Here is a 288,358-nt window from a genome sequence, read left to right as displayed (position 1 = left end):
ATCAGTTATGAGTTTTCGCTTGCAGAGAAAGGTTCGTAGAGCGAGATGACAAAGAAATTGTCAGGAACGTGTTGGTGACGAGAGAACCGTTGAGACTTCGGATTAATTTTTTATGATCAGATAACAACCGTCGACATGCAGCGTAGGAACAAGAGGGAACATTGTTGCAAAAGAAGTGCGATATTCCGCTACTAACTAGCTCCGCTACTAACCGCTCAAAACTAGCGATGCAGTCAAGACGAGAAATCTAAATTTCTAAATTTCTCGTCTCGCCCCGAATCAATGTCGAGAGTTTCGAGAATTTCGCGAAATTTCGCGAGTCTTGAGAGTCAAAAAAGAAAAAAATTGGGAATCAGACTTGGAAACTTATTTGTTAGACACGCGCACGCATACACATATTTATATATTATCCTATACAAATACTCATACTCCACGTGGTTTCGTTCTATCAAGGACCTCGAGTTCCTGGAGAAAGAGGATTGGATATTCATCGATCAGTTTGCAATGAAAATCTGGACACATTATACCACCATAATAACGAGAACTTCTTACGCATACAACATTCTTGATTTTCTTGATTAATGTGTCAGTATCGTGAAGTATGGCAGGAAGATTTAATTCGTTAATTCGAGTAATCATCGAGGAATTGAGTACGAGAATAAATTGGGGGCGGTATGTAAATACGATCGACCATCTGCTTACTTTCTCCCAGCTGGTAACATGTTTGTTCTGATTCAGCCACGTGCTTGAAGTTGTCGAGAACGTAGAGCTTAAGTAATTGCTTAAATACTTGGAGCTACGTTTAATCGTAGTTCTTTCGCGTTATGAATGCAATTTGTGACACAGTGATGGCAGCCTACAGAGATTCCATGGAAATTTTTCATGATTACAAATGACTTCCTGTTTTTGATGTCAAAATTTGATTTTTCAATCATACGTAATCATCTGTAATCAGAACTGATTTTGTTTTTGCCGGCTGACGAACAATGAATAAGAATATCTTACTGGCAGGGTTTTCAAATTTCATGTAATTGAGTTCGAAGTTTCGAAGAATTCATTATTATTTAATAGCAATGGCTACGATGTGATTGCAACTGATTGCCTTCAATGGATGTTGAATACTGACGTTAAAACTTTGCTGGGTATAAAAAAAACGAGCACAATTACTCCTCCTTCATATTGCACTTTCTTGCATTAATTTCTGTTCTCTGTGAATATTATAGAAGCAAATTCTTGGTCCTCTTTCTTTTTCATTTTTAAAAAATTGCTGTATAACGAATATTGATGTCGATGAACAGGGAAGATATTATCTGCAAAAAGAATTAAACAATACCTACTTCAAAGTAAAGTGCGATATGAATCAAAACTAGAAATTATCGGCGGTGTTTTTCTTACGATTTTATTTTTGTGCAATACGCACAGCCACATCGGTATAGGCATAAAAAGAAACACCAAAAACTTCGTCCGTACATAGAGCTCGGGGACATTTCAGTCAATATAAATGCATGGATTTCTTACTACGTGGGTACTGTCTGGTATCAACGTCACGGTACGATTGCAGTAAAATTCAAGACATCAGGAAAAGAGGCGACGTGCAAATTTGAAAATATATCGTAAAATATTGTACGATGTATGAAAAACCAGTGTCATTTTGCTTCATATCCCTTGTGCGCCTAGCGAATGGTCTAGTAGAGAAAATATGTCGGAATTGTTCAAAAGCCTTTGGACCCGAAGTTGGAGCAAATTATTTGGTGCCAAAAGAAAAATGAACACTATTGACATGCTTAACTAGCTAGATCCTCTATAATCCGTGATCCAACGTTAAATATTTCGAGATTCTGTGTATATACTGAAAACAAAAATGTGAAATTTGTCGTTCAGGGCGTTCTATATATGTTTTTTGAGGTAAAGATAAAGAAATCGGAAATAAAAATTGTAAAGTTCAGGATTTGGATTTTATTACTGACTATACTTCTTTCCACACCAAGACTTGAGTTGATCCTGCACTTTAGGACGATTTTATGTTCGATATTAACTAACGATTGGACTTTTGTTTGAGTTAAAAAAAAATATTGCCATAATTTGAAACAGTTTAATGTACATACCTAGATATATAAAAACAAAATTTGTATGAATGTAAGTAGGAAAAGTAAAAGTATTCGATTGAGGCATATGTGCTATTTTATACATGGGTTAATACAATTTTTTTCCAACTCACAATTCGGTATTTCTATTTTCTCAAAAGGCAATTTAATATCTTTACGAAGATGCTGAAGCTTCCCCAGACGATGCATATTACACGAGTAATTCACGCTTTCGCGCAATATCGCACATATCTCCGTCACGTAGCGCAGAGCTTTTTACCGAAACCCGCTGAAGGTATGAAGCATTCCTCTCAAGCGTATATCACAAGAAATTAGATGACTTTTTGAGCAACGATGTATTCCCATACGCAAAGATAACAGCCTTAGTCGGAGCGAAGTTTCCCAGAGAAGATTCATCCTTAAAGCTTGAAACGAATGGCTCTGGTTAGGTGAAAAGCGAGTGTTAACACTTAGCTGTTATTCGCGAAAAGAAAATCACGAGGAGCTGAAGAGTCGATGACTGGAGTTGAAAATCGCCCGACTCGCTACAAAGCAGCCAGTTCATTCCACGAAGCTCACTAATAAGGATTGATATAAATTGGAATTAGAGTTAGTCGAAGCTTTGCCTCGGCTGCAGCGCTTTTGCTTGCAGAGTCTCGGAGAGCGAGGGAATCCTCGCACGTCATCCCCTGGAGCTTCTAATTCGATTACGAACCCGAGGCGGCGAAACGCTGCGCATTTGCTTTTCAATTTTGCAAACAAACATCCCTCCCCCTCTCCACAGTATCTGCAACAATCCTCAAGAATCAGTGTTCTCCGTTTTTCTCGTTCAATTCGACCAACCTAAAGAACTTCGTTGCGGATTTCGTCTCGTCACAGGTTATGAGTGACGGGCTCAGGCTGTAATGGAAAATACGACATTCCCGTGCGCCTCACGGATGGCGTCGAGCTTGCAGTGCGAAGCGTCTGATCTCGCACACGGTAATCTGGTAGACTTTGCCCGTCAAATTACACTATATACGTGGCTTGCGTGTAGTTGGGCACCGCGGTATTGGATAGAAAAGACTGGTATCTCAGGACATCATTTCGATGCTTGGTTTTGAAATGAAAAGATTTAAACATTTATACATGAAATTATTACCATTTCAGGAAGTAGTCTTTCTATGACGAAACACGAGGTGTAACATCCTCGGAATAGCACGACATGTCAAAGTAGAATTCACAGTAAAACATTATTTGCACCTGTATTCAGTGAACACTTTTAATCAGGATCTTGAGAACTGTCGCACGGCATCGGCCATTCGCTTTCTGGTATAATAAGTAAATATTAGGATAAAGGTATCGGTTTTTTCTTGCGCGAGAGTTTTGCTGCTTTCTTTGAAATCTTCGATAGTAGTTATGAAGAAAAAATCCTTCGCCATTGGAGTGGAGTTTTCGCTAACGATCGGTGTAAGTCATTCGTAACACAAAAGTATTTGTTACTATTTGACTGAAATTTATACACAGCATACCTTTCTTAAGCCGAAGTTATAAGCAATAATATACGCGTCACTGGGAAGTCTTCGAGAATTTTTAGCCTGACAAACTGTATTTTGGCGCTATAAGTACTGAAGCATTACGCTAAGTATCGTGATACGCAATACAATGTTGAATTCGAATCCAAGATTGAACAGTTTATCGACATCTAGAAAAAATGTTGTTGTGAAATTCAGAATTCAACAGACATGGCGCCAGAAATGGTAATGAATAATAAATCGAAAAAGGCATGCTGTGAATAAATTTCAACCAAATCGATGAGGGTACTTTAGTGTTACGTATGATTTACGCCGATTTTGGGTCAAAATTAGAAAATTACTACCGAGTCGACTACATTTCGAAATTAGAAGTTGGCAAAAAAACATTTCTAATACCATTTCAGTTCGGAAAAAGGAAGAAATTTGACCCGAATTACATGGTATTCTGTAATAAAAAAAGGGATACTCAAAACAATTGTAATTAGTGATGAGCAGAAAATTTATTCTTATTAAATTTTATTTTGTTATCAGAGAAAATTTCGTCATCAAGACCAACCGCACTTTGTTATTTGAAAAAATTTGATGAATGATTAATTTTTTTTTGCATTGCAATTAAAATTGTGATTTATCATTTCTAACTGGCTGATTACAAATTTACTCACCACTGATGAGAATCATACTATTCTGGCTAAGTATTTCAATATGGGATTTAACATGAGGTTGCATGGAAGTGTTTCGAATTTCAGAATTGCTCCGCGTAAGGCTGTGATTTCCAATTTGATGACAGTATTTAAATTACAGTTATTGAATTATGCATGACTCATAATTATCTTCATTTCAATTTAGTAATATTTATAGTAAAGTAAGAGCATTGTATCAATCGTGCCAATTTTGAAAATTTTAAATTCAGTGCATTATCTAGCTGAAATTTTAAAGGAGTATTTCTAAAAAATTTGAAAATCACAGATATTTCTTATCACCACATGGAAGTTCTCACTACTGGTTTTCCACATGTAAAAACTAAGAAGACTCCTAAAAAAAAGTTCCTTAACGAGTGAAAAAACTTCATTTCATTTTTTTTCTCTTCCAAAATGTCTGCATCACATTTAAAAGTACAAAACCTATAACAGCAAAAATTTTAGCTCAAAACAGTATTTGCAATAGAAATGCAAATATGAATTCAAACGCAGTAGTAAGTCTACTGAAAGGCAACCTTTTTTGTATTCTCAGCTATTTTGCTTGAATTGTCTACACAAATGAAAAAAAAAAAACGACTCAAGGTAAATCCAATAGGCCGTCGGCTTCGCGCTGGTACCCATAATAAGACCGATTATCATAATAATCATAAGGTGTAGCAAATTGACACATTCCTCATGTTCTTGGATATGATGACTGGTGGCTTTCCAGCAATCGTGACCATTTTCAATGGTCTCTCGGTCTAGTTTTCTGGTTTCACCAGGGTACAATTATTCAATCATATAAAATAAGTTCCGCTCGGTTCATGCAACCCCCTCCGTTTGCCGGGTGTAATTTGAGAACGCACGCACCGTCGCCGATTACAGAACCACGACTAGATGGTGGTTCCCACTTATACACCAATGTGTAGGTAGCTCTGTATATTCCGTATATAACATTTACACGATATCGCTGCGCCTGTCGCGAGATCGCGAGTGTTGCTAATAGCAAAGCACACGATGAGCTCTTCGCGCTCGAACTTAGGTACCTATAATTTATTCGATACGTGCTCGCGGGTAACTAGCTAGGGGATATCCGTCGTATATAACCTTGGGCTGATGGTGAGACCCACGAGTCCTGCCTGCTCTGCAAGAGTGATTCCGGATAAACCAGCCGCCATGTTACAATGCTGCTAATTCGAGTCCGTCTCCGCTGTATCAGAATCGCCACGTTGCAGATTTTTTTCCGGGTAGAATCCCTTGTAACCACCCTTCCACGTTTCTTCCTTCAATATCTTCTTATTCGATTTTTTGCTCGTTATTGGAAACGAACTCCTCCGCGTGGTACAGTCGTTGATAATCTGTGTCTACCGAACAGCGTGATCGAGGAGCGTCGTACCTCACATTTGTCGATAAGGATGGACGCGTCAAGTTAGGTAAGAAAAAGCTACGAACGAACCCATGTCAGACCCTGTGACAGTTCAATTGGCCGGGGCTAGCCACACGGAAATTTTAATATGCCGCTGGCACTGATTCTTATCCGGCCCGACCGTGTATTATACCGCCAAACCCGTTTAACCACACTCTGTTCAATTTTAGTCTGCGAGGTGAAAACCGCACGACGCACAAAACGCGGAACGATTTGCTTGTATTTTTATCAATGATCGTTCGACTGCAATAATTCGAGTGAAAGGATGTTAAACAGTTGGTTAGGGAGACGGAAATCTTACGGACTCTTGGCTTGATCGTAAACTCCGATTGAGAAAATTTTAATGCCCGGAAAATTGTGCTAATTGTCGTTAAAGGTCAGCTAACGATTTGCGAAATACTTGAAAGGTATCATTTCGTATTGCATAATGGATGTATTATTTGATTTTGGTTTGGTTTTTAGTTTGATTACGGTCTAGAGTATTTACTTACTACTTACTCACCGACTTACTAACGTGAATTCACCGATCCATTATCAGAACTTTCATCTTATTATCACATTCGATGCGATGAAAAGCAATTATTTGTTGATTGCCAATGCCGTAACTTATCTAGATGAGAGAGGATCTAATTTTAGGCTGTAAAATCTACCTACAATCACTGACTTTTCGAGACCGACTCTGATTCTGGATAAGGGTGACTGTCTTTACTGCTCGTTCGTCAATGCTTGTCTTTGAGAATATAAACTACTGATTTCTGGAAATGCAAGATAGTAGAATGTCAAAGCAATTTTAAGATGACATATTTTTGTTTCCCAACTTTTGAAATAGACTGGAGAAATAATCCAAAGATTATTCGGAAGTCAAGTGACATTCTCAAGTGAGCGCAAAATTTCTAAAAAGTGATCAAACTTTTTCCACGTTTTAAGGTGAGAGGCGATCGAAAATCCGAAGATACTGTATTATATTGAATCTGTTACCCAATTAGCCGAGGTTCGAGATTTACGATGAAAGTTCGTAGTAACTTCACATGACTTTTTTTCACCGACGCCCTGCAGGTCGTTCTTGGAAAAGCTCACAGCCCAGTTCACTTCCTCTTATTCTACTTCCGCCTACATCTAAAGGGTTGTAAATTACATCCTTGGCGAAGGCTGCTAATACTCGATTGTTCCGATATTTGAGCAGAGCCCGGATCCTCGTACGTATGCATGCAGGGTTCTCATAATACCGTTCGTCTGCATGGCAGACGGAAAATGGAGTCGCCGACAAGTAGCTACCAGAATCCTGTGCTTAATGCAAATGCAGTTCATTTTCTACGAAATGATACTTTGAAACATTTGTGGAAAATGCTATGATTTCAATACTCGAGTCTTTGGATGGATAGGCAAAATAAGTGTAAGGTAGTAAGAAGCGAGTATACTCGGAAGTGAATACTTGGAGCCCCTCTTCAAGATTCCATCAGACTTTACAAGAACTTCGTAAAACTTGATAAGCTTCACATAGCATCGATTTAATTTTTTATGATTTCGCCGGGTGTAATAAAATCCAGTGATCAGAGCTTCATGAAGTAGAGACCGGAAAAGCGGTTACCTGATTGGTTATTTCTTATTGCTAATACTTGAAATGAAAAGGAAACCCTTGCGATCTATAGATCTGAATTGCTTTTGATTACCAAATCCGAACCGTTGGTGAGTTAATTATAATCTATGCTCTGAAGTACAATGGTATACAAATATAGTGGTCCGTTTTGACATGTAATTAATCATGATTAATGAAATGAAGTACGTAGTTGATTATGCGAAAATGCCCCGTTGTTTTCGAGACAATTTTAAATGAACCTGAATAAAGTTTTCGGTCTTATCTATCGCGGGTCAACAGACTCGTGGTCTTGTCGAGTTCGTTTATAGCGCCGCACGTGATGAGCCTGATATAATCCAAATATTTAAGCTGCCCAATCACGTGCACTCTACTTGATGAAACCACAGACCCTCGAACACATGTTTAAGGATAAAAATGATAAATAAAACAGTCTTATATTGAATTTTTTACCGCGTGGATTTCCTTGGATGAAAGTAAAAATACAGTAACAATTAAGAGGAAATAAGAAACCCCTAGTACATAATCACGGAGTAATAATTTTATTTTGACGTCACGATCTGAATAGGGGATGAAAAAAATATTCAGGATAAAATTTTCTACTTCAGGATCTTTATCCGTACAAATTTTACTTTCGTTTACTATTAGACAGCAACGAATATTTTTCAGGCATGATAAAAAAAGGTCTCCATTGAAACGACAATACGCCTCGTCTTTTCGTCGAGGGGTGAGGGTACGTAGTATAGGTACGTGTCCCACCCGCAACACACAGGAGACTGCGATTGATCAAAACCCCGCGGTAGCGAGATTGAGGGGAAAATGTTTCCGGAGTGAAAACCCCCCATTAGTCGCATGCTCTCTTTGGGATTTTGTGGCGAAACTTGCGTGCAAACGTTGCCACTAGGTTTAGACTTGGAGGTCTGGAGGTGGCGTGGGTGACGGGCGATAGCAAGCCGAAGGCAACGACCCCGAAGTAAATAAAGCTGCGGTGCGTCGTTGACCCATCGGTCGGTCAAGTGCTAGATTTCTCTCCCCCTCATGGAGTTGTGAAATCCATCTCGTAGAGCATGGAGTCTAGAGTAAGGGTGTCCGGTTTCTATTAGTAGTTTTAGATTTCATCCGAAGCAGCGCTGTGATCGCAAAGTTCCGAGGTAAGGCTGGTAAGAATTGACTATACAAACATTTATCGTGACCGAAATGGAATTGCTTTTCATCTGAAAGGGAATATCGTTAAGCACGCGTATCCGTATTAATTACTGTGGAAAGAAGTGTAAATTATCGTCGTTATATTAAGGTAGCAAGTTAAATTGATTCCAAAACACTTAGAAAAGATAGGAAAATATGTATGCTCTTTAATAAATAAATAAATAAATGAAGATAAATTTTTGGTAAAAATATTATAATATTGCTAATATATATTATTATTATTATATATTGATATTATAATATAAAAATATCGCTGTAAGAATTTTCGAAGACGGATCAAAGGTATGTTGATTCAATTCCTTTATTCTAGTCTCCATGTCCTAGAACACGAGATCTCCCAACTCTCAAGTAACACGTAGTTAACTCGTATCACATATTTAATCGGCCCATTCATTCAAGCTTCGAGGTATTCAACAGAAAACTGTTTGTCATTCTGGATTGTTTCGATTCGAGTAAAATTTTTACGAATATCGTACGCAGTCCTTAAACCGAGCCTCAAAACCTTTTACCTTTATTTATAACGCTTTTTCTTTTCTTTCAAGAGTCTTGACTCAACAGTCTTTCTTCACCGAGGATATTGCATCCATATTTGGCGACTAAATGCGCAAACTAATGATCAGAAATTTCCATAAAAATTCATGGCCGTTCCTGATAATATTAAAAATATTTGGCTGTGGTTCCATTACGTTTCACTGGAACCCTAGAAACTTGTCTGTACGTACCTCTTCCGAGATATATAATGCTCAAACGATCCTCATTCCAACCCTTAAGAGTCCTTATACCTCAACTAGAACCACCCACCCTTGAAACTTGACAAATCCTGATATTTTAAAGAAGCGACCAGCCTACTAATGCAAACAATCATCATAGATTAACGATTCCCTACTTGTACTTAAATAGGCGCTACACTTCTGCGTAGCGAACAACCAAAGCTCTATTTGATTTTCGGGTCAGTCTCGTAATGACATCATAAATAGAAACACGAAAACCTAAACAAGCCTCATCTTAATCTGAATATTTCATTTTACAAAATTACTTGGTAATTTCTCGCATCTAATTCAACACATTCAATAGTTAGCAACACTGTCAAGAATCGGTAAAAACGTCATCCAATGCTTAATATTTTTTATATACATTTTCTCATCTCAGTAAATCTGCTGTCTTTAGTTCTAAGTGTTATAAAAAACTGCAGAAATCCTTGCTCAGTTGTAACCGGACTGATTACGAGTTCGAACCTCAACTCGCGGATTCAGCGCCTGAACAACGTGACCCGTCTTACGACTTTTGCGAATAGCCGATCAGGTCCTCATCGACACGTTGCGAATTAAACTCGAGTCCTCCCGTTGCGCAGTCGCGCACGCTACGCATTACGCTGTTACCTACGGTCGGTAAGTGGTACTCGACATCCGAACCAGTGTGCTTACTAATTGGGCTGCGGTGTTTCCGATCGATAGGTTACAACCTGATCGACAGATTATGCCGGTGCGTTGAGCAGCTGATCGAAGGTAAAAACTATGATATAGAAAAATCGGGTTGAGAATGGAAAAGGAATTGAGAGACGCGGCGGAGCGGCAGGCGCGAGGGCGAACAGAACATACGTTATCGAGCTGTTAATTAACCCGTTCGTCGCTCCCGCGAGATAATTGATAGCGTTTCCGTACCTCTGCGCGGACCTGCAGGACGAACGACCCGGAACGCGAATTGAACTATACGACGGTGGCTCGTCGGTGTAACAAGCTGCAGCTTTTCGCTGCGGGCGGTCTTTCCGCTCGCGGGTCACGTACGGATGTTTGTATACCGCGGTCGAGTTCAATTAGGGAGCTGAAGTCGGAGGTTTAATTGCTGCTTTGTTGAGAGGGCGTATCGTCAGGTAGGTATATAGGTTTTGGAAAATATTGTAATTTCAACGTCATTTCAGTCTACCAAAAGGTGATTATCACTCAAAAACTCATTTTCATACAACACGCGCGTGTTATGTACTACATTATGCGTTGCAGAGCTTCCATTTCTTTCGAATTTAAACTTTTTTTCTTTCTGTTTTCATTATTTCAATGATAACATGTTTTATCGATTATTTCTTCAAAAATTCAACAACTACCTGGAGAGAATTTTTGCTGTCTATGTTTGCTTCGTTGCACTTATTTAGAATTACAATAAAATGTACGAATTGAGGGATAATTGAGGTAGAGTTACAAGAAGTTGTAAAGAGACTTTGAAAATACAGATTTAGTATGTTTGCGTTGAAACAATAAAAAAAATTTTAAGTTGTTTCCTGAGTATTTTGATATCCATTTTATTATACAGGATAAATTTTGTGGTTCATATCAATCAATTTTAATCTTGACCATAATAATTTTTGATTTTCATCGGTATCTACCTGTCGGTTATCAGAGCACGAAAGTCGCTTCATATCTATGAAATTAAAAATTTCAAGTCAAATTTGGGACCGCGGTAAATTTTATTAATTTTTCCTAGAAAAAATTTCGGCGGAAAATTTCCAGAGCACCGCTGCCAAAAATCCCTTGCGCATACACTTTCACGGCAGAAGATTGAATTTTTTTCCAGAATATAAACTACCGTAATCTAAATCTTATTGGAATGAAGTTTTGATCATATTTTCTTTAGTCACTTCAATAACGAGAACTTGATATAATCCAAATTTCACCGGAGTCTCCCCTTAACAAATGTATTTGTATTAATTTCTGACCTCAACTTTTAGGCTAATGTGTATGTTGCTACTTTGCGAAAAAATCTGATTCCTGGGAAAATGGTAAAGATTTATGTAAAGGCAAATGGAATGTAAGTATGGAAATTTTTAAAAAGTAACATTAAACCGTCTAACCTTTTCTAAAGTACATTTTTAAAGTCAATAAGTTAATTTTACTTATTGGTTTCCCAAAGTGAAGGAAAGTTTCATCAAGAAATTTGAATCCTCTCATTCATTTCGTGCGAAGAAATAAAGTTAACGGTAAAGTGCGATGCTTTTTCTTTACAGTTCACTACAGACTCCTCTGAACACTCAGGTTTTTGTAAAATTCAATCAGGTCATTTCAACTTCTCACTCGCTCAACCAGCTTTCTGTTCATATTATAGTTTACGCTTGATCGAAGTTAAAAATGAAAACAGTCCGTCTACCATCCGAAAAAAACAACTGACCAACATTTTACGGATAGTCAAAGACTCGATTATCGAAGTCTTTTTTAATAAACGGCCTGCCATCCTAGGTAATATTATTTTATCGAATAAGTTATAAGCAATATACTGATGTAGTTAATGATAAAATACATTATTATTATCTAACTATTATACATATATCTCCGACGGTGTTAATAAAATTGATTAACAAGTGAGATAAGCAATAACTCGTCAAAATTGAATGAAATCTACAGTTTTGGCGTGGATGTGGAAAAATATGAGTGGATAATGCAATTTTTCTGAAGTTTGTAAAAATCAAGCTTACATTTTTTCTTCTGATTTTTTTTTTTCCATCTATACAGACAGAAACTCTGAACCATTTTAATCTACTCACAATCAGTCAATTACTAAATACCTTTAATTCAAAACGGAGCTTACATCTCAATTAAAAATTGTGCTTTTAAATTTGAGCTTATGATCCCTCTGTTAGTTTCCAGTAAGAATTTATAAGTCTTGACGACTTGTGATGTCATATCGCTGACACAATTGTCTATCGAAATGTGCCGGTTTGACGATTAGTTCCCACACCGAGTCCACTTGTTCACAAATTGCAATCATTCTCAATAAATATTTCAAACTTTATCACAAGAAAATACTGTACCAAAAGTGCTCACAAGTCACAAGAACGTTACTTCGTTATTCCTGCATCCAAACATAAAAGCCTCCTTCTGTTCTCGTCTCAAGTAAATTATAATGTATCTCGAAGAAAAACTCGAAGGATTTCAGTATATTTTCTCGTTCTTTTCTGTCCCCCTTCCTCTTCTTCTTCCGTTGCTTCTCTTCTTCTTTCTCACTTTTCTACGCTCACTCGTTGCTTTCATTAGTGGGCTAATTTGAAGTCACCGACTGCTGGAAGGCTAGTTTAATAGTTGTTGACTAACAATAAGGCCTGCATGAATATGAAGGATAGGTACTAATGAAAAACACCTATAGATATAGGTGAGAAATGTGAGTGAGTTGTGAGCATACAATATTTCTCTTTGAAACTCCCGGGGCTCATTTCTTCTGTTATAAAGTCACGGTCCATTGAAAGTCGATCTTTCGCACAGATGCAAGAATAAAATAAAACTAGAAATAACCGAAGTGTCACCAGAAAAGTTGGCAGGATGGCTGGCAACTTTTCATAAGTATATAAGAGACCAATCTTTTGTAGCCGTGATTTACAGCCCAAATCTGTAGGAAATATTTTAACGATTCCGAGGAGCTGAAACTGAGTAGGTATATAAATTACGAAGTATGATTAATATTACGTTGAAATAATATGATCCATTTCTTTTTCTCAATCTACGAACTGTTGAAAATCTTCTTTGATCTGATCTAGTGGTATAACGCATTTTATAAAAGACGTTGGGTGTAGCGTTCTAGAATATTGAAGATTTTTTTATACTGTAAAAATATTCGACTAGACTCTAGAATTTACATTATGAAATAGTAAAAAGCAAAGTTTTAGATATTTTCAAGATTGGTCAGATTTTATGTGCAAGAAACATATAGATCTTTTATTCAGATGACGCAAAACAATTGTTCATACCGATATACACTTCATGAATAATGATTATATGAATACACTTAAGCATCTTGAATATTTGATCAATCTATGATAATTTTGTGTGAAAATTTTCGTTCAACATTTGAAAATATATTTTCTCTTAATACCTGCATCATCATTAGTTGACTCTGAATTAATTATCTTTATTCACCGAAGGACGGTATAAAGTACGATTGGCAGTTACGCGAGAAAATTGTTTCATTTCAAATTATATGTTTCTGCATGATGCTTCGATTCTGATTCAACTTTTTTCTCTCTTTTTTCTTCTCTTTCTCTCTTCCGCTCCTGTGTCAATCGTAATTCATGAAGGGGAGGGCAGAGCATCGAGCACGGGTAATTTAATTCGAAGGAAAATAAAGATGGTCTTGATAAAGGAATCGCGGGGAACAAAACCCACAGAGGAGTTTTATTGAAAGAATCTGGTCTTTCGAGGCTGGCTCTGCTCGCCCCGAGTGTTAACCACCCCGAGGCAATGCCACCCTCGCCGAACACCTTCAGAATTCCACCGGTAATTTATCCGCAGTGCCATTTGTTCTTGAGTTCAACTTACTTCGAGCTATTCCCTAATAAGATCCGATCCCTTCGTCGCTCTCTTCGCGTTCTGAAAAATCTCCCCGCCGATGCACGCAGCTTCGAACAAACCCTGTCCAACCGATCTGACGTTCGCAACGAATAAATCGTTAAATATTCATGGTGAATCCGTTCGGCTGAATCAAGATGCGGCTTTTGATCTAAGAATCTTTTGATCTAGCAAAAAAGATTACACAAAGAGTCGTGTTTTTATTTGTTTGCAATACTCTGATCGACTCACACGGAAATGTTTGAACTAATTTTGTGCTTTCATTGTGAAGCGTTCCGTTAGATTTTCATCGTTAGTTCAAAATACGCGGAATGTGACATAAATTTAGAAATGTTCATGAGAGATGAGCGGAAATTTACTGTTTGGCACGCAGTAAAGCGGAGATTTTCATTGTTGCGGTCTCATTTCGACTACACGATTTTATTGGAGTAATTACGGTTACTTCATTGTCACCATTATATTCTGTCTGCTGAAAATGATTTTGACCAAAAAGTCAGAATATTAACTCAGCGATAGTTACGCCCAAAGTGTGCATTGTTCGCGAAATGAGTGAATATGGAATTTGGTATAAAGCTATAAATTATATCTAATTGGATATTAGAGGTTGAAATATTCATTATATATGCGTCATATGATTATAAATTTTATAAATTAGTGAGGCCACTGTTGGACGCGATGTACACGAACTTAAAGTAAATTCTCAAAGAAATTTGGAATCCGAGGCGAGTAAATATTGTAAAATTTTTATCAAAATAAACGTCCATCCATCGATTCAGGTTTGGTACTGGACCTGAATTTTCAAGTTTTGTAGTTGGCGTGTATAGAATATCGTTAAATCATTAGAATTTGAAATGAGCCTTTTGCATCTTCCAAAATTTCACGAGAACTCATAAGGTTTGAAAATGAATTTTTTCAACTGTTTGGAGAAAGTGGAGAAAATTTTAGAATTGATATCAGCATTTGCGTTTGCATTTACTAATGGTACATTCGAAAGTAATTGTGGCCGCCGTGATATCAGTAGGTACTGGCGATATTCATCAGCAGTGTAATTAAAAGTTACAACCACAAATAGAACAAGCTGTTTTAAATGACGTGAACAGCCATTTTTGAGCAATCACGTAACAAGTATTTCGGTCTAAGCCTTGTTCAAAGTCGTATTTTATTCATGAATCGAGTAGTTTAAGTAGATTGGAAACCACAATGATGAACATAGAATTTTATAAAAGTGGCCACACATGTAATCTGTCACTGTGAGGTAATAAAAGTGTGTAGCTGACTCTATGAAAACGTGGTATATACGGTGGCAAAGATTTAATTTGTAATTCTGCACAACGATGTGTAAAACAATACACATGATTTATCAAAATTTGAATATTGAGGATATATTGATTGCCCAGACAAAATGATAGACGTGATGGACGAACATAGTATACATTATCATATGCAAACCTGAGTCCATCAAGAAGTAAGTATATCACTTCGCGCACCCATAAGTAGGGTGATTATGGGGGTTACTCGAATAACCAGCCCATCGCAAAGGGTGTTGTGATCCTGCCGTCCTAGTAACGGACTCACGTGTCTGCGTGATGTCGAAAGGGTTTTAGGGATGACTGAGACTAACATTCGGAATGAAAAATTAGAAGGAGGGAGAAATTTAACGTTGACAAAATTTCCAATAATTTTATTTGTTTGAACGATGGGTAACTATAATAAAACCACATCCCTTGTTCGGTAATGTTCGTTAATGGGTTCCCATTATTTTGGAATAAAATCTGAGAGGAGTTTCTTTTCGAAGCAAATTTTATATGCCAATGACTAGCGATGCAAGTGACAGGATAAACAAACGATACGTTGATCACTGACATATAAAATTTCTATAGAGAGCCCCAGGTTGTTTTAGTCTTGGTTCTCAAAAACAGTAAGCCACTGGAAACCCACTAATCAACATTAACGTACACGTAATAAAAATGAATCTGAGAAAATCGATAAACACAAACTGAGATATAAACAATTGGAGAAAGGGATTTATGATTCGAACTTTAAGAACGATTGAGCTCTGGTGTTTTCAATAGAATTCGAATGTTTTTCGACTTATTCAATTCGCCAATTCACTATTATCTGGAACATATTTTGCAATCGTTTATTCAGAGAGTAGATAAAAATAGATATACGTATATACCATCATGTAAGACTTGCTGAATGTTTTCGATACAATCTGTAAATCTGGTCAGCAAGTAAAATAAGTCCAGTACATTAAAACGACATAAAAAACCCGAAAAACAACTTTTGATTCACCCTGTGAGAACCTATTCACCCCTGATAATCCCTGGTGCCAATACTGGTTCTATAACAAATGGATCGAAAGGTGGAGAACTTACCCCTAACGAAGCACGCAGGCATGCACGAAGCTCAGCGTGAGGGCGCGAAAGCTCTACGCGATCAATTACAGCGGTTGGGCCAAGTCACTGCAGTCCTCCCCATCCTTGGAATAGTCCAACGAATGGGAAAGGTAACCCCTATTGTCCTAATAAACGGATAACAGCCCAGGGGACACGCTTGACTCGGTGTATCCCCGGGCGTTGAGATCAGCGAGGTAGAGAGATGAGAGGAAGGGGAAGAAGGGAGGGAGATGATGAGGATGCTTGACTCTCACGTTATGTGTTCTGCGTCATCGCCCACCCGGCCATCGCTTCTTCCATCCTCAACCATCGTTAACTGGCCTTAACCACTCTCACGTACCCAAGCCTGGCTCCTTGACACTCATCGATGCTCTTAATAACAGCTGCGATGGGCTTGCTTACCTTCCCTTTGTAGCACGGGTGAATTTCTAATGCACATTCAAGCAACGATTCACCGTGGATAGAGGATAGGATCCGCGGTTGACCGTGACACGATCCTTATTATGTCGATTTCGGGGACAGGTAGAATGAATAGATTGATCAGAATATCCGAGGAGATAGTGAATACTACACAACTGTTCTCATGCAGTATTTTGACTTTTGCACAAGTGGATCAGGCAAATATCGTATTAAGCTAGTCGTCAAATTTTCGTAGCCCATCATTTACTTAGAAAGTTCGATTTCCCAAACCTGTAGAGCATGCGTAAAATTCACTATTTTAGAAAAATGCCGTAAAACGACGTTAGCGCCTGTGCACAACTTGAATACTTCATTTTACACACTTAAGCTCTATTTGGCACATCCGTACTTTGTATAACTCAATATTGCGCACTGTGTCATTGAGCGCGAATTGCCTAAACTTAATTCTAAGCGCTCTCAGGTAGCACCTATGCTTCGTTGCTTCTCAAATCATACTTTTGCTATAAGTGTTGGAAAAATAAGCAACGTACGGATGGGCGTGTGAATACACCTGTGTGAATACACCTTATGCTACGTTCACAGTAGTCCTCGTGTGATGGCGGCACTGATCGCCTTTGCGGCGATCTGTCAGTTTGTCTGTCTGTCTGTCTGTCTGTCCTTACAAACGCCTGTGATGTTCTTGTTATGGGAGAGATTGAGTTTGAATAAAAGTTGGGTACGAAAACGCCACGTCGCCACATAATTTAGTACCAAAGAAAATGGTATCTTGAAATTATTATACACGATTACCTGAAAGAACGCTGACTTTTCCTCTCTTGGTTAAGCTCGTATTGAGAGGAAATGAGCTTTTGTAACAAAAGGGTGGCACGTCCCTTTTGTCGATCTTGACTTCTCGGACTCTGGGCGGCTCTGCGTGCTCAGCGAGAATTGAAGAATCTCTTTTTATGAAGTTTATCAGATGATCGGCGATTAAATGGTTACGAATTATTTATTTGTAAAGTCAGAGCTCAAACATAATGACTAAATAATTATTAATTGAAGATGGTTAGATTTGGAATACGATAAATGAATGGTAACTTTAATATTTGGCGTAATATAAAAATTTACTTTCCGGTATTTTCGGGCATTTATTTAATCTTCAGTAAATATTTAAAACGCGCCTCTGATGCACGCATACAAAGCGGCGTACCTAGGATTATCATTAAGATCGCTTCGTTTTGCAATGAAGGAACAAAAAAGAACGAACCACGCAAGTGGTTTCGATTAGAATTAACTAGAAAAATTTCAGCAAGCAGTTGAACAAAATAAAACATTCCATGAGGTAAAGAATAAGTATGAAACAATGTGAAATAAACTGGAGAGTGTACTTAATATCTCCGAGCAGAGGGCATCGAGGATGTGACAATCTCAGAAACGGCTCGATGAAAAATTCTGAAATTTACATGATTTCAGATTCAAATGATGAGCATAAAAAATTGACATTCTCTAATCTTTTCTAACGCATGCTTCTATAGAATATCAACAGTCCGATCCATCGAAATCTTAGAATAGGAAACAATTTAATGACAAACGAAGGAATTGTTTTGTGAAAAAATAAAATAAAATATTGATGTATCAATCCTAAATATGCCTGACTATCCTAAGTTTTTTCTTCGTGTATTACTGGGGTCCGAATCACGGCTTGAATTACATTGAATTTTGACGCTGCATTGTACAAAAGAAAGTCGTAAAATATCTGCTTGCGTGCTAACTTCCAATCATACAGAACAGACTAACGGTAATGTATCAATAGAAAATAAATGATCCTAATGCCTTTAATGTCGAAAATCTATAGTCGAAGCACTCGGTGAATGAATTATCGCATTAAATTTTTCTCGGAATTACTGTGACTTTAATTAGACTCATATATTCTGATGGCCTCAGGAGATTAATACTCATAACTCTGGTACCTTTCATTTACGACATAAAATTCCTAATAGCCTAGAAATGTACGTAGGTACGTGAATTAGCTTACAGCATGTGTAACGCGGCAGTGAAATAAGTTGAGAGGAGGTAACTTAGGATAGAAGGTCTGCGGCAACTGGTTGCAGTCGACGACGACGTCTGCAGAGTAAAACGCGTCGAGCTTTTCTCTGCACATACATATGTAAAGACATATACATATGCCCAATTCCTGAGCTGCGCTTAAAAACTGGGACGCGCAGGCTGCCCACTGAAGTCACTGTAACGTTGTCCTCGGTGACCCAGTTGCGGAGGACTTGAAACTGATGACGACGATGCAGGGTTGAGCTTCTGGTCTCCCACTTCCCGTCACGCCCGTTTTCGTCTCGCGGTAACGCATCGACGATTCTCATTTTTCACCGCATCTCCAGCTTGTCCACTTCACTCAGGACTCTCTCCCGCCGATTTCCGTTCTCTATTTTCCCCACCTATAGCTTTCTCTCTCTTCACCACCTCGTCCTTCTACCCTGACACACATACAGTTCTATTCCAAACCCGCGTCAATGGCATCAGGCGGCATGAACCAGGCAATCCATCACAAGACGAATGCTAATCCTCCAGCCCAGTCGTACGTGGTCTTTGAACATAAGGAAGCGGGACGTACATCGTGCCTTGTTTATCAGCCAGTGTATAACATCTCGGCGATCGGGATTTCAGTTGGAAGTAAACCAAGACTTGAGAGAGTGCGCAATCACAATCGATTGTCTTCATGCTCTCCGAGCAGCAAGTGACTTGAAAAGCAAACGTGAATTCAAGCTCTAATGGCATCGCGGTTAGGTTCGTTGTATTATTTGTTCAATCAGTTGCTGACAGTGGGCCAATCAAGCTATTTTCTCCCTCTATTTATTATCCTTCGCTCATACAGCTTCGGTAAATTTTCCTTCAATCTAGGAGCTGCCCAAGATGGTTGGAGCTCAAGTTAACCGACGGTGAACGCTGGATATTTGGCCATCGATCAATCGCTTCGGAAGATATAAGCTTACGTCTGACACGTGTCTCAGATCTCATACTGCTTCCAAGAGAAGATTCAATGGTGTTCGTAAAATTTGTCAGTATTTTGGTACATAGTATGATGAATTTTAACAGGGGTTAAATGGGTGCTATATGAAAAAACTGTGGTTCAATAATACGAAAATAGCAAAAGAAAAATGGTTCTCGGTAACGGAAAAAACTACACGAATGCCAAAATGTTTACTATTTTCGGTTAAGCGACCGCTTTTGCTTTTGCTTTTGCTTATTGTTAGAAGCAAATTTATCAAGAAAAAAAATCTTGACAACTGAAGGAATAATTCATTTCCGAGAAAGTTACTCCTCAACACATAAACTTGTTTTACATAAATTAAATAATAAGTGTTTGGGGTTGCTGATTACGAATCTAGAGTGGGAGTCAAAATCTCGAAAGACCAGACAGTCGACTGGCCTAAGACCCGAAATTTTGGAGATACGTATTCTAGAACAACGAATAATCAGCGTACCAAAGTTGGGATATTTAATAAACCATCCAGTAGAATAACTATTTCCCTGAAAGTTTATTCAACCGAACGTATTTCTTTTTGATATTGGTATTGGTTTTTGGGATCGCTGATTACAAATCTAAAATCAGATTTGAATAATTTAATATGGTGAATCCAATCAGTGACCCCGAAAACCCCTGCATAGAGTTTTTTGACCGTATTCGATCAAATTCCGCCAATTGGATTCACTATCTTGAATTTTTTAAATCAAACTTCAAATTCGTAATCAGCAACCTCAAAAATCATAGAATATTATCTTTTAATAAAAGTTGACTCAGCACAATAATGTGTGACTCAAAGGCTTAATGATTTCAAAAAATAAAATCCCTTGCACTAACATAAGACTATAAGTTTCAACATCTGTCCAGTGTTCTCTCTTTCATTTTCAACCGGAATATGACGTCTACTGGTCCACAAGTTTCAATATCCCATTTTGGTGATACGGTGAACTCATGAGGAAGAAATTGTTAAAGGAACCTGTTCAATTCTACCGTGTAATTCCCTGTACACTGTAGAACTGGGACAGTGCCGATACGCTTATGATCCTCCGACCTTGTTTCATTTGCCTGCGTCGAAGTGGTCAGAAATTTACGAAATCTAGGGGCTAATGACGCCAGTGAAGATGGCAGAAAGTTAACTCATCACTGATCGAAACGTGATTTTCTCAAAATGTAAGTATTTCCGCAGAAAGGTTTGCATTTCATTTAAAGGATAAAAACCTATAAATATCACGAAGTCTCGTAAAGCCAGACTCAGAGCTACGTCCTCTACTTGAAGAAATACTCATTTAAATTGAATTCGATGTAACTAAAAATGCCGTTTCGTGAAAGTAGGTTTTCAGTTCAGAATTTCCCATGAAATTCGTAACACAACTTAATGAGCATTTCCAAAAAATATTCATTGGTTCTGCTTAAACTAGAAACGGAGACTGCAGGCTCGATAACCCTGATAGAAAAAAACCCTTAAGAAAATATTTTTGCTTCATGAAGATGGTGCTAATCCTCACAAAGTATATTTTCACCATCTTATAACCGTTTAAGTCGTAAAGTGAACTTCATTTATCTCTACGTCAGTTCTGCTCTCTTATTCATGGTTCAGCCTTTCAAAAGCAACGTAACTTTCAAAACATTGATGCTACTGATCACGACAGCTTGCAGGTGAAGCTTAGCTTACCAGCTTTCCAGATATTCAGTTACATAATCAAATTACTGAACGTGACTGTAGACTAATCTTGTAATGAATATTGAAACAAATTTTGTAGTTGCAATCCGTGTAGTGAGTTTCATTACAAAGAGGGGTTGAATCGACTAACATTACACATAATAAACGGATTGCCTGTATATTTTCAGTAAAAATTGTCGCATAGATTCAGTAAAATATCTAAACTACGCACGTAATGAAATAAATTGAAAACAGCTACAAAACCTGAAAATTAAAGCGTAGATAAAAATGCAGAAAGATTAGATAATAAAATAATCGCATTATTATTATCATCATAAAAGCAAAAACTTGTTTAATCGAATTTTAAAACGTACAGGTAAGGAAAATAAACAATGATAAATATTTCAACGATTCTGTACCCTGACTTTCTACACTTTGACCTTTCTCCGCGTTGATATATATTTACTAATTCTGCTGTTCTACATTTTCAAATTCAACAAGCTAGATGGCAGATTGTTCAAAAATTCGATATCACGACCGTTCCATCGTGCGGTAATTCTACTTTTTGACTTCGTATGCCTCTCATCATCTGACCCAATGTTGTGACCTACAGGCTTATTCAGGCCGACACGTCAATGCCGAGGGTATACCTACACCTATACAGTTCTACGTATAATCGGATCTCGTTCTCGCCCGAGCATGCACAGCATCCATGACGTCACTGCTCCCGGCCACCTCTCCCCAACCCCGATGCCGATACCATTGCGCGCCCGAAGGGTCGATAGCCCCCCCCCCCCCTTTCGTTCCTCTTCCCACCCTTGCAGCTCGCACACAGGACGAGATGCGCGCCCGCGCGCCAGGTTACGTTGTGGGGTGGGTTGCATCGGTGAGTGACGTCACTAGGGCGGGGCCCTCCTCGTCAACGGCTAAAGCATCTATATAATAAGAGACTCAGCAACACGTGGAAGGTGTCGCGGTGTACGACGACCCTACCGCGAACGACTCTAGGCTCTAGGCTCGAGGAAAATAAATGGAATAGACGTAGGTATGGCTGAGATAAAGAGAAGAGAAAAGGATGTGAATGTATGGTAGAACGGTAATGAGGATATATCACGGTCAAATCGTGTGTATAACACTTTTAGGGTTCCCTGCGGGAACTTTACACCTTGTGTCCTGCGTTACGTCATAATGCAGGGTTTTAAGTGCGGGGTGAATTTTACTCTTATTTGTGAATTCGCTCTTTTTTAGACACGTAATTTCGAAATGTTGGAAAAGGGGACGGTCGAGAAGACAGTTTTAGCTTGACTCAAACGGGCAGCTTGTCAGTCGCGTTAAGCTGGTCTAACGACAAAAAGAGGAATGCGAATATTGTTATATTTATAAGCCACGAAAATCTCTTCAAAGATCTGGGAATAGAAGATACTGGGAGTATACACGGAAACTTAAATAGCGATTCTTCATTTTGAATCGCTCCATGATTCTTCGAATCTCTTCATCTTTATACTATCGAATCCCAAATGATCGAGAATCTGGTAGATTCGTTCGATTTCACTCTACGATGGTTCGTTTTGTTTAGATTTTTTTTTCTCTAAAGACACTAAACTTATTTTTCAGTAGTCTTATAAAAAATAGTCAGAAGAGTAACAGTTTAGTGACTTTATAGAAGACAGTCTTCTGAATAAAATGAACCATCGTAGAATGAAATCTGATAATTCTACTAGTTTTTCAACCAGTCTGAAGCGATTCAAAATGAAGTAGCACTATTCAAGCGTAGAAGGGTAACGTTATTTTTTTTTTACCTATTCCGGTAACGGCGGGCAAAACCTCCCCAATCTTATAAATTTCACCTCACGGGTGCATAATATCGTTAAGAATCCTATAGGGTCTCATTTTCTTCATTTGTCACTAAAAAACCACGTGGGCCCATAAAACTTTTTGCCTAAATTTCAAAAAAGTGGTTAAAAATTAGTTTGGCTCGAGTCGAAAACAAGTCCAACTCTTACAAATGTAAGCTTAAAGTAATGAAACTGGAGATCGTAATTTTTCCAACAATTTGATTATATCAAATGAGCATAAAAGACAATCTTTAAGGTTTAACCCATGATACGATTGTTATTAAAATTCGAGAACGACTGTTAATCAAGACAAATAATAATACTGTTACAGAAGTATATCCATCGTAACATCATCATTCCCAACAAAAATTATCTACAGGTTAATCGCATAGATTTCTTGTTGACTTAAGAGTTGAGATCATGTAAGCGATATCAATAAAGGCTCAAAAGATTCTCCAGATCAGAAACCATTATCTGCTGCCTATCTACCCTGGTAGATCGGTAATAAAGGATCAAACCCTTATTCTTTCTTCAAGAAAAACTAGGAAAACGAGGAGTATTGATTCATGTGCCTGGTATACAAGCTTTGAGATCCATTCAATGATCTTCCGCATCATTCAATCAATTTATTTACGGGACAGAATATCCATCGCTCCGTCCCCCCACCTGATGGGAACTGGAATAACAATAGTACTCTTGCCATTTCATGCAGCAAATCAGAAAAAATAAACAGGAATGTTGATAAAAGGCTATTAGTTATTCCTTGTGAAACATGTGAATCATTGAACAATCGTAAACTAAACTTCTTTACTGCATAGAATTTAATAGCGAATGAAGTAGTTTCACTTATTATTATCCTTCACATCGTAAACTTTGTTTCAAAGTCAATGCAGTTTTTTTTACATCCCATAGCTAATGAAGTGGAGAATTATATATGAAATCCGTATTTTCGGTTAAGCCGTGGAAAATATCCACCGTAAAATATCCATTGAGCTCGGATATATGTGAAGTAATTTTTCGACCCAGAGCTAATGACTTATAGAGAGTTACGACGAGTCACGTCACGTCACGTCACCATGACTGGTATCTAAACTGCCGTAGCCAGTCCATTTTAGGATCTGAACGAGAGAACGAGAGAGGAGTGATTGGATATGCTGACTGACCCCCGTTACGTTTTGGAAAATCCTCGCGTTTTCGGTTGCCATGAATCCAATTCCGGTGTCGCGTAACAGTCTACCCTGAACGTCCTTTCTTATCGTTGAACCTTTACCATAAATGCGACTTTCCATACCATCAACCGTCGTTAATGGCGATGGCCGCCTCACACGCGTCATCAGCAGTAATGCCGGACGAGAATTGGACCCAAATGGGTCCTAAAATTACTATATTACCCGCCCAGAACTGTTTCGTCCTTTTTCCTTCTCGACTATTCGGAGCTCTGAATTAACCAGTTTCGCATCAGCATCCACTTATGAAATAATTGTCAGTCCATCAACACTGCATCGTTGAAAATGATAATCGTCGCCCTAAAATGTGCACCATCACGAACCGCTGAATTCTATGGGTGCCATAATAGGGCCCGAATATTACTTCGAATAATTAATGCTCGGTGATTCAATTCAGTATTCCTGGAAACGTACTCATTTGAATACTATTAAACTACCTTCAACTTTGCGATTTCTCCAATTTCATCACGCAGTATAACCTTATTTTATTGATAAAAATACATCATATATCTTCTAGAACGATTGTATGAAGTGTTAATTTGTTTTCTTAAAAATCTTGGGTCCAAATGTCAGACGGACAAGTTGCGTAGAAAGGACCAAAAGCTTACCGCAAATTCTACAGTTTACAACTCAAGTGAAACAAGAAATCCTTTTACCAAACTGTTTTGATTCCTGCAGTCTGAGGAATTAGTATCAATATCTTAAACACCATCTGAAACAGGTGTCACTCAACATTTGGAGCTTGCAGATATTGAAAATTTCGAAAGAATTGTTCTTGTTTTTCTCGAGTAAGGTCTCAACTCATGAAAAAATCATTTGTCAAATGTCGAAGCAGGTCGCTCCATTCCCTAGCGAATTTTACATGGGAATCTCTACGCTTATGTAGATGTGATGGCCCTAGCTGTGTTCCTAGGAAAATTCGGAGGAGTTTGGTGAGAATCTTCTCATTTCACGAACGTGTCTCGTATCGCGACGTAGCGATTTCTTGCCCACGTAAGGCGCGTCCGTTCATTATACGTATACAGTATCAAATTCGAAGTAGGATCGCTCACCCGTTGCGGAAGTAACTTAGTAAGATGAAAGCACTAGGTATATATTTTTTTTCAAAAGCACTGAACTTGTTAGAGCCCAGCAATTAGGCCCAACCCTTAGTCTCTCAGAGCTGAACCCTTGGCCTTCTGCCTTTAGTCCTTAGACCTTGTTTCAGGGTTCATTCACAGAGATTTGCTCACTTGCTGTCTACCTGACTCCGTGCAAAACCTTCAGCTGCGTCAGCAGCCCCCCTTTTCACTCACCGGTAAATTTAAACGTGTTATTGTGAGCCCATGCTTGCACGGACAGATGGACACGAGCATGATACGTAGGTGCGAGACCTTTCGCTAAACTAGAAATTGCCTCTGTACTGTTATTCGATTTCAGAAGAGTTTATTTTAACCTCAAGATGATCGCTATACCCTTGTGGAAAATTTTACATGCAAATGTCTATAAGTTTCAATCGTTAAACTTGACACTAAGTTAGGTTCCGAAGAATGTATGGAATTATTCACGTGATTTTCTTTCTTAATTTTTCTTGATAGATATTTTACTATAAAACTTTAACTATTTTCTGGGCATGTGTTGTACTTCAAATTTTCTGTAAACTTCAGTTTATAACTTTTAAGTATTGCTGTATGCTTCCCCGTGCAGATTTCACTATGTCCTACAATCCAATAAAAATTAAACTGAACTAAAGCTGCTTTTTCTTCACACGTATTCTCAGAACGTAGAGCGGAGACGAATGAAATGACCGGAAACAGGTGAACTCGTTTCTTTGATCCAACTATGTGTGCAAAAAGCCTTATGTTAAAATTACATCAGCACGATAGAGAAATGTTAATGCGTTTAGCACTTCGGTAAAAATGAAAACAACAAAAAACGATACGTCAGGGATAGTAAGAACAGATGATTTCCTAAAGTTCCTACGCACAGGCCGATATAAACTCTGTTTCGTCAAGGTTTCATTAAACTAGCTTCCACCAGTTTCTAAAGATTAGGAGAATTTGAGGCTTGTTCCTGGACCGCAAGTCTCCATTTCAAACAAGTCAGTAAAAGACACTGGCCACAGTTACTACGTCGGGAAAAGTTTTCACAGCAAAGTCAAACTGTGCTCGCCACATCATATTCCGGATGTACTCGAAGTGTTGGAATGTAGACCGACATATGCGCTCGCTGGGCTTGGCATTGGCGCTTGGGCTGAGAATCAGGTGAGTGATTCTCTGCGAAAAGCGAATTGAGATAGAAGAGAAGACTGTCTTTTTTTTTATTTTATTTTCTCATTTCCAGATGCCTACGCTTCTTCGCTTTCAATAAAAGCAACATCAAAGCGGCCAATTAAGATGATCCCTGGAGGAATGTTGGCCAATGTATCTATAATAGCGAGAAACGAGAGCTGCGTTGTATGGCCTTTGATGGATTTTTGTGTTTTCTTTTTTCTCCCCCATCGTCGGACCAGTTTTAAGAAAGCTTTTGACACCGTTTGCCCACCATTACACTGACGTTTGCGAATTTTTATATACGCCATAACTCGACTTGAGGCACACATTTTTTTAAACCATTTCCACAGTGACCGACCAGCGCAGAATAGTAGCCGAGAAAGTGGAAAAGAAAACACAAAAGAAAAAAAGAAGAAAAGTGGAACATTATACTGCACATTTTTTATTTATGAGATGAAATTTACCTTGGAACTCAACTCCCATACGGTCGTAATATCGAAACCGTTTTCCAATAGTATTGTACTCTGGCAACTGCACAAGGGCTGCGTACGAAAAATGTATTCTTTCTTTCGGCAGCTTCGCAGATTTCGGACTCTTTATTGCTACTACCAGCATATCGTTGTTATTATTTTACAGTTTTGACTGACAAATATCGAGCATTCTATACGAACTTGGCCAACATTTGGCTCTGAAAATTTGGATACCTGAGCCTGTATTTGAAGAAAAAATTTTTCTTTCATACACTAGAGGAAAAATGGGAAATTTCGCTCTTGTGTCCAGATAAATTTTATTCGTGAGGGCAACTTTAAGAGTCAATCAAATTTTTTGAATTCTTTTGTCCAAATCTAATTTTTTCATGGACTTTCAAAGTCCAAAATACGTTGGGAACTTTCGTGATTGAAATATAAACTCAGTCTCAAATTGTCATGAGGTAATATCATTTTCAACGAAATAAATGACGCAATTAAATTTCGTTTGTTTTGATTGAAAATTAAATTGTTGCGAATAAAAAATAAAAATGGTTTGACCGACCTCTTTAAAATTTTACCGAAAGTGATATTCACCGTAGTTGATATTTGAAAATTGACGAAATCAATTATTAATATAAGATTACCGTATAAAATTCTCAGAGATCATCAATTAAAAGTATAGAAGAAAATGAGTTTTATTTTCAAAAATCCAAAACTTGAAATTTTCGTCAATTAATGCCAAGTTTTTCAGAATTTTTTCTGTAACAAATCATAAATGAATAGCATTCTGAAAAAAGTCAGCAGAATTGTAAATCATATATCTTGAACTGGGAACAATGATAAACATAAAATCTCAACGTTAACTAAGTTGACATGGGATACCTCATACGTCAGGATATTGTTTACGTAAACCATTACTTCAGAGGTAGGCATTGAAAATATTGCTGCATAGTTGCAATATACATTAATAGATAAAATTATACAAAACGGATTATACATTCAAATTAACTGGAAATGCAAGTTGCATTTTTTGAGAGCAGGCACCTTTTTACAAGGTTATTTTAATGAATAGATCCATGTTGACGTGAGGTTTCACTATCATAAAATTCAGAATAGAATTGTCTCAACAAGATATTGAATCTCTAATCATTTTCCTGCGAGTACCACCTACGTACCATTTATATACGTCTAATAAAGTTGTTAATTGAAGCAATCAATATCTATGTCATCTTATTGTTAGTGTGAGAATGGAAAGAATGATTGTAAACGACGTCCCCGCCTGAACGAACAATCAGTATCGTAAGTATCCATCTCCATCTCTCTTAGTTTTCCTCCATTCGCAATTTACATTTTAACTTTTTTCCTTTAAAGCTCCAGACCTTCATACGGCTGGCCTTTTGTGAGATGTGATGAGAATCAATTTATTATTTCAGCCCGTGAGAACTATCGGAATGACGGATCGGTGACACGTCACGCTGGTCACGACGACATTACACGTCCAGACGTTGGCGAACGATCGAACCGAACGATGCGCGCGATAGACGATAGGTAACAAAAAAAAGGAACCGTTCTACACTAGGTATGTGACCGATAAATATTAGAGGAACGAATGACCTTGGAGGAGATGCCTGTCTGCCCACAAGCGTGGCTGGAGTGCAAGTTTTTTTCTTATCGAGTAACGCGATGGAACTTGGCGAAGCTCATTGCTCTGGACCGAATGCTATACAGAGTTCATGAATTCCAAACCGCAGATGTCCGTCGTCACCGTTACCTGGACTTAGGCACCCCAGTATGTATGCCAGATTTATTCGGATAATGGGATTATTTCTTTGCCAGAGAAAATTCTGAACCGCAGTTTTTGACACAAAAGTATAGTCATTGTAGTTTTTTCGAGAAATTTTCCCGATTATTATCGTACATAGTAAGATTCGATAGTTCGACTAACTTTATTGACATGTGAATTAAAACATGTCTGTTTTTTTAGGCGTTGAAAAGGTATAAGGATGAAGTTAGTAACGTTACTGGAGCGATGCATATTTAGGAAAAAACGTTATTTCGCACGTTTAAGATTGTATGAAATTTAGTGAGCCATGATAAACAAAACATTTTACGTATTAGAAATGTTTGAAACAGCCAAGTCGTTGAGAGTCATTCCTAAATTGCTCAGTAATGATTTTTATCTGATATTTCGTGACGTTATGTTACTAACTTCAGCCTTGTCTAGAGTTTCGGTTCAGCGCCAATTACAAGACTGCAAGAATCCGAATGAGCAAGGAACGTTTAAAATATTGCATCAAAAAGAAATAGAAAACTTACCGATCGCTTCGAAGGTGAAAATTCCCTGCTTTGAAATCGAGAAATCGCAGCGCTGCATCCGGATCCCTGATTTCATGACGTAAAAGAGCTCCGAATTTGAGGGTTCATGGATCCCTTTTTTGAAAAAATAGGCGACCCTTCGCTGCGGGAGTTGAGGCTGGATGTATCTCTGCTTTCCTGCAAAAATACGAAAAACGGTCACGCGTTGTGAATTAACTTACGTGGCAGCCTTTTGGATTTTTTGGTACGAGTAAAAGGCACATCAGCATTTCAATATCGCGAATTTTATTACACCAAACAAAATAGTAAGATTGACGAGGTTTGTTATCAGTGTTCTCCTGTAACGGCTGACTGCGAGAAACATCAGCGTGGAGTAGCCCGGATGTGCAGGATGAAAATTTGCAGGCTGGATAGCGTAGACCTCGGTGTAAACCTATTAAAGACCTCGTCGCAGAGATTCTCGTGTCGAAAATTGCAAGCATTGGCAAGCAGCGAGAGAAATGTCAACGCCTTAATGACCTTCTCAGGTCCGTTTTTCTTTCCAATGCGCGTTGAACGACGCACACGATCTGCCGCACAAAGATGCAGGGATTCCACGATCGAAAGTTCTCGACACTTCGCAGAGAGTAAGAGAACCGTAATTATAGCCGGACGTAACGCGATAATACACAGAAGGCACTGAAATCAAACAAAAGTTGACAGACTTACCCGTTTGCTTTGCAATCTCAGGCCCCTCGGTTCGGCGTCCAGTGACGAGTGAAGTACGCCGCAGCTGCATATCGACCACCTTCGCACTGTTGCACAAACTCACCCCCCGCGGTTCCAAACCTCAGAAGATACGCACAGTCGAGCGTTCTCGCACCTTCGAGAATCTTGTTGCCCGTGCAAAATGCGGCAGAGCAGTCTGAACTTGTGTGCCGCGAGCGACGCGACCCCCGGAAGTAAATAAACTTCCCGATTGTCAGCGAGCAGCGAGCCTTTCCGTTCGAAGCGATCGTCAGCCGCGTTGCTGCGCGTGGTAAACAAATTAGGAAATGAGTGACGCCGCCATTATCGAGAGATCGACCGCCGAGTGTCGTTAAGCTCAAAAATTTAGGCTGTACAATCGAGTAAAGTATAATACGCGCACGTACCTGCAACGCGTACGACATTCTTCCACTAAATTCAGGTCCGAACACGCATCGAAGCCTTGAAACACCTCCGTTTCTAGTCTGGCGTCCGACGATGAGTGAAGTTAGCCGTGGCTGGTCGGCCGATCGTCAGATTTTTGGTAAGCTGCGTTCAGTCGGTTCAGCGTCCGCGGGCACGAAGTCGTAACAGTTCGGTAGAGGGGAACCTTCCAACATCTTCAACAATCTTCTTCGACATGAGAAACGTGGTAGATCAGTCCGAACTTATCTACCGAACGACGCAGTTGCCGTAAACGAATAAACTTCCCGTTTGTCCGCATGACGCGATCGTTTGACTGGTGTCGAGTGGCAACAAGGAGTCTGTCACTTGTTTATTTCCGCTAGCTACGTCGTTCGAAAGATGAGTTCAGACCCATCTATCGCATTTCTGTTGTTATTTTGTAACCACGTGACCACGGAGGAGCTCAACAACAATCTGACGATCGGCCGACCAGCCACGGCTAACTTCACTCATCGCCGGACGCCAGACTAGAAACGGAGGTGTTTCAAGGCTTCGATGCGTGTTCGGACCTGACTTTAGTGGAAGAATGTCGTACGCGTTGCAGGTACGTGCACGTATTATACTTTACTCGATTGTACAGCCTAAATTTCAGAGTTTTAACGAGACTCGGCGGTCGATCTCTCGATAATGGCGGCGTCACTCATTTCCTAATTTGTTTACCACGCGCAGCAACGCGGCTGACGATCGCTTTGAACGGAAAGGCTCGCTTCTCGCTGACAATCGGGAAGTTTATTTACTTCCGGGGGTCGCGTCGCTCGCGGCAGACAAGTTCAGACTGCTCTACCGCATTTTGCACGGGCAACAAGATTCTAGAAGGTTCGAGAACGCTCGACTGTGCGTATCTTCTGAGATTTGGAACCGCGGGGGGTGAGTTTGTGCAACAGTGCGAAGGTGGTCGATATGCAGCTGCGGCGTACTTCACTCGTCACTGGACGCCGAACCGAGGGGCCTGAGATTGCAAAGCAAACGGGTAAGTCTGTCAACTTTTGTTTGATTTCAGTGCCTTCTGTGTATTATCGCGTTACGTCCGGCTGTAATTACGGTTCTCTCATTCTCTGCGAAGTGTCGAGAACTTTCGATCGTGGAATCCCTGCATCTTTGTGCGGCAGATCGTGTGCGTCGTTCAACGCGCATTGGAAAGAAAAACGGACCTGAGAAGGTCATTAAGGCGTTGACATTTCTCTCGCTGCTTGCCAATGCTTGCAATTTTCGACACGAGAATCTCTGCGACGAGGTCTTTAATAGGTTTACACCGAGGTCTACGCTATCAAGCCTGCAAATTTTCATCCTGCACATCCGGGCTACTCCAGGCTGATGTTTCTCGCTTGACACGTGATAAACACCGATTAAAATGTGCCAAAATACGAAAGCTGACTTCGCTGCAGTCAGCCGTTACAGGAGAACACTGATAACAAACCTCGTCAATTTTACTATATTGTTTGGTGTAATGAAATTCACGTTATTGAAATGCTGATGTGCCTTTTACTCTTGTACCAAAAAATCCGAAGGGCTGCCCCGTAAATTAATTCACAATGCGTGACCGTTTTTCGAATTTTTGCAGGATACATCCAGCCTCAACTCCCGCAGCGAAGAGTCGCCTATTTTTTCAAAAACAGGGATCTTCAAACCTTCAGATTCGGAGCTCTTTTACGTCATGAAACCAGGGATCCAGATACAACGCTGTGATTTCTCGATTTCAACGCAGGGGATTTTCACCGTCGCAGCGATCGGTAAGTTTTATATTTCTTTTTGATACGATATTTCGAACGTTCTTTGCTCGTTCGGATATCTGCAGCGTTTTAATCAGCTCTGAACTAAGACTCTAGTGAATATGATTTATAGTTTATAAATATCTCATTGATGGATTTAAAAAAATAATCACGACATCAAGAACCTCTTTTCACTAATATTTCGACCTGTTTTTTAACGTTGGTCCAAGCCACCTCAATCAAGTCATGCAGGCATGCTTGATTTCTCCTTCACAAGCTAGTCGAACGTTTATAATTATTTCCACTCTCGTTTCACGCTCCAGCTTCAACTTGTCTTGGCGTCGCGGGAATTTGAAGAAAAAATTCTTAAAACCACAACTCTGTTACTCGATTTCGTTTCTCTCTTTGTCTTCTCACGCGTTCCATCTCGCGCTACGTGATACTATTTTCCCCCAGTATTTTCCATCAAATTTCACTTTCTTGCTTGCAGTGAAAAGTCTGGCTCGTAAAAATAGTATATGAATTAAAAAAACAACCTCCTTCACAATTTAAATTTGGCTTCATCTAATCTTTCGTTTTGAACAAAAGGTGGGAAAATCTGGATTTCGCCAATATCTGGTTTTCAGTTGCAACAACAGAAGAAAGCTGGTATTTTACATAATTATGTCCATGCAGTACCACACTCGCAAGTATTTTTGAAAATTTCACCAGGTCACTGGAATAGTTACGTCTTATATTGCATTTCATTTAAACTAGAAAAAAGTCACATAATATCAGGCATCTCTTAGATTTGAATTAAAAATTCTATACTCCGAAAGGATATTTGCATGGCAATATCTGATGCTTTGATCTCGTCCCAGCAAGCAATAAAAAAAATATTTGCCACAGTTGTCTGTGTCCGGGAATTGATGAATTAGTCCGAATGTACTTCTAGAAGAAATATATCATTTTACCATTTCTTGAACATACCGGACAGAGTCAACTGAAAAAGTTGGATCGTGTTTTCTTTTCATTTTATTGTATTCTTTTTTTTACCAATACGTTTACTAATACGCAACCAAGACTTACTTCTCTCACAACTAGTTTTCTCCCAACTTTTTAAGCGTATGTTTTACTTGAGTGGGGTGAACATTAAAATTCAGATCCTTATGCATTGAAATTCAGGTTTCTACTTTTTGGTTGTCGTTCTGAAAGTTAGATGAAAAGTGTTGAGCAGACTGTGCGGGTTATTGTGGAATATGAATGTTCAGTGACTGGACTCTGCCCTTGTGATAAAGGCGTGAAAAGCTCAGGGTAATAAACTGCATTGAAAATTAAGGTTGGGTCAGGTGTAGGACGAACACTAAGCAAGTTTTTCTCTTCTCGACACAAGTGCAGCAAGCAGTATTTAATGTAGACGCATTTCTTATCTTTTTTCAACGTTTATACATATATTACACTCGTTCTTCAGTTGAATTCGGAGATCTACACAAAGAAATTCCGGTGAAATATCATGTGAACAAAATTTCATGAGCTCTCCGAAAATGCGTTCTTCAAGAGTTGAGCTCTTGTGTTTTATTCGTGTAAAATATTATTTCTGCCGTAAGATTTTAATAAATAGTTATAGTAAAGATAGATTATACGAATAAATTCATGTAAGCAGATGGATGGTTATTTTTAAACAACTGCTAATGTAGCCGAAAGATGAAAGAGAAAGCCTAAAATCGGTGATAATTTTTTCATGTGAACGCCACCGTTTTATAAATTTCATTATCACTTTTTTCATAAAAAAAGCATAGAGATTATCTATACAATATATACAATATCTACAAAAAACTGGAAAGCAGACAAATGTTGAAATACGTAACATATTCTGCGTAAAAGATTCCTAAAATAAGGCTCAGATATTCTCTCCTCGACGAGAACACGCCCTTAATCGAAAATTCTGTATGTGATCGATCGAAAAACTTCAGAAAACTTTTATCATTGTGTCTCATACAATAAATATGTAAAAACTTGGGTGCTGTCTGCGCATCGTACAAAATTCTGCACACGGATTAATCTTGCAATGCAGGGCCAGAAAAAAAGACATCATTATTTCACGTGCAATATATAAATATGCAAACGATAGGAACTGGGGAAATATGCCCTGAGATATCTTCTTTAAGTTTTTAAGGGCGTTACATTACAAAATGTATGTACTTGAGCAGTGAATTATGAATGGTCTAATCGTAAGATCTGCTTCTTTCCATCACCCCGTAAGGATTCATCGTATTTTTCGGATTCCCTCCCCCCGAAGCTTTTATGTAATTCGTGGGAGTATAATTTATAATCATTATTCGTTCTATTAGCAAAAACGAGTAAAGAATGTCTCATAGCAGCTGGATAGTAAGAAAATTTACCCAGCGAATAGTCGAAACGAGAATAAATATTTTTCAATATACCGTATACGAAAACTTGGAGTTATTGTGACAAGACAAGAAAGAAAAACATCACAGGGGTCTGATTTCGACTCGCTAAATAATTCCCTATTTTTCCGTAGAGCAGTAAAGACGCCCGAAAAAAGAACTCAGACACTCCTCCTTTCGACATAGCAGGTACACACGCATACACAAGTCTGTACTCGCAAAGCGGAAAACGTTTCTGCGCTACTCAACCATTCAAACATGTCTGCATCCCCGAGTATAGCGCGATATTCGCTCGCGATTTATTATTTACAGTCGTTCCTCCGTTCCTCCAAGCTCGGAAAGGACATCCGGAGGCGCGAGGACGAAGCCCTGGCGTTGGCTTCACGCGGGTCGTAGTCATCCAGCCGTGTCGTTGGGGTGATCCAAGCGTTACACCTTCGTTCCTCCTCGTCACGCCGACGTGGTTGCCTCTGGGGGGCTCCCCGGGAACCGGTAGCGGTAGCGGTGGTGACCCCTGGTGCGAAGGGGCGAGTCGCCGGTTTGGGCAAGAACTGGTCCCTGGTGACCCGATTGCGCTTTTGTTTGGGATCGGGGTCCCCAGGGGTCGCGGTGAACGCCTCGGGCCTAGGGATCCACGCAATGTTCGGCACGTCGCGCCCCACCCCACCACCTCGCCCGAGATCCCGCAGGACCGTATCCATTCCCCCTCTTCTCCTTCCCCAACAGAGAACTTGGCAACTAGTTCCGGAGCCGCTGCGGAGCCGCTGCGGAGCCGCCGCGGCGTAAACGCCGCGTTTGGGAAACACTGCACGCCGCAGCGCGCGACTCGGTGATGGCGTGGCCTGCAGCGAACAAGGCTGCCCCCTTCCAAAATATGCGGAGATATCCAGAACTCGAGGAAACTTCTCGGAGCCACGCCGGCTGGCAACCTTCGTTCAAAGGATCGCGGAATGCGGGCCCAGGGCGTTGACGAGGCCGCCAGGGTTATCTGCGTGAAACACGCCCGTGTTTCGACCTCGAAGAGGACCGTCGGCCTCCGCTTTCCGAACCAGCTGATCGATTCCTCGGATACTACCCTCCGGCTCTTTTGCTCTACGGAGACTCCTTGTACGCCGGGTCAGCAGCTCGGTTCTATCTCACGATTAGGGTACGGGTTATTCTACGAAATTAAACCTTGATCCTTAACCGCATCGCTGGGACACCCTTTGCCTATTTGTCGCTGATTTTTACCATTACTTTAGATTTCGTCATTTTTGCTTGATGAGGTTTGCTCATTATTCGATGAGTTTGTTTCATATACTCTGATTATCGGGGAATTTTAATTATCAATTGTCATGCAGTATCGTTTGCAGAAGAAATATCTCAACATCGAAAATAAAATGAAAGGATGATAAGACGTTGAAGGATATTGAGAAATTTAAAATTATACCAAAATTTCAGGTGATAGATCGATAACAGGTTAAACCCATATCAGTTTGAAATGTCAAAGAAATTTCGAATTTGTGTTCAAAATCATCATTCCGTAGACCCAAAATAGCAAGATCGAATTAAAAAATTATCTTGGATACCTAGAATTGTTTGCTGATTTTCCTTTGCACACGTGTGGTTGTCACCTCTATCATAATATTTTCTACATACGTATGAATTTTTCGTAATTCACAAATTGAAAAAACCAAAATAACATTCATACGAATAGGGCCTCCAGTGGCACCCTTAAGAGTGTAACCCGCGTAAAAGAACCAGCATCTTCAGAGGGATCTGTAATACGTGATACCTCAATTACTGAGCATCCTCCAATTATCGGCGAGGAGGCTGTATTTTCTGGCCTAATAGGGACTTCCGCCATACCATTTAGCGTTCCACGTCTCCATGTCGCACCGTGAAAGTCGAATAGCTTTTCCTGCCAACTCTGCAGAAGTAATGAAATTCCGGGGTATGAGCTACGTGACTGTCATTTTTTAGTTTGTACCCCTTGACCGATTGCAACGAACAAGTACAAACTGTGAATATCGGTTAGTGGTGTATCCGTAAGATTTTTACATATTTCCATAGCACTATTGCATCAAAATTAAAAGTTCAAAAACGTTTACTCCAGTCCTTTTAATATACGCATAAATTGCGTGAAACATCATCTCTTAAATATTGGAAATGAAAGGTGTTTAGGTAATTAAAGATCGAATAATTAAGGCAATAATATCTCGGGATCCCAAAAGACACAGACTTAATTGATTCGAGTAATGTTGTGGATGCACGCTGGATGGAACTATTGAATTCTCATTCACACTTGTGGCCTCCACACGTCATCCCTTCACACTCTGGTTACGTCCTTTTTATAAATCGACCGCGCCAGGTTCGTTCCTCTGAGGTTCTGATGCGATTACCTTGTAGTCGAATTCAGTGAAAACCACAGAAATGGAGCGAGTATAAGCTGCTGCTCGAACCGCATGAAAATTTATAATTCAATCATTGTGAAAGCGAGGTCTATATCGAAACGAATACGAAATTGGTCAAATTCATTGCTTGAATTTAAAACGAATTTGTTTTTAATTGTCTATTTCTGGTATACAATTAATTGGTCATCGAGTTTCGCTAATTTATTCGAATAGAAAAAAATGTAATCACTCAGGCACGGCTGAACGATTAAAAAATCATTTGTCCAAATCAGTTATATTGCAAGGGAAGTGAATTTTTCCAGAAGCCAACCAATTCGATAAAAGTTTGGTTGAGTCTTCAAGCAGCAACGACAAACTATCCTCACCACTATATTGCCTTTTTCTTTTTCCTCGATAAAAAGAATGTTTGGTAAAAAAAGACTCGACGTATTTATTTTGTCCCCAGGAATTAACAAAGTTCGATCGAATCCTACAAGATAGTTAGCTGACTTAGGTACTTTTAAAAAACCTAAAATGTAACTTGATGGATCGCAAGTAGAACAGTCCAAACGCTTTTCACAGCTCGTCGTGCACCAACTACGTAGTTGTCTTGGTTTTTTTACGTCATTTCAAAGTTACTCATTCTAAAGTAATATTTTCCTAAGTATGCTACTCTAGTGAGACAAAAGTAACCGTATCAACGGAAACGAGCGTTTGCAGTATTTTTCTTGGACTCTGAAACCATGTCTATGGATCCGAATAGTGGTTGTAATAACTATTCATATTTTCGGTTCTTCAATACTCAAAGCTGCTAAGAATATTGATCTAACTTTAACAGTTATCACGCAACAGCTAGCCCTACCAGTCACTTCGTTCCCAGGTTAACTGCGTAAATCCAAGTTTGTTGTTTAATTAAGAAGGGATGATATTACAATTGACTGGTACATTTGAAACTGAGGCAAGTGAGTCTGTATCATCTTTTGCAACCTTGGGTTGGATCCTTTTGACTGTACCTGCTCTCAATAGAAGTATCCCCAAAATAATGTCTTATACTTGGCAGACGTGAGATAACTCTCTTCTCCTGCAAGCCTTCTTCAGTTATAAATCGAATCGTGAAGGAAATCATGGACTGTCGTACATCGTGCACACGAGAAGATCCAATTTTACACTATTCAAACGAAGGTCGTGCTTCTTGATCGATAACATTTTCACACTCGTACCCACCATGATTCGAGAAATAAGTCTAAAGTTAACTTACAGATAAATTTTAACTGAAGTGCTCTTGAGCTTGGCCTTCTAACCTTTCAAAATTACATTTATGCTCGCAGCTATACCGCACCGAATGCTCATAGCGTATTGCTATTTAGACGACATCTACTTTAACATCGATTTACCTCACGACACATTTCATCTCGCACTTAACAGTCCTCTAGTTTTTCGGATGTCTTTCTCTCTCTCGCGGGAAGTATATCTGGGTTACCAGTTACGACAGTTACTCAACACCGGTAATAATTAAATAATTCAAACGGGAATTGTAGAAAATGATTGAATATCATTTGTACGAAGAACTTGTCAAATATAGTTCGAAAATAAGCCAGTCTTGAAATATCGATAAAATGTTTACAAAGTGGGCAACTATCCAATAATCTTCGTTTGCAGAATGGCAGCTGAAAAACAAGGCTTACAATCCAGCTTGTTATTTTCTTTACTTTTTCCGTTCGTCCTTTAATCTTCTCGTTTTTTCATTTATCCAGTAGCTATTAGGAGGCAATCGAGCGTCAGAATTACGAGAGGTTACGTTAAACTGAATTCATAATTATACACCCGCGTTGTCCGCTTTCTCCATGACAGGAACGATAATCTCCTATGCTTAGATTTCTCCGTCCCTCCCCGTTTTGTGGCCAGCAGGGTATTAAGCTTGAAAAAGGGATGAAGAAATTAGCATTTCTCTCTCCTTGGAAGTGGGAGATTTTTTTGACTTAATTAATATAAACAAAAGAGTATGACAGAAACATAGAGTCCGAAAGAAAATTCTCGGAAAATGGTGGAAAGATTTAAATAAAGAAGACTGGAAAGAGTTAGATGAGCCTGGATGTGTTTAAGGAATTTTTTTATATAAATTATTTTTTGTACTGTTGCGTATTCAAGTATTTGCGGGGAACTTGCATATGGATGGTAATTTTAATTTACGAGGTGACTTTGCACGCGTAACATTAATACACATCGGTTAGCGTCTTGCAATGTACGACTTACGAATAAAAATTCGAGTTATAATTGTGGAAACTTATTTTCCTTCGAGACAGGAGAGACCTTCGTTGAATATCTAATCGAATCTGTTACGGTGGTATCATAAAAACTCCAGTCACATATCCATTGTATTTTATCTTTCAAATAAATTTTTAAATCGACTCATGACTTCCTCAGAAAATGCACAGCCAGGTTTCAATTAAAATGAAATTTAGATTTTTTAACAAGTAACAATAGGCACCAAGGAGTTGGTTGAGTCAATGCCGAATCAAAAAAATCGTCGACTTAAGAGCGATTCTTGAAAAACGCCGCATATCTTCGTCGTCAATTTTACTTTTCGAGTAAAGTATGATTTTAGAATAAAATTTCAAAATGTGAAGTGCTTTCACGTTACTTGGTCACAGGGTTTTACTTTCTTTCATTTCCCCAACGTATCACAGATCTAAAGGTCACCAGAATAATGGTTTTACTTTAATACAGAGAAACATCTGGAGCAAGTTCATTTTAGTCACGTCCTAAACTGCTAAACCATTTATTTTAATCACCTGCCATTATAGCAGAGTTGTGAAAAAAATGGGAACGCACCGTTGACATCAACGACTATATTTCACTTGCAGCAGATATACTTAAGTTAAATTAGACAATGAACTGATTTGCTTCTGAACTACTATGACTCGAAAAGATTATAGTCAACTGTCATCAGTCGTGCAAACTAGGTAAAACTCGCTTTATAGGGAAGTCGTTCGTTGCTGTAATTTAAACGACTAAAATGGCGTTCGAATCAATTCAGTACATAGTACTGGCAAGTTCTTTGCACAGTAGGTTCTATATATTATCTAGTCAATTACATCACAACTTTAGTAATAGAGTGGCTTCGGGAGTTCGGACATTGGAGAAATGGATAGTGCTTAGAGCTTTATATACTAATATTTATGCGGTAATGCTTACGATGGCCAGTAAGTATGTATATACAAGCCTCTTGTGTGGTATAGTAGTTTATTTATTGCCCGTTCACCAAAATCAGTTATAGGTAAAAGTCTCGAATACAGATCTGCCGCAGATCATTTTAGACATCGAACGAAATTTTGGCGAAATGATTTCACTCGGCTATCAAATACATCCTACTGACTTTATAATAACGCGTCATAAATTCTTCACATTCTTATTTCAAATTACATGCAACTAAACTAATTTCTCATTCAGTAGAGTGTGTTAGAATTTAAAAGAGTTCGTTTTTCTTCTCGTGTTGTTAATAAAATTATTAAACTTCGTTTTGTATTTTTGTACGCTCACTTTTACTCGCAATACTTGCGTTAGAAAAATACAATGGAATAATTACTTGCAAGTAACAAGAAAAGGTCAAAAACAAGATAAACTGATGCAGTTGATGTGCGATCCACAAGAAAATTGATTGCCAATCATGTTTACCTAAAACTTTTCATCACTAATTGGTTGATATAAATTTATTATCGCGAAATAAAATTAAAAAATTTGGATACACGATATGACATTTGACATTGATCATTAACACAAAAAAAAAAATAATAATAATGAATATAGATAATATGACAAGAGTATGTTGTTATCTCTTTACTAACGATTCAACAAATAAGTGAACTGTAAAATAATTTGGACTACCGAGTGGAACAATATTTATTAGAATAATAAAAAAATTCTGTTGCCCATATTTTCTGACCATATTTGGTGAATTCAAAACATCCTATTTCGATTCGCATATCCCATTCGGTCAACTCGTAACAAAACATGACGAGAAATTCTGCGCTGTGCATATGGAACCTTTCCCACCATCATTCAAATCATAATATTATTATACCGATGAGAAATAGCAAAAATCGTAGTGACCGACTACGCATGCCTAAGACAATTGAATTCGATCGGTCGATGAAACGGTATCGCGATAACGTTTACGTTCACAAGTCAAGGGGGTAACTTACTCTAAACGGGACACGAGCTGTCAAACTTTCACGCGTCATGTACAAATTGAGGTTACGTTGTTGTGATGACTCGTGGCTGTCATCAATCATCTGGCAGCTAACAATAAAGGTTTTTTAAGCCTTCTTAAATCACTACATCCAATATTTGAGATCTGCTTGATCTAAAAATTCGCATCGCCAATACAACCTCCATTAGCAACATCTGACAGGTGAAGTATGGGGTGGCCACCCTGCTTGAGAAGAAGTTAAAGCTCATTTAACCTGATAACTTTCACCATTTCTAGGTGTAACAAAGTAATACTTGGACAATGAATTTCACAGCAAAGAACGATTTCAACGGTCATGCTCTTCTGACCCTAAGATGCTCCAATAATATGCTAAAGAGAAATTATCCCAATTCTTCACCTGGCTGGAAGTTGAAGTTAATCTAAGGGTATTTTCATTCCATGGAGACAATGTTATTCTGTCAGAAAAATACTGCCTGGCTGGCGAATTTCTGCCCTTAGTACCCTTAAATTGTGGCCCACCTCTAATTTCTACGGATCCGAGGTAAGGCTTCAGGAAGCTGAAGCTGGACGAGCGGATCAGGTGGACCCGGAGGCAGCCGAGTTCCTCCGACCTTTTCCCTTCAAAGGAGGCACATCGTGTCATTGTCGCTCAATGGTGATTTTATTCCCACAGGAGGGTGTGAGAGCATATTGTCGAAGAGAGCCGGCATGGAAGCCTCTGTTTCTCTCCCTTCCTCGCTTTCTCACCCTCCATTCGGACTAAAAAATCATGCTGTTCACCCTGCGAAAGTGACTCGAATACCCGCAGCAAGCGCGGCTGAGCCGCGTTGGGTGGGCGAAAAAATACGTGAACCTTTTTTTATTTTCTTTTTTCTTTTTTTTTTTCTTTTTTTATCACATCCCTCATCCCCTCAAATCTTTTCCTAATGCTATCCAAATACTCCCTGCTCGAAATGAAAGAGAGAGATGAAAAAAGACAAAGGGAGAGAGAGCGAAAGTGAGTGATAGTGGTGTAGGTATTCAGAGGTCGGTGAGTTGAATGTTTTCAAATCTGCTATTTTTAAATTAGCGCGAGAGATATGTTCAGCATTATTTGAACACTTCAGAACTCGTTCCAGCATCGTCTTTGCAAATTTATTCTCCGGAAATTTTTTGTGAATGACTTGAAATAATTACGAAATTCTTACCACGAATGTCCAAATTGGGTTCAACACTGGAGTTGCTATTTCTTATTTGGAATAAAGTCCCGTTTGAAAGTGGAAACGTCATGGTGACTGATAAAAACTTTCCCAGGAATAATCACTGTCCGACCGAATGTCAGTTTTTTGTGCTCTACTTTATTCTTCTTTGCGTTCCTATTTTGTCCTTCTCCTTCATTATAAAAAACGGATTTTAATAGGCACCTAAATTGAATAAAATTTGGCAGCTATTCACGTATACCTACGGTGAAACCGACTTTTTGTCACAGTCATAAAAAATTTCGTCCTGTTCCACCGGAAAGTCGATCTCCCACAAACTGGAGCCAGTGAAACTTACAATTAGCAAGATATTGGTGGTCTCTCGTGTACATGAATATTGAAATACTCGATTTTTGTCATACTATTTTTGCGGATTACACCTTTGGTTTGATATAGTATCCATTATATTACTTGTGGCAATATCTAACTTCTAAGAATAAAGAAACGAATTGAAAAACATTTTTGAAATTTGATAGGATTTGAACTTACAAAGCTTTAGAGCCGCTGGTAGAAAATTTAGCTAATGAACCAAATGAATTTGCTTTTTACGTATTCATGTCACATTCTAATGTTGACCTGCTGGCACTAGTCACATTTCTATCTTTTTTATCCGACCATAGCTGCGCTCTGACATTTGTTGCATGATGCTATATTGAATAAGATTCGACCGTAGAACGTATAACCTTAGTAATTTGTGATGGCGAAGGCTTACAAGATATTGAAAATTGAATAAACAACAAGTTACTAAGAATTTCAAGTGAATGTGGAAACTTTTGATAGTTGTAACAGAGAGAAAAAAAATTTTCAGGGTTTTTCAAACCCATCGCAATTCTATTGTGAACAGAATTTCAAATTTTCGAAACAAATAATTACAAACACATAAGTGGCCTTTCACATCGTGAGTTCAGCTGTGGTTTAATAAATTCTGAACGAATTATAATTATCATTTTACCAGGCAGTTAACTTCCATCACGCGGATTATTTCTGCGAATCGTCCACAACCGTCGAGCTCCGGTTGCATGTTTAACGATGTTTGGGACTCACAGCCAGCTCAGCAATGTGTCAGGACAGAAATATGACGAAAGGATGGTTCGAACATGTCTAGCTTAACCTCACTCCTGTGGGTATCACCTACTTTCCGCACTTGTCACGTAATGTACTAATACAAATATATCCGAAATCCAACTCAAACGTGACTATATCACTTCAATGTGACGTTGTGAATCTTTGTTTTATCGCATTTTTTTCAACCCTGTGTCACCTAATTTTACGCTTGAGGGATGCTTCATTCGATGTCGACGTAGACTGAGATATTTCCAAACGCTTAATTAAATAAAATATGATATAAAATTGTCAACAAAAAAGTGTTGAAATATTTCGATCTTAGGTACATGAAAATGAAAAAAAATGGCACGAACAGAAAAATTCTTAGCGTGTTTTTATTCATAATTGCATATCGAATCGATCTATTATAAACCTTTCTATACTTCAAATCGTCGAATACAGATATTTGGAAATACGTCAGTCTACATCTAAGTCGAGTTAAGCATCCTCTCGATAACGCGAGATTGGTAAGCTGACAATGACGGTGTTTCAAAACTAAGAATCTCGCACGAGCAACTCGCCGAAAAAAATGCAACACAGCAGATTTGTTGCGCACGTCCTTGTCTCGTCCTGCGCGTTTCCGCGAAACGGTTCAATTTCTTGCTGGGGTACTCACCCCCCCCCTCCCCCCCATCTCCCCCTCCTCACCGTTTCACCCTGCCTCTCCCCACCATCGCCTCTCTCGACCGTCGCCGGTCGACTGTCAGCTGTTACAACGGCGCCGCGACGCGTGCGCCTGTAGCGCCGACTCCGTCAGACGGCGCCCCGTCGCTGCTACCGTCAGACGATTCCGCCTGGCAGCCTCCAGTAGGCCAATTCTCACCTTGCGTGTTTGATCGACGCACGGCTGCCAAAGAGCGACGATTCCGCGGCCGAGGGACCGGAAACCGCCCCGTGTGTCGTCGTGTTGACGTTGATCATAAAACGGTTCTCGGAGTGCGCGGTGTGTGCTTCGCGGACGCAGAATGGTCGAGTCGCTCATACTTCATCCCCTACCCTGATCCGACACCCGAAGTTGGAAGTGATCTTCGCCTTAACGGGGACCAAGTTTCTTGTCCCATTACAATCGGACTCGGTTTAAATTACGCCGCGAATTTCGGTGACTCCTTCTCGCGAAGATCAGCGAACACGTGATGCAGTTATAAGGTCCTCGTGCAACGTCCAGTATCCATCGAATCTGATACCAAGAATGCTTCAGAGAGAAAGCTATTTCGGACAGCAGCGTGCACGCGTGTGAGTTTATCCACTTGTGGACAGATTTATCTCAAGGATTACCGGATCTTCGGATTCCCCGGGCGGATCAGCAGGTTAAATAACGGGTGAATCGGCAAATTAGACGTTTGTATGCACCGCGGTTGGTCTTAGATGAAATTCAAGTGTTGTAACGGGACGACTCAAGTGCTTCCTTCTCACGGGGTTCGAGGTAAAATTCATTTAATACGATCAATCAGCGCCAGTATCACGCCGGAAATCGACCCACGGTGATTCGGGTAAATTGAGACGATCTTCCGCGGTAATAGAATGATATTTCCAGCGAAGTATTACAGTGCTGTCGGATATAACATACCCTGAACAACGGTAGGTGTAAAAGGTGGTCTAAACGAAACGAAAATTAAAAGCTTGTGTTCCACGGGTAACTTGAGCTTCAGAAAAACAAGCGAAAGCACTTCGTATCAGAACAGGAAATAGAAGCAGGGTGAAGACATACCAAAGACGCGAGGAACCCACAGAGAACGACTGCTTGATGGTGGAATGACGAAGTGAAAAAGAAGGAGGGGAATTTTAATAACTGCAGGAGAACCGGAGGGTACTGACGAGTGAAGTAAGTGGGAAGTGCAGGGGTGAGCTGAATCAGTGGCAGATAGAAAAAAAACCTTTCCCCACTGGTGGAATCGAGAACAAGGCTGAGAGAAGTCGGAGTCAAGGGAACAAAAGATCCGGTGCCGTCAGTTCTATGGCAAAGGCGCCGGGTAAGCTCTTCCTCTCGGTGCCTCCGGCTCGGCGTTGAGGAGGACCAGGACCTTGAGCTTCCGGAGCGGTGCATGCCGGTGCCAGGCGACCTACCGTGCCTCAGAGCCTCGGTCAAGGTCCCGTTGGCTTCTAATTTTCGCGACTAGCGAGTCGATCGGAGAAGCCGGGGACCAGGGATCACCGTGCCATGTGCTTCTGGCCGGAAGAACCGCGCGAGCGAAGCGACGAGTGCGTCGTCGCCGGGACGAGGTAGCATGAAGCGGCTCTTCGACCACCCGGCTGAACCGGACGGCAGTCCGTAGGTGCCTCCGGCACTCGACTTGGCGCGAAAACACGAGGACTCGACCTGGAGTCGAGGGACCAACGAGGAGAGGAAGGCTGCGGAGGAGAAGCGGGTGGACCAAACCCCTGAAATTGATGAGATAGCTAAGGAGCCGAGGGACACGCTTAAGGTGAGAGGCTACACGAGCCGCGCCGTGGTCATTCCGAGATCATTTCTCACGCACGTTGAAATCGCTCTCCTACGTCACACCATCGCGCAGCTACAAGAAGCTACGGTCTAGTTTCTCCACTCCTTTGGGAAATTAAATTCTACGAAAGCGGTCCCATCGTAACGACCGCGGTTTCGCACATACACACTTTCACAGAGCTACAGAATCCGGATTGGCCGAGTCTTCTAGTCTCCCTTCCGGCGCCGATGGTAGCCGGAAGTTTCGGCGAGAACCAGGCAGTGTCCCTTTAAGGCAGGAAGAGGCGCAGCCGGGTACGAGGGTTGTTCGTTCAAAATAGTATTCACGGCATCCTAAAAGCGGAGGAGGCAGTAAGGAGAAACGTTAAAACGAGGAGGTGGAAGGAGGGCAAGAAAGCGCCAAGAGGACACGGGAACGCCAGATTTCGTCGTCACCTTCCTCGAACTTATCATTATACCCGATTAAAAGGTACATCGCTAAAGGGTTAGAGACTTTTCAGCGGTGTGAGAAGCTGCCGATGAACGAAATAAATAATAACAACAACAACGATAAGCTTCGCAACAGCGGTAAAGATACGAACGAACACAGACACGACAATCCCACGAGGCAGTTTTTCGAGTGAAGTGTGTTTCCTACGATTGTGCAAGTGTGATGAAGGAAACTGCAATTTTTGTTTATCCGAGTTGTTCAGGCGCTGCGAGAAAGGAAGAAATAATTTTGTGCAGAGTGTCTTACGATCATACTTCGGAGTGCGATAGGCAGGCGTCCCATTAACGCCAGTGTACCAATAAAACCTTTTTACCCGTTGCTTTCTCGGTGCGATTTATATTGAAATTCAAATTCGGTGTAGAATGACGTCGACTGCCACGGAAACGATCCACTCCCGTTGTCTGAGAGCAAGAAGATATCCGATACTTTAGTGCTACGGCAATCGGCAACGGCGTTCGCCCCTCTGGTTTAGACGTAATAACCACGCTATAGCGAAATCCGAGCAGCAAGAAACGGGGTTGCGTATAGGCGCCTGCGAATTACAGCAGTAGAGATTTGCTGTGAGGTTGTTTAGTCACCGGTGCGGAAAGAGGATTTTGTTAAGGATGTGAGGAACGATACGAGCAAGATTTGGAATAATTTGTGTAAATAGTTGTATATATCCATATATACCTATACTATATACGTGAGGATAGAGACTGGGGATATATATATAATACATCGTGATTCGGACGGGATTCGCAGCAGGATAAACTATTAAACTGAGCGAACACGTGTGTGTACATATATGTATATATGTAATTGATTCGATAATTGGCATCACTTAGCAAACAATTACCCTTACGGATTATTGATATTGTCGGCTTCAATTCGTTGTAATTGCAGGTTCGATGATACACATGTACACGATACGCTTGTATGTAAATACCCGCGTTACTCGTATGTTATACCCGGTACGTCGGTATTTCGGATCTCAAAATATCGTCACCAAATCGCATAACTCGTTCATACTATCGCACTTTTGTTGCGAATGAGCGAGGCGCCCGATCCACATGCTGCGGACAGTTGTTGTACCAATACCAATTATATTACCCCAGTGAAACTGTATGTAGATATATACGAACCTCGCAACCATATTATAATTATATGTAAATACATGTATAGGTAGCGTTCTGTGATTAAATTATTATTTATAAGTGTACGCGCCGAGCACCAAGTGCGGGAGCCGTAATAAACGTGTAACATTGTATAATTTTAGTTTTGATCGTCTACGTAATATCTTTCAATATTTCGAGGTTTTCGAAAGAAATAAGCAGGTCGGAGCAGTACGGGTATCCAAGGCTTAGACTTCCCTCCCCGCCTATTCTAGCCAGCTAATTTAGCAAAAGCTGCGTTACGGTAGCGCTAAACTTAATTCTCTAATGTAGAAGTTAAAACTTAGAAGTTTAGATACGAAGTGAAGGAAGATAGAAACGGTGACAGCTTCGCGTACATACCTACACACACGCACACACACACACATACACACAAACACATAGATATAGATATACATATACATAAATATAAATTGAATTAGATGGCGAAGAGAGAATTCCGGAGGAGAATTTAATTCGAGTCACTGTCGACGCGTAATCAACCCTATACCTACATAACGTTAACTGTGTGTCTTAAAGTACTTAATCTATATAAGCTAACGAAGCGGGACCAATTTTTTCACTTCCTTGTCCGTATAGCTACTCTTCGCGTATTAAGTAATCACGAGCTGGTTTCTCGATCGATAATACACGCTTGAAAATTGAAGAAGAAAAACGAAGTTGAACGATAGGTTCACTCAAGCTGACGCGGTACGCGAACAGGAAGCTATCTGCAAACACAAACGACAACCACATCATGAATTACCAAAACAGTATGTCAGAAGCAATAATCTCATCTCCTAGTAGTCCCAAGTAACGAGTATTAATAATAAAATAAACGAAACTGAGCAGGGCGTTGAAAACAAACATACAGATTTCTAAAATTTGGTCCAAATTATTAAACAATCCGATAAAACAGAAAAGAACAGTAATTCATTAACATCCTCACTCGAGAACTAATCTAACCAAAAATTGTGCGAGGTGATTAACCCAAAAATCAAGTGATCTCAAAGCGTAGTAAGAAAATCCGCTCCGTAATTAAAAATGAAAGCGATTAAAAAAATTTGGCAGACCATCGCGAAATAGATCGCCGAAAATCGCGTAGTAAAGGAAGGCGGAAAGTAATAGGAGTGTAAGAATTGACTTTCGGGATGCATTCGAATTGCACCCGATAGACGGCGCGAGATGCCGCTTCCCCGTAGAAGACGGGGTTCCCCGTTGTGAAGGAACATGGCGAGTCCGCAAAACGACATGGACTACGCTGGTGGCATAGGCGCCGACACCATATCCGAAGAAAACATGACTTGGGGTGGAGGCGGGAGTGGTGGGGCTGGGGGTGGGGGCATCGGTAGTGGAGGTGGCGGCGGAGATCTGCTCTTCAGGCTTCACGAGGCGTTGCAGGACGTCGGCTCCTTCAATATGTCCCTGAACGACAGCTACGCCTGGAACACCAGTCTAAACAACGACACCGTCTTCGTGATCGGCGGCATGTACCCTTCGGGCTATAGCCTGCCACACATAGTGCTCGCCTCGATAGTCGTTACGTTGCTCATGATAGTGATAGTGGTCGGTAACATGCTCGTGATAATCGCGATCGCGACGGAGAAGGCCTTGAAGAATATTCAGAACTGGTTCATCGCCAGTCTGGCCGTCGCCGATTTCTTCCTCGGCCTCATCATCATGCCGTTCTCTTTGGCTAACGAGATTATGGGATATTGGATATTTGGTTACTGGTGGTGCGACATTTACTCTGCTATGGACGTGCTATTGTGCACCGCTAGCATCATGAACTTGTGCCTCATCAGCCTCGATCGGTTTTGGAGTATCACGCAGGCCGTGGACTACCTCAAAAAACGAACCCCTGCCAGGGCGGCACTCATGATCGCTCTGGTCTGGCTCCTCTCCGCACTGGTCTGCATACCACCCCTGTTAGGCTGGAAGAGGCCAACTCCCGAGGAGGAGTTCCCAAAGTGTAGGGTAAGTAGCCATTTTCCCAATTTTCGTACACCTTCTCATCGTTTCAGCTAAGGGCCGGGAAATTTTCGCGCAGTAAATATTTTATACCCTTCTCATAGTTCAGATACGCCGGTGAGTCTACTCGCGTTCATTTCGCGATAACATCGTTATCCCCCTATAAAAGTAATCGCATTCGGAACCGCTTACTGCGGAATGATAAACGACAACGGCTCCGAGTAATCCGTGTTTGGTGTCACTCACCGGCTCACCGGCACTCCAGGGGATCCCGTGACACTTCGTATGCTCCATTACTGGCATTGAGAGAACGTTTGCACTTTCTTGACCTACGATCCATGATTCTCATCGATAAATTAACAGCTCTGATCTTCTCTGTCAAGTATCGTGCAAACGCACGTGAAAAAAACATTTACAGTCCGATTTGTCTCGATGATTTCAACGATCTGAATCAACCTGTCGAGACGTGCATTACGGATTCTGAATCACAACTCAGATACTTTACTTCATGGTCTGTGGACTGAGATTTCATTATATTGCATGATTATAAAGGTCCAGTTACCATTTATCGTCTCCTTTTACCGTCTCTTGAAATCTTTATCCGCTTCAAGCAATCATCGGACAAAAATTCAGTGCAAGTGAGGAATCACAGCTCAGCTTATTACCGTATCTCATAATCTCACTGACCGATTTTTCAGTGTACTTTACCACTGCATGTTCTTGATGAAAAAAGTGACGCCTTTTTAACGCCTTTCATTCTATTCTTACATGCTACTTCAATTTCTCCACTTGGGCCAACAATTTGATGACGATAGAAAAGTTCATCGCTATTTCCCAAGTTCTGAAATGGAGTTTTACTTTTCTCTCCGAAGAGTTTCGTAAAGTAGCTAAAGTTGAGTTAACGATATTAGTAGGTTATTTAATAAATTAGTCAGGTTGTATTGGCGCACTATTCCCTTGTTGATATTAATGCTATGAACTATTTGTGAATGTTAATCTCGTATTTTCTCTTTAATCATCTTCATGCAATATAAGCGGATTAATATGCTCTGATGGAGTGAACGACCGAGGCACTCAAATTATGGAGATGATTCTGGAGTATGTGTAACCGTAATATACCGGTGGTTCCGCTTGAATTTTTAATTACAAAGTTTATTTGAATAATGCATTGAAATTGTACCTTTCCGATGACAAATTTCAATTTCGTATTATTTTTCTATCTTTTGGTCTTCTCGTCTTCTTGTCTTCTTGTCCAAATGAGTTGCCAAAACCAGCGATTTGAGATGCAGCAGAGCAGATTTGATTACAATGTGAGTGGAATATAAGATGTTTAAATTGATTAAAAAATTGTATTCAAACTTCACTTAAAGTTCTATGAACTATCGAGTCAGTAAACACTAAATTCGTGGAGCTCGCGTGACGACTAAAAAATTATCTGGTAAAAACAACTCAAGAGTGAAAATTAATTCAGAGCAATCGATACACTAATTGAATTATTCCACAAACAATCTTGCAATTTACAAAATTTAGTAAACCCACAAATTCGACTCAGTGATACAAATTACTAATCGTTTTAAGATATATGTATGAAATGTACAAACCTTCTTTAATTTAGTTAAACTTGCGAAGTTGCCTTTTATACAATTTCCTTTTTAATCTACCAGAATTGTAGGAAACAAATTTCATCTGCACATTATCATTATCTGCATGCATTCTCCGTAACTTTTTATCAGCTTCGCTTGTCTCACCTTCGGAGCTCCTCGCCACCTCCGTCCCTATAAACGACTTTATACACTTCAATATATTTCAGAAACTCTTCAATAAGCGTGACCCGTTCTTCTATCGCTCCATTTTGCCACGGTAACTGAATAATTCGTCTGATACTCTATTGGTAAAACCCGATGGAAACTGAGTTGTGTGCATTGACCCCACCGTCGATGAATTCTTGCCGAGTACTCCGAGTCGGATCACGTCCCGATCGAAAGCTCGTCGTCAAACCTTTTCGTTTCGGCTTTCACAGCTTCACATTCGTCACGGAAACGACTATGCCGCCATTTTGATCGCTGAAGAATCAACCCGGGTATATCCACTTTTGAATCATGATCAACTTCCCACGCGTGACTGACCGGCTATCATATTAGCGATACTCTATAATCGGAATTTTGATCTCAAATCAGGCATGCATTAGTTCACGGATTCAAATTGTTAAAAGCTTGCCATAATTTTACAACCAAGGCTCTGCATAACGTAGCTCTAAAACGAACAGCAAAAACTCACAGCTCGTTAGTCAAATGACTTTACACGAACGGCACGACTCGAAGTTGTTACAGGTCGAACGCTACGTCATTTTCTCCTCAAAGCCATGGAATTGAGGGATTGTTACCACCCTTACGCAACGACAAGACCGCCTTCGTGACAAGGAGACTATGTATCTACCGAAGATTGATCTGAGAAACTATTCTCGGTTTAATGGTGACGAATAACTTGCCTGTCTGGTCGCGAGTTCTCGAATGATTAATTGTAGTACGGCTGTACCAACTGTTGTTGATGTGCTTTAATTTCTAGATATGAATTTCCTTGATTTTACAAGATCACTTAACGATTGTCGGAACGTCTTGACCGCGGCTTTGAGTAAACTTCGAGTGAGCTGCATTTCCTCCTATGAAGCATGGTTAACGTACTGTGCAGATATTGAATTTTAAAAGTTCGAACCTGAAAAGTACATTCATCTTTCGTCGACTCGCTAGTAGGTATAGATCTACCTGTGGAGTGAGAAAAAGTTCATTCGATTTGTGGCGATAAACCGCATTTCTCCGACCACGGGAATACGAGTGTAGCGTGGAGAAAATCCCTTGGACATTAATCCCTCAGATCTAATGACAGTCGCGGCTTCAATTTGTTTGAAAAATTTCTCTCGTCAGCGGTTGAACCCTAGCACGCCATAAATGGTTGGCATTCATCTTTGAAGGCTGTATGGTGGAATGACTGCAGATCAGTTCCCTACTCGGGAAAATTGAAATAGATGCTGAATCAGAAGGGTTTGATGTTCTCTCGCCGGAGGTTTCATACGTCGGTAATATCAATAGTGCACATTACACAGCATTTTTCAGAGTTCAAAGTAACCAGCTGAACGCAGCCTCGCGAGAACCGCTCGCAGCTGATAAATGAAAAAAGTCCATTGGTCAAAGTTTGAAATGTTTTCAACAATTCTTTTCAGGATTTCTTCAGCAATAAACTTCGTCAATTTCATGTTTTCAAGTTCTTCATTCGTTTCAAAGTTTCTCAGTCAAAGAAACGATTCAAGTCACGGTGGTGCTGGAGGGTAGTTTTAAAGATATTTGGAATCATAAAACACGTTCCCAAATTTTATACGACCGTTCGCGCTATACTATATTAAATCCAATTCGGCAACGGCTTTGTTCCAATTTCCTATCGGAAATGACGGTGATTTTATTCCCGCTTCGGGGGATCAGTATCACATATTCAAAGAGCTCAATTTCGCCCCTGAAAATTCTCAAATACACCAGTTTTGGGTAACGTATACCGTTATTACCTCGTTTGCGAGGATATCATCTGTCAATAGAACCCGGGATCTGGCAAGAAAAAACAGTAACTGCAAATACGTGAAACAATGCGGCCACTTTTATTCCTGCTGTGGTTTACTCGAGAAAGAAGTGTGAGAAACTTTACTGAAAATTCATACAATCTTATAGCGCTTCAAGCTACAAATGGCATGATCTCGCTCGCAGACTCGACGGTATAGAGAAAACCTCTGAGAATAGTATTCGCGTATGTAGAGAAGGAAAGAGATTGCTTACGCGAAAACTTTTCAAAAGACACCCTGACCCGGCTTTAGTGTGCAAGTTTCTAGGTTCTGTGCGGTGCGTCACTTAAGCCGGAAACATGTGACCCTACTTACTCAAGCTCCGTGTACACGCCTTTCATCTTTGAGACGCCTTCAGTCTTCTTTGGTCCAGCACTTTCTGCCCTTCTTTCAGCCTCGTGCGGTGATTAGCTTAGACCTAGCTAAAACGTACTAGGTCTCATGATAATATGAGGTGTACACTAGCTGCCCGAGGTAATAAACTTTCAAAACTTTTCAGTTCGTAATAAGTTTTTTATTGCTTAAAGAGGTTTTTTCCCCGTCTATAGAAGTGGAATTCGCTCATTATTATACGGTTAACAATAATGCGATGTTTGTTCAAGTTCAAGTTTGGATAGCAGAACAGTTTGTGTTAGTATTTCTGGTGTAGAAGAAATTGGAAAATTAGTTTCTTTTCATCCTCGTGTGTCGTGTCAGACCGTGAATGTATAATAAAAATTTTTTGATATTTTGACCGTTTGAAAGAGTTATAAATTTTGTAAAATAAATACGGTTGGAAAATACGAATTCGCTCGGCTTGAAAAAAAGTAAGGTCTTATTAATTTCAAAATTTAACAGTGCGAGGAAAAACAGTAAAACACAATTATCCTTAAACTTTCATTGGGAACCTTATCTGACCTTTCTTTGTGCATTCAACTCATAAAAAGTTGAGTCCCTGCAAAGTATTATTGAACTCTTGGTCAACTCGGCAGTGAATTGTGAATTTTTTTACATCAGATATATATCCGCGATACGAAGAAGCACGACAAATTCGGCTTCGAATATACACATATTTGCGTAAACCGATCTGCGGATATTGAGAGATGGGGTGTAAGGGCGGCACCTGACTATGACGAAAAGAGGGGTTGCCGCAATTCGAGGCTGCAGGGGTGAGCTTTTATTGATATCGAATAATCAGCTGTATTATATTTGGCCAATCTGTGAGTACCCAAATAAATTGACTGATATACGTGCGCCGGACTCGATACCTCGGGTTCAAATACGCACAACATATGGACAACATAACATGTAATATATAGCATCGAAGACCTTTCAAGTAGCATTGAGACTGAAGCGAATCCCGTTTATTTATATAGGTGTATACTAGAAGTACCATCAAGTATGATAGAAACCTTTTCGCACTGATACTTCATTTCATAAAATTGTTCCTTCATTTTTCACAAAATTATTTTCTCCTGCATTATTTTATTTGTTTCATAATAATTTGCGTAAACCTTTATCAGCTCTATTCATTAGCTATATAAATGCTGACAGAATGTAATCACTTAAAAGCTGTTATCAAAGCGAAGCTTTCCAAGTTTTCAATTATAGCGAGAGATTTTTGTTCTACGTTGAAAACGGGGCTGTAGTTTTTTCAAATTAAATTTCTACCACATTGCTGATATCAGTTGTATTTCAAGCTTGTAATGTAACACACATTTAACGATTTTTTATCCTGTTTTGCACCCCGTTCCACTACGTTTTTACCACCAGATTGTACATTTACACACTGACCGTAGCGGGGAATTGTATAAAAATAATGTAAATGAAAGTTGACTAGATTTGTTGACTGCCATATGACACGCGACTACTTTTCATTAACTCACAATAAAATATAGATGTATTAGTATTATATATATACATATACAATTATACATATAATAATGGAAATTGCATGTACCGCCAACCAAAGAGTAGGTCTTACAGGGTTGGGCATAGAAAAGTTTGACCGAAATTAATACCCCAAGATGAAAGTCTTGGCACATATAAGCGACTAGCTGTAAAGCAGGCAGGACGACAGAAGTTTCTTCCATATCTATACACACCAATCTTGAACAGCAAGTAAACGACAAACAAGCCCACTTTGCATTGCACCTGTTTTTCTCCTCATTTTTAACCGTGGCCACAGAGCCATTAGTCGCACAGCACCGCGTGTATACATGTGTATGTATGTGTGTGTGTGTGTCTTTTGCTCAACGTCGACCTGCTGACGATACCAGCCTTGGCACGTCGTAAAAAATTCCGGGGTTTTCAGGGAAATGCCTTCACTCTGTCAAAGCTATATGCCCAACATTCTAGCTAACATCGACCTGCCGCAAACGCAGGCTTACATCACGAATTTTTTCCCCTCCTTCATTTTTCGTCACTGAGGCAAAAAATGCACGCTGATTTCGTGCGGAAAAACACATTTCCGTGAATTTAAACCCCTCATCAGAAAGTTAGCAAGACTTTGGGTTTTCTTTCGTTCTTGTCTCGTAACGAATTTAGTCTTCATTATTCAACATTATTGCAGTACATATTGCAGGAAAATTCTAATTTCAGTAAAAGTAGAAAATTTTTCTTCTAAAACTTTACTGTACTAGATTGTCTTTTGTTTTTCAATAGTAAATGATAATGTTGTGAAATTAAACGTTCGAAGATTGTAACATGTATGAAAGCAGTATTTCATTGAAATTGTAGGAAATAATCTTCCGAAATAAATGAACTATCGTTACAAAGTGAAATCTAACGAATCTGTCAGATTTTTACTAGTTTTGGACGGATTTAAAATAAATTTTCTTTTTCCATGTCTTTCAAAAGCTCTCCGTAATTCACGCTCGTGTTATAAATTCAAGTACTTCGTACACGATTATCTCTTGATAAAATTGATAAGAAGTATAGCTCTTTGCCCAACCAAACTTCTCAGATCTTGCGTAGCAAGAACACTAAATAAATACGACCACTGGAAGTTTAACATTCGAAACAAGAACGAATCTTCAGAAACCATCACAAGGTTGATGTGGCGATCCTGGTTTGCTAATCGTTTGAAAATCAGCCAATAACAATCGAAGCGAGAAGAGATCGTTTGTGAACCTAAAGCATTTGTTATAGTTCGGCGATTCGGACAGTTTTCCCCGAGCGATACTTTACGGCATAGCATTTCTCTGATTTCTTTTTCTTTATCCACTTTCTCCCCTACATGGTGTTTTCACCCCGCAGAACTCGGAGATTTATACAGAGGAAGTGATCGTTTCAGCTTTTCAACCGTATCTACTCTTCTCTATATCATACATCGTACATATACGTAACAGAATAAAATTATATTGACATAACAAATTACACCGGCGTATATATATATGTATACTCCGACTACCACCATCATGCTCCAATTACTTCCCATGTGAAAGATGTGCCTGAATAATAGAAAGCGGAATACAATCTTTGTCGGGACAATTAGCAGTGGTGACTTCCGGGACTGACTGCATGTACAGCATGTATACATATATACATATAACACTTCGTATTTCTTATGCTGATCGTTTTCCTTCTCTGGATGTTTCTTTTCAGGCACATGTGTAGAATTGAAGCGAGCTCTCGAGTTTTCTAGCTTTTCAGCTACATACCGCGGACTCTGTTTTTAAGACCTGTACGCGACGTTACACTGGGAACCACTTTCGAAGTGAAACTAAACGTAAGAGAAAAATTCCAACTTACCAAGAAGTTACCAAGCTTGGAGCAGCGAGTGTGCTACACTCCTATACACACCCTCTCACCCCTGGTCTGAATTTCACCCTCCCCCCCCCCCAGCCTCCACATGCAGCTGGCTTGAATGTATCACCGCGCCTCCGGTATAACATCCAAATGTGTATCCATCTGTCGGGAACACTTTGATGCTAATTATAACTACCCTTAGTTGCTAACAAGTTACCATGGAGCTGGTGGGGCGTAATTAGTTTCAGTTTCGCTAAGGCGAACTTAAGAACTGCTCAGTTTCGTATTATTACCTACATCTACGCACTTCCATGCACTCGAAACCGCGGTGCTGATTTTATTCGCGAGCTAAGATTAATAATTCAAGCTTTATCCACGGCTTTGTATGTGTACCCACATTTACTGGCACTACGGTAGTCAGTTTACTCACTAAATAACCCCTCAGTCACCTGATCTATTCCTCTCGAATAACGCCTAGCTTAATTTACCCTCAACCCTACACTGTATGGCTACGTTAGGGTCGACTCAAACAACCTTCGAGCCTCAGGCTTACGATCGAGAAAGATTTGCAAACGGGTTAGATTTTTCTTTATGGGACCTAAAGTTTTTTTGTAGATATTCAGATATCGGATTTTTTCATTGATTCCACGTTTTGCAGTTTTATTGTCTCTCCTGAAACTCGTGTTAAACGGCACTTTCAAAATTGTTGACATTTCTTAAAATTCGATGGTTCAATCAATGATAAAATTTATATATGTTTTCCGCCCTCCAGCAGCCAACATGATTTCTACTGTTTTAAAACAGACACAGAGTAATCAAAAAACTTAAGAACAGCATGAGCGTATAGTTATTTGATCATTCAGATCAGGTCTTGGAATTTTCGAGATATCCCAGGCTCGTAAATTTATCACTCAACACGAAGTTGGATCCCTTAAATTTCAGAACATCCCTTGTAGATTATAAAGTTGGAAAACTCTATCCCCTACACACATCAGCAGCCGGGTTCTCTCTACAATTCGCAAAAGACTCACTCACTCTCGTTCGCAATAGGGATGTACGGATTTTTTCTCATTTTTATACTCATACGTCGCATAGATTACCGCACGTGGATCGTTGATTCCATTTCACGATCAATTAGTGCCGTATACAAAAAGTACACCACTCGACTTCAGGAACCCCAGTGCGTGAAATAATACGCCGGGATTATTATTGCAGGATAAAAGTGAGTTCTTGCATCGCCATATCATTCTGGAACCTTTTCTAATGGTAACCGCATTAAAACGTTGATTTCTTTAAGGTAGCGATATTATTTTCTGAACGTGTGCCAAAAAATTTTATCAATAATTTTCCGCAAGATAATGCTTTTTATTTTAAAGGTCTGACTAAAATTACGTTTCGATTTATTACATGTGAATATTCAACAGAATAGTAGAATCATGCTGAAAAAGAATAGCAATTTCAAACTCATATATTTGACGGTCAAATGTACAGTTCTGAAGAGTAGATAAATTTCTCCAAACGCTTAAATTGCTTTACTTCCTTTTTTCCGCAGGACTGACGATCTTTCTTTCGCTGTCCCTACTTTACTGCTATTTCACTCAGGTGTCATAGCCACGTGTTAAGTCATATAAAACACTAGATTTAGAGACGAAAATTTCATTAATTTGATTCATGGTACGCAGCAGGATGAAAATTTGAAAATTGAGAGAAACAGCGAGTATCACAGTCGGTTTTAAATTACCTGATGCTACGACAAGCAATGTCTTGCAAATACCATCGGCTTACGAGAGGAAATATTTGCGAATATAAATTAGCTCGGTAGCATCGATTTTCCACCACCCTACCGGCAACATCTCAAATTGTCGCAAACAGAAGTCATAAAGATGTGAAATCCACTTGAACTCGTCAAGAAGGAAACCACTCCAGTCTAATGAAATATCCTCGCAACAGACAGCATCCGTTATACCGATGAACACGGGCGAAGAGGCAAACACTGAACGGCGCAGTGCAAATAAATAGCGTGCAAACCAGTTGAGGGTCCTCGATATTACGAGTTACGATTTGACGTGTGAGGAAAAAGAATCAACCAGAAGGTTCCCTAACCGTGTACAACCCTTAGATAGGCGTGTTCCAGTTCATTTGTTGTTCACATACCGTTTCGTTCGAAGCAACCCTTCTGACATTCCTTCGACGTCTTGCTATCGTAAGTGTCGTTTGTGCTGGAAGAATTTTCTTTTTCAAAAGCTAGTGTACGTTTTGCTGAATCGAACGTATACTTGAAGTAACTTTAATGATGTTACTCTTATTATGAATGCGGCATTCCATACGAATTCGACCAGGGTTTGACATTCCTATTTAGTGATTTAGTGGAAACATTTTCAGGTGGTCATACAGTATTTCTAGCTTATGATTTTTTAAATCTCTGCAAAGTGTTGACTGTTCAGAATTATTGAAAAATCTTGAAAAACGTTTTTTCTTGTTTTGTTGATTTTAAGATCGGTTCCATGATGCAATGGAGGCGTATTTTTCCTTTTTCTTTCCCGAAATTTGGAGAATTTTGGATCCGTAATAATCAATGTTCAAACTTTCACACACGGAAATCACGGGTAATGTGTTGAAATGTATTTTCAAAATTATCCTAAATTCCCAAAATATTCAAGTCTGAATTACATAAAAATTGATGAGATGATTAGCCTTTTGTCGTTGATCGTTATTCTTCTTTGAGCATGATCTCATCTTCAGTATAATTCAAGTGAAAAAATTATTCATAATTTTGAAAATCTGTTGAGTAGGTATCATGGTAAAGTAATTAAAACCCTTGATAGGATTTCATTACTTTTCTGCAATGATTAGTTTTTCGCAGGAAATTGTAATAGTTTTTTAATATTTCCAATTACACACGACTGGCACAAGAATGAAAAAACAAAGTCAAAACAGTTCACAGTCACTCACTTTTTCTCCGCGGGTGCGAATTCGTGGAATGAAAACGAGAATTACACTATGCAAAAAGGCCTCGCAGAAATGCGAAACCTGCAGGGTGAAATACAGCTTCGTGTAACATGCGTATCAGCACCTGGGGAAAAAATAAGATATGCACGGCATGAATATTCACAGTCGGGTATAACATTGCCCGAGGTCGACCCTTCATGCAGTGTTTTGTTGGTGCAGAAATCGAGCCTAAATAATTGCTGCTGTTCCCTTCTACTTTGGTTACGATCAGCCGCCGATCGTTAATAACTAATTGCAAATTCATTAGTTTCATCCACGCAGATCGGAACGTTATTGGTAGAACATTGGCTAATTATTCCAGAAAATTTGTGTACTGTGCGAAAGTGCTGGCATGCGGGATTCTCACCGCGATCAATGCCAAACTCTGTATGCCAGGGGTATACGTGGAATATATGTACCCGCCTGTATAGGTATAGGTATGAGTACGCATAATACACATTACGTGCCACGCCTGCGGGCTGCGCTTAGGAGGAAACGAACTGAACCAGTAAGTCAGCCAAGTGATTTATGCTTACGTCCGATCTTGTGCTCTGATATGTGCTTTCTCGTACGTTCCCTGTGCGAGAATTTTATTTAGTCTCTTTTTAAAACTATTGTTAGAAATAAATATTCGGAATTTCCGAGAGCCTGTTCGTAAATTGGAATCGCAAAGGACTTTTGATTATAGCTACTTGGGTATTACTTGAGTCACTTACATTTGTTTCTCGTTACTGAAATCTTGTAAAATTGAGGAGAATCAATTTCAAACTGCTTGGAATCGCTTCGAATCACTTTTATTTTAAAAACACGTGAAATCGCTTCAAAATCTTTCGAGACTCTTCGAAATCAATTCTAAATCATTTATAACTATTCCAAAACTGTTTAAAATCGCTTAAAACTACTTGGATATTGCTTCAAACTCTTAAAATTAGTTTGTAACAGTTTGAACTCATTTTGAAACTTCTAGAAATCGTTTGAAAATCTTTGGAATCAGTTCAAAAGTGCCTGGGACCGTTTGAAATCTCTATGACTGCATCGAAAATCATTTCTCACTTAATTTGTGAGTGAATAGTCCCTCAGAAGCTTTACTAGATGTGCAGGTACAACTCAGTAATGAAGTATGATATAAAGGACAAATTTATAGGCAAAAATTGACGATGACGTATTCGTATCAGTTTCATTGGTTACACAGATCAGATTATTTTCTGTCAATGTGATAGAAAATCTACCGATTCACAAGTTATCATTTTTATAATTTTCACGAACTCGTTTACATCGGTGTACCTACCAACTAATTTTATTCGATGGAATCCAAAGTTGTTATATTATTTATCTGACAGTACAGAATTATATTTCTTTCTGCGTTTTTTCCAATTTTATTTACGGGACATTATTAGTTTTGAATAATAATCTTCCACAACAATATTCGTGAAGATATTACTGACTTTTGAGTTCGAGGTTCCAGCTGTTATTTATCTACCCAGCTAGGGCATATAATCAACTACGCTTCTCTGCAGAAAACGAAATAACAAAACAATTCAATCAGAAAGCAGTGGGGAAATGGCCTCTTAAAGATGGGATCCTCGTCCTTTTCGGGCGGAATTAATAACTATGGTTTCCATTTCCAATTGGATCAATGATCTGGAAATAAATTCTGTGGTAAGACATACTGTTTACTTCGAAAAAAATCATGAACTCCTCAATTAAGATGAGAAAAACGATAAAATTATCGTGTTCATAATTTTCTATATGCGATGAATAATAATTTATTCAAAGTATAATATCAAGATCCAGGTACTCTAAACATCGAGAAACAGAGACGCATAAAATATTATACTTTCCACGGAATTGCTTTTATACACTTAATACGAGAACTTGTTTTTTGAACGATTCTTCCAAGCAGAAGTTCATTCAGAAATTAAGTATATTAAAATACGATATTTGAACAGCATTTCATGAAATTTTCATCCAAAAATTTTGAAAATTCAGTGGTTGAGAACTGGTTTTCGGAAAAACAATTATTCTTGCAGTAGCCAGGATAACTAATGATAGGTTTATCTAAAATCAAAGGATTTTCTGTTAGTAGGCTATACATGGTCTAATTTTACCGAAAATCTTACTGTGTTGCATACAAATATACCCAAAATTCAAGCTTCAATTTTTTTAAAACTCCTTCGTTCAATCACGAGCTATGTTCACCTACTAACAGAAAATATTTGGGTTTTCTATTCAAAATAAAGCTATCATCAGTTAACCTGGATACCACGAGGATAATTGCTTCTCCAAAAACCATTTCTCAGGGGCTGGATTTTCAAAATTTTAGGATGAACATTTTATAAAACACTATTCAAATACTGTTCTTTTATATGGTCAAAATTTGAATAAAATAATTCATTCGTTACATTGAAAGAAAATTGAAGAAAATGTTCTTTTGTTGTCTTCAAACCCCATTTAACCCCTTAAAATATTGGCTTCCTTCTATCATTATGAACACAACATAAAAAAAGTTCAATTTTGTCAAGGGAGTTAAAAATTATATACGACCCAAAATTATGGGAGAGTGTTCACAACGTAGCTGTTGTAAAGAATAAGACTCTGGTCGCACGTAAAGTTCGCTGACCATAGGCCGAAGCACGTCCACGTTTCGCGTGGAATACACCATATGCATACCGTAATACGAGGTACTTTCCACGATTGATGTTGAAGCAAAACTGGCCTTTTTCATGCTGACCTCACGCCCGTAAATGATCAAGACAGCCGTGAAATCCGTAGCCGGCCGTATCCCTACTGCAGCGTATAAATTTGCGGGCCGGTTCACGAGATTACCAGGTTACGCTTCCCCAGGGTGCGTGCCGAGAAGAGGTTGCCCCGCAAAGGCTGCATCAGCTCGGTACCCAGGCGGGTCAATTTTTCCAGCACTCTACAGGGAGGCCAACTTCCGTCCGGGTCGAGTTCAGAGCTAATTTGTTAGGCGTTTGATGTCTCCTTTTCTTCACCATTTTCCCAGTAGTCGCAAAAAGTATTTTCAAAAGTCATACGTCAAATTGCTAAGTGAATCTCATTGCAATGTATCAACTCCATCGTTAAATATTTCGAATGAAATAAAATTGATGGAGATCAGATTTTTTAGTATTGCAGAGACATACAATCAGTATATTCTCAATCGATTAAGTACTTGCTCGTAGTCACAAGAGTTTGAAGAAAACCGTTTTTCGATCACGTTTTTTTGTATTTTCCTTGCACTTTTACCACTTCTTTCGGTTGTATATCCGAAGCCGTAAGAAGTTGACATGTAACCTTTCCCAAACTTTCACATTTGATAATGAGTAATAAATACGTACTTTTCAGCAAAGTATTCTTTATTTGTATTCGTGACCTCCGATAATCGGCATTGATCTCAGCGTTTAAGATTTGGTATTAATTATCAGCTGGAAAAGGCTTCATATCGACTAATAGAGTCCTAGATAGAAGAAACAAAAGTATCTAAGATGAGATACGGGTAGATTCGAGGATTTCGCGATCATTTCGACAGGGTGGGAAATATCCGTCATTTATTTTCGGGCGGCGTTGAGATTGAGAAATTTCCGGTGGACCGCCGCATCTCAGTCGTCATCGTCATTCGTATAATCCTCGAGGACAGCCATTTCAAGGAACCCAGAAAAGCAACCTGCCACTTCCCGATTTCCAGCTTTGCGTCGCTTTGAGATCCTTCAAGTTTTGTATCTACTTTTCATTCCTCTACACTAAAAACCAGCCATGGGGATGGAAGAAGGGAGGAGTCAATTTTTTTCGCTGGGAAGAGAGCAAAACGCCGTTCTTACATTGTCTGTGACGGGTATCTACGGCTCGGAAAACAAAATTTAAGAAACTACGTGACTTGATACTCAAGGGGCGATGGAAGAAGCCCTTCGCGAGCGTTCAACAATCCAAAGCAAAGTAAATAGGTACAGGATACATTCTGGCAGCAGGGGTGCAGGGGACTCAACTGTTGGGCAATAAGTTAATTTGCCGTGATGGAACGTGAGGATAACTGCTAGCAGTTGAATGTCTTCTCCACCTGCGACCAACCCCGGTATTATAATATAAGCAATGACAATAATAAGAGTAACAATTCATAAGCTCGAAGAATCTCTTACTCCACTGATTCAAACTTATCGTAAGCCTCCGTCAGTTCGAGCTTCCGATTTTTAGGCAAGATCATTCGTAAAATGGTTTATCCTTTAAAGTGAAACGTGAGGTCTTTCGAGCACACACGATTATTTGTTATGTCTATATTTTGAAAACAAGAGGGCACGTGGCTTTCTCCTTATCTACGAAAAAAACTTTGGGACTATTGGATCTTCAACTATAGAAGCCTCCAAAAGGACTTACCTGAATTTTTTCAGAATTTTTGGAGCGCTTTAAGTGACCAAAATAAAGGCAAGACGTGTAAGACACCATATTTCACTTACATATACTCAAAACCATGTTTCAGTTTAAAGGTTGAGTGTCTCATGTGTGTTTGCTTTTGCGAAAGACATCGGATTAGAAAAGAAAATCTGAAACCACGTTGGCGAGATGTTTTGCCTCTTGCGAGACCGTGTTTGAGAGTTTTTTCGAAAACGGATCTAGGTACAATACGTGTGTTCGTGCGTGTCGGATTTTTGTGAACACCACACCAAACAAACCACTTGACGAAGGAAATTCAGAAGAAAGATTCTATTTACCTAGACGATGTTGTCGTAACGTCATCAGATTTTTTTTACGTCTCGTTTCAAAATGGTGAATGCTCGAACTTTTAGAAAATTGATATTTACTATACTACGCGAGATAATTCATCAAACTTTATTGAAAGACAATTTTCTAACATTGAACTATGTTTTTCAAATTTTTCCATGGGCTTTTTCACCTCAGCCGGGGAACGAGTTTTTTGCACGCAGAATTTCAGACAAATTACTGAACCGATTTGGCTGTATTCGAAAGTAAATTAGAGTACGCATGCGAACGCAGATCCTATATATGGTTATGCCTGCCGCAAAAAGCAAATTTTTTTTTAGCTAAACTGATGTTTGTGAAACAGGAGGTTTCGCATTTCACTTCCAATACTGCCGCGTGGCTGCTAGTAAACGAAAAATGATTGAGATGAGCTGGAATTCGTTTTGATGTCTGCCAATCTCAATTTTGCAAGAAAACTGATTGCATGGTACGAAAATATATTTGAATAAATCATTCAATTGTTTTGTATAAGTTTATGTCTACAGATTTTGGGTATTCGAATTTTTTTACGATTGAATTGTAACGCAATTTCAAATCGATTCAATGGCTGATGTACAGTTTCGTCTCTATACATTTTATTCGATTATATTGTACAAATTTCGTTTAACGTTGAATTGAGGCTTATACGTTTTGAACAATTCAATTTCTATCCATCCATTTCGGCTTGAATACTGGAACCATTTGAATTCATGTGAATCTGTGAATGGCATCAGTGTTGATTTGTTTTTTCAATCTAGTTAAATCCCTGACGAAAGTTATACTTCTTTGAATATTTTGATATACGCGATTGTTATAATCACTCAATTTTACGACTGTAATTATAGTCGTTAATCCATTGTGATCGTTAGCCACTTATTCATATTCAGATAGTTATCCAAGCTAGTGTTTTGAACTGTAAGTTTGATACCCATAAAACCGATTCGGCTGGTTTTACAATTTTCTGTTGTTTCCAGTCTTCCCTTGTTTACTGCATGCTGCATGCTGCTAGTGCTTGTACTTCTGCTTCATTCCGCACTGAGCAACGAAGGCAAAAATCCCGGGGAAACTACAGTCTTCGAATGAATGGACTGAGGAAAGCAACGAATACAGCATAAAATATGGTTCAAAGTGTTTCTATTCTAATCTGGCACATGACACTCGTTCCGAGATATTTTTCTCCTTGTCTTTGATATTTTTATACGGTTTTTATTTTATTTTCTCAATCTTCTCCACCCGCTGCAGGTGGGGTTTCTGTACTGTTTGAACGAGAAGTAGATATTGATGAAGCAAACTGGCTGCGAGGAGAATTCTCATGCCAATTTGCTCTAGGTTCCAGTTTGATAAAATTGCCATTCTCATGTTGCAGTGCTGCTAATGTAAGATGAGGATTCTCCAATCAAAATTGCAATACGGTCTCTATTGGTACTACAACTTGCCAAATCGTTACCAGTTTTGTGTCATAACATCCACGATTTCGTTCAATGTCCTAAATTTCGTCTTGACTCTATAGATGACTTCATGAAAATCAGTGATGCTAAATGTTTCTAGGGGATAAAAGTGCAGAAACCTACTTTTGATACTTGGTTACTTATTAATTTCGCACCAAGATTGAGTTTCCCTAAAATATAGTCATTGGCTTTATATCTTCTTGAACAACAATACCTGGTGTATGGGGACAATGAAGTGTGAATCATGTATTGTATACAGATTTATGCACGCGATTTATATCACATTCTGATATGACACGGACAATCGTTTGTTGAGCAATCGAAAGCAAAATTTAGAATGTCAGCCCGTTGTCACCCTGCGGCAACCCAGGGTGCGTAGAAGGAATCAAGATTCTGCGACTAACTCGATTCTCGTGACACGAGTCAACACCATCGCAAGCGGTGTTGCGGTATTCTGGAAACGGAAATTTGCGGAAATGCATTTTACATCTAAGTGAATATAACTGATTGCAGGAAAAACCATTATACCTATAAACTTGGTCAACTATTCTATCCACTTTTGTCTTAACAAAAAGGTCATTTTTAACCGGACAAATATTTTCCAGATTTCTTTCTCGGCAAAAACTTGCCATCATCGGAACGAGATATGTTCAAACAGGAAGAAGCATGCTCAAGGAGAGTCTCAATCCTTTTTCGTTGTACGTCGTGCAACGTGGAACGGCAAGAGAAGAAGATTATAATCACAATCAGTAAACTACTAAGTCCATTACTGTAGAAATCCTTAGAGCAATTTAACCGGTTGGTTTGCTTTGTACAGAGTTTCACTTGTCAATTCATCATCTGATTGTTGGAGTAAAAATTACCATATCAGTCGTCAAACCTTTCCAGTATTTGTAATTGAACCACGAGGTTTCTAATACGGGAATTCAATAACAGAGTCTTAAGTTTGGATGAGACGACATAGACTCCACGTCATCCGAGGCAGCGTAATCCCTGGAGATTTTTGGTTTGCAAAGGTCTATTCGGCGGGCCTCGATCCACGTGGAATGGGAATCCGTAAATCCACCGATGCACGGAGTTGATTAGGATCTTATTTAAGTGAACCTTCTGTTGGGCAGGAGCTGCCTGGCGTATGATCAACGATTGTCTTTCGGAAAACTGGCACAGCTCCTGGTAGTTCTCATAGTCGTACTTCTGTCGTTATATCTCAGCTGTCCGCGATAATTGATTACACTTTGATCATGATAGATTGCTGGTACAACAAATGGCGTGTATTTGAGGGTGGATGAAAACGAACGAGCCGAACGAATGATCGAAATAACGAGGCTAAGCATTTCTTGTAAATCATGTTCCAGCTGATTACGCTTATCAAGCTTTCTCAATCTGCGATACCCCGGTCCCTCGGTTCTCACTCGACATCCAACGAGACCCACTCGTTACATTTGCCAGTGACTAATGGCGAGGTCAATTTTTTATACCTTTATTCGAGATCGCGTTCCGCTCAATTCATTTCGAAGAGAAAAACAATTTCGATGTGGTATTTGACTACATTGCTAATTTTGTTGTTCATTCTAATGTTACATTCAGCTTTCATTAGTGTCAACAACTTTTTGATTATCCTAAACGAGTGATTATGTATTTATTCGTAAGCACCTTCGAAGGCTGTCACTACAATTTGAAACGAAACATCATTGAAAATGTTTCACTAATTTACGATACATAAAACTTTTCACGATAGTTAGTGAAATGACATTTTTGCATGTAACGTGGCTTCACATTGTGTTATGACGGTAAATAAAAGCATATCTTACTGCCAGTTGTCAGATATTGTTTAATCGATTCGCAAAAGTTTACAATTCATGTTGCGGAGATATTTTCCTGTCACGTAAAAAGTAGATCTAGCCTCGGGATTAATAAAGATGAACTCAGGTGCACAGTGTGTGTCAGTAAATCATGCTCGTGTCGCTGTTCTATAAGTGGCCGTTACTGTAATAACTGTAAATCAATTACCCAACCCCTGTGTTAATCATGCTTGATAAACAGTCAAGATATTATGATTATGCAGGTTAATTCTAATTTACTAATTGAACGAGCCATTATTTGGCTGAAAAATCACGCCGAACGTTATCAGCGAATCCATTATTGCGCTGCGCATGTATATCGATCCTTTGCCAAATGACTTTCAGTTCGATATTGGTTTTATTTTTATTCTCACTCCTCTGCATTCAACTTCCATTTCAACCCTCAACTTTGTTTGTTTCAGTTTATATTACTGGCAATTAAACTACCCACATATATCTTATCGTTCAACCTGCTGACTTGATCGATAGAACGTAATTACACCCTAGGTATGCAGAAAGCTCTCCACATTCGAAGCATACAATGGTTATTTGACAGCATTTAGTCTCTCAGACGTGCCTTAGACCGATAATGTGAATTTTCTGCCATCGTGAAAGAAATGCATCTGATACAAGTGTAAGCCACACCAAGAATGAATCCTCTTAAATGTCTGCAAGCTTCCAAAGAGATGATTTTAGAAACAATTAAACGTTTTCTTCAAAGACGCGCATGAATAAACGTGAAACGACGCTTCTAACTTGACTTCTATAAAACACTGTATGGAATGTTGAACTTCTGCTTCTTGGTACTTGTGTGAGGTTAATACATGCCCATGAATCTTTCAAGACCATGGCGAAAAGTACGCACTATTCTTTGATCTCTCGACTTAGCTAATATTCACTCGTAATCAGCATCACTAGGTGTCAACTCGGATTCAGAGCAGTCGATACGTCATCATACGACATCAAGAACGTCCCACTCCTGTTCGGCACTCTGCCACGGCCACCATTGCAACCGGTGAACTTGACTCTGTTGCAGACACCTGCCACTACCATGATTGCGTTTCCCGTACATGCATGAACATATTCGAATTATTAATATTGCCTGGCGAGAAGTTCATCCGACATGTCAATACTGCGCTGCGGAATCGAGAGCGGGAGAGTAACGGTCTATTCAACGCATCATGTATAATACTAATTGTTTCCGCATACTCGAAACACACCTTGGAACAACATGCCAAGCGGCCTGTGTGCTGGAAAAAAAACCCTGGCTCGTAAAATAGATCGATTGATTTTTTAATGACAACTCTGACAAGCAAGTCAGTGGATTGAAGCAGCAGTTTTTGAAGTTATTCAGAACGACATCTTTAACGTTATGCAGATACCGAATATGCACTAAAACTGCATTACTAGATACTTTTCAAAGGTTGCGTTATTCTGATTTTGTAAAAGTTATGTGCTCAATTCATCGCGAAGTGGTGTTTTTAATGCAAAAATGGTAGCTCTTCATTCAGTGCTTAGCGTTTCATTATATCAATAGAGTAACGAAAGGTTGAGGGCTAGATCATTTGTTTGTAATTTGATAATGACTTGGAATAAGACAAGTCTCCAAAATAACAGAATGTCTTATTTTATTACGGTTCACCGCTTTTCAGACATACCTTGCATTGCGAAATAAAAATTTTTGTAAGACGTGACTTATAGAAATAACGGTACTAACGTCAGCCTCATCAGTCAGAGGTTGTGCATCAAGAAAAATGCATCACGAAAAAGTGAAAGTGAGGAAAACAGCAAACTTGCAGATATCGTGCACTTAACCTACGCTTGCGAAATTTTATGAAGCCCGTATAACAGACACTTACATGGTTTGATGTAGAAAAGTGTTCGACTTTTTTGTCACGTCATGATAGAGACAAAGTTTTTCTATTTAAAAGTTAGCTTTGATTTCATTATTCAATCATTAACCAGACCTTTTTACAACAATTCGACTCCTGATCTCAAAGCTATGAATCCATCATTTACACCGATCAACCGGACAAACCATATAGATCCAGCATTGATCAGATCGCAGGACTTACGATTAGAAGCGTGATAGATGGGTTTGAACTATCGGATTTAATCGATCTCGGTGCAAAGTTAAGATTCAATCTTATATGTGGTAAAATTGTTTTCAACCTTGTCATGCCATCGGCCTGCTCTACGTTTCGCAACAACACATGAACCTCGGTTTTAGGGAGCCATGGGCATAACAATGGAGCACTCTCGTCATCAGAAGTGTCGGAAGCGTTATGACACCCAAAACAGCGCACCGATACGCTGCCCGTAGCGAACGGCAGATTGATTCATTGCTTGCCCAAACGACGTCGTCAGTAATCCAAACGAACGAGTAGCGTCAACTGGGTCTCATTTTAAGCGCAAAAGCATCGCCCTAATTTATGTAAAGCTCCGTAGAGCCGCTCGCTCCACGCGAAGTGAGCGGAAAACGGTTAACCGAGAGTCGAGTGGCCCTCGTTTCCAAACTCACGCACTTTTACTCTCACCACGTATCTTCATAAATTTTGACCACTAAATACCTTGCGGAGGAAAAAGGGCAAATGATTTAACTGTCGTAGATGCATTTTGTACACAACTGTTATGAATTTTAAATCCACGGCTTATATTCTCATAAAAGTTATTTAAAGTTTTTAATGAAGACTCTTGAATGTTGTAAAATTCTATGAAAGACTTGAATTATGATAAACTCTTTCGAGGTAGTTGGTATATCGTTGCATTGTGTAAAATGATGAAGCTCTATGCCAACCTTCAAGAAAAGTGCTAGGCTTTCTCAAACTCAAATACTGTAAATATTTTTTCAACCTTATCAGAATGGCTGAATTTTCGGAATTTTTTTTCCACGTGTACGTGTAAGGGAAAGGCGTTACTACACCGAACGATCAATTACGTTCATTGAGGATTAGGATGTCATGTTCGTTTCTGCCATCCGTTCAGAATTTATATCCTGAAAGATTCGTTTCCGTTGCTATAACGATTCCCTTGTTATAACCGCACCATTACAAGCCAACTCGGCTAATCGCTATCAAGAACGCAAACTGACAAACAAGATTAATGAACGTTCTTAATACAGAACATATTTCGTTGTGCCCATCAGATGAAAATATAATAAATTACATCAGCCAATCAAATATGAAATACCTGAGCTAATGCTCAAACATTATAACAAATGACTAGTTTCGAACGGAGCAGGATAGACTCACGGTTAGCATATATCGCAGTAGCTTGCAAATTGAAATTTACTGACAACTTGCGAAGCCTCCAGCAAAAATTTTCAACTAATTTTCTTCAATTTTTTAAAGTTGGCAACTGCATTTGTTAGATGATGAGTAAAAAGTGTTAGATAACTAAGAAGCATAACTTGGCATCTTGGAAATTAGAGTTTACGAGTGGTGCTCGGTTTTTTCCATATCGTCTCAGTTATACTCACAATCAACTCCATTGTAGAAATAACTGAAATCTATTACTGTGAAGTTGGGAGCATTATGCCTTTTTGTTGGGACAAGCTGAGAATAGGTACACGTTGACGAGAGTCTCAGCAGTCGACCTCCGTGAATATCACCATCTTGAAAAGGTCGAAGTTCACGGCAAGCCTTATATAATTGGCTCGCTTGGAAAAAATTTCATTTCCCAGACCCCATTGTACTCGAACGACACCGCGCCTTGTCTCATTCGATTGAATTCGAGCGCTTGTACGCTCTTCGCTTTTCACCCCTCGACTTTCGCCGCCCTCTTGCTACTGACCGGGCTTGCTCCTCGGAACAAGATGAAAGAGAAAATTGTCAGAATGCTCATTACGAGTGTAATGACTCGATAAGTGACACGCGAGCAGTTACCCAGAAGACTACCCAAAAGATGAATCAAGATCGGCGGTCGCCGATCGCCTTTTTAAAGAAATGCGAGTGAGGAATAAATCAAATTCTGTCATTATCGTTTCATGTATTCATGTATCATGCCTTGATTTTTATCAGTGTATAAGTTATTTCGTTTCTTATTTATACTTAATTGTCATTTGTAGCTGAACAAGTTTATTAAGGTCAGTCTCTAGATGCCTTCATGCAGTGTGATTCCAGAGAAATGTGAAAGCTAGGGTTTTAGTTTAAATCATGTTTTTATTGCAAATTAACAGACATGTACTTGGTGGTAGTGTGTGATTTTAATCTTTTTTTTCATAAAGCATGAGAACGCATTTTCAATGTACTTGGCGGAAAGTTTTTGCACCAGAGGTGCTTTTTGGGGTCGCATTATTCTGTTATATCAAAAATCAGCCCTTCCAGGGCAGCTTCCCTCTCAGCCGGCAATCACTTTGACAAGGAATAAAGTATATCGCTGAGGGAAGACGAGAGGGCAAAAAGCAATATAAAAGCAAGAGCAACAGCTTAGCGCCCCTCTTTAAGCCCTCGTACCACTTCGGACATGGATCTATTCCTCGTGGCATCGCGTATTTAGGGCAGGTCTACGTCAATATGTTCCCCCTTCTCCCCCAGCATCCCACCGCTATATACTTGAACGGTGGAAAATTATTAAATCTCGCGACGGTGTAGCAATTGACCGTGAATCATAGCTGGGCTGGAAATCGAGGGGGTATCGGTGAAACTTTGCACTTCAAAAGATCATTGGCAAAATATGGCGCCCGCCGCTCGAAACGACGTCGTTTTCGTTGTCGCTGCCACCCCAATCCGTTCACGGCTGATTCCGAATCACAAGGAGAGGCTGTGCGATAGGACTCGCCGATTTTAACAAATGGTTTTTTACACGCTCTTGGACCAAAATAAAGAGACCCTTGTTCCAGTATTTCGCTGAATGGTTATTTGTTGCCGCGGAAAAAAATATTGCAAACTCGATTTCGATACCTGCCGAGTGCGGTTCTATTTTTACAGGAATTTTCTCCAAACCTGCTGGCTACTTTTTCGACTACCTTGTCATTTCCGAATATTTTATACCCAACGTATTTATAATTATATGCATATATAATAATTGAATGCAAAAAGAATGCTAATATGAGAATGCAAAATTACTTAATCCTTACGAATAAGCAGAAGAACACAAGATATTGAAACCAAGTATTCAATTTTTCTTCGCACAATAAATATCCATTCTGTGAAACGCCGAACCATGAATCTCTTCATTACAACCCAAAAGTGTGTCGAAGAACGTTTTGTTCAAACGGTCCCGCGTAACACAATCATAATACGCCACCTCTCTTTTTCACATGACGATTCTAACTGTCGCGCACTTACTTTGTCCATTTACCAAGCTGTTAGTCCACGACAAAAATCTGGGAATGATTTCATCTGTCGATGGCTACGGATGGTCGAAATACACCGGCTGGGCTGACCAATGACTGGCAATATAATGGCATCGGAATCCAAGCGACCCCCATATCTGATACTGACGGAGGACTAGGCAGTTTGATACTTGTTTATTTGCCTTGCCTGGTGGAGTGCCTACTTATTGCGAGCGGCAATGTCACGGCTCTATATCCACCGCATCTGGAGTGTGCCGGAACCCAATATCGTCATGTTCAACATCATCCTTCCTCCAGATCCCTTCCCCCCGTCCACCATGTACGATTTACCCGGGTCGTTAGCGATATCGGAAGCAAACTTCATCGCTCGGAATTATATTCACCTCCATCTGTATCGTTGTCAAATGGAGTAGACGAGCCGCGATAATCGGTGAATTTCGTTTCGCCTTCAAATTTCATTCTACGTAATGACAAGTCAACATATTATCTATATAAATCTAAACTATTTTGTGATATAACAGAATCATTGATGCATAAAAGTTTTCGTTTAAAGTTTTTTTTTGTCCTCAAATTAATCTTTTTCACGATACCGTAGACAATGAGAACCGTCGAAGTCCGCACACTTCAGATATCAACAACTAATCATGTGTAATAGCTTCTGGCACAAGCGAAGACGTACTTATTTATGACACTTATTACTGCTTTGACGGAAATACATGCTCGTCGGCAACGTAAATTACCGCTACAACGAAAATGCTATTTTATCGTTTGCTTAATGTTTGTAGTTTTGGCAGACTCACAAAAGCCACGTTCGATATATAAATATGTAATTTCATAGCCTCACGTTTATGTCAATGTGCACAGTTGAGGCAGTATAACGAGTGCCTGTTGCTTATGGCGTATGGTTCGCACGGTCCTGTAAGCCGTAATGTTTGCCGTCCAAGTAATCGCTACAAGTGTCTACTTCATAACGCGCTCAATAAAACCCACTCGAGAAACTTCGGCTTTTATACTTGTCAATTTTCTGGATAAATCCACGCAAAATCCATTTATCTAGATCTTTTCTTAGTTGTATGGGTGTTGAATTATGAATTCGATAGCGGGGACCAATCAACTTGGGTCTAATGCAAATAAATTATCCTTCTTCCCAAAAGGCACCGACTCTATGCTTGGATTCTCAAAAAGAAGAGAAGAAAAAGAAACTTTTTCAAAGACATTAAAAATAAAAATATTTCGAATGATTTTTTGTGCAATCGTTTCAAGACACTCGATTTCAAAGACAAGAATGTGAAACTCAAGAAGAAACATTAAGTATAGTGAAATTAGTTTTACTTGCCATAACGAGCTACGTTTGTACAGTTGAATTACTGAACAGCAACAAGTTTTTATAGGCTTAGTCTAAATTTCAAGTAGGGCCTTACAACGATCAGAGTTTCTGTCGAGAAGTGTCAAAATAAGTGGAATCGGGACAGAGCGTCGAATTAAAAGTTTAGGTAATTAATGTCCCCCGTTGTCTCGGCAGCCATTTGCCAATTACGACTCTGGAAACACCTCGCCTTTTTACTTCAGCTTTATATATATATATATATATATATATAAAGCACCTATATACATCTACGTAAAGCCCCATAGAAATTCCGCCGAGCTTGCAGCAATCTCTCAGAGATTCTTATTTTCGCAAAGTTTGCAGCTAAGAAATTGATTCCACTTTAACAAGGGAGCTTGCCGCTGGAAGCGTGATGCGCTTTCCGAAAAATGTAATATCTCTGAATTGCAGTTAGACGCGCACGTGAGATCTACACCTCACGTCCGAACTTTTGTACTCTTATTGCGCCTGCGGCACGTCTATTTAATGATGATAAGTCACTTTTATACGTGTCTGACAGGAGTGTTGAAGCGCTTTTAACCTCCGGCCGAATTGAGTTGGGTAAACACTTCCTGTGCCCACGTTATTTCGGAATTGTTATTCATTTCGTGGGAAGAACTGAGTAGTTAGAAACTTTTTGACGAGGGAAAGTCTCGATTGGAACCCGCGCTGACGCCTTTGGCGTTGTTCACCATTCCTGGTCAGCACAAACCGCGTATTCGATTTTTGCCTACCATCCCAGCCTCACCAAGAAGAACTGCAGACGCAGCTGAAATTGCTTCTCCATAATCTTGGCACCGCTGATCGTGATATATTCGAGGATAGGACTCACGACCTGGGGGATATTCTTTGCCGGATTACAAACCCTCGCAATTGAACGGAGTGGAAATTGCTTCGTTAATGATAGCCACGTGCAAATTAGACGGATACAAACTCCGATAATCAGTTGGCCAGGAGTTTTAACCTCGAAGTACGAGGACCTAGTTTGGTTTGCCACCGGGATAAGTTAATCGACTTTTGCTCGATCTCATTTCCTGGCGAGGAAAGACCGATAGCGAGAGAGAGAAATACAGAAATGCTAAGTTATGTTCTTGACAATTTTATCTGTGTGATATCTATGTCCGGAGGGCCTAATGCTATCGCTTAAAGTGTCGGATATTCGTGTCTTCTTACTTATATGCGTGTAGCGAGAGATAAATTCGTGTAATGAAATGTCATTTTTCCAGATTTTAATTTACTGCTCAATTCAAAAATCGGAAGGTAATATAAACTGAGAATCTTATTTACTTTTTCCCAAGTTTTAGTGGAGTCTTCACTTTCGACATCTCAAACCGTTGTAGTGTTTTGTAGCTCATATGGAGACAAAACGAAGTGCAACCACTTTCAGGATGATTAAGCTTTGTTGTACCTTAAGGCTACGGTCCACCCCAACTATTTTTGAGTGAAAATATCGGTAGGTAGCTGTCAAAAATGGACATTGTAGCGCTACCTATCAATAGTTCCTACCACCAATCACCAGTCTGTAGACACTTGAAAATAATTCAATACCATTGATGCCACCCCAGCGTTAAAACTGTTTCTACATGAATACCTTTTCATGTACTGCTCAATAAAAATTGACAATAGTTCCTATCAACCAAAGGTTAAAAAAACATTGTCAATTTCTATGTAGCAGTACGTGGAAAAGTATTGATGTAGAAACAGTTTTAATACTGGGGTGGCATCCACCCCGTGTGTATCGGATTAAATTATTTTGAGGCGTGTACAGCAAAGGTTAATTAAAAGCAATTTTCAGAAGCATCGTATGACGCTTTAATCGTGAGTTCGTCGAAAATAAATTTTTTTAACTTTCTGTAAAAAAGGCGTAGGGGAATTGACATCGATTTTTGAATGTCGCTTTTGTCGAACGCATTTATACTCTTCATAATGTGGCTGAACTAAGAGATTATTTATTTCATATGGAAATCGACGATCACCCAACGTAGTTACAATTTGAAATTTGGGGAATAATGTGTCCTAATTACGTCGAGTTCGCATCACAATGTTGTTCGCGTGTAAGACCACCGTGAACTGTCGGAATTCGTGGGTCACGACGCGGCTTTTCTTCAGGTAGGCATATCAGGGCACCAAATAACCTTTCACTTCTTGATTCAAAAGCCACCCTTCGATTTTCCGTATTCCATCGATCTTGGGCCGACAACAGCAAGGACCTTTGTCTGTCGTCAGTGATGTATTGAAGGCTTCGAGATCAATCACCGGGCTAAATAATTTGAGCGAGCTTTCACCGAGCTTTAAACACCCAAATAATTGGCAGGCAATAAAAATCAGATACCCGTGATACTCCAGGCGAGTCGCTCAATAAGCCTCGCTCTCAGCCTAGCGCCTATCTCTGCTAAATAACTCTAATTGCCTAAAAAAGAATAACACAAGAGGTGAAATCAAATGACAATAAACAAAAGGTGCTTCAGCTGATGAATTAATTGGGTACCTCACGCCTTCGCAATTCCAGCTTGTCTCCCTGGAGATCACGACTCTCATCGCCAGTCTCATGGCTGACCTTTACCTCTCGCTAAATTGCAATCAAGCACAAAACAACAGGCCGTCTATTTCATACTATTGTTTATACGGATGATTCAGTCGTTGTCAAAAATTACAATTCCCGGCATGTATTGTTCCATTGTATGAATAACGTGGACTTCAAGTATCCCGAGGCATCGTTGTGGCAAGAGTGACCAAATTTGAAGAGCTTCACACATACTTCTGGCCCTCAATCCCTGATAACATACAGCCCGTCACAAGAACAGTGATGGGTTAATGGGTTTGAGAATCAAATGATGATTGCATTTTTGTTAGAAGCCTGGATTCCAAATACATACAAAGAAACCCATGTTACTATGCAAGATTTTAAATATTTCAAAATTATTGCATGATTTTTTCAACCTTTCACTGTTTTACATGTACAGAGTGAATTGTTAAGGACTAATTAGTTTAATGCGCATGCGCTAGATTTGTGAGCAAGACCATATATAGGCGCTGCAATGTATGTAACATCAAAAATGTTAGTTACCTTGATAAAACAACTGATTTTGCTCTCGAATTTCAGTGCATGCGCATTAAACGATTCAGTCGTTAGAAATTTATTCTGTATATGTGTATATTTCACATACGTAGTAGTATTTGGTATGCAAAGATTTAGTAAAAGGTGTTTTGAACCTCAAGTTTAATATCAAGTATTCTAACATAACTTCATACTATTTTGCTACAATATGAATATAATAATATTTCAACCACAAGCATAAAGTAAAAATATTGTGATATTATTTTTGCATAGTGTTGTGTACAAGCACATTACAATATTCTCGCAATATCCCTGGAACTATGCGCTGCTGCAATTTCATTAAAGAAGAATTCTCGTAATGTTTCTGCAATATTGCGTGCTGTGTAAGAAGATGCAAAAATGTCAACGTAATTTGAATAAGCTAACCCTATAGCGTCAGGATAAAATTTAGTCTAGTCTTATATTGGTGATGAGGTATTCTGATATTTCAAGGAGTGGATAACGTGATTGGCCGATTTTTTAAATCTAGTTTCTTGAATCACATTTTCACCTCCATAAAATGAGTGTTACGCTCAGAACAAGTGATAAAAAATCGAAAAGTACCGTCTATCCACACGTGTCACCTACGATATTTTTTAAACAGCCGCTCAAAAATTTGATTTGAGAAACACTGAAAGTGCCACTGACAGTCCGTAAAATTAGAGTCAGGCTACTTACGCTTAATGGCACAGTACGTAAGATTGGCTTATTCGAAAGTGTGCATACCCTACTGTGTAAAATATAGCATTTCAACTGTGCGCAAGTGGCAACGTCATTTTACTGCATTTTTCGAAAACGGGCTACTTTACGCACGCTCCAAAGTCTTCGAAAATTCAACCTTCTAAGCAGGTGCTGAAAAAGGTAATTTAATTTCAAGTCGTTACACAGTAGAAAAAAAACTACACTACACTATAAACTACCCTTTTAAATGTCAATTAAAGACTGCTGATCTATTTTTTTTTTCTCACTTTTTCACTCGTATCACTTATGTACATGTATGGAACTCTAGATACAGAATTAATTTTTCCAAAGTATGATGAAAACACGATGCTTACGATACAGCCGGAAGTATCATGAACATTTAGGTCAGGGTTTATCTAGCAAGATTCGATGATTCTTCTTAAGTTACGCCTATTGGTGTGAAGAATACTGTTCTAAAGAAACTAATTTACATATTTTGTGATAAATTTTGTGTGCATACTGCTATTATTCCATTCTAGCACCGAAGAGTTCAACTTCCAGCTTTTCGATGGAATACACTTACAGATGTAGAGCAAAGACATTACAGAAGTACGGAATTTTTGAGTCTAGAATACAAGCAACTTAGAAAGCCATTCGCGAAAAGCAATGAAAATTTATATTATTTCGGCTGGCTTACATGACAATATTTATATTGTAATAAGGTCATCAATTTCAGGAATCTTTACTTGAAACCGTATTAATAATGTTTTCATGGCTAAGAACTATCAAATAATTCAACGAGTAGAAAAATCTAAAGCTTAATTTTTACCTGTGTATGAAGATATAGTAACCATTCTTAATTTTGGTAGTAACAGATAGTAACAATTTTTGCATGGTCCCATTTCATCTTGAATAGATGTACGATCATTAAATAAATATCGTTAAAGAGTAGGGCTGTTTCTCAAATTGAAACCGAACTGGAATTGTCAGACGTCACCAATTTGTGAATTCTCTCGAAGATAACTGCCGACTGCTCGTTGATCAATAGCAATTCGTGAATGCTGCATTCTCGCTTTATTCCGTACGCTGCCAATTGATAAAGATATAATAATCGAGATTCTTTTTCCATTTTAATTTCCTCTGAAACCCTTTGTATAAAGTACCGAAGGTTTCCTATATCGCATAAACATTTTTCAAACTGAGTCACGTTCATACAGCATCCTAAAGCAACATCTGCGAAGTTTTTATAGGGCAACGTTTTGTCGGCCATCTGCGATGAACTCGGTTTTTGAAAGGAATAATACACTGCTCGGTAAATTCTCATACGTACAGATGCGCTAAATTATGAAAAAGTTTGGAATGAGTGACGCAATCGGACGGCGGTTTTGAATCTTAACTGAGAAAGAACTGGGACGAATTATGTTTCAAGCGCGTAAATTCTAATTGTTCGAAAGTTTTTTGAAACTACCTACAATAACTGAAGCCTATTGTTCTATAAAAACTTCACACGGATTGAGTTGGTTGTATTGTAGATAGTTTTTAGAGAGTCTTGATGCCAGTTGACTACTGCAGGAGTCAGATGTAATTAAAAAACCTTGCTAATAATCAAGATGAGCTGTGACGTTTTGAAACTGTGACGTTGGCGGAACAATACCGCTTTTCCTTAAGTAATTAAACAAAGTTCTATTCTTAAACAGTATCCGCCCAGCATGGAAAAGAATTTTTGTTCATGACTTTCTCATTTCTTTTGGCTTCGTGTTCAAGTTCCCGGTTTCAGGTGTCCTTCTTCAATCCATAGCAACCCTGACAGTTCAAGGAATTGGAAAATGAGGGAATTTGAGCTATACGAGTGCACATTTGTTCAAAAATCGTACAATCATTGATTGAAATGTCATGTTGAGTTTGTGTGTATTGAAATTTAGTTGGTCAAATTCGGGTGTTGAATTTTGTACATGTCCGAGAAGCAAATACTTGAAAGGAGCGTTCTAAAGGCGTTCAATCTCTGCTAAATCCATGGAACTATGAATAGTAAATAGTGGAAATCTGGTACTCCAATCACTCTATCCGTGGATGTTTCATGTCGATTCTACTACAATGTGGGTAGCAGATAAACCCTACATGACGATGACCCACAGCTGACTATACCTCAAGTAAGGTCCAGCTATTAATAGTTACAGAATTGAACCTCAAGCTATAGGTATGTAGACGTTGTGAAACTCGAGGCTGATTATAACCGGGTGACATTGCAGGAGCCAGCTAACTCTCCAATGATTGATACAGGGTGTATTGTCGACTAGCCAATCATAAATACCCTCCACGATATCGCACATATCATTACTGAAGGCAGTTCTTGCGCAACGGTATCGAATTGTCTCCCTACTAGCACTTGTAGAACGTGAAAAAGAAAAATATACGAGTAAAGGATGGAAGAGGACGAGGAGGAGAGCGAAATGGAGAGAGAAACATTTGACCCCTCGAGAACTAATACTGTGAAAGAATTCCCACTTCAATCACAGGCGTATATATAGTTCAGGTTTGGGCTCGTCAGATCATGAATCATGGGAATGTGACGGTCGTCGTCTTATCGCTGCAGCAAAAGAAATGTATTTAATGGATGAAAGGACGAGGGGAGAACGATGAAATCGATTCCGGGAGCCCTTCAAACAATGGTGGAATAATTTTTTTTCCATCTTATCAAGGACGAGTGGTCTGCGGTGGAAGAATCGCGATTGACGTTGGTCTTCTATTGACTGCCTGAACTGTAAATCGCTCGGAATTGGATTAGTGAGAGAACTCGAAAGTACCGAGTCATCCAAAACAGGTCGAACCCTTTTTTGCTTGTCACACTTCAGACGCCTATTGACACCAATGAAATCTGGGTTTCTTGATGCCGAGAAATATATTTTCAATTGGCTTTTTACCTACACAACTCATGGACCGTCGAAAATCGAAGAGTGATTTCGTGATTTATCGTCAGTCTGAAATTTCTATGAATATTAAAAACGGTAAACGCTGGGCGTTGCTAATGCTGAACTGGACAGCGTTCGTTCTTAGGACCAAATAGTTCATTCAAAACGCTGATTTTCAGGAATGAGAACAGAAAAAAATAAAAATCATCAGATCATGAAAGTATGAATATAGTTCTTGGTGTACCCGTTACTTCATTTGTTATGATCGTTCGTGCAAAGCATGGATCGCTTCCGATAAATGGTTTTTAACAGTGTATAGTAGCGCGGAGGAGAGAGCGAGGAGATTCATCTTTTCCAAAACAAATGAACTGTTTATGGCCATTTGTTTTGTAATTCCTCCACACCGTAGTCACTTGAACGTTTTCACAAGTCTCATGACCCAACCAAGTTCAAGAGGAGTGAATACCGGGTATCCCGCCAATTCAAAATAGAGATTCCGTCATTGGTTTTCCGTCTTCTTAAATCTTTTTCTTCCTTGGTTTCTCCTTCCCTTGGGTTCGCGAGCTAACTTCTCCGAGTCTTCTTTCTTCTCACGACCTGACTTAAATTCACCAATTCTAGCTCGGGAGCTCCTCTCACATAGTTACCTCCCCCAAAATGTAATCCCAGTCTAAATCTTCTTGAGTTATGTTCACCGTGTCCGTGGATTCGTCCGTCGTTAGCTTGCGACGGTGAAAAGAAACTTCCGGGAAGAAGGCAGTTCCATGATTTAGGACATCCAGTTCTTATATTCTTCCATCCTTTACGTCTGCCTTGACCCTTAGGGTGGCAGCCCCCCCGGTAGCAAAACGCTTAGACGCCACACTCGACGCGGAAGTGAATGCGATCCGAACCTGGCTCGTCTGACTGAGTTAATTCCATCCCTCTTTCGAATGAGTCCTTAAAGCGCAAGGTTGGGTTACCTCGAACACGGCTTGACCACCAAATTACCGGTCACAGCCGGCCACCCTGCCGCGTGCCGTCCATATCCAGCCAGAGAGAGAGAGTAAGTAGCGTCGATGGTATGGACGCACGTTGCAAGCTCGGGTCACCCTGAACACAAAGGCTTCTCTATATTCTGGGTGCGTTATGTTCCTCTCGAGCCAGTGTTCACCTCCGTTGTGGACCGGAATCGTAGCTCAGCAGCTCCACCCTATAGAATTGGGAAAATGGCGATGGAAAGCTTGCCAAATTTGTCATCACGATATTCAATCATTCGTAGATTCATGACGGTGCCAATTTTGATCGATGTTTAGGCCTGTTGTTAGTCCTGTAACCGTATTGTGTGTGCTTTTCTTCGGAAATCGAATTCCTGAGAAACAAAGTGGCAGACGGAAGGTGAAAAATGTCAACTGTATACGGAATTTAAATTGGGTCTGGCGTGTTTGCGGATGTCAGCAGATTTTGTTTGCGTAATATGATCCTTGCTACCCCATGTCCACACGTATTTTTTCATCTAAATTTTTTCCTTTCTTTTCAAACGCGCTTTAAAACGTTTTTGCTACACAAAATTTACTTCGTTGGCTTTCGAACATTGAATACATTGTTAAACTTCTTTATTTTTCGATCTTCTACGATTTTTAGCACATGTTAATCGAGGTTCAACGATATTTAAATAGAAATTCGTACGCACGTTCCGCTTTTGTACAATACTCTCTAAATCGTTGATCTCTGGATTTCAAGTACATATTGAAAATCGCGGTATCTAGCCATTTGCACTCTTTGTTTAACACAAATCCGCCAAATTTGAGGGTATTCAGGGAACTTGGATTTTATTTTATGTATTTTGTGTGATACGTGAAGAAGCTATAACAGTTTTTTTTTCTCTCAGAAAAATTGTATAGGACCGTTTCTACAGAGTTGAATTCGACAGTAAACTATTCCCGCGTTGCCCGGTTCTACGGAGTTCGTAGTTACAGAGCAATAATTTGAATACTCTCAGAATTGTTTGATCTGAAAGTGCATTACACAATCCACTGATAAGAACGTGGAAGATGACGGTATCACCCTGAAAGCTGGAGTAAGTTAAGCTTCACTTAATGTCGTGGCGAGCTTTGTCGAGAAGACTTGAGAAACGCTGAGAAAATAAGATTGAAAAACACATTTGAATGCCTTTTTCGTGCCGTATTGCTTTATTATTTATTGTATCTAGTACTACTAAATTACTCACATCTAACGCATCATCAAGACCATTTAATGTATAGTCACGATTTCAAAAAAAAAAAAAAGTTGCAACTGTTTCACTTCTTCTTTACGTGAAAAAGATAAAATTCAAGAATTAGTACGAACACAAACTTTTGCCAATAACAAGTACGATGAAAAACCTGAAGCTTTGTTATTTTATTTGCTAAAAATAATGTTGTGGTAGACGTATTTGCATGAAACTTTCATCAAGATGAACGGAAATCGGTGAACCGTGTTTGATCGGCAATAACTGTCTGCGGATCATGGGGAATTTCCTATTTAATATCAACGAGCACGCGCAAATATGTTGTTTAAATGTGTTTCATACATGTCTATTGTACATATACGGAGCATTCTATGTACATTGTACATACATAATTTACGCAGAATGCAAAGTTCTCTTCTTCTACTTCTTGATTGAAATTCAAAAGACCTTAGCTGACAATTAGCAATGGAGGGAATATGGTAACTAATACTTTGCGAAAAGTGTAATAGTCATGGGGGACATGGTACCAAGTGCTGATAAACAGGCTGTACATGTTACGTATGATCCCCACTCGAATAAGAATATCTGACCTGCCCACGTTCAAATCGTAGGTGGTTCATATGAATATTATGCATGCGAACATAATACGCGTATATATAATCTACTATATGCGTACAGGTACTAACACGGTGAAACTATTAGGCCCGAATTAATGTAGGGAATTCCACGAGATAATTCCCCTGTAGCAGATCAGGGATTTCCACACGAGTGACGAAGTACTGTGTTAATCTAGAACTCCTTGCATGCAATCGGATCTCCGTGTATTTTGATCTGGGAATCTTCGTGGCCATCCGTAGTTAGTTCTCTAAACTTTCGACATTTTAGCAGCTGCAGCACCTTAACGACGATTATCATTTATCTCTACCTCACTATATGTTGGATTAACCACAGTATTATCGTCGATGGTACCACTGTTACCACTTTTGTGAAGTTTGTCGTGTACTATATTCGTAGTGCGATACAACTTGGAACAATTTTTTTTCGATACTTTATTCTTAATTGATAATAATCACGGAGGTTTAGTGAATATGTACTTCGAGAGTGCTGGAAAATAGCTCAACAGATAGACATCGCGAATCTTAGCTGCAAAACCCTGCTAGCTCGACTTGACAGCGTATAATATGGTGTTTGAAACTTGAGATACTCTCCATAAATTTGCATTTCTGGAACAACTGAAATTCCAGTATTATCAAATAACATTGTACATCTACATTCACCAAAGAAATTCACCATCATATTCTAATACAGCAAACCAAGTTATGCCACGTGTAGTTATGATTGGTGCAGCAAAATAATAGAGAAATTATACGTAACGTGTAAAAGGTCTGGGACTACCACTATTTACCAGTGTCAAGATTCCATTTGCCTAGTATCACCTCACGTTCCATATGGATTGTAGTCAAATATTCCACGCCGAGACCCGCTATCTCTTTTTCCTGAGTAAATAACTTGTTCGCTGTCTACCTCGTCCTGCGTAGTGTACAATTTCCATAGAACAGATTTTCGCACTGCAAATTTCGAACGTTGTCAGGAAGAAATATTTGCCAAAATCAATTGTAGTAAAAGAATCCGCCAATTCATGCACCGCGGTGAGTTCATGCATAATGCATCTATGTATAATGTATATCCGCATATACATGAGGTAACAGACTGTTACGACGGATATTGTGATTCTGCTGGTGGAAAAACAAGGTGGCCGCTTGACAGCCTCTAGTTGCAAGCGTGTGTGGAATTCAAGAATGTCTTTCCAATCCGTTTTTACTATCGGTCGAAAGTATGCGACTCGGGATTCCACCGGCTTAGTTGTCAGCTGCATTCGCAGCGTGCTCTTCCCTCGCCTCTCAGTTCTCTCTCTCTCTCTCTCTCTCTCTCTCGAAGCTCTGCGGGTACCGTAGTACTACGTCATTTCAAAAAGTCGCTCCACTTTTCCATATATCGCAAATACCACCATTCACAGTATCACTTTATTAAAAGTTCCAGACAAAAGGCAGCATTACTATTACGGCGCGGGTCATTGACCTCCGGTTCTACTCTGCCATCGTCAATATTCACGTCAATATTGTACCAAAAAACTAATTGCGAAACCCCTGAAGTCTTACACAGGAGTCACGCTGGTATATGAGTTCTTATAATAACAGATAAACTGGTATAGACAGAGCAACTCAGTTGTACATTGGTTTCGATATAAGCAACTCCATCTTTGGTCGAAATTGATTCATAAATTCTTTTTTTTCTGACAGATACTCCCATAGTGATAACTATTCATAGAAGAATGTAATCGAGGTACTCAATTTCTGTCAAGGAATGGAAAAAAATTGGTGTTTCTAAAGATTTGTTCTTATATTCTTTGAAGGTGTGGTGAATAGTGTTATTAAAACTTTTTGTCTGCACGGATCCTATTTCTGTGATTTTTACATCCGTATGACTGATTTCATCTCGATGAAAGATAAACGACGTAGGAAGTTCAAGTTGATGGTCTTCCTCCCTTCAGAGATATTCGAAGCCATTAACACTAATCCCTTAGCAAAATATGATCCCGAGCAGATGAAATTAGTGGAACTCATATGAAATGAAAGTTGTGCCCGTCAAAAAAACTCGGTTAGGTAGGTCCAGAAAGAATTGCTCTCTCGGACCGGTGTATACAGAATCGATTCTTTTTTCAATTAGGCAGGAGCCTTCCAGTGCGGGTACAAGAGAAAGGTGGATGCGAAAAGAACCCGTCAAAATGAAGGTAAAAAAGAAGAGAAAACCTGTAATGAAGGTAAAAGGAAATTAGCAGTACTTCAAACATGAGCTCCAAGTCTTGAGAAATCGCATGAAGTATCTATTTTTATGATAGTCGGCAGTAATGATTTTCATCTTGATTCAAGTAAAATGAAGATAATGAGTCAGACAATTTTTCACGGGCAGTAATCATCGTCATAAATTCAAAGCGCCAGAATGCGATGAAAAGAAAAGAAAATATCAGATGCAGGAAGGACTAGATGGATAGATACACACCGCGATGAAGAAACGACGACATTGCATCCGCACAGTCTCATCCCCACAGGAATTTCTACGGGGTGAGCATCACTCCTTACATATATAGGACGATAGCCATAATGGCGCAATGTCGGCTACGTATAGCTATGCCAAAAAGACTCCTGGTAGAATGTCTCGGTAAGAATATGGTCCACTGAGCTTTATACACGGCAGCACTGGTCGTCTGCAGCATAGCTATATCTAACTACACCCTCTATCCCCTCGCCAGCGACGCCACGTTGTTGGGTTAACGGGGGTTGAGAAGGCAGTCGTAGTGGCATCACCGCACGGCTGAAAGATTAGAGCACATACCAGGTCAGAGGTTTAGTATCCTAGGTCAAATTCCATTCCTCTTAAAATCACCCCTGGCCCCGTAAGAGTGGCGACCGACCCGGGTGCCGGATGATGTGATGGTGACCTCTTTTCCTTTTTTACAACACTTTACGCATATCTCCACTCGCCTGCTTCCTTTTCCTTTAAAGTTTTTTCATTGCGAAGAATACTAGGTTAACGAATTAGTCTCTTCAAGTTGACCAAGACTCACTAAAAATTGTTTCCAAAAGCCCAAGCGTTATTATTCTTGGTCAATTATCACCTATAGATGTTAATGTCAACTGTTATTGCCATTGAAACCCAATATCTAGTGTACCTATACGTAATCCTTCGCAGATTAGCGGTCAATGTTAATTAGTAACTCTTACCTACACCATGAGAAACTGTTGGTTAAGAAATGGCTATCATTGAACAATGGTACCGTTGCTTTCAGTCAGGAAACTATTGATCAACTGCACCAATGATATTGGCAGCTATTCGTGTACAGTTTGATCTGCTATAGGCACTACTGGATATTTTATGGTTACCATTTAGCGTTAATGTCGAGGCTAATGATGACCATTCAAGACTCAAGTGTATTTTTCCGTAGGGGTTCCGCGCTCTTCCGAATTCCGAGCAGCGTTTTCGTAACAGGAGTTTCTTTTTACACCATCAGAACTGTTCAATCAGTGTTCGCAAGCCGATTATTGGATTTCGCTTAGCCACTCTTTGGAACAAACGGTGGTCCATGCCGTCGCTGCCCATCCGCAATGTCCGACCAACGAACTCTACAGAAATTTTTTTGGCTCTCGATTCGCTCACATTTCAATTCTCGTGATATATAAATAATTTTGGGAAACCGTTTTTCTCTTGGTTTTATTTCGCGGATTTTTACTCGCATCCGTTTGGCGTCGCCCCAAGGTATCGTAGTGCAACATATTGCTACATCGAGAAAGAGGTAGAGTTCAATTATCTAGATTGTGCTTTGACCGTAGCAACGTTGAATATTCCGTAGCTAGGTAGAGCGGAATTTATCACAGTGTTGTCGAGAAAATATTGGTTCTTACTTCGACTACTCACCGGTGAACGAAACCTCCATCTACTCAGGCGGACTGCTGAAAAAAGCATTATTTTAAAAAGTACCGTGGAGATTACAAATTTTAGTCTTTCATGATATCCAACAATGGCAAATCATTTTTGAGGTATAAAAATCAAAGTTTGACGTTAGATTTAGAACGAGGTTCCATAGAAATATTTTTCTTTCAAGGAACGTAGATACGTAATGTTCGTGGTAACCGTGTAACGTACCTACACTTATCCAAGAAACTGAATTAACTGACCGTGTGATTTTGCAAGAAACAGTTGTTTACTGTTTGAAACGTTGTCCGAAACAACTTAAATTAATTACGAGCTCCATGTCCTCAGAACTACTGACTGGTCAGGGTAACCACGACGCATTATACACGGTGAATGTTGACAATGTTGAAAATTTCGGTGAGTTCTGACAAACAAAGGAGAGATGCTGACAAATAATTAACCGAAATAAAGGACGACCTGGATCAGGATCAGGGGCCCGCCCAAGCTCTTCTGACCTTCAAGCTTGTTTAGCTGACCGTACCTTTTTCTGCGAGAGGACTTCAATGGACTCAATCAAATCCCAAAACAATGCCGTCTGACTCTTTTTTGTTTCTTTGAAATGATCGTTCTATACTAGATCAAAGAAATGATCGAAAGAATGGTGCTTCTGTAACGGTGATTTCGTTTCATTGGACACATGGATACAGTATTCGAGCTTTAAATATGCAATACTTAGACTGCATGGCCAATTCGAAAAACTATCACGACCAAATAATCTAAAAAGTGTGATTAAAAAGAATCGATTTGATTTTCATTGAAATAAAATGTTTTTTAAATAAGGAAAGTGAGAGTAACGTGATTTGAAATTGTAAAAAATCGGTTTCTAATAGTGTTGAAAAGTTTAAAATATTGAGCCACTATTTGTGTGCTAGTAAATTTATCATTCTTAGGACTTATTCTTCAGGACTTCTTCTATCTTAAGCGTGATCCATTGTTCTTATGTCTAAATTCTTTTATCATCGCACAGATAACAATAGGAATACAAAAGCATCTTTCACTCGAATTATCGATTAATACGGCAAGTGTGAGGTGGCTCTCGACAATATCCATATCACAGAGTAACGGGAGGAATTCCTGCGTTATCAGTACGAAGTCAGGCACAGCGTCTCACCCCTTTCCGAAGGTATGATTGTGGGGTATTTCCAGGAGGGCAAGACAGCATTGGGTCGCTGTAATAAACCCCTTTACACGTAATACATCAAGCGCATGACATACAGCCCGATCGAGGGTGTGCGTTAGCACATATCTATGGACCCTGCGTAACCTGTTCGCTGGACGTTAGCCGGTGGACGTCGTAGGCAGCGTTGAACATCAATCTATGCCAGGGAAGGGCCGTAGCCCGGAGTTACCCAGGTGTCATCGGAGCTCCCTCCTGTAACGTATAGGCTTAACTACAGTAATTGGATCCAACTTATCGGCAGCAGCGATGTCAACATGACCCAAACCCGAGTTGAACGGTAGCCTCTAGTTGAAATCAAAACGCGAAACATCACCGGCTCGTTAATACCATTTCGTGTTCGAGATGATCACGTCATGTTTTCTTTATTACAATTATTTTTATCATCTTCGTTCCGCCGCCAAAATTCCATTTACTCTGCAAACGTTACTTCTCTATGATTAACAATCGTAAGAATCACGATATCGTGTTTTTATTCGTTCGCAAGGAAACTGGCTTAGTAAGACCTGGACTGAAAATAGCAAATTTTTCAATTGGTTTCTAATTACCGCTGGTAATTAACTATCGAAATTTCTCGTATCAATACCGTCAAATTTTTGTTATTCACTTCAAAATGGAATTAACCAGGTTTTGACAAATGAATAAAAAAATTGTGAGACTCAAATAAATTTACTTACTTGTTTCGAACGAACATAGTCATAAGAAGAGGATCGGAATTGTTATTTTTTGGCTTACCATATTCTATCTCAATTCAAGATCACCGTCTTACTACGCTGTGCTTCATATTCATTGATCAATTTAATCATATAACATATTTCGCATCAATCCGTGTATAGACGAGAATTGCATGTACGAAAGTTTTGAACGGACAATAGAATGCCGAGAACAGGGAAGTAATAATAGAGACAGGGGTTGTTTTTGGATGTTCGATCAGAGCTTGCATCATTATTATACCGCTAATACGGTGAGATCCTAGCATTGTTCTCGGATGAATAACGCGATTCAAGGAATCTCAAGTTTGGCCGTTCGCATTCGCGTCTCGAGGGAAAGCCGAAGTTACCTGAAGTTGTACCATTTGATTATACTTGAACATACCCAAAGGCCTTTGATAAAACAAAACGTCACTCGCTTCAAGTAGCTGCCCTTAATTAACGCACGGTTTGGCAACACTGCCGATGGTAACGCGAAGGTAGGACACCGCTTCAACCTACCCACCACATCCACCCAAATATCTCTCCCATTACCGGTAAGCGGTAATTGAGTCGAAATATTGTTATTGTTATAATCACATTAGATTTGGCTCCGGCTGTGGTATAGATTTCAAGCTTGGTTTTCCACAGAGACGCTTCTATAATCCTCCAGCGTCGAGTCAATTGCATACATGTCGAATAAAGTGGCGTACAACTTTACTGCAACTTCTCACGATATCCTATATTGAAAAATTCAAGTATCCTAAAGACCAACAACTGTTTGAATGAATGAACATCAATCAAAGTATTTTCGCTTTTTCTTATGTACTTACACGTTGAACATCCAACGAATCCGAAATTCTAGTTTCAATGGTTATCGATAAATGTAACCCTGGTGGCAGCGGTTGGATAGAAATCAGTACGTTTCGATTTATCATTGGAAAAGAAACTTCGTTCAAATCGAAGGACAGTTGTATATCGGACGGATAGTGAATATTGTCGTTATGCCGGTTCCAAATTGACTTTGACTCAAGGGACAACTGGTATACAGAAACAACTACTGTATCGTACGGAATAATATTGTTCAGATGTTGGATATTATAAGGCAAATTTATGTCTGCGGGGGAGCTGGTGGCAGCCGCGATTCGAGGGCCGAAGATACAACCGCGATGCATTATGCATGGAGCCAAGTCAACCAGGATGACACAGGGGTAACCAGGTTGATCCGGAATCCCAAATGATGCTTCGGCAAAATTGGCTAGCCACAGTTTCTCCTCATCCTTTCGATACCATCGTTGAAAATATCGGAAGTTGACACCCCACGGATGGATGATTCGATGTACCTACCAACTTTGGGTTCCGATGGCAGGCAATCACCTCGACGAATGATTGGAGTAGCAGAAAAAGGATAATAACGGAGACTCGGTCCTGTTTGAAAGTGTACGGAGCCACGGGATTGTACAGGGGATAGGGAGGGGGGATAAGGTCGTTGAAAGAGTCTGTGGACCACAAAGTTTTTTGTTCGACGGAAAATATCCGTGACATATATCATAAGGACGAAACACATCGTGGAGTGGTGTTTGAGTATGAGTTAGCCTGCGGGGGGTGAGTCGCTTTTTTCTCGTTGAAGTAGCACAGCGGCAGAGGGTAGGCGGGAGGGGGATTCCGACGTGGTCGATGCGGCGCGTTTTCGAAATAGAGACGAAGATAAATAGGGCGAAATTTGGAAGAGAGGGCAGAAGTGAGGCGGAAAATGGAGAACCCCGAAACTCTTGGTGGTCGTACGGCCGTGCGAGCCTTTCTCTCTCCTCTCTTCTTTCTTCTCTCTTTTCTGCTCTTTCCGAGTTTGCGGTATTGCTTTCAGCTCCGGGTCGATCCGCGGCAGCTGTCCTATATCCTTCCTCTCGGCGCCCCTTCACTCTCCCAGAGCTCTGCGTCGGAACCGGCTACACACTGGGGTGAGTAAATCGGGTGATAAGGGCAAGCCGAGGGACTGGGTACAGCGGACGCCGGGCCATGATGGAGGGGGTTGTGAAAGTGGCGTAGACACTAGAGAGGAATATATTACACCTGCAGCGAAGTGAAAACGGCCTGGAGGCTTCGGGGTGGTGAGAAAGGGGGCAGTGACGAGGCTCGAGGACGAAGGCCTCGCGTGGATTCCAAAGTGGTGCGAAATTGGTAAATGGACGAAAAAGCCAAAGGGGAGGAAGAGATGAGAGAAAAGATGCTCCTGCGTCTCTCCACGTGCGGGGATACAGTAATTGCGAGACCTGCAAAGCTCAGCTTATACCTTGGTTGAAGTGAACGTGCGTCAGAACGGGTCATCTCGACCCTCAAATCGATCGGCTAATCTCGACAAATGTGATGGCGCCACCTTATTGTCGACCCTCATATACGTCGGTTTACGGTCTTTTTATATTCTTGCGGTCGTCCGACAGTTTATGTGCCCTCTTATGTCTTAACGTATGGGATTAATAACGACCTTTGATTGTCACCTGCTGAGGGGCTGCCCAAGAGAATGTCGAGGCTGGTACGCTAGCGAAAAACGCAGCTAGGCAGTAGTCGGTAATCGGTGATCAGCGTCGGTTGTTTGACAAGCTTTAAACTGATCGAAAGAACGTTGAATCTTGATCAAAGTATATTAATTAATATAAAGTATATTGAAAGATAAAGTATATTGCACAGCATCTGGATGATTCGCTGACCTAGCCAGAGTTAGGTTCTTGTCCCTTCGATGAATCGTTACTTTCTACTTAAATATTTCGGGCTGACCAGCTTTTGTTATATTTCAAAAAACGCAGCTTGGCTGTCTACCAATTGGTGTAAGGACCTTTGTCTAAATATCCCTGAAAAGTTTCGGAGCTACTGTAACTCTTTTGTGCTGTCCGTCTATTTGTTGTATAACTTTGTAGAGAGCTAGCCAGTGCCAAAGAAATTTACTACTGCAATACTGTATCGGTAATTCCTCAACCTGGTACCGCGTTGTAGTAAGATTGGATCAAGGCAGAAAAGAGGAAACACGGTCCTATAAAACTCGCACAAATGAACTCATTTTTTTATCAAGACTGTTTTCAGTTGATACTCGAAGGCTCAGCACAACTAGAAACAATGACCATATAAATAATTTATGAAAGCTCCATCGTCTATAAAAATATCTTCAAAGTAGATCATTCAAGAGAATCTTGTAGTCTCAAAAATAGATTATTCATCCATTTATGTGAAAATATATACATCTGAGAGATTCGAGTGTATCGACGATATTATCCGCTGAAGGTAGAGTGATGATCGATAGTTTAGGTGTCTGTGTGATTTATTAAAGAAGCCTTCAATTTATTCGCGATATCTGTCGTCGAGATTTTATTAGTGGATTATTATCCGATCAGGCTTTAGTCCGTGACATACACTCAACACCATTTAATTTTATAGTTTGAAGACGACTTCTCTCCTTCGAGTGCCGTAGGCCTACTGCTTCACTGATCCGCTGAGACTTTATATTCACACTATTTATTTTCAATAAGATACATTGTCACAGTACCTTTCTAAATACGTCAGGAAATTCTGCATTACAGATAAACATTGAGTTAAATGTGTAAAACTGAAGTTTAACATTCAATCATACAGACATATTGAAAAGTGTTTTTGTCAAATGTACTTTAAACATTTCTGGTACACTGTTTATAAGCGATGGTGCAGAGATGGATGGGCAACAGGACTGGAGCGGAAAACTCAGTAACGAATAAATTTATCTGAACTCGGTTAGACAAATATTTAAAACTTTTCGAGAGTCTGTGATAAATCGAACAACTTCCTCAACTATTTTGCATAGCAATACAACTGAGAAAAAACTTTGACATTTCTTTCGTATGTTTGAAAACTTAGTAATCACCCTCGGAAAGTGATGTTCAAAGTATATGCCATATATATTCCACCCTTAATGTCCAGAGCTAAGAAGCGAGCCTTGTGATTGGTCACCAGCTTTCTGTTAACAGTTTGAGAAGGAGGAATTTCGTCATTCACATTTCTTGTGCAACTGTGTAGGAATTTCAGATCGTTCATTGCTTAATTCAGGCTCACACTAAATATATTGGGTAATTCTAGAAAATACTGTGAGAATTGTTTTCGAGAATATTGTTTTGCCGTCAACTTTTCAGTGATGAAACGTATTATCAACGCGATTTCAAATTGCTTTCCTTGGCACAAAATATATTTCATTGCGTATGTCTTGCGTATTGGTTCAAGTTCATCCCCCGACGGTATGCTTTCCACGCATAGAGAGCATTTGATATTCATCTGAAACTTCCTGGCACCTTTTAGAATACAGGAATACACGTACCAACATTCAACCCATTGATCGATGTTTATCTACCGACCGAGGAAAATTTATTTTTCACGCTGAACAGAATTCATCTGACCTCATAGCTCCCTGAATGTACCGGAAACATGTCTGCAGGGACCAATAGATCGTGACCTTAGTAAATCCGCGAAATACACGGCTGAAATAGTTGACCCGCAATCAATACTGGCCAGCACACGTAGACGCTCGAAATAAAAATTGAAAGTTCATGTGGCTAATAGTGGCCAACTAGCTCCGGTCCAGTCGACATTGCTAAATCATTCAATTATAACTCTATTGTCTTTGCACTCTCTTTGTTTAACGAGCATAGCACGCATGACAGGCAGTTGAAGTTTTTTGCGCGCAGGATAATTTTAGTAATGGTGTATAATTTAATTCATAGGAATCGAAGGTCGTCGTGACAAGTACCTGAAATATAACCACGCATTATCACGTCATTTAACTACGCATACGACGACGGTTTTAATTCTCCTCGGAACTCTGAGTAACCGTAAGGAATGTGCGCCTGGGTTGACAGATATCTGGAGTGAAGCTCTTTCCGTCAATACTCACGGACTCTCCGCTTTTTTTTGTCCTGAAGGAGTGATTTGGGTTCAAAGGTTACCACTCTGACCCCATACCTTTGACTTCGAAGACAGCAGATGCGTTGGTGCGTACCTACACGCGGGGAGACGGATGAAGTTATGTTTTGGCTGCTGTGATCCATTTGGCTCTATCTTGATTTCATATTTCATCCTCGGAACAATTGGGTTTTCATACTATTTTTAAAAAATAATCAAGGATTAGATGTAATCCAAGCTCGACAAATCGTCGCGATTATGCTTCGTCTAACTTTCTTGATAAAGTACCTTTGGCTCGGTGTATTCCTCAGTGACGAGTTGAGATGGGTTTCGTCCTGAGAGTCCCGATATATTACTTTCCTCGCCAAGTGCCACAGGTGTAGTCTCCATAAGCTCTCTACAAGTACTCACGTACCTAGACTTGTGGTATGTGGACGTACTATTTTTGCTGCCACAAGTGTCAGGAGACGGAAGGGTTGATAAAACTTGAGAGAATTGAGCGAATAGGCTGACATTTTTCTCTTTCTGTTACACGTGTCTTTTGTATTTATACGGTAAAATATTTTACGGGGTTATATGCAGTTGGCATAAGAGAAATTCAAGAACGTTTCGTTAAAACTAAATGGATTTTTTAATCGAAATCAAAGCGTAATTTTATAGTTATATAATTAATGAAGTTAACATGTAACTTTTTGTTGAGATTTATTTAAAAATTGCTGACGTATAGCAATTACACAAAAAAAGGTTTTTTGCGGTGACGACAATAGCTTGAGAACGCTTTATCTGAAACTTGTGGAAAAAATAGTTTTGTTAAAAGACATCAACATCTGCTGATTGAAGGAAGGTTTTCTTTTTTTTCTTATGAAAAATTGCTGTTTTGTTAGAAGGAAAAGTGATGTAAGACGAAAAAAGTGATTATTCAGTAACACCACTGCCATTTTGGTAAAAATCGAAACTTCGAAAAATCTTTCAGTCTACCAGCAGACGTTGATGTCTTCTAATAAAATTATTTTTTGCATATATGTTTCTGATTATACGTTCTTAAGTTACCATGGTCACAGCAAAAAATAAAAATAAGACCAATAATTGTACTATAAAATCATCTTTTCCTTTGAATTCAAAAACACATTTTAATTACGAAAAAAATTCTTGAATTTCACCTGTGAGATCTACATACAGTCCATTGAGGATGGGTGAACCATGGGGAATACCATCTTCACGTCAGCTACAAGAGCATAATATCGAAAATGGGGTTTTCGTTTATCGATATTGATTTCTACGTTTCGTACATGCTGACCCAAGTTGCCAGCTACTCTCAAAGGAAAATGATTTCAGTATGTTGGAGAGATTGTAGATGAAGATTAAGTCCAAGGAGTTTGAAGTATGAATTTAAGCAGAGACAAATTTTATTTCTGAAATTTATGTGTCACAAATCACAAGCTACAAAAAAGCAAAGTAAATTTGGTAGGCGAATACATAAATAAAGATGTTTCCTCGATATAGGTATCACGCATACGAAACACGTGTCCCAAAGACAGGCAAAGGGTCGCTTACACCAAATTGCGATTCATCTTTCTCTGACCATCAGTATTTCAGACCAGAAGGTATAACTAGTGACCCCATCGTATGCTGCAATTGCAACGGCATTCAAGTCAATACCATTCAAAAATTTGTCATGTTAATAAATCCATACAAGGTATTGCTGTAATAAATCTCAATAATCAGACATAAAAAATAATGGATCAGGAATCGACAGTGAAAAAAGTATAATTTCTTAAAATTTTCAATTTTGACATCATTCATTCGATACCATTTGATATCACTGCCAGCTATGTATGTATTAGCAAAGTCACCGCTGCACGTGAAGTTAATTCGATATCACGAACTCTTTACCCATTTTACGGAATTCTATCTACTGCGATCTAGTTTTCACAAATTACAGCTATAAGAGAACAATAAATATTCTCTAGAAGCCATATCAATATCTATACCAATTTTATGTTTAACGTTCAAGACTTAACCCGAAGCGAAACGCAACTTGTAAAATACAATAAAACGAACTCCTATAGGTAATCTAATATGTGTTATTCGAACAGTAATTCAGGGGCATTATTATTCTCCTTCTGAAACCATGTTCGAATCTAGTACACTGATATTGAGGGTTTAACTTTTAATATCACCAAACTTACCGATGCGATAGCTGTATTGGAAGATGGTAAATTTATGTAAATACTTGCAGAGTAGCATCGTCTGATATCACTACAATATTACGGATGATATCGGAACCTGGGGGAAGGAAAAAATTCGGTATTTTCGTAGATTGACAATGATTTCTCAAGTGGGAAACAATTACCATGGCATCTTGGCATTGCTTGGTACTCGTTCGAAGTAGCTGGTATACATGGCTAATTCATAAACCTGTAACAGAAACAATTTACATTTCATTGCCAGCATTCTACATTGAAAACATTCTTTTGGTAATGTGACCAGATTTTTTTATTATTTGGCAGATGAATATTGTTTTACAAATAGTTCACAAAAACTTGCCGAGTGACATAAAAAACAAAATTAAGTTTGCCTTCTTAAAGCTATATCTGTTGAAAAAAACAAAATTAAGTTTACCTTCTTAAAGCTATATCTGTTGAAAACTATAATGTTAGATGAAATCGGTCAGCTAATAAGAATATCCCTTCAACTGACTCATTATAAAAATCACGCGTCGAGTGTGAAATTTATGTATTCCTAGATTATGTGATTTTCCAAGATTATTCTCGCGTTACAAATGACCTCGGATATTCCAACTGGTATAAAAAAAAACCAGCAGCATTGTATCATTTTTCACAGTTGTCACCGTCAGAAAGGTGGGTGTATTACATTATATACGTGAAAATACTGGGAAAATTTGCACAGAATACAAGCAAAGCTCAGTCCCAGGCACAGGCCTCTGTTTATTTTCAAAACGGAAATGGTAAGCTGTTGAGGATTTGAATAGCAGGAAAGTGTAGGTATAAAAAGAATTTGCCGTCGAGCCGCAAGGATTCGGTGGATGTAAAAAACGGAGGCTGTCTGCCTCCGCGAGAATACGTCAAATTCTCTAGAAATCCTTTGAGATTTAGGTGGAAGAGACGGGGGAAGTGTGAGACCATGGCAAAAGCCAAAGCTCGAAGCCCCAAGGACCGAAGTCTGGAAGATGAAGTCAGTGCGGGCAAACCAGGGACCACCAGGCGTCTCAAGACCCCGCAGTATTAAAGATCGAATTAGGATAGCGAATGTGCGATGGGATGATGCTCGCCAGTTGATCCCGCGCAATTTACCGTCCTTGGGTTGTCCGCTTTGAAGGATTTTTCCCCAGTTTTTCGTGGGCGAAAAAAAAGTGGCGAGAAAATCGTCGTCCGCTGAACGCGATATCAATGTCTTTTGGTAAAACCACCGCAATTTTTCGCATACGGAAAAGCCAACAGCGCGTTCGTAAATTCTTGTCAGCAATATGGGTTCGAGACCATGTATTTCTTTTTAGCCTCCTGGTCTGCCAGACTGATTGGCAACTTGAAGGTCACTCGGCCCTGAGGTCCTTGAATTCCAACCACCGAGCAGCACTTCGTCGCCCCTCCCCTTGCCTCACCGACTTACCGGCATCCTGCAGGATAGTGACAGCAGCCTCCGACACGATATCGATACATAACTTACCCAGCACCCTCAACCCCACATGGTCTCTCGAACCATCCAATCCCAGCATTCCTCGAGCGCCTTATTGGCTCCACCAACATCCTTTCGTCACCTCAGAATTGCGATGTTCCATTTGCTTGAGAAATCCTATGCCGATAGCATCTTGCCGTTCCAAAGACTGGCTCTTCTCTCGACAACGATGCATTCGTTTTCACGAAGCACTTCGCGCGTGTAAATATTGCACACGAACCGTTGATTCGCTTCTGATAATCCTGCTGGAGAGGAGGAGATAGCAGCCACACTGTCAATCGGGAACTAGGACCTGTGAAATGCATAATTCGATGCCCCATACCAGCCGTCGCCATCGTTACTGTCTCAATAAAAGTGATGTGTATAAATCCGCGCCATACATGAACGGTGTTGAGTCTGAGTTCTCAATCGACATCATTCACCAACTCCGCGTAGTGAAGCGCACTAACGTTATACAATGGAATGCCCTAGATCCAACCGTCTCCCTCGCCTCTCAAACCTCCTGACCGCAGTGAAACGGGAGAACCCCAGCGAACGATCTATGTCTTCTTTTATGCCGGCCTACGACCTTTCATCAATCGTCCTTTCCAGTCTATATACGCGTGTAGGTATCTTATGCAATTCTCTATGTCACCATTCGTCATAGATACGTGCTCGATGTTCATATTAAAACTGAAACTGACTCGATCTTTCCATGGAATCGTCCATTATCGATTGCCGACGACGAAATGTTATAAATAACTCAAATAACTGTCGAACTCTTGGACCACATATTCAGCTTCCTACAGATCAACCTTGGCTTCTACGTTCACCAAGATATGTTGAAGGGTCGTACGTCAACTCAACGTTTTTCCTCTGATAGTTCAAGTATAGCTCAACTAGAGGTCATCTAATTTTGAGTTTCAATACGAGTGGCGTTATCGACAAGTCGCAGAATTCATTACAACAAACCAAGGTACCCTCAATATTAATTCACACTGACAGTCATCTGTTCATGCCCATGATCTTCAAATATCGAAAATGATAACTAACTTCTACCACTGATACAAGCATGCTGTAAACTTCTAATCAGTTTACGGAAACTCACGTAGGTCGTGATGAGACATGTAACTGCCCCGTGTCATCAAAATGCCGTGTCATCCTGACTCTAATTTGTATTGTTATTGTTATTATTATGGTTGCACATATCTGTGAAAGTTAGAAATACGTGTCAGCACAAGAACGAGATCCAGGTGATCGAAAAACTTGTTTTACAATTAGTAGCTTCAAGAAGTTTGGCAATTTGTAACGTATTTATATATATGCAACAGAGCTGCATACGCGTGCAAAATCTCTCTTGGATTTGAATGTGCGCCAGGATTTGCAAGCCGAGTACCTGCGCTGAGGGAGATTGAGCAGCACAAGTTCCGCCTGCCTGCACTTATTGGTAAATCTTCCGATATGGTCTCGTTGCTCTACTCCATGTTCGGGCAAACTATCAGAAATCTCCAGAAGAAATCCCAGGTACTTTGTACTACACCGCGCGATGCACGTTACAAACACAGGTATAAAACACGATCTCTCTGTTCGACGCAAATTGAATGAGTTGAAAAAAATGAACCCGCAACACGTTGAACACCGGTTATAAAATCCGAGCTGAAATCGGCGTATCGCATGTGCTTGTCCACATTCACCACCATGATACACGTAAAAACAAAAGCGCAGAAGAACGCAAGGCAGAACGCGCAGGGGATGCTGAAGAGAGAGAGAGAGAGAGAGAGAATGAGGATGCAGACGCTGGTGTAGGGTGCATTCAGGTGGGGAGGGATCTCCGGTATTTTAATATCAGACATTCCTCAGCGTCTACCGCCAGTTCGTCGGTCCAACAGGAGTCTACTCTACTTGGCTCCACCACTTCGGCGCCATTGCTGCTTCGCCGTGCCCATCAATTGCTCCATTTTTTAATCTGTTTCCGACGACGAATATAGAACATAACATCAGAGGCACGAACGCGTCCTTGCGGCCGGGGTCCCGTTCCACCTCTGCTCATCCTCGACTTATCATCACGGCGTGGCGGGAGAAGGGTGTTTTAACCCCCGGCTTATGACGTAACCTGCTCACGGAGTCTGCGAAAACTTCGAGCACCGTTGGATTAATATTTAATGATCGCGGTTACTGTACTTGGCTTCTCTCCGCACGCTCTGCGGTTCCCACGGGTCAAACTCCGCTCGGGAACGCCGGCTGACAAAGACTACGCAATGAATGAGGGAATCGAGCCTCTTTGACAAAACCGCGACTCAGCGACGGCATCTTTCCACAATTTTGTTGAACCGTTAGCCTTCTATCTCTGCATTCTTTGCGTCTCCCTCGAGTACTGCTTACCGACTGAAAGTTAGACGTAAGAGTTAAAATGGAGAACCAAGAAAACAACGTGCTATCGATCAAAGCGCAATCCTTGAAGGTTCGCGTGCAGAACTTTCTCCAGATGTACATGGGAATCCGGAATGGCGTTGTTAGGAGAAATTAAAAGGCTTCAGGGTGGCGTGGTAAAGTCTTTAGACTGTAATCTGTGAGACGTTGCTCAATGACATTAAACCACGGTGTCGTAGACACGCATATTAAGCCACTAATTGCTAGCCACCAGCCGCCCGGCGCAAGCATGCAAAGTAGCAGAGCTTAATTAATGGGATTAGCTGAAAAGATGATGCGTGGCCTTGAGATTAATGAAGGGAAAACTTATAGCCGTTAAGGATAGTCGTGCGTTACGCTTATCCAACGGAAACTTTCTCTCGGAAGCCAGGAAATTTCTACTCGCAAAAATGAATTGCGGTCCGGAGTCTAATCTTGATTAGCTAGTTTTTGAGGATATCTTTTTTGATCAGATGTTTTTACAGCTTTGTGTTGCCGAGGAAATTATGCTCAGCGATGAAAGAAGTCTTGCTTCTTTTCCTGTGCGATGACGTGAACGTGCAGACTCCTTCGCCGACTAATCGGTTCAATTTATCTTGCTACCCTCCGGACGTTGACGTGTCCGGACGGTCTTCTACCTCGTGTCATTCCCAACTCTAAACGCCACTTGACATCATCCCCGTTCAACTAGATTTACGCTAATTTATTGAACATCACTCTGTTCTAACCAGTCAGCTTCGCGTTCCTTGGTATTGAGTAGTTTACGAGTACCTATTAGCACTACTTCGATGCTTCTGTTCTACACACGTAGCCTCAAGTTAGACAAATTATTAGACAACTATTTTCACAAAACTTCAGAACGAATTTTTCGAGCTCACGAATGCAGTCAGGATTTATTTTCTCGAAAAACACTCGATTAGAAAACTATAAGAAAGATTATTTCTTTTTATCTTCGGAGCACTTTCACGTTCAAAATTTTTCACCGAATTGGATAAATTTCGAGGGGGTAACACATGTAACGTACAAAAACTCGCGAGCCAACTTCTCAATTGAAATGCATTTGTATGTATAAATTAAAACGTCTTCAGACATTTTTCAAAAATATTGTAAGGATCGTATTTCTAAATTCGGAGTGCCACTCTCAAAGTTCCTGGATATGAGACGTGAGTTGGGTTTCAGTAATTTCACGTGTTATCTAAAAGTGCGTGATATCAAAAGACGTCATCAAGTACTCGAAAATGCAACACCTCTAATGTGGTTCCATATCATGACAGCTTGCAGTTTACATTTGGAAAAATTCAACAATAATCATAAAACAGAATTCGCTTGCATGTTTAAAATCATTCACTCCTTGTTCAGACAGTAAACATGGCACATTCAATTTTGGTGCTCCTGTACAGCCTCGCTTTTCTCTGTACAGACGCACTCACACTGCCACAAAGGTAAACTGGGCGAGACGTCCTCAGCCCCTTCAACGCCCCCGACGCCCTTTTCGCCCCACGTCGTTTTAACGGTCGACCATTTAGGCTCCACCAGCACTTTCGCCGGCCGTGACCGTTGCCGCGATTTACAACTCTAAAGATTTGCCAGCCTCGACCAACGCTTTGGTGAGAGCTTCTTCGAGTCGAGGTACTCCCACCTCTGTTCCGCAGGTCCTTACCTTCGAGCTTATTCCTTGACTGCTTCCATCCAACAACCTCCGAGGAAAGATTTGACTGAATTCATAATAGTTCTCAAGACACAAAGGAATTTTCCATTTCTGACGTACCGTTTTTTCGACAATTTGGTATCCAAGTTGTCATTCAAGAATTAATACCTAGTTATAGCTTATACGAAATCCATATTTCCATATTTTCGGAGAACATCTTTTCAATATTTTGCTAGTAAATACGAATAGTTCCATTTAATCGCGAGAGTGTCACCTCTGTATTTGTTTGAGTACAGTATCTTTTTTTTTTGTTTGTTTGTTGCAAATATGATTTATTCGTCGATGTATAGGTGTCCCATTTTAAGCGGAATGCTTGAATATCGCGGTAAAAACGTACTCGACAGAAAAGTGATTTAGATAGAAGTTTCAAGGTCCTAAGAGGGACGTGAAATGGTCCTGACAGCGATTTAATTTCTCGAAAAAGACTCAAGCTGTAAACTATAAATTACTTTTCCTTTAAAGTGACTAGAGGTCTCATTTTTTAAGCTAGAATATTAAATTAACCTCCACCTCACCGTCTTTTTCTGTCCGAGAGTATTTAGTACTTCACATACGATCTGTGAACTGAAGAGGGCGATAAGGGAGATGGGGATTAGATAAAGAGAAAATTCGAGTGCGGGGCGTCTCGCAGCGCACCTGTTTTCGTATGCGACACTGTGCGTCGAGGACTTATCATTTGAAACGAATCCGTTCTTGGTTCGTTTGTTTCCTAGTGGATATGCAGAGAGGGAGCGGAATTACGCGTTCGTGTGAATAAACAAAAGCGGGGAAATGTAATTTCCTTGACATTTCTACCCCATTTTTCCTTGTTTGCGGAAAAGGTTTTCCCTGCATCGAGTTGCGTTGGGGGACCGAACAGCGTGCTTCCTGGGCAACGGTGATGATGTCCTTTTCTCTTTGTTCACTTACAAGTTGGCAAATAGACGATAAGGAAAGCAGAGAGAGAGAGAGAAACAGAGAGAGTTAAAGTACAATTGTGAGATTCTAGACGATGGTTTTTGTCGTACGGCACAGAGGTTCGAAAAACGCGATGAAATTGCATATCGACAGAAGTCATCGCGCGGAGGATGAGGCACAGGCTTCCCAATTAAAATCGCACGTTTCTCACAGGCAAGTATCAATTAGGCGCCGCTGCTCACTCGGAGGAAAAGTTATGGATCCATTCCTGTAAAGAGCCAATGGAAAACGAGCGACGCCGCGACGAGGCGATCGCGTCGAAGCTGAGAAACTACACTACGGTTTGCAAATCGTTAGAAATAATTGGGGTCGTTGTGAACGTAAATCTGAAAGTACATCATCGAGCGATAAAACTCCTGAAGCCTAATTAATTACCTACCTGTTAATCCGTTTGCCTATTTGCAAAAGTTTTCTAGACGTGGACTCGAGTCGTAATCAGCCTGAGAAAAATCCTGATCTTCTCTAAACCGGGTCAACCTTTGTAAAATGTTTTGACTTAATGATAGAAGTAGGTACCTACTTGTGATTTTTTTTTTTTTTTATATCGATTCGCATTTTAAAACGTCTAGACGTTATCAGCCGCTGAAATACATGCGAAAACCGACAATGTTCGTGTTTCAATTAGACACAACTCAGAAGCTATAGACGGTAAAAAACTAAAGCTTAGTACATAAAACTTTCGGTTTTAGGTAAGTCAATTTCTTATTTTATCTTGTGTTAATAAGAACATAAAAGCTCTCAAAAGTTGATAATAAAGAACAAAGTAAAAACCCGTAGTTTCGATAATTTATTCATGAGATCCGTGTTACGTGTATGCATGTTTATGCACACAAGTAACGCTAGTCTACAAGGATTTTATGTCTGGGCTTTGTGTGCATGATTATTATAAGTTTAGTGATACTAAAAAGAGAAAAATTGATGTTTGTGGAAAAAGTCTGGTTTTGAAGTTACGAGAATGCTGTTTAAAAATTGAGAAAATCTATGATTTTTATCAGCCGAATAATTGAAATCACAGATTCTCTAAAATTTTGCAATAGTATTACCCTGGCTACAAAGTCAAACTTTTTCAAAAAATATTAATTTGGTCTCTATTTAGTATCGCTTGAACTATGATAATCACGTACACAAATTTCAGGCACAAAATCCGTGTAGACTTGTGCCGTAAAAACTATAAAATAGTTATTATTTCTCTCTTTTATTTTTAAGGATATCAGGTTTCAACTATAAAGAAAACTATTGAAACACGTTTATAGATGTACAATTGGTCAATTTTCAATTCTTTTTTTCTGTTTATTCCTAACTCTGAATGGATGTTTCCTTTTTGCGGTAAATAGTATATATATTTTTTTTCTCCTGTTTAAGAATCTACTGCGTCCGTTGTGCATAAGTTTTTGAACAAATAAAACTGTAAATATAAATTATTGATTAATCATTCATTCACAAAGGTAAAATATGCCGTTCTTTTATTAATACAAATGTTCACTTTGAAAATCTTTGTTGACCGGTGTAATTCGTAAATGTCGCGCGAAACGTGTATCCGTGACAATTCTAATTTGGCATATTAGGGTTTGCCTGCGGAATGAGGAGGAGCTCAGGGGAGTGACGTGAACACGTGAAGTGATCTCGTCACAGCGGATCAGAGAGGGTCGTGCATACGAGCAGCTATGCATATCTGCAGACGTGATAGTCACACCGCCGGCGGCGGGGGCAGTCAGGAAATGCGGAGTGTGCCTGCAACTGTGTATCACGTATGTACGTATAGGTATAAACGGGCAACACCCTTGCACGGAGCAGACATTATTATCGGGAATTGTTCTGGCAGGTGCATGGACCGAATTGAACATCGACTAATCGAAATTTGAGCTAGCGTTAAATTCGCGCTACATTCCATCAGCGTCGATACCTATTCTGCATGTCGATTATACACGTTGCAGGCTTCGGTGATTGACACAAGTAGGCATATTGATGAGATGAAAAGAGAAGGATAGTAATAAGTTTGAAGCGTGGGTAGGAGGCGTCACCTACCGTCGATATACCTCGTTTCGATTTATAACTTTCGTTGAAAAATGAACTTTCTAACGTTTCATTTTTCATACAGAAGAAATTGGTTTTATCGAAAGACCAATTTATTTTCTTTTTATAATCTACCACGTATAATGGTGAGAATTTTGGTAATATTCTATGACGTCACTTCACAGCACGTACCATATTCATCGTTCGGCTCGAGCCTTGTTGTCTCACAATCAACACAGCTCTGGGTGATGATATGTGATAATTCTCAATCTGTGAAAATGAGTCGAAACTTCGGTTGTGTAATATCTGAGAGTTTTTTTCTAATCGTGCACGGTTAGTAAAATTCTGCAGAGACGACAGTGTGAATGCAAAATGTAATGACAACTTTTGATACTCGTTTATTTGAACAGACTAAGATTCAACGTGATTGCGTAAGATTTAACCGCTTATATAAAACGTGCTGAACCATGTTTAGCGTTACTTATTAAAATTCATTTATCGTTAATGATTTAGGAACATACCTCGACGTACCGCGTGTGAATCACTAAAATAAATATGTTCATCGTACTTATATGTTGGTACCTGAACAAGCAGTAGTGGAAAAAATTTGCAATGTTCTTGACTGTGAAATCGTGAATGGTAATCGTCAATAATACAATTCATACGCGAGGAAAGAGATAAATACAAACCAGCAAACACGTATCACGTTGAAAGTTGGAATAAACGTCTAATTAAAATACTCAACAATTCAGTACACAAGTGTTTGAAGTAACTGCGGTTTATCTGCCGATGTTGACCACATATTTCCGTAATGAACATGCGCGTAGGCGCTTACAGGTGTGTATGCTTACACATATATCAGTTTATTTACGTTTATACGTATGCCGTTCATGTACAGGGACGTTTTAGGGTCGCAAACCGCCCAACGAGTCACGCGTGTGTATTTCGTTTTGCCCGAAATTGGCGGTTACACGTGGGGTTGGAGTCGCACTCAATCACACACGAGTATACGCAGAGAAAATTAACGAAAGGCTTCAATTTTCTCAAGTGTTTTTGCAATTTGAAGGGGGTGCCATTTTGTGAAAAAATATTCCAAGCTAATCGTCCAATATTTACCGTCAGTTGACTTCGTTCACATTCGATGTATAATTTCTCCAGGATTTTTCCGACAACGAATGCGTAGGAGCATAGGAATTCGGATCACGAAAATATGGTGATATGTAAAAATGAGGTTTACCATACGTGCTGTGCGAGAAAACAAAATACTCACCCTTGCTATTATCATTGCAGTATTTTTGAAGCTTATCGTTAAATTCAGAAAGTTATGTATATATAGTGTCTAAACATGTGATTGTATACTTTGCATTTTCGTTCGGATAAATGGATTTCTGATTTTCTATAAACCGTGTGAATGCAATTTAATTATACCTATGTTGTCGTGCAATGACACGTTACTTGTCATTACACGAACCGTAAAAGCTCTGGAACAATTGAAATCTGTCAAGAACTCCTCGATAATCTAAAACTTTGTAATAAATCTCAAAACTTTCATATCTTTGAGTATTGTAACAATGATTTAAAATTCTAACGTAGGTATATAGTCACGTAGTTGTGCGTATTCTAATTTTAAATAAAGCATAGTCTATAGTTACCACTGTTCGAGTCTAATATGTACAGTATTCTCAGAGAATTTATGGTTGTCAGTGTTTTGGTGAGCTTGGTTGTTTCCCGCACCCAAAGTGACATGTATATGGCTGTACGCAGTTGGGCACACTGCCATGCGTAAGTTAAGTGGCTAGCCAGATGACTTTAGCAACCTAAACCTAACAACCCAACCTCACAAAAATACTGCGACACTAAAGGGTCGTCGTGTCCAAGCCGTCCGAGAACGAAAGGGAAATTAACAGTACAGGAACACTGTTGAACGTTAGTTTTAACAAATTTTGAAGTTTTTTAGAATAATTATTTACCAAGTAGATTGGATTTAGGAACGGCAGCGTAATTACGAGCATCGCTTCTGACTAACTTCCATTTCTCACGGGAGAAACTTATATAAGTTTATATAAAAGTCTTTAGTCCTCAACAAACCCCAACCTCCACCAGTATGACAATCCCAATTTTGATTTATTCCGTGACATTGCACAGGAGTTGATCATTATTAATTACAAGAATCGCAATTATGAAGACTCTTGTTCTTAGTGCCGTACCGAGTACTATACGTATAACAACGAGAACGTCGATAAATTTTGCACCGGAAAAAGTCACGGTCCTTGTTTCTGCGTCCGCTGAGTCTAAGGACCAAAGTTTAGTTCTTCGAGTTTCTGTATCACTGTATGAAAAACTTTATTGTTGATTTCAGACCCGATTTTACAAGGGTATTTTCTATGGAGTAGTTTCAATGTGATCATTAGCATTTAACTTGGGAGAAAGTTGTAGCGTCTAAGTCTTATTATAACATGCAACAGCTTATGTGACGTATAACTGCTGGAAGGCTTTTAAATAAAAACGCTCTTTTAGACTGCTGGGCGAAAAACCATAGCTGATGATAGTCATGGTCGAGGTTTGAACAAGGGATGGCCATATTCGCACCCATTAATGGCCTTCGTGCCGCATAACAGGGTCGTAAAATTACCGCTCGGTGAATTTATTCAAGTTTTTCTTTCACTTGTTGGGAACTTTTTGCCTACTTCAATGATATCGTTACCCAGAGACTGATATCTTGTCGAATACTGCAACTTTCAGGTATTTCATTAATTTTTTGCTCGTCTCACGAACAACGTCGACGATCGGTGGTGATGGCGGTGTGCGGAATCTACGCAACGACGTATTCAAGGTCAAATCGTTTATACAAGAGATGGGAAAAGTGTAATAAAATTTTATATTTAGTCGAATTTGAACTTGAAAATTAAATATTGTTACATCCCCGATTCCTATCGCCCCCAAATTTAAGACTAATCATCTCCATTGGTTGGTAGAAAAGTTACAGCCGTGTTCACTGTAAATGGTGCAGAAAATGTTGCTGGATATTTTTAAATAGTTACTTTTCTAGATCTAATTTTATATTCAGACTCTGCGGACGATTCATTTTCAATTGGCTGCATGGTGCAATTTTGTGAATATAATTATATACGATATCCTGAATATAAATAATTTTGCTAATAATGAACCAAATTTATATATTTATATTCCTTACGAAACTGATTTTGATGCCATCTGCTTTGTGACTAATTACGTTTCCTCTTTTTGTAATACAATGTTTGATTTTATACAATTTATCAAATTTCAGTTTTGTTCCTATCTACAAAATCTGATAAAAATCTGAGCTGACGTTGATACGAGTTTTAAAAAAATGGATAAGAATCAAATTCGCGTGTGACTGAAGTAATCTGCAGTTACTAGTTATAACTATGTTTTTTATGACGGCTTAGATTAAACTGAAGAACGTCTCGCACAGCATATTCAGATTCTGTACAAATTCGTACACTTTCGGATAAATAGAAAAATACATGATACAGAAAAATAGTAGATAACCTGTAAATCTTTGAGGAAATTTCATCTCGCGAACGATGATTGTACCTATCTACGGACGAAACGGCCTGGAAGCTCGGTGCCCTCAGGATCTACGGATGAAAATAACCTCATAAATTGTATAAACGTAGAAATAACATTTCGGCCAATGGCATGCCCGCCGTAATGATACCGACGTAATTATTGCCCTGGCATTCTAGTAATTCTTGGAGGGCAGTGATAAGATTTACCATTTACTGCTCGGTAACTCAGGCCTGGCTCTATTCGTCGCCTTGTCTTCCGGCTCCTGTTACTCTTGCCTTCTTGTCAACCCTCTTTTTCAACCTCAACCCAGCCCTCCCAGCTATCGCGAGGATACAGCTGTATACCTACACCAGGAATAGGTAGAGGGACGTTCATTTTTATTCCTTCCGCATCTTGCCTTTCTGCTTATCCGAAACACAATACGTATCCTACACTTCATTCACCCGTAAATGGTTCGATCTATCGATGATTTCAAGATTCATTTTCTTGACGAAATGACGTTGTACCTACAGCCAAAAATCAAAAGTTTTTTTGGGAATCCCTTACGAAATTATCGTGCGTTGAATTTTTTAAATTATTACATATATTCGCAAGCCGACGGTTCGATGGTGATTTTTCTTCACAATGGTTAATTCTGACTGAGGAATTTTTTCTTATAAATCCGCTAACTCAGTTTTTTTTTCTTCTAATAATCAATTCCATATTGCTATTTGTTTATTGAAACTCAAATCGGCGCAATCTTGAGAAGTTAATTGTGCACTGATACCAACTCGTTGAAAAAATTTTAACGGTGGGATTCTAAAGAATTGTCTTCTGAATGAAACGATTGATCACAAAGTAAAAATGCATGAATAAAACAAATTTTTCATCGTTTGAAAGCGATTAAAAATTATTAATCACTATACAAGTTCTGGTATGTAATTGTTCTTTCCGATTTGTTCTTCAATATCTTTAAGATACTCACCGTAGTTTACAAATAAATGAATTTGATAAGCACTCAACCAGCGACTCAAAAATAATTGATTTTGACTCACGAATATCTTTGAAAAGGGTGTCGGATTTGGATACCCATAGGCATAGTTTATTTCTTTCCCTTCCACCTTTAAGCGGCATCGTTTGCGGGGTAATTTGCCCATCCGGAAAATAACCGCAATACCGCTGACCACGTGAGATGTTCCTTACTCTAGAATCCGAGCGTAGACCGCCACCAAGATTGCTACAACTGTTCTTCGAGATTGGGATGAAAGTTTTTATTAAAAAGCCCGGAGCACCATGTGAGCTGTTTCTGGCTACATACGACTGTTTCGATGAACGTGTTGCAAACGGAGAGGAGGAAGCAAGGAAGTTGGCGATAAAGGAAAGAAGGAAGAAAGGGTGAAGGGAAGAAAGGGCGCGAAGGAACAAGGATGGCGGAGGAAAGGCGGCGGGGCCCGAAGCGGGAAGGAAGGGTCATGCCAGGGAATCGTTCGATACACAGCCCAGCTGCCAGCGCTGTTGCCAAACCAAAAACAATACACGGCCTTTGGTTCGTTCTCGGTGCTTTCAGGCACCCCCGAGTCTTCCACCCCCTTCCCCCCTACTCGGTCTCTCTCTCTCTCTTCTTTTTTCTGCGAGTCATAACCGCGATTACTCGTCCTTGTCTTATTGAGGAGAGTGGAGGTAAGGAGAAGTGTCACGTGTAGGTTTTCAACTGAAAACTTGTTCGTCAAAAAGCAAGAAATAGTGGTTCAACAAGTTGCCAGAATGGCGCTCATGAGTAATAAGGAAAACAATCTGATTGCTGCTAAGCAATTAGGGTTCACAATCGGGTTGAATCTGAGTGGCGCTTTGTGGAAATTTTGCTGCACCAACGCCATCTTAATTTCCCACTATTTTACGGGCACTTTCTATACACGGAAATTATTCTATTTACCTCTACCGTTCATATTTCTTTTGAAGCTACCTTCTTCACCCTTCTCTGATATACGTACACGCTTTGCAAATTATATCGTCCGAGTAACCACGATGAAAAAAATTCTGATATAAAAGTCCAACTTTTATATAGTTTTAACAAATTTTCGATGCCCGTGATAAAAGCTTACGCTTCATTTCGTGGGAAAATCATCATCAATCAGAAGAGAATAGACGAAATAACATGCAAGGGTACTTGTTTTGACGTCAAATAGTGTGAAAATCAACACCAAATGGTCTGAACTTCTGTGAAGGAGTATTTTCACAATGATAGACTATAATTTGATATTAATTTCACTGTATCTGATGTGTATTTGGTGGAATATCTGAATTGATTTGGTAACGATTTTCTTAGAACAATGTTGCTTTCTACAAAAATATAAGTAATTGCATATTTTAACGAGATACTTGGTCAACTCTACCGGTTTATTTTGTTTAGGCATTGAATAAAGAGTCGGTGATATAAATTTACAGTTATCTATTGATAAGATATTATTGCAAATTAGATTGATTTATGAATTTGATATTTTGGACAATTAACAATTAAATTTACATGCTTATCTTTTAAAAGTTAGTTTCGTTTCCTTGCGTTTCGCAGTTTTCCTATTAAAAACTGAAACCAATAGAATTCTGTTCGCAAGTGAGATAATTTGAGCCCGTTGAGATCGTTTTAGCAATAAAACTTCGGTAAGTGCTTGTTTTGTCGCAGCTTGGAATTATATTCTAGAAGTTATTATAAGGTTACCGTTAATCTCGGGTTAATTGGCTGAAACTAATGTATATTATGTCACAAGGGAGCGAGCCGTAATAAATTAAAGTAAACTTTTCCCCATTTCGAGAGTGCATTGTAAAACATTGGGGAAATTAAAGCACGGACCAAGCGCACGCCAAACGTAAGGAAGGCTGACTTGACTTCAGTAATTGAGCACCGGAGGAGAATGCTTACGTAGTATTTGCTCAGTCACATATTCACATCGTTGCTTCCCTGCTTCCTGCGCTAGGATTCGAAGAGGGTGAAACGGTGAAACGGTGAAACGGTTCCCTTGGCAAAGAAGCCGAATTCCAAAAGCAATACTGCATGGTTTAGGCACATAAACGTGTCGAAAATTTGGCCAAAGTCATCTCAGACGACGCGACGCGGCGGTATTCTGGATCTTTTATACGATGATACGTCTATGCTACAACTTCCGCAGCCTCAAACCTCGACGACTTCCGGTTGTCTTCCGCAGCCAAAATTTCATGCATACCGCTGTGTCTCGCGACGACATGGCAGGCCAAAGAATAGAACTTGACGCATCTCATACTGTATAATTTTAGCACGATGGTAATTTCTCCTTGCTTCAACTTCCAACCACTTTTAAACAACTTGCGCACTTTTCATCCCTCAAGCTCTCTGTATGCCTGTATTATATTCACTCGTACTATCCAATATCACGTGAGTAAAAAAACACGAGCATAGAATTACGGAATGCTCGTGCATTTTCCATGCAAAAGGAGCCATTTCGAAAGCAATTACGAGAAGGAACGTGCAACTTGATTTTATATTTTCTCTTTCGCGTTTCTCTGCTCGCATAATTTAGTCATGTTTTCTGTGTAGAAAATCTCGTAATGCGAATTGAAATATTTCTCAAAATTCCCACTCAAACGGTCGGATATTTCTGGCGCTTGGTACAGTGCTTCATCTTTTCACTGATCCTAACACAAGCTTACATGAACTTTGTAAAGTTACATACTCATTACTCGCAATCGTGTACCTATGCGAGGGTAAATGTGAAGGAGTGAGCGAAGTTCTCCCGCTTCAAAGGGTTTATTTTGCGAAATACTTATCGTCCAGACTCAAACTAAATCTTTTGAAGCAAAGGACTGACGGTTGATCATTATAGCTTTTCCCGTCTACGCCTCGTTTCAAAGTTTCAAATATTTTCATACTTTTCTTGGAAATTTCTAAAATTTTAATGTATTTAATAATATCTCATTGTAACTGATATGGAGAACGCTGCGGTAGATTTATTATTCCACAACGCGTTGTGCCTGAGACCGTTCACAAACGGTATTTGGCTTGGTGTTCCGTGAAATTTTTTAGGTATATACGATAACTTTCATCAGTTTGATTTTTTTAAACTGAAATTACTAGGATAATACTGATTTTTTTGTGTAAATGATACTGATACTCTGGTTGACTTTGAGCTTAATGAGAAATGCGTTGAAAGTAACAGAATCCTAACGGAATTCTCAAGAATGGTATACAAAATGGACAAAGAACGTACGCCATGCTCTTTACAAATGTATGTCTCACTTTGTTTTTACTCACATTTTGTCGATCGTATCCAATCTTCGTAACCAATTACAGCTTTTTCTGAGCAACTGCACCCCATTTGGATGTAAACACCTTAAAATGAAAAGGTGAAAAATTAATATGAATCCTGAGACGAATGAACCAAATATGAGTCACTGGACTGCGGCTTCCCTCGAGCATCCGTAATTCCGCACCGTTTGGAAATCGAACAATGTCGAAGCGCTTGCCCGCGGCAATTTAGAAAGTCTGGCGAAGCCCGCAGGTCCTGGATACGCGAGATTAGGCTTCCTAGTAACGAACCGCTTGAACCAGAAGCCCGGCATGCCTGAGCAACATTATACCCTTCGAAGTAAGAGTGCCTCTTCATCTTGAATTCGCACCGACGATGAGATCACCAATTGACTTGACTAATACAGAGACATACTTGCATTCCTAAGCAGCCGACAAGGTCCTCTGCTACCCTCAGGGCTGTCTGAGACACCCGGGTGATCTCTACCTAAGGGAAATGGATCTGTGATCCAGCGAGCCCCTCGTCTTCGCCTGGGTAGCCATGAATTAGGACTCAAATGGATCAGGTATTCGATGTGCGTTACAGGCTAACGTGTGATGCAACTCGATTAGTGGCTTAAATGTTGCCGAATATCCTTGCTACAATTGATGACTATTTACATCTAGTTAATTTAAACGTTCTAGTAAAGGATTATGTAGGTAATGTAGGAATCTATGTGCAGAACTCGTCTTACTACTGTACTTATATATGTCCTTTTGGTAACACTCATTGATTATCTTCACTTTATGCAGGACAGACGCGTTCAAATTCTTTATAAAATGATTGGGGTGGAACCTAATACCGGAAAGCGTGAAAGTGAAGTGGCTGAGTAATGGTAGGGGACGAATCGGGTCAATTGTGGGGTGAATGGAACACGAAGAACCGTTTCACTACATGCTTTTGGAGTCTGATGAGAGTCAGGATTAGGTGTGTATGTTCATCCAAATGAGGCACGGGACGTGTGTTCTATCCGATCGACCAGGCTTTACACGATGTTATATCAAAACGATTACTCATTTCTGTCTGCGCTGGCACGTAGAAACATGTTCAAACTCATTCATTCTCTTCCTTATATCAAACGCCGCGAAACCATATCGGCGTGTAAAATGGTATCTTGACGTGAGTTAGCCGTTACTTCAATAAAAAAATAAAGTGTCTGGTGTAATTTATACACGATCTAAATTTCCAAAGTTCCAATATATACATATTAATATATTCAAGGTATCACGTCTAGCTACTACAACTGGAATATCTTTGCAAAATGACTGTTCGCTGCACTTGCAATAATTTAGTGCGCAATAAAGTTATAGCAGAAAAGTGGAAGTTCCATTTATAAAATCAGTAAACAAGTTCAACTCCAAGTACCTTGACTCTCCAGGGGTAAAATAATTTCGCCACCACCAGTTGCTGAGTAAATTTTGTTTGATCGAATAAACGGTGTCTGTGTATGGCAGCCACGGCTCGTTACACGAGCCTGATTGTTACTCCTGACTCTCGAAACTACCAGGGACGTATAATATATATTACACATGAAATACAATCTTTAATAAGTAAGGTAATTTTGTTATTAATAATATACCTACTACCTACCCACTAGCTGAACGCGCCGACGGCTGCTTCTGATGGTAAAGAGTTAAAGACCTTATCGCAGTCGTTAGTTTTCCAACAAAACTGAGTTACAGGAGTTTGGTGCGCTCGAACCTCTCCGCTGTATCGAGTTAAAACTATTATACCTTTATTTCCGAGTCTGAAACTTTGCCCCATGCTCCTCTGTTCGAGGCTGCTGAAACAGGCGCGCATTGTTATAAGAATTTAACTTAATTAATTACTTTTACCTACGAAAGTTGAATACTCTATAAAACTAGTCCAAAACTCTCTCAGTCAACCACGGCTGTTTCCAACTTTTTATCGTTAGTTGGGTAATCGAATAACATTTCTCAAATACTACCTTTACACGTCAAAGTAAAACTTTTTGCCATTGTAACGCCGATTATTCAATGATCATGTACACACCGTCAAATACCAGGAGAAGAACTTGCTTCGAAAGTCAGAACCGCATATTGAAGATCCCAAAATATAATCAGACCTTAAATTATACCAGTCTTCAAATTCTCAAGCTGTTTTTGATGGGAAAAATACGCGTTCAGGGATTTTCATGCAGTTGAAACAGTTGCACGATTCTAAAATTCACACGTCATCCTCTGATTCCCTCAGCATTGAGTCTGCGACGTCTTGCAGTCGCGAGCAGTAACAAATTTAGTGCATTATATCAAATTAGCAGGGTAGTTTTAATTGCTTCGGAATTAAATAAGGCCGGGTTGGTGAGTTTTAATCCGTTTACAAGTTCTCTCAATTCCGTCTGCGCCGTTTCCGTGTGCTTATTCTCTCAGCTTTTGCAAATACATACACACGTACAGCCCGCAGAGGCTTGGTGTGAGATTTGCATTTTCCCATCCTTGTATATGTTGCGAATGACGTTAACGAGTATATGCGTTTAATTTATTCGGTTGTACAGAGTGCGCACGTGAGAAGAAAGGATATTTATTCATTCATCGAGGCAACCAATCAATTTCCGGCTAACAGCTGATAACTTCAAAACTTTATTTTCAGCGTATCAAATGCTGAGGGAGGACGAAAAAATAAGAGATGATCGTTAAAAGATTGATAAAAAAGATGACAAAAATCAGCCTCCAAAATCACGAGTATCAAATCTACACATTCCTTGATCCCATTAAGTTTATCTCAACGTGATTGCGAAATGAGAAATCAGAATGATGAGAATAGCGCACAATGCACGATACACTTTATTCATCAAGTGTCGCGTAATCTCAGAACTAAGAGACACATGAATCACCACAGCAAGCTAAATCAGCAGCCAGGCAAACAAATCAAGGAACAGCAGCAATTACGTTCAAATCAAGCAAAAAGCTCCTCAGCTTGTAGGTTATCATACTGAACCCGGTTTTGAAGTAACGACTCCCTCTGGTAGACGAAAGATTTGACAAGAAAATATTGCGTGTAATTTTTCACATTTACCGTAAGGGTATCTGGGGCACGATATTTAAGTATTTGCTTGACATCAATCGATGATGAAATGGGTATACAACTCTAATCGATCACCGTATATTCGTATAGACGGTATTATTCATACTCATTATTAACGTCAATCGCCTTCATCGTTTACGTCAAATTTTGACTGGCAACGTCGATCCCATGCCTCAACGCACAGAAATTGGTGGCGCCAAGGCTCCGCTATACCTACAAACAATTTAATTTTACGCCGTTTGGTTGGTGCCTATGACACTGTCTATCATAAAAACTTGGTCGCCACTTACTTAATTATTTTTCTGTCGTCACGCGGAATACAATAAGACAAATACATTATCGTGTCTTTTAGAAAATTTGAGACAATTGGTAATACCATTAGCACACTTGGGTATTCGATGATTTTATGGAAAATACGTCTATTATCTGCACTCGGATGTTTTCATTAAAAATGGAAATTACGAGAAAACAATCCTCACAGAACGATATTTTTCGAATCAATTTTCGAAAATTCACTTTGGGAACTACTTAAAAATTTTAAGAATAACCGGAGAAAGTGGAATATGTCATTTTTCATTTGCAGAAATTGACATTTACTGATACAGATATGATCTGAGAAGCATTGTGTACAGAATTCAACTCTCTACAAAAGTATTCTGTGAGCAGTCCGATACTCAAACGGTTAGAAACTTGTATACAAGCCTTGGCTCGAAAGTTGATTGCATGTATCGACTTCATAATAAGAATTTACGTAACCAATTTGTAGGCAAATTCAATCCTCCGTAAAAAATAATGTCAGTAGAGCAAAGTCTGTAGCTTCAACGGTTTACAGCTTATGTTTTTTATGCAAAATTTTATCTTCAAATGTTTTAGTAGCTCTCTGATACAATGGGAGTGATACTAGTCTGAGATAATTGCATAATGTTCTGCTAATTGTGTTTGTTGACTAAAAAATCAATCATCGAAAAAACAGTCTTGCATATTTGAGTTTTATTTACAAGCTGCTATTCTTCAAATACTCTTTAATACCTGCATACGCGAAAGAATCGCAAGTCATAAAATATGCTTCCATCTCGGACGAAGCACAACAGTAAATGATCCCATTACTGAAAATGGATAAATGCCATTGATTTTTGCACGTGTTTGCAAATTTCGCCATTCTACGTATAATAATCGTAAATGCGTGAACGATTGTCAGAGCATGCAAGCACGTCTCAAGTTTTCAATCCTCTGATGCACAGTCACAGAGAGATAAAGTTGCTCCTGTAGAAAGAGGCGAAGGGCATTCATTCAGTGCTTGATCGCAATATGCCCATGTAATTCAGCGAAGTGAATGCAGGTGAAAGGGATGATCGTAAAATGGATGTTGAATTTCTCCAACTATAAATACTTTTCCGTCTAGCCGGGCTGCAACGCCGAGTAGAATGTATATATATATATATATATATATATATATATATATATATATATGTATAATTTATATATATATATGTAGTAGAGATCGGTCGGTAGGTATATAAGCCGAATGATTATTGGATTTGATTATCTCTGCATTCCGTACCAACATAGCAGCATAGCTTAGGGAACCAATTCCAATTAGCGACATATATACATACGTATGTAGATGTGGAGAAGGGCTGTACGCGACCCCAAGTGCACGCAGATTCGATCATGCAAACGGGCCGATAAATGGGAACCCAGATCATTTCGATTGAGGGAATAATGAGAATCCGATTTAAGTAAGGATAAAAAAAGCATAAAAATTCATTACATGGTTGCCAAAACGCCAGTGTAACAATAGCGATAAACTGGTTTTCGGACTGTCTGTAATTACGGTCATTTTTTCTTCTTCTTCTTTTGTTTTATCGCAGGTGTCGTTTAAATTTGTGGAGAATATTTCTGTCAGTTATTGATATGCGCGTACTTTTGATGCCGGAGATTGTTTGTAGGAAATTGAAAAATACTGGGCGATTTACTCCGCTGGCTATATCTGTACTATACACCTTGCCCTCTTGGGGGTCGAAAACAGAGAGACGTGAAATGAGTAAGACGCGCTTTTCTCGACTCCACTCTTTGTTGAAAATAATACCGCAAATGGCAAACGTGGCAAAGAATTACGGAACTGTTCTCATGCTTGCCGGTAAATATTTTGCGGCAGTTGTGACCGTCTCTGAATGTTTCAAATTCACGTTGGTTGGATCTTGAAGCTTTTCTGTTTACAACCGGAGACGGTATAAGCTTTTTCCCCCTTTACTTACAGAAGACGCATTTCTTCCTCTCCACCCTCACTCATCCTTCTTGGTAAGGTATGCTCACCTTTAAACTCAGGCTTAATCCTTCGGACGACATATATCTCTCTCTTTAGTTATTCTCGATTTTTTTTGGATCTAAATATAAATTCACAAGATTGAAATGCAGACTGCTTGTGAACTTCATGCGCAGTTGGATTGGACGCTAATTCCGAATAATAGTTGAAGACACGTGGAAAAGATTGGTGAAGTGAACAAGTTACATCAACTTGTCATGAAAGAATTCATGCAATCGTTCAATCCTAGACGGTTTCAAATAAGGTCAACCTTTTTTTTGTGCTCAACAAGGTCTGAATGTTAGTTTATTAATTCAATGAGTTTTTGGAGTTACACCGAACAATGATACCTAATAATACCCCTGTGTACTTTGTAGCCAGCAAAAATCAGATATTCGAAAAATCAAGACTATATCTATAGCGGACTGAACTCACCCTTCTAAAGTCTATGAAAATATATATATATATATATATCTTTTTAATAAGAATCATGTTCAAATGATGCCCGGCCAGCTGTCGAACCATACTCCATGATTATCTTGAAAAATACTCTGAAGAAACTGATTTAAATAGTATAACAAGATCTAAGACACGCTCTTAAAGAAGAACAGTCCGATATCAAGCAGAAAATAAAGTGGTTTATTATTTTTACGAGTCGTAAGTTTATCAATTAATCGTTGAATGTAGAATCGTCGAAAACCAGAGGCAAGTTTAACACCCGTCATAAAAATTTTAGGGTGGTGTGCATTACACAGGGACTGCCGAGTGGCAGTGATTACGGGAGGCTCGTGACAGCAGCACGTTCAAGGGTTATTACCCTGCAATTTTGGCTCAGACTTGACTGACTTTTGATGAAAGTGCACCTTGCGTAACATAAATAACAGCTCGCGAACCAGATTGCAGAGTTTTTTTTTTTTACTCTGTGTTCCATATGGACTCTAGGGTCCTCTTAACATCGCCCAACTTGTCGTATGGGCCTCGTGGTATTAGACGTAATCCGTGAGCCTTGGACGTGAACATTAGCCCAGGCTGAAAATCGATGGGTTATATAAAACGTTGGATGGAATCGCAAGGTTACACGATGGTCGTGATCAAAGCATTTGCGATTCGCTTGTTTGTATTCCGAACTTCATTAGCGGCCTCCATTTCACAGCTTTGCTTATACACGCCCGAAAAGTTGTCTCTCATCATGAGTAAAAGGTGCGGATAGGATGAATGTGATGCGAAAAAGGGTTTGAATGGTCCGCTGCGTGATTAATTTCTCAAAAATTCGGCAAAAAAATCAATCCCAATACGAGTATACATATACCTATGTATACACTATATGTGAAACGTGAAATGTGAAATATGATGAGAACTGAATGCGACCGAACAAATTCATCAGCCGCGCTTCAACGGACGGGGTCTGCAGAAATAAATTGCAATCCTTCCAACGATGATAAAGGAAACACAAAATGAAGAATATAGAATATAAAGCCAAAAAGACAAAAAAAAAAAAAAAATATTGTACTGAAAAGCACAATCGCGCGCGTCAAGCTTTTGAATACCTGTCCGGTTGTGGGTTGGATTATATTTCACACATGTTTCGAAGTCTATGCAGTGTGAATTCTGTTGACAATGATGTGTGTGGACTATACGATGCCAACTGCACGAACACATCGTTGCTACACTCGCCGATGTACATGCGATGCATTGAAATTTGAACAATTCGAATTAAACGACTCTCTTATCAGTTTGGCGTTTGAAAAAGTGGAAAATACTTTATACATATCAAAGATGCAATGATGCTTTATCGTTCATGCATTAGTTTATGCAACTTCTTTCTTCTAAATTCCCTCCGTGATGCTAGAGATTTACATCGAGCAACCATTATTTTAGAGTTATTCAATTTGTTCCCAAGACGAACCCATTGCCAATGAACAGCTGGCGCTTTGCGATCCGAACGTCTTAAATTGGACAACTTTCTAACAAGCTTGGTAAAATGGGAAACCCTAGCATTGAGCTGATCCAGAAACTATACGCAGGACCTAAATGCTGAACCTCCGCAAAATGCGAATTTTTCAATTATTCATACTTTCCCAGATTACGAAGTTTATCAAATTTTTTTGCGGATTATTCAATCGATTGAGAAAAGACTGCAGAAACGAGTTTTTTTTTTATTTGTACAGGAAAACTTTGCAGGAGGATTGCCAGGAAATGGTGTTGACGTGTGACTGTGAATAAAATCATTTAAGATATTAATTGACAACTCAAAGGCTGTCTGCTGAACAATATATCGATGCTACTTTCGCAGAGAAAATTTTATCGGTTATTTATAATTCCATTTCAATCGCTTCAAATGATTCAAGTAACCATCATTAGGCTACGTCATGCACTTACGAGGCTGAAGCTAATAGCCAGGCTTGGCAGCCAAACGTTTTAATATTCATTTGAATAAGGTAGTGAAGTCCGAAAATAAAAATTGTTTGAAATACCTTGAACCCATGATAATATTATAGAATTATCAGGATAAAACTGAACTGCATATTTCTATTTTCAAAGATTTCAACACAGTTGGCTGCTAACTCTCGCTGCTAGCTTCAGCTTCATAATGCATTGAATACCCCGTGAATCTCACAGGGAAATTTTCATGCATGAGTGCAAATCATCAGTGCAGACTTGCACGAGAAGAGTAAATAATTATTATATATGAGAACCTTCAGAGATAAAGTAAATTCTTCTTGACTATCTCTGAATATTTTACCTTCACTCAGCTTTAAATTCCGATGCGATTCTCTTTACCGATTCCTCGTTCGTTCCGACTCAATCTTCTCATCCGTTTATCTTACTATTACTCAATTCCATTCACTATACTGTAGTTTCTTGATCTTGTTAATTCCTGATCCCACTTTTAATATTCATCGTCTGCCTATACACGCCACCATTCTATTCCAATGTAAAATAATAGGTCATTTTTAAAATTGATGTACAATTGCAAAATTTTACATATACCACAGTTTCCGTTAACGAAATAACTTTGATAACCGTAAACACTTGGAACTTGTAACTGGAACACTATAGTAGAGAAATTCTGTCGGCAATGATTGTATAATAACTCTGCATATATACACAGAATCAACGTCCTCTACGTAAAAAATGTTTGAAAGTTAAGATATGGTGAAATAAATTAAGATGAAAACCATCCCCCAAGATGATCTTGGAAACTTTGAACAACTTCTTTAGAAAATATTTTTCTCCGACATGCCTTGTTTTCAAGTTATCCGACGATTTTTCCTGCACAAGGCAACGAATGAAAAGGATAATTTACACTCGCAAAACTAAACCATTGTGGGTTCGAAAAATACGTTCTGAATTCTTAGAGTCCACCGTGATTAGCCGGAAACGTGTAAATCACACGAGGGGTAGCTTTTCTTGTTAGCGGTGTTTGCTATTCAGGTGACCGTATCTGCGTCCATCTATTTGGGCACTTAGTTGGTCAAGTATTCAAGCGAATCTTGAGTGAGATAGATGCCCCAGGTAACTTGAGATCGAGGGTCAAGCTGGTAAAAAAGAGGGCAAACACTGGGACTCAGAACGGGAAACAGCGAGCGGGATAAGCGGGCCCCTTATCAATCTCGAGCTAAGTTTTGAGATCAACACGATCGGAAGTTCGGTAAAAAGTTAGCGGTTGGAAATCCTGTCGAGATTTGAAGGGACGGAAAGGGTGGGCGAAGGTGAAACGGACGCGTGGGCAAATGGCGAAGGGCGAAGAGTGGAGGGGAGGTTAACGGATTACAGTTTTATCGCGATTGGGAAGTGATTCGGCTTGAGAAGACAGACGATCCGCCTCCAAGGTATACGATCGTGAATCCCACGATCCCTAAAATCTTGTAGATAATCTCTTTGACGAATTGCAATTCACGCATCCTGCTTTGAAAAATGAATCTGATTAAAATTTGTCTGGTCGCAGAGGGGATAACGCTTGGATAATCGCGAAGGGCTTCTGGGTTACAGTCTCTTAGGGACCGGCAGGGATTCCAATGAAATCCGATGTTCGGAACAACCTCAATTTATCACTTTGGTGCCAAACGAAGTTATGCAGAACAAAGCCAAGAGCTCAAGAATGCATAGGACCAAAATAAATTAAATTGGAGATGAGGACGCTTCCTGACCAGCATATATATATATATATATATATATCTGTATGAAATTACGCGTACTCTGCACGGGTCGTTGGTAAAAGGAATTGTATTCACACTGATTAGGAGCAAACATTGCAGCTCCATTATATTCTAAATAAAAATTTCTATCGAATTTAAACAAACCTTTTCCATCCACAACAGATAGTTACTTTGTTCGGCAATTGACAGAAGTTCCACTCAAAAGCGTCTTTAAATTTAACTCACCAAAAACATGATGAAGAAACATCGAGTTTCTTATTTAATCAACAAAATCACAGAGACCTTGCACTTTGCAATCTGACTACAAAACTGCTGACAGTTTGAAGTTTTAAATTCACGAGGTTCTTTTAGGTTCATAGAATTTCGGAGTATTGACAGTAGCATTAATTTTGAAATGAACTTTAGAAACTTGTTAATGCATAGACTTGGTTTTACGTACTCTTCAAAGAAATGTGAATATTATCAAACTGCATACAATTTAGTGTTGAATCGAGTGAAATTCTTTAGGACAATGACACGCCCTTTTTCAAACTCTTGACGATCTCATAACAAATACCTTCCTTCGATTTATTTCCAAAGCATCATCCACACACGAGCACATTACGGTGAATCACAATCCGCTATTTCTCGCTTAAGCCCTTTAAAAATCAACATTTGTGAACACTCAATTCAAAATAGTGAATGTTTTATTTTTTCTTTCGTATTTAGAACACTAAATGGTCCCCGATCTTAAAACTGCATTTTCGGTCTTAATTTCTAGAATATTTTTTTCAATATGTAATTTTGTTTGCTGAGTAGGCGAGTTAAGTATTTTCTGATCCCTCCAGACGTACTGTAATAATTCTTATTAGTCTCACTCTTCTCCACTATACCTACTAAAGTGAGCGATCCCAATTACGGGGAAAATGTTATGTGCATTCTCATATTTTACTAAAATCCTTGCGGTTTTAATAAAAATAAAATAACGCTTGGCAGTGACACACTTGACGCACCGTAGTTTTGACCGTGCATTTTTTAGCCAAAATTATGCTAAGAAAAATTTCAAATAAGCATTATTACTGCGAATTTTTCTTCAAATACCGGAATATGGATGTAAATAGTACAGCCAATATAACCGGCAGGTATATCAATATACATAGAAGTCAATTTATAGATGTCACATCAATTCGGAATCGCGGGACCAAGCTCATGACAAATGAACCAGAGAACTTTATTGGGAAAAGGGTTAGACGGCCATAAACAGAAGCAGACAGAGGGGGAAAAAAGTCACATATACTTCGTGGTTCGTGGCCTTCATTTTTACTACCCGATGGCCGCAAAGTGACATGGATTCCCGTTGATGTCTTGTTTCCTTTACGATTTCTGAATGGTAGTTAAGAATTTGCGGGAACAAGACACTTTCCGGGGTTCGTTTGGTAGAACTCGGTGTTTCAGGTAGACATCCCCGAATAGCGTTCCCTCAGAAGGATGCTATCAGTCCTTACCAACCTAGTGAAATGTCATTTATTTTGACTTTTGCCAGAGACTATAGGTCACTGCCGTGATAATTACGCGGGTGGAACAGCCTTACATGCAATTTCGGACAAGAAAATTGAAAAACTTGACTGTGTAACGCAAGAATACGTCCTAACTATGTATTTCTACTACAAGTGAGAATTCTATTACAGAAACAAATTTTGTGGCCTTGTTTTAGGAGAGATTTCGGTCACGCAGAGACTTTGATAATAGTCAAACTAGCAATAAGTGAGACTCAACCTAGTCGGTGAATGCTACTGATGTGTAAGAATATGAATGAACAAAGGTTTTATAAAGTGATGCTGTCATTTTTATCAAGATAAACATAATCTTATTGTTAAACATCTACGTGATTTTGAGAAAAATGGTTAAACACTGGATTTGAAGAGACAACAATCACTTGCAACCAACAACATCAAAGCATTCACGTTATTCAACTATTTTTCTACGGAAAAACCTATATAGTTTGTCCGATTTCTACGAACAATACCTTACTTCATTAATGAATAAATTATCTATGAATTATCCGAGACAAATGTTCCCTTCAACTGGTCGGATTTGTTAAATCCAACTTGTACAATCGTTATAATGTTATAATCAGGGCGCGGGCGTAAGATCCTGTTTTCGGTTTACTATGACAAAGGTTTTTTTTTTTTTTTTTATTAAAAATTAAAAAATTTTTTCTGAAAATTCCTATCTTTGTCAAAAGTGTTTTTTTTTCTTAGTGATGTGTAACTAGCTACAATGAGCCTCTGCTCTACTACGTCTTTGTTTCAACCACATTTTCGACTTGACCATAGGTCGCGAACATCGTCAAATTCCGAACACCAAAATAACATTCAAATCACTGCAGTGAGCGTAAAACCTCTGATGTAAGCAGCGTCACGGTTCGCCGGTTGCTTTCATTATCTTGAGCCCCATAATCTTCGATAACGGGGGTTCAAAATCGTACTGGAACACGGATCACGATATTTTCCTAACATTGTTGTCCTCCTCTTATCTCTTACAGTCGCTCGAAGTGGTCTTCTTGCACATGGAATCGGCGATATTGACTTTTATACTCGCTGCAGGCTGCACCTTGTAACATATCTGTATCAATTGCAGTTTACGCAAACCGAGTCCAGCATCGTATTTGTTTTCCGAAGCTTTGTTATTCCAGGTTTGAAACACATGACATTACTCGTTTCTACAGGAATTCACGTGATATTTATAGAATCGGTATTTCGTCAAAGGTACCGTAGATATTCGCCTCTGTAATTACATGCTGAACCCATTGGGATGGTAATTAATGACGCATTCATTCATTTCATTTTGTGCTGCTGTGAATTCTCGGATATTGTAATTTCATTTCAAGAGCCACATTTTCCATGTGTCCCGCGTTCAATGGCACAAGCTCTTAAGCATTTTTTCACGCCCTTTTGCTGTTTGTAACAGTAAAAATGACGTATATTCTTTATCGTGCTGGGCAAAGACATGAAAGTATTTTCGATAACGTTAAATTCAAATCAGGAGTCACTGTTCAGAATTTTTTAGTCCAAATAAGTGAAAATGGTTGAAACCTCTTCACATTATATCTTGCAATTCTTTTTTTCTTTTAAATTTACCTCGTAAGTTCGGTAATTTCTCTCGTTACTTGAATAATTCGTTTCTATTTTGTCTAATTTTATAATTTTGGGCTCACCAATATTGTATAATTTTTAGTCTATCTGTCTAGTATACGTTGTATAGACATTTATAGAAAACTACGAATCATTCTGCATAGTTTTGTTTCGGCTTCGATTTTCATGTGACCAAATTCTGCTCGGGAATTTACCCTTGAGATCAAGGCGTGGGAAAAGCACCGGTGAGGACGACTCTTTTTTCGTTTCCATACCTAAAAACAACGAAATTCTCATTTCACCTGAGCGATCCAATTATGCTTGAAATAAGGGTGGTTCTAAAATTGTGATAAATTTGGTTTGTGAAAAGTATGTAATATCTTGTGTAATACTTCTGCAAATCGTGTCAAAAACAGTCAGATTTTGAAGTGAAACGAGTACTTAAATCAAATATCTGAAAACAATAAATTTCGGGGGTACATACACGCTTTTAGTCTGCATCTATAAGCCTTTAGCTTTATAACTCGATCCACTTTCACGTAAAAACGAAATTCTTCGTTGCAATTCTTTTTTTGGATCACTTACTTCCAGCGCTGCTGCTATACGTTCTGCGGTAAAACGTTACTCGGAAAGTTTTTCGAGTTCATTTACTGGCCGTAATCGTTCCTTGGAGTTGACCTTCGCTCTGAAAGCACTTCCTGTGCCTCCCAATACATCGCATGGCTTACATGAGTAACCGGAATCGAATATATCCTTTACCTCGATTTGTTCTTTACGTATTATCGCTGGTTGGCCGTTTATACTGACGTCGTATCGATTTCCAACCCTTCCTCCCTTAGTAACTGGCGTCCGAGTGCATACTTTGATCGGTTTACATTATTTTCTGAAACGCATCGTCACTAAGAGAAATTATTAGCCGTAGTCAGGTGGTATACAGTTCTTGAAGATTGTAATTTTTTTTACCATAACCGAAAAATGTAGTTCTGAAAACAAAATGAAAACGAGTTTTGTAGTTTTAATCACAAAATCCACTATGTATTGCTGTTCTTTTTTATTGTGATCATGACACTAAGGCCTCATTCTATTGAAACGATTGAGAAAATTAAACGAACACATTTGATGTTGCAATAACCACTATTTTATCATAGTTGGGTTGGAGAAAATTTTTGCGAGTAAACCAATCTCGCAATTCCCATAGAAATAATAATTGTTTTTATTCATTTGATTCACTCAGCAGAGCTTTCATGTTATTTGAACAAAAGTAGTGTTTGATTTTGTTCAAATATCAGGATTAAACTTGTGCTTAGTGAATTTAATACCATCTTAGCACTACTGTAGTCTGATTCAATCCAATAATCATCTCAGGACCAGAAAAACTGTTTAAATAATTCAAGTTTCTCAAATCAAATGAATTCTTAATACCTACTACTTCCGATGGAGCTGAAAATAATATTGAGTTGTTTACGAACATGAAACACGGGTTTCTCAAGTAACTTGTGTCAGTCCTTACGAATATTTCATCAACTAAAACTGCATCTATTCAAATAAATTTTCACGGGACTAAATCACGTGAACTTTATTCGATACAAATATCGTTTACTTACCTATTGAATTAAAATAAAAGGAAATAATTTTTTCCCCTGCCAAAAGACATCAAATCACGATTCGTTGAAAAACTTTAATAAATAGGAAAACTTTGATTTTTCATCCTCCTGTCGTACAATAATGTGACAGTTTTATATTCGAAAAAATGAGTCCATGGTTGCTTGGATATATCTGCTTGTACCGGTATATGGTATATTCGGTTGATATTGCTGCGCGCACATACATTTATGCATATTGACGTGCATACAGAGTGGCCCATTACGTGAGGACCAATTGACAAAAATGAGTTGCATACAGAGGCTGCTCTGCAAGCGTTCAATTCCATACATATGTATACGCTATAATCACGCGAGCGGTTTGCTATCGCCACTTTCACGTAAAAACCACCGTAGGTCTAGTACATTTTTTTATTTATTTTTTTCTTCTTGTCTTCTCCATCAAAATATGTATATTTTTCAAAATGGCTTTGGGGGTTATTTTTCATTAATAAATCCCACTCAATTCACGTTCAATCTTCTGAGTCACTCAGTTTTTTTAATTTTCAGTAAATCGAACGTCAAAGGATAATTTATTCAGTCACCCTGGCTGAGTCAATAATTTTTCAGCAGTTTCATTTTTCCCGCTTCACGGTTTGGGGACAAGAATTGAATCAAAGAGCTTGATAATCAAATTATTATAAAAATAACAAGACATTTTGCGGGTCTTATTATTGCCAATTGAAATGTAAAACGATTGCTGTAACTCGCACCAGAAATCGCAGGACTCGAGGCTCTCGATTTGAAACTACGAGTCTGACTGCTATCAAGTTAATTTGATTAGTTAGTTTACGGAAAATTGTTCATTACGACCCCGTGGATTGTTCTTAATTATTTATATTCTTCTTTTGTCGCACGCCCATCTCGTGGAATGTGTTTATGACTTCTAAAGGACGACTAAAGCCCATAAAGCGTATTATATAACACTAAATAACACACAAAGCTTGCACCTTTATCACATTCACGCAACGCACGAAGCAATTGTCGTTCGAACCTGGGAAAGCCGGAGGCTATTTAGAGCCGATGGCAATACGATAAAGCACGTAGTACCAGCCAACCCCGAGACTGAAAATTTCCCGAATTAATGTGTACGAAATGAATCAGATACAATCAGGTACAGTACGTATAGACGCGTGATATATAACAACGACTGTTTATTTTCCAACGTTTCTCAGTTATTCAGTTGGCAAAAGAGTTGAGCATTGAGACTGTTGCATTAGAAAACAAATCGATAAATAAAAGTGACGGCAAAGAAGAGTTATCAAGATTTTTTATTGCCGGTTCTTTGGCGAGATTATTGGCTATATCAAGAAATATTTCTACCTAATGCAATTGAGGTGCAGAAAGTGAAACTAAAGCTAATCAAGCTAATGTAATTTTTAACGTCCCTGTAATTCAAAAAAAAAAAATTATCAACATTTAAACACTCACTTTCAACTATAAGTGTCCTGTTATTAAAACGACTGAGAAATCACATTATTATTTTTTTTCAGAGGAAACGATCATACAATTCTATTGATTTTAACGATCAATAGCTCATGTTTTTTTCTTATCGTATACAGTACAAATCGACTTATTGTTAGAAAGGTTTTTCCTCAAGCTCATCGGTTGTAAGAATGACCAAATGTAATAGATTTTCGATTAAATTCTATTCAATCGTTTATTTTCTTCTGATTGATCGGGTATAATCGATCATTTTTAAAACTCAATTATTTTTTCTAACAGTAAGTTTTCGTTTTTTACTCCCATGAATGATGGAATACAATATCAATTCATGTGATAAAAGTATAAATTATTATCCCCCTGAATATTTCCACCTGAAATTGAAAAATATTTCGAATGAAACTATAAATAATCAAAAACTTTTCTGCTATCAAAACTGCGTACTAAAATTTACGAAACTCTTGGTTTTATATGCACCGTTTCAAAAAAATACAAAATAACCGATTAATTTTTACCTATTCAATCGACTCGTGTTCGGTTATTTTTTTGAACTCGATTAAGTGTTGCATCGATTATTTTTAGCTTAGTGGCCACTAATCGGTTGGCGAAGAAAATCAAATCGATCTTCAATCGATACGACTGATAGCTGATCATAAACTTCAAGATTGACAGGAATCGACATATTTTCTCGATGTATTATGCATGATTAGGAGCCTCTCGACCTGAAATCTAACAATTTCAAGTAATTTCGAGAATCTTGTCGTCCGCTATTATCCAGGCGGATATTTTCAAGTCTTGTTAGGGAAAACGAAGCCGACTTATGACGCTACGCAACTGCAACGACGTCGTGACCCAAAGTAAGTACCCATTAGTGGATCGAAGCGCTTCACTCAAAGCTCGTAAGCTCTGCCCCCCAGTGCTTAAATATCGCAACGTAGACCCAGGAGTGTTCTCACAACCGGATATTCGCCTTTACACTTTGACCTCTAACTTTGCTCTCTCCCTCATATCGAGCTCACTCTTTCACGGATTGCAGTAGTGAAGATAATGAACTATGGCAACTCAGTAAGTGTAAGTTAAGTAAAAAGTAAGTACTTGTTAAGTAAAAAATTTGCGAGCACCACCAAGTCTAATTTTGAGTTCACATTTGAAAAATAGCCAGAGAAATGCTAGTGGAATTTTGCGCACGTCAAATAAGAACGATGACAATCATATATGTGACTTTTCTAAAATTCACCGAAATATGGTGTTCAATTCAATTCTTTGACTATTAAAATCCAAACTCAAATTAGTTATTCACAATTTTGCAGTTTTTCTTTCACTCGCTGCGCTCGTTTTATCATTGATATTCATCTACATGTATATGATGATGATGGTATTGATTAGAACATGAATATCCGTCTTTCAGACCAAGACTTGATATAAACGTAATTTCGGCCAGGGAAACAGGAAAAGTCAGAGCATTTTCAAATCAATTTTAAGTGAACATTCAAGTTCGTCAGAAATTTAACTTAAAACAGAGAAAATCTTCGCCGAATATTGGTTAAGGGGTAACACCACTCTAGCGGCCGAAAAAAGGCCTAACTTTGACGATTTATCTTAGAAGTATGGAAAAAGGTAAAGAATTTTTTTTCAGAGAGTTTATTTAACACATATTGAGTTGGAGCAGGTGAAACTGCAAAAATATTGGGCTTAGAGTTCACATTACGCTAATTTCCGCAGTCGAAATCCGACAATCTCGATACTATCGCCCAATACAGGATACCAACGGTAAACAATCATCAGAGTGACGGATACGATTAACTCCAAGACGGTGAACGATGTTTGATTTATGACATCGTACGTTCAATAATAACGTAAGAGATTATCGACGAAATGCTATAAGATATACAGAGCGCTTCCATTTTGAAATTATTCATTCCCAAATAGCGCGTTCCGATATTTTCGCATGTCTGACTCAATTTTGAGCATAACCTTAAATTTTCGGAAGAATTGAATGAACTACATCACGTTACGCAAAACATTGCAATTGATCTCTCGCGTGAACAACTCCAGGAATTGAAACCTTCGTTTAGCAAAATGGTATTATTAAGCCTCTTTCAGGAATTCCGGAATTGTTCAGAAACGCGATTCATTCAAGCAGCTCGGCAGTTTTGTTCTCTCTTCAGAATATTCGTGGAGGAAAAGAAGAAAAAAGAACGGAGCAGTAAGATATTGTAATAAAATTCAATTTATTCGAAACATCACAATAAGCACCCAAGCGAAATATTCACAATATCATGAATTTTTTTTCTTATCTCTAGGGCCAAAAAAATTACTTATAAAATATATAAGATACGTTAACTTATAGGTAGTGTATATTTTTTCTATCCATTACAGTCCAGTCAAAAAAGGTCCGAATGAATAATATTCGGGATACGGCTGCATTTTTGTGTAAACAGGTTTTTGACCCTCAGGAACTCAAATTTGAAGTGGTTTTTGAGCTGCATAGCCGGTGCTTCAAGAAAACACGTCAAAATTTGACGTTTTTTTGCATTTCCCTGAAAAATTGCTATCGATAAATGAAAAATGACTTGATCATCGTGTAGAACGGAAAATTCTACATCTAATTATGTCCACATATATAGAAAATGAAGTCGGATTAACAAATTAAAAAAAAAAAAGAATTTCTACTTATGAGGAATTTTGGTGAAATAATTTCTTTATTCTCAGTTTGTTAATCCGACTCCGTTTCCGACTTATAAGGACATAATTCGATGTAAAATATTTCGCTCTACACGATGGTTAAGTTACTTTTCATCTATCAATAGCAGTTTTTGAGGAAAACACAAAAAACCTCAAATTTTCAATTCAGATTTGAGTTCCCGAGGGTCGAAAGCCCCTGCAGCTTTCCAAGACGCAACCGTATCCCGAATATACTTAATTGAGACCAACTATTTTGACTGGACTATTATCTACAGCTTGCCTAGAGCCGTAGCTCGTACTCGCCACATATTCGTAGGGCAATTCGCCAACACGCACTTATTTCTATACGATGCGATGCCCTGATCCCAGCTTTCCAGACTTCCTTTCGAACCACGAGGCGCCGAGTGTACCGTATGCGGGTCAGCTTCGGCGACAACATCGAGGCCAGTGGCGATTTGTTGCTTCTGGGAAGTGGCGCCAAGATCTACGGTACCACTTTCAAGTTTGCGCCAAACGATTTGCCACGAACGTCGACTGGCTAAGATCACTCCTGAGGATTTACCAACGTCGCGTTGAGATTGGGCAGCGGATAGCCGAGGAAGGCGGTCGACTCTTATCAATTTCGAAAAGTAGATTTTCGCTTTCTTCTCGTCTCAGGATCGTTTGCGAGCTTATTTACTCATTCAACATTATTTACATTCAACATTTATCAAATAATTATACTCCCTGTAAACTACAGAGAATCTGTTAGGAATGCAAAAAAAAAAAAAAAAACAGAAAATATTGAAATGAAAAAGTAAAGCTGAGATATCGATGCTTTATTTGAAATCACTTAAAAATTCTTTAAGCGGGGACTATAGTGAAATATTGATAATATCGAGTTTTTAATTTTCGAAAGAACTAAAAAAGATCTGATCAAAACTTCCTCCCAAGAAAATTTAGATTATGGTAGTGTGTGTCCGGAAAAAAAATTTCAATTTCCTGCGATGAAAGTCTACGCGCGAGGAACTTTTGGCTGAAAATTTCTAGCGTACCGCTGTAAAAAGTTCCTTGCGCATACACTTTTCTCGCAGCAAATTGAAGTTTTTTTCAGGACACATACTACCATGATCTAGATTTTGTTGCGGACAATTTTTCATCACATCTGTTTTAGTCATTTGAAAAAGAAAATATTCGATATTACCAAAATCTCACTGAAATGGTGAATTTATTCGATTGCACACTACCTACGATGAATCATTTTATTCGGATGAATATTTTGTACAAATTTCTTAAGTATTTCACTCTATAACGTTACACCGATATTGATTATGATCAGTGCACGGCAATATTGAGTTGATTACTGGACTAGAAAATAATATCAGTTTCAGTGACTTTGTAGAAAGTAATCAAATCAGTCACCATAGACTAAAATCGAACGGATCTATAGCTGATTTTTAACCATCGCGAAGCTATTTGAAATGAGGCATCGACATCCAAACTTTTGTATGTGGTACCAGTATTTCTTATTCTGTTACCTATCTTCAGAGAGATCTTAACAACTACCGAATATAATAATCCACGACTGTCTAGTTATAAAATCAATAAATAGTATCGACTTTTGCCGAGCAGCCTCTGTTTAGAAGCCTAACAGTCATATTGTTTCCTTATTGCAACAATACGAATAAATTCGATATGTATGGATTTACGCTATTAAACTCACTCCCACATACAATGAATAAATGATCACCTAAAAGTATAGTTCAGCAAGGGAGATGAGAATTTGTCAGTCGTTAATTCTATATCGGTGACGTCACCGAGCGACTGCTGAACGCTCGACGATCCGACCAACCGCTTCTTACAAAAGCGCCAACGCTGAGCGAGACTCACTTCTCGTTTGACCAGCGCCGAGTCTACTTCAGCTTCGCGAATCAGACAAATCCACATTGGATCAATAACAGGTTGACAACGAGAACCTTCCCTTATTCACACTGCACCTAGCTCGTGCATATTCACTAACGCACCTAGTTCGTGCGCACTATTTCAAGACACCTAGTTCGTGCAACTTTCATGAGAGCATTTAATTCATGCATTGTACTCAATTGCATCTAGTTCGCGCTATTTTCTCTAAACGACTCGATCGTTTACCATTATTGAATGCATTTTGTGCATACCTTACTTAATTCTGAATCCGAGATCTACTTACCTATGAGAATATCCAACTTGTGACTACCTTTCCGAACCAACCGCTTCAGTCAACAACGAAATAATATTGTTTTTTCACTTTTCAGATATTTCCGACGTACAGGGCAATTCAGTTGTGAAACCTCGATTATTTCAACGATTTCTATTTACCTTTTTTAATTCCACTTTAATTATTATAACTGTTTTTCGAATATATTTCCTTTTCAAAAAGGCCAGGTCTTGTCCTTGGACGGTTCACCCGAGCCCACTCTCAATTTAAACAACCTCTGAAGAAAACTTTTTTCAAAACTTGGAATAAAGTATCCCAGATACCAGAGATGGCAGCGGATAATATTAATTCCTGGAAGACATTGAACTTCAGCCCGAGGAAGACAGAATTTCCAAAGTTATAACAACATTGATTAATTATATATCACATGATACATTCACCCCTCTCGACTTTCAAAATCCAAGCACACGCTGCTTGCTACCCGTTTCACGCTCATCTTTTATAACAATAACAAGTTCAACCCTCACTAATCGTAAATCCGAAAAGCAGTGTTATCAATCACCCTGATCAAGTCTGCTCTGCGCTTTTTATTTATCATGCCAATTACCGATTTTCTGTCAAGCTGGATGATCGTTATTCACGTATGCTGTGTACACGCGTGATGTTCGGACAAAAAATTATGGGGATGGCCTGGCGATCATCGGTTCTTTTGGCATTTAAACATAAATATGTTATAGATATATATACATATATTTATATGTGTACACACAGACCTACAGACACACACATAAATATAGGCACCCTAGAGCTTGGCGACAGGTGGGTGAAAGTTATCGCTGTTTGTAAGAATATTAAGAAAGTTTCAAGCTTTCTGGGGGATAATAAAATTCGCTAAATAATTAGGGTCGCGTCCTTTCAACCCCGCTGGCTCCCCATCCAAATCCCCAACCCCATCCCCATCTCCATTCCCATTCCCATTCCCGTTTTCTCCCGACGAACCGACTGCACTGCTAGCCTCGACGTCGTTTGTATTCTGTATTGTAACGCGCGCTGCTGCCGCCAAGAGCTGCTTATGTTCTCTCGCAGCTCGATTGGACCGAGAAATGTAGAGATACAGAAAGAAGGATGCATTCTGCACCTCTCTATCACAAGCTGCACGGTCCAATCAGAACGAATTTCGCTCAGAATGAGGCGAAGTACGAAGCTCCGAGGTTCTGATATCTTTTCACTGCAAGCATAATAGTCAAAGCAAGAGTACGGCTGCAATTATCCCGTCCTCTAGAACACAGAATGATAACTATACTCGACTCGAATTTGCATGAATGGACAAAAAACGGGGCTGTAGAAACGCTTTTTAATTCCAGTAATCAAAACACATCTGCGCGAGAAGGGTGCGGAATGAAAAATTGTTGCTTATATAATCGAGCGGTCGAGATTAAACAAATTCCCGAGTACCTGCAACTTTTCTCATCTGCAATTCGTGGAGCGGAATTGGCCGTATTAAAGCCCAAATATTGTTGTCGGAAATCGTGAATATTCTGGAGTCGCGCGGTTTTATGATACGACTCTAGGCTACTGTGTAATAATCATCAGTCGGTATAAAAACCGCGAAGAACAAACGTCCGTCAAGTTGGCACCACTGTTTGAAAATTTTGGAAAAGCAGTTGTTGTGCAAAGTTGAGATTGGTTTGTTCTACGCTGTGCCACAAACCACTCACGGATAGCTTCAAACAAATACCGGAGATGCGAAAAAATCAGTTTTTTACACTCCCAACACCGTTGGGTCTTTTCAAAAAAAATTGGGTTTTGTCGAGTTGCGTTAGTCTGGTGCTGAAAATTACAAGGCAACGTCTATAACGGCCATTTTGAGAAAATCGCATTCGAAGAAAATATTGCAGCACAATTAATTTGGGGCTTACAAAGAAAAAATTCTGCCGAAAAATTTTTCTCAATAACTGATTGTCAAGTTATATTTTCATAAAAGTGGATACTTTCCTGAATTTCTATCGTTTGTTCAGAAGTATTGAAGAGCGAATTACTGCACAACCCAGCACAACAATTTTTTTTTCTCGAAAAACCTAAAGTAGCGATACTGCGATTGTTTTTTCAAAATGAGTCTCAGTCATCGACTCGTAGTTTGCAAAACAATTTTGCACAACTCGGTACAACCTCCGTTTTCTGCAGAAATTAAAAATGTCAGCGCTAGCGTAAAATAAAACTTTTTTTTTTTTAAACATTATTGGTGTCTTCTTGAAACTGTGCACAGTGTTTCACAAGCCTGGAACAACACTCACAACTCGATGGTGTTTTATCATGTCTGTGTGTACAGCTCTCACTTTCAGGTGTGCTTTCTACAAAATTAAAAAATCACCTTACAAGAACGGACGTAGAAACGAAGGTTGCGCAGAAGTTCTGAGATTAGAGCTTACTTCCTCTCATTGAGAAAGAAGCGAAAGGACGAAAATTGAATTGAAAAAAGAAAAACGTTGAACGAGACACCCAGCAAGGCTGCGTTTGCGTCAAGAATCAAAGTGTAGGAGCCGCCGTGAAGTGATTCGGCACAAGCGCCGAGACGGTTCACTCGTTTGGACTTAGTGAAAATGATATTTTCTCTTTTTTCCTCCTCTTTCTCTTTCGTCGGACTCCTGAAAAATACAAAGCGGGCCCACTCGACCTCCCGCAAAGCACGTTAATTATTTTCCGATGTGCCCGAAGCAAAGGGGATCGCCATCGCGCGCCGTGAAGGCGGGAGCGAAAGCTCACACTTTTCTTCTCTCCTCGCGGGCATGAAGTGAATTTTGCCAATATCGATAACACATTATCGGCAAATTTCATCGCTAACTACACGCTACAACCTTGCGCCGTCGATAAGTGGCTTGACATTTTCAGCTTTCAGCTTTTCTCGGTTCATTTGAAATGTCTTGCGCTATAGAACGTGGAATATTTTATTTATTTTATTTTTTTTTTTTTTAGAAATATTCCGAGATGCAAGTTCAGTATTCGTATCAATCGTAAAATCATTTCAATCTTAAAAGAGCTGCGTCCGAACAAAGTCGAAACCTCAAAATCTTTCGAAATCTCGGAATCTCGAAGCATTGTTGACATTTTATTCGGGCACCGATTGGACTGGCGGGTTGATTGCTGTTATATTCTGGACTTGGCTGCGGATAGCTGGCAGTTTGTACAAGGGAACGAAGAAATTAATATCATCGACAATCAAGATAATTACATTGGGATGGGTAGAAGACAAATACAATTTGTATCTGAGAATAATGACATTGAGAAATAATGTTTGCGTATGGAAAAATTTAGAGAATATCAACAAAACAGTCGTGACAAAACAATAGTTAATTTAAGTTAATCGCAGTCTATCATACATTATTCTTTTCACCAAAGGGACACGAGACTTTCACAACTTAGTTGAGGGAAACAAGGCACGGCTCGAAATATTATTTATTTATGAATGATAAATAACTTTTTGCAGCAGCAAAGAATACGAAAAAAGAACCTCCGATCACGGCGCGCGATGGTGTGACATTAGTATAGATAAACGATCTATCAGCGTGTCTGTACTCCCTCATCCATTATTAAAACAGCATTCCAGGAATGTTTGACTCAACAGGGCCGACTTTCTAATAACTAAGTGTTCGATCTCATATAAATTCTTCACAGATTTAATTTTGTATAGCAGATTGCTATTTCCTTGGAAAATAGATTCTAGAGAATCTTTGCCGTCTCGAAATATTACCTTTTACCTATATAGAATCGAGTCCATCGACACAATTACGGATCATATCCTCGTCTCCAGTTCATATTGGACTAGTTTTTTTTTTTTTTTTTTTTTGATTCTTCTTTTTGAGCGTCAGTTGTTTTTATTTCTGTACTCCTGTGACTTAAAAGTAGTCTTTTCAGTACTACACGCATGCGCATTTGCAGATTAACTTGATCGTCATAGAAACGGGTATTTTTTGTACGGAAAATAAAAACGCGTAAAACACGCTAGAGTTTGATAAACCCCTTATTAGACACTCTGTACCATTTTAATGAAATTTAAAATGGACTTCGACCATCGGTCTCTTGCTAATTTAATAATAATTGATTAGTTTTAGCGGAATCTTGTCATAACTTCACGTGCCGATGAAATGGTTTTGTTTTTCGATGAGCGAATCTGAACCAAACGGAGTGTAATAAATATTTAGAATTTCGATTTGACTGTGGTGTCCTTGACTGACATGTCTTGAGAAAATGCAATCATCCTGTCAGGAAAATCAGAGGATACCACACGGTTTGTCGGAGACGTTTAAAGTGATCGGGGAATACTTCACTGACGGTAATTCCGAGTGATATTTATAAAATAGCTACAATTTTCAGGAAATGTATTCTGTCCAGTTTTGCAATTTCACTTCAGTGTTTCCTACTTTTTTATACCGAATATTCTCATAAAATAAAATGGGAATTTTCGCACAACCAAAGGCCGTTCAAATGATGGTGATATTCATGTAGGATATCCATGTACGTTTTTCACCTCCCTTTTTTTTCTCAATTTCGGAGTCTCTATATGACCTGGACAATGCCCATCGTCAGTCAACGTCACAGCTGGTACTTTGCAGAACCATGTATAGGTAGCCCTGAATGTTCCGTACTGAAATTAATTTTCACTCGGTGGAGAAACAAAAAAAAAAAAAAAAAAAAAAAAACTGTAATACAGGAAATTCCAGAACGATGCGAATACACGTTCCTGACAACACAGATTTGGTAGTCATTTCGGAAGGTCACGTGGCCCGTCGCAGGTTACAGCCTAGCGCTGATGAGAATTTTACCACTCGAATGCATTGTACAACTCTGTAAAGGCTTATTCAAAATATGTCATGTGACATGTTCCGCGAAGGTATTTATTAGCCTTGGAACTCCCGCGATGTTCCAAAGGAAATTCATTTCCACGTAGGTACGTATAGAAGAAACGTGCGGATATCGATGCGGCCGCGAATATCAGTTGGCGAGATTTCTATGACGATGAAATTACGTGACAGTTCTAATACGAATAAAGGGAACTCTCTTTTTATTCCCATCTCTCTCCCTCTCTCTCTCTCTCTCTCTCTCGCTACTTACCCGCATTTTCGCAAGCCTGCCGATAACTCGGAATGGTTCTCTCGGCAATCCGATAGATGTGATCAGTCTCAGCAACCTTCGAGCAGCCAATCACAGCCCATCAATTGCCTTATGGGTACTCATCTGTACCTCATCTCTTCAAGCCTGGACCCCAAACAAGGCAAGTTGTCTTGGCCAATCTTTTACCTCACTCACTTTTTCTTTTTCTCTTTCTTCTTCAATCACGGGCAATCGTCGTAGATAAAAACTTCCCATGGCATCGCGAGGTTGTAGACTATTTAAATTATGGAGAAGCACATGTTTTTTTATTATGTATTAGAGCACTCGTGAGAAAAGATAAATATTGTATCCAATTCAATGCATACGTTGATTCAAAAATCTTCATCCGTGGTAAACATCTGATTAGAGATAAAAATTTGTTTAAATTATACTCATTTGATGAGATAATTTTTCAACCGAATGCATCTTGATCGTTTCCACCAAATGTTTTAGTAAACGCAAATGAAATTGCTAGATCAACAATAATCACTTCTATATTTTCCTCGGTATTCAGTTAAGAAAAATCATTCCATCCGCGAAAAACGCGGGTGCTTCGCACTCGCAGAAAGATTGTCGTATTCTTTTTAGCTGATTGTGAGGTCAGCATGCGAGGTCGCCGATTGTGGGATGTATAGTAGTATCGTTGAACTTCTGATCAGCCGGAAGCGCAGGTGGCGGCTGAAGAGGGACCAAAATTAACTCTCCACTACTGTGACGCCAAGAACGTGGCTTTGCGAGTGAAGAAAAGAGAGAAGATTCTACTCCAAGAAGCTTGCAATAATGGCGCCATGAGTGGTCGAACACAGAAACAGCTGATGTCGGGTGCGAGGAATTGTTGAAAGCGCGAATTACTTTGGACAGGCAAGACGTTCAGACAGCGTTGAATTCTTCAGGCGTACGTGGACCGGAAGGTAATAGCGACCGAAGGGGAAGAGGATGTAAGAAAGAAGAGACGAGATAAGAAGAGACGAGACGAGAAGAGACTGCAGGAAGAGAGTGGAAGGAAAGACGACCAATAATCGCAGGCTTGCGTTTGAAAGCGGTGAGCTTAGACTTCGCAAGGAATTCATTTCGTGGCGAAGGTTCCATTCGTGAATTTGCATCTTGAACTGCTATTCGGTTATAGCAGCGCTTTAGCGGTCTCTTCAGGCCACGGGAAAACCTATAAACCGATCTGAGGGATCTCATTCTTCGAGTATATTTGGTACATGAGAGGAACAAAATTCAGTCTAATTGTAAGCTGGTCACGTGAGAATCTTTATCTTTTTCTGTACGAGATGATGAACATAATCTTATTAATTAGAAAGACAGCCAATACACATATACATGTCAAAAGAAAACAGATAATTAGTTGCAGAATCTTCCGAAAGTTTGGAGTCTTTTGTGTCGAATGATTCATTGCCCATCTTTGAGAAAAATTAACAATGTTAGCTACTACCACCGATATGTCAGAAGCGTGTTTTTGTTTGCTGAACTATGCGAAAAATCTGAGAAACATCAGAAACCTGCACTCTTAATATTACTCAAAGTGATAAAATTTCAAATTTTGAAATATCTTGAAACACTTAGCTTCTAGCAGTTCAAATAAAGGATTTTGGAAACGGTTGAAGCGAGAAAAAAAATTAGAGCCCAAAATCTTCAAAGAAATTGAAATATCTGGCTGTAATCACTTTCGGAGTCGTTAATTTCTTATATCCGATTTCGAAATGAAATTAATTTACATCACTTTTCAAAAATGATTTATGAGTGGAATGATGAAAAAAACGTGCATTAAATTACGTTCAATTGTTATTCACTTTACATCGGCGAAACCTTATTTGTATGCTATTTATCAATGTCACTTTTTGTTTGTGTATACTTAGATTGCATGTTCCAACAATTGGATGAATACTGTAACTTCTTTGTTTCGAACTTTTACCATTTCACTAGTAATTGTCTACCGAATTTCTTGATGAATGTCTTTAATTGACGTTTATTTATAATTATTTATAAATTTCACCTAAACACTGAAACACTCAGTAAACTTTCAACTTTCGTTGTTAACGACGGAATTGCAAATCATGTCAGTATTACTGTACGGAGAAACTTCTTGTAACAAGAATTCCCGCACTGACTGTTAAATTGTGGACATTTCGTACATTTTGACGGTTTTGCTTGGTGAACATAGAAGAAGCTAATAGTTTTGTGACGAATAACACCACAAGAAATATTAGCGTTTCCTATGATTCCGACTAAAAAAATATCGTCAAAGTAAATGGCTTAGCATGAAATTATAGTATCAATCACTTTTCTTTTTGTAATTTCAACACTCACAATGTTGAACAAAACTAATCGAATCAATTTATCTTATTGTCAGATGGATCGGCGACACTGAAGGCCGTCAGACGTTATATTATAGTATTCTCGTTTTCAAGTTACGCCACGCTATCGATACCTTACTCCGATATTTCTTACAGTTATCATAAATTTTCTAAACTTTGCACCATGATCACACGAGCCCAGTAGCAAGCACTGCGTGATATAATAATAATGACGTTACATCGTCTTTCGAAAGTTATCTTTAAATTCGAGTGACGTTGTTCAAAAAACCATCATAAATCTGCGGTAAATCCAATACTTGTTATACGTATCCAAGAGAAAACCGGGCCTCTGAAAATCAAGTTTGCGGTCTATCCGCAATTGACGTAGGTAATCGCATCGGTGCGGACCATGTAGTCTGCATTATTTTGGTCCCGCGAATCTGGCGGCTAATGCTACATTAGTTCCGCATAAACAAAGCCTCCGAACACTGTGTCGAAATATTTCATGCGCATGCTGAGACGTATTTGAGAGTAGGTAATATCGATAATCGAAAGCATGGTACATTACTGTGGCACACAGTGTTGCAGGCGGTTGCGAAACGGTATAACTGGCCGTTTCGATAAGCACATTACCCGCATCAAGCGATAAATTTACATTTCCTAGCAGAACAAACTACCCGCTTTGCCTATTTCAAACACAAAAAGTTATTTCCTTTGATCCACGATAACTAAATGTAGCTTCAGGCTTATACTCGAGTCAATGATCATAAGTGTAAAGAACATGAAGTCAATTTCGCCTAGTTTCGGATTGCACGCTATAACCCAGAGCATCTCGTCACTGGCCTCTTGAAAATCACAGTCACAGTCACTACCATTATGCTGAAAGTACTGAGAAAATTACTGGTCTTCGGCAGTTTCATTCTAATAACGACCTTAGACTGAGCTTGACACCGATCACTGATCCATTTTGGAAAAAGACGATGTCAATCAGAATATGTCGTTTATCAGCATGCTCAGAATGTACCACCGAAACTTTCGTGCTATAATTTTGCACGATTCACCCACGTATCTAAAAGTTTATGTCTGTGACTGTAAAACTTTTTACGACGTGCGTTGTATTTCTTTAAATCTTAGCTTGTCATTTGCAGTTTTTTGCATAATATATGAGAACCTGATGTTTAAATTTTCGTTTATCCTTGGATATTTTATGACTGCATAGATTTTCTTACTCACCTTGGGCTAGATTTTATACCTATAACCTGAGCCACGTTATGGCTGCCCACATCGTGTTTATTCAGGCGAATCTTTGAGGGTTGGGATAATAATAAGATTACATAAGTTCTCTGATTTGTTGACTACCTCCACCTCTGTTCTTCCCGCAAACGCGAATGTTCTCCTTGAGCATTGTGCTTACGGATAGATATTCTCGAGGAGTATAGTCTGCTCCATCGCACCCACCGCGAGGGTCTCTCGAACTGAATTTACAACCTGCTAATAGATTTTAGGAGGGATCCCCGACCGTCGTTTTGTTTCCAGAATCACGGCATCGACTCCGGAAATAGGACAAACGTCACTGCCACCGACCGACCAAACATACATACACGAGCTTGACTAGACCGTACATTTAAGCTCCCGGCTTACTTGCTCGTAAATTCTCCACGCTGTGTGCTTGAACGCTTCGAGGTGAATGCGCCTTGGGTATTATGCGGTAAACAAGAGCAGTGCCTAACTTTTCAAGCGGATCCCAAAACCACACCGGACTTTGAGTGAGCCATAGTTTGGTGGTGTGTTTCATCATACATCGGAATATAAGGAAGATACCTCAATTGACCAACAAACAAGTATAGTTGATGATTCTTTCTTATTGACTTGAAAAAGTGTAAGAATCAAGACGGTTCAGCATTATCTTTTACCGAATCTTTTTTATCGAAAACGTCCATAAAATCGGTTCGAAATTAAGGGAAAATCCAATACAATACCGACGATGTAACTCATTTTATGATGAGAGCTTACACCGTGGATACAAGCGCCAAAAAGTTGATTACACCGAAACTTGTGCATCACCTTATCTCTTCAGTTTATATACATATACCATATATACTTACACTTTTCGCTGAAAATGTATCCGTCATTAATTTACTTTTTTCTACGTTAGTTATTCAAATTTTAGTATCCCCAGCCATCTTCTTCATTACTGTTTACATCTTGAGCTGTAAAGTTCAAAATTACTAGTGAAATGAAGACGGTGTAGTCTTTGGGAACACATTCATTTCTACAATTACTTTTCACTTCGTTTATTTTTTTATTCTTGTGTAACTACGTTTTAACGGGTTCTTGTGCTAACTGGCATGGCAGTGAAGCAGGTGAACTAAATTCATAGTACAGAATTAATAAAAATTTATTTTAGAATTATGGCGTTTAAAAATTTCCAGTAAATCTACACGATGGAAAATTTTAGTATAGATACGTAATTGCGGCACTTCTCAACTCTACATAGGCAAAACGTAGGTCAGATTTTCATCAATTTCTCAATATATTTTTTATTGCCTTGAATGAATCCTCCTCTTGCCCTCTTATGCAAGTCTGCTCATTTGTTGAATTACCTGACCAAAAAGAGAAAAAAAAAAGAAATTATAATAAGAATCCTGGGTGTACCTTTTTACTTGCTTGCTCGGCCATACGAGTCGACAAGAATCTACGGCGAAAAGTAGAATTCACGACGAAGAACAACGTTGCTTTAGTGTTTCGCGTAAGCTGCCTCGCTGTAATAAGGGGTCTTTGTGATCCCAGAAAACCAGGAAAATGTCTTAAATCGGAAAATAAGGTCCTTTGTGAACAAATCTCAATTCATTAGACGTAGTAATATTGCCAAAATCATTGTCAGAAACAGTATTTTTTCAGCTTAGCTTCCCACGTACGGTGATTGAATTTAAAAAATTTCAACATGTTATTAACTGTCACAGTGGATTTTAATGTGCTTCATATTTTTCAAATAACAAATAGAAGTAATAATATTTACTTGTGTTCTTGGTACGTACTTTTACGGTATGCATACTGTGAATAAATTCAAAGTCACGCCAAATAATTAGTCCTTCTAGTCGAATTCACTCACCTTCCAATTTATAAATCACCTTATTTCGTACTTGATTACTGAAGTAAGACGCCACCACGGTTGAATCATGTTATTAATTAACCGAAGGAATTAAAATCAACGAGGTTCGAATGTATATGATATTTGATGAATATTTTCATGTAGAAAGCGTAGCTGAAATCCGGACAATTGCGACGTAAAAACGTTCAACAACTTTGGCATGCAGTGTCTAGACGAAGTGCGACCTACGATTGCTCTTGGTGAATAAATTACCATTGCAGGGTGCAAAAATGCGGAGTAATACCGCCTTCGGAGGGACGAACGAACAGACGGGCGTGTATAGAAATGCTTTATCCGCGACTCGTTGATGAAAATTCATGAAACAATGAATAATAATTACACAGCTATGTGGGTACATAATAATGCAAATTGGCGCGTTGAAGACGTAGGGGAAAATTCATCAAAATATTGCTGCTTGAGGGCCGCAGGTGGGTGGCTGCAGTGCCTCCGTCTACTTGGCCCAAACAATCGGAGACTGAGCGGGGATTGGAGGAAAAACTGCTAAGAGAATGTGTGTAATATGTTAAAAAGAGGGGTGGAAGGGGTTCCGCAAAGCCCCGCAAAACGAGGATCGCGTGGAAAGTGTTCGTAAAAATCTTGAGTAAAAGTAAGTTTGATCGCTTTATCGCTTTAATCACTAATCTACCGAGCGGATTTCGATGAAATTAGGTGCAGGAATTTTTTGGGTCACTAATCACGAATCCGACATCAGAATTTCGATACCATGGTCTTTAAGTCTCGAAATTGCCATTTTTATTCTACTTTGCATGGGTGCGGAATTGAATCTGCTGAACGAATTTTGACTTCAACTTCATTGAGAGTCGAAGTGTTTTGTTCGTAACGATTTTGATTCGGAGCCGAACATCGTGGAAATCGCACGTCATAAGGATCTCATGACAAAGAAAACATGACAGGTGATAAAAAGGGACGGTTTGTTAATTTGAACAAAAAAATACTTGCCTTGCATTGTAATGGCTCTTCATGAAGTAGCACAGTGACGTCGGAATAGAATAATTCTGATTAATGAAGACAAGAGAAAATGAGTTTGTGGACATGTTTTGTATTCATGGCTATAAAAATCGTCCTTGAAGACAAAATGAACCAAACCGATATTCTGCGTTGCCTTAGTGACGCCATGATTGTAGTGGTGTCTGAAAAAAAAGGAGCGAGGAACAGTCCAAGTTCGCTGGATTATTTGGGGACGGGGAAGGGCGACAAGAAAAGGCGGCCCTATAGGAGAACGTTTCTTGTCATTTTTCCTGACGACACGACGCGACGACCTGAGTAAGCGTTGGTCGTTTTTTATCCCTAATAATATTGCGGAGACCGTAGCAGATCGCAGGGTTGACCCTGTGAAAGCTAGCGAATACGGTGAAAATATATAAAAGAAAGAATGGATAAGAAGGGCAAAGAAAGAAACGGAAAACGAGAAGAAGAGGAAGCAGAAAAAAGTTAATACCAAGGTCAGATCAGTTCGTATCTGGAAATCTTTGAAGTGTCTCCGACAAAGACGTCTTCCGTTTCCCGTTTTTCATCTCGGCCCTCTTCTCTCCATCTTTCTCTCTCTCCCACTTTCCCTTTTTCTCCTTTCTCTCTTTCTCTCTCGCTCTCTCTCTCTCTCTCTCATTCACACCCTCTTTCGGCTCTCTTTTTGTCATTCCATGTCACCCTCACTGATTTCGGTCCACGTATCTTCCACGGTCTTCTACTTTCTTTACTTTTATTTTACCGTTTCTTCATCACAAAACTCACAGCGTATTTCAACTTGAGAAAAAATTTACGCTTAACTTTCAACGTACGAAACACGTTCATTGTCACTTACGGGATTATCGAAAACTGGAACAGGTTTTCTAAATTGTTCTTCGTGAAGGCTTCTTTTACTAAATTCTTGAAATTAAATTCACAGATGTCATTTAAATGTGACAGTAATCTTTTTTTCTCTGCATACCTGCCAAATTTTTCCCTGTGACGAATTGTAGCGCACTTCCTGAATAAACATTCAACTCTTCCTGAATAAGTTGAGAATATCATCGAACAGTAATGCAACAAATATGAAACCATCAAGTACAAAATTGACTTAGAAATAACCAGCGTCAATTTAGGTTTTCGGATATCAATCTTATTTACGACTTTGATGGCCTTGTTTCATCGTATAACTTTTTTTCAGTTTATTTCTGAATTTTTATCGATCATTTTCTTTTCCCTTAGCTTATGCAGGAATCTATTGTCCTTTATCATTGCTGAAAAGTTTTCTTTGGATACAGAATTGGCGAATTTAAAACAACACAATATTCCTCCACATATCATTCCTTCAGATTTTCTTTCAACATGTGCCGCTGATCCACCTCACTTTTCAACATCTTATTTTGAATCCTACAGTTCTAATGAAAATTTATGCTTCCGCACGTCTTTCTCAATTTCTGAACACGTGACTCAAGTTTCTCCTATAAATCAAATATTGTAGAATTTAAAGTGTAACCCACAGTGATGTTTTAACATAATCTCTGGCCCTCGATGAACAAATTCTCACCATTCTTCATTTCTCTATGTCCCTAAATTGTGAGTCATGTGTACCTAATATGAAAAGACGAGTCAGCCACCTACGATTTTTCATTTGCAACTATAATTACGATGTATTTGAATAGAAATTTTTGCTGAAGTTGCTCAGAATGTCCGTTGGTAATGGTTCTCAGGCTAGCACAGAATATAAATGCCAAAAGAATTGATGATCGGAATAAGATATCCATAGAAAAAGGAAGCTGGAGGCTTCGAACACGCAACACACCACTTTAAAAATTATATAGCTCAACCGTACTAGAGGGTGTTTTGAATATCTCAAATATTTCGACGACCCCTGAGACTACGGAACCCCATGCTGCGTTTTTATACATCAAACCAACGGAATTCATAGCCCAATAAAAGGGGCAGTGCGTCGTCTCGTTCTCAGCACGTTACATCCGAAACCTCGTTTTTATTTCACCCAATTCCTGCTGTTTGTTTTTTTGTTTTTTTTTGTAGATTCGTGAAACCCACCGTTACGTGAAAGGAATACATATCCACTCTGTACAAAACTTACGAAAATACGATATTTACTAAAATGAAGCTTACTTTGCTGCATACTTTGCGAGATTATATAAAACTGAATTAACATCGTGAAAGTGCTTCCAAAAGGCTTCGAGTGAATTTGTAAAATTAAAAACGATTTTGAATGATTTGGCATGGCTCAAAATGAATTAAAGTGCTTTTTTACCTAGTGTAAAATAAAACTAACTTTGACCTAGTAAAATACATGTGATATGAATTTTTCGAAAGCTTGATAATGATAGTACGATTTTCCTGAATACATAGAAAATTTCAAACTAATACGCATGACGTAGGTGTACGTAAGGTGAACATCGTCAACGGGAGATTAAAAATACGGTTGTCGAAGTGCAATATTTATATCGAACCGTGTCACCGGGATGAATCGCGGAGAGTGCTCTGCGTGGAGCCGCATTTCGCGGGATAGTGAAGCTGTGGAGCAGAGTGCTGTTTGCACAGTTTAATAAATTCTTCCGCGGAGCGGACAGCAAGACTTTCTGCTTGTGCATAGTGGCTGAATATGAACGTTCGGCGAGTCATTCGTTCGTGGATACCCACATACCAACCCCTCGGTGCAGCTATCCAGTATGGTATAGAGACGCGCCTGTAATTTGCATACACAGGCGGGTGCATGAACCTGTGCGAATACCTAGTCCAGAGATGCAGACGGAGCTGCAGCGAGGCAACCGGAAGCGCTTTTAAAGTAGAATTTAATTTATGAAAATTTGAAATTTATCACGCCAAGCTCGCGTGCTTTCCGGCTTCTCGCGGTATGCCGCCTACTATTTTTCACCTCGCGATATTCTTCCGGCCGTCCCTTAGAGTGAGTCCAAAACCACGGTAACCAATCAACGGAGCCTCACCCAAGGTACACCTCTGAAGCTTTAGAACGTTTCACGTCGCAGCGTTATACCCTGTATGGATAATACATTCCGGTTAGAACGCCGGCGTTCCTCTATTGGCTTTTGCTTTCACTCTTTGTTCTCCACCCCGTAGAAGCTACCTTGACGCTTATGCGTCCACCTTTTGTTCTGGAGGTCCCGGTAATTGGACTGAGGAGAGTGCAAAGGTCAGACAAAAATAGAAGCGGAAAAGTGAAGGACGAAAGCAGCTGGAACTGGAACAAAGCGGCCGTTGCAAATTTTCATGCTCAGATTCTGCGATATTGACTTTTTTCAACTGCTATCCTGACCTCGGGGTGAACCAAGGGAGCCTGAATCAGGGTGAGTTTAGTGAAATCGACTTGCTGTCAGGGGAGGTTTTTTATGCCTAACTTATAACCGGCTGAGCCGCAGGGATGATCGGAAATCTCGTGGCAACGATCGGAAAACAAGTTGTGGCAAAACCGTATAGCCAGGGTATACTTGAATGATTCGAATCTTTGCTGTCCAGATTTCAATTCTCTGCTTCGTTCTGTATTGAAATCTATATATTACTCTTTTCGTATTCAGATTCATGGAAGACTTGCACGTTTATTTTTCTATTTCATTTTCTCAACGTATATTCATCTAGCTTATAGCCATGTAGCGATAGTATAACAAGTTCTACGTATATAGTGAATGTGTATTATAGAGACAGACTAAAAGCATCATAGAATAGCAGTTGACTATTGTCAGGTCGAAATTGAAAGTGAGCCTCTTTCAATGGGAGAATTTGGCAACGTAAAGTTTCAAGCTGATTGTCAGTCTCATTTCAAATACTTAAAAAAAATAAGATATGCTGGACTGGATAGAATAGCGACAGCATAAAGTATACTGTGGTAGCCAAATTTCGCAAATTTACAGTGAACCGAGTTATTTGTAATCTAAATGGCGCATTAGGAACACTCACAATATTCTTGCCGTGGTAACAATTCTTTTTCTGGCGTCTACGTTAAAATTACTCTTGATGGTTCTGCAAGTGTTTTTTCTTGCAGACTGTCTGAATACTGAAAAAAGTAATCTTCAATCAAATCGCTTACGTGCATACAATGTTAATAGGATTTTATTTTCAATAAGTAAGATGCCCTCGTAAACAATAAATTAATAAAATCAACGATGAACTTGACATCTTACGACAAGGTCGTTTCTTCATTTTTATATAATACTTGGTCAATCGCTTTTGACCTTTACATCAGAAAAAAGTTTCAGAAAGTTAAAACCATCATGGAAGACTAGTCGTTTATCTTAAGAATGAGCATGAACAAAAACAAAACAATGACCATCGGGTTAACAAATCTGGATTTTTTTCCATTTGTAAAAGTTGAATCATACTAGTCCGTTTATACGATTCGTAATCCCGAACGATTTGTACAAAGAGAAAGATCTTTCTGTTTTGAAGCTTTCACACGAGGATGTGAAATAGGATTTTCCAGGTAATTGAGCATTTTTCAGCGGCACATTGAACTTCATTACGATTCAGAATATTTTGTATTAACTCATCGGGTAGAAAATTTATGTACATATTCATGAAAATCGTTGTGACGTGAAGTGCCAAGAAAATTGGAGCTGTGTAACGAAAGGATTTGACGGGTTGTTTCTCTCTTTTTCACCCATATATAGCTGTTATATATTATTATTCCGAAATTGTTCAACTGCGGTAAAAATACTTACTAATTTACCAATTGTAGAAGGTGCAGGCTTTGCTAAAAAAATATCAGACACGGAATAAAAATAACGTTTCAATCAACAAGCCAGCCGAAATTCGATAGTGTGACTCATTATTCAGATCTATAATTTATCAATAAAATCTTCCTTCTGGTGGTCTGCACAAGTTCTGTTGATTGTTGGCAAATCCAAAAGACTGACGATAGTATTTTCTATGGTGTATTACTGCCTGCTCAATTAGAAATCAGTTATAGCTTACGTGAGAGTCTCGTGTATTCGGTGTAAAAATTTTACTTTATAAATCATAAGATCGATTCAACTAATCTTGCGATTTTTATTCCAAACGTCAAAGTGTGCTTCTGCCCCAAGTTAGCTTGGGAAAAGGGTATATTCGTCGAGGTAAAATATTGTTCTAGAATAAATTGCTTAGGAAGTCTTAAGCCTCTCAAGATAACGTCTTTCAGGATGACTTTGTTTTCCATTCTAAAAGCTTTAATCACTGTTCATTGGAACGAATTTATAGTTGGCCCTTACACCGTCCATAGTACATCTCACGGGATTTCCTCTGCCTATAATTATTCATGAACCCAATAATGAATTTCCCAAGTATCTTCGACAGTCAATACATCGGCGGATATTAATGGCTGCCCTAACTTAGAGCAATAATTAATGCGCTTACACAACCCATTTATTGGGGCTTTTTCATTTTCCATAAACAGGGCCAGACGCCTCACCCTCGTTGAACTTAGCTAGACTTGATGGGTATATTTATAGAAACACAATCTTCAATTAAGGATGTTCACGCGAAGAGATCTTCGAAAATTAAACAAAATAAATAATAAATTTGCATATAAATACACTTTATACCTTCGAGAAGAGCATCCTAATAACACGTGAGCAATATCGCATTAAGACATCATTCTGTACTGAAATTATTTCCGCACTCTGTACAAAGCGTGGCTTGAAGACCAAAATGGGTTTGTCATAAAAAACTGAACTATAAAGTACTTTATCGTCTTTTTCTCGAGACGGTATATAACATACAACGCAACGGCGCTGAGCGACGAACACCATCTTCTTGGCATGGCTGATACTTGGTTAGCATCGTTAACTGTGAATAGAATTATTATGCACGATACAGGTAGCAGTGTAATCATGTTCTAGTGGCCGTTAAGACGAGGAAGATAGAATTTTTATTAATAATCTCAGCATGGTTCTTCATTGACGGTAAATGACTATCCGTCGTGTGGCAAAAGCACCTTCCAACCGAGACGTTGTCCTCTAAATCTTCTCAATTTCAAGAGAATTCATTTTCATTTGGCCTTGTATGGCTCATTTTCCGCAGACGACGAAAAGAGGTCGGCCAGTTCATCTAAAATGGCTAACTTTTACCAAGCGTACGAAATTTTGCACTCACAATAGATGGTGCAATAAGTGTTATTGTCAACTGATTCAATATGTGTGATGAAGATCCATTTTCATTTTACACCGTGTGTAAAGATTTCCGGTAAGCTATGTTCTGCAGGTAATCTTTCCACTAGCGAGTTCTAATGAAATTCAGCGTACTAAATAATTATAAGAAAATTAGTGACCTTACTTAAAATATTCACCAGAGAATCTTTTGATTCTCTATTTATCTAACAGATGCGTATTAATTGCAAGAAGATATTAATTAATTATGAAAATGCCAATCATAAAATTACTTACCTTCAATTCTGATGAAATGTTGGTCACGTTTATGCAAAATTGTTTCAAGTAAATGTATATACCACGTAAGCTATAGCCTGCAAGTTGTTAAATTACGTGAAAAGTCTTGTACTTCACTGAAAACCCGACATTTCTCTGATTAACTAAATCTGAATTTATACCTTCAATATTATTCTTACGTGGGCAAGAATCCAGTGCAAATATTCTCATTAAATAGAACCGAATTCTTACGAAGAAATTTGAATGGTATTCACTGTTTGCTGCTTTGTAAGGACAAAACCTTATCCAAGACGCTTATTTCTTCCATTACTTTTCCGTTGTTTCATAAGAAAATCACTACCACTAACAATAAGTGTTACCTTTTGATCGTCCTAGTCAACGCGCTCTATCCATCCACATTGTGTTCGACTTTAACGAAACGTTTCGTGAGAACGATTCAGGAAAATATCTAAGTTCATACCTGAAAACTAGGTTACTCAGTTCCCTGCCTCAATTCCAAGGGATGATGAGATACGGATTACCATTGAGGTGCGATTTCAAAGTCTTGACAGGGGTTACTTGGTTTTGAAATCCACATACATGTTAATTCTAGCGTAATGAAACGTGACGTAATGCGTTTGGGATTTGTCAAGCATATTCTCCTCACGTTACCTTCGATCAATCCTTTGACACCAGGCGGATAGCGTGGAACAAGTTGTTTCAACAAATTCAGATGAGCTGATGTGGTAGGTTCAGGGGCATTGCTGTCTTGTTGGAAATGGTTAAAAATCCACTCACTTAGTTCTATCCACTTGGCCGTTCCAAGTAATTAACGACAGTGTCAGCATCCCGTCGTCGGATATTGATACAACATTATTATTTCTTTCAGTTACATTTCGTCACCACGTCCACCATCCCTTTATTTGGTATTCCTTACAAGGGCAACGGGCTTGTAATCGCGCTTTGGGTGTCCAGTTTCGAGAGCGGTTATGAAGAGGGCTGAATAGAGAAGCCGGTGAGGTAGTGTGAACTGAAACGAGACTACTTTGTATCCACTAACGTTAGGCTGAGAGAAAATCTGTGCATGTCAGATCATTCACAAACGCATAACTCTTTATGATTCTCGCTTATACAAATGATTTTACACATGCGTGTAAAACATAGGTGTAAAAACGTCCTCAACCCTGTTTTTGCAGTGAACTCCCAACAAACAGATGTGATTAATGCCTTGAACAGTGTTTGACACTTTTGGTTTCACAAATACGAAACAAGAAGCTGAAACCTCCCTTCACGGTAGGCGCATGACATTTGGTCCGACCCTGAATCCAGTATGGCAAAGAATTTCATTCGAGTATGCGCGAAATTATTCTATTTACCCATACTCGGAATCCGCGAAGCATCCGCATTTACAAATTGCTATTAGTCAATTTCGTTGTGTTTGCCATCGTCTACGACTCCGAATTCCCCTCATTTCAGACTCCTCTTCATCGGTGCCTGTATGTCCGGGTACACACCGAGAGATATTGACTTTCGTTATTGGATGCGTATGATATACGGCGACGAGTCAGTGTAAACTTGACTTCGGTGTAATTATACTCATTGCCATCAAAGTTGGTAGTGTAATAAAATTCACTGTAATAAGAGTATTACGAACCATTTAAGAATAAGGTGAATATTGTCATTTGTACTCTATTTTCCTGTAACTGCGACAATAATTTCATCGTTTGCTCTGCTATTTCATAATGTGAGGTACGACGTTAAGTTTATTTGCTTTTTGTACGACTGGTAGCATAATATAATGGATCAGACACAAGCGAACGAGACGAAAATAACCGTAAATTGTTAAGTGAGTGATGCGTTGGTAATCTTAGCATTGCGTATGGTTATATGGGGGTAAACAAAAAGAGTTATGGGTCGGTTGGAAATAGCATGATTGTGTATAAAAGTACTAGGGAAAAAATATTTGCAAGAATTTACTTTCCATAGAAAGACAACCCGTGGCTTGAAATTATTACGGTAAATGGCGGTGGAATGATGAACGTCGTGAATATAGAGAAAAGCCGACGAAATTCATCATTAGGTTTCCATAATTAAAAAAAATATAGATTTTTCTCCAAAAATTTTCCAAATTTTATTTTTCAAATAACTACATCCCTCAATTCTACCGATATTGAATGAATCATTGATTATCTATCAATATGTATGACAAGAAAAATTTATATTCTGGAGCAAATGGCTTTTATCTAAAATATGATCTTTTAAAAATCTTGAATAATTTTTTTTCTGACCTAAAAGCATGTTGAATTCTTCGATTCAACACATGTTAAACAAGCCTCTAATATTATCTGCGTTAGAGAAAAACAAACATTCCGTAAAAATTTTTTGCGGATCCGTCGTGCCGCCGTCCACCCCTACTACTGTCAAGTGTTTTCAACAACAAGTGTGACCGAGTATTCTGCAATGCACGTTCCGTACTAAATGTAAGTTGCATTCACTGGAAAACAAGCAGCAGTTTTGAAGCCCTTGCTGCAAATTAAAAACATCTTCGCTTATAAACGTAGAATGTCAGGAGCTATTCAAAATATTAATGTTTGGTAGAAATTTGAAATTAACATTTATATAAGTTCAAAAACGATTTGACCTCGCGGGAAAATATTCCAGTTTCGTTCGAGATACGTGAAAATCACTCTAAACGTTTTTATTTTCGGAAAAATAATGTGTAAAAAATAATAACTTGGTAACTACTTGAAGTTTGACAAGTCGTCAATAATACATTTGAACATTTTTTAAATCTACTTCAAATAGATGAGGTTATCGGTATTTGCATTAACTATGCGTGTATATTTTTAACTTATAAGCATATTTCACGGGTCACGAGTGAATGGTTGATTGATTTTTCCGCATCCTAGTTTTATTCCTTTAGAAATAAGTGTCACTACCTTGTTATTTATGGATATCTTTTAACCATCCGGCCATGTTCTATACTTGTGTAGGCCATAAAAAAAGTTGTAAAACGTTGCAGCAAGGCATTTCTTCTCCCCGGAATAACCGACCAGTAAAATCAATGTTGAATATCTAGTGTATACAGATTTCTAACGCCACCCACGTCTGCAGCTACATCGTTAAACGTTATCGTACCTAAACAGCCGGTTAATCATTTATTCAGGTTTTAGTTGAATCATTGATTTCTAATACCGCTGGAGTTTAAAATGTACATAGACCAACGTCAATTTTCTTATCCGTTAATTTGTTAATAAGTAATCACAAATTGTCCCCATCGACAGGAAGACACAAAAAGAGAAACCAGCACGAATTGTGCTTATTATACCATTTCCAATAACTTGTACCGTAAGCCATTGTCATGAATTATATGAAATATACTAGTCAACTTCGATTTTAGAAGCGGGAAATCAAGAAAAGTTACCTTGGAAGAAGCGGCTTGGCTATATTATCCCTTTGAGTGCAAAACAACGAGCGACGACGAATCACAAGTTTGTAGAAAATCCGTATTTGCACTTTGAGAACATTGCCAAGTAACAACCTTACTCTCAGACAAGGTGTGTATGTACAATCCGTCGAGAAATTCTCCCGGGGTGCAATAAGGGCCTGCGTATTAATTGGCTCGATTCACATCGGGACTCCAATCGGTGGAAGTGATCAGAATCCAACCAGACTTGTGTGATATATGAATTCTCGACTCGGCAAATACTGCTGAGGTCAACTTGCCGGGCCTTAATCAGGCGGCCGAAACGAATCCTCGTAAATATCAGCAATAATTCTAGGTTTGAGGCTAAAGGAAAGAGAACCTGAGTTGCTTCGGTGGAAAAAATTGCAAAAAGATTTAAAAAAATATTACAGTCAGGCTATCTTATCGTCAAAAAGTCACTAAGAATTTCGGTTGCAGATTTAAACTGAAGTGTTGCACGTCTGGCCATTCAATTTTCCTGGTACATCAACAATCGGTGCCTTCAACTTTTGCAAGACGCTTCGTACTTTACCGAAAAAACTAGTATTTGATGGTTGAAATCACATTAGTATTCAGCCATGAGCCCAGTATTATCAAACGGCACTGAATGGCTGAAATCTTTTATCCGCACACCTTGACTTATGTGCGAAATAAAAATGGAATACTTTCACTCATAATCGGGTCCTGCGGTCGAGTAGGTACTTTAATTCTTGTTAATAACTCGTATGTCTCGCGTGGAAGGTGGACTTTGTCGTTTAAAGGTCAAGCGGGTCAAAGAAGCTACGGTTATGGTGGGTCACTCGTCCTTCACACTCACCGGAAAACATTAATGGAATGTGAGTATTAGAGGTGAACATTGGCCAACATAGCGGCGCGATGCGGTTATTGTGAAATATAAGCGGAGCAAAGCCAGCAACGGAAGCCATGGCTCTAGGCAGGTACCTATTCGTCGCGATCTCGCGCCGAAGATAAAATAAGATAGAAAAATGTGGGACGTGGCCGAGTCGAGGAACAGAACGGGAAGATGTGAGGTGGAATGGGGAAGTGGCGGGGTGGCGAAGGGAAGGGATGAATACAGGCTGGTCCTGAGAGAGGAGAACTCGATTGAGAATAATGATTCGTTCCGAGATTAAAATCGGTGAACCGTAAACCCCGAACTCTGAACCCTGAACGCCGTTAGGTCGCGGTGCTCTCAGTAAATTTCGATTTTCGCAAACAGAAACTTTGGTCCAAGAGTCATTTCTCAGAGTCGGCTGCAGTCGCTGGCGACCAGCTCTAAATTAATATCTACCGTCACGGGGTGAACACCTTTCACCCAATATAAATTAAGGCTGCAGAGATATACCACCCTTGTGGCTACACAACTTGACAACGTCGATTCTTCAATATCATCACGAATTCGTAGGGTCATACTTTATACTACAATTGGGGGCAGTGGGGGATGGAGATTTCCGGGAATACGCCCCTCTGGTTCACTGAACTTTCCTCAACTCGACGGTCCGTAATATCCCAAATAAATCTTAATCTTGAAGTGAAACGCGAAGAAAACCAAATCCATGCAGAGTTCATTCTCGTTCGAATCAACGGTCGTATGAAAATTTTACCAAGATATCTGTTCGGACAGAAGACAAAGTCTTCGGTGTAAACAACTAGTTGTAAATAAATCTCAGATCGGATAAGCATTTTTATGTTTAAAGCTCGCACGCTTCTTGAAACGCTGTTTCGTGCTTGATTCTGCATTATTCTGAAATATTCATGGCGAAAGGGCCGGTATTCAGAGGTATTCACGCCCTTTAAATTCCCACCCTGTGTAGGTAATTTCTCTGCGGCCAACAGACCTCTCGTTGTTTCCAGCTTTGTTCAACTATGTTTTATACTCAGGCTGCAAGTATAACGCGTTCACTTAGACTAAATTACCTCGACAGCATGCATTTCTGCATAACGGTGAACATTACACCTAGCAAATGGCAAAGTTTACACTCATCTTTCATCATACACAACATTAACTTTTTACGAGGCTTTTGCCTATCGCGCCCGAGCCATAAGCGGAACATTGTCAGTCTTTCTACGTAGCTTAACGATTAAAAATGAACTACCAGAAGAACACTTTATGATAGTTAAAAATTCAAGAAACGGGTTCCTGCAACTTGTCTACCATATTATCAGAATTTTCGCATCATCAATGTGTGGTATCGGAGTGGCTTAATTCTACTCTTATAAAGTTTTGCTGAAAGTGTAAGCTTACATTCTCATGACGACTTTCTAACCTGTTTCAGATGAGTCAATTGTCCACTCTGATTTCAAGCCATTCATAGATCGTAGCTTTGGGTTAAAGGACTTTGTCGGGACTGTCGGAAAAACAATTTGTTTAATAGCGTTCATTTATAGTAGGTACATAATTTTCAAGTTACACCTGTAAATTTCTCTCGCGACACATCAACTCGGTGAAGTTTGTCGTAAATTGCAGTTTGATCATTTCTTATTTCATCAGTGTGAGGTATCCATCTGAAAGCTAACTTTTTCAATGCATATTATTTTGCGGCGAGGCTTAGCGAGGTCAGAGAAAAAGGTCGTCGGCTGACGTCTCTTCTGAAAAGTCGAGGAAAAGAAGGAGGTTCATAAATTCTTATTTTAATATATGAAGAAAATTGTCTAGAACGGGGAAAAATAGCAGTTCGAAATCAAGCACGTCACGTCAATAAATATTTTTCGCAACTCCTTTAGAGAAGAAAGTCCTTACGGCTGGAAATACATCACTTTTTAGTGTTTGCAAGCTGGATTCGCGGTCTGTATCCTGAGCTCAGTTCTCAGTAGTAACGCAACTCGTACTGGACTATCAGCGAAGCTCTGATATACATATCGTCGCGTGTAGTTCAGAATTTAGATTGCTGGGACGTGACACACGTGTTCGCGATCCAAATCGTGAGCTGTGTTTGCCGTGGTTAGATCGTTCGATGTTTTCCGCTTGCAAATACATGAATACATGCACACTTTATTTTATTGTGACAAACATATGGTATAAACAACCGCCCCTGGGTTAAAAGCCTCGGGCGAATTACGTATTTGGAGTCAGCGCTCAGCCAAACAGCTGCGTGAGTGATTTCTCGAATTTCACGTGTGTACATATCAAGGATTAATAATTTCGCAACTCAATTGCAGCTGGAGGTTTTAGGGGTGGTTATATTATAGGTGAACTACAGGGAATAGGGAGAAAAAATTATGGACCAAATCCCGTGGATTTCAATTGTTGTCAAATTGCTAGTTTTTTTCTTTCTCTTTTTCGAGGATGAAATCTGTCATTTGTTTGAAACATTCTGTTGGAATGAACTTGCATAATGCTCTTGAAATTATTTTTTATACATATTATAAATCTTTGCGTTAACCCTTGTGCAGCCAACCGAGTACTCAAGCGCCTTGTCGACGTACAGTTTGTTGAATGCTTTTTTCCCTTGAAAAAATTCGCTGAAAACCTCTCGTATCCTTATGATTAAACCTGTTTTTTATCGAAAGACAGACTGAAGATATTTTTTTATTTTTCATAACTAAGACAGTTTCAAATTTGAAAAAAGCACGCGTATAGTACAAGCAGGACACACGGATACCCGCATAGAAAAATAATTGAATTCATGTCATATATCGTAAAGCTAGAATACTGTTGTATAAAAAAAGAGTGAATAATTATAAACAATCAAGTTATAGTAAATTATTATGACTTCTAATTGCTTGCAATAAATACATTAATAATAGCTGTAACACAGCACAATTTTATCATTGCAAAGAAAAATATTGAATTTTTACTTTTTATACAATACGAGAAAAAGCTAGTAAAATAAATTCATTTGATGATTAGATACATTTTAATGATTCTACATACAAAATTTATTGATTGCATTTTCTGCATTTAATAATTTTTCTTCGTATCATAAGTTCGATGGGTTTTTAAACTGCGAGGATTCATGGATACTGACTGATACGGCTCTACGCACTCCATGTAAGCACCTATGCATTCACGTTCCCCTATCCTTTCGAAAGACACCAGAAAACTGGGGCGGAATAAGACCAAGTGAAACGGACTTCCGCGCCAGTTCCAGTATTGCGCGTCAGACTTATTCACTTATACTACGAAAAAAAAATTTCTTTTCAATCCTGGTTGCCAAGTCTGCTTGAACAGAGGCGGATGGCTGCTGCTTCGTTATTCGAGGATGGCGCGGGGTTCGCGCTGAGCGATGGTTGCATAATGAATGTGGCTTAGAAGCGAGCAGTATGACCCACCCACCCTTCATAACCCTCCCGAATCGGTAAGCAGTCTTTAATATTCCAACACTCGCGGGAAATGGCTACTCCAAGAATTGCCTAGCTTAAGCTGCAGTGTACATAATATGCGTTTGTGCGGGTGACCGCTCCTCGATATAACCGATGAAAACAGTCCCTCGTATCGATGGCAGGGAGACATTGCAAGAGAAGATACTCATGGATCTCATCTTTCTTACCTAATATGAATCAGGAATGGTTATAAGTCGCTAATATGAATAATGACAACCGAGAGAGGATGGGGTGAAACAGACTGCATAACCTTTTTTTGTTAATCGCAAGTAAAGTAGTGTACGATCTAATAGAATACCTCGGAGCTTGGAACTCCACCTCTACGCAACAGTCGGTGGCCATTCTTCGCACTTCTTCTGGTTATTTTTACCATGAGTTGAAATCAATCTCACGCATTTTCGATTCTAGAGCATTACGCAAGCTTAGCAATAACAGATGAGAGATGATTTTCAACGATGTTTGGTTTGAGCTATTTTCGAGTAGATAGCTTCTTTGACTTCTATTTTCGTTCTGTCGAATTGGTTTCATGTTGTATTTTTCTTACTACGTTTCGTCGTCCAAATATTCATTTCTTTTTCACTCTTCTAGTCATTGATGGTTCTCACGTTTCTAGAATGGTTTGTACAAAGAATTTAATGGGCACAGATTTAATAGTTTGTTGCAAAACAAAACTGTTTAAAGTTCTTCAACACCTCTTGATAATGAATTTTAAAATTCAACCAGATGATGTATTCTGTGGTGACCCACAACGGTTTAATTTATCATAACATTTTTTAATTAAGTAGTCTATTGTGTCTGACCACTGAACATCCTCCTCCATATTCTTAACGTTGAGAGGATACGATAGGCTACTAAGTCAGTGAAACTGACGAACTGTTGGATACAGTGAAAGGCTTGCAGAAAGCGATTTCGCCGCAGTCAGAACTTGGTATTTTACTCCACGCCCCTTCTGTTCTTACCTTTTATTTCATAATATCACGGAATACGTTGCTGCTATTATTGTCACCGGATGATTTCACATGATTTCAAGCAATTCGAGCCTCGTCTAAAATTCCGTTCTGCACGCGTTCTGTAATGCAAATAACTAAGATGGTGTTTTCGGCAGTGAAAATCGAATCCCTACTGCCCAGAAAAATCCAGTTTGATTCAGGTGAGCACTTGGCCCTTGTCCTTCTCACGGGTCATTGAAACAGTTTAGCGGTGAGAGTAGCCAGTATTTGCGGATATGGCTCAGTCGACAAATAACTAATAGAATGTCCGTCGTCATAGTCTTTGAGCATTGTTGGCGTAAAATGATCTGGCACACACTTGAATATTCTTAGCCGCATCTGAGGCGAAGCGGAATCCGTCTCTGGCGGTTCGTCGGGTTGTCGGATCGTGAGGATGAGATGGTGCCTCTCAATCATCCACGAAGCTTGAATTCCCACCTTGAAAGCGCCCAAGGCGTGGGTGTCTGCTGAATAATTGCAGCAGATTACTGTACGCAGTCTAGTTCACGGAACGGAGCACCAAGCCGGTACCTGGATGGCGTCTTTTCAATATTTGATCGGCTCACGAAGGGCAAAACGTATCCGCACCCTGGATACGGTATCGTACCTGTACGCGTGGTAAAAACCAATTACGGCCACTTCAATAATGGATTCTTCGGTAAACATTAAAGCATCCGCATGTTCAGTTTCCAGCGTCGTACGATCGCAAGTGAATTCAGTTACTCACAATCAGATGCGTATCTACCGCGGAAATTGATTCTGCGAGATCTTAAGGGCGTGTTATAGTCCGTTTTTATCGGTCGAGACGGCTGATTCTCATTTCTTGTTATCATTATTAAAATACTTAATGGTGGTTGTTTTAATTTCAGTATAGCATTGCTTTTGAAATGTGAATTTCGAAAAAGATCGTTGATATCCAGAAAATTATAAGAAGAATGTATCGTTTTTTGCCACATTTTACTCTATTCCATGCTCCATTTTATATATAATCAACGGGTGAGAGAATTCCCACCATACTGGGAATAATAAGAAATAAAATAAACAGTCATCAGCCGAACGGCCGTTGCCTAGATTACTTATCGACCGAGAGTTATGCTCAAACCGCAAGCGCCACTTCGTCTTGCGGCAACTACGCAAACCAAGAAAACGCCCAACTCAGCGTCTTTTATTATTAATTACTATGAAATTATTATGAACCTCCGTACACTTTTCCTAGCCTAAATATTGCATGAAAATAGTCTTCAGATGGTTGATTTTTTTTCATCATTATTTCCACAATAGCGAAAAGTTTCTCACCACGAGGTCAATTGCATCGAAAATGCTAGAGAGGTGAAAATCATAACACGTTACAGAAGCCCACACATTTTCTCGATAATCGTCTCAATAGTAATGAATTTTTTGAAGTCTACAATTTGTAAAAGATTTTCCAGACATCACAAAGTTTATGTGAATAAATAAGAATTCAACCAAATTTACAAGGATGTACAATTCAATCCGAAAAAAGCAAATAGGTTACATTTGTTCTGAATTGCAAAGGCAATCCCGGTATAAAGCAAGCGAAAATAAAAATTTTGTGTACGGCAATGAAAAAATTTTGGCACGTAAAAACTATCCGCTATTGAACCAGCCAGTTACGATTCCCCCCCTTTTAGGGTATTGAAAAAAAATCTGGTTTTCCATATTTCCAAAATAAACCATTTCAGAGGACTACTTCCTTCAAATTGATAGAACGCGGAACCCATGAATTGTATCAAAAAAGTGTAAATCCACAAAGATACAGTATCAGTTGTAATCTAATTTACGACAATTAAGCTGTTTCTGGTTAGAAGTCAAACATATTCTTTTCTCATTCTTATTATAACACATGATGATTTTGTACCATCAATTCCTGAATTTTTATCAGTTTCTTTATTACATTCAGAAACACGCACTGTATCTTGAATTAAGGTGATTTCAAATCCCCTCTGGTGTGATTCGTAAAACAATTTATCAGTGTCCAACGAATGAAATTAAGTACGTTTCATTTATTTACGCAGTACCGTGAAAGGTACTTCAAAGGCTATACTAATGAATAAAGTAATGTGAGCATCATTTCCACTTGAGTGCAAATTCGTTAAATGAAAATTAACTGACATTCCTTCTACAGCGCTTGCTTCCCACCAACGCAGATGAGTCAGATTACAACTGAAGTGTGTTTAAAGGTAAATGAGATCTGCAGCTGTATACGTTGTACAATGAATAATTTTCAATAATCGTGGACAAAAAATGTAGCAATGTGATTGAATACCATTCTCCTCCTGAATTTGAGCAGATTCTTGAATACTACTTCATTAGTAATCGGTTTTATTGTTTCATTTTACAAAATGTTGCAATCGTGGTAAGTTGAGTTCGGCATAATTTCATCCGTATTCAATACGATTTTTTAACTTGTACGTAACATGTGTGGAGTTTTGGTAGAAGTATGCTTTATTCTGATTCATTTATTTCATTCATGAAAAAGTGTGTGCCTTACTCAAGCTATTAACTTATTTATTATTTTCAAATTTGAATTTTGAATAGATAATGTCGAATACCTCAAGATCACCATTTTTGTTCAGAGGTAGTTTAAATAACTCTTTTTCATCTTTAAAACGAGTGCATTGAGAAATCATGGACAGGAAATCATTTTTTACGTAGCGGTAGTTACAGTAGGTCTCGGGTGAGAATCTGAATGCATTTCAATCCGACATTCTTGAATATACTTATGTCACTGACAATGAGAATAATATCAAGATAATCATTATGATGAAGTAACCGCGATCCTTTAGTTTGACTCTGAAAACCATTCTTATACGGAACTATCTGCTCGTCGTGGCTTCGCCCGCATCCGAATTTATTATAATAAAATGAAAATTCTATTTAGCTAAAAAAAAATTTGCTTACAGTTAAGAATATTTAAGTGAAGACTGATAATATCTGACCTAACTTAGAACCTAACCTAACCTAACCTCTATCTATAAGAGTTTAGTCAGCACTCGTATTATAAGTGTGTGATCCCTTTCGGTCCGCGACTTCGTTCCCGGCATGCGTTGCAATGCCACTCAAAGAAAACGCTCATTTTTTAAAACGACTCGCACGCTACCTATTGTAAAATGGTCTTACCAACTCATAAATCTTCGCGGCGTGATGAACGCATATGTGGCAAACAAAGAAACATCCTTTTTTACGGGACGAACCCAAAAAAAAAAAAATTAATTTTCATAATTCACAAGCCTTCGCGAGCTTGCGTACAACAACTATACCCCATTCGGATGAATGGTATGGGAATGCATACGGGACAAACAAACAGACAAACAGTCATTCATTTTTGTATAAGATATAAGAAGTCTCATTTCTCAGACTGGATATAACTCGTTTTAAATAACGTGCTTTCACCTAAAAATCCTTGTATCCAGAGCACGAACACATCTTGTATACATACGAATCTGTAATCGTAGCCTTAAATTGGTACCGAGCGCCTTTGCGGAAGCACGGGGCGCAACGAGACACCTGAAATAACGAACCGTCCTGGGTACCTAGAGTAGGTAATTGCAGAGTGCCTTGGGGCATCTGCTGCTAGTTGTCCACTGCAACGAGAACGAGGACGAGGACGCCTACACACGAGCCTAAGGAACGAATCCCTCTTGTTACGAGCCGCACTGTACGTGGGTCAGTTATGCGAAAAATGGTCGAGGAAAGTTGATAATTTCTGTTGTTTCATACCATCGTATCATTACTTCTTTTCATTACATACCATCACAGTTTTGAGATAATCTAGAAACGACTTTATAAGATGAGACAAAGAACTTTGTTTGGATTTTGACGCTTCAAACATTCTGCGGCACGTTACGGGGTTCGAAATATTTCAAAAGATTTTATAGACTACTGATAATTTTTTAAATCGTACATAACATTATGTGGAACACTGTGAAAGTTCTTGGGTTCAAGATCTTGTAAGACTTGGGAATTTTCAGAAATTTCATAAAACTGAGGCCGAATTTCACGGTCTTGAAAAGATTTTTATTCACTTCTTGGAAGAGATTTCATCAGACTCTGAGGACAACATGGGACTTCGATTACTGGTGTGGACCAGTCTGTTAGAGCAATGAACGCCTTAGGTGAAAATTGCACTTTAAACTTGTCTACATTTTTAGTCATTTTTACAGCGGTGTGGCTTACTCTGGAAACCAGGCTCCATCAATTGGTGACCAAGTATTCATGAACAAATGCACCCCACCAAATAAGGGCCGTAGTTCTGGATGTTTTATTGATGAATACGAGTTATTTTCACCTCAACTTACCGAAATACCATTAAAAATATTTACAAGCATCACAACCCACGTGGTAATGGCGTATGACGAAATTTTTCATCCACAGAACATTATTTGTACAACAAAAATTCTGTTTAAGATTGAAGAGTGTAGTTGTGACACAAGCGGATAATCGTAAGGATAAATCCATTTTTTTGGGCCTTCGTTCTCAACGGATATAAAAAATTGAAATTTTTATTGAACATTAATACTTGAACAACTAGATTTGCCAGAAAGAAGAATTTATATCGTGTATAAATACATTTACAACCTAGTGAATGTTTAACTCATTAGTAAAAATTATTACAACAGTATAACCGAAAAGTCGAAAGCATTCAATTACAATTTGAATGCGCTACATTTTGGTAATGTCATTTTTCAGTTTTTCGGCTTTACAAGGTGTAAAACTCTGGGGTTTGTAGCTCAGAATATGTGGTAGCTAGAGTAAAAGAAAAAAGTCATTTAATCAACTAAATATGTCATCACGGGCGGCGAAGTAAATATTTAATTGTGTCAATTCAAAATCTAACAGAATTTTGTTGAAATCAACGGAACGTGTTGTTAGACCAAGAGACCTTGAATTGGCACAAATAAATATTCACTTCACCGCCTGTAACCATACATTTGGTTTATCCAGTGACTTTTTTCTCTCAGTGTAGATCGGATTTGACGTATACCGACTGAATAGTGAGGTTGCGCGAATGACACACCTTAGAGACTGTTGAAACTTTCACTTCTGACATTGTAATTTGCATTATATTTTCATTTTGTGACATTGGAGTATTCTCTACATACGTACGTACTTTAAATAATCACTTAGATATGGGAATAAAGTTACGATTTGATAACGCGGTGAAAATTTCGCGTTAAACCCGATTGTACTGCCGGATGAAAATTCATTGCTAAAAGTGTGGTGGGCTCATGCAGATTCTCGCCGAGAATTTAATTTTCGCATGGTATATTTTCCGAGGGTATAATAATGTACATATGATAATCCGCGGGACGTCTTCCGCGGGATCCTACAGCGTGGCGACGCGACGCAGAGGGTTGGTTTTGGATTCGAGGCGGTATAGCCGGAGGCAAGACTCCCGGCGAGCAGTGCGAAAACTCTCTCGTCAGACTCAAAAATGTAGCTTGGAGGTAGCGCGAGCTAGATCCTCCGCCCCAAAGCAAAGACGGCTGAAATATTGTCTGCGCGTGAGCCGTTGAGGGGTGAAAAGAAGCCTGGACACGGTCAATTATTCCTCGGTCTCCGGGCTTACGAGTAAAAAATGGTCGGCTTATTGTTGAGAATAAGCTGGGCGGCCGGCACCCTTTGGATCCATACGGGAAAATGTAATAGCGTGAACTCGAGCACTCTTCTTCGAGAATACATGCATCCCACACGACGATCCGTTGGTGTATCTCATGCCCGTGTGTGCGTCGCGAACTTACGATTAGTTGGTCGTGAGTTAGATACCGATACGTTTAGATCCAATTATTAAACCTTAAATTTTTTTAAATTCATATATTTACGGCATAAATTGTGAATTTCTCGATGAAAAATACCAATTGCTGGAGGGTTAGACACTACAAATTTATTTTTTGGAAATTTGTCGAATTTTGTATGTTTGGCTCAGAATTGAAATAGTCAATATTTAAAAACATGACATAACCGATGACCTTAAAAATTTGTATTCTATTTACATTGTATGGCAGAAGTTCATTTCAATCGTAATTTTAACCTAACGCTGTTGTTGTTCTCACGACATTTTGTGACAAATCATAAAGCTCAAGTTCTACCTATGCTTCAATTTTGTCAGTACAATTTTGCATCACTGTCAGTAAATACATCAGCATCATTGACATCACGATGGCGTAAGTGTTATATTTTTTGTTGATGTTTGCACAAAAAAAAAATTTCAATACTAGCGTAACTTCAGCAACATCTTTTGTTTAATTCTCCTGCTCCTGCTACTGCGATTTCAATATTTTAACATTTCACCAGCGTAATTTGCTTTTTGTTATAATCAGTATTCCGGATTATGAGGAAATTTAATTTGAATAATGTATAAGGATTCAGGAATTTCCTTTCATCCCAAGCGCCATGTCATCCGTGCGCCAATTTAAAAGATTAACAAATTCTTGCCGATCAAAGCAGTATTTGTACTTGGGTGGGCAGGAGGGGGGTATGAAGTTCATACTTTATAACTTGTCGTTATATTATTATTTCTATTTGCGTCTGTACCTCATCTCGTGATTTATGAGAAGTGGAATCATTCTCGAATGAAACCGTGTGTACACCACAGTTCTCCACTAATTGATATTTATTTTTTACAAATATTATACACTCATGATATATGTTCAGTATTTTTATTTTGTGGTATTTTACGCAATCCACGAGGAAAATTGGTCTTTAAAATAAGTGGTTAATTTTGCTAACTTTGATGAGCTATCCTGAACACAATGACAAACAAATCTTTCATTTCCTATGACTTTGTTATTTCAATAACTCGAAAACTATCAGATCGATCAATTCGATTGAGACGAAAATCATGAAACTTTATTTTTGCATTCTCGAGATATCTTCATCTTTATTTTCATTTGATTTTCTTATTAGAATAACTCGAAAACAACTGGACCGATCAAATCGAAAATCTCATTACTTCTGAGTCATGAAAAGATCTATAAATAGAGATTAAAATCATCGAAAATATTTTGATATTGATTTTAACACTGTTTGATGTAAAAAAAAGCTTGGTGTTGAATCTTACACCAAAAGATGTGAACTTTTATAGACATTGCAGTTTTCTGACAGAGTATGAAGATTTTGGTTGTTCTTAGAATGACCTAAACGTGTTTGAATTCACTTGAAAATCATCAAAAGCTTCTACAACAATTCCTATAATATATGAATATATATTTCGAGTGATTTAAAATCAAATGAATTCGATTTTTGAAGAGAGCTTCAATCTTCACGTATTAAAATAAAAGGTGATTTGAATTTCCGACTGAAATCAGCATTTTCAACACTTTGATTGTCAAAAATGTGAAAAGTGTTGGAATCGGCAAGAGCCTAAGGGGACAGGCACATGGGAGGGAGCAAACGAGACGTCATTTGATTTCACCCGTTGCCAGTCGTTTCAAATTTACTCGAGGCAATAGAGACGGGAATTCTTATTTTACTAAAAGTAGCGTCTTTGAGTGAGAGATGACGAGATAAAACGGCGTAAGCAGCCAATTTCAAGCTTTTACCCTCGGCCTTAGCTGCCGAAATATTGTCGGATTGTCAAGACTTGAAATTGGCAATTTTTCTCCAGATTCAACAGCGCACGACGCTAAACCGAGGGTGAAAGCGCGCCTCGTCGTTTGATAATTTTTCATAGACGAACCCATTTATCGTCACGCTTCGGAGTTAAACCTGCGCTTCGGTGGCTTGGAAAGCTCGGGTTTATACTACCAAAGTTTATTATCATCAACTCAGGAGTTTACCCATCTTGTTTCACCCAAGAATGTGCGAATGAGCCTGCAGGATTTCAACCAGCGAACCAGTCACCTAAATACCTACAGGATCTGAGGTATATATAGCACAATACGAGTATAACTCGCACAACATTTTCTCCACTCCGCAATCCACGCTCAGTTCCGATTGTGTGCACTTCGTGCACTGGGTTTACCGTACAGTGAAATGCTCCTCTGCCTGGTTGCTACTTTTAATTTTCGTCTCGGTACATACCTCTGGAAAAGAAAAAAGAGAAAAACCACAGGAGAGACTCAACTTCACAAACAGCGTACCGCAAGACATTGCTGGTTTTGCCACCTCAAGACGCCAGCTGAAGACAACCGTAATACTCTGATCCAAACAGCCGAGAACCGGAAGTCAACGCTACTATTATCCGGTGGGGAAATTGCAACAGGGAATCATCTCGTTTGTGTGGGTAAATACCCCGCTTACCAACCTTATACCACTTCAAACTTTCGTAGACGAGATGAACAGGGAAACCGTGACACACACACACACGTACACAGGTACTTGCAAATTTATAAAAATTTTTCAGCCATTATACTGCACAAGCATAATTTGAAAAATGATTTTTTTTTTAAATATCACAAAACGAAATCATACGTTGACTTCGAGTTTGCTGAACTGACTCTTTTTTTTAAGTTTGATATTTCCACGGTCATTCTAATTTTCTATTAGTTCCGTGCCTGGGATGTAAAGAAACTGGGTAATATTACTCTTGATGAGAATGTGTAATCGCTGGTGTTTTCATCCAACTTATTATTAGACGTCGTCGATCGTAGGTGAATGATTCATCTGCGAATAATGGTTGTTGATCTGCGCGCCGAAGCGCACGATATAAATGTGTAAATGCATGTGGATGCGAAAAGTAACATCATAATGCGGTGTTATGGGACAGTCATGTTGTACGTGGGCTGGTGAAAATTGATCGTTCGTGTGAAAAGAATGAAATGTGAAGGAAAAACAGCTTCGAAAGTAGAAGAAGAATAAGAAGCATGAAAATGAAAAAGAAGAAAAATTATTCGCCGTTTTATTCAGAACAACTCGCCTTTTATAACTTTCTTCCTCTCAAGTTTCGTTACAGCAGCGACTTTTTAATGGATCGGAGTTGCTGGATGAATTTTGCTTAATAGGAGCGAAGGAGTTTAGGGTTCACGTAATATAAGCAACTCGTGATTATTTCATTATCGATGAAAGAACAATTTGATCAGATTATTGGAAATATCGGATGACGTTGCGAATGGCATGGAAAAAAATTGCTGAGGCGTACATGAGTTCCGTCTTGAAAGACTCGGTTCGCAATTATCGACCTCCGAACGTTTCACCATTCATACTCTAATAAGATCTCTGAAAAAAAGGTTGAAGAGAAAACAGTATCAACTTTGAAACGAAGACTTGAATCTATTTCCCCAATGCCAAGGACGAATGCGAAGATAAAAACTTTCACTTACGTACTATAGTTGAATAGTGATTTTCGTTCCGTTTCTTATCGAAAAACGGAAAGATTAAACCGTGTTGAACCGGATGACTATCATGTGATTTCCGAAATTATTATTATAAGGATTTTTTAGAAAAATTTTGTTGGGTTTTTGCATCTCTTCGAGCTTGAAATAATTGTTAAAACCTTATGAAAAATTCATTGATCTCGGAATCCACATTAAGTTTTATAGCGGGAATTTTTTATTTCATAGGTTTTTTTGACATTTTTATGGCGAATTGCTACGAAATCTTGAGGAATACTTGTAACTGTGGATACAGTGGCGACATGTATTTATAACATTGAGAGATTTCTTCTGGCTGTTGAGTAGTTCTACGAATAATTACCAGACTTAGCAGCTTTTTCGTTGAACATCTTAGCTGGATAAATTATTACTGTGCCGTAGTTTTTACGTAAGTACACAAGATAAATTTCTGTCTTTTAAACAGCTTGAGCAATTCACGACAATTTGTCTGATTTCCAGAGATAATGAAAGAATGATTTACTTTTTGCGGGCACGTGATGTCGATTTCCGATGGAAAAAAAATGTTCATAGCTTATCGTTACGTTACGGGGATGGTTTCCCTTACCGGGTTCGATCCATTTCTATTGTACTTCTTATTCTACTATTCCGGTAACTATCCCTTGGAATGGATTTTGGTTCCTCAACAGGCTCGCGATTGAATGTAATAAAACGACAGAATTTGACCAATCCGTATTATATTGTTCGCGAATTTACGCCCCGGCGCAGGAAAAAGTGGCGACAAAAGAAGTGGAAACTATAATATTCCCGTAATCTTAAGTCGAGCACAGTAAAAACGGCAAATTGCTGAAATGTAATTTTGTAATTATTTATTGGCAGCGGTGGAACGACGGTGATTTAGAGACCTGTTAAAATTGAGCAACGATTCGACATCCGTGGAAGAAAAACCGCGTCGTTGGCACCCTCGTTCCAACTCGCAGTCGGCTTGAACTGCAGCCAGACTGGCTGGATAGATAAACTAGAAGTGTAAAAAAGTTGGACTTAAACTGCCCCCGGAACTGCCTGCGACATTCATAAAATCGCACATATGCCGGATTTCCGTGTCACGCGCAGCTATGCCGAAATTGCCGTAACTTATGAGCCCTTTTGAGTTATTTCCTCATTAAAGTCTACGATTTTCGCACGTGCTAATGCAAGCATAATAATTGAAGTTTATTGGGCGGTTTAATTGCTTGTACACATTTGTAATAAAGTATAGAATAATAAAGGGGTAAAGACGATGCGCTGTAATCATCTGAAAATATTTCACAGCTCGAAAAATGAAGAAATTTCCGCTGCGAGTAGTCAGTGATACTGAGACCCGACAAAAATACAAGAAGATTATAATTTGGTTTCACATTCGAGGAATACGGTTTTTGGAAACAAGGTGTAAACGTTACTTTTTGCCGAATTACAAGACCTTCCAAAGTAAAGAATTCGTAGCTCAAGCTGAGAGCTGACGTATACCATGTGATTTTTGCCCGTTTAAATAGCTTTGAAAAAAATATGGTCATTGTAGTTTCTTTACGAGATTTTCTCAAATAATCGTATAGTACTGTTCGACAGTTTTTTTTATTCCGATATAAATAATAGACTTTGGAAGGTTACCTTTAGTCCGCCATTTTGAACAAAAGGCGAGTATCTGGTTTACAATTCAATTATCTTGAAAAAGGTTTCATCATTTTTGAAGACAGTTTAATTATATATTCGACTATATTCATAGAAAACCGTACTTCCGATTATTTTTGGAAATTCCTGAAAGAAATTGGGGCAAGTTTTTTTTTTTTTTTTTTTTATATGTCATTTGAATGGGAAAAAGTGGCAGATTGTAAGGCACCTCTTATACTTCAGCAGAAAACTCTACACAGTGGGAGGATATTTTTACGTTAAAAATTGATGTTTAGACCATATTTCGGCAAGAAAAAAATTTTACTTCTATTTGAAACACTCCCAGATAGATGTAAGGATTTTGACTGGAACTTAAATTCGAGCTTCAAGTAGCACGTCTTTTGCATTTCTGCTTTAACTTTCTATTTACTTTTTTCCATTTTGTCATACAATTAAAGTCTTCTCACGATGAGTAGATTGAATATTTACATCATCGGTGTTATTCTACAAGGAAATTTGATATCGTTGAAGAATCCATTTTGAATTAAAATTCGAGGAATACTGAGTGTTTCCGAGTAAACGCCGTAGTATAATGGGTTTCCTACCAATGAAAAGAACAGATGTCGGATTTAAAGTAAAGTGGAATTACCCTCGTTGTCAGATTCCGTAGATTTCGTCAAGCAGTTGTTTCATTGTTTATAACCCAAGCTGTAGGTCCAGCGATCGTGATCTGGAGTTACGTTAAAGTGATCACTCGACTTGACTTGACTGACGTGATAACGATTCGGTAGATCAGTTTTACCGATATTTCTTCTTCTCGGTGGTAGACAACCCAAAACACTAAGGCGTTTATTTGCGAACACCCTGTAAATCTGCGTCTATAAGAAATCAGAAATCACATACTTTTTTTCAGATACCTCCTACATCGCGTAACGATTGTAACTTACGTCATGCGTCAAGAATTTCGCAAGCGCGTCTCAAAAAGTTCTCACTTTTTGCTGGGTCTAAGGATCGGGCGTCCCCTTAGAAGAAAGAAACTGGAAGAACGCAAGGCGAGTGGAAAAAGTTTTCCTGAGACCAGATCCTACCGGGATATGCGCAGGCATGTGAAGCTGCACAATCAAGCTCGAATACGCGATGACCGGAAGGAATAGTTCGGGTCAAAATATTACGGGGACTAAATCTCGATCGAGGGTCTAATGTGACGGAAGGTGAAACGACCTTGACCCACGCGTTTGCGGCCACCGAGCGAAGACTTTAAAGTCATCCCTGTCGTCCATTTCGCCCGAGCTAGAGTCAATTCCGTATACGATTACTCTGTAATTTCGCAAGGATAATGGCGGGAGGTATATTTGAAAAGTTTCCCTGCTCCCCGACCCTCCACCTTCGCATCCACCTTCATCCAGCATCCAGCATCCAGCATCCACCATCGCTACCGCCACGCCTCACCCCACATTTCATTTCTCCTATGCGATGCCATACAGCCGAGTCTTACTCCGTCCGTGACGTTCTTTGGAACTCACGCCGTCCAAGAATATGCCGTGCTTCAAAAGCACTTTGTGAATGTATAGCTTGGCGGCAACGGCGGATGGTCCGAGAGCGCAAAGAACCGAGTACGACATTAAGTAGTTCCGGCTTGAAGGTACAGCCGGTTCCTTACACTACGGAGATGGGGTAATGCATTTCGGAGATGGAATTTCAAATTATTATTCCTAATTCTACCCACCGACAAATCTAATTAGCTTCTAGTCGAAATTACGGGCTTTCAATCATACCCAGAGTCGTAAAATTCTGATTCCAAAGGCCTACGTGTCAGGTGGTCGCCGAAACCTGTCAGCACTGCTCTGATGTGAATTTAGGTTTCTCCGAATATGAAATTATTCATTTGGCAAGATACTTACGCTCGTTCTGACAATGCAATAAAAAATTAACATTCTTAATAAGCATATAAAATCATGTAAAAACGGCCGCGTAGTGACGTACAGTATTTTTCTGTGGAAACGTAGTGTATAAATAGTCGTGAAGTCGCTGCCGCTATAGGATTGATCAAATGTGATTGCAGAAAGGAATTGGCGATGTCAGATATTGATAACATGGAAAAACTAATTTCTGCGATAAAAATAAATATCCGATTCTTCTCGTTGTCTACAGATCACTGTAGAACATACAAGACATGACTCATTCAGGGTTTATCGACATGACAAGGTGATTCTACAAGAGTACATCTATGATTTATTTCAACTCATATAAACTCAATACTGTTGGAATAATGGCTTTGGTCCCTGTTCGAAATAACGGCCGTAACGGCAGTAACACTCTCACAATGAATGGAAACTATCGGGCTTTACGGTACCTGCATTAAATTTAACTATTCTTCGATCTTTGTGTGTAACAAATGGAGACACATTTGGTTATACGGGCAAAGTAAAGTACTCCAGCTATCTGCACGTCTTAATTGCCCTTATTCCACAAAAAACCCAATTCTGACACCGTTTATGAGTACTGCCGGATAAAACGCGTAATATTAATTTCACATTTCTGTTTTCAAGCCACCGTTGAGTCACGCTATATATCCAATACTTGACAGGTAAAATTTCAGTTTCAAAAACCCTAACAAATTGCTAAATATTTCAATAATAATGAAGAATTGTAAACCTTATTTGTTGGGAAGCTGCAGCTGATTTATTACTGCCTTGATATTCAAGAACAAATAAAAATGGAGATGAGAGAGTTGAAGAAGAAAATTTATTAGCTCAAGGAGAGTTTTCTATGAAATTTTAGTCAGTATGTATCCTGTAGGTACGTAAAAAAACAAGGGCATAGAGCGAATAAGAAGTGGTTCAAGAATCAATACCTTTATTCAAATGCCGTAGAAGGAAACAACGTTTTTCTCATATTATCCTCTGGTTTTCTATTGAGACATCGCAAGACTAATCAATGAATTAAGAAGCGATCCTTTAGACAGTTCGTAATACCAAATTATAGTCACGCGACCAGCTTTTCGACCAACGCAATATTAAAACGTGTTGATCAAATGAAACAGGGTCTTCCAATTAAGTCTGTGCTCTTATTATTGGGCAGGCCACGTGCGGATGACCTTTGAGCTTCCGCCTCTGTTATAACACGAGCAAAAAGATTGCGACAAAATAAAGGACTGATGTGATTTATCCTTAGAGTTATAGTACCGTAATGCCACGAGGAGGTAATTAGATCAACATTCGAATTTAACATAACATGAAATTAGCAGTTATAAAAATTTTAACAACTCCAATGACAAAAATGCGCAAATGCTACAATTTAAGAAAAGGGTTTATAGCCAGAATCTTGAAACTGATTGAACTCCGGTATTTTTGATCCGAATTTGATACTTTGCTCTCATTTTTCTCCGTGATCAGATGCTCCAACATTTTCTGAAGACCCAACCCAATGAATCCCATCGATACCACACATTTACGGGTATTTCAAAGTAAGATCCGAGTATGTAGTCCTGTCTTGATTCGAAGTCGGGATATCAGAATTTGAACGTTGGATAGCTCAGCGACCTTCCGATCATCCGTAGCACACACGTTATTCCAGACAAAACTCCTCCTCTCCGAGAGGGAATATAAGAAAAATAAACACAACTTCTTCGAAATAAGGGATCGGCGGTGGGAATTTTCTCGCTCAGTCGTTCGCACACAGTTATAGACCTGCCACCCATTATTGGACAAAAGTGATACGACTGGATTAGGTCAGAGAGAAATACTTAGAACAGTTTAGTCTTCTTGCACGAGAACAAGAAGTGTTAACGAATAGACAGACTGTCGTCCAAGTTTCAGAAATGAAGTACAAGTCGGCTCCACTTCGCACGTCAGTGTCATCCTGACCTCGTCCTGCCACTTTCCAGATCCCATTCACCGGTGCAACTGGCGTTGGATAACTCGTGACGATTGCAAACATCTTGAGTAGATTGCGAGAGAACGAGATCAACCCAATTTCATAACTGTTCTATCGTTCGACTTCGGCACTTGCAGTAGTTGGATTAACCAGGTCGTTGCGTTGCCGGGTATTTGTGTTTGGGAAATTTGCATTCAGTAGGTGAGTACACACCCGATGATGAGGAACCCCGATAGCAAGCACCGAAATCACAGTTTCCACCGTCGAACTTGCCCGTGAGTTTGGGGCAGGCGCTTATCGCGCGATCGTGGCAGACAATCGATATCTCGATTTTCCTATCGGCACCTTCGGTACTGTCACTGCCCGACATACTGGCGTTGAGGAAAATAAAACGCTGGGCTTTGCACTCGTGTTGCAGTTTGCACACGTACCTGGACGGAGCTTATTTCTCTTTTTTCAAATCCATAAATCCACAGTTTGCATGCCTTGCTCACCCATAGCAGCATTCGAATCACTTCCATGGACAAGGCGAAACAAAAGCAGCTACAAGTTTACCCACCTTCGTTCTCTTTGGTCTGTAGACTCTTCTGGGTGTTTTCGATTGCGTGGAGCATAAACTTGGTACAGAGGTACAGACTGCCTGTACCGACGGCCTCGCGAGTATCCAACAGAATACTTTCCGCTTTTGTCTATTGTACTGGAGTAAGCAAATATCCTCCTGCTTCTGACTTTGCTTCAAATGCTGCTCGTTCAAATCACTCTGCAATAACTGGACCACCTACCTTTATGTGGCACAATGCATACACCTGCGTATTTCTATCCACGTTTGTATAAAATCCACTCTTTTATCCACAAGAAACTCGTCATACTATGTAGGAGTATTATTTTAAAGGATTGTACAGTTTTGGTGTACGGTTAAAATCAAACTCTGTGACTGAAAAACGTGTTACAACAACGCCTTTACCGAGAGTCTGAAAGTGTTTTGCATCGGAATGAAGAGAATAATCAAGATGAGAAAAGGATTGGAAGCGCGGTCGTAGTCTTCTTTGAATTTGATCATGGGTTGGAAATTTTTTCAACTCCCCAAGTCTTACTGTCACTCTTACTCTTTCACGGTTTAAAAAAGTTTTCGGGTCATCCCACCCGACCCGCTCTCTCTGGAGAAGTTTTCAAAGTGCGCTCGCATAGAGTGGGTTTACGGCAGAGAGTTTGAGTGCCCTCCTTCCAGTCCCAGCCCTCGCCTCTTTCCTTGTTACCCCCTTTTCTCCTTCTTCCCGTTCCTCCCTTCTTCCTTGTCGCCTCATTCCTTTCGTCGGAAGTGATATAAAATAGTGATATTAATCCGGACATATATGCCCTACAGCTTGTACGCCTTTATCCTTCGAGATCCGCGATTCTCTGCACCTCTGTTGCTGGGCTGGATGATAGGTTAGGTGAGGCTGGGCCGGGTAAATGGAGTCGGGCTCGGTTTCATCTAGGTAGGCGTACCTAATAATCCCACCGAGAAGGCGAAGAACGCTGCTAAGAGATATAGCAGACTTTGGCTTCATTTCTCTGTACTAGATATAATGAAAATTGCTCGAATATTTGCATACCAAACGTTTAATATACATACACGTACTCTACCTAGAGTAATCAGTTTCACTTCTCCTGCTTTTTAATAATACACCCTCTGACAGGGTTGCGGCTTAACGATATGAACGCCGAAATAGGTGAGGCAAAAATGATTACATCGTTTAGTGCGCTTCGTCAAAGTTACTTCAAATGCTCTATCAAAGATCTTGCTATAACAACAGTGAGTAACCACTCTGTCAATTTGGTAAGGGGAAGATTAAAAATATAAACAATAAAGTTTGAGGGCGACTGATTATAGGTATGTGTAATATACATAGATGTTCACAAGTAATAAGCAAACAAATTAAGTGACAGAAATAATTGACACCAATAATTGAGGCTCAAAGAAGAACAATGAGAGCCTTGGTCACAGTCGGTTAGAGCTACTGATCATCAGAACCGACCGAAGATGTCCAACAAGCTTCAATATATCAACATCTTCATGGAGAACAGTTACAGACAAATACTGGTAAAGTATTCCAAAAATAGTAGTGACACAGTGTCAAAACGACGCGCATTGAACTATTCATAGTTGTTGTGCCACTTATGCACGTCTGTCTTGTAGCTTCATGGGAATTAAAAGTCAACGACAAACCTGATTTTAAATGATGATTCAACATTATCACCAACACGACTGACATGATCTTACCTCCACATGGCTTAAAGTAATTTCACCATGACCCTAACCTGAGTAAACTCTGAATGTATCGGTGCTAATTCCCATACAACATTCCATATCTTGACGTGACTTTAAATAGAGCTGCAAAGTTTCGTTCGAAACGAACCGAACATCAGAACAGGTTACCCCCTGAGGGAGTGCTGCTGATCGGTTGAATAATTAGGTTAACACGAGCATGCCGTAGGTATAGCTAACAAGTGAATACGCGATGGCCTTTCCACGGCGCACTCGCGTTACGGGCAGCATCCGGTATGCCAAGCTTCCGGATCCTTTTCCGGTTACTGTTTCCGCTTTTAATATGCACGTGGCTAGCGGCCACTGTAATCGTGACCATTCCGGGAATTTCCAACCCCCTATATTAGCAACTTCAAGTCTTTCACAGCTCTTGCACGATACCTACAGTTTCCTTGATGATTTCTAGCTCGAGACACTAAACCTCGAGGTTGTTCACCGTCCGATGGCTGGCTGCAAGTACCGCAGTTACGCAGACATAATAATAATAATAATAACAATAATAATAATTCCCGTCGCAACAGCACGCATACGGCAACGACAATCAGTTACAATTATTTAACCCTTCGACGAACCGTGCAGGCAAGAGAAATTTCTGGTTTAGTACCTTCTACGGTGATTACAGAAGCAGCAGAAATGGTTTACGATCACTTTGCCTCATACAGTTGTACGACCAGGCGAGTAACACGGAAACTCGTAAAAATCGAAGATAATCCAAGGAACCTGCAAACCCTTACGATCGTTCGCTACCCTCGGTACATGCAATTAAAAGAAGTGAATTTTTCTCGCTGGAATGGTTATTCGAATTCATTGTCAGTGAGAAAAAACGCGTTATATGTATACATATAGTCGTTATAGCCATGTACCTACATATATTAGCCTCTGCTATATATATATGGACGTTGCGCGGCTGACCTGGATTTGAGTTACTTCACGTTCCGTGTTGCCATATTTGCTTCCATCCCTCATTTTTTTCTGCTACTTATTCTCTGCCTTCTTTCTGTTTCTTTTCCTTCCTACGCGATGCTTGTGGCGACAAAGCCGTCCGGCCTGCACACATGCACATCGTCATTATGCCGAGCCTCGGCTATTATTGTACCACCCGACCACGTTGGACGCGTGGTTGGTAGACCGAGGAAACTTAGAATTATGGCCATTCTGACTTTGCATTTGCAAACTTGACGGGGTGGTGCAACTAGACACCCCTCCACCTCCACCTCCACCTCCACCTCTACTTCCACCTACTCCCAACTGCTACAGGGGTCGACGTTTTCGCGATGTCGACTTGCACGCAAGAGTTGTTGGCTCTCTTTTTCAGGTACCCTCAACTGTACTCACAGCGCAAGGTACTTCAACGCGTGCAAGTTTCTTTACCAGTTTAACGAGGTTGCAAAAGCGCTGGGGGTCTTGTAGCGCTGCGAACGACGAAAGTGGTTTACCTTTGTGACTATTACACGTCTTTAGTTCAGCTATGTAATCCCTGGCTTTATCCCGAGAGACGATCTTATCTTACAGCGAGTCCCTTGTCCGATGATGAATTTTTCATTAACTCTTCAGGGCGTTTAGTTTGGATTAGAAATTCCCATTTCCTGTCCATCAACACCCTTTTTAGACAGGTAGTTCAATGAATATCACACATGATATTTGTACGGATATTCAGATGAGTTTTTATGACTTCATAAAGGTGAAGTTATTTTATATTGTATTTTACTGCCACCCTGACGGGCTTGCAAGTTTATATATTTGTTGCCGCCGTAACGGACTTCCATTTTTGATAGATTGCGTAGGTGACGTCACCTTGACAACCTTTTCGATACTATTTCTTCCTTTGAAACTATTGCATTTTCTTGCAGAGGACTCGTGCGAGGCTGGTAAGGCCTGCGATTGGTGGAAATTGGTTAACCCCTCCTTGCACGGGGTGACTAAGAATTATTTTCTCATGACCACCACGTTCCCGCGGGTCTTGCATCGCCAGTCGAACTCTTGAAGGACCTCAAGAGTCGATCTGGTCAATTTCTAGAACGACAAATGGCAAACCCAAGAGGCCAATCGTCGCGTAAACCCCCAGGTTTGCCTATAACTTATTGTTAGTCTAGGTCTGTACAATATCAGAAATAGCTTATGCTTAATATTATGTTAGAAGAGCACAATTAGTCACATAATAAGCACACATCGGGATAAAATATAAAGATACGTGGCTTGGCACGGAATATTAACAGAATGCCTGGTACACGGGTCCTACAGGTTTAACGCCGTGACTCGGAATCACTCTTGCCCTAGGTCATGAGGTTTATCGTTTGGTTACTTGGGCTTCGTTGGACCGCAACTACCAGGTTCGACGAAAGAGCCTCTCATTAGTGGGTTCAGTTAGTATTCTTCAAAATGATACATTTTTATGAATTGCCATTCTCGTGACGGGACTCTGCCTGGCAATTTTTCATGAATCGTATCGTGTGTCTTGATCATTATAATTATAGTTCGTGACGTTTGTGCTCAAAACTCACCAGTCAAGTATAATTTTAATCGAAACAGTGACGAGGAAAAATTACATATGAAAGAAGTATCATGAATAGAGTCTTTTTTCGCAGTATGAGACTCTTGCTGAGACCTGTTTAAAGGAAAAGTTTACGAAGTTTAGGAAAGCTGAAATACTTCGGTCATTCTAGTTCGTTCGAAGCGTGTTGCGATGACTTGTCAAAATAACAGTTCATTCGTTTCTTGCTTTTCATAGTATAAGTTTTTATCCTACTTTTGAACCTTTTATTTTCGATCACACTCGGTACCGAATTCGATTCAGAATTTTAATAAGTTTTTATATCTTGTATAGTTATAAGGATGTGCGGCACGTACAGTCTGTTGAAAATCGTTTTGAATAAAAAAAATAACTAGAAAAAGGTTCACAAACTGGAGCTGATCGACTTGATATTAATCGAAAAAGTTCTTTGATGTGTAAAATAAATTCTTAAACATCGAATTGCGATCCAATTCTCTTCATACCAACGTCAGAGAAATCATATGATTCTATAATTATCATTCATAAAAATTCATACAGTTCTTGTGATTCTAATGAGAACTATTTCATTTCGTATGTTAATGAATTCCCTATTAACTTCCCGAGACACGATTCTTCCTAAGCTAGTAATTTACATATTAAAAACTTATGATTCAATAAAAATACATTTCTACGGCCCAAGATCTAACTCGGATGATCTACGACTAATTAACATTGACGTATAGAACAATCTATTGTCCATTAGCACCGCACAAGCTATGTGGGTATTCCAAAAAAAAAAAAATGATAGAATAATGGAATTTCGCTACCTATGTCAGGGGGACCTTTATTATATATTATAGATAGTGAAACCGCCTTAGACCGAGACTTTCTGAGCTTTTGTTTCATGAGATTTTCATTTTGACGACTTTTTTTTAACCTGACCGTATATCCTTAAGATTAAGACTATTCAGAAGTCTTGAGAAAATACGACACCCTGCACTGAATTAGGCCTGCACTGTTAAAAATGCCACGTGTTATGTGCTTGCAAGACTCTGCACCGTCTGGTGAAAAATTTTATGAACCGAAAACTGTGAGCTTGAAGGTACTCGAACATTTTGAATATTATAGAGCTTGTTACGAGTGAAATAATGCTTTTATAAAAAAAATCTTATTCGTTCGATATAAATTGACGTCAGCTACCCTGAATTTCGACTGAAGTTCTTCTATGCAGCGGCTTTTACTCAAAGTTTTCTCTTATGGAAGGGTCAAGGAATGAGAAGTGTTACAATTCATCCATTTGCAACGTGCTCCCGCATGCTCGCCGTGACTTAACGTTAGTCTCGCTGTTTGAAATCTGGGATTTCATTGACATAGGAAGGCGCAGCTTGACGTATTCGCTGCTCTTGTTTCCCAGGAAAGCTTGTTATATATCATGGAGTTGCCATTCGCAGCGCATAAGATCCCCAGTCTCACCCTCTTCCTTCTCCTTCCTCCTCTTTTTTCTTGCAGCTCGAGAGCTTGCGAGGGTGTGTCGTGAGCTCGCCTGCGCTTCGAGCTCGTCTGAGGATTTATTACAGCAATAAGCGATAAATTGGTGCTAATGTCCGTCGATTTATTAATCATTCAAAATTACAATTCTTTTATAAAATTTATCAAGCGCGATTCTCACGACCTGATGAGATACTCGCAAAGCGATTTATCAACCAGATATAATTCCGATCGGCTGATCGCGTGTGAAAGCGATCAACGCTAATCGAATCTCAGTCCCAATGCGTGCTCATTTTTTTTACACACATCGCGACGCACAATTTTCCGACACATTTCAACGCCTGAGATCTTTTTCATACCTTTGCCACCGACTGGCTGGAAATAACGGAAATTTTTTCTTCCTGTTCAATTTAGCTGAGTAATTTGGCCCGCAAATATTTGGACGACGACGGGCTGCTAAGCTGCGAAGGCAATCGTTTGGCAATACTGCCAGGGTGCACGCACTAAAATCATTTATTATCAAGCTGATACCTATGTGTCACCTCTTTAGAAAGGTTGACAGCTGTTTCATTAGTCTTGATCGACTTGCGCTATTATATTATACATATATACATACATGTACATATTATTGATCGTATTTTTCGGAACATGCGTGCGCTATCTAAATTCCTATTAGATGGCAGAAGGGGGACACAATCAATCAAACGCGTCTTATATCAATTGGAGAAATCCATTAGGGATCAAAGTGGCATGTCACCGAAAATCGTTTCCTGATTCGCGGATTACTCGCCACACAAAACTGTCTCGCTATATTTTTCTTTGAGGCAAATACAAGTAACATTTGTTCTCTATAATTCATAAAGTACCTGACAGTTTTTCTTCCTTCTAAATGGAAGATCTTCGAAATATTAGAAACAAAAAGTCCCGTAGTAAAAACGATGAAATAATTCGTTGGTTCACATAATATTCAACAGACTTCAATCAATTATTTACATTTACTTATAGCTTAGCTTAGAAAAATACTTTCCAATAGCTTCGTATTCAAATATATCGATTTTCTTTCGGCATGTAGAATCGGGGCTCACATTATACTTAATTTTCACTGTTTTCGAATATCATTTTTCCTTGTTAAATCAATATTTCTACAAACTATTTTCACTTCCGTAACATCGATAAATTGATAACCGCACTTAGTCCTTTTAATGGATGTCCTCGCATTTCGTCGAGGGAATCGAGTGCGTAAAGTAACCGTTGGTTCCTTTTTTCGGCCCACAGAGCAAAATTATGTGATAAGAATAATGATTTTGATCGGAAGCGTTTATCCAGTTGAAATTCAACTTTACGAGGATGGATTGAAGTACTTCCAAGTCTCAACGGACATTAGAATAAACGTCGTCCAGATCTGGGTGAACCATAATTATTGCTTTCTAAAGGCCAGTAATTTACAAAATGCGTCAATGTCAACGTCGAAAGAAAATTGCTTCCAACAGCTCGAACGCTTTAATGTCCGCCCTGTATCGGCATTTCGTACAGGTCGTTTATATGTAGATAATATTGTTCGAGCATTAGATATTTACGGCACATGAATATTCGAGCCTCGGTTGCCGTGGTCTTCCGACGACCGAATGGGGTACAATATATTTTTGATAAACACTGCACGTAAAGCGGACGAGGGTTTCAACGAGGTGAATAAATTTCCAAAAATTTTACGATAATAAGACCGCTACAAGAGGGATGAATTGTTCTTTCCTATAATCGCTAATTGAATTTTTTGAGATGAGAGAAGTGTTGACCATTGAACAGAAATTTGTACTTATTGTTGTCATTGTCGATGTTTTTCTTTTTCACATGTATATTAAAATTGTGTCGGTCTAAAAGTATTCGATTCACCCTGTATCATCATTTACAGATTCAATAAAACAAGATGAAACTGATTCAGATGTTTGATGAAAAAACGAAAGCTGGATCTTCTGACCACAACGTGCATAATTCTGGGTCAAAATAAACAGCAATAAATCAAGTAAAAGAGAACTTTACAAGTAATATAATCGCGAATACAATTGCTATGAATTTCCCTGAACAATGTGGGGAACCTGTTATCGTGGGAAACCAAGACCTACGTTTCATTTTTCTCTATCCGGCTGTACACTACCAGTAATAACATGGTAATAATTCTCACAACGTTGTAGTTTTTTTTTTTTATTTTTTGTTTTATTGCCAATCATGTCAAATGTACAAGATAACACGTTGTAGATAACAATAATGGCGTGACAATATTAGTGGTAATTTTTCCTGTTAATATTAAATACCACATAGCCGTCTAGGGATATAAAATGGCCCAACCATTACTTCGCATATTGAAACCGTTTATCACTCGTCATAAATTCTAACGATAACGTAACAGGAACAGAAAAGTTTTTTGCGGGTCAGCGACTCTTACTTGTCGATTATTTTGTAATAATGCAATCCGATTATAACCTATCCTAAAGAAATATTGAAAATTATGCGTGTATCTATAAGCAGCTTTTGGAGTTTGGTTTCACGAAACATCTAGCCATTAAAAATGTAATGTCGTTTTCTATAATTGTGAATTATGATTCTCTTTCATTTCGAGATTTTTCCAAACCACGTGAGAGTTATCCCACCTAAGTTTTTGTCAAATTTTTCGTTCTCTCGTTCCGGAGTTTTTAGCAGCCAAAATTTGACAATTTTTGAAATCCCGGAATTTCCGATCAATGATACCTCAAGATTGAAGAGTCGGATCAACGATAACAACGTGGTCATTCGATTCGCTCGCATCCAACTTTTCGAAAATAAATATTCTACATTTTCACCCGACGTTTTGGTAGCCAAAAAATGATATAAAAGAGGAAGAATAATTCGACCGAGTTCTCACTAAATTCTTTAACAAAAGTCAAGAATATCAAACTCTCACCAATGATGGTATCTTTCACTTATTGTCAGTAGTCATAAGTTTTCTAAAGGCTTGCTAGCACATCGAATTATCGAATTCTTAAACTTGATATTCCAGAGCAAAAACTTCTCTAAACTGCAATTCTCGTTTCTTCCAGTTATCCGAGGACATCGGGTACGTCCTCTACTCGGCGTTAGGCAGCTTCTACATCCCATCATGCATCATGGTCTTCGTATACATCAGGATATACTTCGCGGCGAAAGCTCGGGCGCGGCGTGGAATCCGGAAGCAGCCAAGACCGCGGCCAGTTGTTCCGGAATCCCCGGACATAAGGCAGACCAGTTTCACCCAAAGCACGCCAGCGATGGGAGCCAGACGAACGGCTGGTTCGACGATGGAAAACGTGGCGACCATAGAGAATCAGCCGATTCAAATACCCATAGTGACCTGCGACTTTGCCAGCGATATCAGCACCTCCGAGGCCGAACCTGGTGGAGGCAGCAATCCTCAGCTTGAGGAGAAGGACACATTGAAGGTGAGGAGGTGCCTCGGTCTTCCGGGCGTGGATTTTCAATTTTATTCTAATTATTTTGGCACGGGCGTTGCCAGGGTAACTTGGCAGGCATGTTATACTCAAGGCGTAAAAGTTAAAATGAACTCGGGAGGTGCGGAGTGTATACCGGTAATTAAATTCCTATCCTCATACCGAATGCCGGTGGAAGCTGAGGGTTATACGGATATCTAGTAAGTGGAGGTAAAAAGTAAAAAACGACGAGTCTTCGATTCGATAGAAGCTTCGCTTCAATTTCCGTTAGGTATTTCCACAACGTTTTTCTCTCGTTATACGAGGATTTATCGATGTGCAAATAACCACCGTCACTTTCACGAAGATATGTCGATGACGAAATGAAAACTGCACGTCAATCACAGCGCTGATTAATTATGGGGTTTCATCTTGTATTCAATGTGATGAAAGGGGAAATATGGTTTACTTGAATTTTATAGAAACTTTTTTTGCTTTAAATCAGAGTTTAACCACTTCACTGCCGAAAACCGCGGAATATGACGTCATAAGGTGAATCAATGGTTTTGGTGTCTCGTTTTCAGGTGAATACTTACTTTTGAAACTATGTGTTCTACGTATTTTTGAGATCATGTAATCCGATTATGTATTGGAAAAGTCATTTTCGAGATGAATTTTTCTTTTGAAAAACATTGAATAATAATTCTTTTTAGTCCAAATACGTAATTTCTAGAATTACCAAGTGATTTTTCTAATATAAGCTATACTTGTACTATATAATAAATCACATTTACTCGGTAATACTTAAAATTGCGTAGGTATTTGGATTCAAAAATAGTATTACCCGGTGTTTTTCAAAAGAAAAATGCAGTCCGAAGAAAGAAAATGACAGTTTGGTCTGTGAAGTTCTTTGACCTCAAAAATACTCGCCGCACATGGTTTCAAAAGTAAATATTCACTTGATTTTGTTTATTAAAATAATCAATTGACTCCAAAATTAGATGTACCAGCAGCTATGTGAATACAATCGTCTTTTGACATTGCATGGAAATTAAATTCAGAACTCCTAGGGGAGAAACAAGTGGTTCTATATACCGGGCGTTCAAGTAAAACAACTAAATAAGTACAAATACCCTTGAAACGAAGGAATGAAAGGCGTAAAAAACGAATAAATTGAGAGGAAAGTCTAATTAAAATTTTAGTCCGACCATTTCGTCGGCTGAAAAAGGTTAACCAACCTGTTCTCGCAATAATGTACGTATATAAAATGGATATATATATATATCGATAAGGAAAGTTACCCACGTACATCGTTGTACGAACAGCCTATTTACACGTTTTCACCATCCATCACACATCCTCGCTCAACGCCGTCTGTCAGATTAATTTATTTGATTCCTAATCCACACCGTATAACGTGGAAATATTCGCGATAAATAAAGAGCTTTTAAAAGCCGAAACGAACGCAATTACGACGTCAAAGATGTCTAAATGAAAAAAGAGGGGATAAAGGGAAACGAGAAATCGTGTAACGACATTTCGCTTTTGGATTAATTACGTACAATTTCATCATCAAGAATAAAAGATGTACGTGTTCTAAATACATGGGGCATTCCATGCCAGATAGAAGCACGGTCAAACCCAATCATCTTGGATCTGCTCCTGTTTTTAGGTCGTCGTCCAGACGTGAAAAGTCTTATTGTTTTTAACACAATTTTCTTAAACTCATATTTATTTATGATATTTTTAGGCATGAGAACGCGTATTTCAAACACTTTCAAAGACCTTGAGATATTCCATGTCTTTTACAAAAATGAAAAATTAATATCTATTTCATTCATTCAGCTGCGAATTCCCCTTTCAAATATGTGCAGACAGTGAATTGACTAATTTTAAAAGCATTGATTCATTGTAGTTTATGAATTCGATGTATAAATAACGTAAGCCTCATTATAAACTTGAAACTTAAATTCACGAGCATCAATTTTCATTTTATTTCTTATATCTGTTTTTATAACAGCTTTCTTGACTGAATACGTATTGTCACTAACTTTTTTCACTGCACAGCACTAGAATCCATTTCACGTACACTAACTAAAATTTAAAAAAAAAACTGTTGGAATTATCGAGCAGAAAATAGAAAATCATCCCTCATTCGTAAATTATTTAAATTCATCGTTAAACCATTTTGTAAGCCTAAAATAATTTTACATGAATGAATAAAGCTGCAGTAAAAATCTAATAAGATTATTAGTGAGTGACGAATTGGGACAATAATATGAAAAGCAATTATAATACTCGTCGATACATCGCGATCCTTTTTTTGTTTCCGAGTAAGAATTATTTGTCGCTCATGAGCATAAAATCGTGTCTACAGAATTGGGACAAATTCTGTTTTATTTTTTTAAGTCATATAACCGAATAGTTTACAAAAAATATTCGGTTCTATTTTTTTCCTTTTCTAATTGCACAAAAATGATAGCTTGTACGATGTATTGGAAACCATAGAGTTAAACATAAATACTGAAATTCAATTTTCCTCACTTTTCGTAGATAAAAAATTTATACGCAATTAATGTTCCAATTTACTATAACAAATATGCACTTATCGACATTAGACATAAAAATTCAGGTTGAAGACTAATTTATACTTAAAAATAAATACATAATGAATGAATTACCATGAAACACTATGAACGGAATTACTATAAAATATTGTAGCGTAGGTTGGCAGGTTGAAATCTACTGCAGTTTGAAAAAAAAAAGTGATATGCGTGACGTGTTGCTTGATCGTGGAATCGAAAATCCAGAAACAGACTAATCCGTTTGTGATTTAACGTCGATCACAGCAGCTCTGTCTCATCCACCCTCGTCATTCAATTTTTAATTAATACCGTGTTATCACAAACCAATCGAGCTCTGCAGGCTAGTGACTAAAAACAATCTCAAATGCAGTTCTACATGTGAAATCAGTTGAAAGCGGCGTGAAAATTGAGGATATTAAAATCCCGCAAGCCGTGCGTGGTTATTATACCTACCCAGAGAGAAGACCTGCTAATTGAAGGAAAGAATGGTTCCACTATTATAACGATATTAACGAACTCTCAACGCAGTTTAATTTCAGTCCGGACCATGCGCAGCATATGTTATGAATCCGATATAATACACTTTTACGCTGGCGATTGAATTTCTGGCATTGTTACGTGTATTATGTGATACGGTGATACGGAAGCGCGTTTTTCATTCAATTTCATTTCGTCGATGTTTATTCTTTTCCCACTCTGCAACTGGCGGGAATAAAAATTTATATCGGTACCCAATGCTAATCTGTGCAATTTCCTGCCGAATTATATTTGGACAACGTGCAATATTTTTGGGTTATTTTGGAGCGTGACAATGAAGCTGTATGCCCCATGCACTATACCCCAAGTTGAATTTCCATATTGCCAATATACCCGCCAATTTTCCCCCGTCATGGATTAAAACTTCACGAATTGGATTCGCGAACGTTCATTTCTTTTCATTTCATATTTCAATAGGCCATACTGTGCAGAGTGGATTAGAGACTATTTTCCGATTTTTCGAGTTTTCGAATCTCTGATATTCTCGGGTTTACACCTGATTCGAAACGCTATCTGTCGAACTTGAAATTGACCCACAATGTTTGGAACTCTACTGCATGAGTTTAGGAAAAGAGAGGAAATACAGTCAACGTCAATATAGCGACTTATTAAATTTTACATTCATCAAAATTCACCGAGGTAATTTCAAATGAGACTTACGTGGCTGGTACCCTCAGCTCATATACCTAATCATATCAGTATTAAAGCCCGATCAAAATCGGACAAGTGCTGATAAGTAATGAAAAAAATATTTTCTTTCTTCTTTTTCTTCTTCTCCATGCCAGAAAATAAAAACTATGTCAACTTTCTCAACAGGTTTACTGACAATTAGTTCATTGGTGCTCGCCAAGAACGTGGCTCTTGGAATGATGTTTCAATATCACTAGATTACACGAATCTACGATGTCCGATTAAACAACCTATACTTCCTTACTGAGAGATCCTAGAATTTAGAGTCTTTTCCTTATAATTTCACAAGAGAAACTGGCAATACCTAAGTTGTTCTTTGGACTTTTATTGTGATGTTTATTTGGTAGCTCGGCGTATTTTTTTACGTTTCAGATGCTTTTGCCTGGATCGCATGTAACAAAACAGAAGATAGTACAGGGCACCGAATTTTCATACTCTCAATTTTTTCTACGTTTTTACTCCCGCCATCGGTTATTTTCTTGCAACGATCAATCACTTCGTTATCTGACCTGACTCACGTCGAGCTGCGCATCGCCCTTACTCCTTGAAACAAATGTATTCTTTGCCCTCCAAGGTGTGCGGAAGCAGAATTAATTTCACACGCTAATAGTCGAAATTCACATATCAAGCCTCGAGACTTATACACATTCGAAGGTGGTGAGTATAAGTAGACTTTGAAAGATTGGAGAAAATGCAGATTTCACTCAGGTTGTAATTATTTTTTGAAAATCTTTCAAGTGTATTTTGTACGTTCCTCATCAGTAGTTATACATTGACAAACTTGCTTCATGGTTTTAAGTTAACCTCATTTAATGTTATTTGTGACTTATCAAAAGATTACCTTTACTATTAATATTCGTACGTGTAATAAATTTTTCTGACTAACAAACTTTTGTCCAATAAGATATTCCTTCGTTTCAGTTAGGACAAAAGAATGTTTAGAATTTCCAGACGAACAGAACCCACATCCTAGGCCATAGTGACTTGATAGAAAAGGATATCATCAAAACTTCCAATCTATTCTCCTCACAAAGGCTGTTTTCTCTTCTCAAGTTACATATAACAATAGAAATTATTCCAACGACCGTTTTTTAACTTGGCAACACTGGTCATGATCCGGCTTTTCCAAAAATAGAGCAATTAATTGATTTCGAGAAGTCAATAAATAATCAATATCTGTCAGAAGTAAATTGATTCGCTTCGCGGATTCTCAATATAAGAGCAGGCTAGCGATCGTTCCTTTGAAATTTGCTAACGAACAACGGATTGAGCTTCGTGCTCTTTTGTCGACAACTCGCTTAGCTGTTCTTTCCCGTTATTCTTCATGAAAGTTTCATGAATTAAGTTTTTACCTCGACCGGGCACTTCCGGTCCTTCCAGTAATCATTCTTTTCCATCAGTTTCCTCGGTCCAAGGCTCGGCTCGAGTCTCCTTCTTTTTCTCTGCTCATCCCTCGCCCTATTTCGGGACCAGTTCAACCGCCCCTCCCCCCCCCCCCCCCCCAACCGCAGCACCATCCCCTTGTTCCATATCCATTACTCAGATACTGGTCCGCGTTTTTAAAGCGAACTTGGCAGTCTCGCTTGTCCTCTTGAAAATGATGGGAGGGATTCAGGTTGAAATAAAATCAATCAAATATTAAAGGAACAACAAGCACAGTAGAAAACAAATAAAATACGATAAAAGTCGATTGCAAACAAATTGGATTTAGCGATGTTAATTAATCATGTGACTCTTCTCCTCTGCTTAAAAATTACTGATAACTAGAATTAATCGTTCGCAATTTGATTTCGATTCATATGCTTAGATTTTTCTGGCCATCTGTTATAACTTCCGATCAAAGACGGTGGACCAGAAAGCTGGATTGTTTCACAGCGATGAAGAATCTATACATTTCTACATGAATTTACATATTACATCCAAGCTACAATGTGAAATGGACAAATAATTTATTCACTGGTGTAATCGATTTTTCTCAAATCGTTTTGATGCCGCAACCACACGGAGAGACATCTCATCAATTACAATAGTTTGATCGTGAGAGTGACTCGAAAAATGACCTCGAAACGCCCAGCTTCCACAAAAACCCAGGTTGCATTCGCTTTTGGGAAGGTTATTAAAATAAATTTCAGAAATTTCAGACCTCAAAAAAAATTGTAACATCAAGATTTTTACGTGAGTCGGATGAAAATGTTTGATAATCCAATCATCAAAATTGGATTAAACAAATTGTAATCACTTCGTCCTTCAGCGCTTTGAAAGTTCAATTCGTTAACTTTCTCTCGAGCATGCAACCTTACTGCAAGTAAACAAATAAGAAAACCTCAATCGTGGTTTTTTAAAAACAAAACTCATTAATTTTTTAATATTTTTCTTAATCTGATACAAATCCGTCCGTGAAATATCCCCGCATTATTCGTTCTTTTTCTCAAAGCTATTACTTAAAATATTAAAACAAATTATTATACATGTTTTTCTCTCATGTTTTCACTTTCCAAGCTTTGCTGTTCAAGAAATTATAAAAAATTTCCCAAAGCCAAAGCTAATTTTTTTTACACAAAGAAATTGCTTACAGCATTACGTATTAATATTTATAACATTAAGTGTAACAATTTCGTGAAAAAAAAATTTGCCATGGTCAACATAATGTTTTTTCACGTTGTCTAATCACGTCCTCTAATGTTTATTCAATAAATTTTTAGATTCACAAGTTAATTTTGTTTACTCATCTCTAAGCATATTTAACCGGTCAACGACATGTAATATTAAAATGACTCGTAAAATCTAAGCGTACTTGAAACCGATGGAAGTTTATGAATATTTCATGTCGAGTATGACGAGGGTCCCAAACGTCTATTGCCGTCGCTAATTACTAATGTAGACACGTGATCGATTCTTCTAAGAATGCTTGGGCCATCTGGCCCTATTTCATACGATCTATACAATAACAACCATGTTGTTCCGGTATCGAAACTCGGGCAAAAAGAACTCGATGCATGCAATTTTTATTAATTTATTTTTGCAGTAATTGTATTCGCCCATTTTTTGCATTACAACTATAATCGGCTAATAAGATTTCGCATAAAGCAAAGATAACAAATAAATATACAAGATCTTTTTTATAGTATTTTAGATTAGTCATGAAATTCCTTTGGTCAGAGTTTGCTTAGATAGTTCGATTCGTATTCATATTACATGTCGTTAACCGGTCAAATACCCCGAGAGGTAAGTAAACAATGCTGATTATACGTGTATTTAGAAATTTATGAAATAACGTACTATTGGATAACATGTTGGTATTACTTATTAATTTAAGTATGTCAAACTATCACGTAGGTCCACAAATTTTTTCTAAAATAAAATTTTTATAAGCAAATGGTATGTGAATATTTCCGGTGAATTTTTCGAAATCTACTATCCAGTAGAGCAGAAGAAATCATTTACAAAATCATTCTGATAATGTGAAACAACCAAAATTAATTTTGACGATTGGGAAATTTCTGCTATTTTTTAACTGGCAAGAAGAATATTTTGAAAAAATTATATGGTACCTAAATTGAAAAATATTTGTTTATCACACGTGTTTGTTCAAAAATTCATACACTATGACTTCAAGGAAAAAAGCAAATAATACGGAGATATTTCAAAGACGGAACCATTTATATTCGAGGAAAAGAAAATACAAAGCAAAACGATTAGGGTTTTCAGCGCCGTACAGTATTGAGATGTTCGTATGGTTGCAGATCCGTGACCCAAGAAGGTTATTAAGAGAAATTTTATGTAATTAAGATGTCCGTCAAAAATCACATTTCTACGTTATTACTACATCATATCTTCCATATCCTAACCTTGGTGATTCGAACTTGCTCCGATTAACTGCTAGGTATACTTATTGTTAATATAATAAGACATCTTAGGGGCTATTAAGTATTTTATTCGTGTTCATTTTCACTGGCACAAACACCATTGTTTCATATTTTTTCACCATTTTTCTCTCTCCTCCCAACCTTCGATCCATAGGCACCCACCGATTCTTCCTTTAAAGCATTTTGACGTGACCTGCGTGATATTGAGCGAAGTTTTTGATGTTTCAGGTGAGCGTGCCGCTGCAAGTGCCAAAGACAATACTGAAGGCGTCGCTATCGGTGAACGGTGAGGGTACGACGACCCAAACCATACCGGTGCGGTGCAGGGCACCAAGTGTGGGTATCGACGTCGACATGGTCTCGGAGTTCGACCCTTCCTCATCGGACAGCGGGGTGGTGTCGAGGTGCGCGGTGGTCAAGCCTCTGAAGCTGCGTCTCTGCCAGCCGATATTCGGCCGAAAGACAACGAACAAGTTAAAACGGGAACAAATCGACGTAGGAAAGGTGAAGGAGTGCCCGACGATAGAAGTGAAGCCGCCAAAGCCGCGCGATCCGGAACGGGAAAAGCGTCGGTTGGCGAGGAAGAAGGAGAAACGAGCGACCCTGATCCTTGGCCTCATAATGGGCAGCTTCATCGCCTGTTGGCTGCCATTTTTCTTCCTCTACATCGTTAAGCCCCTCTTTCCCAGCCTCGATATACCGGAAAGAGCCTTCGCCATCGCCTTCTGGCTCGGCTACATGAACTCGGCACTGAATCCCGTCATTTATACGGTATTCAACAAGGACTTCCGACGGGCTTTCCGACGCATATTGTTCAAATAGTTGCCGAGGAAGCTTCGGGGCGACCGATCCAACCGGGATCCACATGGCAGAGTCACTGTGGCCAGGTAACACGAGGACACTTGCTCCGGTCGATCGAATCATATCTGACCGAGCTATATTTATAGTGTCAAACACTTGGACGATGGGTCAACTCAGTCCCGGAGCTTGCGACACCGGTGATTGCCGATCTCGAGGGAGTTCAGCCCGTATAAGTCTAAAGCAAGGCGGTACTTTTTCACAATCACCTATCGCGATGGTGTCATATGGTGAATATGTGCAAGTTGTGGCCATCGTTTGATCCCGTTGTCCATATTCATCGCGTGAAGTCTGAAAATAGAGCCACAGGTGCTCCGATCTTTGTAAAGTGTACCCGGAGTGGAAGAAATTCTTGAATCAACAAAATATATTTTCTTGGAGCCCATTCACTTCGATCTAGTATCCTTTAGTTGTTCAAAATACAATGACTTCAACTCAACAACTTCGATTTAGTTAGTTTGTCAAAATGATTTAGTCAAGCGAATTCCTTCTTTCAACAAAAGCCTTTCTTGTCGCAGTCGAGTGAAGTATTGATTCGAGTGAACGTTTTCATGTGTTTCCGAAATTGAGTCAACGGAATATCACTTCATTTCAAGTTTATGTAGTGTTTCCCCAATTCGCGCGTTCGTTGATAGAAACAATTAGGTACCTACTTGAAATAAAATAAGTAGACGAATCTAGCCAACAAAAAACTCACATTGATTGAATGCCACACTTTGTTAATCTAACCGGAGCCTGTTTGGCAGAAGAGGTTGAATCGGTTGCACTAATTTGTTTATGATTCAAAGAGTACATTTCGTGCGCTTGAATAAATATAATGTTCAGTCGATGCAAAAGATTTTTGTAACAACAAATTTCATAACCTATTTCAACCATTGGACTCTCGACTCGACAAAACATGAATTAAAAGAAACTTGACTTGTTTAAATACAACAATTTCATATTCTTAAAATAGAACAATTAAGGCGCGTGCAATAAAATTTTCAGTCGTTACAATCACACAGTTTCTTGACATAAAATTCATAGTATTGCGAGGAACTCACACCGTGTTATCTTGAATAAGTTTATAGTCAGCATGATCGATCAGAGGCTTGATTCAATTCTATATTAACATTTGACTATAGCATTTAGTTGATCAAACGAGAATCACTTGACTCGAATAATCCTTTTCCTCCGTGTACCAATTGGCGACGAAAGCTTCTGGTCAAAAATTTCCAAAAATCATATTGTGGTCATAAATCAAGTAATCGAAGAGATCTTAGGTTACGTTAATACATATAGATGCTTATGAAGCTAACCATGAATGATGCGCTTTCCTCGATTATAGAGGCCATATGCTCGAAAATCTCACTTGAGGATCATTCGTTTGTGTAGTTCGTGTCTGGCTCAAAGCATTTGAATTCACACTGTGATAACTCACGAGAATATTGTTTCGCGATGTTGACGGTTGCAGATTGGCTTACTGTCAAAACCCTGACACAATATTTCTGGGAGAAGAAAATTCACGCTCGCAAATTCCGTGGGAAAACAGATTCCGTGGATGCTTTGAACAGATCTTGTGGGCAAACTGTACGGTGATCTCGAACGTGACATTGGCCCTTGTAAAAGGCTTTATGTACCTATTTCTCAGCGCCCTTCTCTGTTTCTCTCTTTTTCAATTTTTTTTTTTATTTCTCTCTCTCTCTCCCTATGGCTTCTGAATTTTATTAAACATATAATCATTTCTTCAACTGTCCATGTATTGAAAATTTTTCATGGTACAATTTTTTATATCGGTTATCACATTAAAGTGTTTCTAATTATAATGCCAATAACGAGTGTTACAGTTTTAAACAGTAGCATATTTACGCACCTTTGATTTTGGAATATCATAATTGCTGGCAAAATCCTTTTTAATTTGCAACAAATCGCAATGTTTAACTGCAATTATTGAAATTGGACCATGTAGGAAAATAAGTAATATGGAGTTATCTATTTCTGTTCATCTCTTTTTGCTACTGTTGAGTTATTTAGTAAAGAATATAAAATAATTTTTCAAGCCTGACAAATCGGTTGAGATTATCTAATGTAAAATAGAAAATATCACTTCTTCGCGCAATCGTTTCCGTTTACAAAACACGCTATCCGCAATACAGAAAGAAGTCCTCTGATTCCGAAAAGGACATATTCGAACCGAATGGAAATTGAAAACGTGCAGATTTTCTCATATGATCATTCGAAATATCACGATCTCACTTATAATCCGAAGGCAAGACGCATTGAAAATGGAACAAAAAGTACTTTTTCCGACTTACTCAATTCTAAAATACGGACCTATTACATTTTTTAAGATTTCGAACGGAATTTAAAAATCCGCCATTTCCGATTATTCAAGTGCAATAACAACAATCTGCGGGCTCAATTCTCTCAATTTATTTAAATAATAATAATAATAATAATAATTGTAATAATAACAATAATTCCCCCTCATTATACATCTCTTCGTGCGGTTTCAGTGCCCTCGTGCATTTAGTGCTAAAATCTGAAAAAATCTGAAACTAATTAATCGGACAAAAAAGTCGAAGACAAACTTTCCCCATTCAAAGTTATTTGTTGCACAATTAAGTTTCACCCTCAGTTGTAGCTGATTTCATTTCTCCCATTGCATCAATGGTATGCGCGTGTATACATGTAATTAGGTACCTATACCTATATCTCATTGATCGTGTACGCTGAAAGTTGAAAATATCTGGAAATGTAATTAGGGAATTCCGGTGAACTATAAGAGGGGCATGAAGCGTGAGGAAACCAATCGAAACTCGTACTTTGACGTTTAACCGAGTGAAAAAAATTTTCCAACGAGTAGAACTCTCGATCTCCTTGTATATGCGAGAACGCACACAACAAATGTGCATACTTCACGATCCTTTACAGTATTGAAAATTAATTGCTTTTCTCTGAAGTTTATCAAGCTCGTAAGAACTTGCAAATCATCCAACGTGAAGCTGACCAAATCACTTTGGCCAGACAAAAGTAACATATTAGACACTTTTGGTTCTACTTGTACAGACGAATCTGCAGCAATTTCTTCACAAAACAAAAAAAAAAAGAAAAAAATCTATTAACTACGTGTTTCAAAATCATTATGTATTTTCTGTTAAAATTTTACACAAAATTTTTTTTTAAATATATTACATCCACCCGTGTGTTTTATGAGCTCGCAATTAGAAGTGAATTGAGCTTGATTAAAACGGGGCGAAGTGCACAAGCTTATAATCTTCCGACACTGAGATGGAATTGAGTTGTTCTAAAACGAGTTATACTTATTACCGCCTCGATGCTCACAACATTTGTCAGAATTCATTATATGAGTTTTGCCGTAACGGTTACGTTACTGTGATTCGTGTCTTATTTTCTCACTCATCTGTTGTTTTCCATGCTCTGAAAATTCAGAGAAATATGATATTCACAATAAACTAGAAAATATGGTTGTACAGCGAATCGTGAGAGCAAATAAGACGTGAAAAATAAGAAATCTATGTATAAATATGTAGAGGTACGTATATAGGTATATCACATATATTATTGCTAACGCATATCAAGGCATTATGTGTTTATTTTCAATGACAAATCAAATAGTACCTACACACTTATATAGACAAGAAAAGAAAGAAAAAGCCCACAGATCAAAAATGCAATATCAAAAAGGAGCCTTAGAATGAAACGAGTGATTTCTCAGCTATAATAGAATTCATTGCATTTTAAAAATATATACGATAAATTTTCTATAATATTGTGAGAAATATTACACGTATATAATGATTAAATTACAACAATATGTACACATATATAAATTCACCGTGTCAAATACGGTTTATAAATGTACATATGTATACGCGTATTATACACATACATGCAGTAGCCTTCCGTTTTTCCAATTATACTATAATAACAATAGATGATAATAATATTGTGAAAATTCTAATAGTAATTCATACGATAAAAAAAAAAACATCTTCTAAATTAAATAATAATCAAACCAATACTAATATATACGCAAAAAAAAAAAACAACAAAAAAAAAAAAAAACTATACGACTTCGCCTTTTTATAGACCAAACGATTTTCATCATCGAGCTATATTATGTATAATACAGTTTTCTCGTTCATAATTATGCAGATATTGAATTAATTATTATAACTATAAGGCGTGTAATTATACATTCTTACAATTATTCCGACTAAATCAAGCTATTTAAGGTACAAGTTATTTACTGCGTGGCGGCGCAGTAAATGGCGTTACAGAAATTTTTCAAATATACTTCTCTCGTGAAAAATAACATTTTATATAATTGAGAAATGACGTATCTACCGAAAAAGAGCAAGTTTTCAAACCCCAAGCCCTCCCCTCTACTCCTCTAAGAGAGAAAAAAAAAATTAATTAGATGATTAAAAACAAAATGAAGTCGAAAAATGATGAACATCGGCTTTTTTCCCACGTAATACAACGCACCTACATTTTTCAATAGTTATAAATTTCAAAATACAAATTCACGATACGACAATCCGTTAATGATGGACTTATATAAGGAAAACTAAATGAAACTGAAGAAAAAAGAAAAGAATCTACAAATATTTGAGAAATAACGTCAGCAAGTTTCCTACTATACACACACACACACACACACACACACGCACACAAACAGAGAGAGAGAGAGACGCGCACACCCACACACAATGTATTTAATATTCATAACTAAACATGTATTAAATTGCATAACTATACGATCTGTATATATATATAACGTGATGTACCGTACTGATCGGTATAAAAAAATCATTCATTGTAAAATTGTATAGATAATTAGAAAAGTGAATTACATGCAAGTATAATCATGTGTAAAGTACAGTAAAAAAAATATAAAAAATGGGACAAAAAAAAAACAAAAACAAAAACAAAACAAACTAACATTAAAAAATAATCCTAATAAAAATAATTATAATTCAAGTTATAAAGCGAATCTAAATGTTGTAGATGCGTTCGTATATTATACATTAGAAATGCAGCAAAACCTCGTTATCGTGGAAAGAAGAGGCCTGAACAGGTTATTAAAAAAACATGAGGTTCTGCGGTAATAAATTATATACAGGTTTTAACAGGGCTTGTAGAAGTGCGTGATTCATTACATCCATGCATACTCATACATTAAATACGTATATACATATATATATATGTATATACGTATAATATATACATATGTGTATGTATATATATATATATATATATATATATATATATATTTAAATACGTGAACGTGTTCCTGTTCCTTTTCTACTTCGATATTATGTAAAAAGCATAATTATTGTTACGATAATAATATACATTGCAATGAATAACATATATATGCATTCGCAATGCGAGGGATATTGATGAATCATAATACCTCCATAATCTGCATTTGTGTAACATATTACGTATAATATATTTCAACGTGTCTGCATTCTTTATACATTATATATTATACGTGTATGATATTAACATTAAAAATTATTTTTACGAAAAAAGAATAAAAAAGAAAAAATCGAATCTCCGTGTGTAATGTACCATATAAATCCGTAACTTGTAAATTCTGATACATACTCACCTTGTCCCACGTTATACGCGTTTATAAATCATTGAAATGTAATTAGGGACGATTGACAATTAAACATATACATACGCGCATATATTATGTAGATTAAAAGTATGATTTGAGAAAAGCTTTAGGCGCTAACGTTCGAAATTGTTACTTTTATTTCATTACTAGAAGGTAACCAAGACATTGTGTATAAAAAAAAATAGATTCGAGGAGAAACGGTGAGAAAAATTTATTCTGTCGCCGAGAAACCGTCGCAAATATCTTTACCTACACCTCGATGATGTAAATTTAGATTGCAGGTTACAGCACATTATCATTTCGTATCGTCACCTAATTAAACCCATATATGTGTATATACATGTGAATATACACTTGTCTACATATATACGCTATATGTGATTTTGTCTGCAATAATTTGGCAAATCTGTCTAAATCCTCGGAATTGCATTCTGGAGTTTTTCGTATTTTCTAGGATACATATAATTATTGTTCTCAACTTATCCGAATAACTTATCGTAATTATTATTGTTATTATCATTATTACGAGTATGATATACAAGTATCGAAACAAAGTTAAATAATTGAAAAATATAATAATGAAAATTAGATAGACGCAAAGAAAAAAATAACTAAACGTTATAAACGTACGCGACGGTTCTCAGGTGCAGAAATATTAAAGTAACGATAATAATGAGAGGAAAAAAAAAGGAATAAAATATACTTAAAAAAAATTTATTGATAATATTGGAGCAATGAAATCACTGTGATATCACTAAAACGCTTTCAAGGTGTGTTGGGGTTGACAAAAGCAACATGGCCGGTAAAAAAAAAAACAAAAAAAAAAACAAAAAACCAAAGAAGATAATTTAATATACGTATTAATCATTGTACCGTATAAAAAAATCATTATGATTATATTATTATTATTAATACTTTGTATTAGTTAAAAGATCTGATCAACTATATATGTATATTGACTATTATTACGAATTCCTATTGTCTAACGGTGTTGGTTGTCTGTTATGAAATTCTGTAAATATATCGGGGTGCAGCAAGTAGAGAGAATCGTAAAAAGATGATCTAACGAAGATATTCCAGAGGGATGTCGGTGAAATTCATACTTCACCATCCCGATTATATTATAGTTAGCCTGGGCATTCTCGCTCGGATCTCAGACTTATACGTAATAAGTTTCACATAGTTTTACGGTTCTAAATATTGCACATACATACGGTTTGGCATTTAAAATACTTGGATCGTTTATCAAAGTACATATATATATATATATATATATATATATATATATATATATATATATATATATATATATATATATATATATATATATATATATATATATATATACGTAGGTACAACATATAAATTTTAGTTAGTCAAAGTAGCGATCATATCACCTGTGCAAATTTCATCCTCATACGTTTATTGAATAACTATTCTGGATAAAATAACGCACACTTAATTGTATTCCACAACCTTTGACATGTTTTGACAGTAGTATATAGGTAGGCAACCAGATGAAATTCTTATGGAAACTAATAAATTTGCCCTCGATTTCCGTAGGGTACTATAATTGTCGTATTATTAATTTGTTCCTTTATACATCCAAATATTTCAATCGTAAATTAGTGTGGATTTATAGTATGAGGTTACTGAAAACTTTGGAAATTTTCAAGCGAAGGCAAAAGGTCTTCAGTAGCTTTTTTTTTGTTATTTTGTAATCACAATCTTACAAAATTGGTGGTAGTAAATTTTAGCACGAAAAATAAAATTTTTGTATAGTGTTTTGTGGACTACCTGCACTAGTTTTTTAACTTTGAACATTCATTGATTCCCTGAAAACGTGTTTAAAATGGGTTTATAGTTACACACATAGATGCACTTCTACCGTATCAAAGCATGTCAAAGTAAGAATGTGGTTGAAACGCTCATACAGAGATAACGCATGGAAGATAGGGTGGTCCTTACTTGCAGTCGGAAAAATTTTCTTTACGTCACCCTCAAGTCTGTTCCAAATCATTCATAAAAAATCTGTGTAAAGTTTCGAGCATCTACCTCCACTGGAACACGTGCCACTAAGCTCCGGAAGTTTTGAATGTAAAATCCATGTAGTTTTTATAACCAGTTATTTCGTTTTGTATGACTTTGATAAAAATTGAGGGATCGATTTGGAACTTGGCAGAATTGTTACTTATAATGATAGAAACAAATCCTGAGAATTTCAAAACCTTGTCATAATTTTATAATGTATTTCTTTTTATACATAAGCTTAATTGCATCACTTTTATTACATTTACACATATATAAGGGAACAATAATAGTAAAATTTTTAATTTCGCAGGTTTTGTTGCTATCATTATAAGCAACAAGTCTGCCAAGTTTCAAATCGATCTCTTAATTTATACCAAAGTCGTACAAAACGAAGTAACTGGTTATAAAACTAAATGGATTTTACATCTAAAACTTCCGGAGCTTAGCAGCACGTGTTCCAGATGACGTAGAGACTTGAAACTTTACACAGGATTTTTTTTTTTTTTTTATGATTTGAAACAGATCTGGGGGCGTCGTAAAGAAAATTTTTTCCATTCCTCAAATAAGGACCACCCTAGTAGACAATTGCAGGAGATTGGGCCAAGCTTTGAACTACGTATGGAATTTGTAAATGAGAAAGATAAAGCGAGAGGGAGAGAGAGAGGAATAGCAAAAGAAAAGACAAAGCTAGGTGTTCAACGTGTGAAAAAAGCTACACATCCGGGAATTACGAATCAGTATTATTACAAAATCGCAATCTTAGTTTGAACAACCAGAAGTGAAGAGAATTGCGCAAACTGTTTTAAAAAAATTGAAGATTTCCAGATCATGTATGTCACACGTTGTTATGCTGACACGATTAATGGAACTATAATCTAGTGCAGCTTACTACCCTCGGAAAGTATAACTCTGCTTCGTAGGACGTATGTAATTACGTCCTGCAAACAAATTACAACACTATATAGGTACCTAAGCATAGAAAAATTACTCATTTTCGCTCGCTATGTGTAACAATGTAACATACTCAAAAAAAATCAGTTTGACTTGTGCGCTGTGCTTTACTTCGAATACGACGGATCTTGATAAATAGGTGTGACTTAAACTGAACTAAGATCGATTCTTTACTGTCAAATACTTGTCGTTCAGTCAACTCATATCCATATTTTATATCGTAGTTCACGGCTCAACTTTAGAATAACTTTCATTTTCTTATCCGTTTTTTCCATCCAATTGCAAGCCTTCATTACCGGGAATACTATGAATGTGACCTAAACGAAATCAGCAAATTTATGTGAAGTACTCAGGATATGTTTTTCACTATTCAACCAAGGTGTCAATCGTTCTACAGTTAAACGCATCCTTCACTTTAATTAAAAATTCGTTCCAATTGCTTCTCAGGGTTTCCAAATAATCATTATATCTACCACCTTGTATGCATACTATCGTGTGAATAATTATTTTAGCTTTTAAAGTAGTGAAACTTTTCTCGTATGTCGTAGCAACCACAAACCAAACACATATTGGCAAAATTACCTTCGGTTCAAAATGGCAGACTAAAGTAGACTTTCTATTTAGAAACCTCGAAAACAAATACGTTATAATTTGTATTAAAATAAATAAAGCCAGACCAGCACTAGAACCGAAAAATTCAGCACCGAAGCTTCCACTTTCTTACATGTTATTTAAATGAAAAAGTCACATAGCGGGAGAAGGCTCTTAAACTTGAGCTTAAAATCTTATCCTACATCAGGAGGATTTTTAGTTCGGCAATAACTGAAGCTTGAAGCTTACGCCAGCCAGGAAAAAATCAATACCCAATCTGACAATGAAACAGTCTAATATATACGTATGCTTCAATGAATTTGTACTTTTCGTAATTTCTCGTTCGGGCAAAAGGATCGCGGTGGTCAGGAGCAGTGAGGGTTGGCGCGACGGGACGAAAGGGAAGGAAGTCCAGCTCGTTCAAAAGCCACGGTGAATCGCTTGCTCGCTAATTGCCCCAATTAATTACCAGCGGGTACCTCTATATGTTACCGCCTCTCTCTCACCATGCATAAGAATCTGAAACTTATGTTATACCCGTGCTGATCCGATCCACCGTTTGAAATTGGGTTAAAAACGAACCAGAAAAAGACTAGCTAAGTACCCGTACAATTAGCAAATTTTTTTCCTAGCCGGTCTGCGCCGTTTAGTCACTCCGAATTTCGTTTAACTTCGTATTCTACAAATTGTATGCAATTTTGTGGATGATTTAAGTAGTACGTTGTATGAAAACCTTATATTATAATTTCTCGTGAAAACGTATTCACCAGATTTACTATAATTGGCAAAGCCACAGGAATAATTTTAGCTACATAGACTTGCCTATTATTCATATAAGGCACGTCACTTACAGTACAGAAACTTCACAAAATTGCTGATCATGCAGTGCTAAATGCCCGAAAACCAAAGTTCGCATACCTGTCCCACTTTTTTTGAAACTAGTCACGGTTCGAAAAACCGAAAAATTTCGGGTCAAGGAAATATGGAGCCAACAATGAGGAAAAGAACTTGGCCAAATTTCACTGTGTACTCATAATATTATATTTTTTCTTCGTTTCTCTGGATTAGATTGAAAATCTCATTTTATTTCATACTTAGATTGCTTGATATAACTTGACACGGCTTTTCACAAATGTAAGCAATTTTTAACCGATGCGCACCATCTCAAGATCACTTAGTTTACAAAGTACGCTGAACGATGTCTCGATTAAACACCCAGTAAATGAACAAAAATCACGTTCGATATCCGAAGAAAGTAGACGAATTGCTTCCTTCGTACGAGAATTTTCTTCCTCGGTATAACAAAAAAACATTAATACGTGAGTGTAAACGCGATATTCTAAAACGATTATATATATACAAGCATATATTATGAATTATATGTGTACCATCTAATATTTAATGTAACCGCATAAGTTGAATCAGAGCTGCGTTTGATTGTTGTTTTTGCAACAACCGAGCGAACTATTCTATCCAGTTAGAAATGCATGAGACGTACAGTCAGCCCGAAAATATGTCGAAAAAAAACTGAAATCTACTAAGATTTACAAAGTATCATTGAAAAAGTGCCTCTGGTTTTATATATAGAAAAGTTTTGAACACTGATTTCCAACTGCAAAAATCCTGCCATTAACAAAGTTAGGGACATCACGTTACTCCACTATTTCTATATTGAAAAATCTATATGGTCCATAAAATTTTTATGAACAATAGCTTGCCTTATTCATACAAATAAATACATTACTAATCAACTGATACAGATTTTTTTCTGAGCTCGTCACAATTGGCCAAGGAAATTCGATGTGTACAATCGTTTTAGTTCAAAGATTATAAACTTATTATTTGGAATCAAATATGTTATGCTCACCCAATATTTAATTCAAACGATCTACGGAGAATTCAGTTACGAATAAAATGGATCACGATTAATCAGAAATTCAGGATAAGCGATATGTATTTTGTGTGAAAAATGAAAGAATAATATTATTTCTCCTGAAGTATTTAACACTAATCAGTCTCGATATTTAAAATTCAACGTTTTAAATTTTTTTTTTTTTTTTTTTTTAACCACCAACTTGAAAAGTTCAATTTTCAAAGCCTATTAGATGAGCATACCCTTTTTTCGAACGGTGCGATAATGGAAAATTGGCGCATGAACATATCCGAAATGTTCTGCTTCTCCAGTGGGCATTTCTTGGTTGTATGTACTTGCGAATAATTCGATTAATACCCACTTTCAACGACTGTGCGGTTGAGCGTGAGTTACCCTAACCTCGATTTTACTGTCAGTGTCAGCGTCACCTGCGTAGTTCTCAAATCAAATATTCCTTGCAGATATTTCTATAAAAATATTGTGTATACCACTTGCGGATTAGCGATGCTGTCTCATATGATTACTAGCAAACCATACGCGTTCAGCTAGCACCCACTTTCCGTACTTGTCACATAATGTACTACTCCTTTCTGAAAAGAAATATTTCAGTTGTAAAAAGGGGTCCATCATCCGCTATAGTTTAATACGCATGCGCTAAAATCCGAGAGCAGTTGTTTTCCAGGGTGATGGACCGTCATAAATTTAGACGACAGTTCGCCGCAATGTATGTAAATTCAAAAATGTTGACAGCTGTTGGTCTTGGGCACAACTGCCCGCGATAACTGGAAAAATTTTTGAGGTTATGTTCATGGCAGTTGGTCGCCCTGGTAAAAAACTACTGCTCGGATTGTAGCGCATGCGCGTTAAACTATAGCAAATGGCGGATCGTTATGCCGTTAGATGATCACTCTGTATATACAACTAGATCAGTTTGCGCGAGATTATCTAATCATCCAGCTTACAACGTTTTTGTTTCTGCAAACATTTCTTCGACCTGACTGTACGTCACATAGCAACACAGTCATGTTCATTAACGCCTCCCCCTTCCGGCTACCTTGTTTTCGGTCCGGAACATAAATCGAGTTCGATTCTATACAAATTATGTGACAATGACTTGCATTCTTTCACGTCGGCTTCATCGCCAGTCATTGTCAACTCGCATTTTGTTTCGGACCGAAAATAAGGCAGCCGGAAGAGGGGGGCATTGATGAACATTACTGTACATATATTCTCGATTGAAATATCGGCGAGTCTTATATCTGACGTGTTTGCTGGGGTAATACGGCAGTACGATATTCAAGTAAAGTCGATTCTGACCCCCCTCGTTTAAACAGGTCAGAAGTACGGTTGGCTGCAGCTGTCATGAACCAATCGCAGCAGCGCATAGATCAGATACGGCGTGTGTTATTCGTCAGGCGTAGGCTCGACACCAATGCTGCCAGCCTTATTCTGACCCGCTAAAGTTACGATGGATAGAATTGGCTTCACTTGGGTGTACATTCGTCATTTTCAGTAGCAGCTTTGCGCAGAGGTGGCGTGTAGGTATATCTAAGCCTTAAAGTGTTAGGAAATTTGTAGTATCACACCATACACGCTAAACTCAGTAATGTATAAAGACACGTGTCATGCGTAATATGCTTTGAGCTGCATATATGTTTACACATATTGGTACATTATACACGTAATAGACTGTTTAAAAAACAAGCTTTGTTAAATTTGGTTTCGCGTACAAAGATTACGCGATAGTTTTTGCCAGAAAAAACGTCATTTTAGAAACCCGAATTTTTAGTGACTGAATATTTTTCCTTTTAAATCACATGCGAAACCTGTTTGTTTCGTGTTTAGTGAGGAAAATTGTAGCGAATTGTGACAATCGTTCTTTTAAAGAAATTTACTTAAATTTTACTGCAAACTCTATCCTGAAAAGGCAGCTTGATTAAAAAAAATTTAATTTGTGGTTAACGATGTTTAAATACATTGCTGAATGAAAATTTGTAATATAACGTAATAAAACGGATCTGGTGATTTATATTTTGGTATACTTTTTCCGCTGATCATCAAAAGAATAATCTTTCATACGTATTTGGAATGAAAAACAGTCACGTTATGTGAGACACGTGACAATTATACGTTAGACTTGAGTTGAAAATTCGAAATCTTGGAATGATGTTTTGTTTTTGCCAAAGACTAACGTGTAAGACCAAAGTACGCAAGAAAAGAATAGTTTTTCTTAAACAATCTACGACGTTCCTACGTACATACAGCGATTTTATGTACGTATGCGTACGATTAGCGTACGTTACAGGTACAAATAATATAATATTATATTACAATATACGCAGTGCTGCATTTAAATGTTATATAAGATAATCACAATCGTCTCGTTCTACGTAAAATTTACAATCTATAAAAGTCTTCCATTTCTTCCTTGTCGTATTTTACATTTTAATTTCACTTCTTTTCATTTCACAACCTACGTTTTAACGATATTACATGTACGTAAACGCACACAAACACACGCGCATACATGCGTACACACAGAGGGTGCCCCATTTTGATCAAATCGTAAAATCTCAAAAAAAATTAAGGTATTGGGAAAAAGCTTGGGTCAAAAGTCTTCTGTTCTCAAACGGTTGAGACTTGGATCGTTGTTGGATTTATCGTATGTGGACCGTACCACGCTTGAAAATCTCGTAACTTTACCTTGTTTCCAAATCGACGCAAATTTTTTTTCTCAAATTGTGAGAAGAAGTTTTGGTCACTTTTATCGAGACTATAAGACTTCTTTCGTTCCAAACTCACTTCCGGAACTCCATGAATTTCTGAGACACTCGACTGGTTTGAACAAAATGAGACACGTATCGTGTATTATAGGTAATAGGTGTATTAAATAATTTTCATGATCACAATAAATAAATAAATAAATATTGGACCTCGTCTCCTTGATCTAATTGTATAGGCGATATTGAGCAGCTCTATGCATATACATATAGGTAATACATACTTCTAGCTATGTATAATACAAAACCACTTTTCATATTACACGGGCTGAACGGGAAACTGGCACGAGCCCCGCCGTTCAAACGTTTCGCCCGATACGAAAGATTTGAAAAAAAAGAAAAACAAAATACAGGAAAGATAAAAAAAATCCCTCTGCCTGCACTGCACTGTGTGGGTACAATATTTCTACGTTAAGTATAATAAAAAGCGATATTTCTTTCAATTTGTATAACCTTCTGTATGTATATGAATTATATATACATATTATATATTTGTAACATCCGTTTACTCGCGAGTCGCTATCTTCGGACCTAGCATATTAAACTTACAGTAAATATAAGAGGCTGAGACCGAAGAGGCGAGTCGGACGTCGACGAATGAGACATTAAAAACAAGCGTAGCGTTTAGGGCTGTAGAACTGTAATAGCGATAATAATTTTATATAATAACTTAAGACGAAGGCAAAGATTGACAAGGTAAAAAGGTAAAAAAGAAAAGACAAAGTTTCAAACTATAGTTTAAATAAAGAATGAATAACTAACGAAAATAAAAATAACTCACATTTAAATTGAACTTAAAATTACTATATGTATAGTGTATACATATTACACGTAGCAAACGAAAAATAGTATTAACGGTATAATAACCATGATGATGAGTATGAAGATGACGATGATTATAATGATGATGATGGTGATGACGATAACGACGGCGGTGGTAGTGGTAGTGGTGGTGATGGTAACAATAATAATGATAATAATAATAATAATATGAATAGGTACCAATAACCAAAATAATTATTGCAAAATACTGCTTCTAATGCAAAAGCGTTCATGACATTACATGCGTGCGAACGAGAATGTGAGAGTAAATTGTCCGTTATTTACGCGTATAGAGGGGTCGAGTGATGTGTGCGAAACGACAAGAGACGCCGAGAGGGGAGTTAAAAAAGAGAAAATATTATGAAATTATTTGAAAAAGTATAATTGCTAAAGAAGAAGAAAAAAAAACAACACTACGACGTATACATACATTAAACTATTAGTAAATTACAACTCTGTTTTTAGAAAGAAGAAAATGAGAAAGAAAATGAAAAATAAGAAATGTTAATAAAAAATTGAACGGTCTCCTTATTATTGACTCGAACCTTATCCCTATCCTTTTTCAGGACATCGTTAAATCGGTCTCATAACTAGTTCAATATAGCTTTTGAAATGCGTTCAGAACCCAGAGATTCAGGAATTCCGAAGCGGAAGTAAGGGTAAAACTCAGATAATTATTAGCTCTTGCATTGATCGGTGGATATTTCTCGGTTACTAAATATTGATAATATTGCCGTTCCTATCGCGCCTCAGTAACCAGCCTCAAACGATTGCTTTCCAACTGAAGGACTTGTAATTAAAGTTTTTGCAATTATATTTAAAGTTAATTTGTGTTCTTGATGATCATCAAACCGCAAGCACGTACAAGGCACGATATAAACTAATACCGATTTGTCTTTGCGAGATAAATAATGCTCAATCAATAACGTGCAACCTAACACTCGTTCGATAACAGAACCGTTGAGATTCCTACCGCAATACGTGATCCATTTCAAGCCATTCCATGAAGCATTATGGTACTGTGCGTATCACAGCAACCACCTAAATAATTCATTGAACGCTGGCTAAACCCTCCGACAGCAGACCAAAGCAAATTTCAATTTCAGGAGATTAAATTTCTTGAACCTCAAAGTATAATGCTAAACATGGGTGGCATAGTACGTATATGTTATAAGATTTTACCATATACGGGATAACAATCAACCAGGTGAGAGTGACTAAGCAAACTTTGAAAATCCTCAAGACGCGTTTATTAAAAGTGGTTTCATCTGAATTGTATTATGGCTTTAACCGAAGAGTGAACAATTTTCAATCGATAAAAGAAGTTAAACTAAGAGAGCCTAATTCGAAATCGTGTTCACCTAATTCGAATGCCTTTAAATGGATCCCGATGTTGGTTACCGAAGCTGGTAAACTGATTTATGAAATGTCTTGTAATAAAAGATTTATAAGGTGGAGAATTCCAAGTTCCAACTATGGAATATTTTACAGGAACTACCTAAAGAAGTTTGTACTCGTTTGTAAGCCTATTTTGATACTCTACAAATAACGGTAACCGAGATTTAGTATTAGAGAGAATTGAAAATCGATATCTAGGTGACGTTATTTACGTTGAAGAGATGCCGTAGGCTTGTAAATTGATATTGTCTAATCCAAAATCATTGCACTCTTTACCATTTATTATACCAGCGATTCAGTATAATATATAAAGTCGAATCAAGAGAACACCGAAAAGTCTCTGCCCCCCATATCAATTCAATCCTTTTGTTTCTCGTTAAGCCCAGTATTAAATTACTTAGGTTAGTATAATCAATCAGTTGACATATATTTGGAGTATGAATATATATATATATATATATATATATTATATACTATGTAGCACATCAACGTAGGTAAAATATTATGGCAGAATTCATCAGTGCGAACGCGGACACGTCGAACTTAGGAACACGGACTTCCAACGGAGTTCTGAATGTGGAATGGATGTGAGTGCGGAGGTGCGGAAAGGCACGATACCTAGGAGGCATGGCTCAAGGGTGAAAACCGGTGCCTAAGCTTGAGGCTTAGAGGAAAATCGAAATTTCAAGCACTTTCGGTAACTTAACAACATGAGATTAGCTGTCAGCGGCATGGCGTTGCTTGACTCATACTCAACTCCGTGTTTTACAGTAGAAAGGATCCAGTGGCGCATGAGTAACACGTTTAGCTTCGAGCGACCACGATATGGATATCATGCTCAGGCTCAGGATTCCGCTCGAAAACGAAGATTTGAATATGACAGCCACACTGTATTCTCCATATTGGATCGGTTTTCATTTAGCGTATCGATGAATCGTTTACACCAAATTTTTTTTAACCATTAGTACATATTTCAAATACTGAACAATTGAATGGCTCTGAAGCTATCATTTGTTAACGTCTTTTCATTTTTTCTGTGTATTATCAAATACTCGAAAATATATCATCGGAAACAAAGACAAAGTAATTGTTGGACTGGGTTTTAAGACGTTTTATTCATATAATTTATCGTTACAAAAATTATAAACCAAATATTATTAATTTTAGAATCTTGAACAATGATGATAGTCGTTGAAAAAGTGTTGAAAAATAAAAGGATTTTTTAGACAATGAACATGTAACAACAGCAACGTTCGTGCACTCTTGGATTTCATAATATGTTTCACACAAGAATCTCCGAAACTGGTCTCAACTGGACTTTCGAATTCTTCTGGTATTCCATCAATATATCTAAAGTTATACCGAAAGTATTCAAGAAGATTAATGTAATGCAAAGAGGACAATCGATCATGGACCAAAGATTGTAATTTGATGATGATGTCGAAATTAAAAAATGAACTTTATAAGTACCACCCTAGTGTGTACATTCATGCACAAGGCGACCACCTACACACGCATTTATAGGTACTGATACGTTTGCAAAAAGTCTTGGATATCTTGAAATGCACGATTTTGCTGTGTTATCATCTACGGTAAGTCTACAAAAACGGTATGCGAACGGAAAAATCTTGGTACTCTGTCTGCAGCCCTGTTCAGATGAAAACTCGCAGGCATCATCGAGAAAAGCAATGCAAATTCCGATGGGCCACGAATATATCCTCCATAACTTGCCAGCAGAAAAAAACGGCAGAATGTTAAAAGGTTATTCATCAACTCAAGAGCTATTGCGAGATGCTTTTGCAGGATTGTAAAACCCTTATCAAACAACCTTACTGGTCAAACGAACGTAAGGTATTCTAATATTTTCGGAAATAGATAAGTACTTAATTCTAGAGGTAACTTCTGAAAGGGATCCAAAGCTATGGTAAAAATATCATATATGTTCAGGAACCTAACAGTTATATTTTTTCCTTACTGTAACTAGACGAATAAATTCGATATGTATGGATTTACGCTATCAAACTCACTCCCACATACAATCAATGAATGATCACCTAAAAGTATAGTTCAGCAAGGGAGATGAGATTTTGTCAGTCGCTAATTCTATATCGGTGACGTCACCGAGCGACTGCTGAACGCTCGACGATCCGACCAACCGCTTCTTACAAAAGCGCCAACGCTGAGCGAGACTCACTTCTCGTTTGACCAGCGCCGAGTCTACTTCTGCTTCGCAAATCAGACGAATCCACATTGGTTCAATAACAGGTTGACAACGAGAACCTTCCCTTATTCACACTGCACCTAGTTCCTGCATATTCACTAACGCACCTAGTTCGTGCGCACTATTTCAAGACACCTAGTTCGTGCAACTTTCATGAGAGCATTTAATTCATGCATTGTACTTGATTGCACCTAGTTGTGCAATCTGGTCCGCAGCGCCTAGTTCGCGCTATTTTTCCTAAACGAATTGATCGTTTGCCATTATTGAACGCATTTCGTGCATACCTTACTTAATTCTGAATACGACATCTGCCCACCTATGAGAATATCCAACTTGTGACTCCATTTCCGGACCGACCTCTTCAGTCAACAACGAAATAATACTGTTTCTTTACTTTACAGATATTTACGACGTACAGGGCAATTCAGTTGTGAAACCTCGATTATTTCAACGATTTTTATTTACCTTTTCTAATTCCACTTTAATTATTATAATTGTTTTTCAAATATATTTCCTTTTCAAAAAGGCCAGTTCTTGTCGTCAGACGATTTATCCGAGCCCAACTCTCAATTTAAACAATATAACTTAGCAAAAAATGGCCTTTGCATCAAACGTGGGAAAACAAATAAATTTACTATCACTAGATAATCGAATACAGAACAAAAAAGTCTGATAAAACATTGTCCTCGGAATGATCGTTTCGAAATTATAGCTTGCTAACTTCATTTTTTTTATACGCAGAAATTTTAAAGGTTATATTTAATCACTAAAATTACTTTCGCATTTCAACGCAACTGTAACGCGTTCAAGTTATCCGCTTAAACATAGTAAACTAATTCATCCAGACTGCATGAGCCCCAGAGTCTGAATCAACGGCTAGAAAAGGAAAAGAAAAACGTTCAAAAATCGTGAGAAATTCTGTTCTATTTCTCCGTCCACGTCTCAAGAGTAATCCATGTTTATAAACGGTCAAGAGTAACAGCAGTCCAGAGTCAGAAAATGAGTAAATTTCTCAGTGTCCTGTAATGCCAAGTAGCACGGTTAGACCTTTCGCTAATCAACTACTCGCAAACCACGAAACGGAATACTTTTTCCTCCTCCTCTGTTCCGAACGATGAGTTTGATCTCGGGTAAAGCCTTTGACGAATAACAGCAAAAAGCGACCGAATGCAGACTAGCTGACTGCGGGGCTTCTGGTACATACGTGCTCCCTGCTCTTTGAACGAAAATATGAAATAAATAGAAATAAAAAACAGATAGGGAATTGAAACGATAATAATCTACATAACGGCTGAACAAACATTTTGCTAAAGTCCCTACAAACCTATGATCCTGTAAGTAGACGTGGACCAGTTCACGACATGTACAACGCGTTACACGAAGTATTACTTAATGCATTAGTATTCCTACGTCCACTTCAACCGGTAATTCAATCTCCCTGCTTTCATACCGGAACTTCTAGGTACCGAGCAAATACGCTATACACATTTCTGCAACGTTCTATTAGAATTTGTATGCAGCTTTACAAAGCTCAAATATATATTATGCAGTTTAGAAAACTCCCTCCTCACGCGCGAGCTTGCATCGTCCGCTCTCTGCAACGTGCACGTCGAGTCTGCTTTGCTTTTGTCTGGACATTTATTATATTTTACATCCTCGCTCCTCGAGATTATTTAATTCGCCTTGCAGAAAGGGATAAAGTGTAGAGGAATAACCAGAGTCCATCATAGTCTGGGAGCTTTTAATATAAAATTATTCACAAGTTGTATCATAGTCTTACAATTGTTCGAGCCTTTGGCGTAAGGTTGAATCAGACTTTTGTAATTGTTAGTGAATGGAATCTTGTCAAGTCTCCGTATGGAATAATTTGCAAAAATGAGGATGAATCGTCTCGGGCATATTAATCTAATGAAAATGTATTCAGCGTTGTCCATATCGATTCTCATCACGACCTTTTCAAACTTTTTTCCGCAAGTACAATTCAACGCGATTGGAGGAAAAGTCTTGATGATTAAATCGTTAACTATCACAGGGTAAGCCATATTGAAAAAATACATTTTTGAAATTGAATGAATGTGTATAATGGAAATCCAAAAAACAATTAAATTATTTCGTGAAACTTGGCGTTCCTCTTTCAAGGCATGTGCGTACGTGAAACGATAATGATAGAATCATCATGCAAACCGAATTTCGGATGTCCGTATGTCCAGATGTCTAGAAATTAAATTTTCACATCACTGAATCGATGTCACCGATCGATAATCTATGACGACGAAAATCAGTTAGCAGATTTCCTCAGTCCGGAAATAAACGCGCAGTGGAGAGGACGTATGAGAGTCGTGCTACGCAGATTTCGAGCACCAGGTTTTCTACCTCCTGAATCCTGCGCTCTAGGTCCTCTACCTGGTGAATCTCGATTTCCAGGACTAACGCTCCATAGTAATGGTTGTCCAGGTTCTTTATGAGGTGAGTTTCAACTTCCAGGACAAGCTCTCTGTAGTTTTGATCTAGTTCTTATGGTCCTGATGAAAATTGAGAAAATTATCTACCACGTTAGTTACATACGGGAGTAACCGCCAAAAATTATTAATGTTATTTCTTCCATTTTGATAATTAACGATTAGGATAATCGGCATCTTTGATGTACAAGTTTGTAAGTTTAAATTTTTCATGCTTTTCAATAGTGTTACAAGCGTTTGTCAAAAAAAATAAAAAATTAGCGTTTACGGCCTATTCGTTTATCTTCAAGATTTCTCAATTCTTCTAGATTTGGATTCATTTATGCGTCTCAAAGACTTTTATAGCACAAAAGAAAGAGGAAAAATTGATACAACTTTTATGTTTTGTTAAATTGATATTATTTCGCGCTTATAGTGTATTGATATAGTTTTTATGTTTAGTTGAATTGATATATATATATAAAGGTTTTTGCACCAGAAGTGGTTTTTGAGGGGATACGATAATACCTCGGATAATACTGCCGTAAATAAATTTGAAACCATGATTATTAATTATTTTCACTAACAGGCCAAGCCTGATATTGCACTGTCGTTAATTTCACCTCGAAAACATTTCTCCGCATAAGCGTAAGTATGATAGGAATCGGGGGGCTTTTTCGGGATCGTGTAGTGCTTAATAACCCTAATTGATCCGCCGGAAAGCAAGTCGCGTTGCGTCGGAAATATCTCGTCTATGCAAACGAAGTTTACAGTGAAGTCTGGTACGGTATGAGGTAATCTAAACTTGACTCTAGTGGTAATTAAACTTGTATGCAGATGTTATGTCTGTTTACTAATGAATTTTAGTCTTACAATTAGCAAATATGACGACGACGTGCCGGCGCGGTTTGTCAAAAGCATTTTGTATACGTGTGCACCTGCCTTTTCGATTTGATCATGATGTATTATTTCGGTATTTCGTATTTCACATCAACACCGCGTGTTATTTATCTAGTGCCTCGTCGAGACATCCTTTATTAAATTCTTATTCACGATTAAAATTGATGAGGTTAACCCTTGCACACGCGGTCTATCCATCACCCGGAGATTATTGCTTAGCGATTCTGTTTGAAAGCTTTTTTTCGTAGTGAAAGATTATGATGATAATTTTACCCGAGGGGTTCCAACTCGGTCGATCATATCCGCATACACCTGGGTGTGACATGTTCGCCGCGAGAGAAGTTACGGGTGTAGCAATCCATCCTCCGATAAAAGATGGGACAATCGTATTGGGAGCCAACGTTGGTATTTCTCGTCATTTGACATCAGGTGTGAATAAACGCGGTGTATCATGTACACGCGTGACTGCGCAATGGCGCAATTAATTTTCTAATATACCAACCGAATGTGCGGGATCGACGATACAATCTGCCAGCTGGTATTTCGAGGCTAATCTAAAGTCCGGAAAACGTTTTCAGTAATGGATTCTAGACCGTAAAGCAAAGTTCCGCTCTCCCCGCTTGCCGGCCAAATTTCGTTACAATTGGTTAAACCTTGCGGAAATAATGCGCTAAATTTATACGTACACCCATCGTGGCCGTTCCCCAAGTGGGAGTAACCTTATACTACTTTTGACTCTTACGCCGCGCACTTACAGTCTCTGGCTCTGCGGCTTTGCCAGGCCAGGGCTGAAGATTCCAGAACGAAAAGGAGGAGGTCGTGAAAGTTATAGGCTTCTTCGTCCCGCATATTTTCCATATAAATAACTTTCTTTTTACAACTCACCCTCCGGCGTGAGATGAAAAGAAACATTAAGCCAACCAGCAGTGGCAGCACCACCGCCAGCTTACCTAAGGGAATTTCTTCCTGCAGTCACGGGATAATAGAAACGTCAGAGTTTGAATTGGAACGAAGTTTTGATTGGGACGAAGATTGCTTCTGAACGAGGATCAGGTCAAGTAATACGTCAATATACTAGTGTAAAATATATTTGACATTACTCACGAGTTTTCAGAATTTACTCTAGGATAAAAGATCCGAGCCTAGATGATTATATGCGACATGTTTGAAAACTTACTCATTGAATGGAACTATTCTTTAAACAACCCTTGTGTACGCGTATAATGTTACGCTTTTAGAACATACTGTATTACAGTCTGGCCTTGACGTAATGTTACTCCATGTGCAGTGCAAGTGGTGCTAGACGTAACTGAGATGAATGAACCCTTCGGATTTGTGAAACGCAGTTGACGTTTGCAGTGCAATTACGTAATTCTCTGGCGCCTGTTTTTGACGTTGCGTTGGTATAACTCCTGACTTTGTTGATGCAATCTATACACTCTGCATTGGTTTGCAATTTATAATTCGTTTAACAAAGGCAAGACGCAACTATCTTAACATTTACACATGTTCTTATTATGTGAATATAAACATTGTAACAGCTCATAGCAGATGCGAAAGGAAATGGATTGTGAGTTTCTCCGTATTTTCGATCCAGCAGAACCTGAGTGAAGAGAACACGGGAGGTATTCATTTTTGGAATGTATTCGACAGAATATATCATTAGAGAGTGCTAATATTCTGCTGGTCTCACTTGCACGTGCAGATCTATTGGGAAACGAAGGTGTACCGTGATGTGAAACCGAGGTAGTTCCAATTTTTGAGTCCACAGTACTATCGCGTTCAAGAAAACAGTGGAAGAGCGAATTTGTAATCATCAAAGGTAGTGGAAGGTTTGATGTTGGCCTTCAACTCACCCATGCACAATTAAGCCAAATTCCAACACGCCTGTACTAGCGCAATAATTTGCTTTTCCATTCGTAGCCTCGCAGCTTAATCAATTCCGACATTTTAGTTGGGCACTTCAAAGAGGTATGATAAACCCCGCATGCGAATAAACAAATGCTGTGACTGCACACGTTGGTACAACTGCGTCATCATCCGCCATTAAAAGAACTCCTAGAATAATAGTGTATTTTTCTAATCTGTTTGTTAATTTTAAAGCCGCGCTCTGGCTTTGTCACAAATGAAACTGAAATCGTCCCCAGTTGGACAGGCAAACGTGACGACAGAAATAGAATGGAAAGTAAAATCCTCTTTACATGGCTATAATACTGGATGTATGTTCCCCTAGAAAATTATTTTCACGAGAATTCAACACCAGGATTTCACGCTGGATCGCGAAATGACTTTTGTCTACCGTCACGCCGAGTTGGAGATGGAAAAATTCATAGCTAGAAAAATTTGCCAATGCAATCGTTTTTGGGTGCCTTTTCTTTCACAGCATCTCTGTTCAAATCCAATTTGAGCGCATTGGCTCAACCATATCTGTATTCTCACCCGTTCGACGCTCGTTATCCGCTTGAGAAGAAACCTTGGTATATGTGCACATATTGTTATTATTATATTAACTAAATTAAAGTGCTCGTTTCGTGACTGTGGAGCATTACACTTTTCTTTACATGTAGCAGCGATGTTTTTGCTTGGCGTGCAATCTAACTTTAGATTCATGTAGGCTGAATGCACCAACAGCATAACAATAATGACCAATGAATGAATGAGGCTATAGAAAATATAATCCCTGTGCAAATGCGGATGTTTTCATGGAGCCTCTTAAGGTGGCTGCAGATGAATAATGATGGTTACTTACCATTCCCTCCCTTACTTCATACAAGCTATAGCTTCTGAGAAAACACTGTTACGAGTGTCATGTTGTTGTTGTTGTTTTTTTGTTGTTTTAAACAAGTTCTGTAGCGAGACTCGACATTCACCACTTCTTCTAACTTCAACTTAGGTACCTAATACATGAACTTTGTGAAACCCCATGCGGTATGGTGTCTACTCATGAATAATTTTTTCAAAATTTTGATCCCAAGTGAACAGCTTTGTGTTTTCAGCACTGTTTATAAGAAAAACATAGTGTTTTTGTTCGTTTGTCTATAGACGTCAAATCAAGTATAAAAAGAATTTGTGACTACATTTTTTTCAAGTCTATTGTTGGATAGGATTGATAGAGATAATCAGATACTCATACACCGAATACCTATCATGTGGGGGAGAAGTTTTAAACTAATTCAGCAAGAAATGATATACAGAAAAAGATTTTTCATCTTGTTCAAATATTGTCGATGTATGTCACCAACCAGATATACAGACCACGCCATGTGACACAATTTTTTATTAGTAATAAATAAACATTGATACTCGAATTGCGGATTATATCTTATAAATCTGTCAGCGTCCGTTTTCCCGTTGTGACTATATCGTCGACATGGGGTGCACGTTTGTATGTCACCAAATATTCTATGTGTATACCAACAGCCACAAAATTTATATTGGACGAGTGAATTCAAGTATGCAGCACATTTGCATCGCGATTATGTAACTTACGATAGGTTTCTACGAACTTTAACGTAACTGAAACAGTAAGAGTAGACTTTGCGAGACAGCTAAAAATTTTAGTGGTGGGAGCCAAAATTCCTAAGCTAGAGTTCCCCTCACGGCCTTAAACTTTGATAAGGTTTGACCTTCGACAGCACATTAATTGCGTCCCATCAACTATTTTATTTAACAAAATGTATGCAAATATTGAAGAATTACTTGTACATATAAACCAGATCGTCAAGAAATACTTCTCGTATAAACAAATAGAACTTTCGGGTTCCGGTAAGGCTTAAAAGGTAGTTCGTACTCAAAATACTGAGAGAAAAATCTCCAAATGTGAAGCCTCGGTTTTATCCAAGTCTGTTGTCTCAGCCGGATGAAAAACTGATCAATATTCACACGGTTAATTTCATATTCCAGTGCCAATGAACGCTGAAGCCCAATTACGTAGTATTCACAGAATATTTTAAATTATTTCGAGAGACATGCGTTCGTCATGTCTTCATACTCAGTTAGTCTTCCAAGTTTCGATAACTCGACGTGTAGGTACACGAGATTTCCCGGGGCTCCGTTTCAAGAAGGATTCACAGTATCAATACAGCATTGGACGTGCACACCACGACGCTATGGGATATCATCTACCTGCTATTGAATTCTCGGGCTGACTGGATGAAAGTTATTCATATTCCAAAGCCAGGCTCTGACTATCGATTGATATTTCACCGCGGTAGTCTACAAATTGCGGTCTTACCTGAATGCAATCAGCAGAGATTAGATCGAGCTTGTACATTGAACATCGAAGATCTAGTCACCCCACGCTTATGCGCCAACGACAAGGATGTAGACAGGAGTTTGAATATACTATACGAATTGGTTACTGTAGATGTCCTGTATTGTTACTCCGAGCGTTACGGAATAACTTCGTCGTTTCCAATTGCATAACGTATAATCAAGAGTATTAATATATCATTATTCACGATCCTGTTATCAAACTAGCTGTCTATCTTTGGCGAGTGCGAATCAATATTTGAGGCAATAGTCCAACTTCGACTGTTTCAGTTCCAGAACATCTCTTCCAAGGAATCCCTGATACAAACCGAAAACAAAATCTTACTCCCATCAAGGTTGTTCACGAATGTGGTAGAATCAAACAAAAACTGGACTTCAATCCACCGAAGCTTTACTTGAGAGCTTTTACATCTGCCTATCGTGTCATCCAAAGAACATTTCTAATGGCAAATTCTCTTACATTACCATCCCTTTATCCCGACTCTCATAGTAACGGAAACATCTATTCTATGACCACTTCTATCAGAATTATGAAAGATAACAAATCTTTATCGTAGTCTCTTGCGAATCAAAGAGACGACTTTTAATTAGTTCACTCATATTCTATTTCATGAGGTAGGTAAAATCTAATTTTACAACTGTAGCTGCGACTCCTCCTCTGGAGTCTGGAGTAGGACGGTGACACGTAGTGAAAGAGAGTGGTGAGGTGAAAAGAAAAATAAGGGGCGGGGGGGGGGGGGGGGAGTGATATGGATAGAAAATTGGAACATACTACGTGCAGAGCTTGAGCATTGTTGGGGTTCGGTCCTTCAATGGGCATTACTGGTTGTCAGACTGGATATGGGAAGTTTAGAAAGTAAGTTTAGCGCGACTGGCGAAGACGGACTCAGCGAGCAGCGAAGAGGCGGGCGACGCCAAGACAACTCGATTTCGACTTTTAATGCAATTCGACGTTCGCCGAGCCGGGCTCTGCAGGTCTCGAGTTTTTCCCATTAGCTATCTGTGATATAGTCCGCTACCCAGTCTCCTCGAGTAATTGACTACGTTTCTAGAAAAATAGCATCCAAATGTCTCTGGATTTCTGAAGATCGTCAATATTTCTTGTTGAAGACTTTGGAATTGGGAAAAGTAAAAGGAAACGACAAACTACCTGTAAAGTTTAGGTGAACAAAGCTGGAGCAATAATGGAACAAACTTATTTTCAATTCTAAGGAAAAATCTAACCAGTTTGCTGGGTTCATTTTTTGTGCCAATCGTTGGAAATTGCGACAAGGTTTTCGTGATAAGCATTTCGAACTTTACCTCAATATCAAACTAAAGCTTATCTATAAATTTCGCTTACTTAACTACTTCTACTTATTCTATTTAATTGAAAATATTTTCACGAACCAAGTGCCTTTCTATTAATAAAGGTGCATGCGAGGGTGCATGTACCAATATTTAACGTAAATCCCAACGTCGAAACTGTAATCTTAAAGCGAAAAGCGAGCTTGGAAAACGATGGACCGATCAAACGGAGCCATTAATGGCTTGCGCGCACTCAGCCGCTATAACGTTCGTTCACGATCACGATGTAGACGAAACTTCTATTCTAAGAAGATTTTCTTATCCTTCAAGTTTAACGTACTTTGTCTTAATAGTATTTTACGGAAAAGTCTGTATCAAAGGCGAGGTAACAAATAATTCATAAAAGTTTAATGACAACAATGTTCAAACCACAGCAAACTTTACAATTAGTTCATAAAAAAATTTTACTACAGTTACAGTAGTGAAGAATTAAATTCCTGAAACACAAATTAAGAATTTCTCTTTACGGTATACCGCATTGTTAAATTTACCAAATATGGCACAATGAATATTAATTCGATTCGGGTATTCGTCAAACGGTAACCACACTGGAGTTTAAATTCAATTTTTCACCATCTAAACGATATTTTCTTCAATTACTGATCAGTTGAAAATTATTTCTCAATTATTAATATTGAATCATTAATTCAAGCAGCTAAAAATCAAGTTTTAAATGGTCAATTGAGCCGAAGATATATTCCAACCATATTTAAATTTGACCACCTTTATACATATATGTAATGCATTATACAGGGCTTATATCTCACGACCGTGGTGACACATGAAAAATCAAGAAATCTCTGACTCTCGTTGTGGACAGCAAAAAAATTAGATGAAAAGAAAAAAGGGAAGGTTTGGGCGGGGAAATCGTTGACGATATCGCAGGGGATGAGTAAAAACAGTTGTGACACTCGCGAAAGCTCTCCAATTAAAATCTTCCGGCAACTTTCGACGACTTCAGCATCACGATTTTATCGAAGGAGAATATTCTCGGGGTGGGATTGACCAGACAATTTTTCGGAAAAGATAAGCCCCAAACAGCGAAATTTTACTTCAAGCAATACTTGCAGGTCTGCTTATGTGGAAATGGGTAGCTGGCGGCCCTGGGAATTGGAATCAGTTCAGCAGTGAACGTGAAGTTATATAGAAAAATGAGTTTCCTGATAAAAGGTAATTTAATTAGTTCTATATGTAACTAGCATTTATTTCAAGTAGTTGATAAATGAGAGTAACTTTCGCCTAGTTAGATCACTGATTTTTATAAAATCTTAAACCTAATCGATCAATTGGAAACTTCTAGGTGGCTTGTATAGTTTATTGAAGACATAAGTGACTATGGCCATCACCTAGATGATACAAGTTATAATCGTCATCTCTCAAATAGATTTGGAATTCTTCTAAATGTTGATTATTTCCAAATAAGTTGTTCTGTCCAAGTATTTTTCTAGAAGTTCTTTTCAATGTTGAAAAAGAACGAAAAACAAACAGAAGCAGCAGACTTGCTTGATATTATTTGAAAATATTTTATTCCCACAGAAATTCTTTTCATTCGCATATACGTGATCTTGTGTCGAACTTGTGGAAACAAAGGATAAATCTACAATACCTCTGATGTACCCCTGTCGCGTTCGGTACTGAACCAAACAAAAATTTTTATCCAATTAAAATGCTAATACGTTAACGTTTGGAACAATTAAAAGCCTTAAAAAAAATTTCTATCGATGTAGGAACATTTTTTGGCGAGAACACGCATATACTTGTCCTCTTTCCCTCCTCAAGACTAACTCGACCTCGCCTCCTTTTCACCTCCCATTCTTCATTGCCGCGTGTCTCATTTGTACTTATCAACGTTCAATTTTCGTTGTTTCATCCTGTTTCTTGTTTGTTTTCACTTACAGTTATCGTCTTGCAAATCGCGTCTTGTTTCGTCGTTTATTTTATTGCTTTTCTGGCAATAGCCCTCATCAGTATGCCACACATTTCACAGGGTCAAGCGTTAGTTACGCGTAGCCGCATGATTATACCAAACACGATCGAAACCACTTACAGAAAAATGTAAGTGGGGATTGGGTTTAGAAAAATCATAGTTTTCGTGGGGTATAAATAGGTGCTCGATGGAAAAGGATTAACTCATCGTAGTCCAGAGACTACGGTAAGACGATCGATTGTCGATAGCATTATTATATAAAAGGGCTTGAGTAGCAGATTTTTGAGTCAAAATTACTTTCACAAGATCATTTAACTAATTTACTGTACTCTCTGTATTCTCGTGTAATAATTTGACTATTTCGCATATTCGTTAAAGCGACCATCAAACCTTTTTCGCCTGCAATAAGGAATTATAGAAAGTAGCGTAGAAAATTTATAGAATCACGTTTCTGAATTGCAGTATATTTCCTGGAATTTCGACGTGCGTTTTTCGACATGACTTTTCTGTGCCGAACTATTTGGATATTGCCGATTATATTGGCGTGCGTTGGTTTATCGTCGGCCGGCCTGGAAACTACGCACGAATGGAAATACGTCGACTACGTGTGGGACAATGATAGACAGAAACAAGATGCCATCCGAGTAGGACTTTATAACTACGCAACAATCTTGATATTCGACCATCAGCCACTGCCAGGTACTTTTCCTCGTAATCGTGAACTTTAGAACTCTTCGTTATTACCTAAGGTTATTCGAAATTAACAAAAATTTCGAAGGACGTTGACGTACGCGTATAGTACTTGACCATTATCGTGTAACACTTTCAAACCTTTGTATACGTAAGTTAGAAGAAATCAAGCTGAAACTTTAACTGCAATGCATATGGACTCTAATTTATGGTGAGATGAAAAATTATGTTTTTCAATCAAAATTTGAAGTTGAACAAATTTATCAGAAAGCTATACCCATTGTTATCGATTCACGATAAGAATGTTGAATTTCTAAACACCGTAAGTGTTAGGCTGATGATCAAGTAGGTACTCAATGAGAATACTGTAAATTCTAGATTTCAATGTTGATTTTGAACAAGACTTTTCTTACCCGGAAACAACTTTAGGTGGGTGCGTTGTACTGATTTTCATTCATTTTTTACAGATGGTCGAGAATTGATTACAACTCCGAAATTCCACAATAATCCTGCCACGTTATCGCTAATATCCAATAAAACCGGTGACGGTGGTCCGTTGCTGGCTCCCTACCCAGATTGGAGCTGGCACAAGTCATCGGGAGACTGCTCAGGCATCACGAGCGTTAACAGAGCAGTCGTAAGTATATAGGTATAATATCGCAAAACCGTTATTGAGTAGATATTCAGAGTTTTTACGTTCAGAGTTTAAACAATTACAGATCGACAAATGCAACAGATTGTGGATCGTAGACTCTGGGACAATCGGAGACGAGCGGGTGTGCCCGGCAAAAATTCTCGCCTTTGACTTACGAAATGATAAGCTGGTGAAAGAATTTCAACTGGCAGATGATCTGATGCGCAGTCCTTACAATAATTACAAAGGGCTGCTGGAAGTACAACTCGTAGAATCGTATGCGGACGCCTGCGATGAATACTGAGTAGGTCAATTCTTATAATTAAACAGCATCATGATACAAGATCCTTTTGAAACTCAATGGTTATCGACTTGCAGGTGTACATCGGAGATATACAAAGTTATGGTGTAGTTATATACGATGGGAACAGCGCGTGGCGGCTCGACGAAAAGTTCTCTTTCCGTCCGAAGAGAACTCGCAATTCAGCATTGCTGGAGAAAATTTCACCTTGGGAGTTGGACCCTCTGTCTTTTTGATAACTCCAGACGGATTTCTAAAAAAGCCTTATATGATTTTTAAGAGCGCATCCAACCTGAAAGCGTGGGCAGTCTCTTCGAGAGACTTACACAATTCTAAGTGTGGAAACCAAATCAGCTACTTCATCACCAATTACACAGCACTCAGTCAATAACCAGCAAAGGGTTATTCAAAGGACGGTATCCTTGTAACTAGTTTCGCTCAACCAATGCAAGTCGTGTGTTGGAATCTACAGTACCCGCTGAAATCGGAATATGCTGTACGTATGCCCTGTCTCTTCACGATAAGAATCATCACAAAATCTTTCTCTCTAGTCAAATGATGACCGTTACCAATGGACGTCAACTCGTTGCTTTCACTATTGCGTTGGCCGTGTATTTTAATATATACTTCGCAAATCTGCAACTGAGATTTGTTATAACGAATGATTTCAGGGTGTTCTGGAGCAGAATGACACTACCTTGCAGTATGTCGCCAGTGTCAAATTCATTACGGAAAACGGTTGTTCAGTCGAAAAGCTCACGGTGATGTCAAACAGGTTTCAGAAGTACATACTGAAAACGATGGATTTTACGGAAGTCAACTTTAGAGTTATGATGACTGACATCGAAGCCTACGTTCAAAGCAACATTTGCCAGCCGATAGATCACCCTGTAGTTGCAAATAGTATGGTGGAAAAGGATTTCTTCCCTCCCAAGGTTACGTAAACATGTCTTAGACATAGGGTTCCTTGTATCCCGGTCAGAAATTTCCCTCTGCGTTCTTAAATTGCCCAGTAGCTCTAAACACGAGTAATATGTATTCTTCATCTGTATCAAAACGTTAGAATATACATTGGTTAAACAATCGTTTTTCGTTGGTGCACAGCATTCCTCAATTACACCAAAAATAAAAATAAAACCAAGACAAAGGTTTTCGACCTACTGCGATCAGGTACAGGTTGAAGGATTCAAGAATTCATCAACTAGATCCTTGAAAGTAATTAAACAATCAAGCACTTTTTCATTGTCGTTATTCATTGAGCACTTATGGAACTGAAATTGGAACTCATGTTCAAATTGCAGAAAAGATTTTGATATACACTAGTGCAGTCTTTGTTTTATAAAATTTTGAAGATCTTGTGTAAATGGTTTTTAAGGAAATTCAAATAAAACTTTGTTCAATGCATGAGACTTTCATATACGGCATCGAATTCTTGTTGAACGTGTTAAATTTTGAATTCTCTGATCCACATCAATTGCTCATAATATTCTTTCATGTATATTTATGCTAGCGTGGCTTGTCATAGCTACAAGTTAATTGCGGTATATTATCCTTTCGATTTTTATCATTCATAAAAATCTCATGTTTCCTCAGTATGATTACCACGGTATGTATGGACGTGAAATGTGTATTATTCACATGAATCAAACCATGAATCAAACCATGAAACAACTGACCAAGTACTTGGATTGATTTTCACTATTGAAAATGGTTTGGAAAAACGGACCACAGAAATGGGTAAGCGAAAATCGGTTGTTCGTTCTATCCCGAAATTCTCCCAAATACACAATAACAGAGAGCATTATAGCTGATATACAAAATCTCACGTATCTGACAATGGCCTGTCTGAATATGAGAGAAGGGTCCAAGCTCCGGGACGATGCTTATGTATAAAAGAGAGCTCATTGTGAAGGCGATATAATGTAAAAATACGTATTAACATGATATCACGTGATCGATCCTCCACACCCGTGCGCTCCTTCAACTCGCCTACATCTAAAACTTCTCTTTTTACCCACAACGAACACCATAGTTCACTAGATTCTCGTGCATTCGCACGAGGCAAACCCATTCCAGTAATAATGCCCGCTTGGATAAGACGGTTCATGCAAGATGGATGTTTATTGGAATACATAAATTTCGCCAACCCTGCAGCAGCCTATAAGCAGCCGAATGGTGGTGAGGGTACAAGGTAGATGTTGGCACAAGAGTAAAGGGAAATGGGATAAAGGGGAAACGGACGTGGGGTCGGTGTTCATATGTACATACGTTCACTTCAACGTGTCCGCGCGAAATGTTCTCCGGCATTATTAGCTGCAGGATGCAAGCTGCATTGATCCTTGCATCCTGCAAGGATGGAAGTAGGTACATATTGCGATTTTCAGACGCTCTGCAGAGATAGAACATTTCACTCGGCTGTGGCACTCGTTACGCCCCGGAATACTGGATTGCTTCAAGTGAGTCACGATCATAATATATACGCTCAGTCACAACGCCTATAAACAAATCGCTAAATAATATGACACGTTTATGATTGAATGATTGCACACTGCGAATCAAGTGTTTGATCATTTTTCGGTTATTATAAACGTTTATCTCGGTAAATATCTACTGTGATGAATAAAGAGATTTAGGCCGATCGTAATCAATGATCTCAAAAACTACTACCTAATCTATTTGAATAATTCTTTCACCACTGAAAAGTACCGTGGGATTTTCAAAAAGTACCATGGGAATTCAATACATAGTTTATTTTATGAGACGGTTACAGATATAAGTGCGAATTATATTTTATAGCATCAGCTTATCTGGGAACACACAAAAAACTTAATTGTGTGTAGATTGTGTTGTTAAAAACAATCAAGTCGCTTCACAATGACTGTTATACTGGAATCTTCTTTCCTCGCTAATAATTTGTTGCATCGACTCGTTGACGACTTTCTAAATTGATAGTCATAATCATGAATTATCCTGAATGAACTTGAATTAAATAGCTATTAATTGGCTATAAGAGCTTTCGAAGATTTTGGAAATGATCGTGATCGTGATCGATTAACGAATAGGTATTTGAAAATCAAGAAAAATTCATCGGAATTATTCACTGAAAAATGTTGACGTGTTAATTCGAGTTTGGGTTGTTTCCCCCTGGTTGCACATTTTCTTCGGGATTTAGTGATTCTCCTTGAGCATCAGGTCAGAGTTTCATGAGCTACTATATCAGTTAAAAAAAAAAAATTGACGAACTCTGTCCATTTATATCCGATCAAAAGTATTACCGAACTTCGTCTTTCAGCTTGTTTCAATTGGCTAATTACTCCAGTAGAATAACGATTTGAGCATCATAAAAATTTCAACGCCCCTGCAATGGAAAACATTTCCACATTAATTTTTTTGGCTATTGTTGCAAGAATTTTATTTTCCTTGGAAATTATAGATTTTATTAGATATAATTATAAAAAGATGAATGTTTCTTCGAACATATCCTGACGTCGATATTCTAGAAGGAAATGTGTGGAAAAAATCGAAGTACGGGATAATTTCAAAATGTATTAAAATGGTGGAAATTTCAATTTTAATTTTACACTCACTGGATTTTTCAGTAAAAAAAGAAACGCCTACGACCCTTTTAAACAAACATTGAAATATAAGGTTACATCGAATCGTCAGATCAACTATACAGATAAAATTCACAATTCATGAGCTTCAGTTACAAATAAAAGTACAGTCGTTTGTAAATGGAGAATCAAAATTTGCACGGTGAAATTGTCCATAGCTGTAATATATTAAATATACCAGTACATATATTTTAGCGACTAAAAATCATGATGAATATTTACTAAACAGGTAGATACGGTATGTAGATTCGTAGATTAGCTACTTGAGCGTTTATACCTGACGATAAATTTGCGAAGGGAGAAAAAACAATGGTTTGATTAATCGCCTCATGAGTTCTGCGGACTTTTCGGTGCAGCTGAACCTTAAAGATGCATGCTACAAGATTGAAACGGGATCTTGAAATAAATCAAAACGAGAGGTCTCTTGGAATTTAATGCTTAAGATACGCGCTTGAAAAATTACATGTAATCGTATACAAAATAAGTTTTCTGTATTGCGAGGCTAACTCGACACACACGAGTATTCGCACATCGAATTGATTTCCCAGCGCAGGTTAATGTTGTTCTTTAATCTCACGCAACGTGTTTGCCCTAAAAAAAATTCACCTTCTGCCCCCCACAAACTCTCCTGAAATGTAAGCTTCAACGATTGAATAATCATGACAAGTCTCCATGGAGATGAAATCATGATACGTATTAGTCTTGTCGAGCGATTCGTCGTTGAAACTGAAAACACTTTAATTTGAAATTTGCAAACCGTAGCGAAAAACCGCTGGAAAGTCAGTTCCGTTGAAAAATTGTGTACAAGTAAAAATATGGATTATGTATACCTGATTCGGAAACATAAAATGCTTCGGTATTCACCCGGTGAGATGATAAAAATGACAAGTGAAAAACCGCAGCGGTAAAAGTTTTCTCATAAAATTTTTACAGTCACAAAAATCAACAGTTTCACTTTAATGCTTTCGGAGGTATGAGTGAATACATTCATATGCTCAGGCGTGCAGGTTGTATATATGCATATGGTACACATGCTTGGAGCTGATGTGAGCTTGGAGAAAAGTTTTCTCTCTGAATATCTCGGCAGTTAACACCGGGACCAGGCCACGAAGTCGTTGGATATTAAACATGAGAGTAAAGCAAAATGCGTGCATGACGAGGCATGCTTACTGTGACATGAACCTGGCCCCAGGGTGTGGTCTTATTAAAATATATACACGCGGACCGGGATCAGATAGCGGAAATTTTATAATCATCGTAACGTACACGGTTGACTCTCGCAAGGAAATCTCGTTCCGATTTAACTGATAAGAAACTTTCTTAAAATTATAATATAAACAGAATGAGCAGAGTAATTTGAGGCCTCGTTAGAGCCGACGGTCGGTTTAAAGTGACACGCGCCGGTGAGATTTTAATTTCCTAAATCGCAGAGCGTAGAACCCCGTCCCACGAGGCGCCATGCTTCTTGCGTTGAGTGTTAAGGTCATGAAGTACTCCACTCTTACCGACCGAGAAAACTCACCCTTTTTCTTCCTGTATTAAATAAACAAACTTACCACAACTTTGGACTTTTTGGCCCTTGAAATGCAAGAAATTTGGGAACGGGAACGACACATTTTTTGACGGTTTTCGGATCATTAGTAACTTTCCTGAATTCCGCTACAAAATAGCGATGCATTTCCGAAATTTGAACCCTTTTCATTCGTTTGTTTATTTAATACAAGATGACAAAGGGTGAGTTTGCTCTGTCGGTAAGGGTAGGAGTACTGCATGACCTTAAAAGCAGCGGCTGAGCTTGATTCCGCCCAATCACAGCTTCAGCCTATCAACGGTGCGTCTCAGTACCGTTCACGCAGTTCTCTGTGGTCGCCGGAAGAGAAGAGGTCAGAGTGCCGGATTGAGTTGCCGACGGCGGGGTTCTACTGTATGTCGAACAAATGTACGGCACGAGTAGAGCGTAGATTTTCATTTATGCAAGCACAGGTAATCATAAGCAAAAGCGAGCGTCGCGAGCGATGATATTATACAAGCTTTTTCGCTTAATTTTAATATAATAATTATTGAAAAGGTGTAGCAGCCCGTCAACGGTGCGGAACTAGGTGTTTCAATCCGGAATGACGAGATGGAGTTCTCTTGAATCCATTTGGAACACGGACGGTGAAACGAGGAGCCTTCCCCGGAACAAAGACGAGGGCAAACACTGAATGGTGCTCCTTGGGCACGACGAGGTTGATGTATATACGTTCGAGTAAAACGGTCCCAGCCGACAAGCAGCGAACCCGTAATGGCTTAACTGTTCAAAGAAATACTTAATGTGTCCACGCCTCGGTGCCTGGCACGCGCACATTCTCGTTTAGAGGGTAAGCCTGATGGTCCAAGTTCACAACTGCTACAAATTATTCGGGGACCCGAATCACTTTGTGATATAATTTGCATTAGTCAATTTTTGTTTTATGGGGTTGAAAAGCTTTTTTCACTTCTGTAACGCATAATATTTTTACATTCTCGCGAAGAGACCTTCTATTTTAGCGGATATTTTTCTCAACGTGCTCGCTCAACATTTGCAGGGTAAATCCAGACGGAACAGGGATGAAAGGATATCTCATGAAAATATTTATATTAGATTAATGATGAACACAAAATGGGCCTTGACGAAAAATCTCGTCTAATTTCGAATCGATTTTCGCAGTTTTTCGCCATTTTTTTTTAATAAAATAAGTGGTTCAGAAGAAATTTAAAGAACGACGGAAAACTACGAAGAATAAATTTCTACAAAATTATGAATTTTTTTAACAAAAACAAATGCAGTGAAAAAAAATACATTTCATCATTTTCACGTTAATTTCAGGTCGTGATTGATCAACTTAATTTTTTTCCAAACTGGATCTTTTGATTTTCGAGGTTTCTTTCTATTCAATCTTTCTATAATGCCGAGTCCATAAAATAGTCAACATCATGAACAAAAAAATCATCTGAAAGTAAAAAAATCTACTTTCTCTTCACGTAACAACTTTCTTACAATAATGAGAAAAACCCCACATAACTTTATCACCATTTATAGATAATAACACCTTTTTAATATAATAGTTATTTCATGGAATTTTTTTTGTGTAATTTCGCCATTTGATAAATTTGGACTTTATAGTACTAATTGGGGCTGTTAGAATGATCGATTCATTGTTTTCTTTGATTCATTGCTTAATTGGCTCTTCCAATAATTCGTTTATCCGATTAATGGATTCATCAACCCTTTTATTCTATCATTTTTAGAATAATCAGTTATTCGGTTATTTGTAAAAACGGTTAATCAAACTCTACGACTAATCAATTATTTGCACAGCGTTGGTTCCAATTAATACAATTGCACAGGAATAGCGCATTAGTGTTTCTGATTTCAAGATTAATTTTTCTCCTCGAGACTTGAGAATTCTCGACTATAAATTCCCAAAAATTCTCTAATTTTCGAGGAATTCCCGAAACTTTGAAAATATCACAAAATTGTTAGTTGAATGCAAAGTAAGATTAGGCGTTCAATCGATATTTATCATGCATTCAGTCTTGTTTCGATGAAAATTTTAATTTCTTACACACATTTCTAACAAAACTAACTGAATTAAACTTTACGTATCTTCGTATAAAACTTTTACTTTGCCTTTTTATTAAAAAGTAGGTACTTCGAATATGTATCTTAGCTTCCTTTCTGAGCTAAGTAAAAATATTAATCATACAGTCTTTTAATTAGACAAGTAGTAGGTACCTAAAGTACCTTCATAAAAACAATCTTCAAATTAAAGTTACACACAGTATCCATAGTTACACACTTTTTTCTTTTCTCGAATAGGCTCTATTCATTGAGAATTATCTCTTCGAGGAGTCTCGACCAGAAACCCTAAGCGCAATTTTGTGAATAGGAATACAGAAATAAAAACTGGGCGCTCCTTTCAAACGGACGTTTTACAACTTCGAACGTCTGAGTTGCGAATCCCAATTCACAGAAGTTTAAGCTTAACCCCCAGGCAACCCTTATCTCTAGGGTCATTTAATTTTTTAGCCATTCCCGTGCTGTACGAGTTACAAACCGTATCCTCTCGGCGTTAAATTCTATCGTCTTAAGTCCCACATATTCGTTCATCACCAGATCCTCTAATTTCCCGGTGATTTCCTCGGCTCGGATACTCTTCAAGTTGCGGAACGCTCATTTATCGCTAACACCCGTGCCCAGCCCCGTTTTTACGCTCATTTTGCTTTCGGCAGTTTTATTCGCTCAGTTTCTTCCCCAGGTTCACTTCAGATATAAACAAAACAAAAGAAAAGATATCTAAAAAATCTGAAACCCAACTAAGTAATAGGCGCAGCAATTTGCGTAGCTAAAGTCATAATATTTATTGTTAGTCTAATATGCACAGATTAAGAGAACATTCCGGCAGCTCGTATTTTGGAATTCACGCTTTTTAGTCACGTTCGCGTTGCTAATGTCACGGCTTTGTGAAATGCGTCATCTGATGAATTTAACCGAGATTCGTGAGGGTTAACTCTCACAGATTATGCAACTGGAGAGTTTTTGATATTTCAACGATGAGACATTTCCAACGATTAGTAAAATAGCCAGATACTGACAAGAATAATTACACAAGTTTTACAAGTTCAGAACGAAAACATGTTCATTTTCGTTTCAACTGCAACAAAATCTGCTGGATTCAAAGAGACCAAAACTTTGCTATTGTGAGGTTGATTTAATTATGATCACGTTTTCACCTCTCTCTAAAAACTTCAGGCTATAATACTAAGAGTCTACTTTTTACAGAAAACCAACAACAGTCAATTTACTGAAAATTTTCAGAAAACGTGTTTTCTGTTGGCTCCTGAAGATCTACCTGAAAATAAATTTCATATCCGAAATGATTACACTTTATTATGCAAAAAACACGTGAAGTCAGGAAGTGCTGAAAATTCGAAGACAGAGGTTCAATTAGAAAACATGATAAAACTGACGAACGTATTTCTCGTGAACGGTGAAGACTTAAAATTCGGGAATGGAGAGCTTTACGCACGCTCTACAGGCTTAAAAAATGAAGCTTTCGTAAGATTTGTCGAGGTATCGCCTATTTTCCGCATTCGCTATCTAATATTCACCGTCTCGATTATCGAAATTGCGATCAACAAGAATAACTACAAAAATTTCACAAGTGTTTGCTTTAACGCAACCTGGGAGCAGACGCGCGCCGCTTCGCGTGGAATCGTTATAGTTACTATCGCGAAACATGAGTTTCGCAAAGATTCATGGTGTTTTTCTTCCCGTAGGTTGGTTCCATGCTTCCATTGTTCACGCACCGGAGTACATTCCTCTGGTATAGTTGTTTAAGCGACGAAGTGAGATAAACTTTCTTGAATATATAATTAAGTTGGAGGAGTTAAGAGACGGAACAAAGTTGCTGCGGCAGAGATAGCCGTTTGTATAGAATGTGCCAACCCACCTCGCGTCCTTCCAGCGAACTGTAAATAAAGAATATTTTCTTTCCGGCCAGTTATTCTCGCCCCTCTCGCATCCCCAAGCTTCGCGTATACACGTTTTTACGCTTAATTATTTTTCAGAAGTCTCTGGCAGCCTGAATTCGCCTGCTCGTTCCCCGAGGCGCCTTTCGTATAACTAATAAGGTACAAATTGCTAATTGGAGCTTAGCACGAAATTTCGGCATCCTGCACGTGTATATACGATAATGTAAGCCCTCGAAATTATCCAATTCTAATGAAATGAGAAAATTCGCGAAAGGATACTCGCCGATTTTACTTCTTCCAGTCTCTCAGACTATTTCCCATTACTTTTGTCTCTCTTTTATCAGAGGGTCTGTACGTTCTCATAAACCGGTTATGGAAAATTATTACACGTGCGCTTTCGTACTCTGTGATGTAGACTGCAATCCCTGGAAAGTCTACGTGCAGTATATCTCTACGTTTCATCTCAACTGTCTCAATAATCATCCCTTTCGAAAATCACCTAAATATTTCTTTTCTTTTCGAATATGCAGCTACATCCTGCCAAAGGATATTGCAGGTACATACTCAAAAGCAAAGCTACCAGAAAATTTCTTTGCAATGAATAATTCTCTTTCATGTTGAATAAAAACGCTTTAAAATATATTATACCTCCGTGTTTTCTTGTGTTCTTTGACGGCACGTTACGCTTTTCAAATAATAATTATAATTTTTTTTACATTTATTATTTTGGAGAAATTCAAGATACAAATTTCGACAATGCGAAGGGTTATATTTGATGAAAACCTGTGAATTATTATTTCAACTTTTATTATCAAATGACTTTATTTTTACCAGGCAACTTTCGTATTGAATTTAAAAAAAAATTATTCACGAAGCACCAGCTAGATGTCACATAATAATCCTTTACTCCAAGATGATTTTTTGTGCATCAAAAAGTAATGTTTATAACTTGTTTCAACGTAAATAAAAGAAAAAAAAAGAGAAAAACCAACCCCAATGTGAAACAGTCCAAGGAATACACGTGCGTACAAAATGCGAGAGAGCATACATGCTGAGGCCAAGAATGATGTATACGTTTTCGACAAACACGATAACACTTTTACTGTTCGCTGTTGCTTTCGCGTGGGTGTGAGTGAGCACGTGCAAGTTGTCCGCAGCAGGAACCCCGCACTTCCGTGGTCGCGTTCGAGGAAACAGTACGTTAATTAGCGCGCTTTACCGAGTTGCGAGGAAAGTGGAAATCCTTTTTCTCTGGAACAGTGTTTCCCAAACCAAGACCACGGCCATTTAGGACGTATCAAGCTGCTCGTTCACCTTGCTATCTTGAAATATGACAAAAATTCGATCCAAAGATCAACATTTGTCATTAGAATCATATTGATGTTGTTTATTATCTTTTGTTATTATCAGATTTATTTTCTACGAATTCACGAATTTTTCACAATTTTTTTATATCGTCTCGGTATTCTTAAATATTTAATCCTATTACATTGTCAAATATTGCAGACTATTGGTAGGTACACCTTCTTGCTTTCTTTGATTCAGCAATTTCTAGTTCAAGTGTCGCAGAAACTCGTGAAATTCAAACATGCCATATTACGAGTGAAGAAGTTATCTTTGTCTGGTGTTCATGTTCACTTACGAATAGAATCTATTCAATCGCTAAAATTATACTAAAACTAGACCGTAAACCAGCTTTAGGCAACAGTTTCAAACACACGATACACTTCACCGTTCGAAAATTTATATTTTCGTACAAATCAAAGCACGTTTGTACCTCTATTTGCGGTCATAATATTCGATTGATCTTAATTAATATATCAAAGGATTTTGACAACTGATATCGAAGTATCCCAAAACCGGTACATCAATGCTATGTATCGGAGCGAGAGAGGTATAGAACCAACGCAAAGTAGAGGTAGAACGTTGCATTTATACTCAGCCGGCAATGGCCGAGGTTCGTAGGTCTACGTATCTACATATTCGTTCAATTTCGGGCACGATTATCATCATTGGAAAATTTGCAACCATCTGTTTGCATAATAATAGCTCCGGCATTAGCCGAGACTGTGTCAGAGTGCGACCGATGCGATGCACCGACACGACTTCGAACAGGATTCACCGACACGTGCAGACGCCTGCGAAGTTAATTCTACATCGATGGTTTAACTACGGGTCAAATGTTGATCTAACCACGAAGGGTATAACGCAGTCGTCCGCACGTGTGTTGTGTACCTGTGTATGCGAGCGTGGCTCTTTACTTGAACGTGGAAATGGCGACCACCACTACATATTCATCGAAGGTAATGCTATAATGCTACGCTTCGATGGTTGTATTCTCTACACTCGATACGCCGGTTCATGTAAGGGATGAACTTTCACCCCTCGGTAACCCGCAGCGGTCCGTCCCTGCCAACGCCGACAGAATTTTCATTCTACATTCCGAACTGTATACATACATACTATATTACCTCACGTCTTTTACATACGCGAGTCCAGCAGACGCCGTTTTCACATACCACGCGGAACACTTTGCACATTCGCATTCTCGATTGTCACTGGAACGAATCGCTGGACAGTTTTTTTACTTTTCATCACCGTTCGTGATGTAAGAAAAGTGTTGGTTTCGATAGAAAATTACTTTTTCTCATTTTAACGAATCTCTACGTTTTTTTGAAAAACGTCGGTCTCTTGTTCTGTCCGATGAACTCCCGTGATAATATCAAAAACGGCGTAATAAAAAAATTTGTAACTTGCAAGATTCTACAACCAAATAAAGGGCATGAAAAATTTCCACGTCCCGTCTAATTTGAACTTCCGGCTCTACCGGAAATTAAATGCATCGATATTCAATGTTTTTTCGACAAACCTATACTTTTCCTCTTCATTACTTTTTCTGATTGAACGATTACATTTTCCGAGTTGATCTATACTTTTTTTCTAATTTATAACTTTTATAACTTTCAGATTTTTTCCAATTTTTCTTCCAACACTTTATCACATGGCTGCCAGCGAGAGAGAAGCGGTTTTTTGTCGGAACGTGCCAGTTTGAGTTCGGTGGCGCTCCGAGCAGGGACACCATATGCGGCCAATAGGGGTCATCGTGTTTTTGTCTAGAAAAGTAAGTATTTTTGTTACTGTTACGTTGTTTTTTATTACAAAAGTATGTTAGTCATAATTATTTCAATTTCTAATATAACAACTTTGGTTATCGAATTACAAATAGGCATGACTCTTTTTTTATTCAAGTTGCTTACTTTGGTGGTTATGTCGACAAAACGTCTGAACAGTGTGCCGGGCACGGTTGTAACAATTTTTTCGGAGTTGATTGAAACGTTGCATCACATTTGTTTCAAAACTATTGAAATTGTGTTTTATCGTAGAAAAGCTAATTTTTTTACTTTGATCAGATTTGATCAGAATGAAATTTTATTTAAGGTTTTACTACTAACATACTGAATATATCATAAAATTATACCAAACTTGACGTAAATAATCGTGTTGCTTAATTAAAGTTCAGTTTTCAATTGAACGGGACTGAATGTTAAGTAAGACCTCAATGTTGTGTATATTTTATGTTTTTCGGATTGCAGATAATGCCACTATAGCCTTATAAATTAGTACTTAGACAACTCAGATTCGATGGAAGCATATTATCGATTACGCTCAGTTGAAATTGTAGTTGTAAATAGTGAATTTCCAAAAAATGTTTCAACCTCTTCTTGTCTTCTCTATTTATGCTTCTTTTGTAATTCCTTGTTTAATTATTCGATTTACAAGTAAAAAACTGATTCGCACGTCAGTAGGTATCTGTATGCGTCGTTTTACTCCCACAAAGTTATAATGACCCATTACTTAATTGAGATTCTGGGCTGATTCAGGGTGAGAAGCCTCATTACTGTTTTCAAACTCTGAAATGTTGGATTTAGAGATTATGGAAGAAAGTAGTTGTAACAAAGAAGGAGTTTGCACTCTCTATACTCTTAATTCTTAAACTCTAGTTTCGAACCATTGAACGACAACCAACGAGCGATAATCGCTTTTACTTAGATCCCCAACAGCTCTACGATTACGAGCGAAAAGCTCATTAACTCCCGAATTTCAACCAATAAAAGTACGCTTTGAAAGAGTGAGAGAATAACGCAGGTAATGGAAAGACGAAGTTCCGAAAAGTTTCCGAAAGTATACATCGGTATCGAAAATACGACTTATGCACGCATATAACTTTTATATTTTTATCGTTAGTTTTTCTCCGGAAAACGTGATTCTTACCGGAAGCCCGAAAATATTCGTCAGCATAACATCTTAATTAATTCAAATGAACAAGGCACAGCGCAGCAAAATAAATATGTGAAATATGTGCTAAATTGTTTATGAGACCCAAAAGGGAAACTCGTTTACCCTAACTGTTGTGAAAATGACACAAATTTGTTCAGTAAAGTTTGAAGTTAATGCAGTAAGGTTTAATATGCCTGTTAAACTGACGATTCAATACTCAGAGAAAAAAAATTCGTTTCTTCAATGTCTCCATAAAAATGTATAGGAACACAAGAATACTATGGTTAAAAAAAATTTATCTAATTTTTTTTCAATTATCATTGAATTGGTATAAAGCAGTTTACTAGCTGCAAGAAGTGAGTATAAATATATCCTCGTCTTGGCCTGTTTTTATTTACACCATAGACATTTGAAAGAAGCAACTCAAACTTTCGGGAAATAGTTTTTTCTAACTGCTGTTCCGAAAATTGTAAACGATGAATATCTACTTGATCGATTAAAAAACCTTATCAATTCTTTTGAAATTTTTTGCTTCAAGCGATGTACAATATCCAAGCTGATGATCTATAAATACGGTGTCTTTTTATTAAAAAAGCTTAAAATATAACGATTAAACATAATATGATAAACTAAACTCTACTCATTTCTGGATAATTTATTCCAAAAATTCCTATATTTCAATCAATAAATCAATTTCTGGCACGTAGTAATGAAATATCGGTGAGCATCATTAGGTTCCGAGTAAGAGTTTGAAATGGTCATCGTACGTGGCAGCTGGATAACCAAGTTCACGTAGGTTTCTGGGGGTCATGTAACCGGTAGCTAGTTTTATCTCAACATGCACTCGGCAACGACAGTCAAGACGACATGCGCTTCGGCTGACAAGTGGTGGCGAGCTGAGTAAGCTTCGTGATCCCTTTTTTGTGGTTGCTGTCGACTACATGCCAGTGACCACATCTAAGACCTCCTCTGTCTCAGCCTGCTACGTTCAATTATGATAATAACTGCAGTGCAGTGGCAATCACACGAAAATATTTCATATCCTTGAAGTTGTGAAACAAAGCAATCGTGTCTAATCGGAGTCTACCTTATCGACGGGGCATCATAAGATCCCGTATCTAGGGTCTCGGTACTAACAATAAGAGTACTTCCAACCATAGACTCATAGAGATGCACCGAGCTGCAGCTGTAATTAGAAAGAGAGAGCAGCAGATGGAGTCGGACCTCTCACTCTAATCGGTAACTCGACGGGGAAAGCACATAGCTTATGCAAGTGAAATTAACTAAACATTTCGTTAGACCAACAGGTCTTGGATTGACACAAATAAATATTTACTTCGCCCTCCGTAACCACACATTTACTTACTTGATTCAGTCACTTTTTCCTCTCGGTGTATAAGTTGTTAAATTCTAAGATTATTGACTTGAATCGAAATAGGTATTGTTACCTACGTTATGATCCTCGGTGTACTTTATTCACACTATCAATTGTCAATCTTCCGCTTTGTCTAAAAGGGTCTATTCAGCCTCTTTCTTATTATCCAGTCAGATAAGAGTGCGTTCAGCTCCTATGTTCCCCCCTATCATAACAATTCAATGGAATAGGGGAGCAAAAAAGCTCGAACAATTCTAAAAGTGGATCAAATCTAAATCCACCACGTCGGTTTACGCTGTCCAGGTGAAAAGTGTTGATATTTTATTGTAATTTATTATAATGCCAACGCGGGGTGAACGCGGCGGCGGTATCGTGTGCCGCGGCATAACCGACGGAGTAAAACGTGAATCACCTAGGTGTGTTAAAATACATGCAATTCAAGTTTTACTGCCGGGTCTGAAGCTTCGCTTAGTCTGGTTTACTCTGTACACAGGATTACGCAATTCCGACGCCGCGAACTCCTCCTGAGCCTCCAGATCCGCGAACCCTTCCAGCTTTCTCATGGATGTCGGGTGCTCCACTGTGCACACTGGCAGATGAATACGTGCGCCGTAATACCACCATTATTTTCTGTTGCCTGTTTTCGTATAATGATTACGGCGCCTCTAGTGTGTGTATTATAAACACATTAATTCAGGGTACGTTATACAGGATGGTCAGTTTTAATCCCCCCAAGCGAATATCTGCGGAACGAGAAGACATACAAGCGAAAATTTCATACTTGACTTGGAGAGTTTCAAGGTCGACTTGCGAAGTGTGCTATTTGTGCGATTTTGTACGTAACGTCTGATTTTAGATAAGAAATACGCATTTTCGATACGAGTAGTTGATAGCGATTTATCAAAGATAAATTCAAAGAAAGCGAGTTTCTTCTTTTCAATTTTTTTTTCTTCTTGTACCTCAAATACCGAATTCATTCATTGCTCTTTACCCTATACCATAATTTATGATCTGAACTAGAGGTATGAAAAACATTAAATCAATTCAATCTAGCCAATTTTGTATTCACAAGAAAACTTTTTAGCGAGAGTGGGGGACATATGTACCTGCAGAATCTGTGGTAAAAGAAAAAAAAATATACGCTGCTGATAGGCAAAAAACGTATTCTTTAGTTAAAATCAGACGTCACTTGCAAAATCTCAAAAATAGCATAACAACAAGCTGATCCATATCAGCAACATTTTTCTCCCTCGAGATTTTGGTTGTATCTTTTTTCGTTTCCGAAATTGAGCACTCTGTATATCGCAGCAGCAGATTTAGATTTCATCCAACCTCCGAAAATGGGAAGAAATGGATTACAGCTTTGAGGGAAAGAGTTGAATACACAGTACATAACTAATGGACTGTTTCAGATGATAATAGTATTTAGTTGTGACTTATTTTTAATGGGATAAAAATTTAAATTCAATGGTATAAAATGAAAATTCAACACCGATAAAACAATCTTGCTTATAGTCAAGAGGATTTAAATTAAGATTGGTAATATCTGACTTAACCGAAAATCTAACGTCTATGTGTAAGAGTTTAGTCAGCGTTCACATTAGTGTGTGATGCCGTTTCGACTTGGCTTGCAAATATCGTTATATCTCGAACACTATTGATCCGGTTGCAACGAAATGTAGCATGAAACCTAGCCAGACGGTGTAGCTATCCACAAAAAAAAACATAATCAAAATCGATTCAATAGTTCGGGAGTTAGAAAGATTCTGATTATATTATCATATATGTAGAAAAGAGAAGATAATAGCAGTCATGTCTTTGTAAGCTTTGAAAGGGTGGCCTCAACCCCCATTTTGAACAAGAGGTAAAAAAGTCCTGGTTTTATTTATTTCTAGTTTCTGATTCCTCTAATCTAGAATAACGCTGGTATCGGGATTTAAAATGATTCAATTATCGGCGGCATTATGAATTTAATACCGCACTTACAGGTACTTTGTAAAGTTTTGCGAAGAAACACGACTACGTATGTTTTTCATTTACTCTTGCGTACTTTTGCATTTCTCATACCAACCGCATGCCTTGCATAGAGGACGTGGAAACTTGCACTGCAAGGTGCCTACGCTGTTTGAAGAAGAAAAGTTTTCTCCTTCTCGGTACGTTGACAAATAACTTTTAAACGAGTAGAAACTTTACGAAGTAACTCTATATATATGGACATACATCGAGAAAAGGTCTTGAATAAGTTTTCTAATAGTCAGCTCCGTCTATGCGGTTCACCAATTTTACGGCTGGATTTTCCTGTCTTACAGGTGAAATTTCCAGTTGAGTCGTCCAATTCGTATTGCGGATAACCGTCTCATTAAATATGTTTCACCGTCATATGAATCTTCCAACGCGTTTATTTTAGAGATTTTGCAAAAGAAGAATTAAAAATAGCCAGAACGAAAATGCAGTGTAAAGTCAAAATACCTACTAAATCTAGAACGAAAAATGCTATGGAAAATTATTACTAACGTAGAATAAGCATAGCCCTGATTCAAGAGGTGCAAAAATGATTGAAAGTACTGAAACCGGTGAATCCTCGTGCTAATTCGTTAATATCGAGCGTTTCGATTTATACTGTTAATTGAAAAGATACTCACTCTCACGATCATTTCAACTTCACTGTTTTTACTAACTCTCATCGTTTCGTGAAGGGACATTGTGTGGTTTTTCCAATTTCCGTAAATAAATCAGAAACACGTAGCATCGAGTTTTGTAATAAATAACGTTACGGTTTATTCATGATAATAATCGTCAATGAATAGCATTACTTTATATAACCAATCATCGGGGAAGATAAACAACTACTGTTAAGTGAATATTAATAAACTTCCTAACAACGACTTTCAGCAACACAACGTAAACTCGAAATTCCGAAAGATTAAGTGACCGATATAGTCGTCTTGAATTCCATCAACCCATTCGATACCGAGGTGAGGCTCTTTGAATCGTCCACAGACCGATTACATCCGATTACATTATGAAACTATTGAGCATCTAGGAAGAAAAATAGTTACGTTATAACTCGAACAAACAATTTACGATATCTATTATTATATTTAGTAATGACCATAAACGCCTAAACTATCCTTCTGCAGCTAGTCTGTGTTTAAACTATATATTTCACACGTAAACTATACAATTTTATATTCATTTTATACACGTTTGTTTTTATATTATAATCTGGTTTCGTTTAATCATTCTGACAATAATTGAACAAATTCATTTTCGTCAACTAATCATTTGAAGAATGTGCTTTATATTTTTCCAGATTGATCCATTTTTGATCATTCATTTCTCAACAATCACCTACCCTTTATTATGATAATGTCACCTGGACCATTTGAACAACACTGACAGCCCTGCATAAAGGTAGGTGTTTCTAGTTTTTAATTTTAATTCATTTTCCTCACGTGTGGACAACCTTGATTGTTTATAATCATTCACAACCAACGCTCTTTCGCGTCTCAGCCAATTCTTCGCTTGCAATCATGCATCGGTAACAGGGTTCGATAACACACTTACAGTTACTTAGTGAAAGGTTTGTGCACCAGAGGTGCTTTTTGTAAGGATTTCTACTATTCCTTAGCATTCGCCATGTTTAATCCCTTGCTATCGAAGTTAGAGTACAGATTCGCGAATAGAGAATCGAGAGAGTTGGTCTTGGTTGCAAATGTACAATCGATGATGCGCCCCTGCGTTTGTCGGTGCGTAATCTTCCCGACCAAAGTAAAATACGCAAAGTTTAGCAGGATCATTACGCCAAATAAACCGATGAACTGTTAAGCGACAAAGTTAATTTGTAGCTTACCAAAGGTTCGCAAATCCTCTGAACGATTAAGTACGGCTATCTGCCTAGAATCTTGACGATCTCTCCATCGTTTCTAACCAGTTTTCAACACAATATTTCTCGAGCTGATTCAAAAACAGCTACCCTCGGTTAATTTCACTGCCATCGAACCATCAACTATTTTTATTATGCCCATCTAGCTCGAGCTTCACTCCTAATTAAATTGTGCAGCTCCCAACTACTTTAAGATCACTCTCTTACGGCTTTCCTTGAGTAATCAAACTCCGGAAGAGCCAATGCAGCCCTGCTACTGAAACGTAAAACATTTACAGGCGGATGTGACAAGGTTTAATGGCACATAGTTTCCAAGGAGTGAGCTTTCCCCGTTGTTAATTGCAATCTTGAGTATATTATTACACCTTTAGCAGACTCGTGAGAAACCTGGAAATATTTTACATGGATTTTTTCCCCGTACTTCCGGTTAATTTTTGCAACGGAAAAGACTACGTAATAGAATGGGGTACTAGCTGCACGCAGCATTAAGCTGAGAAGCAAAATTTCAGTTGGCAGAAGAATCCAATTTCCGTAGCTTTTAGGAATATCCTGGGAGCCATGTTCCATGAAATTTTATGGATGAACGGGATTATTCTTAACAGCATCCTATCGCCTCTTCTTGTGTTACTTTACTTATGCATTCCTCGTGCAGCTGTGCCTGTTCACGCGAATCACACATTCACTCTGGACAGTACCAGACAGATTTTTCAACAAGCCTACTGAGTTTTCCAATTTTGAACCGAGTCTTTTTCTTCTATTTTGAGTGATTTTTTTTTTTTTTGTATTTACGCGAAGAACATGAGCATGCATTCAAAACCGTTGGAATTGAAAAGTGAATCAATTAACGGTAAAAAGTCAAAAGTATTGTCCGTTATGCCCTTTCATCACGAACTTTTTCGAAAATGATCACATTCACTTATGGTGTAAGGTCGCAAGTGTCCACATACGTTCCTTGTACATTTGCGTTTGATATTATTTCTTGAGAAAATAATTTTTTTTGAAGGAATAAGGAAAACAGGAGCAGGTTTGGAACAATTTCGACATCCAACTATCTTGACAAATTTTCAATCGAAAAATAATAGATTTGCATCCCGTAACTTGGCTCTTCCGATAAAATGTCGATACCTACTTAAGCCACGTCTGTAACATGTGATGTCACATCGTCTGTTAGCGTTTCGTCAAACTGCCAATTCGTCGCTGCACTTAACCCACTTTTCACTTTCCTTGTATATTTTTTTTCTTCATGTACTATTCCACCCTCCACGTCTTTCTACGAGCCATCTTCGTACGTAAAAATGCCAAAATTCGAAGCATTCTAAACTACTTTCAAATCAATCATTGTAAACTAACAAAAACTGTTGTACAGTGTCCAAACATTTATTTTGTATAATAATATATACGTGATGTAAATCCACACCTGCATTGCAGCCAAAACTTTCTTGTAAGTTTGACGACATCCGCAATTTTATAAATGCGTTTTTTATACGTCACTATTCGATTTGCTAAGATATTTCATCACAGCAAATGCAATTTATAACGGAAAATATTCTCTATGACACGGTGGTTATAAAGCAAGTGAACAATTCTAAATCCTAATTTGCATTAATGTGGAATTTGTACTTGAGAGGTAAGAAAACTATTGTGAACAGTCACTTCTGCCGATAATAGTCGTTCAACATAGCAACCGTCCTTGATAATAACTTTTGCAAATAGTCAGAATTTGCCAACTGACAATGAAAATTAATGATGAAATTTTAAGCATTATCGGAATCCAAGTATTGTAGCTTCGTAGAGTAAATAATTAATTTGGGGCTACTGTTACAAAATCTTGTAATTGATAATGTGTCTTTCTATTCATTATAAAATCTATTCAATTGCTTGATTTTCCATCGAAATCGAACGATGAACAAGTTTGAACCAGTTGCTTTTGATACTGAATAAAATTTGTTATTAAAAAATTTGTGCCTATGTTAGTTAAAACACGTTTGTACCATTTTTTGCCATAACCTTCGATTATGCAACTGATGAATATGGCCTCAACTGGTACTAAAGTGATAAAAATTGCCTTATTCATGACTTATGTATTGATTAATGACTCTTTTCGATACATGCAATTCATATTCTATAGAATCCAGTAAGTAACCAATCTCTAAAGTTACTACGTAAAGCTTATACTTTAGACTTCAGCTGGTCGTCTTCAATACTGACGTATTTTTCTCGTAAGAGGTTGTTTTTACCGTATCCTTATTCTTTTCCGAGCATAGAGCATCGCTTTAAAATATAGTTTTGACGATATTGCCGAATGTGTCATCTTCATTCTCATGCAAGCTGTTTGGAAAGAATCACATCAGCAGGCAAATCGCTGATAAGAATTTACCTTCCATTCTACCTCGATAGACTTGAATGCGCTTTGACGAATGAGTTTCACCTGATCGATAGGTTTCCTAAACGGCCGTAAGCCCTAATACGTAACACGTAATTCCATGCACGTAGTACTTCATCTCCCTCTCTCCTTGGCACGTGCAGATTTGGCATACATCAGACCACGAAAGGGCGGAGAGCTTATCTTGAGAAATCTCTGGGTAAGGCGAGATATGGAGAGCTGCATTGAATTAACCTCACCGGGTCATGAATAGGAACTACCCGTGTCTGCAGGATTTTACTACGTAGGTAGATGGGTGCACCCGTAAACGTGGACTAGGCTACTCTCACACGTATATACATTGCATAGAGCTTGCATCAAATCCACTTGTAGGAATTCCTGGGAACCAAAAATATATCATCTTGACAGAGATTATAAGAAGATGAGATCTTTTTCCAGGGACTGAACGATCAATGTGAGAAATCGGTCCATTCTAATATAGCTTGACTTTGAGTCCACCTCTCCAAACTTAGATTTAGCGCTAAATTTTTTATCTAACACAATGCAATCGAACGCTCCACGTCTAGTCAGTTACCTACTCACGTGGGCAAACCGCGCGCTTTTATCCTTGTGCATTGTTTTGCACAAACCTGAGCACAGTAGTACGTATTATCGAAAAGGGCCGGAGGCATGATGTAACAACGCAGATCAGAGCTGCAGGGAGGAGGTGGACGGCTTGCGGTGCATTTATCGATACCTCACACACGCGCGTGTGTCGATCCACAATGTGTTCCATTGTGTGGATGGACATTTTGAAACACACAGGCAGGGTTGAGAAGTACAGAGGCTTGGGGAAGGGGCAGGAAGATACGCTGCGGGCATGAATCCTGGGAATCCGAACACTGATATCATGAAATTGGTACAAGCTATTGGGGTAAAACAACATCGCAATGCATGATAACGAATACCTCTTTGGTACTAGGTATAGGTTTACTCTATCAAAGGGAGAATGTCGGCCAGCTTGCAATCGGGACTGTTCGTTCAACATCAGCGTGCCTTAGAGAATCTCCGTTTCACTTATACTCCGATATCTGTGATGGATAACTGCACTGCACTTAGACGACGAATCATCCCCAACAGATTGTTTCATCTAAAGTCATTGAAAATTTGCTTTTTCGCGGATACAAATCTTATCAACACCAGATCACGTATTGAATTAGGATTTATTTGTATGAACTAAAGTTGAACGATTAAATACTTTTGGACTTTATACTGTTGTGATTCCCTTCAAAATTAGGGGGAATTGCTTTTGGCGTAGTTTAAAAATTCGCCTTAGAGAATTGGATATCGCTTTAAGTCGTAAATCAATATGAGATCGAAGAATGAGAAACTGTGGAAAAAGATAAGAACAGATTATCCGTCGTGTTGAAGTTCGGTCCGTAGCATTCCTTATCGCCAGCCAATCGCTGCAGCTCGGTGAAGTTGGTTAAGCTGAGGTTCCAGACTCAGCTCACGACGCAGCATCTCAGATTGTCGGAGCTTAGTCAACCAGTAAAACGTCTCACTTATGTGATCGCAATCGCGCGTCTCAGGATAGTAAAAACTTTTCAACACTGCAGGAGGGTAAATTCTTACAATGGAATCGACAAGGTATACCCGGTGTCGCTGTAAAGACGGCTTTCTGAGTTTATATCCTCAGCATGATGATTCTTATCCAGATTGAGACGCTTAGTTGACGCTTTTTCCACACTTGGGTGATGATACTTATCGTTACGTTTTTGTCTCTTAAGCTTATCACGCTTTTTATCATCCTCTCAATCTTCTTTTTCGAAGTAAAAACCAAAACAAAAATGATGCTAGGTACATTTCATGAAAGTATAACACTTAGCTGCATAAGTATTCAGCAATGCGTTAAGGTCATATAGACATAATAACTTTTTTACTTTATTTAACCAAGAAGAAAGATACGGAACAGTTAGGCAGTTAAGAAATTGAAAAATAAAAAACCGTCACATAGTAGATACCTAGAAAGTGATGACGGAAGTGTTGATAACGAACCGCATTTCCCGAAATGACGCTTTTGTGGTCGGAGCTGCAATTTGTTCGGTCAGATGCAAAGTTAACGCAACCTCGAGTGTATAATTGGATTTAAAATGGCTGACTGCTGGGCCTATTACGGTTGCGCTGTTGTTCTGTAATGGCACAATCCGTGAACACGCACCGCTTTTGCGAGCAGTACGATTCAATGGTTCGAAGCTTTGCTTTGCGCAGCAAACCGTACGTGGTTTCGCATACACACGTGTAAAGCGTCATGGCGGTGCTCTGCATCACTCCTGTCTGTGGGTCAGCGGTGGAATTACTTGAACAATGTATCATGAAGCGTTGATGAGGCTGAAATTGGCCAAGTTTTAAAGGGGTAAGCGCCCGGGAGAACCGCCCTTGAATTCATCTCGTTGCTGCGCATCAACGTTGACATTCATCCCCGATTTAGTCGTACCTGCCAACAACTGGAACTACTGATCCGGCAAATGATTAGGCTTAAAACCAATCTGGTCAACATACATCTATACTTATTCATTACACTGCACTTAAACAGCATGACTATAAAAGTATGAATAGATTTCGTTTTGTAAAAATTTACAGTTGTTATTGACGTGAAACTGATTGTGGCTTCAGGAACTGAAATCACGACAAGAGATTTGATGACGAATCGATCCCAACGTCTGAATAAAAAATTAGGAATTGAGAAGCAGCTGTTCAGAAAATCTTGAGTCATATTGTTATTTGCGATAATCATAGTGAACGCGAGTGAAGAAACACCTCTAATATGTGTTGAAAATGATTTTGAGCAGATTAGAATAACAAAAGCTGAGACATAATTTAAGAAAGTCTTTATCGATTCTTCATTTTAAATATTTTAATTATAAAACCTTTCGTCACATTGTTGATAAAAATGTTTTTTCATCCGTTTTCACCATAATTAACGCAGATAGTATTGCGGGAAACTTTTTGCTCGGTTCTTTCCCTTTTCGTAACCTCTCATTAAGACGGATGTATGCTTAAAAAAGTTTCATTCAAAGGCGAGGGAAGGTGACAACCTTTCATTGTGAGTACAAGTACGTACCTGAAAAATAACCGCAGCTGGTGACGTCATCGCGGTGCCCAGTCGTTACCCCCACGGGGGTTTCAGAGGACCCCACGACGGTAGCTAGCATCTTAAACTTTTCTGAATGGTACGTCACATACTTTTATCTGCAACCAGAGAGTAACTTTCCACATGAAGTACTTCACCCCGTGCCAAATGGTACTTTCACCCTCGAACTAAAAACGATTATTGCGTCTCACGGAGAAGCTTTATCCTCTTATGTAACCCATGGTTGACATACATAACATCCCTATACTGTGTCGTTATACATTAAAGGAATTATACAAAGATTAACCATGTTTAGTAAAACCGACAATTATGTAGAAAATCGTTTGAGTAGACCGGTCAACACGAGTTTTGAGTCTGGTTTGTAGATATCAAATTATGATTTCTTCCAGGTAAAATATAGTTTTATTAGATAAGGTTTGCTTTTGTAGAAAGCAGAACGATATTTCGGGTTTGAAGAAAAATCGCATATTTTCTCAAACGCTTATTGTGAATAACAATTAATGAAACCTCAGTTTTTCAGTTAAATAACTTTAATTAAAAAATAGTAATTATCAATTAACTACAAATGTAAAAGAATTTATAATCCAAGTTCAAAAAATAATATTCTTCGTACTTCTTCTATGTTCATATGGACGTTCTCGTACCAAACTCCAAACATAATCTCCCATTATTTTCTCATTATACCGTCCCTGATAACGTCGTTCAAAATCCATCACATCTTGGTGAAAACGTTTTCCTTGACCTTCTGAAAAAGCATCCATATTAGCTATCAACCAAAAACTTCCAGACTTATTTATCAGCTTATAAAAGACAAAAGTAAATCTTATAAGTAATAAATAAATACTTTTGTTATTATTCGATGTATAGAGTCAGAATTTACTTATTTAAATATAAGCTCAGAAAACAAAATTACTGATTAAGTGTCAGTATGAAGTCTTGTGGTATATATTTATCGAGACTGGTATTTTATTCGCGTGTTTAATCAATGACAGATAAAGGTATACGAGGTATAGTAGATTCCAAAAGCAGTTTTTTACGGTATTTTTGGCGCTTATATTTGCAAACTCCGGAGTTGAGAACGGTGAAAAGAAAAATTAAAAATGGCGCTTTTTCTGGACAAGAGCTTGATTGATCGAACTGCACCAAGGTACATAATGTTATAGACATCTCATACTTTATATACGCCTGTGAAAAACATTCACGTCATCAATTCACCCTACGTCTCGAAGAGCAAAAAATTATCGGATTTCTCATACCTACATATATATTTCACGTGTTACATTATCTCAGTTGAACTAAGAATTACCTATATATATATTCACAATTCTTCGATAACTCAATCTAGGGGGTATTTTAATAATTAGAAATAAAAACCGGAAATTCTATATTCATTTTCGATTTTCTCGGTGAAAAATCTCTTTCAGGCATTCTTTCAAACAAGAAACAAGAAATGGAAATTTGGTTGCTTTTCCACCTCGAAAGTGCGCTGCGAGAAAACTGTGTTACAAACATACGTTGGGGAAAACTCAGAGGTTCTACTAACCTTTGGTTACTTCATCACCCAGCTCCATTTAGGTGGTAAAGTCTTGGAATAGGTTGTCTTGAATAAAGGTCCTACATTGAAGCATTGAGTGTCACCACACTGGTCGCGGAATTAGAGAAAAGTGGACTTTTCTATCTTTATTTCCATCTCTATCTCTTTCTCTTTCTCATTCGCTTACTCAAGAGAGACACGGACTTCCGGTTGACCCTTAGGCGAGAGCCCCGCGGTCATACGCGACGAAGCAAGTATCCCACGGCTCCAGGATACTCACTTATAACGTTTATACCCTTTGACCGTTGTTATTATTTTATTCACCGGAAAATGGCCAAAGATTTCACCCTCACCATGTAAAATACCTTTTTTCCTTCTTCTTCTTTTCACTTCGTATAGGGCGTTCTAGACCATCTAGACCTGGTCAGATTCCTCACAGTTTTTAATTTAACAATCCTCTGTTGATGTGTTGCTGGGCGTTACAAAAAACATGATTTGATAAGTTTCAGATTTGAAAAAAAATCATATCCTCTGGCAACTGCGGGGTTAATCAGTGTGAAAAACTAGAGTACATTTACTACGATTACATGGGTTGTACGTGATTAAAAATATTACAAAGATGAGCGGAAGTAGATTACAAGGATTACAAAGAGATTACGAAAGATCGCAAAGATCACAACAGATTTTTTTAGAAAGAGAGCAATTTTTTTTTTTGCATACCCTATTGTACATCAAATTATAACAGTGATTAACCCCTTGGACAATCACTCTTTTAGCAAAATCACTGTTAACCAGTCCAGACGTCAACTATTTTTCTTCTTCTGCTAACCTTTCTACTCCATTAATTTTTCGAATCGAATTGCATTATTTTTCATTTTTTATTTATACCATTTTTGTGACTTTCCCACATCATCCAAACCATTTGCACGTCCATATTTTACTCTAGTCTCAAAATTTGTATTCTTTTACAAAGAATTCATCATATCAATTTCATCAAAATTCATTACGACTATGAACAATGATTTCGATAATCAAGTGATTACCAAAAAAGGATTTCATTCAATTCCAAAATCTTGTAAACCGTTTTGTTATCGCCCTGAAGTATACCAAAACGGAGAATAAAATTAAACATTATCAGGATCGTGGCCAGACCAAACTGGTCTAGAATGCTCCATACATGTACATATTCAACCTCATTTTACTTTGTCTTTTTTTCATTCACTGTATTTCTATGCAAACCACCCACTTACTACCCATCAACTTAAAGGCACTCGAGTGTCGCCAAAAGCCAACCGCAGGCGTTTTTCTTCCCCCTTCTTTGGATACTTGCCCCAAATATACCGCATCGCTACTGGACAAAGCATTCCCTTTTCAACTTTTGAACACGCCCTATGTCTACCCTTCTTAGATTTTCATAGTGTCTTTATGGTCCCCCAGGGTGCGCTGCATATCCCTAACCCGAGGACCCAGATAACTATCGGTCGATTTGCTGGTGGTGGGTTATATGTTGTTATATATGTTAAATTGGTCTCTTTATTTTATTCCTATTTTATTCCATACAGCCAGAGCGTTTTATTTGATTTTATTGCAATTTTATTTTGCTTTGTCGATTTATTTTAGGAATATTATTCTTATTTTCTTTCATTTTTTTTTTCTTTCCTATTTTTGTTTCGAGCCGTGGCGAACAATTTCCGCCCCGATTTTTTGCGCCTGGGCTCGAAAATATTTTCTCTCCAAATATTGTTCGGGAAAGAGGTTATTGGAATTATTTCTCAATCCACCGGGTTGACGAATGGGCTAGACCAATTCCTCTATAAAAACACCGCGCTTCGACGAATATGGCAATTTTTTACAAAACTATTTACTTTTTTATACTATGTGACGAGCTAGCAGAGGGGAACATTGTTTCCCTGTACAAGAGGAAACGACTCTGAAAATAATTTGCTTGTACCTTAATTTGTTGTAGTTGAAGAGTTCTGATCCTCGGTCGTTTATTTATTTATTTATTTTTGTTACATTGCAATTTCTACTTTTTCTCCGTACTACTGGTGACATTTTTTCGTAAAGGGATCTAATGCTTGCTCTGTGAAAGTAATAATTGTTACAGATGTTCGAAAAGTGATAAACCCTATTTGAAAAAAAAAGTTTATCTAATTTCAAATATCATGTACAAATTCTTTCCAATAGCAACCAATGATTTTCTTTTTCACTGGAGTTCTAAACACTTTTGTGAAACTAACATTCGTATTACTTTCCGTAAGAAGAAAAGTATCGATGTTGGTCAAGTCATTACGTTCGCTCATCTTTACGTTTTATAGCCTCTAAAAACCGAAAACCCGAGTTTTAGCGGTGGAATATCGTATTGTCCGTTAGTGAGATTTGATTACTTCGAAAACGAGTGTACAATCTGAAATGTTCAGTGTGTACCGATTTATTTACTGTCGAAGATGGAAATCTCCCATTTGCAGCCTAATTCAACTTCCACTTATTTACCTTTCACTAGATCATTATTACTCACAAAGTAATTAAAAGTCTCAAGCAAGAGTGTCTGTCACCTTTTGCGAATGAAAAAAAAAATAACGAGAAATAAATAAAACTACTAACTTTTATCCTGCAGACGTAATGCAGCGTGGTAACCAGTGCTGAAAAAGAAATGGCTTCAACTTCAGCCGGACCATACCAGCTTATATCTCAAATAAAATAACGGAGAGTAAACTTCTTCGAAAGCAAAAGCTTGGAAGGGTTCTTACAGTCCAGTCTTAGCCAGGGTCCGAGACTCCGAAGTCTGGACGATTTATCTCGAGGCATTGACATGTGGTTAACGGCGAATGTTACAAGTTCGGAAACACCTCCAAAGTCTAACACACCCTGTACCCAACACCCGTGCACGTGCTGGATTCCAATATACATATATATATACATACATATACGCGTACAAGGTGATTTACGTCGTGCGAAAAGGATACGATAGAAATCAAGCTTCTACGCAATCGTGGATGAGAATTGTGGATCGCCTTTCACCGCCATTTCTGCCTTTCATTATTTGCATAAAAAGTAGTAGCAGTGAAGTCCATTGCAAGATTGCGGCTACGAAACACTTTTTACCCTTCGTCTATATTGAATGCCTTCTACAGGGATAGGTATCCTTGACGTTTTTACAGCTTACGAAATTGCCTTATACGGTCTCATCTGCACCTCGAAACTCATTCTTTTTTTTTTTTTCTCGACTTTATTACAGCGAGAAGAAAAACTTTGATTACTTTTCCCCATGAACAATTTTTTTTATACCTACACGTAATTTGTACTGGATTTTATCAGAACTGTTCTACCAATAAAACTCGAGTAAAATATCCCCATTCTATTCCATAAATGAGTTCAATCAGCATTATGGTATAAAAATTAAGATTCATTCAAAACTGTGGAAGGCATTGTATGACATGCAAAAAAAAAAATAGTACTGCTGAAATACGGTTATTTTTATGCTTGTACCCAGATTTATAAATTGATTTAGTTATAATTTTCTTTCCGTTCGAGTTTGAGAATCCTTTAAATAAGAATAAGCCATTCACAGATTAGACACAAATTATATGTCCTTTTGAATAATACCAAGACTCAACGGTCGAATAATTACACGCATGATGGTTACTGTTCACGAAATACATTGCAAGAAATCATTTGATACGCCAATTTATGTATAGGAATTTTTATTCAGCTTCACAGGAATACAGTTATTCGAAAATAAAGGTAACATTAGTGAGGAACAAAAAAAAAAAAACAGTAATACTAATAAATATTAATGACAAACGTAATTCCGGATTTAGGTCTTAGAGCCAGCCTAGTATGATATCATTTCTAGCATCCTTAATCAAGCATAACACTATCGTAGCTACAGATATCTTTGTGTTGATCGAATAATTTATCCAGACCTTTATTACGTGTTTTTATAATACAATTCCAAACAGCTCTGAAAATTTTCAGTCCAACGTGCAAATTTAGGTTCTTCGCATTCTTATCAAAATTATAAACTATCGTTAGGTAGTAAACTTTTCCCCTAAAGATACCTCAGAACGGACTATGAAAATAATCGAATTCTCAGATGAGATGACAGCTGGTAGCGTATTAGTTGCAATAGCATCGTTTATACGCATGAACAGTACCATACTTGATATAATTATTATGGTGGAAGGAATGGCGAAGCATGTTGAACTCGAAGGAAGAGGATTCAATACCTGAAGCACGAGGGTATGAGAATGAAATTCTCTGTTCCTCGGATGACGTTAGAAAAGTTTTCGATCGCAGCTGGAATGTTACTACACTCAATCAACTTTGTAGTTTTCAAGAAGTTGTATACAGTTTTCCTTGAGTGATAAGTATAGCTTTATATTAAACTATACAGGTGTACAATATGAGAGTGTAAGACATCTTGAGGATGTCCAATGTGTTTGTAAGAAGACCGCAAGAATTCCACGAGACGTGTTTGTATGAAACGAGACGAGTACCGTTGCAGGTAAACATATTATGCATGAAAAAAAAATTGTCAGAGCTTTTGGAAAACCATACAGCATGCGAGAAAATGTTCAAATTCTCGACGACTCTATCTCTACAAAGGCCATGCCCTTTATTATCCTTTTAAGTATGCAGATCTCGGCCTCAAGATGACTTTTAATTTTTAATACAGTACAAGCAGTTTGTAGAAAAATTTGAAGAGCATTTGGCTACTATCGGTCTCTGAATGACAAGTGTGAATTCCTTTAAGTGGCCACCATCGACACGCCGTCAAAGTCAAGAAATATAAACAATAGATGTTAAACTATTGAGTAGAAATTACTTTGTGAATATACTTCTCTGGCACAGGTCCAGCTTTTCGATGATCTCCTGTCTGCACCTCATTTCGGAAGCAGAAATGGAAGAATATTGCATAATATTCGCGTATAAGAATTACACAAAGCGTGAATCCGGGCGGATTTTGTCCCACTGGAATTCAACTGGAGTTACATTAAGATTTCACGGTCTGGTAAGGAATTTTTAACACTGTATTTTCACTATCATTGCATTTCAATCATACAAAAAGTCAGACCAAGAAACCACTAATATAGGAATTTTCGATGATTAATCCTGTGCTGAGGATATATGAAGATCAGTCTTTTGAATCATGAAATTTAATTTGTGAATTTAAAGGAAAAAGAAATTATTCTTAGAAAATATCCCAAATCTGCGTAATTTGTTGAATAAATGTATTTTATAGAGGTAGAAGTAACTTATTTTAACTATGCAGTGTTGAGCATTGGAAATTAGAAAAAATAGACTTATTTCGGGAAAGTTTCAACTCGTCACAATTTGGGGAATTAATAATTTCCATAACGGATCTTCCAAGAGTGACATTTGTAATACCACAGTGGACAAATTTCACAAGTACATCGGAGAATTACGTGGAATTTGAGTTATTACCCGGAATATCACTTTGATATCGCTAATTTTAAGATTCACTGAGAAGGAAACTCTAACAACACGGCGGAAACAAATCCGCCAGGTATTGAAACGGAGAAACGCTAAAGAAATATCTCAAAGAGCGTGAAACCAACAATAAAGAGCTTCAGAAGTAATTCTTTTGTTGTTCAGCTCTAGCTCTTGATCGGTTTTTTGCAGCGGAATCAGACTGCACGCAATCGATTTCTCTCGCAAAATCACGAAGGAAAAGTGCATCAAGTAATTACATGTAGCACTTCTCAAACTCGTCAAAATTTTCACCAACGATCCTAAGGGGTTAGCATGACTTTTTATCTAGCGGAAGCTCTTTCGTCTCATAATCGATTCTCGAGACCCTTTTTTGACTAATTGCACCTCCTAGAACACTAATAACAACCCAAAAAAGTGCAGGACCAACTGCAGAGAAATGACGAAGGTGAGAGTATCAGCAAAAAAAAACGAAAGAATTCTTTGGTTTTTTGGCTATAACTTTCACGCGTTGCTCGCAGCGTATGAGGATTTCAATCGATTTGCGAATCGATTTGTCTCGCAAAATTACGTCAAAATAGTGCATAAAAAAATTGTTTCGGGCACTTTTTAAGGTCGTCAAATTTTTCGCCAAAAATCCAAAGGGGTAAGCCTTACTTTTTTCGTCATTTTCGGAGCCGAAATTTTTTCGTCTTGGAATCGATTTGTATGACCATCTCTAAAGTAATTGGACCCCCAGGAACTCAGAAAACACATGAAAAAGAGCGTTGAACCTACAGCAGAGAAATTACGACGCAAAGACCAGCAGCAAAAAAATGAAGAAAATACGTCTTTGGTTTTTTGGCTGTAACTTTTGATCCGTTACCCGCAGCGCATTGGGACTGCGCCTAATCGTTTTCTCTCGCAAAATTACGTCGGAATAGTGCCTCAAAGAATTGATTGCAGCACTTTTCGGAATCGTCGAAATTTTCGTCAAAAATCCAAAGAAAATTTTTCGTCTCAGAATCGATTTGTATGACCATTTCTAGAGTAATTAGACCCCCAGGAACTCAGAAAACACAGCAAAAACAAGGTAGGACCGACAGCAGAAAAGTTACGGAGAAAACACCAGCAGCAGAAAAATGAGACAACAAAGTGTTTCGTTTTTTGGCTGCAACTTTTGATCTATTGATCGCAGCGTATTCGGCCTACGCTCAATTGATTTCTCCCGCAAAATTACGTTGGAATGGTGCCTGAAAGAATTGATTGCAGCACTTTTCAAAATCTTCGAAATTTTCGGCAAAAATCCAAAGGGGTCAGCCTTACTCTTTTGTTTGGGTCAAAAATCTTTTGTTTCAGAACCGACTCTCATGACTTTTTTTTTACTAATAGGACCTCTAGGAACCCAGAAAACGCAAAAGAGCGTAGGACCAACAGCAGAGGAATGGCGCAGGTACGAGTAGCAGTAAAAAAATTACGAGGGGTGTCTCTGGTTTTTTGACTGTAACTTTTCATACATTGCTCGCAGCGTATTTAGACTGTGCGCAATCAATTCCTTCCCCAAAATCACGGTGATATAATGCGTCAAAGAATCAGATCCAGCGTTTTTCAATTTCGTCAAAATTTATACCAAAAATCCAAAGACCTTGATTTCTGCGGTTATATTTAAAAACAAAATTTTTTGTCTTTTGATAGATTTGGTGGACCGTTATCAGACCAATTGGACCTGAGGAAAACAAAAAACGACATTCCGAACCTCGTAGAATCAACTGCTGGGGAAATGCAAATAGAAGACATGAAACTTCATATATTTATTATAATTAAGCTTACAAGAAATAGCAATGATAGAATATTATGTATATATCCTATTCTATTATAGTACATCGCTCTTATACGCAAGCTAGAACTTGACGTATACTTGCAAACTACAATTATAACTATAGTAGATAATACTTTCCATATTTTCTTATGATAATGCATATTTTACTGCTAGTTCCTTGTGTATTAGTCAGATTTCGGATGAAACATTGAAACATCTTTTTGCGTTTTTAATTGTCTTTCACTTTAATACTATTTGGCGACTTATTATAGTACAATACTCTGACACCAAAACACTTGTACTTAAATTAAGATATAATAAATGCACTGGAACTGAACTTGTGTAGTTTGTAATTTTTCTTCCCAACCTGCTTGAGAACCTAGTGTAAGTGTCATGTTTTTCGGCTGATTTTTTTTATCTATCGAGAAAACATGTAGGCCAAGGAGGTACCTCAAAAACAAGGATTGATTGATACATAGATTGCAACGTAATTGCTGTGTGCACTAATGTATGCCTGCTTGCCTAAGAGGGCTCGCGATCGCTTGCTTATATAATACTTCAACTAAGAATCGATCAAATCGGAGAAATTTCAGCGAAAAATTACTCCTGGTACCAGGAGAACATCTCAGCCGAGGAGGTCGACTAAAAACTGAGACTGCTTGATTGAATGCTCATGATGTCGATGCTGTGAGTCTCGATGCATGCCTGCTTGCTCAAGAGAGCCCGCGATCTCTTGCTTATATAATACTTCGACTAAAAATCGATCAAATCGGAGAAATTTCAGCGAAAAATTACTCCTGGTATCAGGAGAGCAGCTGAGCCGAGGAGGTCGACTAAAAACAGAGACTGCTTGATTGAATGCTCATGATGTCGATGCTGTGAGCCTCGATGCATGCCTGCTTGCTTAAGAGAGCCCGCGATCTCTTGCTTATATAATACTTCGACTAAGAATTGATCAAATCGGAGAAATTTCAGCGAAAAATTACTCCTGGTATCAGGAGAACATCTCAGCCGAGGAGGTCGACTAAAAACTGAGACTGCTTGATTGACTGCTCATGATGTCGATGCTGTGAGTCTCGATGCATGCCTGCTTGCCTAAGAGGGCTCGCGATCGCTTGCTTACATAATACTTCGACTAAGAATCGATCAAATCGGAGAAATTTCAGCGAAAAATTACTCCTGGTATCAGGAGAGCAGCTGAGCCGAGGAGGTCGACTAAAAACAGAGACTGCTTGATTGAATGCTCATGATGTCGATGCTGTGAGCCTCGATGCATGCCTGCTTGCTTAAGAGAGCCCGCGATCTCTTGCTTATATAATACTTCGACTAAGAATTGCTCAAATCGGAGAAATTTCAGCGAAAAATTACTCCTGGTATCAGGAGAACATCTCAGCCGAGGAGGTCGACTAAAAACTGAGACTGCTTGATTGACTGCTCATGATGTCGATGCTGTGAGTCTCGATGCATGCCTGCTTGCTTAAGAGAGCCCGTGGTCTCTTGCTTATATAATACTTCGACTAAGAATTGATCAAATCGGAGAAATTTCAGCGAAAAATTACTCCTGGTATCAGGAGAACATCTCAGCCGAGGAGGTCGACTAAAAACTGAGACTGCTTGATTGACTGCTCATGATGTCGATGCTGTGAGTCTCGATGCATGCCTGCTTGCTCAAGAGAGCCCGCGATCTCTTGCTTATATAATACTTCGACTAAGAATCGATGAAATCGGCGAAATTTCAGCGAAAAATTACTCCTGGTATCAGGAGAGCAGCTGAGCCGAGGAGGTCGACTAAAAACAGAGACTGCTTGATTGAATGCTCATAATGTCGATGCTGTGAGTCTCGATGCATGCCTGCTTGCCTAAGAGAGCCCGCGATCTCTTGCTTATATAATACTTCGACTAAGAATTGCTCAAATCGGAGAAATTTCAGCGAAAAATTACTCCTGGTATCAGGAGAACATCTCAGCCGAGGAGGTCGACTAAAAACTGAGACTGCTTGATTGACTGCTCATGATGTCGATGCTGTGAGTCTCGATGCATGCCTGCTTGCCTAAGAGGGCTCGCGATCGCTTGCTTACATAATACTTTGACTAAGAATCGATCAAATCGGAGAAATTTCAGCGAAAAATTACTCCTGGTATCAGGAGAGCAGCTGAGCCGAGGAGGTCGACTAAAAACTGAGACTGCTTGATTGAATGCTCATGATGTCGATGCTGTGAGCCTCGATGCATGCCTGCTTGCAAAAGAGCCCGCGATCTCTTGCTTATATAATACTTCGACTAAGAATTGATCAAATCGGAGAAATTTCAGCGAAAAATTACTCCTGGTATCAGGAGAACATCTCAGCCGAGGAGGTCGACTAAAAACTGAGACTGCTTGATTGACTGCTCATGATGTCGATGCTGTGAGTCTCGATGCATGCCTGCTTGCTCAAGAGAGCCCGCGATCTCTTGCTTATATAATACTTCGACTAAGAATCGATGAAATCGGCGAAATTTCAGCGAAAAATTACTCCTGGTATCAGGAGAGCAGCTGAGCCGAGGAGGTCGACTAAAAACAGAGACTGCTTGATTGAATGCTCATAATGTCGATGCTGTGAGTCTCGATGCATGCCTGCTTGCCTAAGAGGGTCCGCGATCGCTTGCTTATATAATACTTCAACTAAGAATCGATGAAATCGGCGAAATTTCAGCGAAAAATTACTCCTGGTATCAGGAGAGCAGCTGAGCCGAGGAGGTCGACTAAAAACAGAGACTGCTTGATTGAATGCTCATGATGTCGATGCTGTGAGTCTCGATGCATGCCTGCTTGCTTAAGAGAGCCCGTGGTCTCTTGCTTATATAATACTTCGACTAAGAATTGATCAAATCGGAGAAATTTCAGCGAAAAATTACTCCTGGTATCAGGAGAACATCTCAGCCGAGGAGGTCGACTAAAAACTGAGACTGCTTGATTGACTGCTCATGATGTCGATGCTGTGAGTCTCGATGCATGCCTGCTTGCTCAAGAGAGCCCGCGATCTCTTGCTTATATAATACTTCGACTAAGAATCGATGAAATCGGCGAAATTTCAGCGAAAAATTACTCCTGGTATCAGGAGAGCAGCTGAGCCGAGGAGGTCGACTAAAAACAGAGACTGCTTGATTGAATGCTCATAATGTCGATGCTGTGAGTCTCGATGCATGCCTGCTTGCCTAAGAGGGTCCGCGATCGCTTGCTTATATAATACTTCAACTAAGAATCGATGAAATCGGCGAAATTTCAGCGAAAAATTACTCCTGGTATCAGGAGAGCAGCTGAGCCGAGGAGGTCGACTAAAAACAGAGACTGCTTGATTGAATGCTCATAATGTCGATGCTGTGAGTCTCGATGCATGCCTGCTTGCTTAAGAGAGCCCGTGGTCTCTTGCTTATATAATACTTCGACTAAGAATTGATCAAATCGGAGAAATTTCAGCGAAAAATTACTCCTGGTATCAGGAGAACATCTCAGCCGAGGAGGTCGACTAAAAACTGAGACTGCTTGATTGACTGCTCATGATGTCGATGCTGTGAGTCTCGATGCATGCCTGCTTGCCTAAGAGGGTCCGCGATCGCTTGCTTATATAATACTTCAACTAAGAATCGACCAAATCGGAGAAATTTCAGCGAAAAATTACTCCTGGTATCAGGAGAACATCTCAGCCGAGGAGGTCGACTAAAAACTGAGACTGCTTGATTGACTGCTCATGATGTCGATGCTGTGAGTCTCGATGCATGCCTGCTTGCTCAAGAGAGCCCGCGATCTCTTGCTTATATAATACTTCGACTAAGAATCGATGAAATCGGCGAAATTTCAGCGAAAAATTACTCCTGGTATCAGGAGAGCAGCTGAGCCGAGGAGGTCGACTAAAAACAGAGACTGCTTGATTGAATGCTCATAATGTCGATGCTGTGAGTCTCGATGCATGCCTGCTTGCCTAAGAGAGCCCGCGATCTCTTGCTTATATAATACTTCGACTAAGAATTGCTCAAATCGGAGAAATTTCAGCGAAAAATTACTCCTGGTATCAGGAGAACATCTCAGCCGAGGAGGTCGACTAAAAACTGAGACTGCTTGATTGACTGCTCATGATGTCGATGCTGTGAGTCTCGATGCATGCCTGCTTGCCTAAGAGGGCTCGCGATCGCTTGCTTACATAATACTTTGACTAAGAATCGATCAAATCGGAGAAATTTCAGCGAAAAATTACTCCTGGTATCAGGAGAGCAGCTGAGCCGAGGAGGTCGACTAAAAACTGAGACTGCTTGATTGAATGCTCATGATGTCGATGCTGTGAGCCTCGATGCATGCCTGCTTGCAAAAGAGCCCGCGATCTCTTGCTTATATAATACTTCGACTAAGAATTGATCAAATCGGAGAAATTTCAGCGAAAAATTACTCCTGGTATCAGGAGAACATCTCAGCCGAGGAGGTCGACTAAAAACTGAGACTGCTTGATTGACTGCTCATGATGTCGATGCTGTGAGTCTCGATGCATGCCTGCTTGCTCAAGAGAGCCCGCGATCTCTTGCTTATATAATACTTCGACTAAGAATCGATGAAATCGGCGAAATTTCAGCGAAAAATTACTCCTGGTATCAGGAGAGCAGCTGAGCCGAGGAGGTCGACTAAAAACAGAGACTGCTTGATTGAATGCTCATAATGTCGATGCTGTGAGTCTCGATGCATGCCTGCTTGCCTAAGAGGGTCCGCGATCGCTTGCTTATATAATACTTCAACTAAGAATCGATGAAATCGGCGAAATTTCAGCGAAAAATTACTCCTGGTATCAGGAGAGCAGCTGAGCCGAGGAGGTCGACTAAAAACAGAGACTGCTTGATTGAATGCTCATGATGTCGATGCTGTGAGTCTCGATGCATGCCTGCTTGCTTAAGAGAGCCCGTGGTCTCTTGCTTATATAATACTTCGACTAAGAATTGATCAAATCGGAGAAATTTCAGCGAAAAATTACTCCTGGTATCAGGAGAACATCTCAGCCGAGGAGGTCGACTAAAAACTGAGACTGCTTGATTGACTGCTCATGATGTCGATGCTGTGAGTCTCGATGCATGCCTGCTTGCTCAAGAGAGCCCGCGATCTCTTGCTTATATAATACTTCGACTAAGAATCGATGAAATCGGCGAAATTTCAGCGAAAAATTACTCCTGGTATCAGGAGAGCAGCTGAGCCGAGGAGGTCGACTAAAAACAGAGACTGCTTGATTGAATGCTCATAATGTCGATGCTGTGAGTCTCGATGCATGCCTGCTTGCCTAAGAGGGTCCGCGATCGCTTGCTTATATAATACTTCAACTAAGAATCGATGAAATCGGCGAAATTTCAGCGAAAAATTACTCCTGGTATCAGGAGAGCAGCTGAGCCGAGGAGGTCGACTAAAAACAGAGACTGCTTGATTGAATGCTCATAATGTCGATGCTGTGAGTCTCGATGCATGCCTGCTTGCTTAAGAGAGCCCGTGGTCTCTTGCTTATATAATACTTCGACTAAGAATTGATCAAATCGGAGAAATTTCAGCGAAAAATTACTCCTGGTATCAGGAGAACATCTCAGCCGAGGAGGTCGACTAAAAACTGAGACTGCTTGATTGACTGCTCATGATGTCGATGCTGTGAGTCTCGATGCATGCCTGCTTGCCTAAGAGGGTCCGCGATCGCTTGCTTATATAATACTTCAACTAAGAATCGACCAAATCGGAGAAATTTCAGCGAAAAATTACTCCTGGTATCAGGAGAGCATCTCAGCCGAGGAGGTCGACCAAAAACAGAGACTGCTTGATTGACTGCTTATGATGTCGATGCTGTGAGCCTCGATGCATGCCTGCTTGCTCAAGAGGGCATATCAGCCTGCTTACATGCTACTTTGGACAAATTTTAGCCAAAAATTACTCCTGATAAATGATTCTCTCTGGTATCATTGGACCCAAAGGATTTCAAAAAAGGCATTCGGAATATTATAGGACCATCATTTCAAAAAGTACAACCAAAACATGAAGAAATTCAATCAATAATTTATTTCAATCTGGTTTTCATACAATAGCAACAATATAATATTCATATCGTATTCTACAAAGGTGCATTTTACCAGTTTGCAGGTCAGAACTTAAGCTATACTGACAAACGACAATAAAAACTATCCACTATAACATTTTTGAATTTTTCCTTAAGTAGTTCACATTTCATTTCTTATATCCAGTATAGTTTTCTGGTATCTCATGTTATGGCTAATTACATTATAATATTCATTTCTATTTTCTCCTTCAATTATATTGTCAACTTTTCAAAGTATTATACACTGACACATAAACATTCGTACTAGAATAAAGTTGACTGAATAAACTGGAACTAATCTAAAGCTAAAACCTTATAGCTTTGAATTTTTCATTCATCCTTGCTACGTTTTCAAAAGCAGTGTGTAAATTTCATGTTCGCGAGCATTATCCAAAATCGTCAAAATTCTTAGCGACACGCTGTATGGGGTTAGCCTTATTTTGTAAACAAAAAATTCTTCGTATCTGTATCTATTAGTGTGGTCCTTTCTCAACTAATCCCACGCGGTTTCCGCCCCACTGAAATTGAACCGAAGCAACACCTACAAAGCTACAAGGCACCCTCGGTCACTCGACCCCTCTGATTTCGATCCAGTTCACATATGTTGTAGTGCATTGAAAAGAGTGCCTACGTTTTTTTATCTGCTAATAAACAATTTAGAGGGTTAAAAAGCACCCCTAAGGATGAATTTGATTTGAACCAACGCTGAAATATTTTGATTTGCTAATAAAACATTTCAGTATTGGTTTCATTCGAATACATCAAGTGCATTCTGTACTGCAATTGCATTTAAACTATACTAAAGTCCCATCGTAATTCAGCTAATATAAGAATCAGTCACTATGAATAATGAAATTTGATTTCTATATTTTAAAAGAAAAGAAATCATTTTTACAAAATATCTAAATTGTGTGTAATTTGTTAAATAATTGTATTTTATAAAAGTATAAGCATCTTATTCTATTTCATAACGAGAAAGTGATGAACTTCAAAAATTAAAATACAAAAACAAGCTTGGATTCAAAAAAGTTTTAGCTCGTAAAAATTATAGATAAAAATAATTTTGACGATACTGTATGAATTATTTTCTCAATATTTGTATGTGAAAAATGTATATAATTTCAAAAAATAAAAATAAAATTTCGTGAAACATTATTTGATGGGACCTAATCAAATTCGTAAGACTTATTATACGGATATAAGCGTGCTATCAATTTCGATTCATCATCTTCTCGTGAACGAATAGTTTCCTTCTTTTTCTGAAACGCATGTATAATAGCATTGTCGCATAACCGAGGAAGACGCTGGCAGAAAATTTGCAAGATTACCCACGGGGATGACACTTGTGGAGGTTTACTTGTTAGTCTTGCGGCAACGTCGGCGTTCGTCCCTCAAGGCTATAACTTTGTGAACATTGCATCGTCCCCGAGGAACGTTACGTTAACCTGTGATCCCGTCCCATCCGCCACACCTTACCAGGATCAAGCGCCGCCGGAGTGTTTCCTTTCTGCTTTGTCCTTACGAAAGAATAAAAGAATACTGGAAGGATTTGTATAATACGTGGAACGAAAAAAAATGTCACAGAAACTTCGTTTTAAATATCATCTAGTACAATCATAAAATTTATACAATTGAAATTTTTGGCTATTCTACAATTTTTATACTACAAATTTTATAGTATTTACAGTAAACACATTCATAACATTATTGATAACACTATACAGACTGATCACTAGGGTGGTCGAGAAAATTTTCAATGGAACGCCCCCCAAATCTGTTCCAAATCATGAAAAAAAATCTGTGTAAAGTTTTAAGTCGGTATGTCAATTGGAAGACGTGCCGCTAAGCTCCGAAAGTTTCAAACGTAAAGTTCATGCAGTTTTTATAACCAATTGTTTCGTTTGGTATGACTTTGGTATAAATTAAGGAACTGATCTGAAATTTAGCAGAGTTATTGCTTATAATAATGGGAACAAGGCCCAAAAATTTCACAATTTTATAATTTATTTCCTGTTATAGGTAAGCTTAATAGCATCACTTTTGTTATCTTCATACATAAGGGAAAAATATTGATAAAATTTTTCAAAAGCGGACCATTCGGCCGTAAGATAATCAGTTTGTACAGCGTGGTTTGGCTATGGTAGTTTTTATGCAATATTGATGTTGTAACTTGATAACTCACGCACACACACACACACAGATACACACACGACTATCCAGCTTTGCTTGACACACAACGCCGTAGAAGATTAAAAGCTTCTGTTTGATGCGGTGGCGTTGGGCGGTATCCAGAATGTATATAATACCTACGGAAATTCAGGGAGTGATTGGTAATCCGGATTTTGAACTTGATCCGGCAATCATACTTGCCTCGAGCGAACAACGCTCCACGATATTAGCGTTTGCCGAGATAACGATGTCTCGCTACACTCTTGGCACGCACCCCTCCTCGGTCAATAGATCCGCATCTCTCACCTCCGAGACCGTACAGCCCTCTGAAATTACTATTATAGCTATATGACATGGGACTAGAGATCCATATATAGGAAGCATTTCGACACCGATTTGCCATCAGCGATTCTTAAATATCGACTACAAAGAAGCAAGTTATAATTCCACGAGGCTTTCTTTTTTATCCATGACTTTTGGCATAGGCGAGAGTACGTCTAGGGCGAGTTATAATTATTACCGTAGAACCGTCGTTTATGTCCCAGAGTAATTTGCCGGTGGGCTAAGCCGCTTACAAAAATAGTGCGGATCTCGAGTCAATGAAACTTACATTAATACGACAAAAATCGTGTGTCTATTTATTTATTTTTTTATTAATTTTGTTTTTAATGCACAAATTAAGTGGGGAAAAGCAACGTTGATGCCATGCGACTGATTGTCAAACGTTATAGCACATATATTTGCTTGAGAAAATTGTATTATTTTAAAATTTTCCCTCGTAGAACGTTCGATATTGCCAATATTTTGTCCCTTTAAGGTTAAGCCTCTGCTTTAAATAACTCGAGGAATATGCATTGAAAAAAATATTCAATCAACAGATTAAATGGCGGATCGGCGTCGACGGAAATTACAGTGTGGCTTAAATTCCGATCGGAAGGAGTGGAAAAATATCAAATTTCAGAAGAGATAAGATGATAAAAGCACACGAAAAATAAAAATATTTTGCATCCAATATTCAGAGAACGTTTCGACAGCTGTGCAGGTAAGTGAAAATTTTATCTCGTATCAGAATAAATTGTAAAAATTCATTTTATTCGCAGTATCAGTTAGCTTAAAACATTCTCCGTGAAAGAAAAAAGGAAAACACAAATAAACATATTACGAAAAAAAATCACATCGAAAGAAAATATTTTTTTCGCCGAAGGTTGGATGTTGGCTTTAATTCATTACAGCGGATTTCGAATCACTCTATATCTACACACTCGAGTGCTGGCAATTCTTACACACACACACACACACATACATTCTGAAACGAATTACTTGGATGGATCTCTGCTGCTTTTCACACTACCAAACCGGAAATACTGACCTCAACGTTTTTTACGGATAGTGTCGTAAAAGCTAATCTGCAATAATGCAGGGAGATCAACCGTTTTAGTTGTGTCAAGTTGGCACGATGTTTAGCACGAGGTGATTAATTTATAATTAATACATTATCCCCTCCCTAATCTTTGTACTGCACTAAGACTGTCTCATGTTTCACAGTGGAGAACCTGAACCAGCGAAGCCTCCATTTACTCCAGCGGTTACTCGATCAAGATTATGTACAGATGCTTACCGACTTACCTGCATTTATAGTGGTGGCGTAGCTGAAGTTCGATCCAAAGCGTATGTGTAAGCATAAGTCACGCATTTGGCATGCGCTGGTGAACTAATTTTTTATGAACTAAACCAGAATATTTTCTATGGATTGCTGGACTTGAGGACGAACTGGAGAAATCTTTTTTAATTTTTTTCACACTTTTAAATCTTATCGTTTTCCAAGATAACATGATTTTTTTCATCTCAATAGAATCGTGAATATTTTTGTTGGAATGGAAACATACAAGGAAACAATTGGGAGCAGCAATTAATAATGGAACAATATAAAGAAACAATTAAAAGTATCAACTAAAGAAAAGGTTTCAGTTTCCTGGGATTACCCGATAAAATAATTATAGTATTTTTCCTCCATCTGCTAACGAAAAGTTATGAAAAATTTCCATTTTTTCTCCATGATTTTCTAAAGTCTCAACTAATTATGCGAACTCCATCACAAATCTTACAGAGTCATAGTTTTAACTGAATGAAAGTAAAATTGCAGAAAAACTCATTTGATTGAGAATAAATTCTAAAGTTTATTACATACTCGTATCATGTATTTGCTCAAGACTGGTGCCAGAATAGACATTTCACACATTTATTAACAAGTTTCGCACACTATTAAAAATGCAATCCATCTGTTGAAACGTCAGCCAAAAATTTCCTGAACATAGAGTATGGCATTAACTGAATAATTGTATTGAAAAATAAATATTTGAAAAAAGTGACAAGGGGTTTTTTCAACTAGAGTTTCATCTGGTAAATTATGAAAAAAAAATGCCGAGGGTTTTAACGTTTAAGGAACGTTTTAAAAAAAGTACCTAACTTCACAGAGAAGCTCTATAGATTACAATGTTATGCCAAATTTTCCAAATGTTTCTTCAATTTGATCTCAGACTTCACTGTTATATGGATTCTGCAAACGTAAAATTTTTCGAATCGAAATTAAAACATTTTTATAATTGGAGCATTCCATGTCAACTCGATCAATGTTTTTCCCTCACCATTTAATATTCTCTGCACAATTTTAATACGATTTTTCAGTCTCAAAAAGTACTCCTCAATTTTTTCAGACTGTGATTAAAAAAAAAAATCTGTATAGATTTTTTGCTAAATTTTTGAAGATTTTCGAGTCGTTGAAACATGGTGTTCTGCTTGTTCAAAATGCTTAAGGTGTTAAAAGAAAACAAGAAGAAAAAATCACGCAATCGTGAGACGAGTGTGAGAGTGAAATTTTTCGAGATTTTTAAAAGTGCAGTTTTTAGATGGGTTGAATAATCATAGAAAATTCACGATTAGAGGTAAAAATCTGAAAGAAATCAGGAGTGCATTTTTGAGACTGGGGAATCGTATAAAAAATTGTGAAAAGAGTCACTCATAAACTTAACTCTTAATATTCGTATGAATTCTCTTCAGATATTCTCAAATCTCCTGAATGCGATTCAGAAGTCAACAGATTTTGCCGAATCAAAAATATTGGAGTTCTGTTGAGAAATAAAATCAAAATCGAATTACATGTGTGAAGCTTAAAAATATAGTGAACCAGTTTATTTCCGTACCTAATTAATTAACCTGAAAAAGTTCAAATTTACTTAAAATCTTTTTCTCCTAAGGCTGCTCGTAGAAAAAACTTTCATTCTTATAATCGGAACACAGACTAGATGAGTTTTAGAGTTTGAACGAAGTTTTGCAATCGGGTCCGAGATGCAAATAGAAATGTTTTAGTTCCTTGCCGAAGCTTCGATCCTGATTATTTAACCCAATTCAAAATCTACGCAGTGGAAACTAAGTCATCGAAGTTAGGGTTGTTAGTGCAGAGACCGCTACTCAACCTCGAGGAATAAAGCCTCTGATTGGCGGTAAGCGCCTCAGTTGCAGGCGACTAGGAAAAACTGCAACAATGCGAGTTCCCTCAAATCTGCGTCTGCAATGTTTGCCATTGGCCAACAGCTAATAGAGTATTCACAAATTCCACTGAATCTTCTATTGTTGTTTCTTTAGCTCAGAATACAAAGTTTCCGATTTGTAGTTCCATCCAGCGGGGTTATATAAGTTTTTAAGAATTTATGACAGCCCATTACCAGAGCAACAAAAATAAATGTTGAAAAGGAACTTGACTAGTAACAAACAATGGAAATTAGTTTGCCTTTTTATCTCGAGAGTGCGCTGTGAGTAAACTGTGTTACCACCAATCGTGAGGAAAAACTAAAAAGATCTACTAACCTTTGGTTACTTCATCACCCAGCTCGATGCTGTAATGTTTTGCAGTAGAGTGTATTGAATAAAGGTCCTATACTGAAGCACTGAGTGTCACCCCACTGATCCCATCGATATTTTGGTGAAAATAATCACCCCTAGAATTCGAGTTTCAGCAGAATCCGTGATCCGGAAGTCTGACACTCTATTTGCTGGAGCATACAAAGGACCGGAGGAAAAGCGAGGTACCTACTCGTAAAACGAAACAAGAGGAGGAAGAGGAAACTGTCGAACCGAAAGAGCCGATTGGTTTAAGCGGAGCCAGAATGGCGATCACGTAGCGTTTTATTACTTTATAAAATAATTACGGTATAAGAAAATTAATTTTCGTTGCCGAGAAGTTGCTTCCTTCCTTCCGCAGATTGTGTAAACGTGGCTTGGTTTCGAAGTACCTCTTCGTTCCCAAGCTCTATTGACACATTTTGCATCAAAACTAAGCATTGAATTACTCTTCCACGGAGGAAGCCTAAACCATAGTCGCTACGAGCTTGACTAATGGATGCAGGCGAAAACACACTCGAATTTCAAACGTCAAGCAATTTTCGTCCCATTCATTTTCCGAATATATCTGCATACATTTAGCTCAAAAACACATCACGCGTTTCGCTCTTCATCCTGCATAGCTATAAAACTTCGGGAACAGGACCAGCTTCCAGATTTAATGGAACAAGAATTACTGAAACAAAGAATACTGAAGGCAAAATAATGTTACAATAATTTCGATTGCGTAAATATAGTTCATCTACGTGTGTTATTAGTATCGGGATTAAACATACCGATTCGATATTCTACAAGGTATTGAGCAGAGGGTCGGAACAGCGGATGGTACAACAGCTAGTACAACGAGGTATGGTAATCTATTTTAACTCAAAAAATGATTGACCATAAATTTTTTTTTTAGATCTTTACCCAGGGTGGCATAACCTCTGAAAATATGATGAAAAAAATAGAATATGATGCTTCAGCGTTTTCAAATCCAAAATCGAGTACTTAAATTGGTTTTTAGATTGTAAAAATTAATTGGCTAGTTTCTGAGACAGGTTATACAGCATGAAAAAGAATCTGTCATCAAAAAAAGAGACTTTGTAAAATAAAAAGTGGTAAGGTTAATCGTTTACTCAATTGACATGTAATTTCCCGCTTGAACAATTCAATTAAATGTTGAATTTTTGATGGAAATAACATGAAGATAAACTGTAAAACACCATACGAGCTGATAGTTCGACGCATATGGCGTGATCCAAGAGCAATTATATCGCGGTTGGCATATTAATCCGGACTGGGGTCAGACCAAATAGCTGTGCGAGGATAGAATGTGGATGGTTAATATACAAAGTAACTATAGGTGTGACTATAGCGCAAACAAGCTAACCAAGATCCGAGTAATTAATTTAAGTTAGGCCGCTGGGGTTCGCTCTGAACCCCAGCATTCGATCGGCGCGACGTCGACTAACCGGCTCTGCCACCTACGAGCTATTAGCCACTAGCTACTGGCTGCCAGCCACTATCCAACCTTAATACTAGCTAGGATTGCTTCCGGAACGGTGCTAGAAAATGGAAGATGAATACGCTCGACGCTGAAAACACGCCCCACCGAGAATACCGGGGTGTAGGGCGCACACCCTGCCAGATGAATTAACTGGATTCATCTGTTGAAGCATTCGAATATGGGCCGGTGAGATTTAAAGTGGAAAAGGGTTGCGTACTCGTTATAAAACACTTATGATTCGTCGGTAAAAATAAAATGGTACTTATTCTAAGTTACGGATTCATACCTGCGCATTATTAGATTAGCACTTCTTAATACGCCAACCCTTACGCTGCACATCTCCTGTGCATAACAGTGCCCTACGTCAAAAATCATTGCGTAGAAACGGAGACATTTTTTAACTATGATATTTTACTAAAAATTAGTGATTTTTAGCAAAACGAAATTTTGAATATTAAAATATAACAGGAAATGGATCATTCTACTCAAAAAATCATAACACACTTAATTTTCAATATTTGACTTAAATATTTATTGAGTAACTCTCAAAACGCAGACATTCAAGAAAACAAAAATATGGAGATACTTCGCGGTGCAAAAAGGTATTTATTTACCAATGAGTGGGGTTGAATTTTTGGAAAAAAAATGAATTAACGATTTTTACGATACTTCATTAATTATATTGATTCAAATCAGGTTATTTTGGAAGTTTTTCATATAGAATTTAGGCTGAACATGTCGTGGGGTCATTTTGAGGCCGATATGCAGCGTCAGGACTAAAGCCACAAGCGAACTTTTGCATACCCTATTAGCAATTTTCAACAGAGTCAGAGAAACGAAATTCAAATCTGACTACAAACAACGCACAGAGAAAAAAATTGATTAATGTGTAAGCTAATCTGTATAACAATATCAATTTATTGTTGCAATTATTCTTACAAAGAACATCAATTTGATGCCCTCACCGATTCACAGGGAAACTCATATGTGTTGTAGAACATTGAAAATCAAAAGAAATGTATTTTTTCATCTGTGGAACCGAAAAAACGGTTTGAAGGGGTGAAAACGACTCCCAAAGATGCGCATCCAAAGGGGTGGTTTCTCAGTTTCGTATAGAAGCGCTTGATGTATTCGAATGAAACCAAAGTTGAAATGTTGATATTCGTCGATAGAAGCTATTGATCTATGATTGATACGTATAAACTATGAATCTATTGATGAATGAAACATTTCAGCTTTGGTTTCATTCAAATGCATCAAACGCTTCTATCCGAAAATCCGAAAGGGACCACGCCATTTGGTGCCCCCTTTTGGATTCGTTTTCACCCCTTTTAATCGTGTGTCCGTCAATAGAATAAATTCGTGTCGTTTAGTGTCCGATGTTCTATAACATACGTGAGTTGCAAAGGGATTCGGAGAGAGAAATCAAACTCATGTTCCTTGTTAGACTCGTTTGTAGATTCAAAAGAGATGTAATCAAGTGATTTAATCGTACTTTAAAAGGTGCAAACTGTGTCCATTAAAAAATAAACTCAGAAAATTACGAATGCATGTGAAACATGTGATGTCCTAATTTCTTCAGATTTTTTAATCTTAAAATTCGTCGGTCTCAATTATTCCATGCGCACTTTGTGACTACTAATCAATGTATGTACGTTGTGAAAAAATAAGATATAAAATTTTAATCTTAGGATTTAAAATACTGCGCTATTTTCATTTTTTCTTCTACAGTCGACTTGGTAAAAAAAAAAAAAAACAACAAAAATTTCTCTTACAAATCGGTGTAAATGTAATTTCTAGTAACATTCTTAAGAACGTATTTTCATCGTCGTTTATCGCGTAAGTAAACAAGTCAATTGTAAAACACCATTTTTTGAGTTGTGTATCCACAAATTTCAATTTTATAGGTTTTTCACTACTTCATCTCACTCCCTAAACAAAATGTATTTCACAGCAAGAAACATTCACCTGCAATGAACCGCTGACTTTGACCGAAAATACTTTGGCCAAAATAAAAGATTCTTCGATAATGATCCTCGCGGCTTTAATCTAAGCATATTTTTAATAGGAACAATTTTTACTGTAGATAATCGAATTACATGAGAAATAGTGGTAATCTTGTTTAAACAATAACTTTTGCTCATCTTTTACATTAAAAAACTCGTACAAATTAACAGCCTTCAATAACACCAATGAAAGTTTAGCTGTCAATAGATTGTTTTTGCTAAATATGGGATTTCAACATCTGAAACATCTTGAACATTGAACATACAGGTGCAAGTGTTTTGACTTTAATGGTCAAAACTTTCGCCAGGTTTTAAACAGTCCTAACTCAAGATATGCGGCAGCGTAACAGGGTCATTCTAGGCAAAGTTTGACGGTAAGAAAATTGGTTCAACCATAGCGGAGCAAGTTTTGTGATAATGGCGTCAGTGTAGCTGCCGTATAGACATATATATAATATACCTATATCATGCTAAAGTCTTGCGAGGCTGCCGCATTTAATCTTTTACTTTATTTCCCCCGATGTATAAACATTCCCACGGGATTTGATCCCTCCATCGCAGCTCGGCCGATTTTCTACGAGCTTGCATACAGATGGCGGCCGACTTTTAAAAATTGCCAAAATTCCGCTTCCACTAACTGCTTCAGGGCGCAGAGATCAAAGCGTTACATACCTTCGGGGAACGCCTCTTGTCCTCTTAAAGCTTCAGTTTGTGAGAGTGGTCGTCAATTATTCGAAGAAAAGTCGTTCCTGCTCAATTATTTAGTAAATATACCCCCTCCTTCCAAATCAGATCCATAACCTGCAGGCAAACTGACGAACGGCTATATATTCCACCCTCGAAATGTGCGAGAACCTCTAGAACACCTGTACGTACATGATAGGATGTGTAAGGTGTTTTTATCTGGCACAAAGTAGTGAATGAAGCTGATGCAGGGAGTTTGACGGGTTCTCAAGGGTGAAATTCTACGCTGTAAGGTAAAGGGAATGAAGAACCGTTTTCCTATGTGAATGAAATTCTAACCGGCTGTATACGCATATGTTTTATTTGCACCGCCGCAGCAGCAGGAAGCTGTAGTCGAAGAAAATTCTGCAGGAATCTGTCGTCTAATAAATTTTTTATCACTCGCTTATCTTGGCTGAAGAACTCGCTTCGACTTTCTTGGAAATTGTTCGCTATGCTTTCATATCGTATACTGCTAAATGAGGAAGAAGAAAACTTCCATCTCCTTCCAGGCAGCATCTCATCAAGTTAAATAACTTCTGATCCTCTGCAGAAATGTGCGATTGAATCTGCTTCGATTTGTCTACCGTTTAAGAGAAACACATCGATCAATTTTATTGCATCTTCGAATTGAAACTTTGTCATTGAATCTATAGCATTTTCGTCGTAAAAAAAAAAATATTACGCATAATTTTTATGTACAATAGTCTGCCCTTTCCGAAAATGAAATCTATTTCAAGATAAATTCTCAGGAACAGATAGAAAAACAGAATTTTTTTTACATTGCCGATGAATTGGCGTTTCAGGAACCTCAAGTTCTCTGAGTGATCTAAAAACATTATATATGATAAATATTCTAAACATATATTCAAAAAGTTTGAGATCTCTGAACACCGATTGATCATTAATTGTGATCCCTCTCTCATTTCACTCAAAAAACTTCCGGACATACTTCAGTGTCTCCTTTTCATGCATGGAACCGTCGCAAACAAAAATTCAATTCGAAAAATTGAAGAAATTTTACATCTCAGTGTACACCACGTTGTATTATCGAAATTGTCGTTAAATCAAAATTTGGATCCTCAATAGCTGGTTGAAAATTCGTGGATCTATATATACATATATATATTTACTCGGCTCAGTTCGTTTTTCAAACAAGATCGAGCTTGGAACTACCATCGATGCGAATATCCAGTAAAGCCAATGCTCGAGCACTTTGGCTGAATATAAGGATTAAAAGTCAGTGGCTATTTATTTCTGCTGACGTATATTACCGGCTCGCGGACGCCTCAGTGGCCTCAAAAAGCGCCGTACGGCATGGTCCCCTAGGATATTATACTACTACGTATCTTGCAGAAGACATATCCCGTCGGCCAGCGCAGTTCTCGTTATACAATAGGACGTGGATAAAGTATGGTGTGCCCGGCATGTATGTCGTAGGGTATTTATAACGGGTAGTTCCCACTGGGGTAATAAATCATTGCGTAAAAATGTATTATTGAAAAGTTTCCGGAGCGACACTTGCTACCGAACGACAAAATTGCGGAGGATCGAAGTAATATTTTAGGGCGAAAAAAATTCTTGCTTAGAAATTTCATGCCTTTTAGGTACCTTCAATTGGAAGAAAAATAATATCTTTCTCTATCCGAGATGACGGTATCAAAAATTCTACTCCCCTCGGCTACGAGACGCAGCATAAATATGTTACTTCGCCGAAACATTGTGCCCACAAAACACCTCGTCGACGATAAAAGTTTCCAAGATCCCGGGGTTCGATTTCAGCCTCCTTCAAACTGTACTATAAATTGTCGTTTGACAATGCAGTGTTTCAATAGTTCATGTTACAGTTGAACTGAACTGACAACTCTGAGGAAAGTTCTTTCTAATAGTAAGATTTCGATGCCAACCTTATACCGTCAGAAAATTTACGTTTATAAACACAACCTCGAAGCCTCGACTCGTTGGCAGAAACTTTTTGCCGTTTAACCCACTCACTCGGTTCCGTTTTCTGAGCTTGGTGAGTAGCTTGAAACGGGAATTGTACCTTGCCAGAGTTAATTAGTCAGTCAGCCTGACGATGGCAATTTTCGTTTCAACTACCTTTGGGATGCATCTTTTCTCTGGCCTTTTATTAGCGCGAAAGGACCACTTTCATTTTCCCTTTAACTATCCAACGACCTCGAGTCAGCTTTAGTCACCGTAATCGCACCCAAGATGGTGACAATTCATATAAGCACTTCAATTTAAGCACTTCAAGAGGCAAAGTTTGCCTGACCTCGAGTAAGGCTTTCAGAGACTTCTTCGGCGAGGAATCGTGGAATATGCAAAAAGTTGGTTAAAACTACTTATACTCAAACTCTTTCCAATTCTTTATGACTAGTCTGTATCTTTCTGTTAAGTCTCGAGGATACTCTCCGGGAATTCATCTCGACTTGAAGCACTACGAATTCATACACAACACTTCAACTTCTGGAACGAACATCTTTTCAGATACTTCAGCATCATGCTTTTGATTGAGTATACAATTTAAGGTGATTAAAAAGAAACGATATTTTTTCTCTGAGCTCCATTGAAAAACGTTAGTACATCAAAAAAACGTAATTTTCCCAAAATTGAGGGTTAAAAAAAAAATTTAGACTGTCTCAAGCAACTTTTCGGTATTTTTTCTGCTCTTTGTTGAAAGTCAAGAAGTGATTTTTTTTTTCCCTGCTCCCACAGCAGAAAGTGTTTGTATTCAATACAGTCACGATTTATTTTTTCATTTTAGTAGTCTGAAGTATTTGTGAAGCTGCCTCGAGTAATTCATTTGTCGGGTTATTTTTGGGCCTTCTCAGCTGAAAATCGCAAGATTAACAATAGTTCAGCTACAAATAATAATTGTTGATTCCTATCACAAAAGAAAGAAACAATAATTTCTTACTTGAAATTCCTTACGAGATAAAGTCGAAAGAAGCACTACAACTATTATTATTTTTGCGGAATACAAAATGTCATTTTTCCTCAAATATTTGGTTTCTAATCCTGTGTCAACGCTTTCAATGTTAATAATTTTCCAAACTTCTCTGAAGCATTTGTGAACTGTGATAGTGTTTCAAGAGAAGTAAGGATAATTACAAAAGATTTGACTATCAAATTATGAATTTTATTTATTATCAAACGACCTTTTTAAGCATAATTAAATATCAATAATTCCTATACAAGGGATCCCGTAAATTGCGAATAGTAAGTTCTTAGCGTTGCAGGGCATGAAAAATGAGTCTAGTTAAAAGTACAAGACGAATTTTTATATATCAGTAATTCTAGTTAATTACTAAAGTGAGGAAAAATAAATGTTTTTCCTCGCCTCGCCTCGACTCGACGTTTGATAATTGGGGATTTTCGAGTTCGTTAATTCCATATCTGAACTGAAAATTTATGGATTCCAAATGAGGATCAACATTCGTTGTAGTGGATCACTACGGAAGAGTTTTTGCGCTCGAATCGGAAACGTAACATCAGATACGCTGCTGTTGAGGTCAAATAGAGTTAATAATTGACATCAAATGGTGTTAAATCGACACCAAATTATAATTCATAGAAATCTGTACAGAAACTTTACACACGATAAAACACTATTACAGACTTAGGTAGTTACCATCCACAAGTTACGGAGCAGCCAACATAAAGCTCGTTGTTACTCAACTTGTTTCTGAATGTATGCCGCAGGAATTTTCTCTTCAAAACTCAACTACATTGAAGAACATCTCATACCTTCTAGAGCCGTACACTGCACTGGAGTCCAGCACCATAACCAGAACACGAACTTCTTCTATTGTCTGCAACTTCGGTAAAAGGATGTAGCAAAAACGAAGACACATTTCATACCAGGTATACCTATAAATATATAAGTTTATGAGAAAACTCCTCGGGCTTTCTTTCACCGAGAAAGGAACCTTGCGCGCTGATCGATTTCGCAATTCGGTATGTCTTATAGATATGCATTTTGATCGTTTCGGGAATCCTTTACTTCCAAGGTTAATCGAAAAACTGTTGTAAACTGGCAAAGCACTTGTATGCATAAAACTGATCGCGAATCTTATGACACCCGAGTTCGACGTATCTCGTCTGTTATTGCTTGTTCACCACAGCATGCATACCGACGAGACACCCATACCTGAAATTGAAATCGCTCGGGGTTTCCCTCCCTGCACGTCATATGCACTCGTGTAAGTGAGAGACACGTTTCGAGGACGTGTTTATGCTGCCAAACCGCGGTAGCGAGGCGAGGATGTCTCGGAGTTTCCTCGAGGATTCCCTTGCGCCACTGCGTGTATGGAAGTTGATCTAATAGACGAAAGCAAGCTACAGCCGACTGCCGCTTACCGATGCAAATTGCTCGACTCTGGGCAACGTTAGGCTAAAGAACTTTGAATTTGTGAAATTCAATTATTCAAATACGTGTGGGTAGGTTTATATATACTGGGTGTTTCCAAGTAAAGGCTGCAGTATGCTGGATTGCCTGCGACTGGGGGAACAAATGTCGGTAAAACAGATCTACCGAGTCATCATCGTTTCAGTCAAGTCAAGTCAAGTCATATAATCAGTTGAATGTGACTCTGGAACATAATCACTGAACGGTTATAAACGACAAAGTAACTGCCTGGCTAAATCCACACAACTTGGCACATTTCCACATATTTATTACGGAAAAAGTGTAAATCCACATATTTTGCTTTTTGTTTTAAGCATTCGGAATACCTGGCACTGAAATGTGTAAGGTTTTCACATTTTTTGTAATGTATTTATACCAAAAATTGCATTCGAACTTTTTCCAAGATCATCGTATTTGCCCCAGGTCTGTATCGGAATGTAAACAGTAATAGTTGATCTCCCTGTCTAAGGTTTTAAAATCGCAATATCAAAATATCAAACATGTCTCCAAAGTGCCCACTATTCTAATCATCCAGCTTTTTCATTTGACTCGACGTATACGTTGAACAAAAAATCTCGCAGATATTTTCGAACAGTAATTTTAACAACTCACTGATCCAGTGCTTACACTTTTCAATAATATCAGGACTTGGAAATTTCGAGTTAAAATTAGTTCACAATCCAGTGATTGGGCGTGCTGGTAAGGGTATGAAAGTAAGATCTTACCACAGATTCAGAGTAAGTCTATGGATCTTGTAAATTTTTATTGCTACCGTTGCTACGAAGTAATTTGACTTTTTTCACTAGATTTCTCATGTAGAATTCGGTGGTCTAATCGCTCTCAAGAGAATCACTAATTCTGCCTATCGTGCTGGTGAGATTTTCACGAAGTGGCTGCACGTATAAACTAGACAGTTGCGAGAGTCAAGTAGGTCCTTTGAATAAAACTTCTCTTTATAAGTTGCAGTCTCTACGCACGACGGATAACCCTATTGCGTAGGTACATTGAGCATATAAATCATCCAGCCACACACCACGAAGAATGAATCACGTATTAGCAAACATTTTCCGAATCCTCCCTGACATAAGCCTTGAATTATAAATTTCAATTCGAGATTTCAGAGGTTTAAAAGATCATGCCGAGATTATACCGCTCCTACCTTATACCTATATACAATTACGAATCTCCGCAAGAGAGCGTGCACGCTCGCAGATTCAAGTTTGCAGAGTGACGCTGACGGCCTTTCGAGGGTGTGTGAGTTTCTGAATCCACGATTCAATCTTTCCTTCTTTTATTCAAAGCAAAACTTCCTCTCGAAGAGAGAATGAGGGTTGGATTATTCGCTTGTAACGTATACGTATATGTATATATATACGTATATTCTATTTATATGCGTAACGCGTATACATAAAATACAAACTATAGAATACTTAGATTCAAATCTTGAAACTTATCGCGACGTGAGCACGGGGACAGGATATGTCTAAAACTCTTGGAAACAAAACACATTTAACTTGTCTCACTGCTGTGCCCCGAGTATCGTCCGCAAGAGCGTGGCGTCGGTCAGTGGTTTAAAAATTTATTCAGATCGAGAATGAAAAACTTATTGCATGCTCTTCGTTGTATAAAAAAATAACACGGATCAAACAAAACCGTACAAATTACACATAAATTATGATCTTCTATTGAATCCTGTCGCGGTGTTAAATCGCATGTTATGCAAACGTCCTTTCAAATCCGCTTATTAAAACGTGCAGGCAAGTACGTAAAAACGTCAAATCTACCGGAAAACAATGCAAACACGATTACTCGCTGTGTGAAATGAATATTATATGTAGGATGCACCAGTACGCTCATTAAAACACGACGAGTTTGTTCCAACAGGTTTATAACCGCTCTTTCACACGCATGCATAGTAATCTCCATTAATTTTTCCCACAAGTACATTTATCGCACGGTTCAACGGGTTCATTGAAAAGTTGTCCGCTCAACGCTTCCTGATGTTGAAGTGCTTTCATTTCTCGCTCGTTTTGTTCAATGCCGACGTAAAATGGAATTGACGTACTTTTGAATATGACACAGTGCAGAAGCCAAATTTGCACAACTGGAAATAAAATTTTAAACGCTAAATTCTACGGGCAGAGACTGGACTGTAACGTGTCCGGGCTGCATGAGCCTCCGACTCGTGGAATCCGTCGTTATTGTGAGTGTTTTGAACCTATTGGAAAGTGCAATATTAACCTTTTATCTACAGAGAGGTAAACCAATAGTAAGTAAAGTAGGGGAACGATCTGTATATAAAGAGAGAGAAGAACGGGCGAGTCAGTCAAATGAGATGTGAGAAAATAGAAATAAATTAAACAAAGAATAGTGATATTGTGTTTCAATAAAGATTATTCATCCCAAACTCTTTAACAGAACCAGATGTTGATAATAAAAGTTCAGAAAAATTAGCAACTTCTCTTCTTAAGGAAAGAAGACGGAAATTGGCCAACCTTTCTACCTACGATATCTAGCTGTTCGTTTTACGGACTCGGGCAAGATTGACTTACCAAAACGGCACTTTCTCAGACTCAGACAAGTATTTAGATACTTCATAAGTCAAGCCATTTACGAGAAAAAAAAATTAAAAAATTTTCCAATTAATTTTATCAACATTTTTTCCTAAATCACAAGGATTTTATTGTACTATATTTAACTTTATGAGGCTTGGTTACACTTCAGACGTTTATTTAAGAGTGTACGTTACTCATACATACATTTTCAAACTGCCAAGGATCAATTTTCTGTTCAGCATTAATTCTTCTATTTCTTTTCTATTTCAAGTTCGTTAAGAACTCAAGAAGCAGCTGATTCGCAAAATTCAATTTCCAAATGAATTCAGCTATTCCGTGCAGTCTTATCGATGTAACTCTTCGCTTTCCGCAGATCGTTGCGACAAAGATCGTAAGCCACTTTGCAAATCGCACTTCTTAATATCCTATAACAAGGTGAATTATCATTCCAACCGCAGAACCACTTTACGTTCGTGGATATAGCCGGGAGAAAATATGAATGCTCGGCGCCAGCAGATATTAGTTATTTATGCGGAGAACCGGACAGCCGAAATGCGAGCCACGTCCGTGTTATGGCCAGCCAGAGTTGCAGGCCGTAGGATCTTGCCCGCAAAGCTTACGCTTAGCCCGCAAAAGAAGGACGCAGGTACCTACGAGATCCGTTCGTCCACTACGCGCCACTCGGCTAATCTATCCCAGAGCTTCCTGTGTTTTTCTAATTTATGCTGAGCCCCGGTTGCTCGGGCAAATGGAATATTAAATTCTTGGCCGGTTAGGCGCGATGAATTATTTATAAAGTAGACCACCGCAATTTAGGTCCTGCACCCATCGAGGAATCGCCATTGCAATTTTCATACCCGCCTAGATCCGCATGTGTGCAGTGCAAACATGCGGCTGCAGAATCTAATTGGTCCTCCGTAGACACGTCCGTGTTCTTTGCGAAATTCACCTGAATTCCTGCACACCCCGGAGAGATTCGCTCCCGCATGATGGACTTGATTCCGCAGCGCACTCTTCGTCGGAGTTAATCCAACCGGAAGAGGAACCTAGAGAACGAACGAGCGACGCTCCGGAAGTAGGTAGTTTCGCCTCGGGATAAACCGGAAAATTCCAAGTTCTAATTAACGATTGCATTTGCTCTGGTAAAAGAAGAATAACGAAGGTTTATCTTTGCTGCCGGAGAAACTTGTAGAATTAGCTTAATATTTGCTGCACTCGGTCCAAGTCCGCTGAACTGATTTTATTGCGGTAAATGCGATTCACTCGTGCAGCGCGATGTTCGATTTAAGAACTTCCGAAGAAATGCTACATTTTTTTACTCGTGCTTGACTCATTCGTCAATTCCAAAAGAAAGCAGAAGAAAAATTTTCATCTCCATAAGTTTAATATTCTGTTTATTTAATTCATCTACTATTAGAATTTTTGTACTCGATATTATAATCCGATAATATCACGATCACCTTTCAATTATGTATGACTATGAATTATTATAATTTTGTGACTTTGTCCTGAAAGATTTGCAATTCTCGTCTATATCGGAAAAAGAAAACGGTGAAGTTTTTCGACATAATAAATTTATCGAAAAATTATTTGCTTTTGAAAAAATTTTCAGGAATTATCCAAAGAATTTCTTCAAGATTATACAAGGTGAAAATTGATTTATTTTTTTACTTTCCTAAAAGCCGGCACGGTTAAAGTCTTGAACTTTTTCGAGAACCGCATCTAAACAAAATATGTTTAGCTACTAGTCGACCTGAAATACGTGCAGATAGGAGGAAATATATGTACCTACAGTTGTAAGTGGATGCCTATCTTTGGAGACCCCAGGAGCGTTGAGGAAACTTTTTGATAACGCAGTTTTATTGCAGCAGTTAAACAGTCTCTTGAACTGAAATCATATAATAATATAAATGCCGGTTAGATACACACTGAGTGTAAAACTAATTACCGTATAAAATGAAATTATTAACAATACACAACAAAGTACACTTAAATGAACGTTTCTACTGCAAATGAAATTATTTCTTTCTCAGATGTTTTCCGGTAAAAATTATAGTTTTCAATGTGTTTAAAGATTGTTCGATAAAATAATTACGTAGCCAATGTTTTTGTGCCGATAAGTTTTTGTAAGATGTATCAAAGACACTTGTACACCCGTAGGATCTAATAACTCAAATATATGCGTTCACACTTTCGTTAATACGATTGAAAATAGTAGTTCAAACCATTTCTTGATATCGTTTCCGAGTAACGTATAAGCATATTTCTATGTCATAAAGATATATTTGCAATGACAGTCATGTATTGAGTAGGTCTAGTCCGCATTGCACGTTATATCATGTATATGAGAACTTATTTTCTAAGTCAAACAAAACGCTTGGATATATTTAACAATAACCAGACGCGCCATTACCTCTACGTTGAACGATCCTGCTTGAGACGATACTGCAAGACTAGCTGAATAAGACAAACAGGCTCTGGGCTACTCGAAAGCTCTTAATATACGAAATTGGTTTGACTTTAAGCGAGCTCGAGCGGTACTGGCTCGAACAGGCAAAGGCATTATGGAAGCATGCTGCCGTTTTCGCTGATTCTACCAATGGTTTAACGTTGAACGTGTTTGCATAATTAGAGGATGTTGGAATGTGTGCACTCAGCCAATTTCTATAATTAAATTAACCGAGTTGAAAATTTAAAAAACACCTGCCATAACCAGAGAGAGCTCTAATATAAATCCGAACAGTCGGTCAGTATGCAGGTAGCAAAACTGACCGCGCAGCACGATTCAGCGGTTAATTAGTAATAATTAGACCGATTGCATCCCAAAACAAACGTATTCTCCGATTTTCAGTGGATTTAATTAATTTCAAGCAATTCAGGCAAATTTAAAAAGATGGGAGCAGGGAGAAAAAGGGATGGAGGGGAATTGAGCTGTGTATTACCTGTTAGTTTTTTTCGTTCTCCTAGACTGCAATTTGCTGAAAACAGTAGAACTAGATTATGACTGAATGTAATGTATTAGATGAAGATACCCAAAAATTGGACTTCACTAAAGTCCCGTGCAATGAAATCTGGATAAAAATCAAAGTGAGAACAATTTCTCTGCAATTGATAAGAAAATTTACTTGAAGCAGTCAAAATATATCTAGATGCATTAATGAAGCTGAAACTAGCAGCCAGAAATATATAGTTTTGGGTACAAAATGAAAATGACTTCAGTAGCTTTAACCAAAAAATATAGTATCCATTTCTATTTTGTTCAATGGTGACCATGCCTACTGTAATTTCTTGTAACAGTTGTGACGATTCGATATTTGTACCAGAATAAGCTAATGTCACGGCCTTATTCAATAGAAAAGAATCTTGTAAACTATAATAAACAACGAAATTTATTGATGCAATAACCAGAAAGTGTTATATTGCAGGATATAATCAAACTGAATCGTCGCTTTTACCACATTCTCTTATAAATCCCACAATAATCAAGCCGTTATTGTAAGGATAACCATTTTATTTTTTTCTTCGTGACGAGGTATGTTATAAAAAATTCTCTAATTGTTTTGGTCATAGCTAGTTTATTATTTCAGAACGAGTTTGACATTTCGGCCTGACGCCCAATTGACCATCTTCAGGATCTACAAAAAACAAATTTATTGTACCTTACCAGATAATTAGGTACCTCATTTACCGTGTAACATTGATTCTTAAAATAATTAGTGCAATGAAATGACTTAAAAGTCAGTAGGATCAAGAAGCTCAGAATTATACTGTAATTAAAATCGAATCAGCCGGACGCCTGGCAGAAACGTCAACTTCATTTGAAATAATATAACGATCACGACTAGAACCAATGAAAAATTTTCGATACCCATTTTACTAGAATTTTTCAGTAACACCAACCAATGAAAGTTGTCTCAGTAGATGGAGCTATTGCTGCTCGGGTTCACAAGCCAGTTCATAAGAAATTCACAACCGTTTTCTGACCTGAGACACGTCCTTTGCACGCACACACTTCCCTAATATTATAAAATATTGAAATTCTTTAGGGTCGTCTTACACCGAGCACCACATGCTCCCCATAGTGATGGCAAAAGCAGGTCGAAAAGCTCTTCGGACACCTCTTATATCCCTACTCACGGCCTCCTCACTCTTCACTGCCCTCTTCGGTTTCTATTCCCTTAAAGTCCGCGCTCACAAGCAACCCAAAAATATAATTTGAACCGGTAAAAACTTTCGATGTAACTGAATTGAACTTTTGCAATGGTACAATGGCATTTCAGAAACCATCTTCGGGTGCAATTTCTTCATTGATTTGTAGACAATTCAAAAGCCGAGCACAAAAATGGCAAAATGAACATTAATAAATGTTTCAAAACAGAAAAATGGAACGGTCTTTCGCCAAAGGATCGGAAGCCATATTTATTTTTACCACAATACTGCCAGACAGGCATACCTGAAAAAATAAAGTAAGGATTACGTTATATATGCTGATCCACATAGGACCGATCGAACGTGTCCTCTTGCCTGCCAGCATGTATCCTAATCTATTAGGATTCCAGGAACTCGAGTTGCATTGAAAAACATTTTATATTTGGATTCCAGAGAAGTGTTACATGTATGTACCTACGTTGCATACCTATACAGAGTGTTTCCGAGTAAACGCCGCAGTATATTGGATTGCTTACCGCGAAGGGGAACAAATATCGGTAAAACAGACCAACCGAGTCATAATCACTTTAGTCAAGTCAAGTGACATATAATCACTTTAACGTGACTTCGGTAACCTCGGCGTAGGTTATCAACAAGGAAACAACTTCTTGGCCAAACCCACACAACTTGGCTCCACGGGAAGTTCCAACTCACTAGCGAGGACTTTAAACGCGCTACCTACCGATAACTTGTACCGATATTTGATCTCCTCAGTGGTAGGTTACTCAAAATAGTGTGGCGTTTACTTGGAAACACCCTGTATGTGTATACCTTGTACCATGGAACATACATATGTACATGCATACATCGACGTAGGAAAATACCGCACGTAGACATCAGTGGCGCGATATATCTCCGTATTATCAGAACGTTGGACTGATTCAGGCGCAACGTTAACACCGTGGGTGTCGTCTATGTCTGCGTATCTCCCCCTGATCGTTTCTTTATTTGATTCTAACTCGAAGTATATCTGTGATCGTATAGCCGGGTTGAGGTGCCTGCCGTTGGCTAACGGCCACACCAACCTTATAGGTCGAATACAGAGAGTAGTAGAAAAACGAAGGAAAAAAAGGGGATGAAATGCAAGCAACGCGATTTTCTCTTCGTCCCAAAAATTGAGTCCAATATCGGCACTAGATATATTGGATTTATATCTCCACGGAGAATCATCTATCTTTCCTATAATGTCCAACAGTTGTTATCTATGGGTGCATCGCAATATGTCTTCTGGTACATATACGTTAGTATAGGTCGTTTCAAATTGATATATCCTTAACTAATATCGTTAGGATTGAATAGTATTTTAAGGTGAAAAGTAATACCGGTTTTTAGTACTTCAAGGACTGACGAAGTACCAAAATTCCAGTTTTATTGTCCATCGTATTGGTCGTTTCACTGCTACTTCGATACCACCAATTTTTTGCAAGAGTGTACTCTCTGCGAGCACTCGCTAACCGAGAGTATGGATGAAAATAGGACCTGGAACAGGAACACAGCTGTGATCATTGATCGCGTGAATGGCATCAGTTGGCAGATAATAATTATATAGCCAGCTCGTCTCACAGATACTCCGGGTTTCAAGTGGGCGAAATGAATTTCAACTGGGGGAAAATAATTATTATCAATCTATTTACATTATAATGATGGGAATGAAAGTGGTATGGAAACGGCAAATCTTTATCACTCGCCCGCAATCCAATGCATTAGCGGATATTTTACGTTAATTGTAAACATGCCTCCTTTTTATACCTATGTATAATACATGGAGGTAGATATAGACTATACGTACATACATTATACACACACTCGAGTTCGATTTTTCAGGCAAACGAAATTAACAGTTCATCTTAGGGATTCTAGGATAAAAGTTACAGAAATTTACAAGCTCAACCGGTGAATTATTATTTCAAAACATCATTTATTACACCGTTCATATAATATGAATTCACTACTTTATAGCCATTCGCCAAATGGTTGGTTTACACTGTTTGATGCATTGGATTACTCTAACTTTTGGCTATAATCATTGTGAGATATCAGTGAATTCATTACGATAAATATGATGCATGCAAATATAATTAAAGTTGTTTGAACTCATTTGGAATTGACTTGAAAGCAATGTACATATTAACCGGGAAACGAGGTAGAACAGAACTGTGGCCATAAAGATGATAAAATATCGAACAAATTTGCGATGAATGAAATTGTTTGAAATTTCTTAAGGAACAAAAGTATCAAATCAATTAGGAGTTTCAACCCGTATTCCACAGAGATCTTGCAAGGTTCAAGTAACAAGTATCACTTAACGAAATGAGCATGTACTATAGCAGATTATTAATGGTGAGCTCGAGGTGAAATAAGTTAAAAGGTAAAAATTACTTGAAACTTTAACGAATAACAGAAATACAAAGATTCTACTCGATTGGAGATGAAAAGACTTCAACATGCATAAATAACTGCTGGTTCAGGATTTCCACGCTTTCTGGACTTGATAAGTAAGCAGATATACCTTCTTCTGTGCACTCATTTCACATATAACCATTGTTCCCATATGCTTCGTTATACCCGAGGGTAACGGCGAACGTATGCTCGGGTTTATACCGTCTTTCAGCAAGATAAGAACCAGAAGACACGTTCATCCCCTACTTCGAGACATTAATTAATCCTACCTCCCATTTTTTCTTCGACTAACCCCCTCGTATTTTTCACAAGAATACCGACCCTTGTACATCGATCGTCTTGTCTTCTTAGCCAGGGACTTTAACCGAGGATCATCGTCGTTTTTTTCGAATATTTTTTAGTATTTTTCATGATAAATCCGTTAGAGGTCGATGCTCCGTGTGCGTAAGATCGAGGTGCAAATGAAAAAGATATAGAAAGGACGTCCATTGGAGATCAAAAATTTTTTCCCCACGAAATCCCTGAGGTATCTAACGAAGATCTATGCCAATATTTAGTAGAGTTCTATTCGATGTACAACAAGCGGAAATCTGAATCTCTAATAGAGCTTCATTATACTTCATATCGATTGAAGTGTATGTCTAACAGTGGTATTAAAATGATTGCAACGAGATTTAAAAAAAAGATATAACTTTGAGGAAATTTGAATACTTGTAATTTCAAAGTTTCCAGATAAAATTTCAAACACAAATTGGTGGTCTTTCAGATGCTATAGATACTGTTGCAAAACCATGTTGC

The 288,358-nt window shown here is 38.4% G+C and overlaps 1 protein-coding gene, 1 long non-coding RNA gene and 1 pseudogene across 2 annotated transcripts; all 3 read left to right on the top strand.

Annotated features, from left to right (window-relative positions):
- Window positions 1-49,088: 49,088 nt before the first annotated feature.
- On the top strand, window positions 49,089-193,846 carry LOC124416591 (alpha-2A adrenergic receptor). The gene is made up of 3 exons (XM_046897797.1): window positions 49,089-49,670; window positions 184,950-185,327; window positions 193,222-193,846. Exons 1-3 carry the CDS (start codon window positions 49,113-49,115, stop codon window positions 193,813-193,815), a joined length of 1,530 nt encoding a protein of 509 aa, XP_046753753.1. The 5' UTR covers window positions 49,089-49,112; the 3' UTR covers window positions 193,816-193,846.
- LOC124416594 lies at window positions 130,726-136,246 on the top strand. The gene is made up of 3 exons (XR_006930782.1): window positions 130,726-130,850; window positions 132,819-132,824; window positions 136,234-136,246. It is a non-coding gene; the product is annotated as an uncharacterized LOC124416594 (long non-coding RNA).
- Window positions 193,847-223,504: 29,658 nt separating the features above from the next.
- On the top strand, window positions 223,505-225,615 carry LOC124412303 (annotated as a pseudogene).
- Window positions 225,616-288,358: the final 62,743 nt, after the last annotated feature.

This window comes from Diprion similis, chromosome 2 (assembly GCF_021155765.1).
Source record: "Diprion similis isolate iyDipSimi1 chromosome 2, iyDipSimi1.1, whole genome shotgun sequence".
Taxonomy (NCBI): Eukaryota; Metazoa; Arthropoda; class Insecta; order Hymenoptera; family Diprionidae; genus Diprion; species Diprion similis.
The sequence above is the reverse complement of the archived record's forward strand: the minus strand, read 5'-3'. Positions and strand labels throughout refer to the sequence as shown.

Bases quoted from the DNA above. Each gene is read 5' to 3' on its own strand.
- LOC124416591 (XM_046897797.1), top strand. From the start codon at position 49,113: ATGTCCCTGAACGACAGCTACGCCTGGAACACCAGTCTAAACAACGAC. The intron at 49,671-184,949 runs GTAAGTAGCCAT...CGTTTCTTCCAG, and splicing joins AGGAGTTCCCAAAGTGTAGG to TTATCCGAGGACATCGGGTA. The intron at 185,328-193,221 runs GTGAGGAGGTGC...TTGATGTTTCAG, and splicing joins AGGAGAAGGACACATTGAAG to GTGAGCGTGCCGCTGCAAGT.